General features: G+C 47.7%; 11 protein-coding genes across 28 annotated transcripts; 5 read left to right on the top strand and 6 right to left on the bottom strand.

The window, feature by feature from the left end:
- Positions 1-8680: 8680 nt before the first annotated feature.
- Positions 8681-22665, bottom strand: BRAP (BRCA1 associated protein). 2 transcript variants are annotated; one of them, XM_021544652.3, is made up of 12 exons: positions 22509-22665; positions 22223-22381; positions 21423-21624; positions 20459-20648; positions 18961-19074; positions 18397-18545; positions 16541-16616; positions 15885-16023; positions 15421-15530; positions 13790-13879; positions 11898-12001; positions 8681-10893 (listed from the first exon to the last, which is right to left on the bottom strand). In XM_021544652.3, exons 1-12 carry the CDS (start codon positions 22588-22590, stop codon positions 10533-10535), a joined length of 1776 nt encoding a protein of 591 aa, XP_021400327.2. In that variant the 5' UTR covers positions 22591-22665; the 3' UTR covers positions 8681-10532. The 2 variants fall into 2 exon arrangements, with proteins under 2 accessions (XP_021400327.2, XP_085449381.1); XM_085593255.1 differs by lacking the exon at positions 11898-12001.
- On the top strand, positions 22246-34031 carry ACAD10 (acyl-CoA dehydrogenase family member 10). Its single transcript, XM_085593425.1, is given in 18 exon segments — positions 22246-22767; positions 23325-23423; positions 23537-23753; positions 24447-24595; positions 25133-25327; positions 26463-26621; positions 27365-27524; positions 27835-27976; positions 28233-28301; positions 29005-29186; positions 29711-29861; positions 30345-30490; positions 30998-31171; positions 31620-31842; positions 31844-31893; positions 31896-31963; positions 33340-33405; positions 33629-34031. Coding segments are annotated over 18 exon segments (2850 nt in total). The 3' UTR covers positions 33707-34031.
- A 2282-nt stretch (positions 34032-36313) lies between these two features.
- On the top strand, positions 36314-46244 carry ALDH2 (aldehyde dehydrogenase 2 family member). The gene is made up of 13 exons (XM_021544653.4): positions 36314-36468; positions 37497-37601; positions 38602-38742; positions 38972-39051; positions 39419-39530; positions 39951-40079; positions 40534-40647; positions 40960-41062; positions 41714-41898; positions 42180-42344; positions 44075-44232; positions 45206-45320; positions 45633-46244. The coding sequence occupies exons 1-13, from the start codon at positions 36346-36348 to the stop codon at positions 45663-45665; spliced, it is 1563 nt and encodes a 520-aa protein (XP_021400328.1). The 5' UTR covers positions 36314-36345; the 3' UTR covers positions 45666-46244.
- Positions 46245-47014: 770 nt separating this feature from the next.
- MAPKAPK5 (MAPK activated protein kinase 5) lies at positions 47015-66062 on the top strand. Of its 6 annotated transcripts, none has more exons than XM_021544656.3 (14): positions 47015-47218; positions 49961-50034; positions 50944-51019; positions 51833-51930; positions 52914-53022; positions 54837-54926; positions 55492-55587; positions 56612-56692; positions 58171-58358; positions 60232-60352; positions 60918-61048; positions 61630-61745; positions 62032-62136; positions 63087-66062. In XM_021544656.3, the coding sequence occupies exons 1-14, from the start codon at positions 47183-47185 to the stop codon at positions 63179-63181; spliced, it is 1416 nt and encodes a 471-aa protein (XP_021400331.1). In that variant the 5' UTR covers positions 47015-47182; the 3' UTR covers positions 63182-66062. The 6 variants fall into 6 exon arrangements, with proteins under 6 accessions (XP_021400331.1, XP_021400329.1, XP_085449382.1 ...); XM_021544654.3 differs by having other exon boundaries at positions 47027-47218; positions 61630-61751; XM_085593256.1 differs by having other exon boundaries at positions 47033-47218; positions 50890-51019; positions 61630-61751.
- On the bottom strand, positions 50535-79693 carry TMEM116 (transmembrane protein 116). Of its 3 annotated transcripts, none has more exons than XR_014958678.1 (12): positions 79544-79693; positions 78921-78967; positions 78730-78793; positions 74990-75121; positions 71381-71485; positions 70903-70952; positions 70373-70456; positions 70154-70292; positions 69294-69438; positions 69131-69204; positions 67783-68517; positions 50535-53668 (listed from the first exon to the last, which is right to left on the bottom strand). XR_014958678.1 is itself a non-coding variant. In XM_021544550.3 (11 exons), exons 1-11 carry the CDS (start codon positions 79589-79591, stop codon positions 68317-68319), a joined length of 1089 nt encoding a protein of 362 aa, XP_021400225.1. In that variant the 5' UTR covers positions 79592-79693; the 3' UTR covers positions 67670-68316. The 3 variants fall into 3 exon arrangements, 1 of the variants encoding a protein (XP_021400225.1); XR_014958677.1 differs by lacking the exon at positions 50535-53668 and adding an exon at positions 65699-67474; XM_021544550.3 differs by lacking the exon at positions 50535-53668 and having other exon boundaries at positions 67670-68517.
- Positions 79694-81193: 1500 nt separating this feature from the next.
- ERP29 (endoplasmic reticulum protein 29) lies at positions 81194-85738 on the bottom strand. The gene is made up of 3 exons (XM_021544659.3): positions 85605-85738; positions 84206-84344; positions 81194-82962 (listed from the first exon to the last, which is right to left on the bottom strand). Exons 1-3 carry the CDS (start codon positions 85722-85724, stop codon positions 82460-82462), a joined length of 762 nt encoding a protein of 253 aa, XP_021400334.1. The 5' UTR covers positions 85725-85738; the 3' UTR covers positions 81194-82459.
- A 702-nt stretch (positions 85739-86440) lies between these two features.
- On the bottom strand, positions 86441-112535 carry NAA25 (N-alpha-acetyltransferase 25, NatB auxiliary subunit). The gene is made up of 24 exons (XM_021544660.4): positions 112457-112535; positions 109748-109833; positions 108639-108777; positions 106885-107003; positions 105273-105347; positions 104326-104433; positions 103852-103930; positions 103293-103404; positions 102395-102484; positions 101925-102094; positions 101060-101172; positions 98771-98978; positions 98207-98293; positions 97158-97338; positions 96531-96630; positions 92913-93064; positions 92286-92411; positions 91808-92051; positions 91506-91629; positions 91079-91144; positions 90556-90653; positions 90226-90336; positions 89678-89824; positions 86441-89545 (listed from the first exon to the last, which is right to left on the bottom strand). Exons 1-24 carry the CDS (start codon positions 112512-112514, stop codon positions 89423-89425), a joined length of 2916 nt encoding a protein of 971 aa, XP_021400335.2. The 5' UTR covers positions 112515-112535; the 3' UTR covers positions 86441-89422.
- A 44-nt stretch (positions 112536-112579) lies between these two features.
- Positions 112580-121028, top strand: TRAFD1 (TRAF-type zinc finger domain containing 1). 3 transcript variants are annotated; one of them, XM_021544662.4, is made up of 11 exons: positions 112580-113032; positions 114743-114878; positions 114949-115002; positions 115998-116226; positions 117520-117783; positions 117995-118068; positions 118225-118440; positions 119296-119410; positions 119622-119919; positions 120326-120398; positions 120513-121028. In XM_021544662.4, exons 1-11 carry the CDS (start codon positions 112983-112985, stop codon positions 120552-120554), a joined length of 1551 nt encoding a protein of 516 aa, XP_021400337.3. In that variant the 5' UTR covers positions 112580-112982; the 3' UTR covers positions 120555-121028. The 3 variants fall into 3 exon arrangements, with proteins under 3 accessions (XP_021400337.3, XP_085449379.1, XP_085449380.1); XM_085593253.1 differs by lacking the exon at positions 120326-120398 and having other exon boundaries at positions 112851-113032; XM_085593254.1 differs by lacking the exons at positions 112580-113032; positions 120326-120398 and adding an exon at positions 113436-113780.
- A 734-nt stretch (positions 121029-121762) lies between these two features.
- HECTD4 (HECT domain E3 ubiquitin protein ligase 4) lies at positions 121763-187289 on the bottom strand. 6 transcript variants are annotated; one of them, XM_077787224.2, is made up of 76 exons: positions 186962-187289; positions 177313-177830; positions 174475-174564; positions 174004-174134; positions 172782-172890; positions 171992-172130; positions 170634-170804; positions 169649-169841; positions 168150-168311; positions 167941-168054; positions 167597-167737; positions 167031-167263; positions 166598-166743; positions 164774-164844; positions 164162-164267; positions 163451-163571; positions 162487-162615; positions 161193-161317; positions 160001-160154; positions 159614-159714; positions 158642-158840; positions 157627-157773; positions 156410-156514; positions 155579-155742; positions 155017-155250; positions 154691-154883; positions 154433-154537; positions 154261-154349; positions 153775-153950; positions 153341-153476; positions 153057-153198; positions 152798-152964; positions 152127-152273; positions 151672-151856; positions 151108-151261; positions 150593-150873; positions 149965-150154; positions 149074-149155; positions 148319-148521; positions 148001-148136; positions 147215-147397; positions 146815-146985; positions 146227-146396; positions 145801-145916; positions 144867-144970; positions 144482-144643; positions 144198-144346; positions 143891-143970; positions 143610-143773; positions 142945-143182; positions 142383-142519; positions 142086-142212; positions 141371-141508; positions 141126-141262; positions 140811-140971; positions 140448-140629; positions 139853-140058; positions 139400-139530; positions 139030-139235; positions 138036-138215; positions 136452-137758; positions 134773-134980; positions 133922-134145; positions 133689-133840; positions 133174-133280; positions 132333-132456; positions 131437-131627; positions 130795-130941; positions 129759-129878; positions 129491-129646; positions 127502-127605; positions 126447-126668; positions 125961-126127; positions 125351-125546; positions 124839-125061; positions 121763-124348 (listed from the first exon to the last, which is right to left on the bottom strand). In XM_077787224.2, the coding sequence occupies exons 1-76, from the start codon at positions 187130-187132 to the stop codon at positions 124212-124214; spliced, it is 13287 nt and encodes a 4428-aa protein (XP_077643350.1). In that variant the 5' UTR covers positions 187133-187289; the 3' UTR covers positions 121763-124211. The 6 variants fall into 6 exon arrangements, with proteins under 6 accessions (XP_077643350.1, XP_077643353.1, XP_077643354.1 ...); XM_077787227.2 differs by having other exon boundaries at positions 157627-157746; positions 186962-187288; XM_077787228.2 differs by having other exon boundaries at positions 157627-157746; positions 162493-162615; positions 186962-187288.
- A 13247-nt stretch (positions 187290-200536) lies between these two features.
- On the bottom strand, positions 200537-204278 carry RPL6 (ribosomal protein L6). The gene is made up of 7 exons (XM_021544665.4): positions 204241-204278; positions 203445-203693; positions 203256-203354; positions 202757-202900; positions 201817-201865; positions 201125-201309; positions 200537-200733 (listed from the first exon to the last, which is right to left on the bottom strand). Exons 2-7 carry the CDS (start codon positions 203691-203693, stop codon positions 200581-200583), a joined length of 879 nt encoding a protein of 292 aa, XP_021400340.1. The 5' UTR covers positions 204241-204278; the 3' UTR covers positions 200537-200580.
- A 349-nt stretch (positions 204279-204627) lies between these two features.
- On the top strand, positions 204628-229341 carry PTPN11 (protein tyrosine phosphatase non-receptor type 11). Of its 3 annotated transcripts, none has more exons than XM_021544666.4 (16): positions 204628-204799; positions 209558-209680; positions 210722-210916; positions 211959-212151; positions 213218-213334; positions 213822-213935; positions 216533-216629; positions 217143-217222; positions 217329-217487; positions 220381-220512; positions 221624-221778; positions 222976-223043; positions 223175-223326; positions 225379-225491; positions 225718-225819; positions 226136-229341. In XM_021544666.4, the coding sequence occupies exons 1-15, from the start codon at positions 204786-204788 to the stop codon at positions 225785-225787; spliced, it is 1782 nt and encodes a 593-aa protein (XP_021400341.1). In that variant the 5' UTR covers positions 204628-204785; the 3' UTR covers positions 225788-225819; positions 226136-229341. The 3 variants fall into 3 exon arrangements, with proteins under 3 accessions (XP_021400341.1, XP_085449374.1, XP_085449375.1); XM_085593248.1 differs by lacking the exon at positions 204628-204799 and adding an exon at positions 209135-209154; XM_085593249.1 differs by lacking the exons at positions 204628-204799; positions 209558-209680 and adding an exon at positions 210476-210608.
- The last annotated feature ends 9188 nt before the right edge of the window (positions 229342-238529 follow it).

Here is a 238529-nt window from a genome sequence, read left to right as displayed (position 1 = left end):
CCCTGATCCGCAGAGAGCTGCCAAACACATCCCTGCTCCTGGGGGAAAGCAAGATGGGGCCGGAGGATGGCTGCTTTCCCTGCAGTGCCCCTCCATCTTACACATTTCGGAGCAGTCACGGCTTCCCCTCCTAGTAATGAAATTTAAATTTGCATTGCGCCGATGGGTGAAATCTTTACGCTCAAGATGCCAGTTCTCCCCTCACTCCGTGTTACCTGCCCACCATCGGCAGGCTCCCTGCAGAAATCCAGGGTGCTGTGGTTGTGAACCTGCTTGGTGCAGAGTGGGAATTTCACCAAAACCAAAACCCATACACAAAAATAAAGCCTGGTCTGGCCTATTAAAAAAATAAATAAATAAAATAAATGCACATACAGGATTAGTAAGAGCAGATGCAACTTGAAAACCAAGAGCTAAATTGATTTATAGCCATGGTTACTCGAAATGCTCAGAGTTTAATCTATTCATAGAAATGCTCTAGAAATCCCACAGGATTCCAAAGGAATAAAAAGGAGCAGTGCTCTTAGGCAGGCATTATTTATACACCTTGCTCCTAAAGCAACAGCTTTCCCATGCGCTTGGAAGAGTTGTGGGTGGCAGCACACAATGGTAAAAAGATAAAATATTGAACAGCTTTCTTAAATTAGCATTTTCCTTACATTTTACCTTTTAAACTGATTGCTTTGTTTTACCTCACAGGCTCAACTAACCTTGTGGTTAGCACTTTCTAGGCTAGATGACAGATCCTACACCGATGGGCTCAGCATTGAGTTTTCCCATAGAAAATACTCTTAACAGAGATGGTGATTTAAAGAAATTTCATTTTTTAATCCTTTTAGTGAACTCACAAGATGCTTCACTATTTCACAGCCACAGAACTGAGTGAGAAGGACACTGAGGGTTTCTGGAGCCAAAGAGTTTCTGTGGAAGATGTCAGCACCTGCACAGCCAAAGGTTACCACTGGCACCAATTTTGGGAGCATTCACTGTAAGAGCAGGAATCTGGTTCACTGTATGTGATAGGATAAATAAATTCCTAAAGCTGCTAAGAAAAATCCTTTATATATATTTGTGTAAAACACACTAGCATGAAAAAGCAATATAAGACAATATATAACAATATAGTAGTAGTAATAATAACAACGCTAATGATAATAATAATAGTTGTAGTAGTATATAGATGTATATAAAAATCTAAGAAATATATAGGGCCCAAAAGAGGCTATGAAGATGTTGAGGGGTCTGTGCAGGGCCAGGATTGGACTGGATGATCCTTATGGGTCCCTTCCAACTCAGGATATTCCACAAATCTGTGAACCAATCTCTTTAGGCTGCTCTTTTTAAGTTCTACAGCTTTGGATTAGTCATGAACCTTGAGCAACTTTGAAAAGGAAGTTGTTAATAAAAAGCACAAGGAAGTCTGATAAGAGAGTGAGTAGAACTCATCCAGGTCACTCAACGTGGGGTTTTTAGAAGATATCACTTCAATACTTCTCCAGCCTGGAATGTTCACAGCTCACAGCACTTAGTGACTATTTCTGTGGCTGAAGATTAAGGACCACAAAAGCACCTGCAGCAGTTTGAAGGGGCTGTGGGGCAAAGATGGAGCCCTTGATAGCCAGAAATGTCAAAAAATACCTGAACCAAGTTCCACAGGCAGAGACAGTTTCTAAGACATTACATGAGCACACCAAAGTACATTTTAGGGTGACATTACGTGCTCAGAAAGCAGGGTATGAATGGGCTGGCATTCACATCCTCAGTAATGACTCAAGAGCAGTTGCAGTTTGACTTGTTTTCCCCTTCAATGTATTCTTTGTTTTCTTAAGCTCCGTTTGGCTTTCGTTGTGCCCTCCCTTTTTTCTTTGTTGAGCATCTTTATAAAAAAGCAGGTTAAAAGTAAATATAGAAGTGATCATTTAATATAGCTCAGCAATTACCACCAGAGAAGCTACAGGGTGGTTTCCAGTGGCAGCCACCTTCTCCAGGGACACCTCCTCCTCCCCAAATTCCCAGTATAATGGGATTCTACTGTTGTTAGGGCACATCATTGCCTTTACCTCTTCCTGAATATGCTTTTCTTGATAGCCCACCATTCCCAAGTTATTATTTTATGGCTTGGTTTTATCAATTTCTCACCCTTTTTTTTTTTTTTTTTTTTGCTCTTCCCCACCATTTATAGCTGACATTTTGGATGTCATTGATGTGACAAAAAGCAGTGAACAGTGGATGTGGTGGTTTAGCTGGAGAAAAATTCAGGATTCAATCAAGAAAGCAAGGAAACAATTCCTAGTGGAGAATCATGCTCCCTTTTGCCTCTCCTGTCCACGATCCAGGTCAGAGCTGCTCCTTTCCAGGACTGCTATTTCCCTCCAGATGTGTGACGACGTGTGCAGGCTGTATTTGCATGTGGAGATGAATGAGGCTGATAATAGCAGCACTTAGCAGGAAGTGCCGTGTGATGTAACATTTCCTTGATCTAACCTGCTGTTCGTCTTGTGCTCCCTTCCCTGAGCTACCCAGGGTGATCCTCAACAGCATCCAGCAAGACAAAACACGCCTGGGTACACGGGGACAGCAGCACAGGCACAGGGGTTTGCTTTAAGCAAAATCAGCTGCTGGAGAAGCTCAGAGAGCTGAGCTTTGTCACACACGTGTTTTCCCTGAAGATTTCAGTTCTTCGGTGCCATTATCCCCACCCCTCCTCTCGGAGGGTAAAGCTTTGTGGACAGTGCTGTGAGCACAGGGATCTCCAAACACTTGGAAGGATATTAAGAGAACAAATCAGGTGCTGACACACGGCAGAGCTTCCCAGAGAGATACGATGTAGCCCGTCACCAAAGCTGCCCTCAGTTCTGACTGAGGACACACCCCTGGCCAGACCAGGATTGGTACCACAGCAAAACCAAACCCCAAATTCCAAACCAGCCACGTGGAGCAGCTGCTGCCACCTCTGCCTTCCCCCCTTACCCTGATCTTCCCATTGCTTCCAGCTCCCAAATTCCCAGCTCAGCTCTGAGCGGAGACCAGCTCCCATCAGATTCAGTTTTTGATCTGCACTTGCAGTTTTGTTGCCATTTCTTCCCAATCCTCAGCCGTGCAGCCAGGGCATGGCTGATGGATGTCCCTGCTGGGCCATGCATCCAGCTGCTTCTCCTGCAACCAGCAGGAGATGAAGGGAAATGCTGATGTCCACGGAGCTCTGGAGGGAGGCACAGAAGTGTCAGAGCTTGTGCACCCATTATCAACCCTTGAATGACCCTTGTTCTCAATTTCCACAGCCCTTGGACACAACAAGGGCATTTCTTTCCTCAGCCAGCAAAGCTCCAGGATCCATCTGATGATGCCGTGGCTCTGCAGCGATTCTTGGGACAGAGCTGCAAACTGGGAGACAGCAACCCTGCCCAGCAAAGCACCAGGAAATCACCAGCCAGGTGCTTTTTTGCCTTTAGATTTCACATTTTTAGAAAGAGGAGGGGGGAACCCAGCCTGGCTCCTGCTAAGCAGCAGCAGCAGCAGCAGCACACAAAGCAATCGTTATGCCAAGATTTAGCTGTTAAATCCCTCAAGATCTGGTGCTCACAGAGCATAAACAACCTTTGCCTCCCAGCCTGGCCGAGCTGTACCTCCAGGTTTCCCAGCACAGCCACACAGACCCTCCCATACCCATCCTCTCCCCAGCCCTTCGCTGAGGCTGCCGTGCCAACAAGAAAGGCAGTTGCCATGGCATTTTTTCCCCCTACAGACAGATGTCCATTAAAAACCAAGTCAGCCTCAGGTTTGCTTCGCAGAGCAGCTTTCAGTTGTTATTACCAGCCTGCAAGGAATTTCCACAGTAGCCCTTCACCTCAGATGTTTCAATGTGCTTCAGGATTAATCCCTGAGGATTAGAAGGAAACTACTACAGAGCAGGCACAGGTATGTTCAAAGGACAAATTTAGGATTATGATTGTGGTTTATGTTTTTGGCAGATGACAACCACATGACTGTGTTTGGAAAGGGTTGAATTTGTTACCTCTGGTGCTCTTTCCCCTGTTCACTGTGCTAAAATCATCAGGCAAATTGGAAGTGGGATGTGAAACTTTCCCCTCCTTTGGGATGTCTCACGTGGGGCTCAGATCTGGGATTTTGGCTTTAGGTGGAACCCGCCAGTCCTGGACATGGGCATCAAGTGAGGCTCCATCCATGGAGATGGGAAAGCCCAGGCAGTTTCTGTGAGCAGGGCCAAGCACTTCCAGCAACCACATGGCTCAGGGAGCAATGTCTTCTTCCTTGGCCACATTTTTTATTGAAGAATGGAAAAAGGGTTGAATGGATCCCATACTCACCCTCAGCCCATCCTGGGGGCCAAGGGCCTTTTGGAAGTGTCCCTTGTGAAAACCAGAGGAGCTTTCTACTGCAGTGCTGGCAGCACATCCCCAGCATCTCTGCAGGGAAGGGTTTGAAGGGAACAGTCAGGTATTTTTATTTGGACTCCAACAGTGCTGAATGTGTGAGAATAGACACTGAAATTTAACTGTACAGTGGAATTAACTGCAGTACTTAGCACTGCAGTGCTAGAAATCCTTGGTGATGTCCAGGGTGGGATCTCCTCTCTCACATCTGGCTCTGAACTTGGCAGGGCTTCCACAGCACTCCTTGTTTAAGTTGTGGCACATGGAAAACCTCAGCCTTCAGAGATTTTGGAGCCACCATTGCAGCTCAGAGTCCTGCATCCAGGCTGGCTCGCAGGGAGGTTTCCACTGGAACCTGGATCTTTGAGGGAGCCAAGTGCCACAATTCCAGCTGCAGGAACGACAGCTCCTCGTGGCTCTGGAAGCAGCAGGGTCTGAGCACACCCCGGCTGCAAAGGCAGCACTCCCTTCCAGGCTCTCAGTCACTTCCCAAGGTGACACACTTGGATTTCTCCTCTCACTTACAGCAAGAACAGCTGCAAATATGATCAAAAATATCTAATCCTCTTAAACTGCTTCTGCAGTTTGACTCGATCACTGCAGAGGAAAATGCTGTGATTGCAGAGTGCTGCCTGCATTCCCACATAAGCCTCGGCTTTTACACCATTGATCATTCCTCCACATTGATTTTTTTGGAAGGAGGAGAAGGTGTTTAGTATCTTGTGATGAAACTGAGGGGGTTTTTCAGGAAGGGTTGGAGGCCAGAAGCTCCCAGATCCCAGGGCAGCACTTGGCTCTTGGTCCTCCTCCACTGAACAAGCAGAATCCAGCTGGGATTTCTTCTTCACCAGAAAACCAGAGCATGTTTGAAAGCTGCCAAGGAGAATTGCTTGGGAAAAGTTCTCTTTGCTCCTTGTGCAAGCCCTGCACTTGCAGAAGGAAACTCTTGGCACAGCTGTGCTTGGACAAGACCATCCAGCTCCTCCTCCAGCTGCAGCAGCATCCCTGTGTCCTGTGGATAACTGTGGATAACTCCAGCTCATCCATCTCGCTTGGCCACATCTCCCACTCAGCTCTTCCAGCCCTCACAGGTTTTCCAACTGTGACTCCACACAGACCATGGATTCCAGCCAACAGCACCAGGAGTTTCTCCAGCCCAAGTTAATTCTGTTGGGCTAAGATTCCCAGTAGTGCAGAGGAGTTGTTCTGGGAGATCTAGTCCTGGTGTGGACGCTAAAATGATTTATTGTGGGTTTGGTTTAGTTTTACAGAACTCTGACACACAGATCATGAAGCTGCTTCGGAACCTCATTCACACCTGTAAGTGGGGGTGTCCCAGCACCCCAAAGAGGGGCCTTTCCCAAGAGGAAACCCTGAGGGTTTCCTTCACCTGCTTAAACCCCTCTGCTGTACATGGCAAGAGGCTCTTCTTCCCCAAAGAATGTCCCACATCAGTGGAGACTGATAAATATCACAAATAACATAAAATGAGGGAAGAGGAGACTGGGAGGCAGAAGCCTGTAAATTATTGTCAAAGGCATCATCTTTGCATCCCACACTGACATTGTCCTCCAAGGCCATTGCCACCACATAAGGACACAGAAAACAGGCAAAAAAACCAGCTCATTGCAGTCTGTTTCCAGGAAAAAATCAGCACAACCAGGATCTCAGGCTGGGAATAAAGCATGTGCATAACACAGCTCGTCCTCACCCACTGCCCTCGGGCCCACAAACCCAGAGAACCTCTCTAACCACCAAATCAGCACATTTCTGAACCTGCAAAGACCAAAATCTCCGTTTCCTGGTGAGCTCAGCTCCCAGCAGCAGCAGCAAAGCTTTCCACAGCTTCCCAGCCTCAGCACAGCTCAGGAAACCCTCCCCAGAGAGCCCCCACCTACCCCAGCTCCAGCTCTGCAGCAACCCCCCAGGTGCAGCAGCTTTGGAGGAGCTGTTGGCCCTGAAGAAGCTTCAACAGGGCCCAATTTCCTGGTGGGGAAGTAAACATTGTTCTCCCGGAGGTGTTTGATGTTTTTAACCAGCTTGGGATGGAAGGAGTTTGACTCTCCAGCTCCCTGGGAGAAGGTGGAAGGAAACCACGCGAGTGTGTTGAGGTTTGTTGTCTAACTCAATTAACCAATTACTTCCAGGTCAAGAAGGGGCAAAGCTATAACTGCTCTTGCTGCTATAAATAATGTTTGCTCAGGGGTGGTGCAGGGGCAGGAAGCTGTAGGTGTGGGGCTTTTGCTTGGAATGAAAGCAAATATCTCTGATTGCTTCCTGCTCCCAGCAAACCTGTCCCTGTTTTACTCCTTGGATTCTGAGGTGAACCCAAGCACAATTCTTGCCTTGGGAAACGTGTGCAGAAATTCAGGCTTGGGGAGGAATACACAAGTATCCCTCCTGTGCTGCAAAACACATCCCAGACGCTGCTGGCTGTCCTGGTGTGGATCTCCTTTGGAGCAGCTGGGTGAGTTTACCTTTAAAACACAGTTATTAGACCAAAATGCCCATTTATGTTTAAAAAAAAAAAAGTGGGGAAGGAGGTTTTGGGAAAATGGATGTGAATTTCTCAGCACTCAAAGGAAAACAGACAAGTCAGTGCAGATCAAGGCAGGAATTTTCCAGTGGGCCTTAGGGAATTGGGCTTCAGGGGAAAGGTAGAGGGTGTGGGACAGCAGAGCAGCCCCTTGGAGGGCATGGCCATGGGGGGCTCCAGCTCAGATGGTTTTCCTTGATTTTTCTTGGGCACAAGCAATGATGTCACCTCACCCAGGACTTTGGCTCCTGTACAGAATAGTGACATGGAGGGGATGAATTGGTATTAAGAGACAAAAAAATGAATGAGACCCTGGAACCAGAAACAGCAACGTCAGGTGTGTCACCCCAAACTGCCAACCCAGCTTTGCCATGGCTCAGGTGGAACATTCCTGTCATGGTGCAGTGACAGTCCAGCCCTGGGCCCCAGCTCACCCCCAGCTGCCCAAAACTTCCCTCCCAAGCAGGGGAGCAGAACCCTCAGTCCCTGCCTCCCCCCTGAGCCCGTGGAGCTGCCTCTCCCTGCGCTCACTGGGGAGCAGCTGCTGGAGTGAATCATCGCAGCATCCTCCAGACTCTGCCAAGCCCCGTGCGGCTGCTGGCTGGGACCCTGCTCCAGCTGGGCTTCTCCCTGGCCCCTGCAACCCCACAGCCCCTGCTGCAGCCCCTGCTGCAGCCCCTGCAACCCCACAGCCCCTGCTGCAGCCCCTGCTGCAGCCCCTGCAACCCCACAGCCCCTGCTGCAGCCCCTGCCCACCTCCTCTCCTGGCAGCTGGGTGCTGTCCCCATGGTGGTGACCTGGTCACCATCCTGCCCCTGCTCACAGAATCACTTCGGTGTCCTGCTCCCTCCCTGCCACGAGGTGAAGCAGGGACGTTTTCCAGAGGGAACAGCAAGATCCAGTGAAGTTCCAGCATGTGCTGGCCACCAGCAGTGCTTTGAGGAGAGCAGGTCCCTCATTTCTTGCTCCTGCAGGAACATCTCTCTGTTATTCCACGGAGCCCATGTGGCTGGGTCCTCCAGCTCCCTGGGAGACCACCCGGCACAGCCAGCAAACCCCTGTGCTGGTAAGCTGGGGAAAGGTGTGTTCCTTCCAGGATTTCCAAATAAAAAAGGCTATTTCAAGGGTTGTAACCACAGCAGGAGCTCGGCCAATCTCAGCTGTCCAGTGCTGGCGAATTTCACGCTGCTGCAGCCTCCTGCTGTGGGGACAGTGAGTCACAGCCAGCGCTGACCTGCTGCTCCACTTGCTGATGTCACAATTTGACCACAGGCTGAGGTGTCAGTGCCAAAGCTTTTTCCAGGCACTTGTGGGTCCAGATGAGGAATAAGGAAAAGTCACAGACCAGCCCGAGCTGGGACCTTTCCCTTTACCACAAGCCCCATTTCCTTGTGGGAAGTGTCCCAAGGGAAGCAGGAGTGTCCCAATGATCTAGAGCAGTGAATTAAACACCCAGACACACTGCAGGCTCTCTGCTCACCTGGGATGGTTTAAGGAGAAGCTGGAGAGGACTCAAGGACTGAGAGTTATTTGGTTTAACACAAAGCCTTCTCTAATTCTTGCTTTTTCTGCACAAGCTGCCCAGAGATAACTGCCCAGCCTTATCTACTCCTATCAGCTCAGCTGGGCCCAACTTTCCAAGCCCAAAGAAGCCAAGAGCTCATTTGGACAGCTTTCTCTTTGAGTTAAAAACTATCAGACTTCCAAAATAACCTCCTCCCTCCCCTCCAGTGGAACACACACACAGAAAGAACTGCACGCTGGTTTAATTTTCCATCACATTTTTTGAAAATGAATTCCAAGATATAGTACAGCATCTTTAGTGTTCTGCACAAAGCAAGCCTTCAGCAAAAGGTCAGAGGATCTTAATGGTGTAAAAATATATCTTAAATAAAATAGTTTCTCTAGGAGAGCAAGCTGTGCTGTACATCTCGAGGTCCTTAGAGTCATTTACAGAAGGCAGAGGCCTGGTAGTACAATCCACACACTGGAAAAGTGAGTGTACATTCCTGCTACAAAGTCAGAAAAAGGTCCAAGTTCCAGGTGGTGGGGGCAGATCTCCAAACCCAAGCAGGGGATGCCCAGAGTGCACTAACAGCCCTGTAATTCCAGTGAGGAAGTTCAACTCTCTCTGTCCATGCAGCCAGGAAACGGATGAGAACCACCCGCCTTCCCAGGGTCATTCCAGGGACTGGGACTTGTCCCTTTCAATGGGCCAAAAAAAGAACAACTTCTAGCAATAAAGGACTGGCTGTTTCATGCCTGTGTTCCAGGCTGGACCTGCTCAGCCAGAGCTGTTTCAGTGCTCCAAACTAAGGTCATGATTGTTCCAACAAGGATCAGGATCATCCTGTGGCCTGGGAAGACAACTGGGGACTCCCCTGCCATTTTTAACAAAAGATCAGCCTTTAAATGCTCTGATTCTGAGCACAACAGCAACCAGGACAGTCACTTCTCCGGGGGAAAACTTCCCACCCCAGAGCATCGAGTCTTAGATTCTAAGTGAAAGCCAACAAAAAACCCAAACCAAAGTAGATTTGTGCACAAAATTCCCTTCCAGGTCCTGTGTCCCTTTGGGGCAAGTCACACAGAAGTTTTGCCAGCTGAGGCTGTGGATAGTGCCACGTTTTGGTGAGCACAGGAACTGGAACCAAGAGCTGCAGCTCCTGCTGAGGATCCAGTGGGGGGACAGCAGCTCCGGGAATGTGGGAAGAGTCTGGAAAAGGCTGTGCTTGTCCCTCTCCTCACCTGGCTCTGAGGAGAACAGCTCTGCAGCTTCCACCAGCACTGCCAGTGCAGCTCAGGCAGGGGACACACATGCAGCCCACTCCAGGACGCTGGGAATGTGTTCCCCAACTCGCAGATGACTCTACTTAATTTATAGAAATACCTCTAAAATAACCACATTAAACAGCATCCAGAACACAAAACTTCCACCCTTTCTGCCCCACAGGCAGCACAGCAAGCACTGGCCTCTCAAAGGCCACCTTTAAAATTAAGAGAAATTTCCAGACCATTGGCCTTTAGGACTTGCCTGGTTTCTTACACCACTAAGATGGTTTATTTTCCACACCTCACTCCTTTTTCTTTCCACACTACAGCTCTACTCCTGCACAGGCAGTTCTGCAGTGTCAGGACTGCACATACAAAAAGGAGATGTATATAACCTAATTTACACTGTTTATTAAATTACTTCTTGAGAATGCTTTTAATCCAGGAGAACTGGAGAAGCCTTACACACCGGGCTGAGCCTGCTCTACAGCACCCCTGCAGGGAATGGGATGTTGGACATGGACACACCCCACACCCCCCCACCCCAAAACACTCTCCAAGGAAGTCAAATGCATGACAGGAGGGGCTCTGAAAAGGAGGGAAGGCAAAATGGTCACCAAGATCTGCCTAAAAACAGCTAAATAGTGCAGTGAAATGCTTTTAAATACCACAGACACCTCCACCGACTGGCAGCCAGTTTTATGAGCAGCTCTGGAGACAATTTCTAGCTGAGCTTTACTGAGCTGGTTGTCCCCAGCCCGAGTCCCGAGGTGAGCCTGGCCTGCTGCTGGCACAGGCAGTTCCAGGGTGGGAGCAGAGAATTCCTGGTCTCATTTCCCTCTCTTGCCACGGCCTCTCCTGGAGGAAGGTTTGCCCGTGCCAGCCGTGGAGGAGCTGGCAGAAGATGCCACTGCAATGTTGATCTGTCCTTCCTGAATCTCCTGGCGGGTCTCAGCTGGGAGGTGGTTGATTTTCTGCTGTGTCTCCAGGTAGAACATGACATCCCTCAGCTGCTCCTGGATCTCGGAGATCTGCAGGTCCTTCTGCTCACAGGTTTCCTTCAACACCCTCTCCTCCTCCTTCAGTTTGTTCTGCAGCAAGGCCTGGTTTGCTCGCAAGCACTTGTTCAGTTCCTGCTCCTCCTTCAGCTCGTTGGAGAGTTTTACCACTTTGTTGTTCAGCTGGGAACACCTTGCAGGGAGAAGCAGGAGTCAGGAGAGCAGCACTGCCCACCCAGACCAAACACCACCTCAGCCTTTTCACTGGATAACTGACCTCCAGCCCACCAACACCACCTGGAATTTGGTTTTCCAGAACAGATGGGCAAGGGGAGGCAATACAAGAAGACTCTGAAATCCTCCCCAGGCCAAACAATTCCATCTCATGCCAAATGCCAACAGCACAGTTCCATCCTGGGAGATGGAACTGACCTTGGACGCACATCTGCAGCTTTTGAAATGGGTGCCAGAAAGGGCACAGGATTACAAGGCACCCTGAGAGAGCTGAGGGCAGTCAGGGGCACTAAGACCCTCAAAATCCCACTTCACTGGGAAGGAAGATGCTCCCATAAAGGTATCAGCCTTGTGATTCACAGACAGGGCTTCCTGCTCCCAACAACTCTGCTTTTGTCCTGGCAGTTTGCTGGCACCCTCCTCTGCCCGTTTCCCACTCAGGAAGGTGAGCTGCAGGAGCTTGGTGCCTGTGCTCCCTGCTCCAGCCAGGACTGCTGGACAGGCCCTGGGCTGGGAGGAACAGGAACACAGTCCCACCCAAGGATCGCATGGATCCACAATTCCCAGGCTTGACATCTTTCCTCCAAGGTCTTCCCAAGATCTGTGTTTTCCTCAGTGCTGGGTGATGCCCCTGCTGAGCTGCCTTTCATCCCTTTGGATGCACCCACCAAGGGCAGAACAGGCTGGCAACTCCCTCGGAGCAGGGAGAGGAAGGATCCCTGAATGCCAAACATGCAGAGCGTGGAAAGGGAGCTCATGGCCCCAAAGCTGGGCTCACTCAGACACTTCCCATTTGTGAACACCTACAGAAATCTGAGCTTTTTTTAAAGCAAGCCATGTTCTCAGTATTGCAGCTTAAACAGCTCAAAACCCAGGAATAGCAGGGTTTTTTTTTTTCTTTTTGGATGTCAGTGCACGGTGTTTTAATGGCTGCATGGAACTAAACCTGGCAGTGGTACCCACTTCCTCTCCACTGACTGCTTTTCTTTGAGCAAGTCATTGAGCCGCTGTTCCAGACTGTCACACTTCTCAATGGTCTCTTTAAATTTGGTCTTCATGTTGTTAATCTGTAAAAACAAACACAGGGGCATTTCCTAAAGCTCAAAGTCCGCTGCCCTTTCGTCAGGACACTTATTTTCCAGAGCTGTTTCCAGACTTTGACCGATTCCTCTCCCCAGGTAAGGAAAGCTTGGAGCCAAGGCTTTGTTCTGGTGAGGACCCCCCGTGTTACCCTGGGATCCCAGCCTCCCAAGGAGCCACGTTGCCGTGGAAGCTGCTCCCACAGAACAGCAACTCCGGCTGCAGAGCCGTGCCAGGCACTGCCAAAAGCTGCAGCAGCTCCTTAACTTCTTCCTGCCTGCATCCAGCATTCCTTTGGCCACTCTGTCGTGGTTCTGGATCCATCAGCAAACTCAGATTTCCACCTCAAGGTATTACAAGGCTGGGTTTTTGCTCATTTTAAGCTAAACCTCAGAGAATGAGTGTGAAGATGAGCAGGGGCTGACTCAGCAGTGCTGTCATAAGGCACTGACCCACTGACACCAATATTTCCCTCCCACAAACACAAACATCCCCTGGCCATGGCCTTCCTCTTCCCTCTGCTGCCCCATTCCAGCTGCTGCTCCTGGAGAAAGCCAAGCTCTCCTTCTCCAGGTGTCAAACCTCCAGCGTGAGATTTAAAGGAAATTCAGAGTCAGGAATTCTTGTTTCGCTTCTGTTGGTGCCTCCAGCATGCTCACAGGCAGTGGGGCAGGAATTTAATGGAAAATGCTTTCCATTAAAGGAGCAGTCTGGACTAATGTCAGTGTCAGCATACAAGGATGCAGAGCAGGTTTGGAGCCTTCCAGTCCTCATCAGGGAATGCTGGTGCTGCTGATGGTTAATTTGGGGAAGCAGCCTGAGCACTGATAATGGAATACACTGCATGGTGGCACTAATCCAGACATGACTTACATGGAGCAAGTGCCATGGATAAAATTATTGGGATCTTTAAATGTGAAACCATGTTTGGAGCAGGGATCAGAGTAGTTTTATTCTGAAGCTGCTTTGAGGATTGTGTCTCCTGGCCACCTGCAAGATTATTTTTGATATATATTTTTCTTTTATAAGGCCCTCCATAGGATTCCTGGGACTGTTCTTTAGGACAAGGTCAATGACTACCATTTCAACAGTCACAATTTCTATTTTTACTTAATTGCAGACACTTCAATGGTTAATTAGAAGTCCTGAAGAAAGTTTAGGACTTAATTCTAAATCCTGACTCACTTTAAACCTGGTTGAAAGGATCTATGTCGAGTAAAAAAGCAGTAGAATATCCTCCCTGGATTTTTCGTGGTGACATTTTGAAGCAGCCCTGCCTGCAGGATGCTTTATAGGAGGAGACTCTGAACTTTTCCCAAAGGGTGATGAGGAGAGAAAAGGGATCAAAAAGAAAGGGCAAATCAATATGCATTTGGAGCAGAGAGACAGTTCCACCTTCTGCAGCCAAGCAAATTAAAGTCATATTGTCTCTGCTCCACCAACATTCCCTGGAGATCCGTGTCGGAGAGACGGATGGCTCCGGGATCCTGCAGCACCACGCGCTGCCTTCCACCACTGCTGCATTTCCCCAGCAGCACATTTAAATCAAGCTGCAATCTCTGTGGCAATCTACCTGCTTCTGCACCACTGAGCAGCAAATTGCTCCCTGGGAGCAGCCAGACAAGGGACAGATCCATCTTGGAGCCAATTTTCCCAGCTGGGAGCGGAGCAGGCTGCGGCAGGCGGCGCCCAGGCTCAGCCAGGGATGCAGCAGCTCCTTCTCCTCCCATTGAGCAGGGCCAGGACCCTTCCCAGAGGCCCAGGGCAGAGCTCACCTCTTCAGCCGTGTCCTTCTCGATCCGGACAATCTTGTTTTCCCAATAGATCCTCTGGGATTCCAGCTGGCTCGTCAGCAAATAGGAATACTGCAAACACAGAGACACAGCAGTCAGGGTGGCCCTGCTGGTTAAGGAGCCCTAAGAGTTCCAATCCACAAGTCAATTGAACCAGATGAAATCAGGAGGTTCTGGACACACAGCCCTGCTGCAGATCCAGCTGATGGCTTTCACCAGTTTGATTTCCCAATCAAGTATATTTTTTTTTAATTTTTTTTTTTTAATTAAGGAAAACCTTTAGAGCACAACAAGGATCAAGTGAAAGTATCAAACCAAGACTTGTTTAAGGAGACAGATTTTTCATGGGAATAGCAATAAATGTCCACAGGAAAATAAAGCACCACCCATCCCTGTCCTGAGAGTCTGAGATCCCAAAGGGTGAGGGGAAGACTTCCCATCCACACCCCAAACTCCAGTGCAGTAGGATCAATGCACATATCCAGTTTTCCTGTAAGGAGATTTCTGGGAGAGCACCCTCAGCTCTCTGTAACCATTCCCAATTACTCTTCTCCGACATGTATGGCCCATTCCAATGTCATTTTGGTATCTGAACAAGGATCTGTGCCCTACATCCCATCTTTTCCCTTTTGCTTCTGCAAATGAGTCATGAGAAGGTTGAAAAAGGTGATTACTCCTTTTCATCAGGCTAATAAGCATCAAATTAGGCATTCACTAGAGAATTAAACATGCACAGAGCCTTGATCACTCTCAGTAATTTCCGAGTGCCAAAACACTGCCAAATTAATTCTCTCTTGAAATATTTCAATCTCATTAGACAGAGATCTTACATGCTTCGAGCAACCACCTCACAGAAAAAAAAAGGGTTAAAATTAGCTGTTTTGACATCCAAGTGTTAATCAGAAAATTCACTGAAAAGCAACCAAATATTTATGTGAGCAACGAGCTCCTCCAGTCTGGTCTCTGTGGGCTGTTCCTCCTCACAAACCCTCGTGTCTAATGCGGCTGAAATCGTGCTGCAGTGGCTGCTCAGTGAAGCAGGCATTTCAAGCTCCTCTCCTTTAGTTAGGAGAAGCTGGGCAACAGGTACAAAAAATAAATAAATCATTATCTGTTCAAGGGAAGGGAACAGAACAGGGCTGGCATCAGACTGTCAGCACTCTGCGCTCGCCAAGGTGAGCACACAGCTGTGGATTCCTGCATCCTCGTTCAGTTTGGGAGCTAAACCACCCAAAATGACAGTTCCACACGGGTCATGGCTCTGAACCCAAGCCACAGATCCACTAGGAAAGGTCTGGGGAGTGACTCAGCCCCTCTCCTCCCTCCAGTGCCCCCTGTTTGCAGCAGCACAAGCAGCTCTGCTTCAATCACCAGTGACCACAGGACGACACTGCAGCCAGCTCACACTGCGCTGCATCGGCTCTGCAGAGCCAGGGAGAGGCTTAAAAAAAATGATTAAAAAAAAAAAAAGCTGTAAACCCATCCTGCTCCTGCCTGAAGACAATTCCAGGCTGAAAGCAGATCTGCTGCCTCAGCTGATGGGATTGAACCGTGGTTGCGGTGGGGTTGGAAACATTTCCACAACGCAGTGTCCAACGAGTGAAAATATTTACCTCTAATTGTAAGGCATCAATTTTCTCCTCCTGGCACATATCCCCCTCACACTCGTACTGAACTAGCTTGCCATCAGTTTTGCTTGCCACCAGCCGATGGACATAATTGTCTGGGGAGAAAAAATCATGGGCACTGAGATCTGAGGAACCCCAGTCATGGAGCACAATTAAACCACCCAGACCCTGCCCCTCAGCGAGGCACAAAGCCAACACCACATGCACTTTCTCTTCAGCAGGTTCTTCCCAGCTACCTTATGGAGTATTTGGAAAAAATACCTTATGGGATATGATGGAAAAGGAATAACAAACATTCCAGGGACCGCCTCAGTTTGTGACAGAATCACTTTCCCCTTCCTCCAGCCCCAAGAAGCTGCTGCTAGAGCAGAGATGGCTGCTCCCCACAGTCAGGGGTTAGCCCAGCAGCCCGTGGCTCGCGGAGCCCCGTGCCCAGGGCTCAGGCTCACCCCCGGCGTAGTCCCAGACGCGGTGGTTGGTGAGCTGCATGGCGTACGTGTGCTGCGTCTCCTCAAAGTGCTTGTAGGCGTGGCGGCTCACGTAGCGCCCGCAGCCGATGTGCCCGCAGATCAGACAGATCCACAGGTTCTGCAACACAAAGGGCAGCTCTGGGGAGGCAGCTCTGGGGGCAGCAGCACCCCGACCCACCCCCCACTCCGGTCTCAGCCTCAGGAGTGAGCACTGTTTGCTTTCCCACTCCCCCCCTCAGCTGGAAGGCCAAGGAGAAGGGGGCTCTGCCCATCAAAGGCAGTTACACCCCTGCAGGGGATGGATAAATCCCACCCAGATGGGAGAGTGGCCTTGGCTAAGGAATGAGGGATCTCAGCAAGCTCTGCAGGGCACAGACTGGAAGGGCCACCACCATCAGGCTGGTTTTGCTCCCTGCTGTCGCACTGATCTTTCAAATAAACCACAGAGATTCATCAGAACAGGAAACCTGTGAGGTGACATCCCTTCCCAGCACTGATGCAGTTCAAAAGGAAAGCTGATACCCCACTGGCTGGTAAAACCAGCCCAAAATCAGCCCAAGAATAAGCCCCAAAGCAACCCAAGCAGCTGTGCAGTCACATCTAGGCCAGATCTCACCTTCCACCCACCTACTTACTTCTTGAACTCCACACTCAAAACACTTGTTCTCTTCCACGGGCTCTGGAGTCTGGCAGTACCTGCACACAGGACACCTGGAGGGCAACAAGAATGTCATGAGACACAGGGAGCAACATCTTCACATTCCAGTCATTGAAAAGAGCCAGAGAGCTCCAGGGAAATGCCTTGTGCAGCAGGATGCTCCCTGTATCAACCATGAGCTCACATTTACCCCACCTGAACGCATTCTACACAAAGTTACTGATTTAAGCTGGTGACAGAACAAAGAACAGTTCTCCCAAAGCCACTTCACCTGGATTTTGGTTTTGGTGCAGTCCAAGGGGTTTACACAGAAGCTACACACTGAGGCATTGGAACTACACACTGCTGGGGACAGCCAAGTGACATTCTGCAAACACTCCTCAGTCCTTAAAACAACCCTGAGGAGATGCTTCAATCCCACCCCAACCTGAACAATTCAATCTCAGCTCTCCCAGGAAGAACATCCCATAACTGTACCCCAAAAGAATCAGCAGCAGGAAGATCCAGACCTTTCATCTCTTTTGCAACTCCCTCAGTGCTGCCACAAAGACAGAACACCCCAGACCAGGAGGAAGTTGTGTCCAGCCCTGGAGCAGCAGCAGCTCAGCTCAGGAATGGGATGACTGAGGCTGCATGTTGCTGCCAGGTCTGTTTATGTATTTTTCATTAGCTGCTGGGTAAGCCCCAGAAATCTCCCAGGGAAGAGACAACTGGGCTGCAGTCAGTTCCTATTCAAATTCAGGCACCTGCAGCCTCCGTGGTGCCTGAGCAAGGAGAACAGAGGTTTCCTTTGTCATTTCTTTAGACTGGGAGCATAGGTTCTGCTTAAATTGTATATTCCATATTTAATGGCTATTTGGGATCTTGCTCCTGCGCTGGCTATGCTCCACTGCCCCAAATTTTCACTGGCTTGGATTTATGGAGCAAAGCAACCCTTCAGCCTGCACAGCTCCAAATCTGATTAATCTCACTGAGTTCTGTTACTCTTCCTTGGGAGTGATAGATCACAGAGAGCTACATTCTTCCTCACATTCCATCAGAGGATCCAGGAATTGGGATAGCAGGGAGGATCTGCAGCCTCCTGCTGCAGTGTCTGTGCCTGCCTGAGGTGCAGCAAACCAGCAAAGTGTCCAGCAAACACACGCAGCTGACAGCAGCACTTGGGGGCTCCAGGTGCACCAAAATCCCTCTCCACAGGGATTTGGGAAGCTGGGAGCACCAAGAGGAAAGGATCAGTGGCAGCAAGGACTGCTTTAAGGACAGACACAGGTCCAGCCCCCAGCCTGCCCAGTGCCATGGAGGGTCTCCCTGTGCCAGGAACACGACTTCCCATTGCTCACCTGAACAACAGGAGCCTCCCCTGCCTGATCTGCTGAGCCATCTTGTCATCATCCTTTCTTCTTCCCAGTGTGCCCCTGCACACCTCCTCTTCCTCCCCTCCCAGCATGCAGGTAGGAGAGGAGGCTGCAGGGCTCCAGGCAGGAGCAGATCCATCTGCAATGCCAAGGGCCTGGCCCAGCTGCCAAGGCTGAGTGAAGCAGGGCTGTGTGTGCAGCCAGGCCTGTTTAGCCCAGCACTTTTCTCCTGGAGTATTTTGAAATCATCAGCATTCCTCTACAACTCCCTCCCTGCCTCAGCAGCGAGGCCCCTGGGAATCATTGTTCAATTACTTTTGGCGGGGAGATTTTTCTCTGGGAGCCCCTTAATGGGAAAAACTGAGCATTAGGACTTGCAGTAATTCCTGCCTCCACAGTGATGAGCAGAGCTTTGTCAGCATAACCCCCAGCACTGCAAGCAGGGCCTCAGAGGTGGAAATAAAGCCCAGGCTCTCACGTGGTGTCCTCCCAGCGCTGCAGGCACTGGCTGTGGAAGCTGTGGTTGCACAGCGTGGTGAGGATCCCGTTCACAGACTCGTCCATCCTCTCCAGGCACACGGTGCACTTGGGCAGCTCTGTCAGGTCCATCACGGGCAGGCTGGCCCCCTGCAAGCACCAAGCACAGAGAAACTGCTCAGCACTTTCCCAGCACCAGCAATTAACTCCAACTTCCCACTACTGCTGGCACCAGGGTTCAAAACCATGACACAGGAATGCTGTGAGGCCACAAGGTAGTTGGGAATTTACTGCATAAGTAAGTGATCCTAAACATTCAACAGGCCACAGCCAGGGCAACCAGCCCCACTGTGCTCTGTGGATTCCCTAAATTATAACCCAGGGCAAGTTTAGGTCACAGCTGAGGCACAAAGTCCATGGAGTCACCACACAAACTCTTCCAAGGACCACCGGAATGGGAAATGGAGGTGGGGGATGATGTATTAAGGCATTTTTGCTGTTTATTCTTTAAAAATCCTGTTAAAACCTTCTGAAGTGCAGGGCTAAAAAACCAAACCAAACTTACATCTTCTGACTTGAAGACTTCAGCCCTTTCCACATAGACGAGCTGGCAAACGTCCTCCTCGATGGAGTTGAACTGACGGCCATTGCAGGCCATGTAGAAACTGTCTGCATCAGCCTGGGCACAGAGCAGGGGAAACTGGTTACAAAGAGAAAAATCCCAGCTCACCCACCCAAGGGAGAGGAGGAGAAACCTCCCATATCCTCCCTTTTTCCCTGGAACACCAGAGCGGGGTTCAGCCAGCTCCAGGCACGGCATTTTGGTACTGGGTTTGGCATCACCTCTGGAAGACACAAGTGAAGTTCAGGGCAGTGAGACTGACATTGGAGCACTCAGCAGGCATTGGGGATTCCCCTTCAGCACCTGTTTTACCCTTTTTTGGCAATTTCAGGGCATTTGCAAAGCAAATTCGGTCTCTGCAAAAATGTAAGGGGGCCACGTTGCAGGTTGGTGTCAGTTTAACTGTGGGGCAGAATCCATTCCCCACTCACAGTCCAGGCACTTTCCAGGGCAAAAGAGGCAGAACCGACCCAAACCCTGCCAAATCCATCATCTCCTCTCCCTCAGGAGCTCCCCAAACCCTTTCTCCACAACCAACAATCAGCTGAATGCCACATTCTCACTCTCCTGGTGATTCCAGGCAGGATCATAAAGAACCTGGAGATTTGTTTTGCTACCTGCAGGCACAGCTATTAGGGGTCAACAGAGCTTCAGGGAATTACCTGAGAAACAGGAATTTCAGGGTAAACTGAGCAAAAGTTTAGGGATTTGCTGCAAGGCTGGTTAGCACTAAATATTTCTGAGTAATTTAATGGAACAAGAGATGTAAAACCATCTTTGTAACTACTGCAATTAGCACAAAACTCACACAAATCCTCCATCTGTACAAAGAGCTTGGGGAAATCTCTCAGGCAGAATTCACAGCTGGGGGAAACCTCCCCCTGAACCCCAAAATAAATCATGTGCAGCTGGGAGAAGAGAATGTCCAAGTGAAAGGACAGGAACCTGAGGGGGAATTTAAAGTCCAGTCAAGGGGCTGAAGAGCAAACTCTGTTATCTGGGTACCAATTCACCCCCAGGCTCTCAGATTGGGGGGGTTCTGTTCTTTCCACACTGGTAGTGGCTGTGAGACCATCCAGCTCCTCAGAAAAGCAGGAAAAGCCTTTCTTAAAGCAAAGGGAGCTCCCCTGGCTGTGCGTTTTCTGTTCAGCACAGCACAAGACTCTGAACAAGCTGATAGATAGCAGAGAACTGTGGAAGTGGACTGATTTTTAATAAATATCCTGCCAAAAGAACAGGACAGCCAGAACAGGGCATCCACTGCTTCCAGGTGTGGGACTATCTCAGCAGTCCCAGGAACTCTCTGGGAAGGAGGACAGGGCTGTTTCTCCATGGGTGAGTGCAAGCCTGGCTCAGGGCTGCCCAGTGAAGCCACCCAAGCCTCCAGATCAGTGACTTGGTGTGACGTTCCTGCAGCCAAGCAATGCTGGAAGCACCTTACCTGGGAGCTGAACTTGATGAGCACCATGTACTGGTTTGGGGTGGAGTCTCTGATGATCTTCATGTGCTCAATCACTTCGTAGAAGGAGGCCACAAACTTCATGAGGTCGTGGCTGGTCATGGTGGCGGGGACAGTGAGGATGCAGAGCATGGCACTGCGCCGCACGTCCTCCTTCAGGGACGTCATCTTGCTGGGGACACAGCAGGGACACAGCTGTGCCTCACCTCCTGGGGCAGGGCACAGCTGGACACACAGCTGGGTGCACAGCTGGGCACACAGTCACAGCAACTCTGCTGTCAAACTTCAACCCTCTTTTGTCATCGGTGAGGAGGAGGAAGGGGATGTAGTGAGTGACCACAAACAGACATCCTTTAGCCAAGGATGAGCCTGGGCAGCTCCAAGAACAGTGGGATTTGCCAGGAATAGTTTGACACCTGTTTTTTACAAAAACAGCTGAAGTTGGCAAGCCCCAGATGCTCAGCACTATTCCTAGAACAACTGAGCAATGTTTGTTACTATTGCCAATGTCCATTTGGTGGCTTCTGGTCTCCTTTCTTTCAGGAAGACCTGAAATGGGAGATCTCACACAATTATAGGGGAGAGGTGTGGAATTGGAATCCCTGGAATACAGCATGAGACCTTCTGCCTCACACAGCTCCCAGACTAAGGCCCCAGAGATCACTATGTAGCTGTGGGATCCCTTGGAAAGCTGCTTTCAAATGTCTTTTTTTTTTTTTTTTATCTGTGTTTGTCTTACACTCTCACCTTCAACACCCCCAGTGTCACCCACAGCTGTCACGGGTGTCACCCACAGCCCCAAGCCCCACCATTAACACCAGCCACTCTCTGCATTCCCAGGAAGGAGTCACCCTTCCTGTTTGTCCAAACTCAGGAGCCACAGCCCCAGGGTGGCCAACTCACCCTCCCATTCCCACCTGAGCTGGCATGAATCAGGAATTCTTACTTTGTTTTGTACAGGTGCATAATTCCATGAACGATTTCGACCGAGGGGTTCCCGCTGAAGAAGGAAATCTGGTCTGGGAGCTGCTTGGAAGGCGAGTCTGGAGCAGCCTCACACTCCTTGCTTTGATCCTCCTGTTTAGTTTTGTCCTCAGCTGATGCAGCCTCCGAGGATTTTCTTCCCTCCATGGCAGCTTGTGCTTCATCTTCCACAAGGGCAAAATTTCCCTTTTAGTGAGGGGAAGGGAGCACTGGGATCACCCAGTGCAGCCCCTGGCCCTGCACAGACACCCCAACAATCCCAGCCTGGAGCTTTGGCCGAACTCTCCCAGAGCTCTGGCAGCCTCAGGGCCGTGCCCAATTCCCTGGGCAGTGCCCAAAACCTTTCCCTGATCTCCAACCTCAAACCCCTGACACATCCCCAGCCGTTCCCTGGGTCCTGTCCCAGAGCTCGGGGCTGCCCCTCGGGAGGAGCTGCGGATCGGGATGAGCTCAGCGGGCAGTGCCGGCGGGAATGCCCGGGCTGTGCCCACGGGAATGCCCGGGCTGTGCCCACGGGAGTACCCGGGCTGTGCCCACGGGAGTACCCGGGCAGTGCCCACGGGAATGCCCGGGCTGTGCCCCCCGCACATCCCTGAACTTCCCAGCTTGTTTCCCAAACTGCGGGGCCCGCTCCGGCCCCGCAAACCCCACATCACCCGCGCTCCCCGCCCTGCCTGCCCGGTGACAGCACCGGGACACTCTCCTCCACCACGGGGCCGCCACCGGCGAGCCCGAACCGCGCCCGGTGCCCGCGGCCGGTACCTGCCCGCGGCTGGATGGTCTCGATGATCACGTCGGTCATCTCCCTGCGGCCCAGGTGCTGGTGCAGGATGGCCGCCCGCTCCCCGGGGCCCTTCCCCTGCAGGCAGGCGGGCACGGCGGCGGGGGCCGCGCCGCTGCTCTCCGCTGCCATGTCCGGAGCTGCGGGGACAAAGCAGGCGTTGGGACGGGGCGCGGAGCCGCGGCCCCGCCGGCAGCTGCGCGGTGCGGGGCGGGCCCGGCCGCGCTGCCCCGCGCCCCGCCCGTGGCCCCGGCGGGGGGAACCCACCGGCCGCGCTGTAGGCGAAGCCCGCGGGCAGCGGGGAGGTCCCGGCCAGCTCCAGCCGGATCACGACCAGGGACACGCTCATGGGCTCCGCGGGGCCACCGGGACGGGACCGGGACCGGGAGCGGCGCCGCTTCCGCCTCCCGCACCTTTCCCCTCTGACCCCGTGACGTCACCGCTCCGTGACGTGACAGGCGGCGGCCGCGGCGGCAGCGCGCGGGGGGCTGCGAGGGGCGGCCACTGCTTCTCGCGAGAGTTCGAGGTACGTTCTCGCGAGAGCGGGAGCCTGATGGGGCAGACCCCGGGATCGTCGGTCCTGAGGGGACAGACCCCGGGATTAGCGGTCCTGAGGGGAGAAACCCCCGGGGATCATCGGTCCTGACGGGACAGACCCCAGGATCGTCGGTCCTGAGGGGAGAGACCCCGGGATCATCGTCCTGAGGGGAGAGACCCCCCCCTGGATCCCTGAGGGGAGAAACCCCCGGGATCATCGGTCCTGAGGGAAGGGACCCCCGGGATGATGGAGTCCAGCCCCTGACCCGTCCCCACCTTGTCACCAACACAGAGCACCCGGTGCCATGCTCAGGCCTTCCTTGGACACCTCCAGGGATGGGGATGCCAAACCTCCCTGGGCAGTTCCAATCCCTGACCACCCTTTCCAGGAAGGAATTCCTCCTGATGTCCAACCTGAACCTCCCCTGGCACGCCTCAAGGCCCTGTCACCTGGTTGTGTCCCTTGTTCCCTGGGAGCAGAGCTGCCACCACTGATTATGATCAGTAATTAGTGTGTGTTAGTGATGAGCAATCCCACTGTCCCAGCACTTGAAGGGGTGCATGTATAGAACCCCATCTGGAACACTGGAGTGGCTGCCCAGGGTGGAGCCACCACCCCTGGAAGTGTTCAGAGCTACAGCAGAGGTGGCTCTGAGCCCAAGGGTTTGGTGGACATGGGGAGGCTGGATTTGATGGAGTTTTCTCCAACACTAACAATTATATTATTCTGTGTGCATAAATAACCGTTTCTCCTGTAGTTCTGCTGTTGTGCTCCAGCCTCTCCCCGGCTGAGGTGTGAGTTTCCCTGGCCCTGCCTGGCTCCCAGCATGTACCTGAGGAGCGCTGCCCATGCCCAGAACCTTCTGTGTGCCGGGATGCGGCGGCTCCCACAGCAGTGCAGAGGGTTCTCTTACAAAGCTGTGGTCTTTGAGGAGAGCGGGGTGCTGCTCCCAGCCCCTCACAGGACAGCCACAGGTGTGTATTCCCACTCCTGATCCCACACAATCTCTGAGCTGGGAGGGACCCACAAGGATCATCATCCATTCCTGGCCCTGCAATCCTTACCCTGTCCCTGAGAGCAGTGTCCAAATTCACCCAGAGCTCTAGCAGCCTTGGGGCCGTCTCATTCCCTGGGGATCCTGGGCAGTGCCAGCACCCTGTGGGGGAAGAACCTTTCCCTGATATTTCAGCCTAACTGAGCCCTGGCACAGCTCCAGCCCTTCTCCTGATCTGGTCCCTGGTCACCAGAGCTCCTCTTGTTCCTGTGCATGGAGGGAAGGTAAATTTCAGGTGCCTCTTTCAGCTGGCTCTGGTGAGACACCCAAGAACTTGTGGTGGTGGGACATGTTGTGCCATCTAAAGTCACAGAGGTAACAGTGACCACCCTGAAACCCCTGGTAACAAAATTGTCCTGTAGTGCCACCACCTGATACCACCCAAGGCTGGTGCAGTTCTCCAGCAACATTAGGAATTCTCCACACTGAAAACAGGGATGAGGTGCTGCAGTTCCCGGAATGCCCAAACTCTTCCCTCTGTGCTGTGTCAATCACCCAGTGCAGCACAGCATTCTCACAGTGCTGGGCCCTGTATCAGCCTCGGAGGGACTCAGCTGATCCCAGTCTGATTTCTCAGTCTGCTGATGCTCTTTCCTGGCTGTTCTCCATGCAGACTGGGAAGCCCGGAGCTGCATTCCAGCCGGCACCATCCAGCAAGCTGCACTGTCTGGAGGGGAGAGCAGCCTCTCTCTCCAGTATTCCAGGGGAGAGCTGACAGCTGTGGACTTCCTGCAGGAGCTGGGACAGCAGTGCTTTGAGATTGTAAGCCAACTCCCCCCTGCTCTCCTTGTGCTTCCTGACTGCATGGAAACAGGTCCAGTGAGGAAAGAGGAGGTTTAAAAAGAAATTCTGTGGTTGAAGGGTCTGGATTGTCCATCTAGGAAGCACAGCTGTTGGAGCAGGGCAGATTTTCACCATTATCCTGGTGCCTGGGCAGGGCAGGCAGATTAATTTGCCTTAATTTCCTACCGGAATAAAGTCTTTTTTAAACATCTCAGTCTAAAATGCAGATTCCTTTCCCACCTGCTGAGCTGTCAGCTGCCTTGATCGCATGGCAGGCAGTCCCAGCGATTTCTCTTTCCCAAAATCAGCCCTTTATCTCTGCTGCAGAATTAGGAATGTGAGAACATTTGTTTATTTGGGCAAAGCAGTTTAGCTGAGAGATTCCCTGCCTGCCTTCTGCTGCCAGAGGAAGCAGGACAGCAAGATAAGATGATCAGGCAACCTACCTACCCAACCACGCATATTTTCACCCCATTTCTGGCCCATTATCACTCTTGGGGTTCCTCTGTTTCTCAGGCAAATGTCCGTGTTCCAGTGCACTCCTTTCTCTGGGATTTAATCCGAAAGGAGATGATAAAACAGCTCCCCATAATGGCAGAAGCAGCTCAGTGTATCCGGGCTGAAGGGCTTAAGACAGCTCTGCTGAGCCACAGCTTGTGCCTGGGGGATGGAGAGGGGCTCCTGCCCCTGGACCAGCAGCACTTCAATGTGGTAAGTCTGGATGGATCCCAAATGGGATCCTCCATCTGTGAAAGCAGCAACTGAAATTCTTTAGGTGCAGGTAGCAGATGAGCAGCAGCAAGCTTTGGTTGACATCAGCCTGGGAAAACATTTCCTGACACAATTCCTTGTAGGCACTTGGAGTGACATTTGCAAATCCACTGCAAAGTGCCCACACAACCACGAGTCTCTGTGTAACTGGCACAGGCAGCAATGGAGACAGAGGACTTGGAAGCTGGAACACCAGGCTAGAAATAAATGTTATTATTCAGTGTCCTGCCTGCTTTAAAACAAACAGACAAAAATAAGCTTTAAAAGAGTAAGCTGACCTTACATGCTGACCTGTGTGAGATGAGGAGCAGATGCTCCTCTCCCAGCAGAGTCTCCTTTCCCAGCAGACTTCACCTTTGCAGAGATGACACAGATTAGCAGATTAGATGACACATGAACCTCAAGGCTCCAGTAGCCACAGCCTCTCCAGTGTGTGCTGCTCCTGGAGCAGGAGCAGCAGCCCTGCACAGCAATTAGTGGGGGAAAAATAATTGAATGTGGGTTTCCATTAGTGTTGGCTTTATATCCATCCTATGGATTCATTGCTGTTCCTGGAGTGTTACCAGAGCAGGGGAAAGGCTGCTTGGATTGTTCATGGTTGTGAGGGCAGTGGGAGTGTTCAGACACTGAGTCAATGCTTTTTTGATCCAGATTTTAGGGGGATGGTTATGGTCAACACAGCTGCTGTGGAGGTGGCTTTGGGGTGGCTGGTGGGTGCAGTGGTCAGGATGCTGCTTTTCCAGAGCCTTTGGAAGGTGCTGCCATCCAAGGCTTCCTTGGACAGCACTTAACAACTGGTCTGGGACCAGTTTGGTCTCCCACATTGGGACATCTCATTGGATATCTTCCATCCAAGGACTGGCTCATCCTGTTTGGCTGATTTGAGCTGAGGAGCCATGGCCAGAGCATTTGGCACCCACACAGTCCTGGAACCACAGTATACCCAGCTCCACATCCTGTATTTCTCATGTTAATTAGGCAGTCTCTTTCCCACCCACCCATCTCCATTTCCAGCACTGCCCAGATGTTTGTGGTCACAGCAGACTCATGCATATTCCATCTGTTGTTGCTGTAGATGGTTGAATCACATCAGGAAGGGATGCCCAGGCCAAATCCTGGGATCTACAAGCTGTGCTTGGAGCGCCTGGGTGTCCAGCCCCAGGAATCCATCCTGCTGGACAGCAGCAGCCAGAACCTGAAGGCAGCAGCCCAGCTTGGCATGAAAACAGTGAAGGTACAAAGTGACACAGCCAGGGTGGGATCTGGGGATGGATTTTGGGTCCAGAAGCTGTTTGGTTTGAGCAGCTCAGGATTTCCAAGTGGCTGTGGCCGACTCTTGCCAAGTCTTTTGTTCCAGCCGGTGCTTGTCCCTGCAGGATGTGGTGGGGTTAAAGCAGGGATCACTGGCAAAATCTGCTCTGGGCTGTTTCATTCATGGCTCCAAACCCTGTGTAAACTCAAGGAAGTCTCTCCTCATTCCTGTTCCTCTGTTCCCTATTGGAGAAACAGCCCCATCCATATAGTTGAGACAAGCACAGCAGAAAATGAGCCCCAGTTAATGAATTCCCAGAAACTCTGAGGTCTCATGGATGAGTCAGCTGGGGACTGACAGGTTACCTCCAGGCTTTGGGGTCAGTGAGCACAGGGGTTTTACTTTGGGGACCATTGGGAAAAGGGCAAGAGTGGGACTGGTGGCAAGAGTGACCTCCACTCCCCTGGACTGCACGCAGGGAATTCCAGCTCTTATCCCAGCCCACGCTCACAGTGCCTGTGCCACCATCACAGGTCTCTCCAGGGCAGAGTAAAGGTGGGAAGCTCTGTGTTGGCAGGGAATGACCCACGAATTCCTGTGTGTCAGTGGATCAGTGCTGATGGACTCACAGATAAATGCATTCCAACCATGCAGGGCTCTCTCTTTCCCAGGAAATTTTGTCTTCTGTCTGTCACCTAGTGCTACGTTCTCCCTCCTGGTTTCAGGTTGATGATCCAGAAACAGCACTCAAAGAGCTGGAAACCCATCTGGGATTTCCTTTGAAAGGGTTTGTTCCCTATACTCGTTCAGTGAGACCAGGCATGGAAATCCCAAAGGATCGTCTGCAAAAGTACCTTGGAGATGTTCTTGGTGCCCACCCATCAGGTATTGCAGTGGGTTTGGCTCTTCCATCAGAAAACCTGGATATTCTGGAGCTATTGGCTTTTTCCTATGACATCGGGACTGAAAAATAATATTAAGGAAAGGCTCATAATTTCCAAGCAAACAGCACAGCCATTCCAGTTTGAGCACAAGTGACCAAAGAGATGCCAGGAATATTCCTGTCCTGTGAGGCATCTGTGAGCTACTGCCATGTTCCCCAGGGGTTTGGGACACAGAGTGAGATCTCAACCCCAGGTGCAGAAAGGGGATGGAAAACCTGGAGAAGTGCTGACCCTCTGCTCCCAACTCCCAGCCCCACTGGAGTTACGGCAGTTTGACCACGGAGAGTCCACCCGGAGCTATTTGGTGAAGTTTGGAGGTCGTTTGCTGGTGCTGAAGAAGGAGGAGGAGCCTCCCTCAGGCCCCTCAGGCCCTTCTGTCCCAAGGGAATACAGGTGAGGGGGGTCCTGCTGCAGTTTGCTGTGCCAGAGGAGCAGGACACATGGGGAGGATCCTTTGTGACCTCCTCTTGTTTTCCAGAGTGTGGGATAGGTCTGGGGGCTCTGGGCCATGGGAAGATGTGGGTGTGCTCCTTTCACCTCCCCCCAGGCACATTATCTTAGTGTATTTAAAGCTGAGCACAGTGATACGGTGCCTCCAACACAGCAATTCCAGGACTGATTCCCTTGCATCTCTCTCCTTCCCTGGCAGGGTCCTGAAGGCTCTGGCTGAGGCTGGTGTTCCTGTGCCCCCTGTGCTTGCTCTCTGTGAGGACAGAAGGTAATCCTGTACCTCAGCTTTCACTCTGTGCTTGAAACTGCACAGAGATTCCACAGAGATGAAGGAACCAGAGCTCACAAAGTGCTCTGATCTAATGAACATTTGTGCAGTGTGGGGCTGGAGGAGCCTCTAGAAGTTCAAAGAACAGAATCACTTTTATTTGGTTTGGTTTAGGTATGTCCCATTTTAGCAATTAATCCAAAAACTCTCTTTGAAAAGCACTTATAAAGCAATATTGTAGGGCTTCCTGCTGACTCAGAGTGCTCAGGTTTGCAATAAAGAAAGGATTTTTCCAGCTGCCAGACCTCAGTGACAGCAGCAAACCTGTGAGAGGACAGCCCTCAGGCCTGCAGCCTGCTCAGGTCTCAGGACTCAGTGTGTGCACTGCAGCTCGATGTGTGCCCGCTGCTCCTGGTGTTTGTGAGCAGCCCGACAGCCCAGCTCACACCCACTGCAGGGAGCAGCTGCTGCTGGAGCTGGCTCCAAGCTCAGCTGCAGGGTCTGGAGGGGCCAGGGCTGAGCACGCCACAGCCATGGCCACAGGCAGCCTGAGCTGGGCTGCAGTGAGCGCCCAAGTGCTGCCGGGGCTGCTCGTCACCTGCCCACAGGTGAGGCCTGGGGGGTGCGTTCAAGGTGCAGGTGAGATTTGGGGTGTTGTAGCAGGATTGACTTCAGCCCCACACATCCCAGTTTGCTTCCCCAGCATCCTTGGCACTCCTTTCTACCTGCTGGAGCACTGTGCTGGCCACATCCACCGCGCCGCGTCCCTGCCCGCGGTGCCGCCGCGCCGGCGCGGGGCCTGGTACGGGGCCATGGCACGTGTCCTGGCCAGGATCCACAGCCTGGACCTCGGAGCAGCCAAGCTGCAGGAGCTCGGGGAGCACGGTGAGAGGAGCCTCTGCATGCTTCCTTCTCCTGGGTGTCAGCATTTCAAGGGATGGACCAAACTGGGGGCAGGGGGGAAAGTGAAGATGAGAAGTGAAGACCAGAGTCTGAATCCCCAGGTGTGGTGGGAGGGTGTGAAGAGCTCTTTCAATCCAGGTTTCCCACGAGTTCCCAAAGTTGTGCTACCTCCCAGAGCTTCCTGCCATGTTCGGTGCCATCTCTGCCCACTCTTTGCTGCCGTCTCTGACCAAACCTCCCCAGCATCCCCTCCAGTCCCTCTGCAGAGATAGCTCAGTTTCCTGGAGCTGGTGGAGAAATTTTTGTCCAGGATTGGATTTTTTCCACCTGACTATTAAATCCAGTGCCCAGTTAAGAATATATGAGACCCCTGAAAAATGCAGTTAAATTCTTGGAGCTTAAATCAGGGTTCTGTACTGGGATCTGCTTGGCTGTTTGACTTTTTCTGTGTCCCTTTTGAAGTCTCTTTGTGCCTTTCCCTGGGAGCCTGTGTTCCTCTGTTCCAGGAAATTACATCCAGCAGCAGGTTGAGACCTGGACAAAGCAGTATCGAGCTGTGGAAACTCACGTGATCCCAGCAATGGAGAGGCTCATCCAGTGGCTGCCTCTGCATTTTCCTGAATCCCAGAAGACAACATTGGTGCACGGTGATTTCAGGTACTGCCCTGGAGCACATCCCAGGCAGGAAACAAGGATTGAGTGTAAAATGACCCCCAAACTCCAAAAGGTGCTGATTGGGCTGGGGCAGCAGCTTCAGAGCAGCCTGAAAGCTGGGTTTTGGGTCAGGGTCAGCATCCTCAGGGAATGAGACTGAGTTTCTTCATCCAGCAGCTGCAAATGCTGATCTAACACTGGAGGATCATCAGCTCTTCCTGCAATACTCAGCCCTAACCTGAGGCTCTGACTAACTTGGTTTCATTCTCCAAAGCACAGTTTAGTGCATTATTAACCAGAGAGTTCAATATCGAGTAACCTCCATCCTCTGCTTGCAGAAATTAATGTTTCACTTTGTGCTGCCTTCTAAAGGACTCAGCAATTTTTGAAGAGAGTGAAGAGCACTGAAAGCACCTACTGCTGCTGAGCACTGGGATTTTTCCCTCTTCTGGAGACTTTTCTGATCTCTTTTTCCCTCTGATACAGGATGGACCACCTGGTCTTTCATCCAGACAGGCCAGAAGTCCTTGCTGTGCTGGGCTGGAAGTTTGCCACTCTAGGAGATCCCATGTGTGATTTGGCGAATAACTGTATGAGCTTCTTCCTGCCAGCCCACTTTGGTGCTCGCAGAGGTACAGAGGGGACACAGTCACCTTTGGCACACACAGAGGAACCAGAGTTCAGAACAGATCAGCTCCTGCCCAAGCAGCTCAGCTGGCAGTGGGGCTCAGTGCCGCTGGAAAGGGCTCTGGGTTTGCACTGTTTTCCCTCTTACTCCAGCTGGGAAGCTGGGCAACTCTTTTGGGTGGGAAAGTTTGTGAAGCAGATCAGGTCTGGTATGTGCACTGAGTTATACACTTGTTAAAAATAAAAATACAGGGTTAAACAGAGAGGTCCCATCATTTAGGAGGGATCTCTGTCAGTCACAGTTTCCCCCTAACCAGGAGAACTGCCCCATGTGCATTTTGGGGCACAAACCCCAGAGTTCCATACGGAGCCAGCACTGCAGCCCTGCAGGTCCTGGAGGGTGCAGGCGTCTCCATGGAAGGGCCTGGCTGTGCCACAAGGCTCTCACTGTTCCATGGGAGCTCTGAGCTGCTCTGGCAGCTGACTCCCTGGTACCTCTTCCCATCTTCCAGGCTTGAGGAAGTGTGACTTGGGGCACCTGGGGATTCCCACGGCAGAGGAGTATTCCCAGATGTACTGTGGCCACATGGGAGTGGAGCGCCCGGAGAACTGGAATTTCTACCTGGCCTTTGCCTTTTTCCGCCTGGCTGTGATGCTGCAGGGACGTCACCGTGGCTCCCTGGCAGGTGAGGAGCCCAACCAGGCCAGCTGTGTCCTGACCAGGGCACACCCAGGGGCACAGAGCTGCCTCCCTGCTCAGCACAGGCCTTTCCTGCCTGCTGCTTGTGCTCTGGGATCTTTCCTTTCCTGGGAGAACTGAGCAGAGGCCAAAGTTGGGAGCCCAGAGCTGTGTCCTACAGATGGAGCTCTCAGACCTTCCAGCTCAGCACCAGCCTTTGCCAAGGAACTCACAGGGAGGTGGTGAGAGCTCTCAGTGCTCTGCACACAGCAGGTGTGGCCTTGGAGCCTTTATCAGAATTAAATCTGATGTTATTTTCACATCCCTTAGAGAGGAATTTCCCCAAGTCCTGCTGGGCTGGCCCAGAGGAGGGCAGGTGATGCTGTGATGCTGTTGGGGATGTGACTACGTAACACAGACTTTTCCAAACAAGTGTCCCGTTCTCTTGTCCCCAGGGAGGCCAGCTCCAGGTGACAGCAGCCCCAAGGACACAGAGTTTGTGGCTGATCTGGCTTGGGATTTTGCCATTAAAGAAGGATTCCGTGTGTTTGAGAACCTCCCCCCAACAAAGCTGCTGGTGCAACATTCCAGCACCTGGGCCGGGCAAGGGCCGCTCCTGGGCAGGAGTTACAGCACCTGGGCACGGCCTGGGGCAGCCCCTGTGCCCACAGCCCCCTGGTCACTCCCCCAGCAGCCTGGTGGGGATGGCCCAGGGGCTTTGCTGCAAGATACGGGCATCCAGTGGGGCTTTCTGAGTCCCCATTCCAGAGGGACTCCACGTCCTCTGCCAGAGCTGCAGGTGAGACATCTGTGCTGAAGCTGCTTTGCTGCACCTGCCCCAGGGTGGGGATTGTGGCCTCCAAGTGTCCTGGCTCTCCTGATCATGTCAGACATTTGGCATTCCCAGAGCCCAGTGGCCTGGAGGAAAAGAGCTGGGTTCATATGGCTGTAACAGAGTTCATATCCTGGGAAACAGTGATTTTGGAAGCTGGCACTCCCTTCCAAGAGGAGCAGATTAACACCAGCCCAGCTGTGTTTGCTTGTCCAAGGTCCTGCTGTCTGGGCTTGGGCTTTTCAACACTTGCCAGTCAAGGAAGAAATAGTTGTTCCTTACCTTTCCCTGTCCAGAGGAGCCTCCCTCCTGTCTCCCTCTGGGAAAGGCTGAGTTAATTCCCTTCACTGGGTCCCTCTGGTGCTCCCTTGGGAGTTCCCTCGGGTGGAGCAGGGAGCTTCTTGCACCTCCCCAGCTTCCATTCACAGTGTGAATGGAAGCAAACAGCCCCACCCTTGGGCTGCTATCGAGGAGATTATATTCTTAATTATTCTAGTGACATTATCAAATTCTAGTGGGTTACTTAACCTCCTTTTAGCTGCCAAAAAAATATCCAGGTGCCCTTCCAAAGTGTTTCATTGTGCTCTGGCAAAAACCAGCAAACCCCAGCATGTCAGGGCACTTGGCAGCTGATCCGCTGAGAAGGTGGAAAGGGCAGGGAAGCAGCAGCTGTGGGGAATTTGGAAGTGCTGAGATGAGCAGATCTCCTTGCCCTTCCTCGAAACACTCATCTTTGCCAAGTCTCCAAACATCAGGATTGCCACATTCTCTCTACTCCATGCCTTGGGCCTGTGAAGATGCTGCTCCTGGTGTGTGGCACCACGGAGCCCCCTCATCCCTGTCACCTCCACATCCATGCCACTGCTCTTTCCCTTGGCATCATCCCTGCACTGTCAGCCTTTGCTGTGGAAGTGTGTTGTGAAAGCCAGGGGAGGAGTTTTGCTGCCTGCAACAGCAGGATAATGCAGAGGACTGTTACACAGCCAAATATTCCCAGCCTGGAAGTGCCACAGTGCTCCAGAGCTGGGCAAGGGCAAGGCTGCCCCGTGCCAGCTGGCACTGCCAGGGGAGGCTGATCCCTGGGAGCCTGGCAGCCAGGTGCCCTTGGCCGAGGCATTCCTGGCTGAGCAGGGCAGGATCTCAGCTGACCCTGCCTCATCCCGCACCAGGAGCCAGCAGACTCCACACACTGATCCCACGGCTTGCCTGTCCCCACAGCTCTCGGGGAGATCCTCTCCAGAGGAGCAGAGGGAAGCTCAGTTTCTCCTCCAGAGCCATGGCTGGCTGTCAGAGGGGCAGCACCAGGGGCACCAGACCTCTCATGGGTCTCATCCTCTTCACAGGCACAGAGGGCCAGGACCAAGGCAGCGGCACTGATGGCTGCACAGGCCGTGGATCAGGGCACCAAGGTGAGCAGATTCCTAAAAAGAGCAACACTGGGATCCCCACTGCAGTCTGGGGCCTGTGAGCATGAGGGGTGATTTGTCCTGTCTGCTGTGGATCCCCGTGAGGGTGATTCCCCAGCACTGGGTCCCCAGGGCACTTGGAAGGCTCTGGGACATTGCTGCCATCCTGTCCCGGTCCTGCAGCCCTGTGTGTGCCCACGTGGGCTCTGCTCTCACTCTCCCACAGGGCCCCGGAGCAAAACATCTCCACAACACAGATCCCAGCCCAGCACTTCCCTTGGACCTGAGCTCCATGTCTGGCTGAGGGTCCCCAGGGCTTCACAGGACAAGACTCTCCAAACCAGAGCTCAGCCAGGAGCTGCAGCACTGGGAAGCCTCAGATGGGGACCCAAAGCAGCCACTCTGGCACAGGAGAGGCCGTGCTAAGGGCAGCCTGTGAGCTTCTCAATTCCACTGGTGCTTGGTGTTGTCTGTGCTCAGTGCTTTTATTGCCCGGCTCAATACAGGGCCAAGTCCATCCTTGGATCATGAGGCTGCAGAAGTCAGAACTGCAGCAGGGAGAGCTGGATGGGAGTGACCTGGCTGGGGGAGCATGGCTTGGTTTTGGGAATAAAGAGAATGGACCAGCATGACTCTTGTCCTTCAGCAGAACCTCCAGCAACTTGCAGATGCTGGAAGAATCCTCGGTGGTGGCAGGAACTGAATCCAGTCCTCGAGGTCTCTGGATCTAAGAGCTGAGGCAGCGCCTGCCCTGTGGAGCTGGGCGAAACTGGGAGCACTCCATGGTCCCATGAGTGTGGTGGGGTCTCTTTGGGGACCATGGAGGATGTAGACTGGATCAATGGGAGCTTTCAGTGCCTTACAGAGCCAGGGGAGAACTGTGGGAACAACCATGGTAACTTTATGAGCATGAGCAATTCATATGTTGTATTAATTATTAAAATAATGGGTATGGTTCTTTGGATTCTCCTGTTCCTCCAGCATGGGTGCAGCCTCGCAGCCCATCTGCCCAGGGTGGCCGCCCCTGCCAGCCCTCAGGGGCACAAGGGTGCTGCAAAGAGCCCTGGGGGGCCGTGCTGGCTCTCAGCACAAGGACCATGAGGCTGTAGGGAAGCCGGTAACCTGAGCCTTGGATTCTCCCAAGCTCCAGGGTGAAATTCCACCTCAGCCTCGGGCATTTGGCTCTGCTGTGGAAGGGGGAGGGAGCTGAGCCCGTGTCTGCCCAGCCCAGATATTTGGGATGGTTTCCCAGCAGGCGCCTGAGTCCTGCACCTCCCACCTCCTTCGGGCAGGCTCAGGGGGCCAGAGCGGGTCTGCCCCGGGGGGTTTTAGTGCTGCTGGATCTGCCTCCAAGCCCCAGGGAGGGAAGGGGCTGCTCGAGAGAACCAAAGGCTTTATCTGACACGCACGGTGCTCGGTGTCCATGCCGGGACCGGGCACAGACAGGACACTCATGAGGGCTTAGCCCCGAGCTGGAGCTCAGCTCTGTGACGTGCTCTGGGGACACCTTGAGCCGCTCGCTCCCTCTGGGAGACACGGGCACATCTCTGCGGGGAGAACAGGTCTGGCATCTCCCACGGGCACGCAGGGCTGAAACAGGAGGGAGAACACATCAGAACAAGAGGTCCTTGTTAATGCCACTTTCTAAAGGGCTGCCCGGGAGCCTCTGCCCGGGAATCCATCACCCTTCGAGGGATATGGGCGGACAAGGATGAGGGAGGCTGAGATCCAGCACAAGAGGATTTCTTTTCAGCTGATCCGGGAAACACACGGCCTAATCCGTGTCCTGCTGGATAACCTGGGGCAGGAGTTTTGCCTTCTCTGGGCTATGCTGTTCCTCCCTGCACAACGGGGCTGATGCTCCCCTTTGCTGAGAGAAATGCTGGAAAGTGCAAATGCTGGAACCTCCAGCAAGACTTTCAGTGACCTAGGTCATCCAGGACAGCGGGTGAAACTATTCCTGAACTCACATATTCTACAATTTTTCTGTCCCCTTTAATAAACCAGAGCCATCCCTGTCACCCTTCACAGACTCCTCACTGAGTCTCTTACACAGGGTAACACCACAGGTCTTTTTTCCCAGAGGTTAAAAACCTCTTTTGGTTTTCTTTTGGTATTTTTTTTGGTCTGTGGCTTCCTTAGTGATGGTGATGATAACCCGAGCACACCTCTGCTCCCTGCACTGAATTTGCACTTGGATCTGCTGAAGTCGCACAAGGCATCTAAAACAAACCAGAAAAAAAGGCCTTTAGCCATTGTTGGGAGCGATTTCAGAAGGCCTCTCATTTACATTCACCGAGAAACTCCCTGTTGTGAGAGCACTTCCCTGGCTTTGTTCCACTACCCCTACACATGGGAGAGATTTTTTGGGTGCCTGGGTGGACGGTAATGGTGGCACATCTGTAGAACTGGGAATCCAGGTCCCCAAATTCTCCCACATCACCTTCCCGTAAAAGTAACCAGCTCAGGGGAGATGTTTCTGGGGTTTTTTCCCTTCTTTTTTTTTTCTTGGTTATTGCCTGCAGTTAGGCACGAAGTTCCCTGGGCATGGACCGAGACGCGGCAGAGACAGGACAGGGACAGGGACAGTGCTGGACACGATGAAGCCCCCCCGGGGCTCCAAACCAAGCCTGATTTGAACCGAACGGAGCTGAGCTGTGCCGAGCCCAGCCGAGCCCCGCCAAGCTGATTCGAACAGGACCGTGCTGAGCCCAGCTGCGCTGAGCCAAACTGGGCTGCTCGAACCGAGCTGGATCGAGCCTATTCCATACAAACCAAGGACGCCAAGCTGGCTCTGCTCGGGCCGCGCTGCTCAGAGCCCAGGCGCGCTTGATCCGAGCCCGAGCCGAGGTGGGCGGTGCCGAGGCGGGGCAGGCGGAGCGGGGCAGGCGGAGCGGGGCTGTCCCGGGTTGCGGAGCCCGGGCTGGCCCAGCTGAGCTCAGCATGCTGCGGGCGGTGGTGCGCGGCTCCCGGCTCTGCCCGGCCCTGCTCCGGGCTCCCTTCTCGGCCGCCGCCGCCTCCCCCATCCCGGCGCCCAACCCGCGCCCCGACATCGCCTATAACAAGGTAGGGCCGCGCAGGGAGCCCGGGGCAGCCGGGCTGGGCTGGGCTGGGCTGGGGGGTTCGGGGCTTCCGCCGATCGAGCCCGGGGCGGGCTGGGCCAGCCCGGGGTCACGCTGAGCCCGGAGCAGCCGCAGGTTTGGGCCCAAAGAGCAGCCCTGGGTGCAGCCGCAGGAGCGGGGCACAGGGCGTGTGCCACTTCGCCACCGGGCTCTGTCCCCTTCCCCTCGGTGGGTTCAGCAATCCCGCATCGGTGCGAACACATAAGGAAAAAAACTCGGGGGAAGGACACGGGGGGGAGGGGAAGGTGCTTGGCTGGTTATCTGCAGAGACCGGACCCTTATTCCAAGAAAATCCCGTGGGATAACCTGTCCGAGGTGCTGCTGGAAGGCAGCGTTCCAAGGCACCCTGCCACTCCCTCCCCGCTGGCCGTGCCCAGGCTCTTGGTGGCTGTACGGGCGTTCTGCAAGTTCTCGGCGTGCACCACGATCTTTGCACTCCCATTCTCTTGCCACAGATCTGAAAAAAAAAAAAATACCCTTAAAAAGAAAGAGTTGGTAAATAGCTGCTGTTAGCACCTGGTTCTAGTGCCTGGGGAGCCTAAAATCGGTTAATGTGGGAATTAACAGAATCATTTAGATTGGAAAAGGCCCTTAAGACTCATAAGAAAGGTGTACAAGTTCTGGCAACTCATTGTAGTGTCCATGCCTAAAGCATTTTCCCACTCTTCAGTCTCCTGAGCTTCCAAGTCCAGCCAGGCTTCCAGCTTTTGCAAGGACCTACCAAGGTGGGAACCTCTTCCAGCTCACATGCTGTTTGCTAAGCTGTGAATTCTTTTATTCACTTGAGGCTGTGTTGTGTGCTTTTAGGCTAAAGTATCTCCTTCATATTGCTGCAGGTTTGGAGCCCACACAAGTCAAGTTAAGCCCTTTTAATTAACCAGGATCCTCAGATGCCATCAAAGAAGCAAAACTCCCTCTGATTTTCCTGGGATCTGGCTCAAAGGCTCACCCTGCTTGGCTTTTTCCTTGCAGATTTTCATAAACAATGAATGGCACGATGCAGTCAGCAAGAAAACCTTCCCCTCCATCAACCCAGCCACAGGAGAAGTCATCTGCCAGGTGGCTGAGGGCGATAAGGTAAATGTTGGGATGAGATGGGTTTGTTCTCCATGGGAGCAGGTCCACAGGGGTTGCAGAGGAAGGCACCACCCCATGTCCCACCTGGGCAGCTCCGTGTTTGCAGCAGTTCTGATCTCTGCAAATCCCCTGTCAAGTGCTGCTTGTGTCCTTCCTTGACTATTGCTTTAAAAAAAAAAAAAAAAAAGAAATGGTGGGGAATAAAGTCATATAATCATCACCTGCCTTATGCAAGGCCCTCCTGGGAGTCTGTGGCAGAGCTGAGGTGGTGTTTCCCAGCAATTTGGGGTTTTTCCTACAGTCTAGAAACTTGTGTGTGTTCCCCAAGGGAGGAGTAAGTGAGGGAAACCCTTTGTTGTTTGCTTCTCTGTGGAAGCCTGGCTTGTCCTGGCGAGACCATTGCAGCAAGCCAGGACAGAGAACCAAGTAGGAACCAGCAAATGCCCTGACAGGACAAAATCATGGAGCAGAAACAAGTGATCAAGGAAAAAACTCCTTTAGCCTGGATTCTCAAAAAGTGCCAAAAGTAGACTTCTAGAGCTTTTTCCATGCCTCGTCATAGGATGCAAATATTAACCCAGCAGGTGACATTGCAGAAATAACCTGATGATATTTGCACTCTGTGTAGCTGAAATAACAGAGGGTGAGCACAGGCAGAGGTTGTGGCTGCACAGCTGTTGCACCCATCTGCTCCTTTGCCATTGCTGCTGCTTCCTCCACACGGATGCAGCCAGGTGGGAAAGCAGAGTCCTTGCAGTGTTTGTGCTGAGGGGAAGGTGGCCCAGGGCTGCACCCGTGCCCTGGGACTGAGGAGTGCCTTGCAGCGGGGCAGCTGCCAGGGCTGCAGGTTCTTCCCCCGGGAGCTGGCAGGAGCAGCTTCTCGAGCTGCCTGGCTGCAGGGCTCTTTGCTCCCGCAGAGCAGGGAGAGCTTTTGTTGTTTGCAGCGAGGGAGGGGGAGCTGGTTACTCCCTCCTCACCCTTTGCCTGGGCTCCCCCGCAGGCAGATGTGGACAAGGCAGTGAAGGCAGCCCAGGCAGCGTTCCAGCTGGGCTCTCCCTGGAGGAGGATGGATGCGTCTCACCGCGGGAAGCTGCTGAACCGTCTGGCTGACCTGATCGAGAGGGACCGCGCCTACCTGGCCGTGAGTGCGGGGACTGGGAACCACGGGGGCTGTGCCCGCTGCCTGGGCTGGGGCTCCACCCCCAGCCCACACTTGGGACAGACTCACAGAGGGAGGGTGGGGAGGCACTTTTGAGAAGCTGAGAGCAAAAGGCCAACGTGCAGGACAGATCCAGGCTGCAAACTGAGAACTCAGGGCTGTACACGTGAGTTCCCCCCTGGCTCTTCAGGAAACCTCGCTGTCTTTGCAGGCCCTGGAAACTCTGGATAATGGCAAACCCTACGCCATCTCCTACCTGGTGGATTTGGACATGGTGGTCAAATGTCTCAGGTGGGTTTGGAGGCCACAGCCAAAGCTGGCCCATAGTACTGAGTCTCTGCAGGCTCAGCTACCTCCAAATTCAGGTGCTGTGGAATCTGAATCTGGGTCTGGCTGATGGTTTCATATCAGACACTTTGGGTTTAGTTTTTGCTCTGACTTGCCCAAGTCACACAAGTGGTGGTGATCCGTTAGCACAGAAATTGCAATGGGAGACACAAATATTTCTATTTACTGTCCATTTTTAAAATCATGTGTTTGGGAAATAGCTGCACTGAGTTGTGTCCAAAGTGACTGAAAAAGAGGAAGCCCCTTTTATTTTCTGTTGGCAGCAGATTTGTTATTTTAATTCCAGTGACCAAATTGTTGTTGTTTCCAGATACTTTGCAGGCTGGTCAGATAAATTCCATGGCAAAACCATCCCGTTAGATGGAGACTTCTTCTGCTACACAAGACATGAGCCTGTGGGAGTCTGTGGGCAAATTATCCCGGTGAGTAAAGTGTAACAGCAGTTCCTGCAGGGCTGCAAGAATTCAGTGTTACACTGTAAGTTCCCCTCTGTTGCCAATTGCTGCTTCCTCCCAGGGGTAAACAAAGCTGGGCTTGCACCAGCTGAGAGGGCTCTTAGTGCAGAACTGCCTGTTGATTTCAGGGACTCTGAGTGAGGTTTACTTTGTATCTCTTGATTAAAAAAATAATAAAGGGTTTCAAACCCATTAATAGGAATTACCTGAGTAAGAACCACAATTAAGTTTAAACTGCTGCCTAGAATTAACCCCAAAATTTTGCATGATGAGAAAAAAAATCCAAGACTGTTTCCCAAGTGCTGATTTGAGTGGAGTTCAGTGGTTCATTACTGACTAATCAGAAACTTGCAAGTTCACACCAGCAAATCTCTCCTTGTTTTTCAGTGGAACTTCCCACTGTTGATGCAAGCATGGAAACTGGGGCCTGCCCTGGCCACTGGGAATGTGGTTGTGATGAAAGTGGCAGAGCAAACCCCCCTGAGTGCTCTCTATGTGGCCAGTCTGATCAAAGAGGTGAGGACAAAGCCAGGATTCCATCACTGCTGGAGACAGGAGCAGGGAAGGGCTGTCTGCAGAAAGGCTTGGTTATCCTGGGTGTCTCAGTAGCTGATTTATCAAAAAAAAACTCCCTTGTTTATATAAATGTGTGTGCAGATGATGTAAGTCTTGATTAGGGAAGGACTCTTTGAGGTTTGATTAGATAATGAACTTCAGGGTGATCAGAAAGTGAACATATTTCTATGTGTATGCACACCTTCAAATTGTGCTTGGGATGTGGGGTGGGAAGAGGAATTGTCCTGGTTATTGCAAACAGCATTAAAATAAAGCCCTGGGAAATCAAAGGTGAAATCAAAGGAGTGGTGGTGCTGGTGGTGGAGATCTCCTGAGTGTCACAAACAGAGGAGGGGGGTGAAACCCCTGGTTTGTTAAAGAAATAATGTTGCTGTGTCCTGCTGGGCATTGCCAGGCTGGATTCCCCCCGGGCGTGGTGAACATCATCCCTGGCTTCGGGCCCACGGCAGGAGCTGCCATCTCCTCCCACATGGACATTGACAAAGTGGCCTTCACCGGCTCCACGGAGGTAAGGGAGCCCCGGGACCACGGAATGTCTCATAGCTGGGTAAAACACTGGAGGTGCTCTGCCTTCTCCACCTCATTTAAAGCTGATTCCAGGGTGTGAGATGTATATTTGCATCACTTTTGTTCTGATTTGATTCTTTAAGATTTTCTCTGTTGTTTCCCTTGAGCTGTTCCTTATTAGAGGTGAAACTCTGGGCAGACTTAAAGCCCTGACAGTGAGGGGATTAACATTAAATGCTGACTGAGATGTAAACCCAGAGTCCTCTTGCTGATGTGAGAGTTAATTCCAACACCTGCTCTGCTCTCCCTGCAGGTTGGACACCTGATCCAAAAGGCTGCAGCAGAGAGTAACCTCAAGAGGGTGACCCTGGAGCTTGGAGGGAAGAGCCCAAATATCATCATGTCTGATGCAGACAGTGAGTAGCTGCTGGGCAATGTTTGATCTGTGCCTTTTACCTTGGCTTCTTCCAAGCAGAGCTGGAGGGGAAAGCAAAAGGAAGCAAAGCTCTCCTGTGTGAGGCTCTAGCAATGACACCACCACTCTGCTGTGCCTCCTGCTGCAGCTGCTGCATTTGTGTATCAGCACTCCTCCACTCCCACTTCTTTTCCCAGTTCTGGGTAGTTCAGCTATCAACAACTACAAAAAAATTGTTTCAGTGTCTTCCTCCAGTCCTTGCTCCAGTTTTGTTTTCATTTCTCTTGGAGCACACCACTCTTTTCTTCTGCTGTGAAGTCCTGCTTCCCTCATCCCTTGCATATAAACTCATTTTTGGCCTCAATGAGCCAACACATGCTTTTATATGCCAGTTAAGTTAGGAAGAAAATTTGTCCTTAATACCTGATAATTTCCAATGAGAACTGTAACCTGCCTCAGTTTAGATGTTTTTCTCTAGTCTGGGGTTCTTTAATAAAGAATGAAGTCTGTAACTCCTGCCCTACAAACCCATGGCAAATGCTGTCAACTGAAAGGACTTTGTATCCCCATCAGTCTCTGTGATAATTGTGCTAAAAAAGTCACAGGTCTGGTTGGGTTTGTTTGCTTATTTGTTTTCTCTCCCTCTTCCTAGTGGACTGGGCTGTGGATCAAGCCCACTTTGCCCTGTTCTTCAACCAAGGGCAGTGCTGCTGTGCAGGGTCCAGGACCTACGTTCAGGAGGACATTTACAACGAGTTTGTGGAGAGGAGCGTGGAGAAGGCCAAGGCCAGGGTGGTTGGAAACCCCTTTGACTTCAAAACAGAGCAGGGGCCTCAGGTGGGAGCAGGAAATGCCCTGAGCTGTTATCTCATGGAATTGTCCTAATCTTGAGTCGTGTAGATTAGAGTGGGAGTATCCTTGGCCCTATTGATTAACCTCATTGGAACTGAGCCCATTATCACTGGTGCAGGAGGGAGGAGTTAATTAACCACCGGGACAATTCCAAAACTTAAAAATGACCATTTCCCTCTGGAGATTGCTCCTTGCAATAAGGGATTGCTGGCGGGCAGCAGGTGGGAGCGGAATCTGTTCCCAGTGTGTCTCCTCCTGGCTCTTAGGTGGATGAGGAGCAGTTCAAGAAGATCCTGGGCTACATCAGCACCGGGCAGCGGGAGGGAGCCAAGCTGCTGTGTGGTGGCAGCCCCGCTGCGGACAGGGGCTACTTCATCCAGCCCACGGTCTTTGGGGACGTGCAGGACAGCATGACCATCGCCAGGGAGGAGGTGAGTGCTGCGGCGCCTTGGGGCTGCTGCAGGCAGCACTGCGAGATGTGAGTGAAAGGATGGGTTCTGTATTAGCTGTTAAAACTAGGTGGAGCAGTGGTTTTTAATTTTTTAATAACTTATTTCTTTTAGGGGGATATCTTTTGTTAATGAGCTGTTTGGTTTTATTGTATGATTGATAAAATTACATCATTTTAATTGTGAGATGCTTTACTTTGGGGAGGAGCTAAGCATTCTTACTTAGATAATTTTTACTTACTATATTTTGAGAACTAAAATGCTCTAAGCAGCTTTTTTAAAATTAGATTTCTAGAGGAAGACCAAATTGATCTATATTACTACAAAACTTTTAGAAGAAAACAACATCTTTTTGTAAGATTAGTACTTTAACAGAACTACATCTGTCACTTCAGGAGGACTGCAATTACCATTTAATTACTCTGACTGGCAGAGTGTCAGGTTCTATTCTGACTGTCAGTGGTTTTGTACTACTGCATTTTATTTTAATTTTCCTATTAAGTTATAGGGGGTTTTTATTATTATTTTTATTATTATTATTATTTATTTTAACTTTCTTATTAAGTTATAGGGGATTTTTCCCTATTAGTTATTTTAATTTTCCTATTAAGTTATAACTTAATAGGAAAATAGGGGGGTTTTATTATTATTTATTTTCCTATTAAGTTATAGGGGTTTTTTATTATTATTAATTTTAGTTTTCCTATTAAGTTATAGGGGGGTTTTATTATTATTTATTTTAACTTTCTTATTAAGTTATAGGGGGTTTTTATTATTATTTATTTTAATTTTCCTATTAAGTTATAGGGGGGCTTTATTATTATTTATTTTAACTTTCTTATTAAGTTATAGGTTTTTTTATTATTATTAATTTTAGTTTTCCTATTAAGTTATAGATTTTAAAAAATATTATTTATTTACATTTTCTTATTAAGTTATAGGCATTTTTCATTATTAGTTATTTTAATTTTCCTATTAAGGTATAGGGTTTTTTATTATTAATTATACATACTAGTAAAAACCAATTATTCCTATCCTCATATCTTTGTCTTAATTTCAAAATTACAATAATTGAGGAAAAAAAAGTTTACATTTTCCATTCCAAAAAGAAGCTCCTGCCTTCCTCAGTAAACACTTGTGTTTCAAACCAAGCCAGTGGCATTTTGCCCCCTCTTGGTGCAAAGCCCTCAGGTTTCCAAGCTGATGTGAGAAAACTCAAGATTTGCGAAACCCTTGGCTGTGAAACTTGAGGTTTCTCAGTGTGACATTATCTCCCCTCCTGGTGACACCTTTGCAATAGAGGAAGTGACAGTGAATTTCACATCCTGTGGGTCTCTGAGCACACAAAATGAGTGCACAGAAGCTTGGTGAGTTCAGAAGAGAAAAAGAGCCAATTTTATTTCTGACCTCGCAATATATAGAATTCCAAAAGTGACAGTGGATTGGAGGGTGAAATTGCCACCTCTCCAACCAGTTAAACCAACAGTCCATCAATTCTCTCCTCCCACAAAGAAGAATGCAAAACAATCATTAAGTAGAAATTTGTAAACATTATCAGAAGGCTAAAGAAGCTTTATGAGAACTTTAAAACTTTCAAAAGCACTATAAAAGAAAACTTCACACTTTTAAAAATCAGGACAACACAGCCTCACCTCAGACCCCTGTGATCCGTTCCTGCAGATTTTCCCCACGCTCTGCTTGGGTTTTTGCAGATCTTTGGGCCGGTGATGCAGATCCTGAAATTCAGAACCATCGAGGAGGTGATTCAGAGAGCCAACGACTCCAAGTACGGCCTGGCAGCCGCCGTGTTCACCAGGGACCTGGACAAAGCCAACTTTGTGTCGCAGAGCCTGAGGGCTGGCACAGTCTGGTGAGGCTGGCAGTGCACGGGGACCTTTAGGTGTGGTTTTTATAGATATTTATTTGTACAGGTATTTAATAGATTTTTTTTTTTGTAGATTTTTTTGTAGATTTTTATTTTTAAATATTTTAGATTTTTTTCATAGATCTTTAATAATTTTTATTTTTAATAGATTTTTATTTCTAAATATATTAGATTTTTAGTAGATTTTTAGTATATTTTTACATTTTTAGTAGATTTTAAAAATAAAATTTTTAGTATATTTTAAAAATAGATTTTAAAAATAACATTTTTAATAGATTTTTAAAAACAGATTTTAAAAATAAAAATTTTTAATAGACTTTTAAAAACAGATTTTAAAAAAATTAATAGATTTTAAAAACAGATTTTTAAATATATATATTTTTAATAGATCTTTTAAAATAAATTTTAATATGTTTAATATATTTTTAATTGAGTTAATTGACATTTTTATAATAGATGATTTTTATAATAGATATTTATTTATTTAGGCTGTAACATCTCTCCAGTGAGAGTGGTTATCTGGGGATGTTCACCTGGAGAAGGCACCAAGGAGACCTTAAAACCCCTTCCAGTGCCTAAAGGAGCTCCAGGAGAGCTGGAGAGGGACTGGGGACAAGGGATGGAGGGACAGGACCCAGGGAATGGCTCCCACTGCCAGAGGGCAGGGCTGGATGGGATTTTGGGATTTTGGGAAGGAATTCCTACCTGGGAGGGTGGGAAGCCTTGGCACAGGGCTGGGAATCACAGCTGAGGGTGCAAACTGGACACGTGGCCCTGGCTAGTGAGAGAGGGGGGTGGATTCCATGGTGCTCTGTGTCCTCCCTGCCTGATCAATGCCAGTGCTGATCCATCCTGCTGGCTGAGGGAATGGGCAAACCCAGAAACTGCAGCCAGAGGAGTTTATCTGTTCTCACTCCTCGCTGAGCTCCAGGTGTCTCACCCTCACCTTCCCTTCCAGGATAAACTGCTACGACGTGTTTGGTGCCCAAGCTCCCTTTGGAGGCTACAAAGCCTCTGGGAATGGGAGGGAGCTGGGGGAGTACGGCCTGGAAGCTTATGTGGAGGTGAAAAATGTGAGTATTTCCTGCAGCCAAAGCCTTCCCAAGCCTCTGCTGCAGCTCCAAAAATGTCTTTTTTTGACATTTGTGTGTCTTTGTGTCACTGGGGTGGGCTGGGCTGAGAGCTGAGACCCATCTGGGGCAAAACTGGAACTTAAACCTTGACCTTCCCCCCTCTCCTCAAGATTTCCCAGTCTCCAAACCTGTCCCTGGCTGGGATGCACTGGATTTTCTCCTGCCTCTCACCCTTCCAGTGAATGTCCCTGAAAAGAAAAACAAAAACCTTGTAACTTTCCTTTTTTTTTTTTTTTTTTTTTTAATCCCTAGGTGACAATCAAAATTCCACAGAAAAACTCCTAAGGCACAGCAGCCTTCTCCACGGATTTGAAAATAATTATGCAGCTTCATGGCACGCAGAGGAAAGCTCAACACAGAAAATTTAGTATGCAAAAATATGTAACTCTGCTTTAAGAGGTGTTTTTTAGGTGTTTAACAGAGCTTTTGTTAAAAAAAAGAAACAAACCTACTTGGCTTTATCTTTTTAAAATACCAAATATATTTGGCTGAGCACTAACTAGGTGGGTGGTTACTCTGGGTACATTTTGGGAATGTGTTATGTGGGTGCAATCACCCATAGGAGAGGGGTGTGATTTTTACATCTCTATCTGATAAATAAGCTTCTTTTCCCCAAGAAACCCTTGTGATGCTTGTTTAGTCTAGGAGGATTTATAGGCTAGAAAATAACAATTATGTGCTAGCTCAGAATTAGGTCTGTAACCCTTGTCCTGTGAACTGTTTCTCTTCTGTGAGCAAAGCAAACTGAGTTCGATGTGTACCTGGGCCGGGGAGCAGCGTGAAATCTGAGGAAAAGTGTTTTTTTGTTCCGTCCTGCTGGTTGTAGCCACTCCAAATAAACATTTGTTGTCTCGGTGCAGTCAACCCTACTTTTGTTGGGAGGTTTGCGCCAGTGAGCCAAAGGATCTGTTCTGCTGTGCTTGTGTTGATGTCACAGCCAAACTCCAGGTGCCGGCCCCAGCGCGGCTGGAGGAGTGAGGAGGATGAGAACCTGAGTGAGGGCGGTGGGGCTGCCCTGGGGGCACGGCCATGGTGGGGATTCTGGGGAGGACGCTGCGTGGCCGGTCGGAGGGCACCGAGCGCCTTCTGCGGCTCCTTCTCTGGTTCTTTCCGTGGTTCCTTCCCGCCGCTTTCCCCTCACGGCCCCAAGAGCGCCCGTCGCCCCTCAGGGGGGCGCGCGCGCCCCAGATATCGCGAGACTTCGAACAACCCTGCCTCTCACCAAGCAGGAGCGCCGAGTTCTCGCGAGATCTCGGGATGCGAAGGGCGGCAATCAAACCCCTAATCCCTCGTTCGGTCTCGCCCGCGGAGATCTCGCGATACTTCGATTTGTGTGTCTCTCTGCCCCCCCGCTCCCCTAGGGGCGGGCCAGAGTCCGCTCGGTGACTGCAACGTCATCACCGGGCGCCGCCCCTCCCGAAAGCCCGGCGGGGGCTTTTCCGCCGCTGTCGCGGTTTTAGAGCTGCCGCCCGCCGCCTGCGAACCGCTCCAGCGCCGTGGCGGCGCCTCCCAAAACGCCGCGGCGGGCGCGGGGCGGGCGCGGCGGTCCCGCTCCATCCTCCCGTGCGGCCCGCGGCGGCGGCAGCGCGGCGGCGGCGGCCCGCGGCGGCCGGCGGGGCTGCCCGCGATGTCCGGGTCCCGGGCGGCTCCTCCCGGTTGAGCGGCGGCTCCGCGCGGGCCCCGCGGGCTCCGGTACCCGCGGCCCGCCCGGCCGGGCATGAGGCGGAGCGGGAGCGGCGGCACAAAGGAGCCTGCGGGGCTGCGCCTCGCCTGACGCGGCCCCCGCCGCGCCCCGCGGGACGATGTCGCAGGATCGCGACATGGACAAGACGATCAAGGTTGGCGGGGGACGCCGGGCTGGGGTCGCCGCTGGTGTGGCGGATTTTGGGGTTTTTTGCCTCAGCAGAGGCCGCTGAGGGAGGCTCGGGGGGTTCGCTGGGGATCCCACAGACCGAGCGCCGCAAGGATGCGAAGTTTCTGCTCCGGCCAACAGAGGAATCGGTGCTCGTCGGCTACGGGTGGTGTAGTTCTCTTGTTAATTAGTGCGCTGGTGGTTAATGAGTCTCTCATTAGCCGTGTTATTAGTCTCTCCTGCTCCTCCTCTGGGGCTCTGGCTGGTCCGGATCTGTCCCTGCTGGAATTCCCTTTTACTGATTTCAACTCAGACACGGAGCATTTTTGGGTTTTTCGGTTTCTTCTCTTGGGGGTTCTCCCCAGTATCCTCGTGGCCCTTAAGTCTCCCATTCCTTTTGTCCAAATCCTTCTTCCCAAGCATTGTTCCCCTTTCCGAGCTCTATTGTCACTAAATCACAGAATTATCTGAGTTGAGTTCATCAGAAGTTTCTCTGAGCTCCTCCTGAAAACCACAAATTCCTGGGACCCACTGAGATTTCTGCTCCTCCTGAAAACCACAAATTCCTGGGACCCACTGAGATTTCTGCTACTCCTGAAAACCACAAATTCCTGGGACCTACTGAGATTTCTGCTCCTCCTGAAAACCACAAATTCCTGGGACCCACTGAGATTTCTGCCCCTTCCTTCTAAACCCTTTAGAAACCCTCAGGGCTGGCCTCTCCCTGAATTTCCAGGGTATTTGGGAATTTTTTTTCCTTAATCAAGGCAATTCCACCACCAAGCAAATTGATTTTTCCAGCACCTGGGCACCACTCAAAGCTTGCTGGCTGCTCTGTCCCACGGATTAAATATTCTTATTTATCAGGTTTGACAGCTACAAAATCAAACAGCAAAGAACAGCCTTCCTTAAAGAGAATTCCCCCACATTTCCCAGCAGCCAGAACCCTGTTTCTGACCCTGTTCCCTATTCCTGATTTTTGGGATGTCAGGCAGTTTTCCCGGAGTTCCTGCCACGAAAAAACCCCTCTGGATTTTGGGATTTGGCTGAGTTTTGTGTGTCTGGAGCTGAGCACGTGCAGGGTTCCTCTGTGCCCTACTGGGGGGGAGCTGGGGGATTCCTTTGGGATAAAGGGATGGGAATCAATGTGATTTTGATAAATAATAATTTATTGCATGTCAATCAATGTAATTTGGGATATAGGGATGGAAATAAATGTAATTTGGGATAAAGGGATAGGAATCAATGTGATTTTGATAAAGGGATATCAATCAGTGTAATTTGGGATAAAGGGATGGAAATCAATGTAGTTTTGATAAATAATAATTTATTACGTGTCACTGTAATTTGGGATAAAGGGATGTAAATCAGTGTAATGTTGATACAGGGATGGGAATCAATGTGATTTTGATAAATAATAATTTGTTGCATGTCAATCAATGTAATTTGGGATAAAGGGATGTCAATCAGTGTAATTTGGGATAAAAGGATGGAAATCAGTGTAATTTTGATAAAGGGATGTCAATCACTAATTTTGATAAAGGGATGGGAATCAATGTGATTTTGATAGAGGGATATCAGTCAATATAATTTGAGATAAAGGGATGGAAATCAATGTAGTTTTGGTAAATAATAATTCATTACATGTCACTGTAATTTGGAATAAAGGGATGTTGATCAGTGTAATTTGGGATAAAGGGATAGGAATCAATGTGATTTTGATAAAGAAATATCAATAAATGTAATTAGGGATAAAGGGATGGGAGTCAGTGTAGTTTCGAGAAATCATAATTTATTGCATGTCAATCAATGTAATTTGGGATAAAGGGATGGGAATCAGTGTAATTTGGAAATCAATGTAATTTTGATAAAGGGATGGGAATCAATGTAATTTTGATAAAGGGTTATCAATCAATGTAATTTGGGATAAAGGGATGGGAATCAGTACAATTTTGATAAAGGGATATCAATCAATATATTTTGGAATAAAGGAATGTCAATCCATGTAATTTGGGATGAAGGGATGGGAATCAATGTATTTGGGAATTCTTTTTCCTTGTGTTGCTGTTGCAGCAGCTCCTTTGGCTGTGATTTATCCTGAGCTGAGGCAGGAATTTAATAAAGGAACAAAGGCCCAGCTCAGGGCATCAATCAAAGCTCTGAGCTGGATTTAAAGCCTGCCTTGGGATGTGGTTAAGCCTGAGAGCACCCAAGCTGTGGCCTAACAAAACCCAGCCCTATTTGGGTGGATTTGGACAAAAGGAGCCTGGTTCATGATCAGAAAAATCTGAAATTAAGCAAGCAGGGTTTAATTTACAGTGTGATGGTCCCAATGGTTTGAAACCTGTAATTTTAAGTTTTCTGTGACCAAAAAATGCATTTTATAGGTAGGAAGCTGGAATTGAGCCAGGGAGAGATGCCCTTGGTACACTTTGGGTATTAAAAGCACAAAATCACATTTACTGCTCTCAATAACCCTGTTTGGAAATTCCAGCTGCACAGAAACAATTTCAATCAGGTAAATCATAACATGAGCATTGCTATTTATTTAGATTTATGTTTAATTTTCCTCAGGAAAGCAAGCTCCTCAGCAGGTACTTTTGCACTCAGATCTGCTGAGCTGGTTTTTTTTGTTTTGTTTTGTTTTGTTTTTTTTTTAAAGCTGTATTAATTTTATTTATTCTGTATTTATTGACTGTTTTCCCTCCTGCTGCTCCTTCCTGAACAGGAAACCTCAATTTTAGAGGAATACAACATTAACTGGACTCAGAAGCTGGGAGCTGGGATCAGTGGGCCTGTTAGGTAAGGGAATACCCCAGCATTGTCCCTGCCCTGTGGAGGATTCAGTGAATATTTCACTAAATGTGATGATGGGATACATAAAAAATTAAAACCAGCAAATAACTCTGCCCCACATGGGTCATGCAGGAGGGGTTTTGTCTTTTTTGGGGGGAATTTGGGAAGGAAAACTTCTCTTCCCTTCCCTGTCCTGGTGTGTTCCCACAGCCAGGCAGGAGCAGGAGTTGGTTGTGGAATAATGACACCAGAAATTCCTCCTGAGCCCCCCTGCACTGCCCCTTCCCTGCTTTCCCAGTTGTTTTTCCAGCTTTTCCACTGGCCTTTCATCCCAGCCCTGCTCCTCATGGATTTCTAACCCCTGGATGCTTTCTGGGAAGCAAAACACTTCTCCAGCAAAGCTTCTCCCTTCAGAAAATGGGAATTTGTGCTGGAAAACCCCTGTGCTGCTGTTCCTGGGTGCTCCCTTTGTCCTTTTTTCCCATCTTTTTTCTTCCTGTCTGGGATCTCCTCATCCTTTTTGTGTTGTTTCATTCAAACACCCATTTTGTGCTTTGTTCTTTTGGATGCCCGTTCCAACATGGGCCCTTTCCTCAATTGTTAAATGGAGGGGGGAGTGGGGGGAAGAGAAAAAATTCAGCCAAAATGAGGATTTCCTTCCCAAACCACTTTATCTATTCTAAACACTTCATTTATTCCAACAGCACTGGGGGTGTTCAGGTGTGCTTTGGGTTATTTCCATCCAAAATCTCTCTTGAGGCTGAATTTAGGGTGAGAGCTGGGATGTGTCCCAGACTGGGGGGCATTCCTGGGAATTCCCACGTGGAGAGCAAACTCAGAGCTACAGATCAATTGTTTCAGGTGTCTTTTTTTAACCTCCTTGCTGACTGAATGATTTTGTTGCTGTAATACCAGAGTCTGCATGAAAAAATCCTCCCAAGAACGCTTTGCACTGAAAATCCTTCTCGATCGTCCAAAAGCTCGAAATGAGGTACAGTTCCTGCTTTTCTCTCCAGAAAACCTTCAATTATTGGAATTTTTTAAACATAAAAACCCCACCACCAAACCCCCATTTGCTGGCTGTGCTTCCAGAGATTTATTTCTAATTAATTGAGCTGTGTTTTAAAGCTGTTCTTCTCCCTGTAATGGAACAGAACCAGTTTGAGAGGGAATTTTGTTGCCATACGTCTCACTCTTGGATATCACTGCCCCAAGAATGCTTCAAGTTGTTTTGGAAATGGATTTTTCCATGTGCCAGGACCTAAAGCAGCTCCTGACACAGGTTGGGAATTCCTGAGGTGCCAGACTGTCAGCCTGTGGAATGATAGGCACTCCTCCAAGCTGTGGGGAATTTAAAGAAGGATCAATTGTCCTCGAGGTTTAGGCAACTTCCATTTCTTCTTACTGAGCAAATTCTCCTTTAAAATTCCCATAAAAATACCAAGAATTGGCTTGATTGAACAGCCCAGGGAGCTTTAAAGTGGGGGAAATCCCTGAATGTTGGGACAGGAGGTGATGTTCCAGCTGTTGTGAATGCTTAGCCATGAGAGAAGCCAGAAGATGGAATTGTAGGGTTCATTCATTCATTGTCACTTCCACTGAAGTGCTACGTTGCTACTTTAAAGCTGGTTCTGTCTTTAAATTCCTGTAAAGATCTCAAAGATTGAGCTTTTCCCAGAGCTCTGTGTGTGAATCCATAATCTGTCAGAGATTTGGGGGCCAGGCTGGGGTGTTTTTATCCCGAGCTCAGCAGGGCTCTGTGCCTGTCCCTGTGTGCAGTAACAGCTCTTCCCTTCTCTTCAAGGTACGTCTGCACATGATGTGTGCAACACATCCCAATATTGTTCAAATAATTGAAGTTTATGCTAACAGTGTGCAGTTCCCACATGAATCCAGCCCCAGGTAAGATTACATAGGGTGATTCATTCCCACCGCTTGTTTTCCATGTTTAGCCCAAGGTATAGTGGAGTTTGCTTTGTTTTGGTTTGGTTTTAATCACAAAATTATTATTTCAAGGGGGTCCCAGGTGTAATAATTATCCTGCAGACCAAGCAGCTCTTGTTTTTGTTTTTTTTTTTCTGACTTTTGTGTATTTAAATTATTTTGCCTCCTTTACTCCCTGTTTTGAATGCATCTCCATTTTTTTAGGTTTTCCATTGATTCAGTCTGCATTGTGTGAAAGAGTTGTTTCTAAAAATATGAAATTCAGCCTTGAAAACTCTCAGTGCATTGTCCTGCTTAAAATGAACACAGGAAAACATGGAGCAGAGTGATTTTTTTTTTTTTTTTGGTGCATTATAACATTTGGATAAAAATATTGTCTTCTGATAGGATCTTAGTGGAGAAAATCATCAGAGCTGGGAGAATGAAAGAGCTGAGACCTGTCTTAGGCTCTGGTGTAGCTGATTTTGCTGTGTGGTGGGAACTGGGAGTTAATTCCTTGAGGATCTGGCAGCCCTGATCTCCACCTTCCTTTTTTTTATCCTTCATACTTATGGCAGTAAAGCTGTAAATTAAAATAATGGGGGATCCAGACTCAAAAGCATCCATGTACTGTGTACTCCTTGAGGGCAGAGTTATCCCTTGGAGTGTCCACATGGCTTCCAGCTCCATCCAGGGTGGAGCTGGATGTATCCGTGTCCAGTTTGTTCCAGCTGGATGTGGGAGCCCATCAGGAGGAGCAAACTGGAAATTCCTGGCTGCCAGTTACTGGGAGCCAGAAAATCCTGAGGATTTTAGACTCAAAGGCAAAACAACAGCACCAAAATGGCCCCGAAAACAGCACAGAGAAAGCAGTGTTTGTGTGAAATATGCATTCTTAGCTTAGCAATTCTGTTCTTTTGGATGATTTTTTTAATGTAACAACATGAAATGCTTTTGAACAGGGCTCGGCTCCTAATTGTAATGGAGATGATGGAAGGGGGAGAGCTCTTCCACAGAATCAGCCAGCACCGGCACTTTACTGAGAAGCAAGCGAGCCAAGTAACAAAGCAGGCAAGTCACCCCCTGTCCCAGCAAATCCATCATGCTCTGGCTAAAGTAGGGACAATTCCTGGGGCTGGAAGGGTGGGGAAAAAGGATTGAATTAAAAGATTCCTCAGTTCTGATCCGATGATCATTGCCTGCTTTGTTATAAGTGACAATGCCAAAGCTTTACTAGGAATAAAGGATTGAAGGTGTGGGCTTGTTCTCTGGGGCTGCTGTGCTTAACATTGCTTTTCCACACCTGGTCTAGAGAAGACTTCAAGAGAATTTTGTCATTCTTCTTGTCCTAAAAGTGTTGCCTCCAGCAGGACTCCTGAGCTCTGGAACCTCCGTGACCCCCTTGGTATTTCTCTCCTCTGGGCCAGGGGTTTTCAGGCTGGGCTCTGGGCTTGGGCTGTGGAATTCCTGGAAGATACCAAGGAATGTGTCTGTTTGTTCTGATTTTGTGTCTGTTTGTTCCAATGTTGTTTTTCCTTTACCCTTTCTCTCCCAGCTCACTCCTGAGTGCTGTATTTTATAATCTCCATGGTGGTTTCTGCAGGGGGTTTTGGTGTTCATCAGGTTTTTTGTTGCTGGTGGGACTCTCAGAAGAATCTCTGTGGAATTCAGTGCTGGGATCCCCAGTTCCCCTCAGCTGGAGAGAAAATGTTTGAACCTGGGGCAAAAAATCTGTGTTACTTTTGTGCTTTGACTTGATTCTAATGAAATGCTAATTGTGCTTGCAATTTTTGGTCTCATCCAACAAAGAAATGAGGTGGAAGTATAGAATTATTCTTGACAGTTTGTTTGACGTCCTTTGGGCTGTTTGATTCTGACATGGTGGGGAAAACTTTCAAACTTGACCAGAAGTCAAGACTTTGGTCTGAATTCTTTGTGTACACTTGGGTTATTCATGTCTCAAGTAACTCTTCAATTTAATGTTCATAGAAATGAAGTTTGAAATGTGAAAATCTCTCTAAAAGTCTTTTCTCTGGTGGTTCTTCATCCTTGTCTTATACCCAGGAATGGTTAAAGCTTTTCAGAGCACTGCCTCATTTTCTCTGGGAATGCGTTTGTATTTATTGCTGAGCTAAATGAGCAGTGAGGTTCTCTTATGACAGTAATTTGGAGGGTTTTAAGGACTCTAAACTTGGGCAGGATCCTACAGAATCCAGCAGGGATACTTCCAAATAAGGGTTGTGAGGCTGTGCCTCACTTCTGTCTCAGGAATGCTGTTTAAATATTTATACTTGGCTTTTCTTTAAATGAATTGCACTTGGAAATGTGCAGTCCCTGGAGCTTTTCCTGCCTGGATTGCAGGTTCCTAAAGCATCCTTGAAACAATCCAGGAATGCATTTCTTTGGGATATCCACAGAATGATTAAAGTGCAGGCAGTACCATCCAAAATTAAATAAAACTGCCTCCAGGCAGGAACAAATGCAGTGAATGATTCCCTGGAATCCTGAAGCAAGAACTCACTGCTGGGAGTGTCCAGCAGGGTGGAACTGCTGGGCAGGGGCAGCACCCTGGAGCCCTGGCACAGCAGGAAAGGGGCACTGGCACCACCTGCTTCACTTTGGGGAGGCTCTCAATGCCTTGAGTTCCCAAACTGAGGAGGTTGGGAAGCCCAAGCCAGCCTGGCTTTTGCTTTCTGTGGAATTCATGTCCCAGCTGTCACTTCACTGCATCACTGCAGCAGGATCAGTCTTGTCCTAAAGGAGAACTCTACCCAAGTGGAGTGAAAATGTTTGGGTTTGGAAATGTCCTTTGTAAAGCTGAAATAAATGTCCAGGCTGCAGGAGGAGGTCGGTGATTGTAGCTGATTTATTGTGCCCTTTTCCAGATAGCTTTGGCTTTGCAGCATTGCCACTCACTAAACATTGCACACAGAGACCTCAAGCCTGAGAATCTCCTCTTCAAGGATAACTCTCTGGTAAGATGAACATTTGAAATTCTTTTGCTGCTGAATTCTTTGAAGTGGCTCATGGGTGACTTTCAGAGTAGTGATAAAAGGACATGAATGTTTGGTGACAAAATTGAATCACGTGCATGGACTTGGTGCTTTTCCATCCCCTGATCTCCTTGCAGGGCAGGGAGTCCCTGCTGCTCCTGTTAAACAGGAGTCAGGTTCTCCACCTGAACACAGGACCCAGCTCTGCCCCCTCATCAGGATGTTCTGATCCTCTGCCTAGAGGTGCTTTGATAGATCCAAACAATTCTTTGTCTCTCCTGCTCACAACCAGCCTGGATATGCAGATATGCCCCTACAAGGGGCTCAGAGCTTTCCCAATCCCTGAGGGGGCTGTTCCTGGCCCAGAGCACCAGAAAATCAAAACCTCTGTTTGGAAAGGTCACTTTGTGACCTGGTGGAGTGTGAGGGTATAAATACAATGAGGAGAACGTTTGGAAAAGGTGAGATGAGGGCAGGGGGAAAATTATGTGTTAAAAAAGCTGATTTAATGAGATTTGTCTAATAAAGCCTCTTCTCCTTATTTTAGGATGCACCTGTTAAATTGTGTGACTTTGGGTTTGCCAAAGTAGACCAAGGTGACTTGATGACACCCCAGTTCACTCCCTATTATGTAGCACCTCAGGTATGAACCAGTTCCTGCTCTGGGCTGAAGTGGGATCATTTATTGCCTCAGCCTCCATACCCACATCATTTGAACCCCCTTTGCTGCCCTGGGAAGGGCTCTGAGTGCAGGAATCTTGCAGGAATCCCTCCACTCTGGAGCTGGAGTGCCACAGGGATCTGTTGATAAGGCAGATTTCCCACTCTGCTCAGCCCTGATGATGGCAGTTGGCCTTTAGCTGTATTAAAGCAGCTGCTTTGGAGAAATCCCTGCTTTGCCACCCTTCCTCCAGCTCAAGCTCATTCAGGATTTCATTAAAAAGGACTTGGCTGGAACAAAAAGCTTCTGAAAAGGTGGTTGCTCACAAAGGGCAGTGGCAGAGGGTTGGTACCTGGGCACCTTGGCCTGGCCCCTCTGTCATTAAAGACAATCTATAATTACACACAGGCTGCTCTTTGTAGTGCTGCTTTCCCCCACCTCTCCTGTCCTTTGTGTTGGAGTCCTGGAGAAAATGAAAAGCAGCTGCAGATGGAGATTTAATTGCAGTGCTGGGCTGCCTTTAATCACTGGGAAGGGCAGTTCAGACAACGAACATGCCCTGAAAATTCATAAAATTCCTCAGCTGGAGCCTGCTGGGGCTCCCTGGAACCCAAACCCACAGACTGGATCAGGAAAGGACACATTTGATAGGATTTGTTCTGGGAGGGCAAAAAGGGACAGCTCTGGAGCTTGGGTTACCCTTCAAAAACTCTTTAGGTTCTGGTTCCAAGCATGGAGGGGTTGGAGGTTCTGAGCAACTGCTTTAATTCAGGCAGAACTGGAGATTTTGTGCTCTGAAATATTGTATATTTTAGTATTTTCCCATGGTGAAAGCTCCAGTCTTTCTTAGGGAGAAAAACTGGAGTTTGGTAGTCTTCAGTAGCTGGAATAAGTTTCCTGAATGGAAAGTCATCAGAAATCTTTGGCATAGGCTTTGCTGGTTGTGTTGCCTGTTCATTAGATGGATCTTTCTTTGTTTGTCTGTTTTTATTTCCCTTCCCACCAGGTATTGGAGGCACAAAGAAGACATCAGAAAGAAAAATCTGGTATTATCCCCACCTCTCCAACCCCTTACACTTACAACAAGGTGAGCTGGAAAACCTCTTTAAAAGTCTTCCCCACCCCACTGGTGCTTCTGATAGAGATAATAAAATGCACATTTAGTGCAAACCTAATTAATGATCCTCTAATAAAGGGGGGGATAAATATGCAAAAGCTTTTAAGGAGCACTAAATATGAACAATATTTTGGAGAGTAGAATGACTCTGCTGGAGTGAAGCCATGAGGGAATCTCTTTCCTGCTGCCAGAGTTTCTGGATGTGCAGAGCATTCCTTGCTCAGGCAGCTGTGCCAGAAACTGCTCTCTGCCTGGATCTTCTAGAAAACAACCAAGAATTTATTGTGTAGCTGCTGGAATCTTGGCAAAATCGTTTCAGGAAATGTCCTGAAAGGTCATAATCTTTTTTGGGCATTCCAAAACGTTTTCCTCCTCATCACTGTCTCCTGCTGGCTGAGCAGTGCTTGAACCACTGAGTGTTCAGGGTGTGTCAATTTTAATTCAAGTTATCTGCTTTGTGATCCTAATGTAAGGATGTGCCCTGATTGCAGCTCTAGGGATGGTTGTTTATTTCACTGCATGCCTGAGCAGGTATTTGATGTGCAGTGTTAGCATTTTGTAGCCTCACAGAGAGTGTTAAAGAAAATGTTAATTAGTCTGCATCACAAATCTGCCTTCCTCAGGGCTCTGACTGCCTCTCCATCCTGGAGAGCCAGGTTGGTGATTGAGGCAGACAATTCTGCTTCTGAACTCCTTAGAATGTGCCAATGGTGTTTCCACATGGAGTTTCTTCTTCCCTCTCTTGTCCCTTAATTTGGGATTCTGCTTCTGAACTCCTTAGAATGTACCAATGGTGTTTCCACCTGGAGTTGTTTCTTCTCTCTCTTGTCCCTTGATTTGGGATTTCCAAGGTGGAAGTGATTTTCTTTCCGTTTCATGTGAAGAATTGCTGTGTGCAGCCCCGGTGGCACTGGGTGAAAAGGCTGCAGAGGGAAGGGCCTTGTCCCCAGGTGTGATTCTGCAAAAGCAGCACCTGGCGCTCACCTGGCTGCCCAGAATGGACACTGAGAGCTTCCAGGTGCTCTGTCCTTCCATGGCAGTCCTGCTCCTGGCTCCTTCCTGTCCCTGGCTGCCACCTAGACAGTTCTGATTTCACATCCCTGCTGGTGCCCTTGTTGGATGGTTGTTCTGTTTTCAGTCTCCCATTGTAAACAACTGGATTCCTTCATGGGATTAGGGGTAGGATTGAGGTATCCTGAGAGATGCAATAAACCTCTCACACCTCTGCAGCCCTGGCTGTTCCCAGACAATTCCCAACCACCTGGAAGTTGTTCAGCTTGGAGCAGGGAACTGCCTTGTCACAGCAGCCAGATTTATCCACGAAGGTGGATCTGGAAGAGGAGCTGAGCTGGTTCTGTTCCCCCAGGGAATCGCACAGAACTTTTATCAGAACTCCCCCACTATTTGCTGCAAACTTCTCCCCAAAGTGACCCTTTTCTTGCTTGCAGAGCTGTGACCTGTGGTCCTTGGGGGTCATTATCTACGTGATGCTGTGTGGGTACCCCCCTTTTTACTCCAAGCACCACAGCCGGACGATTCCCAAGGACATGAGGAAAAAGATCATGACAGGAAGCTTCGAGTTCCCAGAGGAAGAGTGGAGCCAGATCTCAGAAATGGCAAAAGACATTGTCAGAAAGTGAGTCCCTGCAGGAAACTCTGGTGTTGCTCTGTGCTTGTGTTGAGGAATTTGAATGTTTCCATGTTAAGGAAGTGGAAAAACACCTGGAAATGCCTTATCCCAGCAGTGAGGATTGTCTGCAGCTCATCCAGCTGACAAATTCTCTGTTACATTCAGCATAAACCAAGTCTGCAAAATGTTTTTCTTTCCCTGTCCAAGTGTTTAATGTTGATGTCTCTTTTGTTGGGGTGAATTGTGTATTGAGTCTTTAAGGGGAGTGGGAACACTGAAGGGTTTCAGATAACACAAACTGGCATGGATTTCCTGGGATAACATTTGAATTCCTGTGAAAATCAAGTGCCTTTAATGGGATGTGGTAAATCTGTCCCCTAAATCCCTGTGCACATCATACACAGCCTAAAAAGAATCAGGCAGGAGGATGGAAAGGGAGATCAAGATCTGTCATGAGATGCCAGACTCAGATAAGGTTTTGCATGGATGTTTTATTCCAAATGCTAATGGAGTCTGTTTTCCATGCAGGGCACATCCCTCAGCAGGGAGTGTTTCAAAGACTTGGTCTGTTTGGGAGCAAGAGCGTGGCACTGATTAGGGCTTGACCTCACTTATTTTTGAAAAAGTGACAGGGACTTACTGCCTTTGCATGACCACAGGAACTGAGAGAATAAAAGCAATATAAATAGGGGGAAAAAAATCACTTGGGGAAGTAATTTAAAAGTGTCATTGGCTCCTGAGATGTACTGTAAATTCTCCAAGGATTCACATTGTTTGGAGAGGATGCTGGGACCTTTTTAGAGCTGTGCAGGAGAACCCCCAACCTTTCACCAAATTAACTTTCCTTTAAACCAAGGTCAGCTCTTTATTCTCACACAGAAACTCCACAGGCAAAAGGTTTCATTGTCTTTTAGAATTCCCATGAAACTCAGCTCTCAGGATGTTGTCACATGGATCCAGGCTGATTTCTGACCTCAAGCTTGATGAGGGTTTGATAATGGGTTAGGATTTGGAAAATGCATGGAAAAGGAATGCACGTGTCTGGTATCAAAAGTGAGCTTAACCCGGTTGGCAACAAGTGGGATTTGTGCTCTCCCCCGTGGTGCTGCTGACATTTTGTACAAGTTATTTCCACTTTCTTGGTACATTAAACACTTGTGCTCTGCAGCCAAGAAGCTGATCTGGAGTTCTCTAAGGAAGTGTGACAACCTCATGGAGTCATTCCCATTTTCATTCAGACTTTGGGGTAACTTGTCAGCACTCGTTGGGAAATCTTGCTTTGTTATTTAGTTGTGCTCATCATGAGAACACAAATTTATCTGCAAATCCTCTTTCCAGGGTTTCATGCTAGGAAAAAAAAATTGATTTCATGGAGTTTTCAGCAATCTTGGAATAAAGTTGGAGGAGCTGGAACCAAAGTGTTCATTACTTGAGGACTATTCAGGGGGGAGAAAAGCTGAGGAGTAATATGGTGGGAGCAGTGAATCCCACAAAGTTTCCATGCCCAGAGTCCTTGGAATGAGTGTGACCTGTTCTGGGGATGAGCTGTGGGAGTGCATTTCCAGAGAGTGCCAGCCTGGATAATTTCCAGTTCCTCTGGAAGGTGATTTCCCATCTGGGAGCAGCAGCTGTGGAATTCAGCAGCACAGGAGTATCCCAGGAATGCCTTTAGCACCTTCCTTTGCCCTGAGTGCTGGATTGCCCTGGATGAGCTGTGACAGCATTAAACCACAGAGAGGTCAGGGAGCTAGGACAGATTTTGGGCTCATTTTGGGGCAGTTTGGAGCTCTTGGAAAAGCTGCTTTTTTGGCCTTTAACATACTTAAAAGCTCTGTAAATCAACAAACCCCTTCTTAGGGATTTATTCTTTCCTCCCCAGGCTGCTGAAGGTCAAACCTGAGGAACGTCTGACCATTGAGGGGGTGTTGGACCATCCCTGGCTCAACTCCACAGAAGCCCTGGACAACATCTTGCCCTCTGCCCAGCTGATGATGGACAAGGTCTGAGCAGCAGTTATTTGGTCAGGAATGTTGCACAGGAGCAGGAGAGCTCTGGGATGGGTGAAAGGCATTTTTGACGTGGGGTTATGCAGATAAGGAGCTTCTCTTCTGCTTTAGGAGAGCCTGAGATTGTAGGGAGAAAATGGAAACAGAAATGGAAATGGGAATAAGATGTGAAATTTGGGCTTGAAGGAGATGCTCCCAGATTGGTGTAATGAGCAGCCACCTGCTGATGGTAGAAAGCAGAGCCTGAGGGATCTTCCATAGGTCTTTCCTCTTTTTGCCATGTTTTATCCCCACTACAGCAATGACCTCACTAATAATTTCTGCTCAAAGAGGATTTCAGTCAATCTTGTGAACATGAGAAGGAGATGATCCTTTATCCTGTTTCCCCCAGGGATATTTTGTGACTGATTTTAGTTCTTACCATACCTTGCTTCACGCAAACCTGATTTTTCTTGCACATCTCCAAAATAAATTGGATTTTGGTTCCTTTTTTTTTTTCTTGCCCATGGCAAACACTGTCCATGTGTTGTTGCACCAAGTGCCCCTTTTGTCTTTCCAGGCCATGGTGGCAGGGATCCAACAGGCTCATGCAGAACAACTTGCAAACATGAGAATCCAAGACCTCAAAGTGAGCCTGAAACCCCTTCACTCCGTGAACAACCCGATCCTGCGCAAGCGGAAACTCCTGGGGTAACTCCAAAGCTGGGGTTGGAAGGACAACGTGGAGCCAGCTGGGATGGCTGGGAAATGGCCTTGGGAATGGCACAGGCCCAGCTGTGATGGTTTAACACACTTCTGGTGTTGCTCAGACAAGTAATAGTGGCACAGTGTGGTTTTTCTGCCAAGATGTGCCAGTGAGGGCAGGAAGGAGGCTGGACACTGTTCCTGCATTGAACAGATTCCTTATGGGATGATGGGTCACATGTAAGATAAGGCAGGCAGAGAAAGAATTATAAGATATTTTTTCTCATCCTGACATTTAGTTACTGAAGCAGTCAGGTAACCTCTCTCTGTCTTTGTTTCAATTAATCTGAAAAATAGACTCATACATTGCAGGATTACCCTTATTTGAAGTAATTTAAAGGAATATTCCTTTTTCTCCATACTTAAAATTATCTCATAATATAGGACAAGAATTATAATTAATGCTGAACCCATCTCCCAATTTCCCAGAGAGGGAAGGAGCTGTGTTAGACTGGAGCAGTTACACAACAAGTAATGAGCTTGTGCCGCACCCAAATTCTAATTATTTCCCTCTTTTTCTTGTGCAGCACCAAGCCAAAGGATGGTGTTTACATCCATGACCCTGAGAATGGAAGCAATGATTCCAACGTGGCTCTGGAGAAGCTGAGAGATGTGATTGCTCAGTGCATTCTACCACAGGCTGGTAAAGGTTGCTGCTTTTAAGAACCTTTTATTCCTAAACATGCAAGACCCTGACTGTGGGTCTGTCTGTGCCAGTGGTGAGGACAGAAGAAAACTGGGCAGCCTCTGAGCTGGGATTTGGATTTATGTGGAATTTTAGTGACATGCAGAACTGTTAAAACAGGAATATATGGTTTAAAAGCCATTTCCTGGTTTGTGTGTGGTCAGCAGGAATAACTGCCCAGTTTGCTGAGCCCCGAGTGAGGCATGAGTCCAAACCTCCTGTGTCTCTCTGTTGTCCCAAACAGGAGAGAATGAAGATGAGAAGCTGAATGAAGTGATGCAGGAGGCCTGGAAATACAACAGGGAGTGCAAATTGCTGCGAGACACCCTGCAGAGCTTCAGCTGGAATGGTGAGAATTCCTGCTCTCCCACAGGGAATGTGAAAAAGTGGGAAGAACAGACCTCTTGCTATGGAAATAACCCCAAATTGATTTGATTTGGGCTGATTTATGTTTTGCCACTGTTCTATCGTTTCTGCCAGAACTGGTGCTCCCAAAATGGGGGTGAAAATGTTACTTTGAAATTTCTATTTGAGGGTCAGGGTTGAGTTTTCAGAGGCACCAGGAATGTAACAGCACAAATGGATGATGGTAGAAAAGGGGGATTTTAAACTGCCAGAGGGCAGGAATAGATGGGATATATGCAAAAAACCCTTCCCTGTGAGGCTGGGGAGACCCTGGACAGGTTGCCCAGAGAAGCTGTGGCTGCCCCTGGATCCCTGGAAGTGTCCAAGGAGAGGTTGGACAGGGCTTGGAACAACCTGGGATAGTGGAAGGTGTCCCTGCCCAGATGACCTTTAAGGTCCTTTCCAACCATGCCAGGATTCTCCGATCCTTTTAGGAACCTCTTCAGCTGTGTTGAGCTGCTTTCCATCCAGCTGTTTATTCCCTCTTTCTGCTGGAGGCTGCTCCCCCCTTTCAGCACAGCAGCTCTGCAGCTCAGCTTGGGGGGAAGCAGAATGAAAGCAGGACAGACACCTTGGCAATGCTCAGGTGGCTCCTGGACAGAAGAAGCTGCAGAGATGTCAGCCCCCAGGAGCAGGTGCTGATGGATGAAAGGGACCAGGAGCATCAGTCAGCTTCACAAGGGCTTGATCCTGCTTCCTCCTCTGTTCTATGTGCTTGGCTTTCATTGAGATCTTTAATTGCTCCATTTTCCCAACAGAACTATGGTCTGTAAGTTCTTTTGGATCCTGTGCTGCTGTTGTCCTAAGTCTGTGTGAAGCATTGTTTAATTCCAGCTGGGATTGCTTTCCTCCTTGTGCCCAGCTCCAGCTGATTCCGTGTTTTTTCCCTTCCAGGTAGAGGATTCACAGACAAAGTGGATCGACTAAAACTGGCAGAAATTGTCAAACAAGTGATTGAAGAGCAAACAAACTCCCATGACTCTCAATAGCTGGAGCTTCTTAATCTTATTTTTTTTACCATTTAAGATTTATTCTTTAACTGTAAAAAGTATTTTTATGTAAATTAATAAATCATAATTATTTCATGAAATTTCCATACTGCTTGAAAATGCTGTATAGTTGTAGATACAAAAAAAAAATCATTGGTACTGTAATATTTTTTTAAAACTCAGTTCCTCGAGGTATATATGATCACTTATGTACTGTTAATCATGAGCCCCAAAAATGGGGTGGATTTTATTGTTAAAAACCATTCTTTTTCTTAATAACCAGTTGCAGAAGCTGCCTTTCACCTGCCACATCCAGCCCCTGCAGTGACTGTATGCGAAGGAGAGCCACAGTTTCTCAAGCCCCTGCTCAGTGAGTACTTGAAGCAAGTGCTGTGAAATGCAAATTCACAGCTCCTTTTGGCACCTAAATTCCAGATCTTTAGGTAGAGAAAAATCAATTAAATACCTTTCTGTTTGGCTTGGTGCCTGGCCCAGGCACCTGAGGCCATGTGCTTGCTGAAATTTTCAGTTCTGAGCAGTGACTTTTTTTTGTCATCTTCCCCATCTCCCTCAGGAGAAGCCCTCTTTAAGGCTTAACCTCTTCTCTTTCTTTCTCCTCATCTTCCTCAGAGCTTTTTTCAGGCTGAATCAGCCATTCAGCACAAAACTCTTCTTTTTCTCACCTTGTCCAACAGCAGAACAGAAGAATGTTCAAGTCCTTATGCACAAGTTCTTTTAATTTCCATGGTGGGATCTTCTATGGACTGAGACCAGCCTGGACTTTGTTTGTTTGGGATCCACCCCCATATTCCCATTGTTTCCTTCCTAGAAGATCCAAGGCTTGGGTTCTGACTTGTCCTCTTGTTTGGCAGGCTCCCAGTGCTCTGGGGAACCCCTGGGATTTGTCTCTGGAGCCCAAATTCCCATCTCTGATGCCTTCGAGCTCCTTCTTGGGGGAGCCACAACTGCAGGGCTGTTCCCTGCTCCCCAGGGCAGGTTCTTACTCTAGTCTGGAACATTGGCTCCAAAAGCTGCTTTTTTAAATCCTGATAAAGCAAACCAATGGCAAGAATCTGTACATAGTTCTAGTTTTCTACCTTTTCTGCTTCTCTTTCTTTCGAGATCGGGCGGAGGCTTTTTATAGAGCTATTTTGGTACCAAATCCGTGCAGACATCGGGTGAGTTTGGTCTGCAGACTGAAGTGCCAACCCAGGGCCATCAGTGACCACTCCTTGAACGTTGTTGTCTTTCACAGCTCATCTGTTTTTGGGTTTACATTGACAAACCTGAGCCATGAATCTCCCAATTCTCTCCTACAAAAGTCCAGCCTTGTTCTTTTTTTGTCTCTTTTCTATACCAAAATTTCCTTGCAGCTTTAGCTGGATGGCAAAGCAGTGTCTGATTCTTTCTATACAATTTTCTAAACAGTGGCTTGTTTTTTCTACATGAAGGAGATGCTTTGTTTTCTGTTCTGTCAGCTTTCCTTAATCCTGTGGACAGTTTTCCAATGCCTAATTTGTTGTAGGGTAAGAACAGTCCCTGTTTATCCCTCTGATGGTAGCAGGGAGTGTTTGTGTGAGCTGGAATTGTACCTCTGACACTACCTGGAATATTTGTGCACTGTCCTGTTGATGAAAACTGAAGAGAATTAGCAAAAATTGAGAGTTTTTTGTCATTTTTTTGGCTGTACCACCAAGCCCTGTTACGTGCATTTCTGTCCTTCCTCTAATTCTAGGTCATGTCTTGAAAGGGTTTCATTTTGAAGTTGAAATCCATGTCTTTCTGGGGAATTGAAACTTTCAAATGTGGCAGATAGAGATGGAAACAAGGAAATTACCTTTCTTTGAACGGCAGAGCAAAAAATCCCCTCCAAAAGCTCTTTGTGACTCTGCCCTCCCAGGAGGGAAATCCTCAGGCAGATTTTTGGGAGCCAGAATTTGTTGGAAGTGCAGTAAGGGGGGAAGGGTGAGATCTGATGTGTGCTAGAGGATTCCTCCTTTTCTTCATCCAAGAGCTGCTGATCCTGAGATGGGAACATTCGTACAAATTTCCAAGGGCTTTTGCTACAAGGAACTGCTTTTGATGGATTTAATCTACATTTTCTTCTCTGTGATAAATGAGATCTGAAGCAGAGGGAGGAGGGACAGATTAAGAAAACACAATTTGAAGACTCAAGGTCAAATGGTTTTGTTTCTATGGGAAAGGTGATTTTTTTACTCTTGGAAAAGTTCTGTTTTACGTTTCAAAGTTCAATAACTTTAATGGGTTAATTTACAAGTTTGAAAGTAACATTTGACTTTCTCCTTCCTGTGTTTAGTTCATTTTTCAGTTGAAGCAAATGCAAGACACCTTGTCTTGATTCTCTGAGGCTTGACTTGGTAATAAATCTACTGATCCTTTATAGCAGACTGTGAATATTGTAAATATCTTGAGCTGGAAGTGTGGGATCAAAGAAAAATTTCTTTGTAAAAACACTAAAAATATGTGGGAAAGCTCTGGAGGTTGTTGGGTTTGGGGTTTTTTTTTTTTTAGAATTTTATTTAAGTGAAGAAAAATCTCTGAAATCATTTGACCTTTTCAAAATTTTCTGTATAACTGGCTTCTCCTGTGACTTGATTATTTGAAGATTTTCTATATATATTAAAATTAGGAGAACCTGATTAGTGAAAGAGATTTTGATTGGAAATAGCAACATGTCAAAGTTTTGCTGTCATTACTTCTGGATTTTCTTTTGGAAATCTGTCTGACCCCATGTTTAACTCCTGTGTGTTAAAATGTTCTCATTTTTCTTTCTCAGTGTTCCACGTTAGTTCCTTTTGGATCAGTATTACATTGTAAATATTACCCATCATGTATATAAATGATTTTACTAAACCCAAAAGTTCCTGGCTGCTTTTGTTTGGTCCCCAAATCCCTGTAGGAGAGAAGGAAGGAGCAGGAGGGAACAGCAGCAGGCTTCTCTTGCCACCCTGCATTTCCCTGGAAGTGTCCAGAAGGTGTGGATGCAGCACTTGGGGGTGTGGTTAGTGGTGAGAACAGCGGTGCTGGGTTCATTTCTGGATTTGATGGTCTTAGAGGGCTTTTCCAGCCTTAGAGATTCCATTATTCTGCCACCCCCATCCCACCTCCCTTATCCATGGGAATAAGCACTTGAAGGAGGATTTGAACTGACAGGAGAGGCCGGATAAATCCCTAGGAAATCCTGGGCTCTGCTTGGCAACATAACCCAAAATTGCCTTTTTTAAGCCCAGTTTTCCATCAGATGGCAGCAACACCTGCCCAGCGCTCCCAGTTAACCCCCGAGGGCTGTGGGGTTGGACTGGGCAGTCAGGGAAGGGAGGGATGAGTCCTTCTGCCTTCAGGGACTCTGCAAATAGGACCCAGTTCCTCTGAGCTGATGATCCCTGCAGCTGGTTGAGGTGGGAGCCCGGCTGGGGGACACTGGGTGGTGAGAAGTGGATCTGCCTTTGTTGCTGATGGCCCTGTGCTTTTGCAGGCAGCAAGGAGTGATTTCCCTCACCCCTCTGGACACACAGCCTCAGGGTGGCACTTGGACCCTTCCTGCCTCTGGAAATGGTTTTGTTGTCCTCCAGCAGGGCTTGACTTGGTGACAGGAACCAGACACACCCTTGGCCCGGGAGCATTTCAGGACACAAGATGGGGCAGTTGTGACAGCTCAGGCTCCTTCCTTGTAAGAGAATTTCCCTCTACTTGGTGCCTTAGGGGAGTTCAGAGTGGGTTGGGTGGTGAGTGACCCTCAGAGCATCCAGACTTGAAAAGGGACTGAGGGAATAATTTCCTGGGAGTACTTAGAGCAGCCAACCCAGATGGAGTGCCCATGGAATGGCTCTTTCCAGCAAGAAAATTCCCCCTCAAACAAACACTGAGGGACTGCTGAGCTGTCTGAGGAGCCCTGGGAACGTGTCAGCACCCACTGCCAGCTCTGATGCTCCATTAGCAATCCAATCATTGTTTCCTGGGTAATCTTCCATCACTTAGAAAGCCTTAATCCCCTTTTAAACAAATTGCACTGGCTCCACAAACGGGGTCAGTCCCAGGAGTGTGCAGGAGGCTCTCAGGGATGAGATTGGGTGTGTTTCATGCCCTGCCAGTGCCAGGGCTCAAATCCCATCCTCCCCATGGAATATTTGCCTTTGAAGTGGGGCTGGAGAAACACTGAGTCGTCTATGTCCAAACTTTGGGACTAGAGGAAGATTTGAAGGACCAGGTGGAAGAAGATGGCTGAAAACTTTGTTTTTATCCTGTAGAACAGCAAAATGGAATTGTTTCACTCTGTAAGAGAAAATAAGTCATTGACCAAACCTCCAGGGCCCTTGTGTGACTTACCCAGAGTTTACACAGTTATGTTGTGTAAGTTAAATACACAAAGCTGGAGTATTTCCTCTTCTTGTCTAACCTGCTATGAGAAAAATTTGGGTTGGACCCAAAAAGTGAAGCTGTTGGAAAATAAAGTGTAAAGGTAAAGAGTTATTTTCAACACAGCTTAAGACCTGTTTTATTTCCTGTAGAATGGTGGGACCTCAGTAAATAATTCATGTGAACTTCTGGAAATGCAAAGAGAGATTCAAAGTCCTGCTCACCTGGTTCATGAGAGATGCTCCACAGGGTCGAAGCAGCTGATTTTTGGGAGTATTGTGGCTGAGCAGGAGTTGGCAGGAAGAAGGGAAGGGAAATGTGCAGAAATTCCAGGCAGGTTTTGTTCTGCTTTGCAATTCTTCATTTCTTGCAATTGGTTCTTAGGGTGGTGAAATTCTCATGGTTAGAGTGAATTTAAAGGCAGAGATTGAAAAATACTCATTTTGCTTTTTTGTTAATTTGTAAAGGCAATAACTTGGAGAAATAAAACAAAGTAAAACATCCTCTGCTCAACCTCCATGGAGCTGGACCAGGTCTCTGAGGCTTTACCTGGGGTTTGCTGCATTTCTAGGGATATTTCCAGGAGAAGAAAGTCTGGACTAAAGATTTACCACGCTGAAATGATCCATCAAATAAATAACTATGTCCACTGAGCGCCTGGCTCTGCCAGCCCCGAGGGGCAGTTCCATCCCGGTTCTGGAGAACGAGGAGATGGAAGGACTCTGCCTCTCTCCTCTCTCCTTCCGGGCAGGGCTGCATCAGAGCAGGGTGGAGGAGGAGCCCTCGGTGTCGGGCGGGCCGGCGGGGCCCGTGCTGGAGTAGAATTTCTTCTGGGAGCGCAGGAGCGGCGTCTGGGTGTCCACATCCCGGCGGGAGTCGCGCTTCAGGGACAGGAACACGTGCTGGGTCCAGCCGTACACCAGGCAGTTCAGGAGCCCCTGGGAAGCTGCGGTGAGAGCCTGGGAGAGAGCACAGGGGAATCAGGGATCCCTGGAAAACTTCCCCCGCCCAGCAGGATTTTATCTTCCGTGTGATAGAGAAATTGTGTTGTTATTTTAATAAATGTTTAAGGAATGTCTAATTAAATATAAATGCTGTACAAATACTGAATATATATTATGTATGTTTATATATTAAATTAATAGAATAACTATATAATTTAATAAAATGTCTAACTTATGCCACAGGCACAGGAAGAAGTTGGACAAGTGTTATTAAGGAATCATATATGGAGACGTGGTGACATACGAAAAACAAAACAGATTTTTGGTGATCCTTTCTAGTCCTATTTACTACAATTTCCATGTCCACAGAATCACTGAGGTTGGAAAAGACCTTTGAGGTCACCAAGTCCAAACATCCACCCAGCACCCTGTTCACCACTGAACTGTTGTGGTGCTGGGAATTTGGGTACTGAGACCTTTTCATGCCTGTGGAAAACATCAACCACCAAACCAAAAGCTCTGCCAAACAAAAGCACAAATCAGACTTTGGCTCACACACACACAGCAGAGATCCTTGCCCAGCTGCATCCAGGTGAGAAGGCAGGAGGCTGCAGGGGCAGACATTTACCTGCAGGATCAGCAGAGCCATGTAGATTTTGCTGGTTGTTGAAGCAGTCAATTTCAGCATTCCAAGGAGGACAGCTGTGGAAAGGGATGGATGAGAGGGTGAAGTTAACCCCACCTCTCTGGGCTTCCACAGGGGGATGCTGTGGGGGGAACTCTCTGCTCACCTGGGGCCCAGCAGCAGAAGAAGGCAACAGGGTAAAAAACCACCCGTTGTTCCACCATCTTAATCATGGCCCACTGCTGATCCCCCAGGAATCCTGTGGAGTTCACAAACCTCTTGTACAGCCCTCGGGCCTGACTCAGGATAACCTGGAAAAGAACAGGCAAATGTTATTGTACAGGCTGTGATCTGCTGGGTTCATCCAGGGTGGATCCCTGTGTACCCAAACTTTTCACACAGCACTGAAATCCTGTGGGAGGTGTTGCTTTGCAAGTGGCCTTTTCTAAACTGAAGACTCTGAATTGACTTTAGAATCATATTGTTTAGGCTGGAAAAGATCTCTAAGATCATGGAGTCCAACCATTAATCACCTCTTGCTGACCCATGCAGGAGGTGATCTCTGTCAAGCTCCAAGCTTGACAATATTTGGAAATCCTGCTAAATATTTCTGGGCTGGGTTGAAAGTACACAGGACTCCAGATGGATTTATCTGGTGGCACGGTGATATTTTCCTTCCCCTACCACCCTTTCCAAAAGGGAGGCAGCACCACACAGTTATTGCCCTGCCCTATTTGCCAAGAGCATGGAGTGAGCAGACAGGGGGGAATAGATTGAAAACTGAAAGCAGGTTTAGATGGGATACTGGGAGGAAATCCTTCCCACAGAAGCTGTGGCTGCCCCATCCCTGGAAGTGTCCAAGGCCAGGTTGGACAGGGCTTGGAGCAACCTGGGACAGTGGAACGTGTCCCTGCAGAGAGTGGCACTGGATGAGCTTAAAGATGCCTTCCCACCCAAACCATTCTGTGATTCCATGAGTGCCCAGCCTCTGGAGCCATCCAAGGGCCCCACAAGGACCAGCCTTACCAGGATGGCCACGAAGCTGATGAGGAAGGAGACGAGGAAGACGCCGATGCTGTAGAAATGCATTGCACGGCAAACAGAGCCGCTCGGGCTCTGGGGCTGGCTGGGGGGCTCGGCCATCTCCGCGTGCATCAGGAGACACCTGTGGGACACAGGAGAGCCTGAGCTCCTGCCCACCCCCAGCAGCCCTGGGGCTGTGCCAGAGGAAGGGAGGAAGCTCACCCGTGCTTCTGGCTGAAGTTCTGGTAGCAATTACTGCTGTTGCCCAGGCAAAACACAGGCACCATGAGGAGGAAAGGGATCAGGCTGAGAGGAGAAGGACAGCAGAGTCATGGGTTATTGCACGGCTCCACTTGGGCACTGCTTGGTTTTTCTCCCATCACTACACTGCTCTGGAAAAGTATTTTATCAGCTTTACCAGCATCGGGGCTTTCATTTGTGAGGGCTAATTATTGGTAAAGGGAAACCTTCTGGAAAACCACATCCAGTTAATAAAGTTATCATTAACCTGGTTGAAAAAACCCTCTTACTCTGCATTCATGAGGTCACTCTGCTGTTAATGATGAGCTTTACAGCTTTTTTAGTAAAGCTTGCTTTAAAACAAGTAGGAAACAGGGATCAACACACTGCAGTTTGCCAAATCCACAATCTCCCACTAGGGAGAATTAATTCTTACCAAATCCACACCCTCTGCCAGGGAAAATTAACTCTTACCAAATCCACACCCTCTACCAGGCAGAATGAAATCTTACCTTGACAAGATCGTTGCTATTCGGCCAACACAACTTGCATAATCTACAACCTGCAAAATCCAAAAATCTTAATTATTTCTGTACAGCCCCTGGTTCACAGGAAGGAGCTGAGCATTTCAGCAGCTGAGGGGGATCTGCCCATCCTGCTGCTCCTGAACTACCAGATGGATTATCTGAGATACAAAGTTTGCTGTGCACAGCAAATGTCTGGGGAAGCTGTGTAGGGCAGTGGGGCTGATGGGTTTGTTGGGAAGAGCAAGGAATGTGCCATCTTGCAGGAATACCTGGGGTATCCCCCAGCCTGGTCATGGCAGTGGTGGTGCCTCCCTGTTTGGGTGTGAGGGAGGCATTAACAGCAAGGAGAGATTTTGGTCACGGGGTGTGTGAAGTATTTGCTCAGCCTGCAATGCAGGGAGGTTTTTCCTGAGTGTTGTGTCCTTGTCCCTGGGTTCCCAGCCTTTACACCAGTCCCACTCACCTGGGGGGGCACCCTGAAGAGGTTCTGGTTGTATTTCACCTTGAGGTCCATGTACAGGTGCCAAGTGTAGTTTACAGTGTAGAGAAAAGAGGCCACATAGAATACCTGAGAAATAAAACCAGCATTTCAGTCCTGAAATAATAATTCCTAGAGCATGTTTAGTTCCTCCCGAATCCCATGGAAGAGAGGCAGGAGGATGAACACCTGCCAAAGGTGAGGGTCTGAGCAGAGGGGCTGTGCTCACATGCAGCTGGGAAGAGTCAGGTTGGAGATTCCCACCTTAGATCACACAGCTTCACTTTGGCCTCAGGCAGGACAACTAATGACAACAAGATTGTCTTGGAAATAAAAATCTTTGTGATCTGGCTAATTTTTTTGGCTCAGGGCCTGGCAATGAGGGTTTCAGAGGCACTTGGACCTTCTCAATGCTATGTCCATTAGGAAAACAAGCACAGATGTGACATTTAGATTTGCTTCTTGCATAATGAGCTGACTATGCAGAGAATTCACGGAAACAGAAAACAATTGAACATTTCAAGAGGAATGTTAGGGCAGCTATTCTCTGCCCTCAGCCCAAGTTAACATCCCAAAAACCCTTTTCTTCCTTTGTGGGAAAAAGGAGAAAACATAGAGCACTGAGAGTTTCATAGCCTTTGATTCCAGCTTCAGATTAGTCTAATTATCTAAAACTTCCTATAAACCCCCCCCCAAATCTTGATCAAATTTTTTTCCAAATTCATGCTTACTCCAGGTTGCCTAATCAGATCACGTACATGCATGTGCTGTGTTGTGACAGGAAACACAAACTTCAGTGGCAAAGAGGAAGGGCTGGACAAGCAAATGTTTTTTTTCTTTCTGTGGCTTTGCTATCCTTTGCCAAAAAGATAAGGAGCACAGGTTTGCCACCCTGGTATCATCCACAGCTGGGAAAGTGGTCACTAAACAAACTTGGCCTCTTTCACTGAGGTTGTGAATGCTCTTGGCTGGCTCAAGAGGCTGAGTCCAAGGGCTGCCACAGGAACATTGCAGTGACTTTCCAGTTCATTAAATGAGTTTTAATGAGGGGCTGTTGCCCTTTTCCAACTACTTCCAGAGAAGGCCAAAATAGTCCACAAGGATCGTTCTCTTGCACTTCAGAATTCCCGGGAGAGGCTCATGAAATGTCAGTGCTGCCTTCTAGAACAGAGACCCAAATGCCACTTGTGAAGGTGCCAGCAGGAAGGGAAGGGAATTCTGCTCTCCTGAGCCCCAGCTCTGGGGCTGGGGACAGTCCTGCAGCACTGCCCATGAGGAAATAAAGCAGAGACACAAGAATCCCTCATTATCCCATCTGTGGCTCCCATTGTGCTGCCCAGCATGAGCAGAGCCTGCCAGGACATTATTAGGCCACTGGAACTGAACTGGAAGAACATGGGGAGTTGTGCAATTATAACCACAATATCTATTCTGGACTTTATCATTGCAATGTAGGAGGAGGAGAGAATGAGGGACAGCAAAGGGAGCAGTATTTATATTCATCTCAATCAAAGCTCTGGAGCTGAAAGAGCGAAAATCCAAGAAACAAAGCAATCTCCTTCTTTATTGACACAGTTTGGACACTGGGCAGCTCCATCCACTGCAACATCAGCCTGTGATGACAAATAATGGCAAACGGCCTGAATAAAGCAAAATATTGCCCTGCTCTTAAGGCAGTGCCTTGAGACATCACAATGACTCCAGTGTGAGCTTCTCCAAGGGCTGCAAACTCCACTGCTGGGCTGTCCCTTCCCATCCTCACCTCAGCTCATCCGACACCTTCTGGGTGTTGGTGTGCAGAGAGGCCCCAGGTGTGAGACACCCAGAAGCACAGTGAGACGTTTATTTACTCATTCCATCAGCCTCCAGATCCCTCCTGCTCTGCAGAATCTGCTGGTTCAACCTGTTGTTACTGGCTCCTTCTTACGCACAAGGTGTTCCCACCTCTCAAGGGCACTGCAGGGTGTTGGGTGAGGAGGTCCTGCACTGTCACATGCCCTGAGGGAAAGGTTTCCATGGCAAGGTTTGTTTTAATTTCTCCCAGAGCAAACAGCAGCCACGGCTCTTGCCAGGCACAATCTGGCTCTGCCACCCAGGCAGTCCCTGTGCTGTGGGGACTGGTGGTGGCACGCAGGAGAGGAGCCAGGCTGAGGTCAGGGTGTGACTCTGCACACCCCACCACAAGCCCTGGCCCAAGGCCAGCTCTGCCCACCCACCATGAACACAGAGCTCCCACCTTGTCCCATCCTGTGCTGGTGTCCCTGCAAAGCACAGCCACAGGCTGGAAAAGTGAGGGCAGAGAAGAGCCAGAAGTGCAAGAGAGCTGAGAAATTATGGGCATATTTTCCATAGCTAACTTATTTCTCCTCTAGCAGTGCAAACTGCCTTCTCCAGGCTATAAAAACATCACACCAGCTGAAAGAACTGTCCCCCAGGCAAGGGAAACAGCTCAGGAACAGCCTCAGTCCTGCTTTCTCCTTCCACCTTCTAGCTTTGAAAGCCTCTCCCAAGCTCTCCTCATTTTCCCATTTACCATCACCTTGAAAACACCTTTGATGTTGTTCTGCATCATTCCCAAGTGGCCATGTTACCCAAACCTCACTGTTTCTCTCAACATGAACATACTGTGGAGCCAGTAGAGCTGGAGAAACCAGAAATGAGCCTGGAGTGGAACAGCTGCTCTCACCACCCTCAGCAACACATCTGTACCCCCAAAACAGCTGCTGAAACAATCCTGGGCTGCAGGAGCCCATCCCCAGACACACAACAGCAGGAACAATTCCATCCTGTAGCTGCAGCTACTTCCCTGCCCTCTCTGAGGCACATGGAGATCCTTTCCAGCTTTGGATGCTGCTTTTCCACAAGGACATTCAGTTCCCTGTTGTGGTACCACCACACTCTCAGGGAGTTACCCAAGCCCACACATCAAGGCTTCCCTTGCACTTCCCAGTCTTTTAAAAGGAAAAAAAAATTAATTCCAGAGATCATAATTTATGAATCCCCATGCTCAGCTGGACTCTGCAGAGATTTTTGAGAGCTGAGATTTCCAAAGCCTGGTGTTGAAAAGGGAACTGAGGCAACAGCAAACTGTCAGGAAAACAGTGCTCACCCACCCTACTCCACTGGCCCTCAGCACAGGGAAGCAGCTGAGTCAATGGGACACAGGCTGAGCTTGTGCTGATGGAGGATCCTTGGAAAGAGCAAGAACTGGGATGTTCACGTGAGTAATTTAAGCCTGAGCTCGAGCAAGTCACAGAATGTCTGTTCCTGCCCAGGCTGGAGGAAGCACAATGAGAAACAGAAAAGCAGCCATGTGAGAGCACAGAGATCCACGGGCATGGATCCAACAGGAGAAAGATCAAGTCCCATCTGCTCATTTCACACAAGCAACTACAAAATCCCACCTTATCTTTTCCTCTGACACACCAGAGGACCCTAAACCCCAGTGTCATTTTCTCCCTTTTCCACAGAAAGCCAAGATACCTGCTAAAGCCTGTCTAGAAACAGCCCCCATGGCCACGCTCTGATCACCAACAAGGTTAATGATGACAAATTACAAGGTTAATTCTAGAACGTGGTGCCAAGGCCACTCACCTGTCCCGTGGCCTGCAGGTTGTAGCAGATGAGATCTTGCTGGGAGGTGGGTGAGCTGTAGAGCAGGGCCCCAGCCAGCCAGCACATGCCCAGGAACAGATCTGAGAGGCTCAGGTAGAAAAGGGGACGCACCTGGAAAAGGGAAAAGGCTCAGCAAGTGTGAGTGGAGTCACAGCCCTCCCATCCCCCAGCTGCATCTTTACCCCCTTATCAGACATAAAGATATTTTAATACAGCCTTTCAAAGGTTTTCTGCAGGTGAGGAAAGTTTTTCAATAGAAAAACCCCACTGCAAAGTTATTTTGAAAGCCTTAATTGAAGGGAAGTAGGGCATAAGTGGCACTTTGTGGAGGGATGATTTTACCCTCAGGAAAGCACTGTGACAACATTTCTGAGACCACTCAATTAATCTGCAGCAAACCCTGAGAGCTCCAATAAAAAAAGTCTTCTACTTTCACAACCAAGCAAGTTCAAAGACAAGTTACCAGATGAAAACTTTTCAGCCTTTAGTCCTGAATATCAACCTTGTTTCCAGTCCTTTAAAATTCCTACACTAATTACAGCAGAAAGATTAATTGTGCTCAGACACCAATACCAGGTTATCTGGTGTTATCTGAACACTGTCACCCCTCAGCTCTTCTGGTGAGACAACTCTCCTTGCAGGGAAATTCCACATGGATTTATTCTCTCAGGAGCTGCTCCAATGCACTCCAACCATCACTTCTGCCATAGGAGCCAAGAGCAGCATCAAAACTTACAGAAAATATCCCAAATATCCATCATGTTACAATTTTGAAGAACAGGACATGTTGGCAGGGAGAAGAGACATCATATTTTAAATAAACTCACATAGAAATCAAACTTCCAGGAAACACAAACCCTTCCTCAGGTCTGGAATGACTTGAAACAAACATTTTTCTAAGTGTTCTATGTCATTTCAGCTGATGACTAAGGTTGGGTTTATTTTACAAGCCAGATTAATTTCCACTGAGAGCCATTATTGCTGCATCTTTCTGTAAAGGAGTCGTGTCCCCTTTAACAACAGTTTCCAGCCCATTTCCAGTTTGCATACACTGGCCAGGACTGTAAACACTGCAGGAAAACATTTGTGCAAAATATCTGGCCAACATTTTCTTTGTTAGTGGGAGAGCAGAGACTTTGGAAAAGCAGCCTAATTACCTACATTCTTAATTAAAGCCTTTGGTATCTCATTTTCAGCATCCAGGAGAGAAAATTGTGGTGTTTTTCTTTCCCTATGGAAAATTATAATGTTAAACACAGCATGGAAATGCTTCAGCAGGCTTTGATTTTGTATTTCTTTTCATGGAGCTGAGTTTTTTGTGAGATTTGCCTCAGTATTGTCCTGGAAGTAAGTGGATGCAACCCATCACGTTGTATAATACTTGTTCCCATGTGCAGTGAGAGGGAGTTTAGGAAGAGTGATAAGAGTTAAGGTAGATCTGATTGAACCAGATTTGTCCTTAGGGCATGAAGGAGCACAAGGCACAAAGGTCTGGAGTTAATTTTAATTTGATTTCATCTCTAAATGCCTTTTTTAAACCAGGCTTTTCCTCGCTGGTGCAGAAATTAAGCCCTGGCACGATAGGCTTGGGGCACTGTCCAGTTTGTGATTGAGGCAGGTTAAACCAAACAGATCTAAAATAAGCAAAAAAGCCACTTTTGCAATCAAACAGGTGACCTCTTTCTCCAGCACAAGTGCCCTTGGAGCAAGGCACTGCTGGTGTGTCCAGGAGTTGTTTTGGCAGAGACCTGACTAAAGAAGTAGGTGACACAGGGGCATGTGTGGCTCTGGCTTGAAAAAGGGGAAAGAAAATAACCACTGGTATTTATAAAATAGAGGAAGGGACTGCAAAGATGTAATGATTTACATCCTGGCAGCTCCAGCTGCAGCGCACACGGGGATTTGGCTCTGTGGCCATGGCCCAGGCACATGCTGAGCTGAAGGTTCTTCCTCAAACCTTCTGAGCTGAGATTTCTTCCTCAAACCTGTTGAGCTGAGGGTTCTTCCTTGCTTGCCATCACCTCTCCTGAATGATTTACCTGAGGCTGAAGGGTTTTATTGACCCCGTAGAGACAGAAAGCAAGCTTCAAGAGTGCAGTATTTGATTTCTGAGGTTGGGGACAGGAAGGAAAGCGTTTCTAAGATCCTTCTACCAGCCTCCAGAGCTGTTTATTTTTAAATGCTTTGCTGTGGGTCCTCATGACTCAGGGAATATGCTGTTTGTGGCAAGTTTTGATATGGATCTCTTCCAGCCCCTTTGTTTACAAACTTCCACTTCAGACCCAAGACATGAGGACAAGAAGATGGGGAAGTTAATGGAGATTTTGTCACTTTTGAAACCCAGCACCAGATCTCCCCTGGCAGCAGAAGAGCCTGGAAGGCTGATGCAAACCAGTCCCTCCAGCTGGCATCCAGCCCTCCTATCCGGATTTGCAGAAATAACCTGAGCAGAAACATCTGGACCTTCTGGAGCGTTGTTGACCTGGAGCCATGTGTGGATCATGAACAGCTCCCAAGCCACAGCCCCATCACATGATTGAGAGCAGAAGGGCTCCTGAGCAGCCAGGCCATGGGAGCCAACAGGATGAGGCTGCTGAGTCACACCAGGACACTGCCAACCCCTGCTCCACACCATTCCAGAGGGAGGACCCTGGGAAGGAATCACATCTGGAGCTTTCCACGTGCAGATGTGGTTGAAGGAGGTTTTGATGTACACCTTGAGCAGCACAAGCTCAAGCAGGTTTTCCATCCCAGCTTTAAGGAGAAGTCCCAGCCTTTGTTTTTCCCTAGGAATGCATGGAGATCTCCACAGTTTATTCTGGATGTGCTGGGCAGAGCGTTTCCAGGAGGTTGGCTGGGAGCAAGGTCCTCTCCTGCTGTAAGTAGGACAGATTTGCCCTGCAAACATGGACTTATGTTCTCCTTCCCACAGTGCCATCCAACAATGTGTCAGTTGCCTGCATTTCTTGCTTCTCAAGGGATAGCTCCATGAATTCCCTGAAAGTCCCATTCTCTGGGCTTGCAGGTCGAATCCATGATGTACTAAGAACAGGAAGATGAAGGAAGGAGAGATACAGCTGCTGCCAGCTCCACCGACTTTCTGCATAGTCCACAGGCCAGGCTGAGCCTGAAAACCCTGGACAGCAAATCCCAGCTTCACAGGGATCATTTTGGCTCACTGCCCCCAGGAAGTCCTGGACACACAGAGGGACTGTGTGTGGACACCCAAGCCTGGCAGGATGGGATGGAGGATGTGGGGTCAGTTTTAGTAGCACACCTGCCGAGAGAAACTCCTCAGAGACGGCCAAAAACCAACACCTGTAAAAGCATTTCCACAGGGGCAGCTCCAATTTGCACTTCAGCAGCTTTGTGCACACCTCCTCAGCCCCGCGGGAGTTTGGCCTCACTGAAGAGGGCACGCTAGGAAATCTGCGCTCCCAGGAACGACTGGAGGACTTTCCAGGAGCAGCAGAAAGCACAGGACTAACGAACCTGCTTCTCCCTGCAGAAGCACAGGTTCAAGGTCAGTCCTTTCACCTCCTACCAAGACAAAGAATCCAATTCTTAGCAAGCCCTTTTCCTCCCAGCTATTAAGCAAGATTTAATCACATAACCCTGAGACCTGCAGCTGCTCTTAGGAGAGGGTCTGTGCTACAGGTGAACCACCTGCAGGGACTGATACCGCGGCTTAAGGAGGGAAAAGGAAGCTCAGACCTTACCTCGGGGGACCGCACTGCGTTTTGGAAGACGGCGTAGGCAATAATTGAGCTGGAACCTACAACGCTGAGAAAACAAAGCACAGGTTGGAACAGGAGCGCGTCTGCCTCGCTGGGAGACGCGAGTTCTCTTTTTTTGCTTTTCTGGGTAAAATCATCTTGGCGACAGTAACTCCATGGGCAGCGCGTCGTACCTGAGCATGGCCATGGTGAACTGGATCCACTGGAGCGCAGAGTAGACCTGGGGAGAAGGTCGGGAGGGAGCTCAGGTGACACAGCCCCAGGCGCGGCAGGAGCGCCCGGGGAGTGCGGGGTCCCGGGAGGAGCGGGCAGCACGGACCGGGAGCTCAGGGAGGAACAACAAGGACCGGGGACCGGGATAGGAGCGGGCAGCACGGACCGGGAGCTCAGTGAGGAACAACAAGGACCGGGGACCGGGATAGGAGCGGGCAGCGCGGACCGGGAGCTCAGTGAGGAACGACAAGGACCGGGGACCGGGATAGGAGCGGGCAGCGCGGACCGGGAGCTCAGTGAGGAACAACAAGGACCGGGGACCGGGATAGGAGCGGGCAGGTGGACTGGCGGATCCCGGAGAAGAGCGGGCAGCACCGGCCGGGGATTAGGGACAGCGGGGTGCCGAAGAGGAATAGGCAGCACCGACCGGGGACAGGCACCGGGGGAGGATCGTGCAACGCTGCCGGTGCCTCCGGGCACGGAGCGGGGGCGCAGGGCTGGGGAAGGACCGTGAGGGGATGGACGAGAAGAAAGGCGCACAGCGAGGTCCCGGGGTTCTCGGTGTCGGCGGGGGCTCGCTCACCTCCTGCCAGCCCCCATCCAGCCGGTCTGCCTCCGCCGGCAGGGCCATGGGTACCGCCGCCGCCGCCGCACCGCTCCGGGGCTGCGGGCGCCGCCCGCGCTCCGCCCCGGGGCCGCACCGCGCCCGGCCCCCGCCGGCGGGGCCGGCTGCGGGGAGCGCCCGGTGGCAGAGAGGGGCTGAGGGGACAGGAGCCCTGGGCAAACAGCGGGATTGGCGTCCCGGGGACCGGCGTCCCGCGCATCCCTCCAGGGGCAGAACCGGGCGAGCCCCGGTGGGCGGGCTCGCCGCGGTCCCCCCGCCCCGGGCTCCCCTCACGGAGCCGCTCTGAGGCGACCCCGCGGAGCCCCGGCCCCGCCCCTCCGTGACGTCACCAGCACCCGTGGCGGGAAGGCGCTTCGAGGAGCGTGCGGGGCTGCTCCCCTCAGAGAGCCCGGGCATGGTTCCCTCAGTCCCGCGGCTGCTCCCCTCAGAGAGCCCGGCATGGTTCCCTCAGTCCCGCGGCTGCTCCCCTCAGAGAGCCCGGCATGGTTCCCTCAGTCCCGCGGGCTGCTCCCCTCAGAGAGCCCGGGCATGGTTCCCTCAGTCCCGCGGCTGCTCCCCTCAGAGAGCCCGGCATGGTTCTCACAGTCCCGCGGCTGCTCCCCTCAGAGAGCCCGGGCATGGTTCCCTCACAGTCCCGCGGCTGCTCCCCTCAGAGAGCCCGGGCATGGTTCCCTCAGTCCCCCGGGCTGCTCCCCTCAGAGAGCCCGGGCATGGTTCTCACAGTCCCGCGGGCTGTTCCCCTCAGAGAGCCCGGGCATGGTTCCCTCAGTCCCGCGGCTGCTCCCCTCAGAGAGCCCGGCATGGTTCCCTCACAGTCCCGCGGCTGCTCCCCTCAGAGAGCCCGGCATGGTTCCCTCAGTCCCGCGGGCTGCTCCCCTCAGAGAGCCCGGGCATGGTTCTCACAGTCCCGCGGGCTGCTCCCCTCAGAGAGCCCGGGCATGGTTCCCTCACAGTCCAGCGGCTGCTCCCCTCAGAGAGCCCGGGCATGGTTCTTACAGTCCCGCGGCTGCTCCCCTCAGAGAGCCCGGGCATGGTTCTTACAGTCCCGCGGCTGCTCCCCTCAGAGAGCCCGGGCATGGTTCTTACAGTCCCGCGGCTGCTCCCCTCAGAGAGCCCGGGCATGGTTCCCTCACAGTCCCGCGGCTGTTCCCCTCAGAGAGCCCGGGCATGGTTCTCACAGTCCCGCGGCTGCTCCCCTCAGAGAGCCCGGGCATGGTTCCCTCAGTCCCGCGGCTGCTCCCCTCAGAGAGCCCGGGCACTGCTCCCTTCACAGATCCAGGGCATGGTCCCCTCAAGTTCTGATCCTATCGGGGGCTGCCCCCTTCAGAGTCCCGGGGAATTGTTCCCTCAGAGCTTCGAGAACAGCTCCCCTCAGCACCTCGGGAGACGATTCCCTCAGGGTCTCCGGGGCCGAGCCAGGAGGGACGTATCTCCACAAAGCCCTCCCAAAAACTGCCCACCTTGCCGGGGTTCTTCCTCTGCCGCTCCTGAGGGAGAGCGCTGGGTCGAGGGACACCCTTGGTTCTCCTCACCTCGCTTCAGCAGTCACAGCTTCCCCTCTGATTACGGAATTGGCCGTAGTTTCTCTATAGTGGTTTAAGAAGCAGCTTTGAAGTGGATTTTTTTTTTTTTATTATAGCATTATTAATACATTTTATCTCACAGCAACATCTGCTCCTTGTACCCACACCAAGATTCAAAAGGCAGCAAAGCTCCCACAGGAATCAGTTTTGTTTAAAGCATACTTTTAAGGTAAAACTCACAGGTGTTTCCCTTTTCAATTCTGTCACCCTGACCAGGGCTTCAGCATCTTCCAGAGGCATCTGAATTCCACAGAGTGTGAACTGCACAGTTCTGAGGACTGACCTGATCCTTGGGCCAAGCATCTCCTTTTAAATAACACAGACGAGGCTTCTAAAGACACAAATACTTCTGCTTCCTCTTACAGGACCTCATTTTCAAATATTTAGAACTACCAAACACTGATGAGGCTCTAGTTTGACAGTGTCAATTGCTTCTGGAGGCTAGAAAAACATTTTGCTCATGAAGCTTGGACAGGTAGAACACCTCTTCAGCTGTAAGAAAACACATCCAAATTTACATCTGAAAAACCAATTTTTTGCACAAACTGGTGAGACTGAGTGTAATAGCACCTCAAGGAGACTCTGCCCTTGCTCAGAACTCACTTCACTCACTGTGTCAAGGTATTATGAATGATTTTGGGAGAATGTTTGATGAAACGGCTGCTCTGGACAGAAAATGAGGGGCAAGCTGTGAACTGTCTTCACTGCCAGCATTTGGCTGACACCCAAAGCAAACAGGGACAGAAGCCATGGAAGGAGAAGCCAGAAAAAGGAAGCTCTGAGTTTCTTAGTCAACAACAGGTAAGAACAAGACTTAGAGCCCAAGTAGGACAACACATGGGGGGTGAGGGGTAGATTAACAAGCATAAAACCCAAGGATATTACGGACAGGGAAAGGTGGGCGTGTAGAGGGTACCCAATCTGTACCTTTTCCAGCATGTAAGATGGAATGAGAGACTGAATTTTGTTATTTGTTAGTCAGGGAACAGCTGTAAAAACCACCAGGAAGGAGCTTCTGGCCAATCTAGAGTTTGTTTTTTTTTGTTGTCTGCTTTAACACTGTTATTGGATAGTATTACACAATACTTGCTGTGCCTTGCTCTTAGGTGATTTTTCCAACATTTAGAATACTGTGTTTTTAAAGAATGTCTTCCTCTTGACCTTCTAAACTGAGAATCCCAGAAGGAGATCTGCTGCCCTTTTGAAGTCAGCGGGAAGTTTGCTTGCATTAAGGAGAACTGGTTAGGAATCTTGACAATGTTTCACAGCTTGTAGAGAGTTCTCCAACACGTTAGAGCTCATCTTTTTCACTACTCTTCTTCCGGAAAGAAGCGAGGATGTTGAGGCTTTTCTGGAGCTCCTCCTTCTTTCCATCACTCATCTTGTTCTTCTCGATCAGCTTTGTGATTCGGTTGACTTCGTTAGCAGCAAACTCCTCTCCCTGCTCCAGGATCTTGCTCATAATTTTCAAATATTGCTCTGCTGACTTCTTCTCGGTTTCTTTTGCTTTTCCTAAATTCTCCTGCCCCTTTTTCAGGAGGGCCTGGCGATCAGATTTCTCTGTGGTGCTCATAAATTTGCTGGCCAGCACATCATACTCCTTCAGGCAGCCTGGCATCCCCAGGTAGATGCCATTACTCTTCAGCCAGCGCTGAATAGCCCCAGCCTTGATTTCACCATCATAAAGTAAAGGATTGTTAAAGTCACCATCCCGGAACAAGTGAAAAACAGGGAACTTTTCCTTGTCAAGCTTGTACTTCTCTCCCAGCTCAGTGTTCAGTTTATCACCGTAATCTATCAAGGGACAATGAAACACAGAAAAGCACAGTTAATAAAAAAAAAAAAAATTAAGATTCCCTCCCACTCAAATATTTGTAGGCAGAGCTTCAACATGTCCTAATAACCTGTTTGCCAGGAAATCACAGAGCCATGGAAATATCCTGAGCTGGAAGGGACCCACAAGGATCACTGAGTCCAGCTTCCAGCCCTGCTCATGGCACCCCAAAATCACAGCCTGTGCCTGGGAGCATTGCCCAAATACTCCCTGAGCTCTGGCAGCCTTGGGGCTGTGACCATTCTCTGGGGAGCCTCTTCCAAGGAAATGCCACACACTGAAATAAAAACACCTCATAAAATAATTTCTGCAAGGCAAACATTCAGTGGGTTTGTCAAAGAAAAAGACTGTAATGGTGTTTTGCTGTGACTGTGAGAGTGTAAGACATTAGCAGGACCTTTTGTATAAACCCTGTCCTCCTCATGGAAAATCAATACCCTTTTTCCTCTTATTTTTCTCTATCCATTGATTTTAACTGATTTTACAGTTAAACAAGAGCTTTTCCTGTCTATGTGCAGAGAATGATTTGGTTCTGACAGCATGCCAAGCTACAAGACGTTTACTCATCTTACAGAAATTATATTTATTCTTGAGGACAGAAAACAAAGCCATTGCAAATATGCTACTTAGAGCATTCCACATATGTTTAGAAATATCAGAATGGGTAAAACTTCACAGTTTGATAATTAAGCCTACATTTTTAATTCAACCTACAAAGTCAGAGCATGTCAGGTGACAGTGATCTATTCTTCACCCTTTTTCTCTTAATCCAGTCACAGTCACATCGAGTTAGAGCAGCCACAGTGCAACAACCCCTTGCTGTGCTGCCCCAGGGTTTGCTGCATGGAACTAATCACACTAAATATTCTTTGTCTGAGCAGGACTGTGGCTAAAGCATGATTCTTGTGAGGTCTGTTACCTGCATGTGGGTCAAAAAGGTTTCTCTCAGCAAAGAAGGGGGGAAAAAGGCAAGAATTGCTGAGGATGAGGAGGTGGCAGCAGTTCAGCAGCGTGGGCTGACTCCTCATTACCCAGCCAGATGGATAAGCAGCTCTCCCACGCACAACCAGGCTCAGCCAGGGCAGGAGCTCCACTCTCACATCCATCCCTCCCCCAGAATTGCCTCAGAAGCTGCAGAAATCACACTGAAATGTATCCCCTCCTCACAGCCCACACTGTTTGCATGTACTCAGAGTTCCTCACCTGATATTCCCACTTCAGCCACCAGCAGATCCTCACTGGAGCCTGAGCTCTCTGCCAGCTTTTTAAACTCATCTTGTTTCTCACCATAGGGATATTGTGTGTCAAACTTCACAAGGACAAACTTATGCTTTGGAATAACCTAAAACAAGAAGAAAAAGGGGGAAAGACAAGACAAAACTTGATCATTTCAGGTCTGAGCAATGTCCAAGTCACCAAAGTTGGTTTTGCTTTTTCCTGTGCAATGGGGAAATGCAGAGGAGAATGGAAATTTTATATAATTATGGCCTCTCAGAAATGACTCACTGTCGTGTGAAGGAAAGACTGAGCTTTAGGTGTCTGTATTCCTGCACCAGATGATAAAGATAGTATGTGGTAGGTTTGGGGGATCTGATAATGCCTTTAATTCTAAGATTTGCTTATTGTAAGCAATCTGACTGGCATCTTGGAAGAAGATCAGCTGAAACATTTTCCAGTGGGACATGAAGAGGAGAGAGGCCATAGGTACTGGCATTCTGAAGTGTCCCAGCATCAGAGCTGCAGTGGAGATGCTGTAGATGTTGTACTGGTACATGAAATGGAGAAATCACTTTTAATTGATTTCTCTTCACTCCAGCCTTGCTCTGCTCAGACGATGCCTTTTCCAATTAGTTTGGCAATGGACTCTGTCACCCCTTGAGGGATTTTCCACGCCCTGCAGTAGAAGACCTTGCAAAATCTTCCTGTTCTAGCGAACAGGTTGGGGTTGCACCACAGCTTTCCACCTACACAGCGCTCTGCCAGCCCTGCCCAGGCCCTGCACATCTGTACGCACAGGTGGCTGCAGGCTCCGTCCTGGGCCTGCCGCGCGCTCAGTGGCCCGGTGGGAAGAGTCCTTCCTTACAAAGTGATTTAGTGAAGGGAAAAAACCAAAAGGTTAAAAAAGAAAAAAAAAAGAAAAAAAAAAAGCCTGTTGCTGTTTGATGAACAAGTGAAACCACCCAAGCAGCGCGCGCTCACGGCCCCGACTCACAGACAGCACAGCCCCGGCAGAGGAGCCGCGGCTGCGGCCGCACCTCCCCGCGCCCGCACCGCCGGTACCGCCGGGCCGGAGCGAGCCGGGCCGGACCCCGCGGCTCGGCTCCACTTGGACCGCGCCGATTGGCTGCCGGCCGCGGCCGCCGCGCCCCCATTGGCTGACTGCCGCAGCCGCCGCGCTCCCATTGGCTGCGGCGCGGCCGCTCCGCCAGCACCGAGCGCTCCCCGCGCCGGTGGCGGCGGCAGCGGCCCCGTGCCCGCGGCCCCGCCGCGCCCCCCGAGTTCCTCCCGCGCCCCGGGGCTGCCGCCGGCCGCGGGGCACACGGCCCGGTGCCGCCCCACGCCCGCCCCCCGAGCGCTTCCAGCAGGCCCGCCAGCGCCGTACCTTGTAGAAGGTGATGGTGTCGAGCGGCACGGAGCCCTTGGTGTGCAGCGTGCTGCCGCCGGGCAGCACCAGGCCGAGCAGGCAGAGCAGCAGCGAGCCGGCGGCAGCCGCCGCAGCCATGGCGGAGCGCGGAGGGAGCGGAGCTGCGGAGCCACGTGACGGCGCGACGGCCGCCGCCGGGGGCTCGGCTCGCCCCGCCCCGCCGCCCGGGGCCACCGCGGGAGCGGCGGCGCTCGGGGCCGGGCGGGGGCTCCTACGCCGTGCGGGGAGCGGGCAGCGCGCACAGGAGCTCCGCGCCCCCGGGACAGCACCGCTGCCGGTGCCAGTGAAATAGCAAGAGAGCGGCTGCCAGCAGCAATTCCAGAGCAGCGGAAGGGCGGGAGGCAGGATCGGGCCGGGCGGGGCAGCAGCGAGAGAAGCCGTGGGGTGCACGTTTGGATCTAGGTGGGCACTGGCACAGCCCTCTCAAGAAGAGGGTTTTGCGCTGCCAAGGGAGATTTCATGCACTGCCAGCCCGCACTTGTACACAACGTGTCCTTGTCATGGAAAGAGTGGATGAAAAGCAAGCAAGCACTGCAGAGAGACAGACTGTCAGCTCATCAAGTAAAAGCACTGAGCCATCCACACTCCCTCCCCCAACAGACATCATTCTGTACCTAATCCCCAGCTGGAAAACAATGAGCATTTTCTCTCCTTTTTCCATCCTTCCTCTTTGCAGGGTCTGCTTGTCCCGCACCAGCATAATCTGGCTTCACCATGGAGTTTACAAAGACAGTGCAGACGAGCATCTGATCACATCCAGACCATCCAGGCAGAAAAATGAGGCACCAATACTGATTTGTAACGAAACTGACTTTTATATAAATTATAAACCCATCCAGTTTAAAGCAGTTCAGTTGCAGCTGTGTCACTTAAGTCCGTAGAAGGCTGAGGCATACGTATCTCCTACAGTCATAAATTAACAATAATCAAGGAAGAGAAAGTTCAGATAAGGCTGCAAATACAACAAAAAAAAAAAAAAATCCCTAAGTTTACTAGCCGTTAAAATAAAGTAATGATTATCAAGGATTGCAAAATATAAATGCAATTTTTGAACAGTTAAAAAGTACAAAAATGATGGACAACACAAACAAGCATTGTACAGTTTGTCCTGTGTGTAGACAAAGCAGGGTAGGAGACTTCCAACCTTTATCTACATCAGACACTGATTTTAAGCCAAGAGGAGTTGAGGAAATCTGTAAAAGGATCGTGGCTCATGATCCCAGTAGTATAAAAGCAGTAATTTTTCAGTCTGTAAACAGTAGTCTTGGTAGCTTCTTCTAGGTATGTTTTTCGTCACCCAAAGAAAATCCGAAACAAACAAAAACAAATCCTAAGGGTGGAAAAAAGGGGAACAGCAGCAATGGGTTGTAGCTTGAATTTCTTACCAAGTCCGTGTGGGACATATTCTGGAGGGGAAATGCTCTTTTGTAAGAAATATATAATATATTTAACTGTACACAATTTATAGGGGGAGAGAAATTCTCCCTCAACCAAGCCCCCAGTCAGTCAGTACGGAGTCATTTTTGTACACTGTTTCCTCCTAGAGAAACTACAGCTTGGGAAGAGACGGCCTCTGCTCTTAGAAACCACCGAGTAACCCAGGAGTTCTGTGTTTGACAAGGTTGTAATTCCCAGTGGCTGGAAGTGGTGAGAGAACAGCAGCTGGCACTGAGAACAGTCAGAATTCCCCTGTGCTGGACGTGAGCGAGCCATGGTTCCATCCTGTCCCAGCCCCTGCCTCAGATGACATCAGTTCCCCCCACAGTTTCAGTTCTGCTTTCAAGGAATGCAGGAAACCTTTTTTTTTTTAACCCAGCTTCTGCTTTCAGGCACACAGGAGGATTTTAAATGCTTGGTTCTCTTAATCTTAAACCTCACTTACATTGTCACCATTACTTATTGATACGACCGAGTTCAACCTGGTGTAGCAGCAGTGGAAGGAAACTCCAGCATGGCTCAGCCCTGGGACTGTCCCCTGTGTCACCTTTGCTGTGTTTGTGCAAAGCCCTCTGGAATTAGAGGGAGAGGACAAGGACAGCAGCAGTGCCACTGTGCCCCCTGACTGAGAAGGGCAGTGCCTGTTTCTGGCTCAGGGCTGTTCTGAACTGCCCCACCCCAGCACAGGGGTGGTTTTCACTCACCCAACATACCTGACAGCATCACCTTCAGTCACCAGCCTTGCTTTAAGGAGCACACCCTCCTTTCAAAAATGATATTTCTATACAACATGACAGTTCTGTTTGGTTTCTTTTTCTTTCTTTTTTTTTTTTTTTTTTTTTTTTCAGTAAAAGTGTTACTATAAAACAGACTTAACATATTTAGGTACTCCTCCAGCCCAGAGCACTTACCAGACATTGTGATTCAACCATCAGGACATCCTTTACAATTTGACAACCTGCAGACATTCTTTTCTTTCCCTTTCAGGATGGGGCAAAGCCAAACTAAATCCAGCAAGAGCAGCTATAGGACTTTTTTTTTTTTTTTAATACAGGGGATTTATTAAAAAAATACTCTCATCAACACTCTAGCATTACTAACAAAACAGAAGAGATGACAAAGGCAGTCAAGCTCTCTTCAAACTTTAAATCTAGACTCGGATACCTGTGGCTCTAAACCAGGAGATGAGGAATCTGTTGGGTCTGACCTGTCTCTTGTATTGCAGGTACATGAACTTTTTTTTTTTTGCCTATCAATTTCAGGCTGCATTGCTCTTTTGAACATGAAAAAACCCAACAGAAGTGCAGATTCTGTGGGAGCAGATGATATGGTCACACTTTCTAACAGAAAGCTTCATGAACCAGTGCTTGGATAATCAAAGTTCAACTGCAAAAAGCAAGCAGACAGGTACAAAAAGGATCTCAGCCTCAGACCACAGCGGAAGCAAAAGTTACCTCTGCCAACTTAAAACCAAAGCCAATAGGATTCAATTTCTATTAAAATATTGAAGTCTTAAAGTTTCAGTAATCTAAATACACTTTTTAAAAGTCATGACATTGCTGTTTGACATTGAACTGACATGATACCAGCGCAGTGTCACACTCCACTGCAGCCATTATTTACAAGGTCTCTCGTTTTGTCTTTTTTTTTTGCTGAAACACCCATTCCCATCTCCCTCTCTCTCTGAAGTTTGCTCCTCATCACATTTGCAGTTTTCCTGAGTTGTGCACAGACACCTCCTCCCTCCCGCTCTCTCCTGGAGGATCCTGCCCCAACTCTGGATGATTCCCAGCCCACCACGGAGGCCTCACCTCTCCCTGATGGACCAACACATGGAATTCTGTCAGCAGGACCAGGTGGTTTGCAGACAAAACAGGCAGCTCCAAGCCAGGCTCAGTTCATCAGAGGTGGCTGAACGTGGACATCTACAATTCCTGCATTTCTAAGGCAAGGACCATACAAAAATTATGAATACTGTATGGTGATGAAAATATCCTTGGAGATAGATGCTTTACACTGGATTGCTATTGCTGCTTCTAAATACCATCTCCAGTTGGTTCTAGAGATCAGAAGGGAAGAAAGTGACTTTTCTCCTGTTGCAATATGCTTATGAACATGTATAAAAAGTGGTCAAACCCCAGGAAGGGTCCCTGCTTCTTTTATGTACAATAATTTAAATCAGCTCAATACATCTGTAATACCTAAAAAAATTGTTTCATGATTTTAAGTCCTTCATGCATTATGAGGAAGTTCTGGATTTAAGTGATGGTAGAGTGGATGTTGCTTCTGTCTGGGACTCTGGTGTCACTCCCCTGTGGAGTCTGTCAGGGATGCATTGCTCAAATCTTTAGTTTTTTAATGGTATCAAGTCTCTTTTTCAGCAGCTCTCCAATTTCCTGAACTGAGTGATGGTAACTGCTCTGGACCTTCCCTTGCACAGTCTTTGTAAACTTTTTTTCTTCCTGCAAAGTGCAAAAGAGAAATCACTAACTCCACAGCAACTGTTTAAATCCCCCTTTTAAACGTTCTCCAACACCTCAAACACCAAAAGGAAATTCCTGAGGATCACAGTCTTTGCACAGGGAATCTCTTACCTGTAAAAGCAGAGTGTCCTTGAGTGACAACTCTTCAAGTTTTAGTGCAGTCAGAATGATTTCAAGCCCTTTGATATGATCTATTACATTGGAAGTTAATGTCTGGAGTTCAGTTACATAATCCAGGAAATGGGTAAATACAGGTGGCTACAAAAACAAACACAGGTCTTGAATTTATAACCACATACTAATGTCCATTTTATATAACTCACTTTGTAATATATAACTCTCTTCTTCCCACCAGTGCTAAGCTGTAATTTAGCTACCCAAATAAACACTCCCAGCTAACAAGTTTACTGGGGTACATTCCAGGCAGGAAGGTCAATGACACTCTAAACAGTATTTCTCATTAAAAAACTGTCACATGATGTCACAGATATGACATGTCACTGATTTTAAACAGTAAAAATTAGCCCCAAGTAACCATTACCCAATTGAGCTCCACCAGTTTATGAAAACCAGTTCATGTTATCTATCCTGATTTTTCTTTCAGAATAAATAAGCTTTGATTAGGGGTGGGGGAAGAGAGAAAGAAACATTTTTTGTACCATTGCTACACTGCTTTCTTTTTTTTTCTTTTTCTTTTTTTGCAGGTTGGATTTAAAAGGTCGGAGGACACTGTCACAGTAACTTGATACCCACAGGGCAATGGAGATCGTCTGGAAGAAAGGTAAAAATATGTTCTAAATTGCATTTACAGGAGGCTTCTCAATTCATTTAAGTGCTCCAGGTAAAACTCAGCATTGCTGATTAAAATATGCAGCAAAATTCCTCACAAGTTCTCTTGCCTGAGATCAAACTTCCACTGTGTTTTAGTCCCAACATTTTTACCCCGCAGCACTCCCAAATTTCTAGTTTCCAAAGGAAAAAAAAAATACCTCAACAAAGAAGACTAAGTTTTCTAAAAGGTTTGGATGAGTTTTCAAGGTGCCATCTCTGACTTCAATCAAATCACCTTTACATTTATTGAACAAGTCTGAAAAGAAAAAAGAAAAGCCTGATTTGAGGATGAAGGAGATTATTACAAATGTGCATTTTCTGCACACCAGGTATCTGAGTGTAGTGTGCAGAACTGTCATGGCACTGACCACTGAGATAATGAGTCCTTTCCATCTCCACTGAGTTCTGGCTCATTACAAACATTTCCACACCCTTGATGAGCCCCCCTGACCCAAGCACCAGGAGGAGAAGCTGCCCAGGCTGGGAGATAAATGCACTGAAGGGCACAGCACGTTCTCAGCATGCAGCAGCTTCAGCACACAAGCCAAGGGCAATCCCAGCCTTGTTCTCAAGCTTTCACAGGGTCTGCATCACCACAGCCCATCCCTGCAGACACTCCACAGCCATCCTCAGACAGCCAGGAAGCTCTGCCTCAGTGTCTGTTCTCAAGTTACCATTTACCTGTCAGTCGTTCTACTAAAGACTTGAAACTATTCCCTATTCTTTCCTGGATTTCTGCTGAATCTTCTGAAAAAAAAAAAAAAAAAGAAATAAAAACATAAGCTACAGAGTTCTGTTATTTTCTGCTTCCAGAAACTCAAGAGGCATTTAAATGCTATTTAGTGTCAGTTCTCAAAAGTAACTGCTTTCAAAGAGGAGCCAGTATTACAGCACCATATACTGCAGAAAAATGAAGTCTTGCATAAAACACTAAATGAAGGCACTGGCTCTCAGATAATTTAGTTTCATAAAGAAAATTAACACACAAGTAACAGTTTTGAGTCCACATCCTCCAACGCCCAGCAGTTTTCAGACTAAACAGAGACATGTGGCTCCCTCCCACCACACACCGTGGCAATGTGGTCAAACCCCTGCCCCAAACACTTACCTAAGCCATTGGTATCTAGTTCATAAATATCACTAACAAGATAAAACAAGCTAGTCTGGCACTGACAGCTGCCATTGCTGAAGAAGCCAGCCATTCGGGTAGGAGGAGGGCCAAGGACAGGATACTAGGCAAGAAGCAAAGAAAAAGATAAAGGTGTTGCAGCTTTTCCTCATCCCACCCAGTGCCTGGCACATCTCCCAGTCAGTCACACACCACAAACCCAGGGGCAGTTAAATGCACTCCGCAGCCTGCACGATGCATTCACAGTCAACATTTGGGGAGAGCTTTTGCCTTATTGGTACCTGGATTTTTTGTTCTAGAAACTTCTTCCCTGAATCCACTGCTGCTTCCAGCTGCTGCAGCAGGGCTCGGATGGTGTCAATCTTGGATGAGACACCGTTCTCTGCAGTCTTTTCAGAGTTCTTTGGTTGGATGGTGTGACCAAGAGTTGGGAGTCCGCTCACCAGCCTCAACGTTAAAGACCGGATTCGCAACCACAGCGTTTCCTCCTCCAGGGACAGCTTCCGATGTTCCTCAGAAATGTCCCTGCAGAAAGGCAGCAAAGCTCTTCAGGCAAATGCTTCAGGCACAAAAGCCTACCCAAAGCTCCCCAGTTCTGTATGATGAGGAGGGAGTGGTCAGAAATTCTGAAAAATCAGTATCTAAAACGGCAGCATGGCCAGATGTGGTGGATAGTGCTTAAATCAGCCAGCCCAAGGAACACTGAAAAATGGGAAGGAATTTCTTTGCTATGTGTGAGTTCAGAGTATTTCTACTCACCTGTCTTTTGGATCCCAGCTAAACAAGACTGTCAGGTCTCTGTTGTCACGCAGATCTTTCCATGGAATGTCATCCTCCTCTGGGCTCAGACTCATGGACTTTACACTTTCTTCTAAACTGGTTGATCTGTAGGTAAGAACAAGCAGCACTAAATCAAACATCTGATCACTGCAAAGGGAAAGCAGCTCACTAACAGACCACGTTCTGTGCACGGCTCAGTTTTCCCTCTGTCAGGAATGTGACACACGGCACTGACAAGGATGTGAAGGGACAGCGAATCAGGATCAGAATCCTCAAAGTAGGAAAAGTCCTTCAAGATCACAAAGTCCAACCACCAATGCAGTACTAACACCATGATCACCACTAAATCATGGCCCCAGCGTCCTCCCACGTTTTCTCAACACTTCCAGGCATGGAAGACTCCACTGCTTCCCTTGGCAGCCCATTCCAACACTTGACAACCCTTTCCACAAAGGAGTTTTTTTAAACCTCCTCGGTACAACCTGAGACCATTAAAAGCAGAAACTTTAGGAGCAGAGCTGCAGCTCTGAGGTTTCTGCAGGTGCAATTCCCCAAAGGCCCCTCTTGGCCCACTCCCAGTTTTCCCATGCCAGGAGCTGTACTCACATATTTGCTTCAAGTAAGAGGTCCAACAACATCCGCTCGGTGCGAACCTGTGCGAAGTGAAGGGAAGAGTTCAGCCTGTTCCTGAACGCAATGAACTCCGGGATCTTCTCAAACGCCCCGTACTTGTAGGCCTGGATGATGTATTCTGAGGTCTGCAACACAACACACACCAGCTCCCCTTAGTGACTTCCCAAATTAGGAACAGCCAACAAGGTCACTGCCAAGGGACTGCGTTTCTGTGGTTTTTATCAGCCCATTGAGCTTCTGCTTCTCCAAGTCACCCAAACAGTTTTGCTGCTTTAAATTGGGAATGCCCAGATGCTCCATGGCCAGTGAGGTTTAACAACCAAACCAACACTAAACATCACGTTGTTGTCACCACAAACAAAAATACTTCACAGGGAAGAGATGCTTCTGGAAGGCTTTTTTCCTTCCTTCCTTTTCCTTTTAGATGCGTGATTCAAATCATTCAATCACAATTTCATTGTGAGAAATAATTCCAGGCAAAAGAAATATAGCCAGATTTTCTGGAACTAACTTGGATGTGCATCACATATCACCACAACACAGATTTAAAAAAAAAACAAAAATTACTCACACGTTTTTTGTTTCTCTTTTTTATTAGAGTTTTAAATATAGTATCACACAGTGGGTACAACAAAAACACCAAAGGAAACTCTCAGGGTCCATGGGATATTTTGCTTTCTCTCTGATGAAATGCAGCAATACAAGGCAGGCAGCCAGTATTTCACTTCAGTCCAAGCAATCTCCAAAAAAAGAGATTTTTAAGATGAAGGAACCCGAGACAAGCAGTGTTTTCATGAAAATGTTTAACTGTAGATACACAGTGAACTATTTCTACTCCCAGAATTACTCCACAATTGAGAAATTCTGGCAAATCAACTACTTTCTTCTGAACAAGCTTATGAACTTCACTAAAGATGAAAGGCACAAAAAAAGGCTTCTGCTTAACTGAATTCTATATGGTCTTAACAGGCTCAACCAGTCTGGAAGTCTCTGAGATACCAGAAGGCAACACTCAGAGATCCAAAACTCCTTTTTTTAGCCCCTCCAAACCAAGAAATATCCTCTAGGGAGCTGTCTTTATTTTTTCCCCCCTAAGTAATTTGGTTATTTGCACTGAATGAAAAAGTATGCCAGATATTCAACAACATACCCTCTGATCAACAGCCTTGCAGAGGTGACTGTCAGGGACTGGGCTATGGGCTCTAATTCAACTGCATCCACGTGGTTTTTAAATCCCCCCAGGACATGTTGGAGTGGTTTGCCTGCAGTATCTGGAGAGATTAAAGATGGATGGACACAAGAAAATTAGAGAGATTACTGGTGATTCTGCATAGCTGAAGGAGGACCATCTCAAGGAGGATAAAGTTGCCTTTTTAGTTTTGGCCAAATATAGCAATGCTGCCTTCTCTCTTCTCCCTGTCCTTGGCATCCTCTCCCAGAGCAGGAATAGTGGCAGGATTGCACAGCATCCTACATGGCTGTTACTCATGGAATCACTCTGACACAGGATTCACGTCAGGCTGGGAAGTTCAGCAAGTCAGGAGAACGGATTTATCCATAGCAAGAAGTCTGATTCAGGAGCTCTATTTTTATGCCAGACTTCATTTACATCCCACACTTCCTGCTCCAGGCAGAGTCCCACACACAGCTCTGTGCTGTGACATTCCAGCTATCTCAGCATCAACCTAGGGAAGAGCAGGCAGCACCAGAAATCTGTAAAAATGGAACTTTTAAAGGACAGACCCCTTTTAACACTGCAGATGTGCTTGCAAGGCTTGAGTGGGAGCTGCTCCAAGCACCCTGAGCATAAAGGGGCAGCCCCAGCAGAACCAGAGCAGCCCAGAAACTGGGAGCAGATCCTGACCTTGTGACGTTTTATGGCAAGGAATCCTTCTTCATTCCCACTCTTATCACACCACCATCCTCAGGGAACAGCAGCCTGAACTGAGCCTCCACCTCCTGCAATTCCTGGTTGCAAGAACAGCTTCTGAGGCATTTCCCATCAAAAGGATCTTAAGGAGGCAACCACTGGAAGTATCCCGAGCAGGAGAGATTTGGAGACCTGAGAGCAACATCAGCTCGTGGTCCTTTGGCTGCAACACCATCTCCAAGGTATGATGTGAATGTTCCAGTCCCCATCCTTATCTTGTCACATGAGAAATTCTGTCCTCCTGCTGCACCAGTGCTGGCTTCTTGAAATCCCAACATTTGAAGGTGTAGCAGCAAGGCAACACCTTTTTGGAATTTCTGGAACACGAGTTGTGTTTTCCTGCCAACAGCACCTGGAATGCAGCCATCACCATCCATGTACAGACAATGAGCCACTGGAGACATCCAACTCTCCTCTGCCACAAGCACCTCCATCATTCATGCCACAGAGGAAAACCTGCTCCCAAGGGAACCACACCCCAATTACTTCAGATTGTTTTCCACAGAAAGATGATTTCTTGATGCTTTACAACACAGTGCTCCCAAGCAGATGACTCATATCCAGTCGTGGGTTTCATTCAGACAGTTTGGTCCAGGTATGTTTTTCATTAACATCCACCAAATGACTTTTTAAAAAGACTGAAAAGTTACACCTCAGTTAAAAAAAAAAAAAAAAAAGGCACCTGGATCTAGGGCTTCACTCCCAGGAATCTAAAGCTTCTTATCAAGTAGGAAAAAAAAGAGCAACTGAAGGATGTAGAGCAGAGCGAGCTTCCATCCCACTGAACAATCCATGTGCATCCCTCAGGAAAACAACTGTGTCAGACACAGCTCACAGGAACTGGGCACCAGCACCCCGGGCACAGGGAAATGGCAATGGGAATCCTGTACACAGGAATCACCTGGGCTGCTGCTTCTGAGTGATTTCTGTGTGAGACTCTTTACTGCTCAGTACAGACAATTCCTGTGTTTTTATCTATTGCTGGCATAGTGGGAAAGCCAAGCATGTGACCCCAGAGCCTCTGGAGCCAACTCAGGCAGTGGCTGACTGGCAGATTTAAAACTGGATCGCACCTTTGTTTCTCAGGAAGTAAAAATAACCTTCACCTACCTCTCAACAGTGCCCAGGGTGTAAAATACAAATACACAGGATATATTCCCACTCCTCAGAATGGGATGGTCCCATTAAACAGAAGTGCACCCCTCACCGTCCACTGAAAACACACAGCTCCAGTGATTGTAACATAAAGGATTCATCATGTGCCATCCTCATCCTGACCCATCATCACTGGCTGCTGTGTAACTTTCCAAAATGCCAAATTTATGACACCAGCACTTACTTCCACATCACATTCCACTTCAATTATTGCGTAAAATCACAAACCTTAATTTAAAAGCAATCGTACCTGTTTTATGAGGAGCATTAAAACTGGCTTTAACAGAAAGGAAGCTGAAGCAAAATCTAATGTAACAGGAACTCACAAATCCTTGTAGTAGGAAATGCAAGTTGTGACAACCTTTACTACACAGCTGCATCTACTACTACTCGTTGTTATGTTTTAAATGCTACATTTGAACAAGCCTTGCACGGGGCTTCTCTAAAGCTTCTCAAAGACACTTTGCTGTATTACAACGTCACGGAGGGGGTTTCTTTCAACTTACATCTTTCTGGTTGGAGTGGAAAAACCTGAGTGCAAAGTTGCAGGATTGGGAAGCAGCAGCGTAGTGGCCCAGGGAGCCGGCGTAGCGTGTCAGGAGATAACTGCAACAAACAGCACAAGGCAAACGTCAGCCACTGCCCTGGCAAGCAGCTGCACAGGAGACATCTGGACATTTAACAGCATTACCAGCATTCATGAGCAAGTTCATGCTTTTAGTGGAATGAATTGTCAATTTTTTAAAAGCAGCATGTGAGGGCTTGGAGTTCTTTCTTTGTCTTAAGGGAATAAGAGCTGCTCAGTGAGAGACCCCTGATCACACCAGGGTGTGTTGGCTTTCACTGGTGCTCCCAAGCTGGAACACCAAGCTCTGACTGGCAGCCAGCCAGCCATTTCACCAATTTCTTTCAGATTGATTAATACTCTAAAAAATCCAACACAGCTCAAAATCACACAGGAAGGATACCCTACAGAAAAGGGGGAACATGCAGTGGACATGCCTCCCAAAAACCCCAGAACACTTTTGCACACGTGAAAATGTGACAACGTGCTGAACTCTGGGTGGCAGAGGATGCTGCAGCTGTCAGGATGGGGCCAGCAGGAGTGATTATTCTCAGTATGTACCACCCACCCGATGGTGTCGTGCTGGATGTGCTTGGCGTCCAGGCTGGAGTAGAGCTCCGAGACGGGCTCGAAGGCGCCGAGCCTGCAGTAGATCCGGATGAGCAGCAGCTTAAACTGAGCATTGGAGGGACTGTGAGACAGCCCCTCCTCCAAGAGAGTCAGGCACTGCCACACAGCTGCCTCTTCACCTGGTGACAGACACAGCACAGGCAGGTGTGAGCAGGGACAGGCGCTGGCACGATTCCCTCTGCCCGTGTTACACAAGGCTCAGAGCGCTGCCAGGGATTTAATTGTGCCCAAATAACACTGCTCCAGCACTGCAGCTGCTCCCTGAGGGAATGCTGGGGGAATAATCCCTCCCAGGGAATATCTAGCTCACATCTGCACAGAGCACACTGCTGGGAAAGCGACCCTCTCTGATGTATCCTGTTTAGGAATTCCAGCTTGCACACTGCAAAAGAGTCAGGAATTCAAGAGCCGACATCCACCTTTCTGCCAGAAACCTGACCATGGATTTAGTCAGGTTAAAGACTAAATCTTCCTTGGGAAAGACAAGGATGTAACAGATAACTACATGGAAGGGCAGGATTATATACATGGACACCCAGCACTGGACACTGTGGGATTAAGAGACTAACAAGGAGCAGGGGTGGAGTACAGGCAAATTTTATTCAGAGAACAGGCCCCAGCAAGTCTAGAAACAAGGGATCCAAAAGCCAAAGTATGTCAGGAAGAGAAAGAAATGCTCTCAAAACATTTCTGGTACCAGAAAGGAGTTGTCAGTAGAACTCAGGCAAAGGGAGAGAAAAAAGGAATTAATCAGAAAAATTAAATCTATTGTTTATAGAGGCCATTGAGATTCAGGGCAAACACCAGCTGATCAGAGACTCCTGAAATACCTAATATTGCAAAAAAAAAAAAAAACAACCAAAAAAACCCCAGAAAGCTCCAGGCCTAACAAGCCATGCCAGGCACCCACTGGCCACAGGGACAGGAGTCTCCCTTTCCCAGCCTCCCACAGAGATATTAGAGCAAGGCACAATTTTGGGAACATACCTTCCAGCCACAGATCAAGCAGTAGGTGAACTGCAAGCAGGCAGTAATAATCTGAAAACTGCAATTCAGTTTTCAAACAAGATTTCCCTAAAAAGAGACAAAAACCAGTTGGAACCCTTTAATTACTAACAGTGCTGTCAGCTGATCTCACTGTCAAGTCAGGGTTATTGAGTGGCACCACAATCAGAGAGAACACCACATTTTAATGTTTAGAATCAGAATTGTCTTAAAATCCAAACAACTTCACACATTACTGAGTGGCCTTTGGGGCACTTCAAACATTGACATCTGCTGGAAGAAGAACTGACTCCCACAGCTGCAAGATTTACAAATTAATAGCTCCCGACCACAAATGTGTCCTATGCACTCCAGTGAGAAAACCTGGCTTTGCTTAAAAGCACATGCAATCCTGCAAAGCACAAACAGACCATCTGAACTACCCCGTAAAATCTTATTCATCTTTAAATACGTGGCTGAAAAGAAAAAAAAAAAAAGGAAAAATTCAGGGAAGGTGAAGAGTAGAATCACAAAGGAGAAAGCCAAGTTTTATCAGATTTTCCTCACCAAACTCCAACCCGTGGCGGTATCTCAGCATCAGCTCCCGCACCACTGCCAGCTTCTGCTTCTTCTCCATGGCGTGGTAGATCCCCAGCAGCCTGGAGAGCTGCACCACACACAGGTGCTGCTGCAGGGCCTTGATGTCACCTGGCAGAGCCACCTCGTTCTCGGCCGCCGCCGCCAGCGGGATCACGTCCAGCAGCTGCCGGATGAACTGCAAGAGAAACCCCGGTGGCAAAGGCTGCAGGCTGCACCAAAAGGTGAGGAAGCAGCATTTCCTCCCTCCAATCAAACCAAAAAAAGGCAAGGTGGTAACATCCATGTTGATGTCTGTGGTTCAAGAGCAGCCTTTGAGTTTTTTTTTTTTGAGTTGTTCAATATCTTTTTTGCGTTGCTTGAGGTTTTATTAAGTTTTGTGAAACAGATAGAGGGAAGAAAAATCAGAGGTAGGTTTCCAATTCATTGATACACCAGGGAGTTCAAGCACCTGTTAACACTTGTGGTAATAGAAGATGCAATTAAAATAATTAGTTACTGACAGGCTTCTCAGCACACTTCCAGGCAATCATGGTTTTTCATTGTTACATTTTCCCTCAGCTCTGAAGTAATGTGCAGTAGTCAGTGAGGTCATCAACTCTGACTAATGACTTCTTTTTGGAATTAAGCTGTAAGAAATGCAGCTTCTCATTGTTTAGTTTTAATGGGAGACAAAAGACTCCTCACAACACGCAGGGCTGGGCAGCAGCTTCTTGCTCTAAAATACAACATTGTCTGCAAACGGAAACCTGAGTTAAAGCCAATTGAATTTGGTTTTACTACATTTGGTATTGACACAGAAGAACTGCATCAAATGCAAGCCTGAGGCAAAAAGCTCAGGAGCAGCACCAAGTACAACACACACCAATTCCAGTTTTCCCAAAGAATTTGATGAATGCTATGTTGACAGATTTTTTCTGTTTGAAACTGTGCCATGCTGAGCAAGGTCAAGCACATCATTGACTCTACTGTCCAATTTACACCTCTAGGAAGTCAAGGTTGCTGTTGTGACCATTTTTTCTGGACTATCTCGCGTGTCAGTGGCTCAGCAAGATCACAACCTCAGCTACTGAGGTGGAACTCTCACGTCAAACTCATCAGCACCTCAGCACCACAAAACCTCCTCAGTTCCTTGTGTCCTTGACCAAGCTAAACTGCTGTAGATGCTGCCTCAGGGACAACCAGAAAACCACCTAATACATCAGTTTGACACAATATATATTCCAGAATATAGTCAGTAAGTCAGCAGCAGTTTTAAAGCCAGACAGAGAATTTTAAAGTCAGAGTCATGGTTTCACAAGCACTGTAACAGAACTGAAGTCTGAACTATTATTAAATATAATTCTTCCACTCTTGGTTTTGAATCTGTTCCCTGGAAAGTTAGGATGAAACCTGTTCAATACTTCAGGGTTCCCTTACAATGGAATCACCATTTCCAGGACTAGGAGTTCAATATCCTGCTGGCCACAGTGGGCTAAAAACACACCTTTAAACATAAAACATCAGCAACAGCCATCCCTGCCAGAGCCACCACTCCCATCAGCAGTGGGGCTGTGGGAACAGTTTGCATTAGGAGCCAAAAATACTTTAATAAAGAGAACCTTGCTACCTACCCTTTGTTTACCAGCATTTTATCCCCAGGCTCTGGCTGATCCCGGATTCTCTGCCCTCCCCAGCACTGATCCCTGGACACAATGGCTCAGACAAACATTGGGGTGAGTGACAGAATTCCCAGCTGCTGAAGTCACTCCTGGCTGCTCATGACTCTGCACAAATGGGCTTTTCAGAGAAACTCTTCCAGAGAGTTGTTCCAGAAAGAGATTCTGGAAAAAACTGCCATGGGCGCCTCCGTGACCCCTGGATTGGGGTAAATGTGCCCCTTCTTTGGCCCTGCCAGAGCCAAGAAAAACATCTGTGACATCCCTGCACGGGATGAGGGGGCTTCTTCCAATTAAACAGAAACTTTGAGCTCAAAGCACCCTGACACCTGGAATAAAAATGCCAAAGGAATACCAGAGCTGAGACCCTGCAGGATCAAACTTAGCTTTAAACCTCCAGTAAAAATCCTCAGAATGAAACTTCTCAAGTGTTCAGATGTTCATGATATCTTCTACAGCACAAAGAGCTCTCTGAATTTCAAGCAGAAAGTAAAAATTTGATGTTTCCAGTCTTTGAATATAATCCATGGGTATTTTAAGATAAAGGGACCAGAGTGCAAACAGCCACTGCAGTTCCTGCCACGACTTGATATTTCCTTACCTTTGTGTACTGGCTGGGTGGAAGGAGATCCACAAACACTTTGAGATCAGTAAAACAGCAGGGTTTGTCCCCAAATTTTTTGAAGTACTGGAACATTAGTTCTTCTGGATCACCTAGGAAAAAGGCCAGGTCATCTTTTTAACATCCTCCAGTAGAAGTGAAATCTGTAAAATCACTATGAGAAATCTTTGTTCATTCTTTGTTTTTTTCATCCCTTCAAGATTACAGAGCAATTTAGAAAGCAGAGAGATGCACTACTGCAGATTTTAACAGAGCTTCAAAGTCTCTGGTAACCAAGGACACATTTAAAAAAGCCCAAAAGCTTCATTCAAGCTCCTTTAGCAGATAATAGCTCAGCAACCCAGGGAAGCACAGGCAGCCTCCACTTATCTCACTATGGCTTCTTTTGGGATGGAAAAAAAAACCAGAATTAGGAAATAGCACAGATGTTGCTCTCATCACATTCCCTTTCATTGATTCCCTAAATGCCATTTTGTGATGCAGGTTTTTAAAAAGCAAAATCTGGCATTGTTGCCATAAAAACTTAAATCAAAACCCACACAAAGATTCCAGCACTAACAGGAAGACTTTCCATTAGGAATACAGTGTCAGTGACTGGATGCTCCTAAATCCCTGAGGTCCTTTTGCAAACCTCCCTGCTGGCTTTTCCAAGCCCTGGAGTAGTCTGGAAATACCTGCCTTTCTTCAAAAGTTCACCTTCCAATGCTTTTAAAATTCTTTACATACAGAACAACAGGTTACATCTTCCTAATGAAAACTGTATTTAACAGAGTGATTTAGCAGAATGTTTGTGCTCTGTCTCCCTCTGTCCAGAGATGAATTCCTCCCCAGGAGGAGCTCTTACCCAGTTTGTACTCATCATTGCAGCCCCTGTGCCGCAGGCGCCGGATCAGCTCCAGTTTGGCCAAGTAGGGTCCCCGGAGCGGCCGGGGGCTCTTGGACTCCTCTGCTATCCTCTCCTCGATGAAACTCACAGCCTGCTCAATGGAGCAGTGCACCTCCCCCTCCAGAGAGCTGCAACCACACAGACAAAAGGTTCTTGGAGAGGTCCCACTGATAACCCACGCTCAGCACACTCCCAGACAGGGAAATGATGGATTCTGCAACTCAGTCACCACAGAAAACATGAGCTGGAAGAGTACTATAATATACAAACTACTTCCATTAACTATTGCCAGCCTCCAGATAAAAGAAGGGAAAACACACCATTTGGGCTCTGACATCAAGAACTCACTCTAATATTGAATATATGAACCCAAACAATTTGCTAAAGCACCAAGGGAAAACAAATCCACAGCAAAATTCTCTACTTACTGCTCTTCCTCTGCTGGAGGTGTCCAGGATTCATCAATGAGTTGAAACACTGAATCAAAGTAAGTTATATAAAACTGCCAATCATCTGAGCTGAAACAAAAATCAGGTACAGAACAAAATTTAGGGAATTGCCAAAACAATTAACAGCTAAATCTACGTTTCTTGCTAAAGCTGAATTAAGGAATAACACATAATCATATTACAGAAAAAACCCAATTGTAATCATAAAATTGTTTCCTCTTGAAAAGGTCTCAAATCTTAGGAACACCAAAATACTGAATTTCTGGCAACATATTAAGCAAAAACATTTCAATTCAAAATTGAGGCAAGCTATGAACTCTCCTCCTATGAGTCAGAGCTCAGCAATAACCCCACAAAACACGAAGGTAGCAGTTTCTCTTCTGCATTTAACTTAGATACGAGAGCACAGCTAAATTCAAAAGCACACACCACATCTCTCCTGACAGTTCTGAGACAGATTTGATCACACTGAAATGTTCTGTCTCCTGATGCATCTGCTCCAAGCACTACATGCATTTCCCACGATGAAGTCTGGCCAAATGGGAGAAATTTAGATGTAGAAAATTTAATGTAAATCATGGACAGGATGAGAAATGCAAAGTCAGAGCCAGTCAATCAGCACAGAACTTAGAAATAAGGAGGTAAACAACCTTTTATTGCATTAATGTGTTGCCAAATTCTGCCTGAAGAAAGCAGCAACTCCAGTCCCGACCCTGACTCCCCCCATCACCTTCACCTGGCTTCGGAGTGCAGTATTTGGAAAAGCTTCCCAATATTCTGCTATTTTAACCACAAAAGCCACCAAACAAGGCCATTCCTAAACAAGCAGGGGTTTTTGTTGCATCTTTTTTGCAGGACTGCAGGAATCCTCTCTCACTTTTTGAGCAGCAGCCTCCTGGCCAGCGCGTTGCACTCGGGCCACCTGTGCAGCTTCTTGTACATGGCCATGCACTTGTTCTCCCGGCTCTGCAGCTCACTCGTCAGCTTCTCTGCAGCAAAAAAAAACATGGAAAGCTCAGCTCATCCCTGCTTAAACCTTCTTGCTCCAGCCCAGCACCAAACCACCAGGTCTAACACAGCAGCAGCTCTCAGAAAGATTTCCCATGGAAACCTCCACATCCCAATTCCAAGTGCATTTTAATCCTCAGTTAAACTCCACTAAAATGCAGATATTGAAAACACTTCAGGTTTGAAGATGGCAGCTACAATAAAGAACATGATCCCAATTTACCACTGCAAAGCTCAGCCCTGAGTAGTGTTCAAATACCATAAACAAAGCAGGTAAAAAACCAGGTTGCCCAAATACCTCCACAGTTTACACTGAGGTTAAAACTGGTGCTAAGTCAGGCTTCCTAAATTTTTTTTTTTGGAAGCAGTGGACAAGTCTGAAGTGCTGTATTCTCCACACAACTCTGATTTATTAAAGAATAAATTACCTCCAAGTTTTCCCCTCACGACATCTAAGGCTTCCTTGTACTTCTCCAAACGTTCCAGGATCATGTAGTACAGTTCCACCTTAAAGGAAAAATTAAATTGCAATGAAATTTGCTAGGAAGATCATACCCAGGTGTGCCAACAGAGAAAATAGGGGATACCAGGCCTGCAAAGCTATCTTTAGTATCCCAAAGGGTGCAATACTCAAATTTAGATTATTTTTCCATTCTTAGTCCTCAGATTTTTCTTGGGGCCTCCCAGAGAGCAAAGCACTTCATCAGTCAAACCAAACACCAAAAATTGCCTCAGCTATAGGACTCTGAGGCCCTCCTAACCCCCTGCTTTTGGTTTTCCTTCTGTCCCCTACAATTCACATTTAATTCCAAAACATTTTTGATTATTTGAAGTTTTCCAAGGTAATCAAGTTCTCTTAACAGTGCATTCCTTGTCTCAACAAAGCTCAAACCAAGCCTTACTTCAGCCTCAGCTTCAATCTTGTCCTCTTTCACCATTTTTTCCACCATTCTTTCAGCAAGTGGCAAAAACATCGTTTTGGAGAGGTTTTCATCCTGTGCTGAGATAGACTGAGGAAGAGAATGATTATTGTAACAGCTCAGCAACTTTCTGTGATGTCCCTCCCACTGCTCTTTTCACTTTAAAGGAGGGAAAAAAACCAACCCAGGTGTTCCAATCCCCCCCAGCCACCTGTTTGGAGCTGCCATCTGTGACCTGAGAGTGCAACTGCTCTGGGAAATGGCAGCAATAAAATTGCTGCTGCACAGAAAAAGCTCATTTTTGATCAGATCAACCAGAGCCCTGCATCTCTGAGCACACAAACCTGCTGGTAAAAACATGGAGCCAGAACATTTTTGCATTTTACACGGCACAGGATTTTAGAGGATGTGATCAAAACCCTCCAAGCTTATTTTTGTTTGATTTTATGTCTGATTTTTAGTGCCCAAATGTGCTGCCTCAACCAGCAGCAGCACAGCTGATCTGTGTCTATTCCTGCAGACTTGCTGCTAATTCCAGAGCTCTCATTTATTCCCTCCAAGAGCTTTTATAACCTCATTAGAGAGGAACAATTCTGACTGAGAAACTGCAGTTAGCTGAGGATTTATTTTATTCATTATCTCTGCCAAAAGGACAGGTGGGTATCACTGCAGATGAGAGAATAATTCAAGTTGTATAAAGGTGGTAAGGCAACAGTTAAATTGGATTATAAAAACACCTCAGCGTTTTTGGACAACAACAATAATGCTGTTAAGGAGGGCTCAGTCTTTCTCCCAGCATCACACAGAAACAGCTCAAACACACATTTTAGCCAAAATCATAATGTTTTCCCTCAGAACATTTCTGCACCAGCACTGCAGTAAAAAAAAAAAAAAATAAAACAACCAGTCAAACCCAACATTGCACACACCTGCATAATCAGGCTCATCACGGACCAAAAATAATATGGATTTTTGGGAACAATCTTATAAAGTGCCATTCCAGCCTGAAAAACAGAAGACACAAGTTTTATCATTCCTGAAATAGATTTATTTCTCAGATCTCGTGATGGGCAGCAATGATGGGAGGGAATTTGAACATGGGAGGATTTTCCCCACTCGTGAGCTCTTCCCTGAGGAAAACAGAGGGTGGAAATGTTTCTAAGGACTTTGTGTAGGTCTGACAAGAACGAGGGGATATCTCCAGTGCTGAAGGACACAGCAAACCCACGCCTGCCTCCAGGAACCCAGTGCTCTTCAACACTCACTTCACATCTACTGACACCCCCAAATTTGGGGTCACCTCCACGTGCAAAGCAGGGGGAGCAAAGGTTGAGCAGGGAATTTGGTTGAATCAAAGCAAAGCCAAAGAATTCACCATTTTCCCTAACACATTAACAGCTATTCCCACATTTCCCTCACGGTGCCTGTATCTAACAAAGGACAAGACTTCTACTCCTAAAAAAATCTGTAATTAATTTCATAATAGTCTACCTCCACAACTGGACTTTTGTCCCAATTCCCTGACTGCAGTTGGCATTTTCCAGGATTTTCAGCTGGAATATCCCAGAGCACAGGACACTGGGGTTTATTTTCATTCCCTAATCAATTATCCATCCACACACTCTTCACATCCCTAAATCCAAAACCACAGGCCAACATCCCACTCTGACAATACGATATTGATAATGATGATTTGATCCAAATGATATTGAAAATGATAATTTAATGAGATCCACATTTTTATGTCATGTCAGACATAAAAAAGGTCACATAAATGTTAATTATTGTTATCTGTGGCATTTTCTCCACTCATGATTGTGATCTATCACATCTAAAGTTTGGGTTGTATTGTGAGGTTTCTCATTTCAGGTACACCATAACTCCTTTTTTGCTATTTAAGCTAAACCTGTGAAAAAATTCAAGTCACAGCAGAAACAAGAGGGAGTTCAGCACTTATTTCTTGTCTCTCTGTGTTTTTTTTACACAGAAGAGTGAACATGCAGGCCTTGAAAATAATTTTTCATTTACAGGCATTCTCCAGGCACCTCATTTGGAAGGGATGAAAACAAAATCAACCAGTGTGACACTGTGCTGCCAAGTGAGAGGGGATATTTCAAGTGCTTTTTAGTTTTTCTTCACTGAATGACATCAATACAGGTTGTATTTCAGATGCTCAGAAAGAGCACGGGGAGGATTTTCTTCCTAAAGTTAACAGAGAACTGAGGCCAGAATCAAAAGTGAAAACATGGATCAGAAGCTCTTCTTAGATGTGCCTATTCCAGAATTCCTTTATTTTGTACTCTAACTACAAAACCACAGATCAGTAAAAGATACAGCCTTAAGTTAACAAAACTTCTGTCTTCACACAACTCACCTTCCAAAACTGAGGTTCAAACCTCTCTGTAAAAACCAACCAAGAGTTTAACTTCTGCATTAACCCAGCTCAGCGTTTTTGGAAAATTACTCATAACACATAAATGAGACTAAAAGACAGAGAAAAATACACTTTAAACCAGCCAGAACACAAATTGTTGGTCATACCTGTTGCATTTTCTTGTATTCTCCAACCCTGGCATAGGCCATGAAGAGGTGGGAGTGATACTCTTCACTGTTGGGGACCTTCTTCACAGCTGCCTCATAAAGTTTAGTCACCAGCTCAGCTAAACCAAAAGCAGATGCTAGAGTTAACACCAACTTGGGAATATTTTAAAGCACAGCTCCCTAAAGAGCACCAGGGATGCTCTGAACAGCAACTAATTGCACTCATCACTCCCAAAAATACTGCTCTGCCCGCCAGGCACTGCAAACATCAGGCAAAGGAGGAAAGTGCTTAAAAAAACTCTAAACAAACCTCAAAATAAACTTAAATCAAAATAGAGTTCAACAGCAGCAAATGAACTGCTCAGAGAGAATTTTAGGTCTACTTTTAAAGTAGGTTTTTCTCTATTTTTGAGCATTAAACTGAATGAAGGTTTCTCCTGCTGGCAGAATGACTGCTCCATGTGAATCATGTATCAAAACAAACACTTTCAGAGCCTAATAGCAAATTAATTATTCTTATCACAGGTTTACTCATATTAATCATATCCTGCTATCTCCCAACTGCCTATATCAGAACTCTAAACAATTATTTCATACTATACTTTTTAATAGCAGGTCTATCATGACAAAATACTTCTGATAGTATAACCTGCGAAACTTTCTTACATTTTCATCCTTCCATATTTTTTTCTTACACAAACAATTGTAGCTCAGAATAGAAGCAGAAAAGCAAACGTAATTTGCCTTTCACACAGTTTATACATCCCTGACACAGATGTAGAAAACAACTAATTACATTAATTTTCTTGCAAGACCAAAAGTGGAAGTGCCTCACACCCACCAGTTCCTGAGTTACAGACCTAAAAGTTACAAAGCTCAGCTTAATGGAAATTGTTAACAATCACAGAGAGGCTCTTGTCATTCACAGGGGTTTATGCTGAAGTCAAAAATACAGAAAAATATTGGTATTACTCAACAAATGATACTTTATCTACAAACATACATACACAAAGAAATCAACTGGGAGAACATAATTGCTCTTTTGCAGACTGATGCAAACTCCCTTTTCTGAAGCTGTTTCACCGCTTGATCGTTTCTCCAGCAGTTCACCAATAAATTTTGGTGCTATCACCCACCAAACTCCACAATAAACATTGGTACCACCACACCACACTCCCCAAGAAGCTGCCAGAAACAACAACTGTTCAAGCTGCAGAAAAGCAGGACAGGAGGTCTGGCATCTTTCAGAAAAGCACAGGAAACTTTCCTCCATCACTCCAACGCTGATGATTCAGTATTTTGAAAACACAAATCACTCCGAGGAACCTGACAAAGCTGATGTGGCCAAACTGGGAGGTGCGGATTCCCCTCCTGGTTTTCACCACTTTCCTGAGGCCTGAACCCCTCAACTACATCACACCTTGTGGGATTTGTCATCTCTGTCACTCTACTGGCAACAAATTCCAGTAGTTTCATCAATAAATGTGAACTCCCAGGTGTGGATCATTATCAACACGCTTCACTTAGGAGCTGCTACACAACTGAGTTCAGAACAAGCCTGAATGAGGATTCTTTTGCTTTATGAAAATCACTCCAGCCTTACAGGCATTACAACAGGATCACTTCAATTCTGAGTCTCTTAACAGTCTCTCACATACACAAATCCTGGATTTTACACGTTTCCCACCAAACTGTGGGGCACAAACCTTCCGGAAGAACACAACTAGAGATTTCTGGGAGAGGAACAAACTCACGTCTGTGCATTTCCCGGTAGAGAATGGTCAGTGCTTGCAAGGAATTATCATCTGTGGGTTCAAGTGCTGCTACTTCTTGTGCCAGGGCATAGGCTTCATCCTGCTTGCCAGTCCTCTGCAAGCCAATGGCCTTCAGCACCTGTGGACACAACACAGGCAGCTCTCAGAGACACAGTCTGCATTTGGAAACCCTCTCGCTCCTGCTGGGAACAGCCCAAGCACCTCATTCCCTCTGCACAACTCCAGGATTTATTAATCTTTTAATCCATATGGCTGGACAGGAAAACTCCCAAATGCAACAGCATCAAAGAGGGGATCTGACTTCTTAATAAATGCTGAGGTTGCCCCGAGGTATCATCACATAATTTCTCTACCTGGAAGCTGTAAACTGACCTGTCCTGGCAATTTTCCTTAGTTTTCTTTCACTAACTGGCCAGAGAGAAGTGACATAAACGAGAATCAGGTCAATGACACTCTCTGCAGCTTGGGAAGCTTTCAAAATGTAGAAGTGGAGTGAACTGCAGCAGGAAACCCCCAGGGAAATGAGAAAAGCAGAAAGAGTCACACGTTCAGAAAAGGGAGGAACAGAATCCCTTTCCCTCAACAGGGTCACAGCGAGGAAGGTGGACAAGGAAAACAGCAAATGCCTCCAAAATCATGGAATCCTGGAGTGCTCTGGGTTGGAAGGGACCTTAAAATCATCCAGCTCCATTTTTCATGGACCAAGTCTCCCCAAATTGGCCTTGAACAATTCCAGGGATGGGGCATCCACAGCTTCTCTGGGACACCTGTAATGTCTTCCTCAGACATTTCCTCCCAAGGAGATGTTTTGATCCAAACTCCTGCAGATGGCTATCCCAACCCCAGAACTCCAAGAAGCATTTTTAAATCCCAGCCCATGTGCCAAGGTCACCTGGAGTGGTGCTGACAATCAGCCCAGGTGGAACCAACACTCCAGTCCCTATCAGGTCATTTCCAGGCAAACAAGATGAGCTGGAACAGAGACATTCCAGAGGGCTCAGAAATCACTGTGGAAGTTCCCGGAGAAAGGGACAGTGGAACAGCCCGAGACTCAGGCAGAACGAGCTGTGTCCCCCAGTCCCACTCACCTTGGCACAGTGAAGGTCCTTGTGCTTTTTGAGCAGTTTATCTGCTTGCTGGATTGCCATTTTATTATTGCCATTATCGAGATAATCTGCAGAGGAAGAGCACACACAAAATCACACCAGAACACCAAGGCCATTCTGGAAAGCCACCTCCAATTTTACCATGGAGCATCAGCTGTCACACCAGCAGCAAAAACCATATTTTCCCTGTGCAGCTTCTCCTAAGCCAAACATTCAGGAAACTGTCATTTCAGGGATGAAGGATTCATCTCATTGTACTGGTTTTAGTCATTCAAACAAACAAGCTTTTGTAATTACTCCACACAGATCATTACAGCAACAAAAGAGACCCATAATAGAGAGGATTCTGCAGCAACAGCTCTTTGCTGGCAGTGCAGCTCCAGTGCTTTAGCAGGAAAAGTAGAAATTAATTTGGTGTGTCTTTGGGAGACTTTCAGTGACTTTTAACAGGCAGGAAGTTAGAAACCAAACACATACACACCAGCAAAGTGGGAAACACTTGTCTACAGCATCCATACCTCACAGGCAGAGCAAACCTGTCCCCCTGGAGTACCACTACCCTTCCACCAGGCTGGTTTTGAAGGCACAATTGTGAAGCATTAGTATTTCTTAGGGAGACATCCCACTATCTCCAGACCATTTTCTCCTCTTTTAGCTCAGAATCACAACTTTCAGATTGATCTTCACGTTATTACACAATTACAAACAAGCAGTTTTAGACCAGGACACAACCCCTATATGCTCCCCTTCCCTCAAAAATCTCTCTTTCCTCAGCTAACCCAACTTTGCTGCCCCTCATGTGCCAAGGGAAGGAAGGGGCTGCTCACACTGCTCTGAGCTCTCTCCTGCCAGTTACCTGAAATTACATCACACATCTTTACCTCGCCAAACCTGTCATTCCCATTAGGAGCCAGAACTCTTTTACTGAGGGCAATCCTCAGCACGAATTGTGCATCTATTCTGATTCACAGATTTCTGTTAAACAGCTCCCACATTTGCTCCTGTGGCCAGGTGGATGTTGCATATTTAAAGCAGAGTTAATTGGGCTCTGGAGCCCATCCACAGCAAAACTCTCACTAGTCAGCCTTTCCACACTCACCAAAATAAACACTGTGGCATGAAATCCAGTTTGAAGCCACAAATTTCAACTTAGGAAACCTCTGTGGAACCTCTAACATTAAAACTTTGGGGATTTCTCAGTGAAGAGGTTTCAAAGGTGTGGAACAGCACATCAGAGGCTTCTTGCTTTAAGGCTCTGTCACCCAGCTTAGTGACACACAAATTATCCCTCATGCTGAGCTGCCTGACTGGGATTAACAGCTGTGCCAAGAACATCTCAGCTTTGGGTGTTCCAAAGTAAATCAAATAACCCTCAAACCTCCCAAAAACACAGCAGAATGAAGAGACTGTATTTTCCTAACGAGTCAGGTTTCTAGAAGTCAAAGCAGCTTCCAAAGGAAATGAAGCTAAATGAAAATAAATTTCAGCCAGCGCTAGTTCATAGGTGGGGATGTTCAAAGGCTGGAAATGCAGCACCTGAACCTTCAGGTGAAGGGAGAAATGTCAAGATCAAAGAGAACCAGAGCTGTCGAGGAATCCCGGGGAACCACTGCACAAACCCAGGCACACCTTGAAATCCAGAGGCAGACCTTGGGCCTCACAGTGCACCTCCCCAGCTGCTGAGGAGGGGAAGTTGTGTGCGTTTATCACACGCTTTATTTTGGTTTCTGCAGCACCACAGCCTGAGAGCAAATCTTGCACTGCAGAGAATCCTTCCCAGAACGAGCAGAAAGGAATTCTAAAGCTCTCTCCAAAATGAACGCAGCGAGATGCTCAACATCACCTGCTTTGGTATCAGCTGAATTTACTCAGCTTTTTATATTAGAACCATTTCTTACACAGGTTACGACAAGAACAACTGTACGTCAATGAAACTGCCAATCACAACACGGATGGAAAACTAAGGGGGAAAAAACCTTAAAATCGTTACATAAAGACAAACGAACTTGAACACCTCTAATCGAACAAACCCATCTTGCTCCCTTCCCCTGGAACCCACCACGGACTCAGCCTGTACTGCACCATCCCTCTGCCCCAGCAAAGGACATCCCAAAGCACGTCCAGCCCCAAACCAGGGCAGCTCTCCACGGTTTCCATCCCTGCTGAAAAAGTTAAGAACGCTTTCCTCAATCTCTATCAAATCTTCAGTTCTAGGGACGAAACGATACCGTAGCCCGGGGAAGCGTTTTCCTTTTATTTCTCCATATTTGCATAGAGCCAAGCTTTGCCTACAACCTCCGAAGCAACCCCAACAGCGCAGAACACCCTCGGAAACATTCGGGGGGACACAACAACGCCGGACAACTCCCAACGACACCGTCCCCTTCTACTTCTCCCCCGCCTCCCAATTAACTCCCCCAACAGCGTCACCGCTCCGTGCCACAACATCCAACCAACACAACTCCGGGGCACCCGCGGCTGCTCCCCCGGGGGTTCACCCATCCCGGCTCCCCCGCGGCAGCGCACACAGCTCCGGCCGGGGTCACCTGGGCTGCGCTGCCCCCAGGCCGAGGGGCACCCCGGGGCGCCGCGGGACCCCGGCCCGGCCGGGCGGGCGCAGCCCCGCGGGGCCGGAGCGCGGCAGGGCGGCAGGGGGGCTCGGGGGGCGGCGGCGGGGCGCGGGGTCCGTACCGTAGATGGGCCGCAGCCGGCGGTCGTTGGGGTCCTGCACATGGCCCCGCGCCGCCATGATGAGAGCGCAGAACGCAGCGCGCAGCCGCGGCCGGGGGCGGGCAACGGCGGGCGGGGCGGGGCGGGCACCGGCACCGGCACCGGCACCGGCACCGGCACCGGCACCGACACCGACACCGACACCGACACCGACACCGACACCGACACCGGCACCGGCACCGGCACCGGCACCGGCTCCGACACCGGCACCGGCAACGGCGCCGACGCCGGCACCGACGCCGACACCGGCACCGGCACCGACACCGGCACCGACACCGGCACCGGCACCGACCTGATCTCACCCGGCCCGACCGACTCGGAGATCGCCACCCGCTCCCTCAGCAGGCCGGCACACCCGCGCCTGGCGCCCCCCGAGCGGTCCCCGCAGGGCCGCGCTGTCGCTCTCGCCGGTGCCGCCCCCGGTCGGAGGCGGAGGCGGCCGCCCCGGTGCCCGGGGCTGTGAGGGGAGCGGGCACCGCACGGAGCCATGGCCATCGCGGCCGTGCCCGCCGCCGAGTCCCGCCTCTGCGGCAACTGGTGAGCGCGGGGTCGGTGAGGGGCAGCCCGGGGTCGGTGAGGGACAGCCCGGGGTCGGTGAGGGACAGCCCGGGGTCGGTGAGGGCCGGGCCGGGGTCGGTGAGGGCCGGGCCGGGGTCGGTGAGGGACAGCCCGGGGTCGGTGAGGGACAGCCCGGGGTCGGTGAGGGACAGCCCGGGGTCGGTGAGGGACAGCCCGGGGTCGGTGAGGGACAGCTCGGGGTCGGTGAGGGCCGGGCCGGGGTCGGTGAGGGACAGCCCGGGGTCGGTGAGGGACAGCCCGGGGTCGGTGAGGGCCGGGCCGGGGTCGGTGAGGGACGGGCCGGGGTCGGTGAGGGACAGCCCGGGGTCGGTGAGGGACAGCCCGGGGTCGGTGAGGGCCGGGCCGGGGTCGGTGAGGGTCGCACTCGCTGAGGGCCGGGCCGACCCCGCCGGCACATCGGGGTGCAGCTCCTTGGAAGGCGGAGAAACACCGGAGACGACCGTAGGGCCTTTCCCGTAAGCGCCAGGGCGTCGCATTTCCCTTCTGATTTAGTAGGAAACTGAAATAGAAACCGAAACATTCGGATGGAAATCCAGGCTCGCTTTTCAGTGGGGCCCGCGCAAAATACACGATTCCAAGTTTTTTTCTTCAGCGGTTCCGCGGCTCAGGAGGAGAAACGCGAAAATAGGATCAGTAGGCAGTGTTGTCAGTGTTGTTGTGGAAGTTTTTTTCTTTGATTACTCCTTTCTGCAGAGCCCAGTGGCTGGTAAGGAGTCACTTCACAAGTTGTGTGTTGAATTCAAGCAGATAAAGAAATAAACTTTTTTTGTAGTTGTTTCTCCCCAAGAGACATGAGAATCCAGACAGTTTCTTGCAACATAAGCCTGGTTTGTTTGGTCAGTCGCTGCTGTTGGACTTCGTTGCTTTGCCAGGCTTTTGGCTGCCTGGCATCTGGCAGGGGACAGAAAAGCTGTGGTTTTAGCAAACAAAAGGTTATAAAATTAATTTAGGTGTTTTCAAGGTGGATTTCTTGGAAAGGGCATGATCCGTGTAGAAATTATGCTGTGTGTTTGAGGCGGGAGTAAGGACTGAGCTCCAGGTGCCTCAGTTCCTTTTGGTCTTTTTGTGTTTGGGTTCAAGACAGAAAACGAGCATATTAAAAATGTGGCGAATTGGGGAATTTTGGAGTAAAATGAGGCGAGTTGGGGATTTTTGGGGTGCAGAGGAGTGTTGTTACTGCTGGGGCTCTGAGCAGTCTGGTCTGTGGAGGTGTCCCTGTGAGCTTTAAGGTCCCTTCCCACCCAAACCATTCCATGGTTCCGTTATCTTGGAACAGGATCTGTCAGGCATAAAAAAGGCACTGTTTGCTTTCCAAAGCACTGTTTGACCTCTCAGAGCCAAGTTACTTTCAGGAAGAAACTTTTATCTTCTCAGACTAATTTATTAACTTGATCCCTGGTGATTACTTGTTTGTGCTGCAATATTTCCCTTTCACATAAGGAAATAAATCCACCTGGATTTTATCTGAATGCAATGTGACTTTTGCATGTTAAATACATTAATAGCCACCTGTGCTGGAAACCTGAGGCCTGGCTGGGCCTTTTTCTAATCACTTTTAGCCGTGAATTCATTGAAATCTTTCTTAGCATTATCTTTTTGTTGTGAACAACTTTTTGTATTTGTTGTCAGCTTGTTTCTGCTCAGTAACCTCTAGCAATTTTCTCACAGCAAAAAGGATATTCCTGCAGTCAATTTCATCATCCATGAAATCCACTGTAGAAGAAATATTGAAATATGCCCCTACTGCAGCGACTCCATCCCAAAGTCTGAGATGAAGAACCACATTGATTCTGAACATGTGCAGGTGAGAGACATCTCTGCTCTGAAGCTGCCATTTCTGTGGAAATTCCCCTAATGAGGTCTCTTTGCTGTAGGTCACCTGCAAATGTAGGATGAAGATGGAAAGCAGCCTCCTAAAGGACCACGAGGTTGGTGGATTTTATATTCTTGAACCCTTGGGGGATGCTCTGGTGTTTCACTGATTCCAGAGCCTTTGGATGCCAGCATCCAGGTTTGTACATCCTTTTGTTGAGTGATGCTTCCTGAACTCACACCCTCTGGGAGAAGGGATTGGAAACTGCCCTAAAGTCCTGGAGCCTCTCAGGGCTTCATATCAGAGGGGTATCTGTGGTAATTGGTGAGTTTTTTGTCCTTGTCAGTTGAAAAATAGCTATTTAAAGTATGATTGACTTGACTTTTTTTCATTCCTTTACTGTTTCATGTTTCTCCTGAAGCCATTATGTGACTTCTAATAACTCAATCTGTCCAAACAGGCTTTAAAAATAGCCCGTAAAATAAACTAAAATAGGCCAGAGTGGGATTTTCTGAGTTCTGAATCCAGTTGGCTGCTGTCACAGACAATCTTGTTATAAATGTTATCCCTTCCTGTGGGCTCCTTTAGAGACAACTCTGGAGCTGCCACCTCAGCCTGCTGATTGCTGAGGAAAAAAGGATTTTCTGTGGAAATCTGTCCAGTTCTAAACCCTGGGAGTAGCTAATCCTGCATGTGGTTCTTCTGGATTATAAAGCAAATGATGATGTTTTATTAGTGCAGGTTGGTCATTAGTGCAGCATCTGCAAATATAATGTATTTAATTTAGTTTTAACCCCTTTTGAAGGGGGTTCAGTGTGGGGTGAAAAACATGTCCAAGCAGTTCTTGCTGAGCAGCAAATGAGGTGTGAGTTGGTTCCCTAAAAACGAGTGTGGATTTTAGCTGTGCTCATGGAATGCAACTGGATCTTGGGTCGTATCTAAAACCCAAGTCCAGAAATCACATCCTGAGTGTCTGAAGAGCTTCAGCTGCCCAGTTTATGCCTCCAACACATCACTGTTGCATTCCCACATCATAGCTTGCTCCAGGTTCCTCCTTTGGAAGTGGCTGAGGAAATTCCCTGGGAAGAGTAACCCCGTGTGTTTTCCCAGGCGTCCTCGTGCCCCCTGCGCCCCGTGCTGTGCCAGTTCTGTGACATCCAGCTGGCCTTCAAGAAGCTGCAGGAGCACGAGCTGTACTGCGGGGCCCGGACCGAGCCCTGCGGGCGCTGCGGCCGCAACGTCCTGCGCCGGGAGCTGCCGGAGCACCCGCGGCTCTGCGGCGGCACCGCGCCGGCCCCCGCCGGGGAGCGCGGAGCCGGGAGCGGCCGGCACGGAGCAGGTACAGCAGGGGCTTGGGAAGAGCCAGAGCGGGAAAAGGAGATTTAGAGCGGCTGTGGGACACAGCTCCAGGGACAGAACCCCTAAGGACAGAATGTTAAGGGACCAGAACCACTAAAGAGAGAATGTTAAGGGACAGAACCACTAAGGACAGAATCTTAAAGGATAGAATCCCTAAAGACAGAACCTTAAGGGACAGAACCCCTAAAGGGACACAATTCCAGGGACACAACTCCTAAAAACAGAATATTAAGGGACAGAACCACTAAGGACAGAATTAAGGAACCAGAACCCTTAAAAACAGAATTTTAAGTGACCAGAACCCTTAAGGACAGACAGAATCTTAAGGGACAGAACCACTAAAGACAGAATCTTAACCAGAACCCTTAAACACAGATTCTTAAGGGACCAGAACCCTTAAGGACAGACAGAATCTTAAGGGACAGAACCACTAAAGACAGAATCTTAAGGGACAGAACCCTGTAAGGGACACAACTGCAGGGGCACAACTCCTAAAGACAGAACCTTAAGAGACAGAAGCCTTAAGAACAGACAGAATCTTAAAGGACAGAACCACTAAGGACAGAATCTTAACCAGAACCCTTAAACACAGATTCTTAAGGGACCAGAACCCTTAAGGACAGACAGAATCTTAAGGGACAGAACCACTAAAGACAGAATCTTAAGGGACAGAACCCTGTAAGGGACACAACTGCAGGGACACAACTCCTAAAGACAGAACCTTAAGAGACAGAAGCCTTAAGAACAGACAGAATCTTAAAGAACCAGAAGCCTTAAGAACAGACAGAATCTTAAGGGACAGAACCACTAAGGACAGAATCTTAACCAGAACCCTTAAAAACAGACTCTTAAGGGACCAGAACCCTTAAGTGGACAAAGGAAGGAAGAACTGGCTGCTTTTTGTAGCTGGTCTATGTGTGAGGTTTTGTGGTTCCTTTCTGTGAAAATACAGGATAGTGAATGCTCCAGAGGCTCCAGGTGGAAATGTTTACCCATGGAATGAGGTGCCTGGGATAAAAGCCCAGTTGCTTCTTTTTTTTTTTTTTTTTTTTGTCTCAAAGTACCTGGCTTAAAAATGAAACTGGAGTTGTTTGCTCCCTGTAATTTGGGCTAAAATTTGGGTTTTTCTCCATCCTCCTGGATTTGTTGGAGGTGCCCTTGGCTTTGAGATGCTGAACTCCAGGGAAGCTCTGGGGCTGAGTCTGATGTCCAGGGGGAGCTGTTGGTGGCTGGTTTGATGTTCTCCCGAATTTACAGTATTTGTATTTCGTAGGAGATGAACAAGAGAGACCTGAAATCCTTAATTCCCAACTTCCTGAAGACTGGAATGCTGACCTGGACTATGTCTTGGCTCTCAGCCTGGAAAGTGAGAATAATCCTCACCATGATACTGCAGCTGACATTCCCAGGGATTTCTGGGAATACGACTACACCAAAGAGCCTGGACAATCTGCCCATCTTGATGGAACAGACCTGTCCAACATCTTGTCCTGTGACTCTCCAGGGTCCTTTAGCACATCAAACCACAGCAAAATAGGTATAAACACGATTGTGGTGGGGTTTATCCTTAAATCTGAGGGGCAGGGAACAAGGTTTTTGTGGAAGTAAGAATGGTGGGAAGGAGGATCTGGGGGGAATCCTGGAGTGCAGCTTGTTGTGAGAGGAGAAATGGCACCACAGGGTTCAATGATGCAGCAGGAGGTTTTTACCAGAGCCCACAGAGGACAGGACCCTTCCTTCTCTTGCAGACAAGGAGATGATCATGTTGCCCTGCGAGTTCTGTGAGGAACTGTGTCCTGCTGAAGATCTGATCCTTCACCAGGTTTGAGACTTCCTCGTGTCTTGGGGTTTGCAGTGAAGGCTTTTCTGTGGCTGTCACTGAGACGTCTGGCATTTGGGTCTTTGCTAAGGAAAGTGGTTTTCAGTGCCCACCTGGCTCATCAGGAAAGGTGATTTTTCTGTGTTGTTTGTGTAACAGACAGGGTGTAACCCAGCAAGTGCCTTTGCCTCGTTCAGTAAGAGAAGTTCTTCTCCAAATCCATGGGAATGCAGTGGTCTGCGAGCTGGGGGGTCCAACAGCCACAGGACTGCCCCTTCATCCCAGCCCCAAGCTGTCCAGGCAGAAGGAGACATCATGATTCCATGTGAATTCTGTGGCATCCAGCTGGAAGAGGAGATCCTCTTTCATCACCAGGTACTGAACAGGACTGGTTCTGTTGGTCACAACCCATTGTTCAAGGATGGGCCCAGTCCCAGGGGCTCTTGTGGCACATTCCAGGAGTTCAGGGAGTTGCCCCTGGCCCAGATCTTCCCACACAAAGCTCTGGGATCTGTGTGAAGGGTTGTGCTACACTGAGGCTCCTGTTGAAAAGTATTGGATTAATTTGAAAGCTCCTGTAATGAAACTGAACAAAAGGGCCTGGAGTTGCACAATCAGAATGTTTGAATCACACAGAAAGTGAAGTGAGCCCTGGATGAGTCAGCAGAAGGGAGAGAGGAGCACAAGGATAAAACTGGGTGGGAGGGGAAGTACAGAACAGACTGCAGCCCTGGGAGTGGCGTGCCCAGGGAAGAGTCCTCTGGAATCTGCTGCCGCTCCAGACACGATGGGAGAATGCTGAGCTCACCCATCCTCCATGTCATGGTGCATTCACATTCCTAGTCCCTGCTGAAGCTGGGGTTGGGTTGGTTGTTCTGGGTCTCTCCCTCCTGTGGGACAGCAAAATCTGTTCTGGAAATGAGATCTGATAAAACTTCAGAGCTCATCACAGAACCCCAGAGTGGTTTGAGTTGGAAGGGATGTTGAAGCCCATCCCATTCCACCCCCTGCCATGGGCAGGGACACCTTCCAGTAAACCAGGGTTCTCCAAGCCCAGTCCAGCCTGACAGGGGGATGGAACTGGATGAACTTTAAGATCTCTAAACCATTTTGGGATTCCACAATTCCCTACTCACCTTAACGTCTCCAAGAGCTGCTGCTCCGCAGTGTTTTCCCAGGAATTTTCACTGACTGAGCTTCACTTGACCAGCACTGTGTGTTCTGCTGCAGCACCACTGTGACCTGCGCCCTGCCAGCCCCACAGGTGAGGTTCCAGCTCGGGAGCTGCCGGCTCAGCCCCGCGGGGAATCGCCAGAGCCGGCTCGGCGACGGATCCGGCACCAAGGTGAGGGCAGGGCTCAGCCTGAGCTCCCCGGTGCTTGCACTGAGGAGATGCTGCTTGCCTGTTCCCTCTCAAAAATCTTCATCCCGGGCTCTTGGTCTGGGTTCAGGGAGGGAGGATGAAATCGCTGGGGCTGTGTCCTTGGGGTGAGCACTGGGTTGTTCCTGATGTTGAAGTTACTGTTCCTGTTCAGCTCCACGTCCTGTCCCTGCAGGAGATGTTTCTCCCTGGCACGCAGAAGGCTTTGGGAAGCTGGGGCTGTGCCCTGCTGCAGGGACCAGGCTGAGGACGGAGGTGGCCAAGGCTGGGAACGCGGCGTTGTCCCCTCCAGGGAGAGCCGGTGACGCTCCGGCCACGCGGGGCAAGCCCGGGAAGGGGAGTGGCAGCGAGGGGACGTGGAAGGACAGAGGTGACACTGCAGCTGGGACAGCACCCCGGGCAAAGCTTGCTCAGCACTTCCAGGCAGAAACCTTCACTTCCAGCTCCTCCAGAGCTTCTGCAGCCCAGTCAAGGTAATGCCTTTGCCATTCTCCTTCTTATGGTGCAAATCTGGATCCTCCTGACTTTGCCTGTGCCTGAAGGGGTTTTCAAAGGCTTTCAGATTCACTCAGTTGAATTTGGCTGGTGCTTATCTGAGTTTCAAACAACAAATTTAGGTTTTTGCCTCAAAATAGAACAGACCCACTGGTCACTGGGATAAAATGTAGGCTAAGGCCTCATTACCTGTCCATGGGAGTGCTCTGCTCTCACCTGGGCTCTGAACAGGAGCTGGTTCAGCTGCTGAAACATTTGGGCCAAAGTCAGAGGAGACTCAAGGGCCTCTCCCTGGCCCTCCCCTGTGCGTGCTGGGCTGTCCTGTGTTTGTGCAGCACGGGTGGCTTTGCCTCCTCTGAAGGTGTCCCTGTCCCTGTCCCGCAGCTCCAGCGCCGCGGCAGGAAGGAGCCTGGGGCTGTTGGACGGGCGCGGCGGCCTCCGGCGCCGGAGCTCCAAGGTGAGGCTGCAGGGCAGCTCCTGATGGTTTGCCAGGACAAGGAGCTGCTTTTTACAGCCCTCCCTTATTAAGTCATATTTGAAAACAACATTTTTCTTTTCCCCCTCCCATAAGGCAAAAGACCAGGACCCAGCAGCCGGACACCCGGAGGAGTGAGCCAGTGCCTGTGGAAAACATGGAGCACCCAGCCCTGCCCCCAGGCTCTGCCGGACTCGTTGGTCCAAGTGCAAGTAAATTCTGACACTGAGCTTCAATTTTTAGGCAGTGATGATTTTCTAAATCTCTATTTTTAATCTGTGAGAGCAAACTTCAGGTTTTTATGTCTCTGACCGCCTCAAGCACCACCCCCAAGGCATCGAGTCTCACCTTGGGCCCCACCTGAGTTGTGTGTCCATGTGGGCTCCTTGTGTCACCCTGGGATGGGATTTGTGCCACCCCGAGCTCTGGGTGTGTCCTGCCCTGGGATGCTCAGGGACAGCTGGTGACACCAACAGGGAGCAGTCAGTGCTCGTGACCTGTCCCATGCAGAGCAGGGTTCAGGGTTGGGGCTCCAAGGCTTCTCAGTGCTGCATTTTCAAATTAAAGCTTTTTAAGTTCCTTGGAATAAAATTTCTCTGATGCTGTCCCAAACCGTTGTGCAGTGCCATCTGTCCCCTGGGGTGACACGGGACCATAGGCCCTGGCTGAGGATCCATTCCTGCTGTTATTCCCTGTTGGAATCCCTGGGACTTTGGGAAGTGGAGCAGATTCTGGATAATTCCAAGAGCATCAGCCTAATTAAGGAGGTGCAGCAGATGGCACTGGCAGGGCTAATTAGCCACCCCTGGGGCAAGGTTGTTACCAGGACCTTGTCTCAGGTGCCAACTCCAGCCCACTGGAACAGCCAGGCTGGAGGGAACTTCCTCCTAAAATAAAGACATTTTACAGATGCTCCCACCAAATGTGTTTATTTAGACAAGAATAAAAGTATTTAAAAATGGGGGGACACCAAACCTCTGTTCTTCCCATTCCTGGGGAGAAGGGCTGTGGGAAGATCAGGGAATGGGAGCTGGTCCCTGAGGTTTGGGATGGATAACAGGGGCCTGGGGGTCAGGAATCAGTAAGTATGACAAATAATTAACAACTGAAGTGGCAGAGCCTGTGCTGTGCCTCAGGCACAAGGAATATCCCAGAGGGACAACCTCAGCTGCCCTTTGGTACAAAATCCTGAGGTTGTGTTCCCAGGAACACAAAACCCAGAGAAGTGGGATTCCAACAGAGAAGCTGCAGCTCCCTTTCTCTCCCTTTCTCCCCTGCCTCGGGCAGCTCCAGCAGCAAATCCCATTATTCCCTGCAGCCCCAAAGAAGGACACGAACACCTCCAGGGATGTTAAGAATCTCCTTTATGCAGGTGTACACTCGATGGCCAAGAGCACTTACAGGTTAATGCCGTGTATGGAACCGAGATGGACACACACCAAGCTAGAACTAATACCCAGCTCCAGAGTTTTTCCATTGTTTAGTATAATTTTACATTCTGAATGAATATATATTAAAAAAAATAATAATAATCATCACAAACCAATCTTTGCTTCGACAAACAAGCCTAGTACAGACAATGTCAAGTTCATTTAAAGCACGAGGAATTAAGGATGATTAGAAAAGCTTTAATCAAAAGGCCATTTGAGCCACAGCTGAGGTGCTGCAGCACTTCCTTCCCAGGAGCATGGAATTAAAAAAAAAAAACCAAACCAAATATCTCCCACAATTTCTCTTGTGGGGCTCATCCTGTTCTCCAGAACAAACGGAAGTCGATGGAAGTTGGTTATTGGTGCGACATTTGTCCTGTAGAAGAAGCTTCATTTACACCCCCAGGTGCAAATGGCAGCGACGAGAAGTTCGTTATTTGTAATCATAAATAATTAACTGTAATAAATACGGATCAAGTAACGTTCCAGCACACGCCCGGGGCAGGGTGCAGGTGTGCTCCACTCGGATGTGCTTCCCGAAGGAGCACACACACAGCAGCAGCAGTTTCTTACTCACAGCTGGAACTGGAGCCTTGGGAACCGCTGGCACACGGAGCCCTCCGGGATGGCCCCTCGGCATTCCGGGATGGAAGCCCAGAGAGCCCAGCCCGGGGCCACGGCTCTGCCCCGGCATCCAGCCGGCGCTCCCCGCCTCTCCTGCCTGGGAGCAAACCGGCTCCAAGCCGCCCCTTCGGCTTTGTTTTCCCTTGGTCTTTGTAAACTCCAGGCGTTCCCGCTTGCTCCGAGTGGTTTCTGAGCTACATAAACGCTTCTACCAGGAAATGGATGAGATTCAAGAGTAAATATTCTTCCTACATGGATCTGTTCCCTGGACAGGGCAATATGCATTGGGAGGGTAACAGCTTCCTAACCACGGGGTTGGGAGACTCCGGATGCCGACGACTACCTACGACTGCTGCACACACATTCCCATTCCCACTCGCTCAAGGAAGAACAAGGACACCCATCCCCAACTCGCACCGCCTCTCCCACGCACTCAGCGTTCCCACTATTCACAATAATGTACAATAAATACATTTGGGATCCCCAGAGCTGTTCCAGACCCACGGACACTGAGCTGAAGGTTCGGTCACCTCAGCCGGGCGGCTCCGTGCCGGCACTCGGCTCACGGACAGCACCAACAGATTCCGGGATGGTCTCTTCCTCAGAACTCAGGATCCGAGGGATCAGCAGAGCTGCAGTGTCCCAAAAATCCTGGTGAGGGATGAGACGCCTGTGGAGGAGCTGCTCTGAACCATCCGGAACATTCCACAGAACACCAGTGAAACGTGGAGCTGTTCCTGCTCCGCAGCTGCCTCCCAGCTTTCCACACAGAACAGGAGCTTTATCTTCCAACGGGTGACTTCGTCCTCCTGCCAGGTGTCAGAGGTTTTTAGGATAATTTGCTCTTGGATCAAAGATTTTTGAGTACAAAAACAAGTTCCAGGTGTTTGAGCACCCTCTGGTTGTTCTGAGAGCTCGCTGGGAGATGGGATAAAGTCCCAGATTTCTGGGATGGACTGTGGTATTTTACACCCTTTGGAGAGAAGCTGTTTTGTTCTGCTCATATTTTAATTACAATAAATTATTTTGTAGCTAAGCAAAGCAGACATTCAAGAACATCTAGGGCGGGAACCCAATGGAATCACGACCCTTTCACTGTTCTATTGGAAATTTTCCCAAAAGTGTTGAGCTGAACACCCCAGTTCCCTGTGGCAGCCCCTGTGTGCTTGGTCAGAGTTTAGAAAAATTTCAAGGAAAGTGGTGGAAAGGTGGAAAAGCAGTTTGGCAGCAAAGTTCCTGCTTCAAACCTCAAGCAAGTGTCACAAATCCTGCCTGTGCTCTGCTCCTGCCCATGCAGTGATTCCCTCCCCACACCCAAACTTGGCATTTTTGTACTCAAAAACCTCTCGGGGGAGAGTGATCCATGAGCCTTCCCCTCCGAAGGCTCCCGGCCTTGGAATGCCCTCCCTGCCATGGTGTTTGCACAGGGCAGACCACTGTGGATTACAAAATTAGAAATGTACAGGTGGAAAGGTTTTTTCCCCAAATTAAATTATACACAAACCGGTCTTTATACTAAACTATCCTACAAATATTCCACAAACAAGGCAGCAAAAGAACCAGTCCACCACAAAGTCTACAAATACAAAATGGAAGTCTTCTGGGAATTACTGTAATGGGGAACGAAGGTTCAGGAAATAAATTAACCCCCAGCTCATCCCACGGGAGGTGCTGGATGGGAACTGAAGGGGTTCCACTGGGCAGAGTCACGGAGTCACCTCCAGGCGTTCCCTGCTCCTGCTCAGCCGCTGAGCGGATCCTCCCGGTAGTGGATGGCGTAACGGAGCTTTTCCAGCATGATGTCCAGCGAGGAATACTGCGGCAGCTTGATCATGAACATGCACGTCTCCACTCGGATGTACCGGGAATCCGGGGAACCTGCGCGAGAGCCACCGGCAGGGGTTAAACCCAACCCAACCCTGCCCTTCCTCAGGGCGTCCAAAATCCTATCCCTGCCTGTTCTGGGTCTTCTGGATCCTAAATGTTTCTGTGCTCCTCCCATCAGGTCTCGTGTCAGTATTTTTCCAATAGTTTAGTGATTTTAAAAGCTTTTCAGACAGATAGCAAAGTCTCTGTGCATGCCTACAGAGCAGAGTTTTAACTGTGGAATCCCAGAACAGTTTGGCTTGGAAGGGATCTTAAAGCTCATCCAGTTCCACTCTCCCACCGTGGGCAGGGAACCTTCCACTGGATGCAGTTCAAGTTTTATGTGAAATTCTAGCTTTACATCATTTAAACCCCAATTCTCTCCTGATATACCCTCGTAACCACCTGTCCCTCTTTGTCACTGTTCAGACACGAGTGAAAGGGGGGCTGAAGGCTGGGAGCAGCAGCAGCTCCTGTCCCTTGGGAAGCGGCCGTTCCGTACCTGCGGCGCCGTCGGGGGGGGCGATTTTCATGGGGTAGGGGGGGACGTGGGCGGTGTCGGGGCCGCCGTCCTTGCAGGGGCAGGTGAAGGGGATCCTCTCCTGGTTACAGGCAAACTTGATGAACTTGCAGAGCTCCTCCTGCGTGAACATCTCCAGGGCGCTCCAGAAGAACTCGATGTGCTGGTCGGTCTCCATCAGCCCCACCTGGTACATGGTGTGTGCCTGAGGGGACAGGGACATGTCCACTGCTGCTCACCCCTCTCCCTTCAGGAATCTTCCCCACTACACTTTTGAATAAAGGAAGTTCAAACTCTTACTCCTTTCTGCACAAGCCCCACCCTATTATTTCCTGAATCCAGTGAAATCTTAATAAACTTCCCTGGGGGCAAAGGGGTGTCCAAGCAGTTCCCCAAGGATGTCCTGGCTGCACCAGAAGCTGAAGTTTCTCCCCTCCCACCTTCCCATGGGAGGATCCCCCACTCTGTGTCCCACGGGAGCGTAGCCAAAGCACCTTGAGGAATTCCAGGTTGATGTAGGGAAGGCCACAGGTCCTCAGCTCCATCTCCAGGGGGGTGAGTGTGGTCAGGAGCTGCAGGGGGATGATGGAGCCCAGCCCTGCCCTCACTGCTGTCATGCACTCCGGGGTCTGCAGCTCCCGCATCCGCAGGCTCCGGATGGCGGCCGCGTACACGTCCTTGTTCTCCCACCTGCCGAGGCAGAGACCTGGGTGAGGGAGGAACACCTGGGAGAGCCCTTGAGCCCCACTCCGTGTTACACATGGAAGGGTTTTATGGAGAGATCCTGATCTGGAATAATCCAGTTGGCAATACACACTTTGCATTCCGATGCTTCCCAGTTAATTCCGCTGTCCTCCGCTTTATCCTCTCCTCCCACCTGCCCTTCCCTCACAACTGGGAGCCCCCAGAGCTGGGACCAGCCCTGCTCCTCTGTCTCTTAGAGCCAAACAGCACCACTGATCCCAAGTTCTGCCGACTTCTCACAAAGCAAAGCTTTCCCAGATCATTCCAACTCGTTACAAAAGCACCTCTGGAGAGGCTGTGCTTGGAGAACAATTCCAGGGACATTCTGTGCCACATCCTGCCTGGAAGGCGGCTCCTTACCCCACAGGGATGTGCCTGCCCCTGGGACACAGCTCCACCTCCTCCCCAGTGAGGCTCAGGTAGGTGAATTTGCAGCAGGGTTTGTTGGGGCAGTCGGGGCTCTCCATGGCCAGGTGCTGGGAGGCGATTTCGGCACACAGAGCTTCCAGCTCCGTCTCGTCACTGATCTATCACAGAACAAGGACAAGGACCTGGTCACCTGCAGGGCAGTGCCTCGTCACAGGTGTCCAACAGCAAAATCCTGCTTTGGGGGTTCTGGTCTGCCTTAGCAATTCCAGAAGCCAGAATTCCACTGTGCCCGGCAGCAAGGGAGCATGAGAAACTTCTCCAAGGCAATAGGATGTAAAATCCTGCATCCAAGAGGAATCAACCCATCTCCCAACCCTGCTTCCACAAAAACCACCTGACAGCCACCAATGAGAGCAGGTGTGTTTGTGCCATGAGGGAATCCTGAGGAAAAGGATGGAAGAGGAAAACGGGACCTACATTTTCAAATTTTTTGACATAGTTGTAGGTGAGGATGTCAGCTTCCTGCAGATCCACGTCGGGATCCAGGGGCTCTCCCACCAGGGTCTTCCAGAAGGAGGGCAGGAGGTCCAGGGGCAGAGGAACATCGGCTCGGATGGCGATGCCCAGGAGCTGCCCGAAGAAATGGAACAGCTGCTCCTCGGCGTAGGTGATGGGGCTGGGGGTCAGGATGTACTTCCCCTGTGGAGAAAGCAGGGCACACAGGGCAGCACTGACCAGCTGCCCACAGCCTGAGGGCTGGGTGTTAGCAGGCCTGTTCCACTCAGGAAGTGTTCAGCTGGATACCAAAGGATCTGCTCCAGCACAGCAGAGTCCCTGTATTTTACTCACTGGTATCACCTTATCACTTCCTGATCCAATCAACCCCGTTTTGGTTGTTTCCCATTTTGCCAAGCTGTTGATCAACACTCAGGATTTTCTGCACTTGTTACATCAGTTTGATATCCAAGCCTTTCAGATGTGGGATGTTTCTAAGCCTGGATTTGCAGAGCCAGGTTTGCTACACAGTTGGTCTTAAGCTGAAGGAGCTGAGCTGTTTCCTACCCTAAGAATATTCCCAAGAAAGAATTACTGAGAATTCTTTGGACCATCAGCTTTATCTTGTTTCTAGAGACCACCTACTGCACCAATGAAGACACTAAATATCATGGATGGAGCATCTTATTCTCCTGGCAACGTGACAGACCTTTCTGGTGACATTCCTGGAGTAAGGCCACAGAATAAAAATTCATGGAAGTTCACCAGTTTGGGACAGACAACTGAACCTCACTCACTCTGAATGCTGCTCAGGAGTTTTAACTCTGCTCCATTTTGCTGCCTTGGCTCCTTCTCCAAGTACCTGCTGCACACAAGAGGTGCAACATGGGATTCACCAACTCCCAGCTGTCCCCTGCTTGGTTTTGTGCATCTGAGGCTTCTCTCCTCACCTCTGACCAAACGTGTCCCACCACTGTTCTAACCCAGCATTCAAAAAGAGAAAAAAATCCCTCATTTTTGGCACTGTGATCTCACACCTTGTTCTTATTGACAGCAGAGCTGGGGCACAGCAGGAGCAGGGAGAGGGAGGAGCTTTGGAGCTCTTTACACACTTGCCAAAGGAAGTGACGGAAAGATCCACCTGGAAAAGAGACAGAGAAAGCAATGAAAATATTCCTTTGTTCCTGCTGAATTCCTAAATGCTGCTTTGCTTTCCAGCACTCCAAGAACAGCAGGAATATTTGTTCTACCAGCTGGTCTGCAAATGGGATTTGGTGCTGGATTAGGAGATGGATGGGGCTGTCCTACAACAGTGGAGGTGATGCTCCAGGTTTCAGCACAGCTGCCACGGCCACAGCATTTATCTCCTCATAAACACTGTCAGTACCACTACAGCCCTTCAGGAGACAATCATTCCCCTTGGGAGAAGGTCCCATGGAGCCCTGGCTCAGCTGATGGCTGTACACTCACTTCCTCTACCCCTCAGACAGCTGACAGGAGCTGGTGATGTCAGAAGTGTGTCCTGGGCTCTCTGGCTCCATATCCCCCATGGATCCCCACCGAGGACCAGCACAGCCCGTGTGGATTTGGAGAGCAGGGATCCCTTTGCTCTTTGGGATCTGCCTCAATTCCCCATGGAACAGCTCTGCAAAGCTGAACCCCCTCATCCCATGGTTAAACCCAATCTCCTCCTGGTGCAAACACTGAGGAACCACCACCCCAAAGAGAGCCAACAGCCAGGGGGATCCCATTCTTTGCCACCCACAAGGGAATGCTGCTCCTTAAAGTCTACATGAGCCAGGTTGTGATGAAGAGCTGGGCTGTCCCTGGGGGATGCCACTCAGGCTGTAGCTGTCCACACTCTCTGGTGCCATGGAGCCCCTGTTCCCACTTCTTGGTGCCATGGAGCCCCCGTTTCCATTTCCTGCTACCCTGTCCCCACCCCCTGGTGCCATGGAGCCCTCTCCCCACCCCCTGGTGCCATGAAGCCCTCTCTGCTCTCCCCGGTGCCCCCCTTGCTGTCCCCTGTCCCTTCTCCCTGGTGCCATGGAGCCCTGTCCTCTCTCCTTGGTACCCCCTGTCTCCTCTCCTTGGTGCCCCCCCCCTCAGTGTCCCCTGTCCCCACTCCCTGGTGCCATGGAGCTCCTGTCCCCACTCCGTGTCCCTGTCTCCACTCCCTGGTGCCATGGAGCTCCTGTCCCCACTCCCTGGTGCCATGGAGCTCCTGTCCCCACTCCCTGCCCCTGTCCCCACTCCCTGGTGCCATGGAGCTCCTGTCCCCACTCCCTGTCCCTGTCCCCACTCCCTGGTGCCATGGAGCTCCTGTCCCCACTCCCTGTCCCTGTCCCCACTCCCTGGTGCCATGGAGCTCCTGTCCCCACTCCCTGTTCCCCTGTCCCCACTCCCTGGTGCCATGGAGCTCCTGTCCCCACTCCGTGTCCCTGTCCCCACTCCCTGGTGCCATGGAGCTCCTGTCCCCACTCCGTGTCCCTGTCCCCACTCCCTGGTGCCATGGAGCTCCTGTCCCCACTCCGTGTCCCTGTCCCCACTCCCTGTTCCCCTGTCTCCACTCCCTGGTGCCATGGAGCTCCTGTCCCCACTCCCTGCCCCTGTCCCCACTCCCTGGTGCCATGGAGCTCCTGTCCCCACTCCCTGTTCCCCTGTCTCCACTCCCTGGTGCCATGGAGCTCCTGTCCCCACTCCCTGTTCCCCTGTCCCCACTCCCTGGTGCCATGGAGCTCCTGTCCCCACTCCCTGTCCCTATCCCCACTCCCTGGTGCCATGGAGCTCCTGTCCCCACTCCCTGGTGCCATGGAGCTCCTGTCCCCACTCCCTGCCCCTGTCTCCACTCCCTGGTGCCATGGAGCTCCTGTCCCCACTCCCTGCCCCTGTCCCCACTCCCTGGTGCCGTGGAGCTCCTGTCCCCACTCCCTGTTCCCCTGTCCCCACTCCCTGGTGCCATGGAGCTCCTGTCCCCACTCCCTGGTGCCATGGAGCTCCTGTCCCCACTCCCTGTCCCCACTCACTGGTGCCGTGCACCTCCTCCCCGGTGAAGCGGATGTTGAAGGCGTAGGTGGGGTCCCCGCCGCTGGCCAGTTTGACGCAGAGCTGGGACGAGGGGACGCAGCCCAGCTGCCGCGCGGCCTGGCAGAAGTAGGAGTTCTCAGAGGAACGGATCTCCCCTGCCCGACACAAAGGGGAGAATGAACCTCCAGCCTCACAAACAGGCAGTGAGCTGGGGAAAAGCTCTGGCTTGTTGCAATTGGGGTTGGAAAGGATCAGTGCTTGCTGTACCTCCGACGATTTCCAGGGGATCCAGGGTGATTTCCGGGGCTGCGTGGTCAGCAGTTCTTTGGACAGTGGCATTGAGCACTCTGTTCATGACTGTGACTTTTGTGTCATAAAAGATTAAACCTGAAGAAACAAACATCTTTCAGCAGAGGTAATCTACCCCCATAATTCTCCAGTGGACAATGATAGAATAAACATTTCACCTTCAAAACCATAGGTAAGACATGGCTGATCTAAATTTTTTTTTAAAAGTATTTCACAGGATCATGGAATGGTTTACATGATTCCACTCATCCAGTTCCACCAGGGACACCTTTCATAGTCCAGGTTTCTCCAAGTCCCATCTATTTGTTCCTCATGGTTTTTGGAATAAGTGCACTGGGATGAAACACTGATGAACACAGTTCCAATGTTCTAAAAATAGATCCCAGCAACTCCACCACAATCTCTGTAAATAGGAACACTGTGCCAAATAGTTTTCAGCAATCTGAGATGTTTTGACAGTAAAGCTACAGGCAAGAAATGATGATAAAAAATAGGGCTGTGACACTGCCCCAAAAATATATTTAATACCTCATATCTCTGTGAAGAGAAATCTCTGAACATTCCTCACTCCCCCACACTGGTTCAGGAGTGGTTTTTCCAGCTGGGCCAATACAAAAACCTTTCACACACTGACAGCCCTGGTAAATTCTCTATCTTCTTCAGAAAACAAATCTGGGCAATGTAATGCCCCAAATCTTGGGGTTTTTTTGGTGTCTAATGAAGGCTGTAAAAATACTCTGATGCACTTTGAGTATTTTCTTGATCTTGCTAATGCTACAACAGCAAAGTCCCGGGACTTTCACCTGACCTGCTTGTTAACCAACGAAGAGCTTTAATTTCTGGATACTCCCAAGAGGATAAAGACCCACAGACAGAGAAGATGGAACAACTCCCTCTGTGGTCGTGGTGTCACGAGGATAATGCCCCTCTCCTTTAAAAGCAAACCAAGGCAGAGGTGTCCTGCAGCCGTGCCCCAGGGCCAGAGCCCAGCTACCTTTGGCCTCCTGCAGCAGGGCAGCGATGCTGTTCCCGTACATGTCGGTCTGGCGCAGCTCCACCAGCGGCAGGAAGAAGGTCTCCAGGGTGGTGTTGAGGGACTGCAGCAGGGCGAAGCGCAGCCGCAGGCTCTCCACGGGGACGTCTGCAGGGGGAAACTCCCAGTCAGAGTCAGGAACAGGCTCCTGTTCCACCTCCTGCAAAGCCCAGGTTTGGTCCCGGAGCCGCACAAAGCAGCCCCTCTGAGCCCCGTGCTGAGGATGCAGGAACAGCATCCCTGATGTTCCTTCCTGGATCTCCAGTCTCTGGGTGTGAGCACAGAATCTCCCATTATCACTGAATTTCCCCCTTGAAGGGCTTAGAACAGGATTTAGGTGTCTAAAATCTGTGGAAATTAAGCCTTCCTTCCCCTGCAAGCTGAACCCACCAGGTATTTCCTGCTCCAGCCTGAGCTGGAAACTCAGCTTGGAGAGCGGGGAGCAGCTGCAGTGCATCCCTGACTTTACCCAAGCACACCCCCAAGGAGAGAGAAGAGCCAGACTCAGCACTCCCCTCATCCCACTGAGCCTCTAATGGAACACCAGGAGCATTCCCAGCTCTTCCCTTGAAAAAAGCCTTTAGGCCAACCATCCACACGTACTCAGGAGACAGGAAATCCTGGGATCTGCTGCATCAGCTGGGTCCAGGTACACCTCGTGGGGGTGGAGGCGGGCGGGGGTGATGGCCAGGTGGCGGCACAGGCGGTTGATGTACTGCACCAGGGCCACGTCCATCTCCAGGCTCCACTTGCGCGACGCCTTCTGCGCGTGTCTGGCGTCGATGCAGGCGCACCTGGCAGGGACAGGGCAGAGCTGCTCGCTCACAGGGTGCTGGACAACTACACCTGGGGGAGGATTACACATGGTGCCCTGCTCTTCACTCCCCTTTCCTTAAGCAGAGCTGTTCCATGACAAGAATTCCAGTGTGAGGCCGAGAGCTGATTCATCACTTCTCCTCACTGGTATTAAATAATTAGGCACAAAGGCACTCCCTATTAAGCTCTCATAGCGCACTATCTCCTCTGGAGATGATAAGGGGCAATTAGCCTATGGTCTGACACATGCAGATAAGGAAAATTCATTTAAGGGACTTTCTTCCTCTACAATATTAAGAAGAAATTTAACAGTTCTCTCTTCTAAAGCATTTCTGACCCAGTAACAACCCCGCCAGTTAAAGAATGACCCAGTGCACTAGCTGGGGAAGGAAACCAGAGACAGACGTGGAGCTACAGTTCCCTTCAGGTAATTTATTATACAGTTTGGAAGCTCTAAAGGACACTGTGGCATCTGATTTTATCAGCCACGCTGTGCACAAGAAATCAGGACCTGCATTTGGACAGCACGTGACTTTTAAAATGCATTTTGAGAAATAACTGATTTCCCTACAGGCCTTGCAGCCACGGATGGAAGTGTTGAAGCTTCTTGGATTAGGAAGACTTGGGATCAAGTGAGCACAGTGAGTAAGTATCACCTCCTCAGAGAGATCTGCAAGCTGTACCTCTCAAAGTGCAGGTCGTAGCCACAGGACAGGATGGCTCTCCACACGCTCCGGATGTCCTGCTTGGAGCGGTCCACCACGAACCGGTGGAATCCATCCAGGGTCAGGTACTTCTCCTCAGGAACTGCCACCAAACGTGGACCAGCAAGAGTTTGTGACTTGCCATGAAGTTCTCACCCCACACAGGAGCAGGAGGCTGCTGCCAGTTTCCTCCTGCTGTCCCATCCCACCATGAATCCTTTCCCATGGTGTTCCATCTATCACACGTTGGTCAAGTCCACCTCAATGACACCTTCTCACTCCCCTAAAGGGCTCAAATCCCTCACTGCTCCTCTGGAATACCTCCCACTAACCTTACTTGGCTGGATGCTGAAATTCCCCTTCTCTGAGCCAGGAAGAGGGGAATCCAAACTCGTGCCTGTTCAGTCTTCCACCAGACTAAAGTTCTGAGCACAACCTCTGTCCCCCATGGCTGTGCTGACTCCTCCAGAAGTTCTGAGCTACCTCAATCATCTTTTTTATCCAATTTTCCACTTGTAACTGAAGAATTTAAACCCACCTGGTTCAAATCCATAATATCCCAAACCTCCACTGCATCAAAGCCTTGGAACTACCCCTTAGGAAGTTCTCTGTCTGGTTTATTGACATGCCCTACACACTGCTGCAAGAATTGCTGGCTCTCACACTGATGGCCCAAGATTCTCAGAGACACAAATAAAAGCAGCATTTTAAATCACTATTTTAAAAAAGTTAGACTTTTCAGAAATAAAGATAAACCAAACATGTCAATAAAAATAGTTTTCTATGATAAAAACTATAAAAAATTCTCTGCAGCTCCCACCTTCCTGTTTCTTAGTGGGAGACTTCTCAGGGTCCTTCTCCTCAGGTTTGCTCTTCTCAGGAGATTTGGGCTTTACAGTGGGTTTCTTCTCACTTAAGGCTGTCCGGCTGAGGGACAAAGTGGGTGTTAGGATCAAAATTTTTCTTTCATTCTGCTCACAGAACCCCAAAATTGTTTGGAAGGATCCTAAAACCCAAACACTTCCACTCCTGCCATGGATTACTGCAAACCCTGTCCAGCCTGAGCTGTGTTTTGGAATAAGTACACTGGGATAGAACACTGACGAACACAATTCCAATCTTCCATAAATAGATCCCAACAACTCCACCCCAATCGCTGGAAAAAGAAAAGTTTTGCCAAATAATTTCCAGAAATCTGAGATGTTCTGACATTAACACCACGGCCACGTTTCCCTGTTCCAATACACAGAAGCACAGAGGGACGGGGGACAAAAATCTGGATTTCTACACTGAAATCCAATATTCCACAAATGCCACAAGGCTGAGGACACCCACCTGACACTGTTGAGCATGGACTTCTCCTTGGTGGGGGGTTTGGTGACCGGGCGCTTGGTGCTCACCACCTTCACCGGGTGCTGCTCCTTGCCTGCCTTGTTGTACTTGCTCTTGTCAAATTTGGGCTTGGGAACTCCGTATTTCCTTAAAATCTTCCAAGACAAAAAGGGAATCATCACCCAGTGCTTTCAAGTGGCACCACAAGAGGCTGAGAACAGCTGGCAAAGCTCTACCTGGGTCAGCTGGTCCTCCAGCACCTTCTTGGGAGGGCGGACGTTGGTGAAGAAGACGTGGAGGAGGTTCCCAGGGGTTTGGGAATTGATCTGCTCCTTGCTGAGGTAAATGTCAGCCACCTTGATGGGCTTAGCTGGGGTCAGGCTCAGCATTTGCTCTGAATGGACACAGCTTTTAAAGATCTCTGTGAGAACTTCCCGAGCACCCGGGACCAGTTTTTCACCTAATTAAAAGAAAACCAACAATTTGGTACAACACACCATGAGAACTGGTTAGAATTCAAAATATGAAAATAGATTTTGCATTCAGATAAAATATTCTTTCACACAGCACCTGCTTTGAGATGGAAAAATCACTTTTGCGAGGGGGAAAAAAAAATCATTTTTTCAGTGAAAAACCTGCTCCTTCTGTACCCCATTAAATACAGAATTGGCCACATCCTGTAATTATTACTTGAGGGAGTAGTGGGGATGAAAAAAGCAGCTTATTTATCATGCCAGGATAAAAATTATGTTGTACAGGCAGACACCAACACCCATCAACTAACTGAACTAGCAGCCAAAAGTTATTTCAGTGACTATTTTCTCAAAAGAAATCCCTGAAGAATTAAATCAGTAGTTTTTTGTGTTAATGAGGAGTGTTTATTTGTTTATGATTTATTTGATTAGCTGGGTGGACAACTGAGCAATGTTCAGCTTGCAAATAGCCCCTGGAGGGATAAAACTTACTTTGGAATTTTTCCCTGGCTCGTTGTCACCCCTGATTTATACTGAACCAAGGAGAGCCTGAGCCCTGTTCATTCCCCAAAATGCTGAACACAGGAGGGATTTGCCAGTATCAAACCACCTACCTTTTATTGACTTATCATTGAAATAATCTTCTAGTGCTGGGCTCCCCTGGGTGTCAAACAAACTCTGATTTACAGTGGAAACAGTTAAAATCTCTTCAGTTGACATCTCCATGAGCTCATCCTCCCCATCCAGGCTGGACAAGCCAATGAGGTCACTGCTGTTGAAGAGGCTGGCTCGGATTTTCTCTATTTTAGCTCTTGACCTTATCTGTACAAATAATGAAATAAGTTCATAGCAATTCTGAGAAAACAAATTCATTTCCATTCATAGGAATTTGGGGTTTAAACTTTTTTTCCCCCTCCCCATTCTGATAATCATTCTTGCTTCTCTTCTCTGCTGCATCAGTAATTTGATGGCAAAATTCAGGTTCAGCCTAGAAAAGATCCTTTCTGAGAACACTGAGATCCTCATGCTGGGAGTTAACCAGGCACAGCTCTGACCCTATCCTATTTCTCAGGCTGGAGACAGCCCTTGGGAACAGCAGGGAAGGAGCAGAAGGTGGCAGCCAGGTAAGCTGGCATTATTTGTAACTCTGCTGTCCCTGCCTCAATTCCCACTCTGAAAAATCTCAATTAGCACAGGCCTTGAAGCTTCAGCTACACAGATTGGGAAGGGGAACAGCAACTTCCTCTGATTCCCAGAATAACCACTACCAGAGCAGCTCCAGACTTGGAATAGTTTCCATGTGAACACTCTGGCAGCTTTCTCTCCACACTTAATGCTTTATTTCAATGATGCCTTCATGTCAATTAACAGCTCAAGAATAGCAACTTGCACAGTTTTCATCTGAATAAGCTGATTTTCTTCTAAAAAAGGAACTGATACAATCCCAGACTATACAAAAACATCTCTCTCCATCCCCAGGCTCTCAGGAATGACTGTGCTTTTGGAAGCTCCTGATAAATCTGCAGCAGGCAATCTGTGGAAGCAGCAGAGAGGAAGGTTCTTGAACAGAGCTGAACACCTGGAGTGACCCAGCACCGACGGCAACCACCCACAACGCTTTTAAAAATTAATCTGGAACCAGAATCAGAGAGCAACAAAATCTATCATGTCTCCTAAAGTAGCTTCATAGAGAAATCCAAAGGTGGTTCAAAATAGGTGGAAATGTACTGATTAAACATTAAAGAATTGTCTTGTGGGTCAAACAAAAAGGGCCCCAATCTCTAAATTCATCTCAGTGGTGGCCAGAACAAATCTTAGAGAAAGGCACACGAAAGAGGAAATTAATTGATCTTTCCCCTGACATGCTCTCCCAGCCACTGCAAAGCAGTTTAAATATTTCCTCAGTTGGAAGTTGCACTGGCTGCTGTGCTCCACAGCTACCAATCCTCCAGGAATTTAATCCCTTAAGAATTAATTTATAGTCTTGGCTTCAGCAGCACTCTGTGAAAACAAGCTCTACAAGCTGGAACACACAAGAGCTCTTCCCTACTTCCTTCTGTTCTCCACTTATTGCTGGATCACTCCACTACTGCGTCCCTCTGTCCTTTGAGAGACAGGGATTGCTCCTAAGACTATGAAGGTGGACAAGGGAATTCTGTGCCCCTCAGGCATCCTGTCCAAGTTGAGAACTCCCAGTTTCCTATGCTCTTAAACATACCATGGAAAAAGCCAGTTCCTAGAGCGAGATCCCATTCTCCCCAAAACCCTGGCTGCAGAGATCCCTCTCCGTTACCTCCACCACAGCAAAGCCCTTGATGGGCCGTGCCAGCAGCGGCTGATTGTCCAGAGATGTCACCGTGTACATGGAGCCCACGTCCGACACCGACGCCGTCTCCACGTTGTCCAGGGGCTCCCCGAGGCTGCCCAGGCTGCCCAGGCTCCCGGTGCTGCAGTGGGAAAGATCCAAACTCTCCTGGCTGGACACCACGTGCGGCTGCTCCAGCAATCCAGGCGGGATGGGCAGCTCCAGCCCTGCCTGGAACTGGTCCACGGAGATGTCGCTGACGGTGCGGGATATTCCCTGGGAGCTGCAGAGGGAAGCCTGGCTGGTGGATGCCGAGGCACTGACGCTCATGGCCGGGGTGACGCTGCTGGAGCTGCTGATGTCCAAACTGTCGGCGCTGCTAGAAACCGTCGGCTTTTCCAGCTCCGTCCTGCACTCGCCTCCTTCTGCTTTGTCCTTGGTTTTTTTGGGATCCTCTTCCTGCAGAGGGATGTAGATCTCATCCTTGAAGACCCCGCCGTGGGCGTTGCAGGCCTTCCTGATGGCGTTCCTGACGGTGCCCTCCTCCAGGTGCGTGGGGATGCCGGAGATGACGAGCAGGCGGCTGTGGGCCGTGGGTCCCACCAGGGCCTGGCAGGCGTCTGCCACGGCATCGTTGGTCACACCCAGCCCCTGGGGGTCCTTCTTTGTCAGGTGCCTGAGGATTATCAGCAGGGTCAGAGCTCTGTGGAACCACAGCATGTCCTCAGGCTTGCTGCCCCCGATGCTGAGGAGCGCCGCGTCCGTATCAGCTGCCCTGGAGGAAGCCCTTTTCCCCGAAGCTGAGGTTTTTTCCCGCTTCATTTTGACTTTTTTCCTCTTGGACAGCAAGCTGGGGCTCTGTGGTGTCTGCCCTGGGGAAGATGAGGACGAGGAGGAGGAGTCACTAAGATTTGGGGCACTGGTGGATGAGATCACATTGGCTGTCACGCTCATGTTGATAGGCAAGGTGACTTCTGCCACAGCCAGGCACACTTCCATCAGGGCGTGGAAGTACGTGGAGAATCTCCCCTGGTCGGCAACTCCAACCCCAGAGCCACCACAGGCATTCCCAGACACCCAGTTCTGGGTTTCCTCATCGTAGAGCTTGTGCAGCTCTGACTGCAGGGCCATGAGCATGGCCAGGCAGGGGTTGAGCTGCAGGGCGATGGATGAGGACAATCCTGCTGGATTCTTCTTCTGCTCCAGATTGTGGATTTTGCGAAGCAGCTCGGCCAAGAGGTGAAAGATCAATTCCTTCACACACGCTGCCATGTCAGTTGTCCAGAGGAAGTTGCCTGTGTGAGGAATGCAAGGCATGGCAGTTAGCATGCTGTGTTTCACTCTTAGCAGAAAGTAACATTTAAAAAAGCACCAAAAAAACTAATTTCAATGTCATGGCAGCAGTAAGCAAGACAAGGTTATTCCAAGAATTGCAAATCAACAGAAAATTTCTGAAGGTTGAAGAAAATTTCATTATAGTGGAAAAGTTCAGAAAATTTCAACTGTAGTTTTTGTTTCCTAAACTCTCCACCTGAGCCAGCACATTATCAGTGCTCATTACTCCATTCTCACCTAAAAATTCCACTACTTGCAAGAGAACTGAGGCAGGAATTGTATCCAGTTCATCTTCAGATTTTCCATCCCCATCTTCTAATTTCCAGGTTAAGAGCTGTTCTGTGAATGCCATTGCCAGGGGGAATTCCAAGGGGAGGGAATGCAAGACCAGTACAGCTCCAGGAGGAGGAGACACTCCTAAGCAAAAAGGTCCAAGAAAATCCTTATCATGATTCTGAGCATTGATAAAAATAGCAACATTTGGGATTTTTTCAAACTTCTGTTAAGTGAGAGTTTCCTCTGCAGCACTTTGTAATAAACAAATAGGAACATTTCTCTATATTGATAAGTTAATATAATCTATAATTATAAATGAACAGAGAACATTTCATTCACATAAAGAAATAAAATAACCTTAAGCCTGAACATATCTAAATATATAAACAGAACTTCCCCCAAAATAATTTATTTCTGTCTGATGGGTACTGAAAAAAACCACCAGAAGAACTTCAGGATCTCCAAGGGGAATTTTTAAGAACTCACTGCACTCAGTCACCTTCACTGATCTAAATCCCACTGTCCCTCTCTCTGGGCAAGAGTAAGAAGAACATTAATGATTCTTCTTGCTGGAGTGACCTAAGTATTGCTACACTGCATTATTCTGTGGATAAGAGGGTCCTACAAAAACCTAAAAAGGCAATAAAAAATATTCTCCACCTGAAACAGCTCCTCAAACACCAACACTGCAGAAATTAGTATTCTGAATAAAATATTTCAAATACAAACACTGCTGGGTGAACTCCTGGAATATAAAAATCAGAATCAGATGGTTGCCAGTGGCCATAAACCCAGGCTTTTTTGTTTAAGAATGAATTCCTTGTACAAAAATCCTGTCCTATCTGCTGCTAGGACTGGTGACCACACAGGAAGGTGCTGCAGAAGCCAAAATGAAACTGCTCTCAGCCCTGAGAGCACAGTGGAGGCTTCTCCCTCGTGCTGTGGCCGTGCTCACCCAGTTTGATGTGCACTCTGTCCGTGGGGGTGATCACAGCTGGGTACTGGTTGGTGGTGGGTGGTGGTGTGAGCCCGGTGTTGGTGGGGGAGGCGTCGCGGGGGTAGCACACGGCCTCGATCAGGTTCAGCTGCCCGTTCCTCTTCACCTTGTGCCCCAGGCCATAGACCAGCACCCGAGCCCACGGGGCCTTGTACAGGGACGAGCTGGGGAAACAGCAGCACAGCTTGGTTAGCCTCAAACCAGCTGGAAAATATCCCAGCCACCACTCAGAGTAAGTCTCGGAGAAGAGAAAACTGAAAACAAATAAATAACTCCATCCCCAGGGTGGCCAGGCTCAGACCCAGCTTTGCCACTCTCCATGACTCACTCTTTTCGGAACCCAGACTGACTTTCCTTGCAGGACACAATCACAAAGGCAGCCCCAGGAAAATTCACATCCATGTTGACCTTGGATTCAGAAATTGGGAATTCTTCGGCAGGAAATTGTTCTGGTGCTGCCTGCAACAGGACAATTCATCATGAGATCCCAAACAGCAGCAAACCTCCTCCCTCTTCTTTTATTTATAGATTGCTCTATAGCCAATGTATTTAATTAATTGCAAATTACAACACAGTGGGAGGCCACTTAATTTTAATTCAATCCAGAGCATTGCTACTGCTTCTGTTTTCAGCATGCCCACTACAATCAGGGTAACAGAACCCATCCAGAGAAATAATAAACAATTCCCTGTGAGGGACAGCATCATGAAAATTTCAACCACACAGAGAACGAGGGCTCCTGAGAAGGGAACCCAACACTCGTGAAACGTGAGTATTTTACCTGCAGAAAGGAGCAGATCTGTTTGGTGAGGTCCAACAGACTCTCCTCTCCCTGATGCAGTGTCCGAGTGATGGCCACAGTGAGCCACTCCCTGATGGCCTGGGAATTGCCCTGGTAGAAGAGGTCTGTGGCAGCACAGGTCTGGGAATGGATGCAGTGCTGCAGGGACTGGGCCAGGAGAATGGAGCTTGAGCTGATGGTTCCATCTGGAGTAACAAGGGAAGCAGCACAGATTTGGAGATCACTCCAAATGTTTATGTAGCCTGGGAAACAAAAACTGTAAAACACCTGGAAGATTCCCAACCTCTGTGTTCAAGTGGAAAACTCCTTGCCTAAAAGTCAGCAGGATAAAGGACCCACCCAGGCCCAGCCTTGTGGCTGGGATGGCCTCTCCATGCCAGCTGTGCCCCTTACCAGCCTCAGCCCAGCCCCTGGTGAGGGCAAACATGGAGCTGTGGGGTCACCCTGGCTCGTTCTTAAATACCATCATTATTAACCAGCTAATAAAGAAATACCAAACCCATTATTATTTTTTTTTTTTGTCCCCAGAAAAATACTGTACCAAAGAAGAGCTGTGACAAAACCAAGTGTTTACCAGGAAGGGGTGGTGCAAGAAGCTGGTTGGAGAGCAGCTGCAGGTGCTCCAGGGTGATATCCCGGATGGCAGGAATGTGGAACAGCCGAGTGAACATGTGGGGAGATTTGGGAGCAAAAATATTGAGCAGAGCCATGCGACAGTAGAGCTTGGCCAGGGCAGCTTCACTCCTCAACAGCTCCCTAGGGAACACAAACATTAATTCTATTAATTCCTTAATATTAAATCCAACCATGACAGTAAGATTTCAGAAGTTTGTAATGCTTAGAACAAAGCTGTAGCAGGTAACTGTACTATAAGAAATGCTCTTCAGGTAATTCAAATTCAGGTAATAAAGTGCCTTGCAACTACATCTGTTTTCACCTGTGAATTTGGATGTTGGTGTTATCCAGGGTGACCAATCCGTTGGTTGCAGTCCTCCTGTACCCTGCAGGTGGCCTTTCCAACATGTCAATGGGATACCAGTACCTCACCAGTACCCCCTCACTCCGCAGATAGGTCTCCACTTGGACCAGTTCATTCACCTGCAACACCAAACCCGGCAGTGTCAGTAACACAATAATAATTACAACCACGTTTTTCCTTCCAAGAGAGCCCCAGTCCTGCATTATGAGCAGTTTTTGCTCCCAGCTGTGTCATGCTGATCATTAGAAGTCCTCCCAGGGTATCTTTACTCACCGAGTCCACATCCAGGACAACCCCATGAAGACCAAATGTCTTCAGCATGCCCCGAATGGCAAATTTGGGTAGAGCTGTTCCTACAGCACTGCTGGTGACGTTGTTGCTGTCAGGAGAGCGAGTCACCACGGTGAGACCTGGCAGAAAGGGACACCACTTGGAAGGTGTTTTCCTCAGGTGACAATTAGATCCTAAAAACCCCTGAGCTTTTCTTTACCCCTCCGGATCCATTGTGCTGCCCTTACCTTTCCGTACTTTATCAATTGTGAATTTGTTTGCTTCATCTTTGATATCCTCGATGGTGGGAAGGTAGAGATCCCGTGGGATGCCTCCGTTTTCCTCATACAGGAATTCCACAGTTTGCCTTGCTATATCAACCATTCCTGAAAGACAGGAGGGAGTGCAAGTTATTTCCATCAGCCACTTGAAATAAATTCTTATCCTCACTAAGATCCCAAGCAGGTGAGTTTTCCAATTACTTAAATACGTTATCAGTCAAGCTGAAATTTGGAAATTGGGAGTTTTCCTGAGCTTCTCATCAGGGCTCAGATATGACATTCCCATAAACACATTGTCCTACCAGACCTGAATTCCACAAAACTCCCAAATCTCCCCTCGTTATTACTTAAACCCAGAGTTTTGCCTTGATAGTCACAGACAGAAAATGCACAGATACAGTTTCTTCCCACACTATTATTCCAGAATATTTCTGTATCCACATCACAAAGAATTCTGTCACTATTTCTGAAACAATTTTCTCTATTAAATAGTCAAACACAGTAAAAGTGTTGAAGAAAAAGCATGAGCACAAGCCAAATTCTAAGCACTGAAGGGAAAGAGCAAGTAATTTTTTTTTAAGTTTTTCAGCCCTGAATACAGTAAATTATGAAAGAAACACAGGTGTTCTCTCAGACTTCCTGCACATCACAGAAAACAACATGCATGGAAATAAATACATACCTAACTGTAAAGCCCCTTTAATCTGATCCAGCCCAGACTTCCTTTCAGCCTCATTACGGAACCTTCTTCTAATTGTAGGGAAAACTTTGGTTTCCCAGGCTTTGACCAAGAGGGCATAGTGATCCTCCTACAAACACAGAAATGTTTTAGAACACCAAGAAGTGATAAGTTACCAGCAGTTATATTTTTGTTAGGGAAGCAGGAGGAACTCTTGCATGGCTGAATTTCAAAATCTAAATGACAAAATCTGATTTTAGGCTATAAGTTAGAGGAGGCAGAGTTTGGCACGTTCCTCACCCTGGGAATATCATCGTCGTCATCATCATCACTTTCATCATCTGCAATAGGAGGGGGGTGTGGATCAGGGCCTGAGGTGATGAAGTTCTCATAGCTCAGCTCCATTTTATAGTGGCAGGATGTGTCACTGTCATACTCTGCAAGACACAGAAATAATGAGATGATAATGCATGCAAAGACATCCCATGAAATTGGAGATATACAGCATTCCATGCTCTCCAATCAGGGGGTGGGAATGCAATTCCTTTTGACACAGCATAACCAATTGGCTGATCCAATCCACCGTGACATCCTATTGTATCCCAAGCCATAATGAGATAATTTTTCACTGAAAGTGCATTAATTACAAATAATTTGCATATTCACACAGAGGAAGACCAAAGAAGATGGTTTTAATTGCCTTGTCTAAAATCAGATAAACACGGCTTTGACTTGTGGTACTGCCCCACCTAAACAAGCACTACCTAAGGCCTAAGGACTGCAGCTAGGCTGGGCTTAAACGCTATTTCCTTGCTTGGCATTTCTGCCGGGAGGGCTTGGAAAGGAGTGAATGCCACTTTACGTTGCTGAGCCGTGGCGACAGCGGCGATCCTGCAGGGGGGCCCGTGGGTGCCGGGGTCGGAGGCGATGCTGGTGCCAGCGTCATTGTCACTGTCAGAGGCCATGGCAAAGGGCAAGGCCTCGAAGTTGGCGCTGATCTCCTCGGCCAGGTCCAGGCACAGGTCGGCGGCGTTGCGGTGAGCCTGGCCCTCGGCGTAGGCGAACGGCCGCGAGCCGAAGTTCGCCCGCACCTTGGTGTTCTGCAAAAGGATGCAGGGAAGCTCTCAGATCCTGCTCTGAGCCCACACTCTGCCCCAGGCAGGAGCTGATCACACCTCCCTGCCACCAGCATCCCCAGCTGGCACTCTGGGAAAGCTTCAAGCTGCTAAAGGCACTTTGAACTCGCCTGTTTGCCAGCTTCAAGCTGGGTGCTTTGAAGCAAGGAGTGCTAAGAGAGGAGCTCCTGGCATGGCACAAGGCATCCTGCCAGGCCTGTGCTAATGGGCAGGGAAAACCAAAATAATGACACAACCCATGCACCTGGGAGGGCTAATGAATACCTCAACCTACCCAAGAAAAGTAAAAGCTATCAATTTGCTTTTCTACAGAGCAGGTTCAGTATTTTATATTATGTTTTTTAATATTTCTGAAAGTATATTAAGTGACATACTTTTGTTACAAACTTACCTTTTTCTGAATGTGGACAACTGGCCACATTCCGCCAGACACATCCTCTAGGTAGGGCACAAGTCTCTGCCCACAATATGTAAAATAAACTCTGCCCTTTGCTGGCTGGCCTGGTGGAGGGGGAGTTCCTTCTGTTCTTTCCCATCCAATTCCTGCCACATCACCTGGAGAAAAACACAATTATAAAAAGGATTTAATCAGTTTTTTCATCCAACATTTCCCTGACATTAAGAGGATTTTCTGATGGGGCATATAAGGATTTTAGCCATGCTTTCACATACCAGGGGAAAGAGTCACATCCAGTCTGACACTCTTCCACTGCAGCAGGCTGGAGCCGTTGTAATGCACTGCTCGCCCATTGCTGAGGGGCAACAAGGACACAATGAGACAGAGCACTGAGCCAGAGCAGGATCACCACCCACCAAAGCTGTGATACTCAAAAGGCAACTCAACCCGCCAGATTTTGCAAATATTCCAGTCCATCATTTTAGCATTCAATTTAAAAGTATGTACTGCCCACTACAGCCCCCTCCCCAGTCTGCTGACAAATGTACTGAACATGGTTTTTGATGTGCATCTCCAACCTACTTATGAAAGAGGCAGGTGCCCACTGGGTTTGTCCAAGCCCCATCCCGTTTTTCAGCCTCTGTGGCAAATCCAAAGGAAACTATTGGCCCAGTGTCATCATCTGTGTCTCCATAGGAAACCACTTCGATTTCCCAGTAGAATGATGGTGCCTAGAAATAAAAATAATAACACATTTTAAAAAGTTATTTACAAAACAGAGTTTAAAGAAGCAATTTTCTTGCTTTTTCTTTTCATGCCCTGTTGGATATTCAATGACAAAGTGCTGGAAAGCTGTGAGGTCTCACCTGTACTGGCACTGGGGAGGTGGCATAGATAAAGGTGCCCCGAGGAAGGCCCCCACCTGCACTGGGATCAGCCAGGAAGGTCACAGCAGTGAGGTGTGAGGAGAACATGCAGGCTCTCACTGGGGGGAACACCCTGGATGGGCTCCACGTGATTTCTTTGGGCTGCAGACACAACAGAGCAGTTTATTCTACAATCACAATTCAAGTCACCCACTAAAATGCAACCACACAGTTTGTGAGGGGCACATTTAATACAACTCCAACAGATCACATCCCAGTACAGAAATTCGCATTAAATGAGATTTTTCAAGAAGAATGCCCTCAGTTTGGGCAGCAGCAGGGGGTTCTCCCAGGGCAGGGGGCTCAGCACTGTCCCTGTGCTCACCTGTCTCCTGTCTGCTTGCAGGGGAGGAGGAGGGGGCCGAGCACAGTCCCGGTACAACATCCGTAACCTCTCACACTGCATCTCCACAACCACCAGCCTCTCTCCTGCAACAACAACCCACACCAAGCATCAGCCTCCAGCTGCTTCCTCAAGTCCAACAGTGCAATCTTAATACAGAAATTAATATTATATTTCCACTTTGAGGAATTTTGAGAAGTCTTACTCACCTAAACAACGGAATTAAGGGTAAAATGTAATACATGAAAGTATTATCTCATGCTTGATTTACATTTGGTTTGCAAAGACACTGTTATGTTAATTAAAATGTAAAGTTCATTTTTGTGAGCAAGTTTATGGCCCAGCAAATGAAGGAAAAAAAAATGTATGTCTACTGTCACAAAATTCAGTCCTTGCCCTTTGACACCTAAATCCCTGAAGTGAAGGCTCCTACCCTTCACTTCAGGCATTTTTCTCTGGCATGTTCCTAGAAACTTGTCCCTGAACTAAGATTTCTGCTGGGCCCAGTGCCTATCCCCAAAGGAGCACTCAAGGATCAGGAATATAACAAAGCATTGCAAAAACCAGCAAAAAGGTCATCAAAAGAAAACGAATTATAACATCAAGGAATACAAATAGAAGGAATCAAGGAATAAGTTATGCTGGAAGCAAGGGAACTGGAGAGTGCAGAAGAAAACCAGGACTTGCTTCTTTGATATACAGAATAATCCTGTTCTGGCCTAAATTAATGCCTAATGTTTAATGATTTAGGCTGATTATTTGCTGCTCTTCCATCAGCAGCTCTGCAGCTGTGACAAGACACTCTGTCCTGTGCCAGTTCCTAAACTCTGAGTAGCTGGAGGAGAAAACACTGAAATTATTTTAAAAGCTGCTCTGTTTCTGACCTGAATATGCCAAGAAGGTGTTGGCTACATACCAGGGCTGCACTCCTGGGCCACCAAATTCAGAACTTCTACAGCAGCTGGGCACTGTTGAATGAATTCTTCACAGAATGAGCTGTCTTCCAACAGCTGAGCCATCACCAGGCATGCTCTGAACAGAAAAACAATACGTTTACAGTGTTAAAAAGTGTGTGCTGGATTCAAAGCTGGCATTACAGCAGTGAGTTCAAGGGTGGTCTTAGCCCTGGTTTTAGCTGGACCCCCTCCCCCCAAAGGCAGCTTTTCCCTGATTCATAAAAGGATTTATTGAAGCATTTGCTCAATGTGTTGCAGGGGCACTGATGAACAACACCCAGACACTAAAAGGGAGCAAAGAGGAATTTGTGCAGTCCCTTGCTGCACACCCCCCGAGGAAGGGCACAAGGACTCATGGGATGTTTGTGCACAAAGCCAGGACTCACCTGGTTCTTATTTCAGCAAGGAGCCGGACCACTGCCATTACTGGGGTTGAGCCATCTCCTGTTGCAGGAAGTGAGGTGTGAATAGAGAGACTTCCCTCCTGAGGGAGCAACATGGACTGGACTGCCTGTACTACCTTCTCAGTAATGGACAGTTTATGAAGAGGCAATGCCTGATGGTGGGGGGGCACGGTAAAAAGTTAAATTCAAGTAGTTAGTTTCTAAGAAATGAGGGTGTTTTATTACCTGGAGTTAATTCTTATATTTTACTATCACAAAATCAGCACCAAACACCAAAAAAAGAAAAATAAACAAACCCCAAACCAAGCCAGAAATTAAACATAAAAACCTCCCACCCAGTATGCAACAGGATATCTTTAAGCACAAAAGATGAATATTATGTTACTTGAATGAGAACTTAAACATATTGTTAATATATGCTTTAAAAATAAGGCAAACATTACAAATCATTTATAAGCAAAGATGAAACACTTTTTTTTACGTGCTGTAGATTAATAGTCAGTATGCTGTGACAGAAATAAAGCAAGAATCGAGATTATACAGAATATTGGATGTTTAAAACTCCCATACCTCAGATCTTGGAACACAGAGCCTAGATAATGGAATAGTTAAAGTGTCTGATGCCTGGGAGGTCTTTCTAGTGTCTATAGTGGTGGGTGGGAATTTGACCGTGGCTATACCTTCTTGCTCATTAATAGATGCCACAACTCCAATGCTTCCTGCTATTCCTTTGCCTAAAACCTACAACCAAAGAAGAGCTGCATGAGATTGAAGGTGTTACAACCAGGAATCAGTGTCTGACATCACACACCAACTGCACACACAAGCACAGGGGGGTGTTTTAGGAAACAAGCTCCACAAGCTGCTGTTCCACAAGCACATCCTGCTGCCAAGGATCCCAGTGCAGGGAAAACCTCAGGAGAGCAGCAATTCTCATCTGAGATATCAAATATGAACAGTGATGAATTACCTGAACTTCAGAACCTATTTTAATTGTTTCCTTAAAGCCACCCAGAGCACACAGGGCAGCCACTGCCTGGCGAGCAATCCTTTGAAGTTTAGCCAGTTTCCTTCCACTGCTACTCCCATTCTCCAAAATGCTCTCTGCATATTTCCCAAGCTGTGGGATGTACATCAGAGCCCGAGACAGAACCTGAATACAGAAGCAAAAATACCAGGGAACGACTTCAAAGAATAATTCCAACAAAAACCAATGCCCCAGGCTTCCAGCCCACACAGTCTCAGAAGAATAATTTTTGTTCTTGAAGAGAATTATGTAACTCAGAATATTCCAAGTTCTCTGAAGTGTGAGCACCATCAAAGCCATGACCATTCCCTGGTAACTTTTAGGATAAAATACAATCTTGGCAAAAGTTTTTGCTGAGGTTTTCACCTAAGGAATAGATTAGGTGCTGCAGGATTCAGAGGAACATAAAACCAATGTGTTTTGTTCTAGCCAACACTATGTACCCTCAGAAGCCACAGCCAAGGCAGAATAACCTGCCACAGGCAAGGGAACTCCCCAGCAAACAGCATTGTTAATGCCTGAAAAGAATCAGACAAAAAATTATCTAATGATGGGTAAATTTTGAGTATTTGTCCCATCCTGAGACAGCTGAGAAAGGGCTGGGTCTGTCCAGCTCCACACCCTGGTGTGTAAATCAGAAAGGAGCAGCTCAGGCCTCGCTAATCATCAGATTCTCTAACTACTCAACCCCCAGTGAGGAATGTGCCACTCATGGTTGTGTTTGCTCACCTTTTCAGCAGTTGTTGTCCAGATCTGGGCTGCATTGGACTCTGGGGCCATGAGCAGGCTGTGCAGCAGGGCAATCACCTCTGCTGCCATGCTGTTTGCGACGTGCCCGCTGATGAACGGCCTCACCGGATCCGTCCTGGGCGGGAGACAAAGGCAATTTGACCACTCAGTTCAAAACCACAGAATGAAAAGAAGCTTCAGTTGTCAACAAGATATATAGAAAAAAAGAAATAGGAAGTTTATGAACAGCCAGATTATCTTTGAAAGCATTGCAAGTATTGGTAGAGAGAACAGCAGAATGCAGACAAAGGGATTTACCTGGCGAGCTCTGAATTCCTCTCTCTGCAAATAGAAGTTTGTGCAGTCTTCTTTTTGTCCCCAGTGGACAAGCCACTGGTGCTCTCTGGATTGACAGTCTCTATGGGTGGCCCCACACTCACTATCAGCCCAGATTGTGCCCACTTGGTTGCCTTTCTAAGAGCTGCAGCAGCTTCTTCTGTAATGACTTCACAGCAGCCACTCTGCGAAGGAAATTGCCGTGGAAAGCAAATGTCAGATCTGTTTGGTCACTCTGTTCATGTAGAAGTGCTGAGAACACAGCAAAACCCCCTCCTGGGTGTGTGTTAGTCATAGACAAATTTTGCCTCTTGCTTTTTATCATCTTCAGAGAGATCAGGGATAAATTCACTGCCTTTAACATCCCATTCTTAATTTACCACTTCAATTTCTCTGATCAAAAAGCCACCAATGAGTATTTCTGGTGCAAACACTCAAGAACATGTCTGGAAATAGACATTAAATTCTAATTCAAGTGTATGGCATTATCAATGTGCATTTAACACTTGAGGAAAGAATATCAAAGGGGCTTAAACCTGACCTACAATGGCTGCAAGAAGCATCAGCTGAAATTCTTTTTCATCATTTACCCTTGTAGTTGATCTGTATTTACAGAGGTAAATGATGAATAAAACAACATTTAACAAAGGCATCTTAACATCAGTAAAACCCAAGAATTCTGCCTGGCCACCAATTTTTAGGATGTTGAGCAATTCTTTAGTTATTTCTCCTCTTACTTTTGTCATGTCCCGATCCATCTTCACCACCTTCTCCATGTTGGCTCCAGTTCCCAGTCGGAATGGGCGACCTTCTGAGCTACTGTTGGAGCAGAAACAAAACACAGGAGCTTTGTTCTGACTGCTGGAAAACACAGCTGAGCTACACAGGCCAATTCCATACATTATGGCTGGTTTGAAATTATTTGAAGCCACCCTTGCAGCTGAATGCTCAACAGCAAGAGAAATATTAGGCAATTAAGGACATACCCCATTTACAGAGGGAGTTTAATCCTACTGCACACAGTTACTCAAAGCAATTTAACCCTTCCCCCTCAGGAAGAAGCCTCATGAAATGGTTTTTATTGATCACAAATGCCCAGGGCTCCGAGTTCACCTTTCACTTGTACCTTTTAGTGTAATTTTTAGAGTATAGGCTCAAAAATCAACCCACAGAGTGGGGGAAGATGGAACAAATAACACAAAATGCAGGAGGTGACAGCACTGGCATTCAGTGATCCCAGAATTCAGGTGGGTGCTGAGAATACTAAAGAATGTTTAATAGCAAATTACTGTCCAGCTTATGCATTATTAAAGCAGTGCTTTTAAAGCCATTTTGCCTTGACAGTTCTATTTGTTAGTCCTACCCAGCCTGTCGCACCATAAACAAGATAAATGATACTCCATCAGAAACATTGAGTCTAAGTAGCTAATTTTTCATGAGATTGTTTTCAGACAGATGAAGATGTTCCCATGTTCCTCTGCATTATCTTATAGCTTTGCCAGTAAACACAACACATTGGGCAGACATCTTATATCTAGGATGTATTTTTCTGCAGCCACAGCACTGGGAAAAAAGAGAAGATAAAGGGAATTGGCAGAAGTGATTCCAATCCAGCGAGCTGAGATTACCTTAGTAAAGGCTGAAGGACTTCATGGGAGGATTGATCTTCTCTTTTATGGATAAAAATAGAAAGTTTACCATCCACTGCCTCGCTTTCTTCTCCAGGATCTTTATCACCTTTTATGGAATTTTTAGGGCTGGCTTTTGCCAAGGTAGTATCTGGCTCAGAGGCTGTTGGAGAAAGGACTGTCTGGCATCCTTGGAGCAGAAAGGAAAAGGAAAAGAAAGAAACACAACCATGAATTTTCTTACCCTTGGAAGTAATGCTGACACATCTGGGATGTGTCTTAAACATCACTGAGACACCCACTTTGGTCTGAGGCCAGGGAAACTGGGAAATTAGGAGGCAGATGGAAAGTCACAGGAATATCCTGCTCTCGGTGACAAATCAGATACCTCCCAACACTTCAGCTCTCTGTCAATACAGAAGCTTCTGGCACAGAGTGCCCAGAGAAGCTGTGGCTGCCCCTGGATGCCTGGAAGTGCCCAAGGGCCAGGTTGGATGGGGCTTGGAGCAACCTGGACTAGCTGAAGGTGTGAAAAGGGGTGGGACTGGATGGGCTTTAAGGTCCTTTTCATTCCAAGACTCCATGAAACAGGAGTCCCTCGGGCACAACGCCAAACAGCTGCTGGTACCTGGCACGACATAATCTGCCAGCTTTGCCAGCAGCAGGGAGGCAATCTTGGAGGCTGGGTCACTGGGATCATCCTGCTCGCTGTTCAGAGAGGGCACTGAGTAACTCCAGGGAGGCAATTCCACATTTCCACAGTCCTCAACACTCATGAGAGGCAGTGCAGCACGACACAACTGCAGGATTATAAGGACCAGCTTTGGAGAAGGACGCTGATCCAAGAGAAGGGACAGCAGCTTGGACACACAGGCTGGCTGGCTCAGGATGGCTTTACCTATGTGACTCCTGAAAGGGAAAAGAATCTTGAAATTAAAACCAAGTTCATTTATTATTTACAAGATGTATTAAAAGCAATTTCAGTGTCTGACAAAACATCTGTAGCACTTCTTCCATAACCTGACAGCACTGATTAAACACTAAGATTACAGGTCAGTTTTAGAATGGTTTTAAAAAAATCCACAAAAGATCCCACATGGGCTTTGATACACAAGAAAATACTTCAGAGGAAAGGCCTGCTACCTTGAGAGGTCATTCAGAAGGCTGAGGACATCCTGCAGTGCATCATTCCCTGCAGCTTGGTTGCCACAGCACTCAGTGGCTCTGGCCAGGTGGTTGGTGAGGAGACTGGAGACCTGCCTGGCCAGCCCAGAGTGAACGGCATCTGTGGAACCCCCTTTGGAAGAAATGGAAGAATGCACAGCTGTAATCAACAAAAATCAATGTACACACCACAAAAATAACCCCTGACACATCCACCATTAGCCAACAGCCAGATGTCTGTGGGTTTAAGTGTGTTATGGGTGAACTCTACCACAGGAGAAATGCCAAATGATCACTCAGAATCTCCAGATTCTCCCATTATGTTTAGACAGAATCAAATGGCAAAACCTGAAATTATTTCCATGGGGAGGAAAAAAGCCAGAATTTAAAACCAAGAAGAAAATCCACTGAATTTTGTTTTCACTTCTTAAGAGTCCACAGAGTCCCAAGCCATGGTGAATGACTGCCCTATTTGAAATACATGTACACCACTTCTAAGACAGTTCTAACACAGAGAGCAGAAGATATTTCCAGTGCTCCTACCTTCTTCCTTTTCCCACTCCACACAGCGGTTGGCCAGCACCTGGAAGGCAGCCCAAGCCATGGTGGCCACCTTTTGTTTCTTGGTCTGTTTTTCATTTGAGCTGGACTCTGTCTGGCTGCTCAGGCTGCAGAGCCGGTCCATGAGCTGGACCAGGCCACTGCGCACCAGACACTTCTCCTCACTCCTGCAGGAGAAATTCAGAGTGGAATTAACTTCTCCATCACAATGGGAATCCAGAACTTGCTGTTAGCTCAGTAATTAATTAGTTCAATTGGCAAAAAGATGGTTCTGCCTCTCCCTTGTCCTCCCCAGATGGAACTGTGAGAGAATTTAACTGGATGTTCTCAGATGCTCCTCATGATGAGTAAAGGGGATGTATTTAAACTACTTAACACTGCTCCTTAAAGCAGAGCCTACTAAAGCCAGGTGTGGATGCCTCCCTTGCCTTCCTCACCTTGTGTAGGGAATGGTGCACAAGAGGCCAATGCTGTTGGCACAGGCGATGGGGTACCGGGCACACAGGGACACCACCGACGTCATCGTCTCCCCAAAAGCCTCCTGCACCTGCTCCACCATCCCACCACACGTCAGCTCTTCAATCCTGTTGGGGGTTAGAGATTGGAAATGGAAGGCTTCAATCCACAAACTTCCACATGTAGCTTTAAGAAAATAATAATCAGTGCATGTTAAGAATTACTCAAGAGAGACTTGGAAGGAAAACTAAGTTACTCATTTTTTCACATGAAACATGTGAACAACAAAGCGTGGTAGTTATAACGCAGTCATGATTAAATCTCACTACAAACAAAATACAAAACATTAACTACATGTAGATGGCAGCATCAGCTGAATCTACCACTAATACCTAATTAACATAAATTTAGAATTAAATCAAGAGAGAGGGATACCCTCTACACACAACTGGGTACATGTCAGCCCAGTATGAAAGGAAAGATAAATAAAAGTATTTCTTAGAAGTTTCTGCCTTTGCATCCCAGAAGAGTCAAAGTGTTTGTTCCAACCTTAGCCCTGCCAACTTGTGCCCTCACAGCTACTCACTTCTGGCTTTCTGTCGTGCAAAGCAATTTATTCCCAAGCCACTGAATTCTGGAGAAATGCACTTACCTTGGCCCTCCCTGGAGCACCATGGTGACTGGGCCCACCAGGTGGGTCACGCCTCCGACACGCACGGCGGCCGTCAGCAGCTCCCTCATGTGCACCAGGGCCTGTTTCCTGGTGTTGCCACGTCTCCAGCGGGTCTGGGCAGCCAGCAGGAAGCTGCTGCTGGACACCTGCGAGGTTTGGGAGGGGATTTTTGTTAGACACAAACAAGGCAGCTCTTGGTTTTGAGCAAGTTGGAATTTGAAATAAAATAACAACGTACAGCTTGGTCGGGGTTTGTCCCAATGAAGGCAAAGAGCTGTCCCAGCAGGACACTGTAGGTGGGCTTGTCCCTGCTGTCCTCGATGGCCAGGGACTGCAGCAGGGTGAAGGAGCTGCTCCTGTGGCTGGTGACGTGCCGACGCCTGCGAGGGAACCGGAATGTTACAGCTGGCAGCAGGAAGCTGATCCAACCACCACCAATGTTGCTTTGCAGTGATAAATTTGATCAAGATGATCATTGGGACAGCACAGAGGTGTGAAGGGAAGGAATAAACCCTGCTGTACCTCTGGCTGGCCCGGGCAAACTCAATGTCCTCGTTGCCAATCATCTCCAGGTCGGACGGGGCGGACATGCTGCGCAGGAACACGGGCTGGCGCACAGCGTGGGAGATCACCTTGGTCTCAGAGGCTGATTTACAGGCTGAAGTATTATAAAATAGTAATAGAAAAGGTCATTCCTGGTGCAGGAAATTATTTATAAATTGGGTCTAACATCACTGGTGGATATCCCAGTGGAAGCTGAAACACAGGGTGGGGAAAATCCAGTCTAAGCAAGAACGTGCAACTCAGATCTGAGAATTTTCCTGTTTTCAATTGGACTTTATTTATTATAACAGAGTAATTTAGTTTAGGGGGGAAAATAGTTTAATTTAAAGCAAAAGAGGTAAAAATAAGAAATAAAAGGTATCTTTAGAAAATGCTGTTAATGAGAGACATACCTGGAGTCTCTGCAGGGGTCCCAGATATGCTCCTTGTGATCCCAGACTGTGCTGCAATAGTCACATGCAACAACAGCTCTGCTCTGTTCATCAAGCTCTTCACCAAGGCTTTTGTCTTTGCTAAGGGATGAGAGGTCTTCTGGATCAGTGAATTCACCTCCTGGAAAAACTTCTCCCTAGTTATGAAAGGGAAGGAAAAGAAGCCAAGTCAATGTTTGAATGCTTTCAGAAAGGAAGTGTTACTGAGGGAAAAGTCAGCTAAAGAGGACTTATGGCCTCAGTCTGTTCTATGCCAACAAAGGAGAAAGCAGAAAAAATGGGAGAAATAAACAAGTGATTCCTTAGCAAACACAAGGAGCTGTAGGTAGTAACATTAATATATTTAGCACAGAAGTTTCTAATAATTTAATCAGATTCTTTTGGAACTCCATGGAATTCCCCTGATGCTGCCCCTCCTTTGAGGCCTAAAACTTCACTAATACTGACCTTAATGCTAGGACCACATTCTCAAGATCACTCCCATCAAAAGAAACTTCCTTCATTGAACACAGAAGCTCCAGCTCCTTCATCTTGCTCTAAACAAAGGGAAGGAGAAGGATGAGAAGGTTTTGAGGAAGCAGAGTGAGGCACAAGCACCCACAGCAGCTCCAGGGCTCACCTCGTTGAAGTGATAATCATAAAAAAAGGGGACATTGTTCTCCAGCTTCCCATGCATGGCATCATCCACCTCGTTCTGCCACTTCTGCTCCAGCTCAGCCACACTCTAATAAAGAGACAAAAATCACACTTGTTGCACTTAAGATGCAGAAGGGATTTTAGAAGATAAAATCTGAGTACATTTTATATTTCTGTGGTGCTAAAATACATCTTTACTCCTAAAACAACCCTTCTTTGTTTTAAATAATTTTCTTTTTACCTGTAGTTGTCTCTCCATGGCATTCAGCTTCTTAAAGGTCTCTCCCATTATTTTACAAAGTAAATCATATTCCTCAGCATGTTCCTCCTGATACTGGAAATTTATCAGGGACTGGAGAGCATCAACCAAATTGAGATGTTTAATCACACATGAAACCACCATCTCCTCCATGACTTCTGGCTGGATCACTTCCCTAGAGTTCCAGGGAAAGCCAAACTCATTAATCAGGAGTAAGAGACCAACTTGAACAATTCATATTCATAAATCATCAGATGCTGCATTCACAAACAAGGTTAAAAACCCAGAGGGAAACAAGGACTCCTTACTTTATACTGGGTCTAAATTGAGGCCGAGCACGTCCAGAAATTTCCCTGAGCTTGATCATAATTCCTGGGGGCAGCCTAATCCTGGGCAGGTCAAAGTAGTGTCCAACAGGAGGCACAAGCACATCAGAGGGATATGTGAATTCCCTGTCCTCCTCTATGGTGAGAGGCAATGGAGAAGGGCTTGGAGTAAGGGCTGGAGATATGACCCCATTGGCTTCCACCTGCCACTGGCACCTGCAAAAAGGAGTAAAAACCAATTAAAAGGATTTTTTCTCCCTCTCTATTTCACCCCTCATTGAGAAAGACACTTCAGTAAACACATTACAAAGATTAAATGTCAATATTTGAAGTGTGGCTTGTACCAAGCATAACCCAATCCTCCTTTTACTCTAAAAGCCCCTACGTTTTGGAGAATATTCCCTCAGTTTCAGGCAATAAAAACTGCTGAACAAACTACAGGAAAAATGATCCAAACATCACCTTAAAGCACAAGACTTGAACACAAGAAGTCACTTCCCTCAGAAAAAAAACAGATTAAATTTGATTTTTTATTTTTTTTTACCTTTGTAAAAGTTTAGATCTTAAGAGCTCTTGACATGTTTCTTCATCTTTGGTAATTTCTGGCCCATTGTACAAAATCCTCAGCATGGAACAGGCCAGCACAGAGAGGCCCAGGGCCAGGTCAACCAGGAATGGCAAACCTCCTGACACATCCTCTGAGGATTCCTGCAGCAGGAACAGGGAGAAGTTCAAGCAATCCACCAGGAAGTCCTTTCCAATAAATTGGAGATTTCCAAAAGATAGGAGATTTTATATATAATCTTCTAAATGTAAGATATAGCTCAATAGCAGTCTTAACTCTTACACAAAAAATGCTTAACAATTAACAGCAACTTTTAAGAACAACTCAAGACAAGTAGTAAGGGATTTAACCATTATTTTCCTGAACTAAGAAGGAACAGGTGAAGTTATTTTTGGTTCAGTCATCCCAACTTGTAGCGGGATTCAAGATTCCCTGTGTCTGATCCCAGAATCCCTCCCCTCTCTTCATGGGCTGGAATAATTATTTCCTCAGGACTTCTCTGATTTTCAGGTTGCTACAAAGAAATCCTGACCCACAAGCAGCAAGAGATGCTGAAATGGCCTCAGGAGATAGGTAAGACATATTTGATAAAAACTGTCTCCATGAATGCCAGCCCATCCACATGGATCTCTGCATCCCAAACTCAGGTTCCTTTCATTGCCAATTTATCTCACTGCCCAAACCAGTCACTGCTGGTTTCCATCTCAAACTGCCAAGCTGGAAGCACATTTCCATGGGTCTGGAATGTGTTTTGGCAGGCAGGAGGCAGTGGAAGCTGAAGCTCTCCCCGGGATTCTCCCCCTGGAATACCTGGGCTCGGACAGTGCAGGCAAAGCCCCACATGGCTTTGTCAGGAGTGTTGTGCTCACGCCCACTGCGCATCTCAAAGGAGAAGGTGACCGTGTCTCCTTCCACCTTCACACATCCATGGCAGGAAGGGGGGAAAAAGAAAAGAGATTTAATGGTTGAGGCAAACAAACAGGTTTTTCACACAAGTGGTGATAGCTTTTAACGACAGTTATCTGAGGGTTGCTCTTATCTCAAACGAAATATTCTGATTTAATTTTTTTTTTTCATTTTTGTAAAGGTGTCTTTTAGTGGCAAACTTAATTTTGCTGCTGGATGACTACAGTAAAACAAAAACAACCACCATAGCTGTCAAATCAAAAGCAGAAATTATCAGTGTGTTACTTAGCCTTGATTTTCACTGTTTGTCTGCAAGAAACCAGGCAATAATTAACAATTCTTTTCCTGAAGGAAGACAGACAAGCTCTTCAATTAGAAAAATGACAACACATTAATCAAGGAGCTTGCTAAAAGAACAGCATCAAAACCTATGTGTGAAAAATAAACCAAATTCCCTTAATTGTGAACAATGGAGTTCTTGTCTGAAATTGCTTTCCAGATTATTACCTCTTGATTTCTTTTTACAATGTATTTTTGTTATGTAAATAAGCCCAGTTTTAGCGTGGGACAATGTAGCAGCACAAATATATATATTAAACAAAAATAAAATCACACTGCAGAGTGTGAGTGGACACAATACCAAAGCACCAAAATGCTGAGGTTTCAAAAAGTTTGAGAGATTCTTCTCAGCTTTACTGCCAAAAGCAACAATGAAATTTTAAAATCCAACAGAAATGGTTAGATTTTGTTACATTTGCTACTTGATATATTTGGGGAGTTATTTTCCAAAAAAACTGACTTTAGGAGAATCTGCCTAGAACTTCTCCTAGGAGGGTGTACTTAGGAGAAGAGCAGCGCCATTAGAGACTGCAGGACTCAAACATCTCCATCAGGAATTCCAGGAAGACACAAAACAAACTCCAAGGGAAGCATCACACGGAACACAGAGCCGAGTTTAAAGTTCTCCCCCAAGGACACAACAGTTCACTGAGCAGGGATCTCATCATGGATAACTGTACACTTAAAAGCTTGGAATGCATAGCTATGAGGGTAAAATGGGCTGGGCATGGTTTCCAAAGGGAATTTTCTATGGGAAAGAGAGGTGGATGGGAATACTGTACCTTGACTAAGTCCTTGGGCCACCCCGTTCCTAAGACACTACGGCTGCCATATCCCAGTGTATTGCCTCCATACTCAGCAACCTTCCTACTGTTTGTGCTAGGACCAGCATAGATCACCAACTTCAAAACATAAAATACACTGTTAGACTGTAAGAGAAAAACAAGAAAACCTAATAATAATAATAATACTTAGCACTTCCACCGCGCTTTCAACTCTCGAAGCGCTCCATGCACGTGAACCAATCCTCACAGGCTCGGTGAGGGCAGCAGGGTTAAGTATTATTATCCCCATTTTACAGATGGGGAAACTGAGGCACACGGGGACTCAAGGGGCTTGGTCCCTGCCCACACAGCAAGGCTGGGAGCAGAGCAGGAGCAATCCTGACTGCCAGCCCTGAGGCAGAGAACAAACTCCTTCCCTAGCAGTGAGGGGCTGATTCTGCTCCCAGCAAAGCCAAAGTTTTGTCAGTGACTTTGGTGGGATCAGAGTTGTTTGGGGAGTTCAATATTAATGTCACCAATTAAAGATACGCCCATTAGTTATTTATGAGCATCAGGACTTGCTCTATGCCAAAGCATAAACAGCAGCAATCAGCACAAGCAGCTAATACAAAGTGGATAAATGCTATTGGTTGTTTCCTTAAAATTAATATATTTGTTCCTATTAACCCAGATAAACAAGCTCTATCATCAGGGAAAAAGGAACCTCTCCAGCTCTGCCCAGTTTAAACCAACTGTGCTGATCAAAGCAGGCAGCTGGATTAAAATTTGGGAAATAAAGGAAAACTGAACATGAGTAAAAATGAGATAAGTCAATCTTGGACTGGAATTGATCCAGCCTGAAATTACCTTTAACAAAAACAGAACTGATAGAATTTCTCAAGGGAAAACCCAACCCAAACCACCCCTGAACCCCCCAATCCCTGGAGCTTCCCACACTTGTCCCATGGCACAACTCCCACTTTTTTGCAGGGAATTCCCACATTGCAGAGGTGCTAGGCTGGCCCTTGCTTACCTTGTCATAATCGTACTGGGAGGAGCATCTGTTGTCAAATCTAAGATACAAACAGCGGGCTCCTGGAATGTGGACAGTTTCCTTAAATTTATAGTTATCCCTGACAGGATGCACTGTCTCCACAGTCTTCCCAGCAGCCCAGGGAGCAGGGATCTTCAAACCAGTCAGGAATCCTGGCTCTTCCTTCTCTTCCAGCATCCTGAAAATAGAACGAGAAACTGGGCCTAAAGCACAGCACAGAGATTTCTGTCTTTCAATAAATTACTTAAAAATCACCTCAGTATTGACACACAGAAAAAAGGAGCTGACTCTTGGTTTTAGACATGACTGTATTGAGGAAATTCATGTATTACAAATACTATCATCATTATTTGTACATTACATATACTCTTATTCACAAAAAAATCCCATTATCACAAATTCTTTAGTATTTTAAATTCTCCAATGCTGCAAATAAGCATTTTTATTTTATTTTGGCTGTTTGCTTCTGTTCCTAAGCAGGAGCTGGAAAACTTTGAGCTGAGACACAGCATTTAAATGCAGGAGTTAAAAATGTTATTTCTCTGTAAATTAAACCATTTAATAGCTTTGCAATGGTTTTAATTCTGTATCTCATGCTGCCAGAGCAATTTACATTTTCTCTTGATGGTCCTCCTTAGCCTAATTTATTGTGAGAGGAACATTGAGATTTAATTTCTAATGCTTGAGGTGCGGAAAAAAACCAAAACCAAACCATATTCTGTGTAAACAACCTGAAGTTATTAATAGTTTACTTCTGTATACAGAACAAAATTTGGAACTAACTGCCTTTTGCAAAAGCTTATATAAATCTGAGACAGCCTTAGAAATCATTCCAGCACACCTTTAAAAATTAATTCAAATTAAAACTGCTGCTTTATCCCACAGCAATGGTCAAATAGACATTACAGTTCAGTTTATCCCATGAAAAGACCCAAATGTAAAGAAAATCACCTCTCATCAGGTAACTGCTTCCCTTTCTGCTCTGGAGCACAACTGGGGGAACTGTTCAGTTCTGAGAAAACTGGAGACTGGGTTTTAAGCAGCAGTGCAGTCTGTGGCCCAAAATACACAGTGTTAGGGACATGCAAAGTGTAAAGCATTTTAAGAGCTCATTATTGAAATAATTAACAATCCTACTGTTGTTACTGACAGTAAATCATGACTGAGTAGCTCCTGGAGCAGTCAAATTTAACATTCAGCATCAGCAGCTTTGGCAGCTGTTGAGAAGCTCTGAACTCTGGTGTGTGGAAGAGCCTCTGGAGGAAGCTGAACAGCATTTTGGAGGCTGCAGGCCCCAGGTTTGGCCCTGGGCAGCCCAGGGTGGCACAGAGCCCGTACCTGGCTGGTGTAAAGGACCAGCTGCACCAGCTGAGGCATCAGGGCATCAGCCATGGTCAGGGTCTGCAGGTTTGGGTGCATCAGGGATGTCAGCAGCACAGGCAGCAGGTGGCCAAGCATGGTGGCCTTTGTGATCTGCTCCAGGCCTTTTAACCTGGAAGGAGAGCCAAAGTTACAGAGGAACAACTTTTTTCATAGAGCAGCACTTCTGTTTTAGTCACTTCTGTTTCATCTTGTAACAGCAATTCAAAATTCAGCAGAGAATGTTTGTATTATATTAACAAAATCCCCAAAACAATCTTGAAAACACTATAATTTCTCTCCCAAGTGCCAGTGACCTTGAATTGCTGACAATTCTCACTGAACAATCTGAGAGCAGAGACAGTAAATCAACAGTTTAATAATTACTCAGAGAAGGATAAGCTCCCCTGGGCACAGGATGAAAGTCCCCATCAAACACAAATGCACCAGTGTGAGTATCAGCTCCCAGCACATGGAGCTCAAAGGACTTGAAAAGGATCTGCAGCTACAAAAATATATTTGAACACGAACTCGTATGAAAATATCACCCAGGAATTGTGTGTTGTCAATAAACACAAGTAATCTTGCAGACACAAAGAAGCAGAAAGTGAAACCTGGAACACAGCTGGGACAGGGAGCTGTTTGCTTGAGCAAAGAAAAGTTCACAGATTTTGTTTCCACCCCATTCCCAACGTGCATTTATAAGAAAGAGGAGGGGAGACAGGGAAGGGCAGATGATGGAAAATGGGGGATATAAAACAACACCCAGGGACTGTCATGTATAAATATCTAATCCAGCTACTAGGGATGTAATGATCAGGAATTTAAAAATAAACAGATTGTTCTAGCTTACAGGAGTATTCCCAGCTAATTACAGTTAATTTCAAGGTATCCTACTCATAAATACCATTATGACTGAAGTAAAAACTTCTCAATTTGAGGTTCCTACAGAAGTATCAACCTACAGATGATCAGGACTGACATAGAGAGTCATTCTAAATTCTCCACCTGCTGAGCATTAAACAACTGCTACAGGAAGAAACAGCTCCTGTGCATTCAAAGCTCAAATATGAAGTGATAAAGAATAATTAATGCTAACTGTGCTTGAACAATAAGCCACAAGGAGCAGCAGTTCCCTGTTTCCAAATTAGGATCCTCCCACTTATCTTACCTTTGCTCCCTGTCAGAAATGTCACTGTTAATTAGTGCTGTAGTGACTTGTTGCAGCATTTCTAAGACTTCATCACATCCTGTCAGAATTTGTGTGGCAAGAGACAAAATGCTGGTCTTGAGCTCCTAAGTAAAAAAAAAAAAAAAAAGAGTTACAGGATACTTAAATTCTTAGAGAATTCCCCCCAAAAAAGGACAACAGAACAAAAAAGATGGATTTCCAAATGAAAAGAATGATAATGTGACCTGGCAGGCCTGCAGCAGGAGATTCATCCAAGACTTAAATTTGATTAATGTTAAGCCCCAAAGTGCTGGGAGAAACTAGGTGCATGTTTTACAGGATGCACATCCAGTTTCTGGAGGGAAGGAAGCCCCAAGTCCAGCACAGGAGAGAGCTGAGAGCCAGCCAAGGTACAGGACTGGTGACACAATGTCCTAGCAGGGATGAGGAGCACTGCAGAGAGAGAAACTGAACAATGAACACGGCGTGAATAGTGAGACAAGAAAAATACTCCAATATTTAGCATTTACTCAATGAGCCTGAACAAATCACTTCCAACTGCAGCAGCTCACAAACACACACAGCCTCCAAGAGCAGCAGAGAAAATTGGCTTAGCAAAATACCAGAAATTCAGAAATCACTTCCATTAGGGAAGAATTACTACCAAAACTACTCTGAGTAGACAACCTCCAGGGCAAACCTGGGAGTTGGATGAAGCAGTATGAAATACAGCATTTTAATAAAACTTCTACCAAACAAAGCCTGCCCTCAAACCTTGTCCTCTTACAGCTTCCTTGCCACAAACTTTATCCTCTCTATTTCAGACAACTGATGGAGATGGCTCTGCACAAGCTTTGTTTAAACTGCAAAAATGCAATAGCCAGGGGTAAGGCAAATAAGAAACTCCTTTTCTATTTATTTAATAATATTTTTTTCAAGGATCACCTGAGTGATTTGGAGAGGAAAAGGTGTCTGGGGTAATGTGTCCAGGAAAGGAAATTCCCATGCCATGAATTCTACTAGCACATACCAATTAAAATCTATTTAAAATCTCATTATACATATATTTAGGAAGGGAAGTCTCTGCTCTCACTGACAATAGGGAATACAAGCTGGAATCCTGAACATAGAATAGCTGCAGATTTTACTCTGGACTGTTTTTCCCTGTTCCCCAGCTATTTAACTCTATCAAAAGGAAAAGAACCACCAGCAAACAACAAATGCACTGCAGGAACAAGGTGTCACAGGCACACTGACTGGAGAGAGCCATACTAGAATAAAACTTGGTGTTTACCTGTACCTTCAATGTCTCTCCCTGCAAGGAGCTGTCACTGTCATCATTGTCATCAGGTTTAATCAAAATAGTGTTACTGAGGAGGTGGTTCTGCACAGCCATCAGGTACCGCAAGCACGAGGACGCAGCCTTGAACACAAATAAGTAAAACTTTGCATTATCCAAACCCTTCATCAACCCTGAGTCAGGCAAGCCTCAGACTTGGAAGTTGGAGAGAAGAAAAAGGTTGAGAAGAAAACAAAGAACAAAGAAATAATTTTATGTATTTAAGAAAAGAAACCAGTTGCAAAATGCTGAATTTTGTGAAATAGTTCCCAAAACTATAAAGAGGCAGCATAACTTTGTTCAGGTTTGGAACATTATAGCAATATTCAGGAACTCTAAGAATTAATTAATTCTGACAAGATTGTGCCACCAGAGAGATACATGTAATTCACACTCCTGAAGGTGATGGTTCCGTGCCACTCCTCCTTCCCCACAGGCCAGGACATCCTGTCCCCTCCCAGTGTTTTTATGGAAGCTCAACCTGCCTTGCTCAGGGAGCTGATCCTGCTGAAAACACCTGCCCATAGGTTTACCATCAAATGTCATTTAACTCATTCCTGTCTGTCACTGGTAAATCTTTCAGCCTGTATGAACCACAACACACAAATGCATCTTTGATTTTTTTAAGCTGCTTTGAATATTGAGATCCACAAACTTCGCTTAAACTGAACAGCAACCAGAGCAACTGGAAAATAAATCCATGTATAAACCCATTCCAGCATTAGTGAACTATTTCCTTTGCTGTGAAAAATAACTCTTTTCTTCCCTGCACAGCACAAACAAAACACAATTCTTCTCCTGGATTTGTTAAGACACAGCTATAAAAGTTTCACCTCCTTGTACTCAGTGAGGAAGATGGATTCAAGGAGGAATAGAAGCCAAAGGCAGAGACACTTTTCTCAAGACACACTTTACTTACAGGCACAGTTGAAAGAAGCCTTTGAAAGTCATCTTTAGATACAGTTTGGCACTTGGTGATTAAGACACAAGATTCTCGGACAACAATCTTGAGGATGTAGTGCAAGAGCTCATCATTGAGTCTTCAAGAGAGGCAAGAAAGGCAGAAAATGTTAATCATTCATTATTGTGCATTTTGTACAGCTCAGCTCACTCTGCAAGCTGGATCCCAAATCATGGGAAACCTAAACAAGGATCAAACTTTGAATTCAGACACAAAAAAAACATCAAGGCTGAAATGTTTAGCAGCAAGTACAACAGATTTCCAGGGATTTGCTGTACTGTGCTGATGTAAATCCGTGATTTCCTATCGCTCCCATAAAAGACTCCTCCGAACTTGAACAGGTACTTGAGACAGGCAGTTTTACTGCTGGAAAGTCACCTATGATATCCAGAGAAATGCTATAAAATCATATTTATGAAATTATAATTAAAATTTACCCAAGAACATTGCAAAGAACAAGGAATTCCAAACCCAGTCTGGGTACAGAAGCATCCAAAGTTTTCCCTAATACATTAAATTTCTCCCTCACCCTAACAAAACTTTCCCCCACAGACACAAACAACATTCAGGTCACACTGCAGGAACACACCAAGCAATTCTAGCAGAAGTTCCTGCAAGTTCACCTCAAACAAGTAACACAAAAATCCCCTATAAACAGAGGCTTTTTACCTATAATGATCATCATCTTCACTTCCAAATCTATTGTTCTGCAGCTGCTCAGCTAAATTGGTCAGGATAACATCCCGGAGCTGGGAGAGGCCACTGTTCCTCTCTCCTGAAAGGGAAATAAACTTTTGCAAAGCAGCATTTTACAGAACAGATTTTATTTCCCCAATACCTCATTTAACAAAGAATAGAGCTCAGGAATGGCTGCATTCCCAGGGTGACCAGAGCTGCTGTGCCAGACTGGGAGCACTTTCCCTGCCCATGGCACTGTTGGAAATTCCCAACATGCTCCTGTGAAGTAAAAAATTACTGAGTATCAGCTGCTTCCAAAGCCAGATTCCCACTTCCTGGTGAACTCAAGGGCATTATTCCCCCTTCCAGCAGGTCTAACATCACCTCTGATTGCTGGGTACTTGCAAATATTCCTTTCCTCCACCTGACCTACTCCAGACCATGCAGCCTTTTGGAGCATTCCATAATTTCCCAGAAAAGCATGGATTTAAAGCAGAATAGTGCTCCATATCCCACACTGTTCTCCATCCAAGCTTGAGATGTACTTTGATTTTTCTGTTCTCAGAAAAACCCCATTCTCACCTGGCAATAAGACATTCTCACCTTCAGTTAGGACCAATTTCAATAAATTATTGATTTCTGCTTCTCCAGGATACAGGATATTTAAACCAGAGCTAAGAAAAAAATAAAACCATGCATTACTTGATGGATTTAGAAGTGAGCAAAACCATTTCAGTGGACATGTGACAAATGGCACTACACACTCAGCATCTGATGGAACATTTACAAATGTGTGTGTAAAGGCTTAGAAGAGCATTCTCCAGATTTCAACATCAATATTAGGACATAAGCAGCTGTTTTCTCCAGGAATCTCTTGTAATCAATTATATATTATTGTTTAGTTCCTAAAGCTTCTCCAAGAGCTATTTGCTTCTCTCTGGAAAACTCCCCATTCATCATTTGCACACAGGGCAGCACAATCAGTTTGTTAAGAAACAGATGTCAGGAAAAATTATGATGGCTCAGAGAAAACCCCCAAAAACTCTGGTGATGGGGTAAGAGCTGAGGCTTCTCTGTGCTAAGAACAGTGGAAAATACAAGGAAAGGAATAACTACTGCTACAGTTTTGTATTTTTTGGAGACTGGCTCTATAGAAATAGTTTAAGCTACACAGAAGATTCTGGAAGGAACATTTCAGGAACACCTCAGCTTTACAGAAACATTCCAGGTGGAGACTTTTTCCCTCTAACTTGTGATGAACTCTGTCCTTTCTATGTGAATTCCCCCATCGAGATCACAATCACTTCAAAGGAGCACTTCATGCCTGTCTGAAGTGCTGAAATCATTATGCAACTTTGCCATTTCCTTTCCCTTTTCTTTTTCAGTAACAGAAAAGAAAACTGGGATGTTTTTCAGCTTCACACTGTGAGCAGAGATTACTGCAGCTTCCTTCCCTCTGGCTCATGCTGATCCACTCTGATAGAAACCTCAGGAAAAGTTATCACACATTGCCAGCTCCCTTTGAGGGTTCCACTGGCACCAGAATCCCCCAAGGAGGAAACAGGAGGAAGGAAACATCACCCAGTGCCCACCTTGGAGCTGTTTAACAAGGCACTGGAACACACAGGTGTTTACAAGGTATCCATGCAGGTGACAGGAGACACTCCTCCCTGTCACAAAGCACAACCCTGAAAATGCCAGGTAATCCTCCTGAGCCAAACTATTCTTCACTCAGAGTTGCACAGAGCCACAGAGATTTGGAATGTTGTGATTCACACCAAGAAAATGGAGGTTGATCTTCCAAAGATTTTGCTCTCAACCTCTGGCGCACTTCCCACTGGAAAACGCAGGTTCTGTTTGTCCTTGGCACACTGGAGCCAGCATTCCTTGGCCCTGAGGTTTCCATTATCTCCTTTTCAGGAGATACAACCACACTCCTTTTTTCCCCTGGGCCTTCAGTCTCAGAGCATTGCTCAAGTATTATTAACTCCTCCAGTACTATTAACCCTGCTTCTCCTGATGTTCCTTTTGTCCAGAACTCCAGTGTTACCACTGAGATAAGAGCTGCCAACACCAGCTGTGCCTTTCCCTGAACACCACAGCAGCTAAATAAGGAACTCATTCAAGGAAACTTTGCTTGAATTTAGCAACTATTTTATAATAAACATTTAAAAAAATTAAAAGTAAGAAAGTAATTAAAAGTAAGAAATTAATTACTACCTGTTATTTCATTAAGACCAATACTGTATTTCTCTTCTTCCAGAGACACCAACTGTAATTAATTTTATCATGTTCTGTCTTAAAATCCATCACGCTACATTTTCTCATATGAATATAAAATTAAACTATAATGTGAATGTTCATCTCTCACAACATTTCAAAGAAACTAAATTCTAAGTCAAGCTGAACTTGATAAAAGATATTCACCTAATAGCCAGACAAACTTCCTTCTGGATTTCAGAGCAGATCTGATCCCTTGGGGCCATCAGTAACTGCCACAGTAACAGCCCAGACCTTCTGACAATGTCTCTGTTCCTTTCAGTTTGGGGGCTGAAGAAAAATTTAAAAACCACCTAGGAAAAATTAAAAGACAAAAATATTAATATAAACATATAGACATTACTTACATTAACTTGTTTTCTGCAGTCAGTTTCTCAAACTATTTGTGTGGGTCTAGAAACCTGAGAGTCAGAATTTGATTTTGAATCAAAAAATGGAGAAGGTAGAATACAAAGAAAGAAGGATATAACCTCTCTGTGTTTTATTTTAATTGAAAGAGATTTTTCAATTAGGACTCTTAAATTAAACCAAGTTTTTCATTTTTCCATGCGAATTTGGAAGCCCATTTAGGGTTCTGTACCTGGAAGACAACGAGGATGCAGCGGATGATGCAGGTGTCTCCATTGACCATGGCCTTTTCCATAATGTCACAGATGCTGCTCAGGTGATGGGCTTCAATGGGATGCTGCTTGCCCAAAAAATTGCTGATGGGGAGGTTGTTGCTGGCCGCCAGAAGGTTGAGTTGGTGGATGCACATGGCACCAACATGGTGCAGTAACTGGTTAATGACCTCATTTGTGGTTGTTGCATCCCCTGCAAGGAGAAGAGAGTTCAAATGCTGTCTGTAGACACAGACTGGATTATCAGCCTTTGCTTCTAACATGCAATAAATCAACTTCAGGGCATAAAAGGATTACCCAAACCACCTTTTTATTGTGCTGAAGGCAGCAAGAATCTGCAATCTTCCCCATATCTCACTTTGTACTTTTGCCTCTCTTAAATGAAAGCTAAACCATGACCAATATTTACAACTCTTTTCAAGAATTATGTCAGCTTTTAACAGCAAGGCAGTTTCTGTCTGTTCTCTGCCACTCCTCTGTTTCACTCCCCCTTTGTACAAAGTGCTGACTCGTGGGCTCCCCTCACCTTTGGGCTCTGTGATGATGTGACTCACTCCTAGCCTCTGGCACACACAGTGGAATGCCTGGTTCCCAGGATTGCACCACTGATCAATATAATCATTGGAGCACGTCCAGATCATGTTATTCATTGTATCATAACAGGCACCTGAGAGAAGGAAAATATTTCACACATCAATTTAGTAGAAAACCAGACTGAAGCATCTTTATAGGCATCATAAATCCAAACTATTTGCTTTAAAAGTTTATTTAAACCACGGGCATGCAACCCCACCCCACTGCAGAGTTGCTGACTGCAAATTCAAACCCACGTGGATCATTTAGGATGTGAGGGACTGCTATATTCCTTACCAAGCCCTGGCACCAGAGCCCCCCGTCCGAGCGAGCTGCCCGCAGCATCGATGAGATCTGCCCTGCTGGTGAACTGCCCATCCGAGATGTTGAACACCAGGCTGGAGGCAAGAACTACACACAAACACAGCTCCAATCAATTCCTGAGAAGTTTATTGCATTCCAGACAGCCAAGGACTCCCAGTCTGCCACAAACGGCTCTGACTTACTTTTTAAGGAGGACAAAGCGCTGGTGCCCCCGAAGAGTGAGCGCGTGGCCGAGCTGCCCGAGCCCCCCGGGGGTGGCACCAGCATCACCAGGTAGGTCCCACACGTGTAGATTGGGGTCTTCCTCAGCATCTTCAGGGGCAGCCCACAGCTGGTGTTGGCAGCTGCAACGTGCACCAGAGAAAAGTCACAAATTGCTCTTCTGCACAACAAGGCAGAGCTCTGCTCGGGGCTTCGAAGGAATCCGTATTTAGAAGCTTTGTTAAGAAGTTTCTACAGAATTCCAGGATGGTTTGGATCAAGATCATCCCATTCCAACGTCGTGGGCAGGGACACCCCTTCCACCAGACCAGGTTGCTCAGAGCTCCATGAACCTGGCCTTGAGCATTTCCAGGGATGGGGCATCCATCACTTCTCTGTGGCCTCCCAACCTCACACATTCAGCATCAATCCCCACAAGGCTACAAAGAGTTATTAAACTAAAGAAAACAACTTCAAAATAAAATTAATAAAAAAATTAGGTATAACCAAAACTATTAAGAACTGTGTGGTGATAATTACATTGAAAGCACTTGGAGCCAAATTATCTCCTCACAGAGATCACTTGAGATTCACTATGCATTTACTATTTTAAGTTCTCTTGCTTCTCATGAAATGTGGACAATCCCAAATGATCTCCTTGCTGCAACAGCTGATCAACACTTTTTGAGTGCTGACTCAAGAATTAGCCAAGAATAGCCACTTAGTCTCCTTTTTCTGTAGCACTTGAGTTGTTAAATGGCAAAACACAACCTTTAAAATAGCTCTCCAAGCTAACTCCTTGCCAAATTCCCTGGAAGCAGAGCCATTTAATGTATAATTTATTTTTATGGAAATACTTTCAATTGTCTCAAATTGAAGAAAGAAAACTCATGTACTTGTGAAGGATAAAGAGAAGTAATTCAAGATAAACTGAATAAAATCTTCAGATAAATCTAACAAAGCTCCAGATCATCCTGAAAGCCATCAGTGCAGCTCATTCAAGATTCCCTCATTAACTTGGGTTGTTTCCATAAAAGAATACCCAAACATTGTGCAGATGGGCTCAAAAAAGTGCTAAATCAGCTAAGATTTGTAACATTCCAGTGACTGGTGAAGCAATCATTCAATTTTCTAACCTGCAGGCCATTTTTACACCCATTGGTACACATTTTTACCAATTAGAAGCTCAGTTGAGCTGCAAGCAGAGAAATACAACTACCAAATTCCCCAAACTAATTCAATAACGTAATTGGAAAAGGGTGCTTCCCATTTTTCCATCCCTAAACTTTCCTCGCAATCCTAATTTAGCAAAGGAACTGATAATTCCTTTAAGCAAATACTGTGCTGATCTTCCAACTACATAACTGGGGAAACAAGAAAATCAAACACTTTTTTTTTTTTAAAACCTGTCCTAAGAGGTCAGTAATAAGCAGGATGGATGCTGTGTGTGTTAAGCAATGAAAAGTGAAGTGTTTCTGACCTGCCTGGTCCTCCTTGAGGGTGTTGGAGATGGTGGAGCCTGTGAGAGCAGCGAGGGTGGCCGAGGGGGAGGCGCGGTACCGGGACAGGCGGCTCAGCAGCATCTCATTGATGCTCTTGGCAGATTCCCCCTCTTTCCTCATCAGGATAATTCTTTCCTGCAGAGGATTTGCTATACAAATGCCATTTTCTACCTGGTAAAATGGGGGGAGAAAAAAATACTTTAGATGTTGGAATCCATAGGTGAGAGATCACCCAAATTGTATCAGGTAGGAATATGAAGTGAAACTTTGCTGACAGAAGTTCTTGCAAAAACAAAGTTCTGAAAGCAAGACAGGAGTATTTTTTTTGTTTGTGACTTCATGGTTCAGTAAAATAATTTAACAGAAGATATCTAACATATTTGAGATATTTAATAGGGTATCTTCTATTTATGCTTGTTCTTAAAGACAGAACTGCTTGTTGTAAACTTGAGTTTATTTAGGAAACTCTGCTTAAAAATATATAATTATCTTGTATTTTCTTAGTGGTGTTTCACTTGCAAATCATTTGGCTCAATCATTTTTCCAGGCAAAAAGTGTGAGCAATGATTTCTTCAGACCATGATGTTCAGGGGAAGTTTTACTGCAGAATGCATCTCTTAATGAAGATGTGATTTAGAGCGTTAGGGATTTTCCATGAGTTGTACTACTACAGCCTCCCAATTCCAGCTCCACCATCCCACTCCATCCTCCTCTGCTGAGCAGAAATACAGACATAAAAAACACATTTTATGCTACAAGAGAATTCATATTGCTAAATATAATAATCCTCTGGAGATGGAATTGGACAGTCCACCTTCTGTTCTGTTCAGTTATTTCACATAAACCCATTCAGATCACGCCCATAAATATCCAAACCTAATGTGTCAATTTAAAAATGCTGATATTTAATTAAACTGGGTTATGCTACCAACATCAGGCATAGGAAACACACTATTTGCTTACTATAATTTCAAAAATATCCATAAAGACAGAGTGGCCTTTGGGGGTTTTTTCGTTGAGGCTTGCAGGAGACCAAATCCAGTAGAAAAAGGTGCCATCTGAAGAAAGATGTACGGTGGTCATAGTGCTGCCAACTGGGAAGTGATTTACTGGCATTGGGATTATCTGACATACCTATGAGACAGAAAGCATCTTAACAGGTCTGATTTTGCAGTTTGGCCTTACAAGTATGAACAGCATGAAAAAAATATAGAGATCAAATGCAGTTAGTGCAGAAGAGGCTTAATATTGGACTTAATAGTAGCATTACATTGATTTATTACCAACAGCTATTCTGTGATATTTGCCAAATATCCAAACCAGCTCATAGATCTCCAATTTAACCTATCTAAAAATAAAAGGATCATCTCCTCTCTAATGATGGAGAACAAACCCACAGTACCACAAGGAAAATACACATCCTATTGAGTCACCTACTTTCTGCAACTTCTCTCAAACATTGCTTGAAACTTGAGAAGAAAAGGGGACTCTAAACATTCTCAGTGTCAGGAAACACACTGGACATAAATGTGTATATCCATCCTTAAAACCACAGAAGGAAAAACCCCAAAATAAACAAACTACCCCAGTTTTACAAAGGACAACAGTTGTTTATCCACAAATCACAACCAGATCTGAAACAACACCGGAATTTTGGGACAGGGGAAGACAAAGAGGTGCTCAGGAAGAACACATTCTTTATTTAAACCAAAGTCCATTTTGCTGTTGTTTGATTGCTTTAATGGAATATCTTGAGTGGGAAGGGTCCCACAGGGATCATTATCAAACTCTGGCCCTGCACAGACACGCCAACAATCCCACCCTGTGCATCCCTGGGAGCAGTGTCCAAATGCTCCTGGAGCTCTGGCAGCCTTGACCATTCCCTGGGGAGCCCAGGCAGTGTCCCAGTACCTTGTGGAGGAAGAACCTTCCCCTGATACCCAACCTAACCCTGTTCTGACACAGCTCCAGCTGTTCCCCGAGTCCTGTCCCTGCACACAGAGAGCAGAGATCAGAGCTGCCCCTCCTGAGGAAGCTGTGGATTGGGCTGAGGTCTCCCCTCAGTCTCCTCCAGGCTGAACAAACACTACCAGTACCCCATAACATAGAACAGTGTAATTATAGATAAATACATATACTTATATATAAGACACACTGAAACAGTAACATCTCTACCATAACTTACACATTCACCACACAGTCACTTCAAGGTGGGGTTAGAAAAACACGGTTTCACAAAACAAGAAACTTCAAAGATGAAACCAATTAAAGCTAAAATGTGTGTGATTGATTCAGCCTGCTTTTGCTCCTGTCCCCTTTACCTGCAGGGTATGTTGATCCACGAGCTGGAACAGGTAGTGGGGTTTGCTATCAAAGGACACGGGCCGATGCAGGAGTTTGCCGTTGCCAAAAGCCACCCAGCCCGTCTCCAGCTCCTCGTTCCGACAGTACACAAACCCCCTGGAAAAAAAACCCACCAGGATGTTCAGACTCCTTCAACCCCGCCCTGCTTCTTTGGGTTTTATTTCAAATAACAACCACAATGCAACCACAGTGTTGAACTTTGACTGAACTTATATTCAAGTCAGCAATTTTTGTTGTGAAAGGCTTTAAGCTGTAAAAAGCCTCATGGTTTTCAAGCAATGAAGAAGCAAGGAGGTACAGTGAGTCACAGCTGCACTAATTACTTAATGAATGACATAATTAGCAAACAAACACTCACAAACTCAGCTATAAATAAGAAGTCACAGAACTGGTCTGTAGTATATCCCTCTCAGCAGAGAATCAACCAACTTACTAGATATTAAAAAATAAAATTGAATCTAAAATTCTGCTGCTGTGGAGGTTGAACTAATGGCCTCCACAGGTCCCTTCCAACATCAACTTATTCTTTAATTTTAGACAAAACACACTCAAGAATTTCAGATGAGAAACCACATCAAAACAGCATTTAATGAAAATTTACATTACAATCTGGAATCACAGACTGGTTTGGGCTGGGAGGGACCTTAGAGATCCCCTCCTTCCAAGCTCCTGGAAGAAGTGTCCCAAAACAGGACCTTTTGGGTTCCAGCAGCTGTGCACAACAGCCAAGACTGAAGTGTCCCTTACCTGAGGGTTCCGTGCAGGCCTGACCCCAGTTTGCTGATTCCCCTGCCCACGGAATTGGTGGTGTACAGGTAGAGCCCATCGGCTGCAAGGCACCGGCCCAGGTCTGCATCTGCAGCAGGAGCAAGGACAGCAGAGAGCACCTCTGTAATAAACATTCCAGCTGGGAATTCTCCCTGGGGGTTACACTCCATGGAAACCACCAGGTGCTCACAGCAGGTCACTACCAACCCTTTTTTTAATAATGAATTTTTTTATTTGGTGCTCTAAGACCTGCTGTAACACAGGCACAGCTCAGCAAAACCAGTGGTTTCTTCCCATCTCCTTCAAGCCTCAGAGGTGCCCAGGTCTCACACAGTGTAAGAGAAAGAAGAATTTAATATTGAGCCTTGATCTCGTTTCTGCCAAACTCTGTGATTCTCCTAAAGCTACTCAGATCCTTCCACCTCTGAACACTTCAATTAAGACAAAATGTATTTGAATCACAGACCAGTAATTACTAATAATCAAGACAGGACACAAGTCTAGCCAATCTATTGAAGTTCACAGGATCTAGCCACTCAGCTTGGGAAGGAAAGGTCCGCTCATTCTGTTGCCTAAACACCTAAAAAGAGATGTCTCCAATAAATCTGCAGGTAGCCTAAAATAACAACTCAGATTTTTAAATTCCTATGGATTGCATTAAATGTCACCAAAGCTTGAACTAATATTGCTAAAACCATGTGAACTCTTATTTATTACAAAAACAGTAAGCAAACAAAACAGTAGAAACTGAGAAGTAATTCAGGAAAAGAAATACAAAAGAAAGCATTAAAAAAAGAACTTCAAACTCAACTGGGTAGAAACAAAAGCAAAGTAGGGAAGAGGGGAAAAAACCCAATGAACTTGTGCTTCTAAAAATAAACTTGCTGTGCCACTGATAGCTGGCTACTGAACACAGCGATACTACACAGGGCAGTGATTATTCTCTAATGAGGGGATAATATCCAAACTCTGTCTGACCCCTCTGAAAAATTCCCACTGGAGTCAGGAAGGGTCACTGGATCAACTGTTTTGGACTGTTTCCCACAACCTGACAGTTTAGATCAGCAGCTGCTCTTCAGCAACGAAAAAGCAACATTTTTTGGGCCCCAACTCTGAAGTTTTACACTCATCTTTAAACAATTCTCAGCCTTAAAGCATCCTGTCCTCCTCTGCTGATAGTGACAAGGATGAAATAATTCACCTTTATTCTCACTGCTGGCACCAGTGTTGGCATCAGGGGCAGGTAACATGTCCTCAAAGCCCCAGGACACGATGTGCTTCCCTCCAAGCAGGCAGGAGGGGGATCCAGGGCCTCCCTCCAAAAGTAACAACCTTTTAAGCAGAAAATAAAATAAAATTTCATAAAGAATAGCGGTAGGAAAAAACAGCTAAATTAAAAGTTAAGACGATGTATTTAAAGTAATTATTCTGTCAGAGTTCATAAGCCATTTAAAAGAATCATCAATATTTAATGAAAAAACAAAACACCCAAAACCCAATCAATGCTTTTAGATTTGATTTTCTAAAGTTCTCTGCACATGACTAAATCTTCCCTAAAGCTTTCAATAACTCTAAAGCCTTTTAGTCACTTTTAAAGACATTCCTCCCTACACACACTTAATATATTTTCAGAGCTGCTGGAGAAGTTTATAAGGAGAAAATTTCTACAAACCTGTAGAGAACATCAGCCACAGGCAGGGACCCCAGCTCAGTCTGTTTCTGTAATAGATGCACTGTATGAACAAAGGTTTTCAGCGACCCTCTAAAAGGACAAGAAAAACATGAATTAAAGATGTCTATTGAAGCCAGACTGAACACACACAACAGCAGCCATGGAGAACACCCAGAACCACAGCCATGATATGGCACCAGCTTCTTTTCTAACTGGCATTTTTTTCCTGAAGGATGCTCATTCTTTGGGGAGGAAGGGTAAGGAGAAAGAGGGGGGCAGGCAGATTGCTGGGGAACCTCTGGCCTAAATTCCACCACCTTTTTTTGGAAGAGGCTAAAGCCCTAGTTGGGAGGCAAAGCAGCAGCCACAAGCTGGGTCATCAACAACAGGTTCATAAAGGCAACCCAGGCACCTCATAGGACACCTCAACCTTGCTCCTGAGGCAGCTCTTCCAAGACTTCTTGTAGCTGATTAATCACATTCAGATCTCCAGTGCAACCCATGGATCTTCCTGGCTGAGCCCAAGTGTGAGCAAGGGCTGCTGCACTCCCACCTGGAGATGCCTTTCCTAACTCAAATAGGAAAGACCAGACTCATCCATTTCTCATCAAGATTCTGACTTCTTTTCATAGAATCATGGAATATCCCGAGTTGGAAAGGACCACAAGGATCATCATCCAGCTCCTGGCCCTGCACAGACACCCCAACAATCCCAGGCTGTCCCTGAGAGCTTTGTCCAAACGCTCCTGGAGCTCTGGCAGCCTCGGGGCCGTGCCCATTCCCTGGGGAGCCTGGGCAGTGCCCAGAACCTTCCCTGATCTCCAGCCTAAACCCCCCTTGCACAGCTCCAGCCGTTCCCTGGGTCCTGTCCCAGAGATCAGTGCTGCCCATGACTGCCCTTCCTGATAAAGTTGTTCCTGAGAAAGCATTGGGATGAGGTCTTCCCTCACAACCCCAAATTTGGAAGATCCAGAAGTCTTTAAAAATCTGTATTTTAGAATTTCTGTTTTAAAGGTCAGGGCCATTTTCTGGAAGATGTGATAGCTTTATTTCCAGGCATTGAAGCCCACCTAAGTAGGAGAACTTGGCTGTGTCTTAGGTCAGTTATGAGCTGCTTTCTCCACAAACAGGAGTGATCAGCTACAGAGGTCCTTGCCCTGCACTTTGCTGAATCCAACCTTTTGGTGTCACATGGTCAGTCAGCTCCCAAACTTCCCTCCTCCACACCCCAATCCCTGTTTTTCCCAGTGACATCTTCAGCTCTTTGCTTTCACTGCTAAACCTCAGCCTGGCGAAAATTGATGCCAAACACATTAAAGCACCTCAATTAATTATTTAAAGCAATATTTACCCTGTTGTTTTATTTTTAGCAGTAAGAAGCACCCAAGATTGCAACTAGGAATGTCAATAATAGTCTCATTTTCAAGGTTTTTTCTTCAATACATGATTTAGATGTTTAAAGGAAAAGTGTGAGGTTTTCAGAGGTGAACAAAGCACAATGGAATATTTCAACTCTCTAAGCAATGCAAGGCAGACTTGCAAAGAAAATAAAAGATCAACCTGAAGTTCAAAAGCTCTACTTGAAATTTAGCTCATCTGCAACAGAACATCCCATATTTCCTGAAAATTGACATCTGGGAAAAAAAAAAGAAATAAGACTGTGTTTATCAAATCCAATTTCTCTGAGGTATGTTCAAGTACATTGCCTTTCAGATAAGGCAGTTGTCAGAACAGAATAATTTGCCACATACCATAAATTTCTCACTGACTTCATTAAAACAAGTGCACTAGAAATTAAGTAGGTTTTATTTGAATAAACCTTTTCCTAAAGCAAATCATGCCACATCCTGGGAACTCCAACGTCTTAAATGAGAGTTAAACTTCACAGACAAGGCTGTGACCTGGAGAAACATTTAAACCAACGTTTCCAAAAGGCTCCTTGTGACTTTAAAGCCATATCCATGGGGCTTTGCAGACATTTTGTATTTCCTCCCCCTCCCTAAGCCCCATCCTCTCAAAATAGTAGGTTTTGATTACAATCAAATACGTCCAATTTGTCTTCAATCACTTGATGCCAAACCCATGCAGGGCAAGGGGTACTTTAACCTACAATGGTTGAACTCCTCACTGGCAACAAAATTAAAAAATACCTCCAGACATTTGAGAGACAACACTGAAATAAAATCTGAAAGGAATTGCCCTGAAAACTGGCAGTTCCACCTTCTCCAGCCAAAGAAAGGTGCAGGACAAAGGGAAAAGGAGACAACTTTTCTATTAGATAAACACATTTGGAACCAGTCCTAGAGCAGCTCACTGCAGTAGAAGCAGCAATGTGCACATGAGACATTGCTAACCCAGATCCTTCTGCTTTTGCATATGCTAAACACATGCAAAAAAGAAATGCTTAGCACTTTCACCCTTTCCAACCCAATATTTAAATATCAGAAAGAGAAAGGCTGGTGCAAACTAAAAATAACTATCACCAGTGCAGTCATATCATTTTTGATTTGTTTCAATGGAAAGAGAAAATGACCACCAACCACAGCATTGCCCAGGGGTGCTGGAGTCACCATCCTGGAAGGGTTCAAAAACCAAGGATGTGGAATTCGGGGATATGGGTAATGGTGAATCATGGCTGGACTTTGGCAAAGTTCCTTAATTCTCTCTATTTTGCCAGTAAACTTTTGTGTGCTCGTGACCGCTTAGAGAACATCTGGTTGGGATTTCACTTTACGCCAAACCTCAAGAACCTCAGCGTAACCCTTGAATTTAAGAATTTCAGGGCGCTACATCCAATCTTAACAATCCCACGATTCTCTGTTATTTCAGTTCCCTTACCTTGCACAAGCCAAGGCAACCAGGGCAGCAGCAGCATTTTCCTTCTGCTTGTAGGGGATGTGCTGGCCGGAGGGCGCCGTGTCCTCGAGCCAGGAGCAGAGCAGGGACTCGATCCCGTTGAGGCAGTCGGCCGGTTCCTTGGTCAGGCTCAGGGGCTGGCAGTCCCGAAGGCAATTGAGCAGCACCTCAGCAGTGATGTTACACAGGGAAGGGTCCGTCCTGCTCTGCGACTGGATCAGCGGGAACACCAGCAGCAGCCCCATGCGGGAGGTGAAGGGAGCCTGCTCCGGCTGCTGTAACAAGCCCTGGCGCTTGAGGAGGGTCAGGGCCTCCTCGTCCCCGGAGCTCTCGCGGTCGTGCTGCTCCTCCAGGGCCAGCTGGCGCTGGGCGTTCCAGAGCCCGCGCAGGGCGTTCAGCCGGTACTCCAGGAGCCGCGCGTACGCGTTGCTCTGGTTGCCGCACACCGAGCGCAAGCGCTCCGCCAGCTCCGTCGGGTTCTTGGTCTCGAAAGTCAGGATCTGGAAAGGGGAAAGTGGGGTGTTTATAGAGGGTTTTAAAGGGGAAAAAAAAAAATAAATCTCATATGGTTGTGGTGTGGTTTTTAGATCAGCTGTTCTCTGCAGTAGATGGAGGGATGTTATTTTTAATTTTTGGGGCCAAAGAACAGGCGAGTGGTGTTGTGTCCATCTCGGGATGAGGAGTGATGGCCATAAACTAAACCACATGGAATCCCATGAACCTCTATCCGTGGAGGATGGCAAAGAACTGGGACAGCTGCCCAGGCAGGGTGTGGAGTCTCTCTCAGGACATGTCACCTGCTCCAGGTGACCCTGCCTTGGCAGGGGTTTGGGCTGGGGGATCTCCAGCAATCCCTTCCCACCCCACTGCCGTGGGACTCTGTGAGCCTGTTATTCCCGAGTCAGCATCCTCACCAAACCCAGGTTTGGGGATTGCTGACGGGGATTTTTAAGCTTTCAATAAACAACAACACAGATTGTAAAGAAAAATACACACATGAAAGAGTAGCTTGGAAAACAAATGCTCCCCTCCTCTGGAGGTTTTTTCTGTAATTGAGGCAATTTTGCTAAAAACTCCAAAAGAACTGCGAGGTTGGAGGGTCCCAGGAGTTTAGAGCCCTTCCATGAAAACGAATAGGTCACTAATATTGTGTAACAAGAACATGCTAGTTCTAGTTTTGGAGCTCTTCAAATAAACAAACCAACCAACCAAACAGTTTATTCCAAATTACCAAGAGTTCTGTTACACTCTCTCCCTCCCCTGTTTTTTTCTGTCTTACATTTTATCATCTTGCACTTAGCTACACTTTTCTCAAAATACTTCAGGTTGCTGCCGTAGTTAAAAACCCTAAAAGTCTCCTCCTCATCATTTCAGACAGAAGAAAGAGGCTTTTTTGGCACTTCTAAATAAAACTGGAAACCAAGCTGGAACAACAGAAAACAAGTAAAGCATGACACACAAATGTATTTATGGTTTAGTACCCAGTCTGGGACTGGAAAACTCAGAGTTTTAAGTAATCTACAGACCACTTTTCTCCTTCCAGCAAACAAGAGTTGAGATCAGCAAAGTCACTGAAGCTGTGGCAAGCTCAAGGAAAGCCATGAGCCAAGCATTTTCTGATACTCTGGATCCAGTGTCCAAAGGGATTTGGTGTCCAAAGGGCTTCTGGCCACACTCCAGAGTGCCTCATCTCATCCACCCTCAAACACAATTTTTGGCCCATCTTTATGCTGTAAAACTGTCCTTCTCTCATTTAATAAAGAAATATAAATGTGGGAAGGGGAACGTGAGAGACAAAGCTGCCATGGGGAATGGCATCCAGGGCTGTTTGTTTTGTGGGGTTTTTTAATTGCAGGCAGCAGTCATAGAGATCATGAAATAAATGTTTCTGGCTAATTGCAGACTCCTGAACAGCTTGTTAAAATGCTGCAGGACAAATCACATCTGCCAGTGCTACACAGCCCTGACTAAAGGCACAGAAACAGCTTTGCAGTAGGACTTTGACCATTAGAGCCAGGAAAAGTTCACTTGAAAGGAATTCACATCATAATTACACTTGAATGTATGCTGTATTGAGCTCCTTATACCTAATAAACCTCCTTTAATTAAGTTCTCCAAGAGATTATGAATATTAATTCCTAAACCACATATTACACATTTAAAATAACCACCTCCTGTTGTGTGTTCTGCTGTCTCAAAAATAAGTTTGTTTCCCATTCTAGATGGAATCACTTTCTACAACAGTTGGCTTTTTATTTTCTTGAACTAAACTCATGGATTCTCCACTAAGTGACAACAAGCTGAAGAAATGGAGGAAAAAGAGAATTAATATTTGCATTTTCAGAGTTAAATGCTAAAAGAAAACAGGTCTGTGGTCTTTGCTAATAACAAAGATACCACCACAAACGACAAGCTGTGATGTACTTGGTGTTGCATGTCTTGCTCCTCAAATCCCACAGATTAACAGAAAAATGAAATATTTGTTGCCTTTGATATGGCTCTACAGCTCTTAGTCTGTCCTGTAGCAATCAGGACGAGTCCGTGTCATCAGTTTTGCTGATGAAAAGCCTTTTCTTGCTGAAGTTTTAGTTTCTCCCTGATTCCACAGTTCCCAATTTGCTTTAAAAGCATGCCTGGTCTGTCTGGGATTGGTAAGAGCATTTTGCCTCAGTCTTTCACAAGGGAAATGAGCACTAATTTGGGTAAATGATACAGGAAATACATCAGCTTCAACAGATTTACAAGATCCTTCCAAAATGGGACTTTGAGACTTTTGATAATGCATCATCTGATTTTCATACACGGCTTATGGAACCAGTGGAAAAAAAATCTTAATTATTCAACACCATCTGAGGGTCTAAGCAGGCATTTGCACTTCCATGAAACGAAAGGGTATTAGAAGAAAGGTGTGAGGTCATCTGCTGTATGGGACACTTCAACAAATTAAATTAAAGGCTGTTTTCCTCAAAAGCCTTTTTAGCAGAGGTCAGTATTCAGAGCTACCTCCAGAAAAGAGCCTGAAGAGCAAATGTTCCAGTGAGGCTGGGACAAACACCCTGGAGCTTCCAGGGTTCAGACTCATCCCAGGGAACAGCTCTGGCTCTCCCTGGGAGCCAAATCCAGTCCTTCCCACCCCAACAGTGCCAGATTCACTTGGCCCCTGCCAGATCCATCAGTGCTTCCCTCTGGATACATTAAAGACTCCACACAGGAATTCCAGCCCTTGCCAGGATATCTCCAGGCAAAGCTTGTCATCTTCCAACTATCTGGAGTCAACACAAGTTAAAATAAAATGCAAGAAAACCCCCATCACGTTATTTCACAAATTCTGATACAAACAACAAAACTAGCAGTGTTTATAAAAGGTAAAATTCCCTTTCCTGCTGCCTCTGGGCAGCCTCAGGATTTACCTGAGCTGCAGCTCTGATTTGGGGCTGATTTCCAGCACCCTTCTGGGGTGCCTCGATATTTCCCTGTGCAACCCCTGGGGAGGTGTCAGGGGCAGAAACCAAACCCAGCCCCACACAAACCTCACTGAACCAGTCCCTGATCCATCACTTCCCAACTCCAAACATTCCTGACTAACAAGGCTTGGACAGAATCAAAGAGGATGAAGAGGATGTAACAAACATCACTTTGCCATAGAACAGGTTGTCCAAGTAGCTACTACTTACACAACACTAAAACCTGTTATTAAATAGTTAAATTGTCACTGTTTTAATTTTACAGTACCTTATCCTTACACATTATTTCCTTGTTTGATCTTTTAAATCAATTTTAGTCAATATTTTAATTAGAAAATGGTAGAGCCAAAGTTCAATCACTCTAATTGGTCCTTGACATCTTCTTCAACATCAAGAAGCACAAAAGGTATCTGATTTTAGATGAACTATGGGGAGGTGTCATCTTTCCCACTGTATCCAATATTTGTCCTTTTGCATCCCACTACATGACCTCACCCAGGTAATTCTTCCCATTAAAGAGGATTTTTGCCAAATCTGCTCCAGAAAGGAGTGGCTGACATTCCCTGTTTTCAGGGCAAAATGTTTCTCTGCTGATAGTAAATACCAGACCAAGTACAATTAACACATACTAATATACATGAAGAGTTTTAGCCTGAGGTTTTATGACCCTATTAAGTAAATTTAAATGTGAGCTGCCACTAAAAGGCAGCTTTCTCCTCTGGCTACAATTCCTGCCCCTTGTCCTCTCACTGGTGCCTGTAGGGGGTGAGTATTTTAATTCTGCTACACAGGGAACTGAGGGGCAATGAAGCTGTGCACAAAGAGGGGTTTTTATCCTGAACTTGCATATTGAAAAGGGAAGCCTCTAAATCTCCCCAACAACATTTAATTCTTTCTCTCCAGAGTTCAACTGGCTGAAGTTCACATCTGAAGATGAAGATGGTGGAACATTTATCAGGATCAATTACATCCCTATACCCCCTTGAGTATTAAACATGGATTATTTCCATATGACAGGAGGTACAAACCAGACAGAAAAACAGAAACAACCTCAAAATTGTAAAATATCTTTAAAAGCAGCATGACAAAATTAAATTTTATTACTCTGACCACCCCATTTCAGGTATAAAGTCATGCCTCTTGTACAGAATTAACAGAGAGGCAGCACCACTTGTTTACTTGGCTCTTTTGTCTCTAGAAACACCAATAAAACAATGTAAAAAGACTAAATTACAAAAAGTATGGATTATTCTGTAAGAGAAAGAGCACAAGTGACAGTTTTAAAGGTACCCTGAAGATTGAAATACACATCCCAACTGAACCTGCTCCATAAACAACCCGGTGTCCTTGTCTCCCACTGTGCTGGGGAACAGCCTTCCTGCTCTTGGCATTTTCTGGGACATCCAGCACGAAGCTGCCTTGGTGCAAAACCCACCTGAATTTCTTCTAAAACATTTCCTAGCCCCTCTCTAAGGCTTTTTCCTTGGTACACCACGTGCCAAATGTATAAATATGTGTGAGCATTTTCTCCCTGATGTTTTAGCAGCTGCTGCCCCTCACACCATGCTTTAGTGTTGCAGTTAAAAACTACAAGTTTTTAACTGGTTGTTCCAATTTTTTCTGCTCCAAGAAATTTTAACCTTATCCTCTTGTTCAAAGCCTCTGCTGAGTCCTGTGTGGAGCAGTGCAGGTTTTTAACTACTCAGCTAAAAGCATAATCTATTTTCTTCTGTGAAAGCACTGGAAATCTCATTGCTCACAAATAAGCACTAAGACACCGCTATCTTTTACAATTTCATCCCAAATAAGTTTTGTAACCATAAAAATTTATGAAATAACCTTTCTATATGAGATGAATTACAGAGAACAAGCAAGCTGTAAATAAATAAAATGCTATAAAGTGTTGTTTCTTTGCTCATTAAAATATTTCTTTGGCTCTTACTCAAGTAGTAGGTGAAAACAGCTGCAAAAGGTAAAGAAAAATCTTTGTAATTTAAGCATCTGAGAGTGCAGATCACTGAATTAATAGGCTGCAATTGGTAACAAGATCTATATTTGGGAAACAGATTTGCAAAATCATCCTTGATAAGTTTCCTAATGTTTCTCTACAAGGTTACCTAAAATACAATTTCAGACTCAAAAGTCAGAGGCACAGTGGTCCATATTAGAGAAGTTTAATAAATTCCAAGTCCTGGCAGAGGAGCCCTGGGGCACTGGAAGGGGATGCACGGGCAGGATGAGGGTGCTCCAAGCCTGCCACACGCCTGGATCAGCAGTTTTCAAGTCAGAGGTCACAAACCCAGGAAGGGTCACCCACTTAGGAAGGAGTCAATTGTTGATCGTGGCATTAGGGACCTTCAGCATGACAGAGGTGACGCTTGTAGATGGCAGAAAGGTCACAAGCAGAAAGGTTTGGGAAGCACTGACCCAGATAATTGCAGGGAACTGCTCTCTCCTTCAGCAATCAGGGAAAAGTGACAAAATGTTTTCTCTGGGCCGGGAGGAAAATGGGTGAAAACTTCCAAGTTTAGCAGAAACCTTCCAGTCTAGATCATTTTATGGCAAACACAAGTCAGTCACAGGACTGGCACATGCTGAGAAAAAAGAACTGGACTTCAGTTCTTCAACCTCTCTGGAGACAGCCAGCCCAGGCCACGCTGGGGGGAAAGAGGAAAGGCCACCACTTTTTCCTTATTTGTTTCATTTTGAATTTTTTTTTTACCTTCCACTCGAATAAAGGTAACTATTTTCAGTGCAGAGCCACACCTGCCCAGTGGCACCTCAGTCCCACAGAACAGACCTCAACAAGAGTCCAAACACCAGATGAGGACAGACATGATCCCAACATCTACTGAAGGAGGAGCTGCACTCCCAGCTCCATGGGAAAACCAGAGGAAGGCTCCCTGCCCATGGCAGGAGGGGATACTGGATCATCTTTAAGGTTCCTTCACCCCAAACCACTCTGGGATTCTGTGGTGACTCTGCAGAGCTGGCAGATCTATCCTCCCTGGGCTGAGGGAGCTCCCCTCCTGCAGACCAGCCCTGACCACGCTCCAGCCTCATTCCAGGGAAGATTCTGTAAGTGCTGCAGTTCCCTTTGGGCCACATTAAGGAGCAGCTCTTCCTCCACTCCATGTCCCTCCTGGGTGGGCACTGACCAGCCAAAATGTCATGGTAACACCTCCAGCTCTGTCACTGAGGGTTGTCTCCAAGAAGCAGAAGACTTTGCTCTTCCAAAGATTTCTCTGTGTGAAAGGTTTTAAAATAAAGGTCCAAAGGCTTCTGTAATCACTGACTAATCCAGGTCTTCCCTGACTAGAGGATTTTAGTAGGAAACCAAGTGCACCAGGAACAGCTGGTTCATGCATATTGTTACAAAATTCTATCAATTTTTTTTAAAAAAGCCCTAATTTTCTGTAAATATGCTGAAACAATCTAAGAAGTTGGTACACATCATCACAGAAAAAATAAAACCAGAGCAAAAACCTCCACACCCTTTAGAACTCAACATACTCCTAGAACAAACTGAAAGATAAGATTAAGGCTCTTGTAACATACCACTAAAGTATATATGTATAAATACAAATGTATACAAATACACAAAAATATAAAATCAAAGCCGCATGGGAGTCAAAGTAACAAAAGAATAAGTTTTCATAAGCCTTTCTTGGCATAACACCAGCGCTGTAACCTTTTTTCCTCTGCTTTTCTTTTTATAAATAGACAGAACCTTTGAGCAGAAGGACAAAGGAAACACATCCAAACACACTGACATTAGTCACCAATATGCTCTTTAAATGGATATTTAGGCAAAACAGATCAGAATGATACTTTCCCACCCAAAAAAATATCCATTAGAGTATTAAACATTATACATTTTTAATTAAGCACTTCAGCTCCAAAATTCAGCCAGGCTTCTGACCACCACTGATGAAGCACAAGAAGTGAATTAAAGAAGTTTCCTAATCAAAAGCAGCAGCTGCAGCATCTCCTACCCTTGGCCAATAGCACATCCCAAGAGATTTCTGTTTGGACCATTTTCAAAGATATTTATTACACTGCAAGTAGGAGTAGAAAGAGTGTAAATGAGCTCTTGTGTAGCAGTCGATTGCATGGCCACACGTCAATCAGATGTGTGCACCTATTTCCACAAAATGGCTCCTCAAAGCCATTCCACATCACCAAAGTACCCCTCATTTAAATGAAAACAGCATTAAAAAAAGGCACAGAAAAGTTATGAGCTAAATATTTTACATTTGCATCGTGTGAATTTTCATTTCTTAAAACCTTTCCCCCTCAATACCAAACTCTAAATCAATTTGCAGATATCTGGAAATGAAATTGATCACATGTAATCATCAATTCTATCAGTGGACAGAAATAAAAGGCTTTCATAAGCTGTGACTTAACAATAAAGATGAAAATGAATCAAAATGAGTACTTATCAAAAAAAGCACAACAGCAAAAAGTCATATTTAATTATTTATTTAAAAGTTTTGCACTGCAAACATGAACAGGAAAAAAATCTCTGGAGCAGAAAAAAATGAGGCGAATCAGTGGCACTGAATTGCTGCAACTTGTTACAATAAATGTCATAAAACACAGGATACAGTAGCACCAATTCCATTCCTGTCTCTCCCAAACAACTGGAGTTTTAGTACATTCTTAACACTAACAAAAAAATTCTCCAGAGCTGAAGTGCTTGTCAAGTGAAGCTGTGTGTCGAGTTTCAGGCTGGAACACTCTTCTGGCCTGGCTGGCAAGATCTTAAAATAAGCTCTTGTTTGTTTTTTAAAGGATATCCTCCTTCCTTATGATATAACATGAAAAATGCTGCTAGAGCACATTATTTTTCTAGCACAATTTTTAAACTCAATGCTGCTTCTAGAACTATGCCATGGAATCAAAATATTTTCTTGCATCCAAGCTGCACTGAATGCCAGAGCAACTCTGATCACAAAGAAGAATCATTCCATGTTTATACACACAGAGATAAGTCAGCCACCTTAAAAATATCCCTTTTCCTTTTTATGTGATATTTGCCAACATCCATTTCACGGGAGCAGCTGATTTCTCCACACCATTCCCCAGTGTCCCAACACACAGGACGGAAAACGCACGTTCTGCAGAAAATATCTTTCCTTAGATAAGGCTGGGGGAAGTTTCCCCAAAGCCCGTAAAGATTCCACATCACCCAATGAACAAAAATGTTGTCAGGACTGCTCGTGGGGTCCTCTCAGCAACAGCCCAGACAGCAGCTAAAGGCTCACTAAAAGGGGTTTTTCGGCCTAAAATGCCTCGGATCAAACAGAGCCCGGAGGAAAAGCTCCGGTTGGAGCGTCCCCTGTCCGCTCCCAGCGCTCGGCTCCGGTGACAAAGCCCCTGTGTCATTGCGAGCCACATTGCCGGGGAGGAGGGTGGGGTGAAAGAGGAGAAGGGAGGCACACAGGGGGAAAAAAAAAAAAAAATGCAGTCTACCAAATAGATGCAACCTATAATCCGTGACATTCAGTCCTTCAGCGGCTCCTCCTAAGATAAAACAGCTGCACCGCCTGCCTGCAGCCAACACCAGGGGCAGTTCTGGGAAGGTAAAAAGATGGGATGAAAATCTGGGCTGCCCTCCTGGCTCCTTAATCACGATCACTGTCAACAGCTGAATAAAACACCTGAACATGTCGTTGTAAGGCTGATAATTACAAACCGTCTAAAAGTAACAGCAAGAAAACAAAAAACCTTCAATAAAAACAAACGGGCCAAAGGCCACGCTGAAATCCGTGAGTGCGGCTCTGATTTCCAAACCTTACGGATTCAAAAGAAGGAGGACGCACCAATACTTCACCCCCTCCATTTACATCAGCACCTCACCATCCTCCTGCCGAGCTCCACTTTCATTATTATCCGAAATAAATTAAATTGACTCAAGAACGCAGAACGCCTCGACACCGGCTGGCTCCGGACCCCAGGTCCCTCACCCGGCATCCGCACGCAGCATCCTCCATCCCGGCCCCCCATCCTCCCCGAGTCATCCTCCCTGCACCCCCATCTCCCATCCCCCGTCCTCCTCGCCTCAGGCCTCCGCTGCCACCGTGCCCCTCTCCCGAGGGCATCCTCCCCCTCAGCCCCCGGCCCTGCCCCGTCCCCCCCCTCAGCTCCCGCGGCCGCCTCACCTCCAGCTCGGTGTCGCCGGGCTCGGCCACCCCAATGATCTCGCTGGGCAGCTCGGCCAGGTCGGTGACCCGGATCAGCCCGTCGTGCAGGAAGATGGTCTCCTCCTTCACCGACAGCCACTGCGCCGAGTCGGTGGCCGCGGCCGCCGAGGCGGCAGCCGGGGACCCCATGGCGCGGAGAGCGGGGGGGCTCCGCAGGGCTGAGGCGAGGCGGGTCCCGCTACCCGCCCATGGCGGGGGCAGGGCGGGGGCAGGCGCGTCCCCAGCGGCCTGGACGCCGGACAGCCGGGGCGCGGCGGGCAGCAGCGAGGAGCGGCGCGTTGCCACCGCGGCGGCGGCGCTCCGGGGAGCTCCGGGAGCCGCCGTGCCCCCGCCCGCAGCGCCGCGTCCCGCGCCCGCCTCACACACACCGCTGACAGCGCGACGCCATGTTGGGGGCTGAGGCGCGCCCGGCGTGCACCGCGCGGGGAACAATACACCCGGCCCCCTCCCAGCCCGCGGGGCCCCGCCCCGAGCGCCGGGGCCGCCCCCGGCGCCGGAGCTCCGCCCCCGCCGCCCGCCCCGCGTGTGCTCCGCTCGCTGCTTCACCCGCCGCTCGCTGCTTCACCCGCACCGGGCACGGCGGGGAGGGTAGCAACCGCACCGGGAAGAGCGGGTCACCTGCACCGGGCGCAGCGCCGCACCCGCACGCTTCTCTGAGGGGAGCGCTCCCCTCAGAGCTTCACCCCGCTCATATCGCACCTCACCCGCGCCAGGGAGAGCGGGTCGCCCGCACAGCGAGGAGCGCATAAACCGCGCCGGGTGCGCTCCCCTCAGCGCCTCACCCGGGGAGCGGCGCACCCGCCCGGGTGTTCTCCCCTCAGAGCCTTTTCCTAACCCGGGGAGCGGATAAACCGCCCGGGTGTTCTCCCCTCAGAGCCTTTTCCTCACCCGGGAAGCGGCATAAACCACCCGGGTGTTCTCCCCTCAGAGCCTTTTCCTGACCCGGGGAGCGGCATAAACCGCCCGGGTGTTCTCCCCTCAGAGCCTTTTCCTGACCCGGGGAGCGGCATAAACCGCCCGGGTGTTCTCCCCTCAGAGCCTTTTCCTCACCCGGGGAGCGGCATAAACCGCCCGGGTGTTCTCCCCTCAGCCTTTTCCTCACCCGGGAAGCGGCATAAACCGCCCGGGTGTTCTCCCCTCAGCCTTTTCCTCACCCGGGGAGCGGCATAAACTGCCCGGGTGTTCTCCCCTCAGAGCCTTTTCCTAACCCGCCCGGGTGTTCTCCCCTCAGAGCCTTTTCCTCACCCGGGGAGCGGCGCACCCGCCCGGGTGTTCTCCCCTCAGAGCCTTTTCCTAACCCGGGGAGCGGCGTAAACCGCCCGGGTGTTCTCCCCTCAGAGCCTTTTCCTCACCCGCCCGGGTGTTCTCCCCTCAGAGCCTCACCCGCACCGCGGGGCGCTCCCCTCAGGGGTTGCTCCCCTCAGCCCCTAGGGACGGTCCCCTCAGGGCTTCACCTCACTCCCCTGGCACTGCCCCGCCGTCTCACCCTCACGCAATGGCCGCTCCCTCAGCCCTTCACCTCCCTCCAGCCTTTGCCCAAACCGAGAGCTGCTCCCTCAGCGCTGTTCTCCTCAGTTTCCCTGTCAACCCTCTTGGCTTGCTTACTGGGCCGCTCTGAAGCTCCCCATTTCCCTGCAGGGCTGGTTCCTCACGTTCTCTCTTATGGTTGTTTCTGCTCATCCCTATTTCGTCTGTCCCCTCACAGAATGATTTCCTTTTCTCTCTTCCCCTTGCCCCGCTCTGTCGCCACCTCACAGGATTCCTGTCACCTCTCAAGGAGCTTTTCCCAAAGAACTCATAAGCAAGCAGGTATGTCCCTTCAAATCTGGATTTATGGATTTCAAAGGCTGTAAAGCAAAAGGGTTGCGACACCTCAGTATTTGTGGAAAAACGGAGATCCAGAGGAAAACTGATCCTTCTTTCTCAGCCTAATTTCACCCTCAGTCCCCTCAGACCTCGCCCTGAGCCCGTTCAGAGGCACAAAGTGTCACAGGCAGCTGTACCTGGATGTTCAGCAAAGGATGTGCTGCTGAGACAAATCATGTTAATGAGAAAGACGCGGTGATAAATGTTAAATAGTTTTAGTGGATAATTGCTGTGGGGATTCCCATTGCAGTGTCTGCTTTTCATGGAACAGTGACTGTGCACAACTGAGCAGAGATGGAGCTCTATGCATTTATTTACCTGTTTGATCAGATTAAATTATTTAACATATTAGTGCATTATAACAAACGTGCAGTGCTATTATTGCAGGAGCAGCTTATTCAGAGCTGGAGTAAAACGAGATCTACCACCAGTGCTTTATATCCTATTAAATCTGGTTGGGAAGAAGCATATTTTTCCATGTAATGGATGACCACTCAACATAGGACCCACACAAAGCCCTTTTGTAGTCCTGATTCAGCAGTCTGAGCACTCACATCATTGTGTAGCTTGTTTTTGAGGCCAGTTCAGTTGACACAGGGTTCAGGTAAGTTCAAACAAGCAGTAATTTAGAGATCTGTGGGATAGCTCTGTGCACTGTTTGGTAGGACATCCCTGCTATTCATGTGCTGGAGAGTTAGAAGAGTTTCCAGGCTTGGTTTATTCTAGAAATAGATATTATTTGCCTCTGTGCAGCAGTAATTTTTGGACAGGGAGAGTGTGCAGAGCTGCCATCAATAGTTTTTATGAGTGAGAAGCTTCATGGGCATCTGTTATTTTTGGTCAAGATGTGACAGAGAGAACAACGGCTGCAGACTGACCCTGATCCTCCCGTGGGAGCCCTGGGAGGAGTCAGAAGAGAGGGAATGCTGAGATTGGGAGATTTTATGGCAGGTGGGATGTGGCAGCTGAGTTCTGGCAAGGGAGATAAGCCAGGCTCCTGAAGGCTCCTTGAGCAAGGGGAAAACTCCTGGGGTTGGATTAGTCACAGCATTTCATGGGGAGACAGCCACGGGTGTTATTGTTGTGTTCCCAGAGTGGGAGTTTGACATTTTTTTTCATTCATCCACACGTGAGAGGAATAGAGGGAGAGAAACACAAAGTGTTGTGTGTGCATTTCAGTGGGAGTAACACTCCACCAAAAAAACATTCCATCTTTAGATCTTGTGGTACTATCATGGTGCTAGTTGAGTATCTTCCACAAAATCAACACAAACAGCACAGCTGGGAGTCAAATGGGATGTTCCCTTCACAAGCAGGGTGAAGGGGATCAGCAGAAGGGGTTTGCAGTGTTTTCCAGAGGTTTGGATGTACCTGTTCTCCAAAGGCACACAGGCTGGGTAACCCCAGGCTGAAAATGCTTTGTCTGCAGCTCTTTCCAAGGCCTCCTGGGCCGCTTTATCCCACAGGAATGTAGCTGCCACAGCAGCATCCAGATGGAGAATCCATGTTTGATATGGCTGTGGATTCAATCCTCTGCCTTGGGATGCAAGCCAAGGCCTTTTACAGGAGTGAGGAGCTGACTCAGAGCCAGGAGAGGCTCTGGAAGCTTCCACAGCAGGTGAGGCACTGAACGAGGTGTGTGGCCACGTTATTCCCTGGCAGGGGCTGTGCTCTGTCCTTTGTCTGGGGGCTGGTGACAGTTTCTCCCAGGAAGGATCCTGATCCATGTGGGTTTCTCTGGGAAGTCACCTGAGCTGCCTCCACTGAAAACAGCCCCCTTGGCTCTGACCTGCACACTGTGCAGATGTTTTGGAAGTCTTCCTTTTAGCCAAATCTGTGTGAAGTCTTCCCAAGCTGAACAGAAGGGATATTCACCATTTTATAACTATTGGTTTACTTATTTGGAGTTCTTCTAAATTCTATTGACTTGACAATTCAATGTTAAAAAGCAGTTATGGAATGAAAGCAATGGAATAAAACTGAGAAATGTACCCTGTCCTGCCTCAATGCAGGTAAATAAAATAATGACTGCTAAATGTAATTTCCTAAATTATTTGAAGTGCCTGCCATTCAGGAATTAAGAGTGTGTTGTACAATCTATAAACTTACATGGAATGCTGATGTAGCTTCCTACATGGAATTTTCAGCACTAGGGCTGTACTGGATGCAGCAAACTCCATGCCTGGCATCTGCTGCAGAAGATGTTGTGTAATGGAATAAAAAAATATAATATTTGTGTTCTGCCTGTCACCAGCAAATGTCAGCCACTGCAGCTTCAATGTGCAGTCAGAGGGGTACAGAAGCAACTACAAAGAAATCTTGGACTACTTTATGGGAAGACTTGAAAAATAGACCAGAATAACTTAGTGACATAGATCATCAAGCTGAAGGAATAAAACCCTCAACTTGTAAATAGGCTCCTACAGAAAACCACTCTTTTGCTTCCATTATTTTGCATTTTTTTCCATTGTTTTGGAGCAGATGTTGAGTGTTGTTTGAGCTGCTGTGGTTGCCTGTGCCTCTGGTGGCAGGATTTTGGGATCAGCTCCTTCCTGTGCAGGTCTCCTGTGTCCTTGTGCTTCTCTGGACATCACAGACGCTGAGATTTAGCAGAAGATGCTCATGGGCTGTGGGCAAAAATTCACTCCTGCAAGCTGCGAGTGGAAATTCCCTATTCCTGCTTGGAATTTGCCCATTATGTAATGGGATTTAAAGCAGCATTGTCTCACCCTTCAGTTTAATTTTACATTAACAGCTATTATGTGTGGGGAGAACTCTTTTCATCCCAAGGCTTTGCTGTGTATCTTTCTGTTCATTTAGAAGTGACACTTTCAGTTACAATGACCATTGTGACACTAAGAAATGTGTGAAAAAGAAAAAGAAGTTGCTATTTTTATGTGGTCTGCACTAACCAGATTTGCAGACCCTGAATCCTGGCTCCTCTGCCTGGTACTTGTTATTTAAAGAGCCCAAATGCCATCATTAATAAGGCCACTACCCAAGGAATACTGGCATTTCTTAGCACATTATCTGGGATTAAAAAATAAAGTTTCTCCAAGTAAAACTCAGAAAGGAGTGAAGTGGAAAAAAAAAAAAATCAATGATTGAAAGAGGAGAAGGAAGAAACTAGACAGTGAAATAAAATAATTCCAAACCTCAGAAATGTATTTTAATTCCAAATGGAAATATTCACATTTTTCTCACTTAGAAGAGCAATAATTGCTGAAGATTGCAAGGTGGGTTTGAGGGAGGAAGAACAAATAGATATTTTTGTTAAAATTAATAAGGGTTATAGGAAAGAAGAGTATGAATCACTACCTTGCAAAATTGGACAGGAAACAAATGTAAATTGTGGAATCACAGAATCTGGGAATCCTGGAATGGTTTGGGTTAGAAGGGAGCTCAAAGCCCATCCCATTCCAGCCCCTGCCATGGGCAAGGACAGCTTCCACCATCCCAGGTGGCTCCAAGCCCCATCCAACCTGGCCCTGGACACTTCCAGGGATGGGGCAGCCACAGCTGCTCTGTTCAGTCTCTTCCACTGTTGAATTGTCTTTACCTTTAAGGAGTTTCCTAAACCATTACTATTGCAATTTAACCCTTTCCATTTTCTTTTCCAGCTGTGGCAGACACAGAGAACAGTTTATTTCCTCCCTCTCCTGCTGTCTTCACCCATGAGGGCTGTGACCAGAGTTCCTCCCCACCATCCCTGCACTAAATAATCCCTGTCCTTTCAAACTTGTGAAGTTGGAAGCCTGATCTTTTCTTTGGGATTTCCTGCTCCCTTGGGGTGCTGGCATTTAACAGTGCTCTCCCAAATTTCAAGTCTCATTTTCTTACTCAATTAGCCTTTTTTGGAAGTAACTAAGTGCTGGCCTTCAGTGAGAAAGAGTGGCTGGGAGCTGAGCAGATCCCTGAGTGGTTGTCCTGAATTTTTGAATCTCGAATGTCTCAGAAGACTCATTATTACTATCCCAAAATAGGTAAGTTTAAATACAGCTATTCTGTGCTGGTTTAAAATTCAACCTTCCTGAAAACTGGTGCAGTAACATGAAGGATAAATAAATGGAAAAATAATCTGGTACAATATTCTGTTCAATATTATAAACATATAAACATGACAAGGTGGCATCTCTGGCTTCATATTTACCCCATATTTTACTTAAGGTTTTATTTAAAAGCCTTGGAAGAGAAAGTGTCATAAGCTGTTTTCTCTTAGCCTATCCAGAAATATTTTGAGTGTCTACATTTGTATTTCAAGATTTTTCTCTGATTTCCCAAGTGATTTGTTGAAATACAAATCCTGCAATTCCTGTGTTTGAGGGATTCCCTCAAACAGGGATTGGTTCAAACACAGGGGAAATTCCTGTTACTTCACCCTGAACAAGAGCCTGTAATGGCCAAATTCCAGAACTGATATCCCTGGAAAAGTTCTCTCTCCCCATCTGGTCACATGCACACATTGGTCAAAGCTGAGATCTGGGCAGAGCTTCACAGATTATTTATCAAAAATGTTCAATCCTAATCAGAATAAAAAGATGAAATGCTGACATTTGCAATGCAACATTCCAGGGGGAAAAGTACATTTTGGGACAATTTCCCTGTCCAGGGCCAGGTTGGAGAGGGCTTGGAGCAACCTGGGGTAGTTAAAGATGTCCCTGGAGAGTCTGAACCAACAGGACACCAAAGCAAAGAGGGAAAACAGGATTTTAAATGAAGATTTTAAAAGAGCTGGTGCTTGAACTTAATTAGCAGGTTTGCACCAGCATTGCAGCACTACCAACCCTTTTCCTGGTAAAGGAAAGCGGGGCAGTGAATCCCTGGCCTGAACAAATGTTAGTCTGTGCTGATTTTCTCTTCCGTGGTGACAGGCATTCAAAACAAAGCTAAAACTGAAAGCCACTAATTGAGAGCTGAAGCCAAGCTGTGCAAAGTGGAATAAGTGGAATGGTTTTCCTCTGGGAAGAACAATTTTGCTCTCAGTGTGGTTCTGTCTTGCAGCTCTAAGTGCCCCCATCTCCAAAGGTGCTCTTCCCATGGAGCCTTCCTCCCTTTCCTTTCTTTCTTGCAGTATTTCTCTTGTTCTTTCCAGTGTCTCTATCCTCTATTTCCAGCCAAGAATCTGCTTTTAAAAGAAGAGTAATAACTATTATACAATAAAATTCCAGCGAGTGAACACGGTGACAGGACATAAATATGAGGAAAGCAAACAGAAGAGGCTGGAGATGTGCGCTGTGGTTTGGGGTGCTGCTGATTTATGTCAGTGGTGCAATCCTCTTATGCTGTCTATCACTCATCTATTTTTCCCCATTTTCCTTCCAGCCAGATGGCACAAACCAGCAAAGGCCAAATAATTCATCATCCCACATTTAGGCTGGACTGGCCCCTGGGTGAAGCCAGGGTGGTTGAAAATCTTTTCATGCTGCTACAGGCAGGAGGGTTTCTTCCTTTGTGATGTAGAGGTGAGTTTATGGTGCTGCAGTGGAATGTCCTGTGCTTATAAAATCCTGGTCCTGATGGGAAATAGGAATTGTTTTATAAACCTTCACTTTATGCTTAACAACAGCACAGTGCTTCTTTAAAAAGAACACCAGAAGGAGCCTACAGAGCACCAGGAAGAGCTAATCTTCAACTAAAACAACCCCACAAACAATCAATTAATCAACAGGAGCACCAGAGCAGTGCTGTCAGTCACCCAAGGCTACCAGCATCAACCCCTTCATGAGATTATAATTTCCCAGACAGGTGACATTAGCCCAGCCCTCCTCCTGCAGCACAGGAATCACATTTTGGGTACTGGGCTCCATTCTGTTATCATGTGGCTCTTGATTGGGCCTGACAAACACATCAAAAAGTCATTTCTCAGGCTTGATTACCAGTCTGCCCAGGCTTGGGGTGGTGGCAATTGAATGACATGAAAAGTTGAAGCTCAGGGTGACAGGATGGGAAGAGTGATAGAAATTCTAATGAGAATTATAAATCCCCGTAGCAGCTGCACTGCCTGGCTCACACTGGGACACCCTTCTTAGGCACTTGTGAAATCAGCAGTTATTTCAAGGGAGCCCAAACCACACAATTTGTGCTGTTATTTGGATTATTTTAATTCTATTTTTTATTCAAGCTGTCAGGCAGTTTGGGGATTAATAGGTTGTCTGTGTTAGAAGGCAGTTACAGAATGATGTGAGACATTGCCTTGATGAAGTTCTGTTTAATTACAAAGCAGGCATGTCTTTCCTGGAGTGCTGGATTAAATAAACCTCACATTTTCATACTCAGTGCTTTGACCAAAGCCAGGATTTGAACAAAAAAAAAAAAAAAACCCAACCCTCTCGAAGTTTCTCTTGCATCAGCAGCCTCAAAAGGCTGTTTTCCTTTTTCTCCCTCTGTGCTCTTGCTCTGGGCATGTGTTTGTCTTTTTTCTCTCCCACAAACACAAAGCTCCAGGTTTCCAGTGTCCTTTTTGCACTTTGTCAGGCCCCAGAGAAGCCATGTGGACGATGTGCAGTGCACAGGAGTTCTGCCATGTGCCTCTCCTTTGAGGAGTTGCTGTGCTTTCAGTGCCCTGATTCCACGGGGACATTTGTTCAGGATTTTTTGTGTTTTCATGAAGGAAGAATTCTGGTTTCCCACCAATATTTATGAAATTCCAAGAAAGAGATTCTCCCTTTCATCTCAGCAGGACATTCTCACCAGAAATTTGAATGGTGCCATCATTTTGAGGGTGCATCACTCTTTTTAGGGCCTTATTCTGAAAAATGCACTTCTTCCCTTGTGAACCAAGGGCTGCTTCTGTACATTTTATCTTGGGTGTTATTTCCTCTTGTCAAAATGGCCATTTTGAACAATAGGATCCCATGTACAGCACATGGTGATACTTGAAAGCCTTAATTTTAAAACAAATTACATCCTCAGGCATCTGTCAGGCCAGTGGAAAACCTCTACATCCACTAGGACTGACAAAATGCATGAAGATGAAATTGCTTCTGATTTAAACTTTATTTTCTCCATGAGATTTAGAGCCTTTCCTTGTGCTCCTTGGGGTGACTCTCTGCATCCCACAGACTTGTTCCAATGGATTGGAGAAATCATTTTACCTTTGTGTGGTTTCCTGGTGTTCTCATGGCAGTTTTTGACCTGTGCTGGGTGTCACAAGGCCAAAGTGCTCAGCAGATGTAAAATATGTGAAGCTGGTTATGATCATCATTAAAACAAATCAGCAGGTAAAGCACCAGGACCTGCTAATTGGGCAACTGAAGAAACACCCAATGGCTCCGGAGTTTCTAAATCTTTGAGCTCTGCTGCCCTGTACAAATCAAACAGCCTAAATTCTGCAAAAAATGACATCAAAACTGATAAATAGGACTATGAGAACATTTATTCTTTGTGCCACCTGTGCCAGTCTTCAACACAGCACAACTTTTGTACTTTTTAGTCTGAAATGTTGATATGATCTCACAGAACAAGATCAGATTAATGGATCAGGTCCCATCTCAGTGTCAGCCAAGCAGAGACTGCTTATTCTTTTATGTACTTCAGAAAAGGGACATAAATTTTCCATTTTCTGAAGTTGAAAACACTTCTTGAGACCAGACATGAGAAAGTATTTCTGCTTTCTGCAGTATGTGAGCACAGACCTCTCTGAAAATAAGTGGCTTGCTCAGAATCACACAGAAAATCAATATTGCTGAGGAAAAAACATTGAATTTCTTTCATCTCAAGTCCTATTTTGACTACTGTGCTTCCTCTCTCCTCATCACTATTACAACTAATAAGTGTTTATGTCTGATGGAGTGTGAACCATGCTTAGGTCAGAGAAGCTGCTGGCTCTCTGTGCAATCCATCATGCAAAGTCACTTCCCCTGAGATAAACACTGAAATAATGGGAAAAAAATAGATAAAGTGGCCAAAAAAAGCCAGCCAGCTGACAAAAATGGGGTTTTTGAGATATCTGGGAGAGCGTTAAGACTGCTCTGATCTAAATATCCCAAACAAATAATTAAAAAGTAACTAAACGAAGATAAATGTCCTGGTTGCTGCATGGCACCCATGTCAAATTCCACATGCAACCATCCCAGACCCACCCTCTGCAGTCACCCAGGCACAGCCTGGCTTTGCTCAACCAGTGGCTTCCAGAACAAAACGTAACAAGGACTATTATGAATAACATCCTTATAAAAAGAAGGATTTAATTGCTCTAATTGCTTAAGCAATGAGTTGTCAAGTGCTCAGTGCAGACTGCAATGCAGAACTGGAGAAATCCAATTAAGAGGTGAATAGTGGCTGGGAACCTCAATTCCTCTTCCCAAAGAGGACTGGAGGAGGATCTCTTTATGGTGTATCCATAGGATTGGCATTTATTTGATTATTTATTGAGCTTTTGGGGACAGTCACAGTGAATTTCTTTGCAACAGTTCTGAACTCTGAGGAGAGGCAGGGCAGGGATCAGGTAGAAATAGGCTGAGAGAAAAAGGTTCAGCCTCTCCTTCATGACAAGGCACATACTAGAGCACAGATTAATTGAGCAGCCAGTCCTTGGACATGTGGGAATTTGGCAAATTTTCCTCACCACTTGGCCCAAAAGGTGTGGGAGTCCCATAAAAGCACCTTCACACTCCAGCCAGAGCATCCTCTCTTAATTAAGATTAAACCCAAGAGCGTAACAGCTGAAATGCCACAGGTAACTGTTCTCTACGAACTTGGCACTGCAAAGGACTTTGTCTTGTACATCAGCCTCCGTTTCTCCTGAGGATCTTGGGCCCAGAAGGATTCCCATTCCAGAGGCAAAGGCAGAGGCTGCACCCTGAGCCCACTGCCTGCTGTGGCAGCTGGACAGAGCCTCACTGGGCTGGAACTGCAGCCACCAGGTCACTGCACAGCTGACAGGTAAAAATAGGTGCCTGGAGATAACAAGGCATCACATCTTATTATCAATTCCCTGGGAAAGCCAACATCCCTCTCTTTCCTCTCCAAAGGATGCTTTATTATAATTACATATCACTTTATTAGGCAGCTGAAGCAAAGAGCACATTTGATGCTAATGAAGTGCTGCTGTGGTTGAGGCTGTCACTATTTTTGGAGCTGCACATCTCCAGCACTTTTCATTGGGTGATGGAGGCTTTGGATGTCTCTGGCTTCTTCTGTGGGGGCTGCCCAGGAAAAAGCAGTGACTCAGCAAGCCCAGCTGCAGAACTGTTCACATGGAATGGGAAATGCTGGGGACAGCCAGAACACACACAAAGGCTCTTTATGTGCATCAAGTTGTGCTCAGGTAGGGGCCAGCATTATCTGGATTAAAAAACCCTCTGTGCTGGTCACCTGCACAGGCCTCGTTTTTCCTGTTTTCCATCCCTCACCCTGCAGCTTTTCAAAGAAGGCAGATTTCACAGAACTCAGGGAAAATATTTGGGAGGTTGGAGACAGGCATCACAGCTGATCACTGCCTCTCATTATGGAATACAAGGCGTTTGCCACCTCCATTTCCTGCAGCAAAGCCTGAGGAGCTGCTTGGTCTCAGGAAGGCAGGATTTGGTGTTCCAATTTCTCCTGCTCCCACATCCCTTGGTGTGACACTGGCATCCAGCTGGGCCAGTGACTCAGCTCAGCCACTGACAGGAGCAGAGATTCCTCCCTCCCTCCTTGCCTTGTAGGGTGTGTGACTGTCACCACCTCATCACACAGGTGACAGGAACAGGGCAATGGCAGCACTGCTCCAGACCAGCATCTGTTGATAACCAACTCCCATTTGCAAATCACTTCCTGACAGCACACTGGCAGACAAAGCCTCCCCTCCCAGCTAACAAGGTTAATGGCTCCAGGGGTCTCGTGATCCACAAAGCAGGAATGTGTCAGAGCAACCAGGAATTCCTGAGAGCACCACATGATCTCCACACCCGACTGGTTTTGGGGCTATTTTGTTACTGCAACTTCCCCACTCCCAGAGGGAAGGGAATGACTGGAGCATTAGTATGTCCTGCAGTTTCTCCTCAAGAGCACAAGTGTGGCACTGAATTTGGGGTTGCAGACTACAATACCATGTGCTCATACAAATTCTTCTTATTCTCCTTGCTGGATGAGGCTTTCCCCATTTTGTTGTTCCCATGCACAATTTTTAATTTAAATGAACTTTCTAAGCATATTTGGTTAAGGTTTTTCTTAGACCTAGATTAGGAGTAACAGGGAGATGCGTACAACCCCTCTGAGCTGATTTGTATCAACTGGCCATTCCCAGAATTGCAGGAAAAACTCCTTTTAACTTAAAAACCTGTGACTAATCCCATTATCCAGCAAAGCATATACAAAAGAAGATGTAACCAATAACAGACAAAATTCCAATGTCAGGGAAAATAAAGAACACAGGGCAGAACACAGCACAGAGCAAGAGACTCCTCTCAGCCAGGCCAGGAATTCTGCACAGGACACTGCCTCCCTCTGCTGAGCCTCACGGATACTTCAGAGAATTCCAGGCTGCTTCGGCTTGGAAGCTCATCCTGTTCCAACCCCTGCCCCTTCCACCATGCCGGGGTGCTCCAAGTGCTGTCCAGCCTGGCCTTGGACACTTCCAGGGATCCAGGGGCAGCCACAGGGATCCTCTGGGCACCCTGTGCCAGGGCCTCAGCACTCTCACAGGCAACAATTCCTTCCCAAGGAGGAAGGGAAGACATTCCCTCTGTCCTGTCACTCCAGGTCTTGTCCCAAGTGCCTTTCCAGCTCTCCTGGAACCTCCTTGGTCACTACAAAGGGCTTTAAGGTCTCCCTGGAGCCTTCCCTTCTGCAGGCTGACACCCCTCAGCTCTCCCAGCCTGGCAATTACCAACAGGAAGATGAAGGGAATGCCCCATGCTGCCACTTCAGACACTTTAACACCCACCAGCACCAGACTGCAGCCCCTTGCTGCAAACCAGAGGTGTCCAAGTTCTTTCACTGCCTCTGGAGCACTCCAAGCCAAATTCCTCTTTCCCACTGAGCATGGCTTCCACCTCAGGGTGGGCTGTATTGCTCTCTTCTCTATCCTGTTTTCATGGAGCCTGGGTGAATTTGTTGAAATCTCTATTTCTCATCAAGCCTAACCCTGTTGGCTAGCTCAGCTCAGAATTACTGGGCAGACAGATGGTGCAGTTACATAAACCTGGATTCCTGCAGAAGTCTGGCTAAGGAAGAGCTCCAGAGTGCCAGACTTGGTGAACTGTACATCCCTGGTTTGTGTAAGAACATTGATTTCTGCTGAGTTCAACACAGCACTAACCTTCTCCACTCACTTTCAGAGACACACTTGTCCTGCAAAACTGTGGAGTATTCCCAGCATTTCCATTCAAAATCAAAGCATAGCTCCTGAAATACCTCATAGTTATTTATTAGCTGAAGTTCAGCACAGACATATTTTGTCTTGATTTTATCCTGCACTGTGTCAAGCATTAGCTGCTATTCGCAAAGCAAAATATGTTCAGGATCCCTTCCCAGCTCATTCAGAGTTAAGAAAGCTGAATTCCTACTTATGTTAAATAAAATAAGTTAAGGAAATCCAACAACCACCACAGCCAAAACTCCTACACCCCAAACTTCTCCAAATCCTGGCCAGTACCTACAGCCCCTCAGAGTTTCACCCCACAGCAACAAGCAGAGTCATGCACCACCTGCTGTTACAGACTGCAATGAATACACTACAAATCCTTGCTTTTTTTCCCTTGGAGTTTAATGTGGTGCTTCCAGAAGGCTCAGAACACCAATTTGTGAGGATAAACTCCATTTGAGAGAGAGAATGTGGAGCGCAGGTACCCCCGGAGCTGAGGCACCTTCTTGATCCGTGCCAGGATCTGGGAATCCACGGCCTTCTGGTCTGTCTTGCGCTGCTCCGTCAGCTCATATTTCTGCAAAGCACAGAGAACAAGATGAAAATCCTGGGAGCAACTGCAGGATCCTTTAGAGAGAGGAGGAAATTCAGTGTAAAGCCTGAGTTTTAGGATTTTAAAGAAATCTTTCCCCCATTTGTTTTTGATAATGGGAAGGTGGCGCAGCACTGAAGCATTCCTTGGAGCCAACACTGACAGCATTTCTTGGTCAAAAAAAGACATTTAACTGGAATAGTAACTCCTCTTCAGAGAAAAATCCCTGCATTCAGAAGGGGGAGTACCTCCTTTTAATGGCATTACCTCACTTTATTAATGACCACTTAAAATCAACCCGGCTTTTTTCGTACTAATTTCCTCTTTCCAGTCTAGCCTGGAGCATTGAGAAAGAAGGAACCACCCTGTCCCTTACTTCTTTCTCAGTGTCAAAGATCTCTCCTTCCTGGTGCTTTGGCTTCCTCAGCCGCTTCTTCTTGAAGTAGGAATCCGTGAGATGCTTGGGAATTTTCACCCCAGTGAGATCCACCTTTGTGGATGTGGCAATAACAAATTTCTGGTGGGCCCTGCGCAGTGGGACACGGTTGACAGCCAGGGGGCCTGAAGGTGGAGAAGACAAGAGAGAACAAGGTCAGCTTCTCTGGTGAAAACCACTTCCTTAAAGCTGAATTTTTGTAGTCTATGTGAGGACCAGTTCCTTCAGAGCTGCCTACAGATAAAATCTCAACAGTCAAACCCCTCTAGAAATATAAAAATCCTTTCTGAGCTCTTTCAGTTAGTCAGATCCTGAAACTTAAATCATCTCTCCTCCACCTCCCTGCAAAGTCACAAATGGCAGAATCATTCAAGTTGGAAAAGATCCCCAAGATCATCAAGTCCAACTTCTGACAGATCACCACCTTGTCAAATAGAGCAGAGCACCAAATGCCACATTCAGTTGTTCCTTGAACACCTACAGGGGTGCTGACTCCACAAATATGATTCCCCACTGATGTGCCAAACCAAACATGTGCAGATGTGCTACTGACTCGACACAAACTAGAACTCAAAAAACCCAAAGAAGCCCCCAGAACAAAAGTACCATGTTTAAATATATTTTTTTTTTACCTGTAACAAGCAGAAGGCCAGTATCAAGCTGCTTCAGGAACACAACACGCTGCAAAGAAATGAGATGGGACATCAATCCTCAGGTCCCAGTGCTCCCATACCACAGTCAAACTGGGATTGTGCCTCTGTTCCTGGTACAAGTACTGACAGTGCTCCAGGCATGGGTCAGCTGTGCCACCTGAGGAGCTGCCAAATTGTGATCCAAGCTCCAGCACCTCCAGGTGCCTCCTCTCCAATAGTGTGACTCTCCATGAGCTTTCTCTTTCAAGGCTAAGCAAAGCCAATTACTTGTTTTTGCTTTTCTCCCATCCTACAGGATGGTAACAGCTATCCCAACACTGAAATCCTTTGAGTTACAGGCAAGAATTGGATGAACACCACAAGGACTCTATAAATTCACACAGTCAGAGCCATTCCCCCATTGTGTTTTGCTCCTTCTGGTCAAGGCTTCCTTCTCTGGCAGCATTCTTTATGGAATCGTGAATGTCAAAGAGAGAGAATTCAAGAAAATAAAGGATACCACTTGTGTTGGTGATCATCCTGAGGATGGGGAGCCCAATATAACGATTCAGTGCTACCCTATAATTAGATTAAGAATGAAACTTAAATTTTTCCTCTAATTTTTCCTTTGCAGTAACTGCTGCAGGACAAAGTTTTGTTTTTGTAGGAGCAGCAACAGAAACAGGCACTGGCTTTGCTCTGCAGCAAAACTCTCTGCATTGTGTCCAAGCAACTAGCTGAGCCTGTTTTACTTCCAGCTCTGCTCAGAACAACCTTAATTCAACAAACATTTCACCCCTGCCACCACTAAAGTCCGGACGAGGAAACCACCCCGACAGAAGTCGCAGATTTACACCCAGCAGGGTCAGACAAAATCAGCTGGGAGATTCAGGGGTGTCTGAAACGCTGCCAACGCCCTGGCAGCAGGAGCTGTGCCCACCTTGCCGCGGTGCCGGCCGGTGAGCAGGATGAGCACCGTGCCGGGGGTGATGGACGCCCGCAGGCGCCGCTTGTGCTCGCAGAACGGCTTCTTGCCATGGCTCAGCAGCTTCCGGGGAACGTCCTCCGTGGGGTAGTACCTGGGCTGGAACAGAGGACAACCACCTTGTACCACCCGCGTCTCACAGCACGGCAGCTCCTCAGGAAAGCTCTCCCTGTTGCCCTGAGGTTCAGCTTTCTGAAGGATTTCTGCTTCAGATGAGCTTGGGAACACAGTGAATGTTTTGGAATAGTGTCCAGCTCTGTATTTGTGCGTGCTTCCACCTCAGCACAGCAACATGCTGGGCAGAGAATTCCCACCTGAATTCCCACCACCTCCCACAGAAACTCCCAGAAAGCACAACACAGGCTGAGGGCCCTACATCATCCCAGCATGAGGCTCATCACCCAGCCTAAAGCCCCCTGCACCAAACCACGAGCATCCCGGTGCTCTTCCATACCATCTTCCGGATTTTAACCACCCGGCTGCCTCCATTCTTGTCTCCACCCACTGGCTTGGTGATGGTGGCACGGGGCATTTCCTTCTTCTTCTTCTCTATCTGTGTGCAAAGAACAAGGAAAACTCAGCACATTTCACACTAAAGGCAGCACGATAAACCCGATTACTGCCCCAGTGCTCCCCACCCTACCTTTGTCTCTGGGGCCGTGTACTTGCGCTTGTACAGGGCTTTCCTGGCGTACATGGCTGAGCGGGAATACCTCCCGATGCCCCGGGCCAGGACAGGGTTTCGGCTGGCATGGTACTTCTTCACCCTCTTCTTCTTGTCCCCCGCTGCTTTCTGGCTTGGCTTCTGCTCCGCCAGTTTCTTCTGTCCTGCCTTCTTCTTGGCCGACTTCTTCTCACCCGGTTTCTTCTCCGGCGCCTTCTCACCCGCCATCTGCGATCACAGTCGGCAGGGTTTAGAGCTCGTTACAAAGCACAGGAAATAAAAATAAAATAATCCAAACCATCCTTCACACCTTTCCAGTAGCTGTCAGCCACCTCCTCCAGCCATAGCTGACCAAGTCCTGCTCCCTGTGCGCCCCTACATGACTTGAAATGCTCCTGCACGCTGCTCTCAACAGCTCCAGCGCCCATTCGGTGGAAACGCACACACACCCCGAGCCTGCAGCCGCCGCTGTCCCGGTTTGGGACTGCCCCGGCCCCGGGGAGCTGCCGGGCCGTGCCCCAGCGGCAGCCCCCGTCCAGCCCCAACCCAGCTCCCGGGAGGCTCCGCCGCGGCCTCCGCATCCCGCCGCGGCCTAGCCCACTTGGACCGGCGACACTCCCACTCCTCCCCGCCCCCGCGCCCATCCGCGCCCCTCCGCCGCTCCCCGAGGCTGCCGGGCCGCGCCTGTGACCGCGGCGGGGCCGCCGGCGGGCGGATGGCGGCGGATGGAGCGCGGCGGGCCCGGCTCCGCTGGCGGCAGCTCCGCCATCCTCACCTTCCGGGGGAGCAAAAGGAACTCACATCCGGGTGCGCGGGCTAAGGACAGCGCGGCGTCTGACGTCAGCGCGCCGCGCGGGGGAGCACGGGACTCGTAGTCCGGGAGCGCCCGCGCTGCCCGGGGCAGCCCCGGGTCAGCGGCGGGGGGACACCAGACCCCGCGCCCGCTCCGGGGGCTGCGGGAGCCCCGGCCCGGGCAGCGGCCCCACCGCGCCGCCGCCGCTTAACCCGCGTCCGCTCGGGGCTCGGCCGGCTCCGCGCCCCGCCCCGCGCGCGAGCGGGGCTGCGGTGTCCCCGCGCTCCCGCGCCGGGGGTCCCGCAGCCCCCGGGGCGGAGCGGCGGCGCGGGGCGGGGCGCGGCGCGGGGCGATGACGGCGCGGGCGGTGACGCGGGGCGGGCCGCGCCGCGCTCGCGGGCCCGAGGCCGCCGTTGTTCGCGCTCCCCGCAGCGCCCGAAGGCCGCGGCCCCGCCGGGACCCCCATGTGAGCGGCGGGCGGCGCGGGGGGGCCGGCGCACCGCGACCCGCCGGGGCCACGGGGGAAGATGACATCGCGGAGGTGAGGCGGGAGCGGCGGCCGCGCCGGCGGGGAGGGCGGCGGGCAGGGGCCGCGGCTCCGGGGGCGCCTCCGCGCCCGCTCCGGGGGTGCGGGGACGCGGCCGCTCCCTGCGGGCGGGCGGCACCCCCGGGAGCCGCCCCGGCAGCGCCCCGTTCCCGGAGGATGTCCCGGTGCCCGCTCCCGGGGGGATGTCCCGGTGCCCGTTCCCGGGGGATGTCCCGGTGCCCGTTCCCGGGGGATATCCCGGTGCCTGTTCCCGGGGGGATGTCCCGGTGCCCGTTCCCGGGGGATGTCCCGGTGCCCGTTCCCGGGGGATGTCCCGGTGCCCGCTCCCGGGGGGATGTCCCGGTGCCCGCTCCCGGGGGATGTCCCGGTGCCCGCTCCCGCCCGTTCCCGGGGGGATGTCCCGGAGCCCGCTCCCGGGGGATGTCCCGGTGCCCGCTCCCGGGGGGATGTCCCGGTGCCCGCTCCCGGGGGGATGTCCCGGTGCCCGCTCCCGGGGGGATGTCCCGGTGCCCGTTCCCGGGGGATATCCCGGTGCCCGCTCCCGGGGGATGTCCCGGTGCCCGTTCCCGGGGGATGTCCCGGTGCCCGCTCCCGGGGGGATGTCCCGGTGCCCGCTCCCGGGGGGATGTCCCGGTGCCCGCTCCCGGGGGGATGTCCCGGTGCCCGTTCCCGGGGGATATCCCGGTGCCCGCTCCCGCCCGCTCCCGGGGGATATCCCGGTGCCCGCTCCCGGGGGGATGTCCCGGTGCCCGTTCCCGGGGGATGTCCCGGAGCCCGTTCCCGGGGGATATCCCCGCTCGGTCCCAGCGGAACCTCCCGGGGATGAAGGGGTCGGGTGGCTTCGAGTGTCTCGTCGCCGGTGCTCCCGGTTTTTGGGGGGGTTCAAGTGAGTGTCCCCGCGGAGCGCTGGAGCCGAGGGGTGAATGGTTCGTATGCGGGATGTGCTCGGTACCGAGGCACAGGGGTCGTGCTGCTCCGTCGGGAGGCAGCACCGCTGATTGACCCACCCTAAAACACGGCCCAGCTACAGAGCGAGTGTCCCTGAGCTGCCCACAGCTGCCTTCTTAACCAGTTATCACCATTCGTTCTAATTTCAAACCCTTGTGGCGCCGTTAAAGCACTGGTGAACAGCCAAACCCATTTCTTTGTTGTAGCTTCTCACTGTCCTTAAGGAATTTTGACGTTTGTCTGGTACCCAGTGTCCTTTTGGGCTCAGAGATTTGGGTAAATGTTGGGTTTTAGTGGAATTATTGTCAGAAAAGGGTATAGGTGTATTTACCCTTTTTAACAGATCTGTTCTAAGATTCTCAGACTGGTTTGGGTTGGAAGGGACCATAAAGCTCATCCCATTCCATCCCCTGCCATGGGCAGGGACACCTTCCACTATCTCAGGTTGCTCCAAGCTCCCACCTGACCTTGGACACTTCCAGGGATGGGGCAGCCACAATTTCAATTCATTCACCTCTCTAACTAATACCTATTAAATTATAATTTCTTCAAGGGTAAGTTGTCCTCTCTCTTCTTCTGCTCAAGATGGTGAATCTGGATGAGTTGGTTTCAATCTCATGGCCATTTATAGTAGTTGGGTTTTTTTTAACTATATGGAGGCTTTTTAATCTGTGTTGTGTTTTCTGGATATGCCTGCTCACACTGGGAACAAGTTACCTTTTGGCAGCACTGTGAATTTCCTTCTTGCCAGAAAAATGCTGTTATTCCGCTTAGAGCCCTAAATTGTAACTTGTGAGGGAGACTGAAAAAAGCTGGGAAATATCAACTGATGAGCCTATAAATAGGAGTAATTAAAGTACCCGTCAGCACATCCCCAGTGCTGTGGCTGTGACAGCTGAGACAGAACTGATTCCATCTCTCCTTTGCTCTTGCAAAGGTGATTAAAAAAACCAATCACTGCATGGAAAATTGTATTGATTTAATTCTTTTGGTTTGGTAAGAGAGAAATGTGCTGGCAGTGTGTGACTTAGGGAGCACAGATCCTGCTGGTCTTTGCTGGACCGTGATAACAAAAAAGGGATCATTGTGGGAAGGGTGGATTTTCCACTGGGGTTTTTTTGTTTTTTCATTAGAAGGTTCCTTGCTTTGCTGATACCCTCTTGGTTTTGAGCCCCTGCTGTTTCACTGGTTCCTCTCACCAACATTCCCACCTTGCTGTGAGCTAATTATGGGCTGGCAACGGTGTATTCCAAGCCCCCGAGTGGGAATTGCTGCGGGAGGGATGGTGAGGAGCCAGTCTGACCAGGGCGTGGGTTTGGGTGACTTCTGCGATTGCATTTACTGCCCTTGGCCGGGGCAGCTCTGCACCTGCTGCCACGGGACATGGGCAGGGAAAACAGGATAAAAAGCCCCAAATGCATTCCATCCCTATAAAAGGAAGTGTGAGAGCAGGTCCTGGCTCAGGGGGGGTGTCACTGCGGAGCGCTGGCCCTCGGCTGTCCCCTCCCAGCTTGGAAGGGCTGCAGCCCCAAGGTTGGGAGCACAAGGGATGGCAGCACTTCAAGGAGGATCCTCCTGGCCGCCGGAACCGCTGGCAGGGATCACTGACACCCCCATTCTGCTATTTGGGGTGGCTGACAAATGCAGCTTCCTACTCAAAGCCAAAAATACAGAGCTGAGGGAGCAGGAGGACGAGGCGCCAGCAGAGCCAGAGTTACATAAAGTGCAAGAAACCAAGAAACCCTCCCAGGTGTAGCTTGGCTTCGCTGCACTTGGCTTTTGGCATCTTGGTGTGGGTGTGGGAGAGAGATTTTGGGGTTTGAACCATCTATGGTGTGTTTAGCCTCTCCTTTAAATGCTGGTTACATAGCAGGTTATTTGTGTTCACCTCTGTACATAAATTATTAATTTTCCTTTGCTGTAACCACTCAAGTACAGCTCCTTCCTTGAGGTTCAGGGTGGGATGCAGAAGATATTCCATTGGATGAAGTTTATGGAATGTCATCATAAGTCTGGAGAAGCAATCCCAATAATTTCTCCTCTGCCTCTTTAGACATTTTTTGCTATAAACTCCAAAATTTACCAAGGTTTCTCTTGAATCCTGTGCATATTTAAAAAGTTTGCAAACTGCACATTTTTTGCTGGTTTTTTTTTTTTTCTCCTAATGGAAGTAAAATTTTGAGATTGGAAATATGGTAAATATATGATCACCTTCTCCAGACAACCTTTTGTGGGCTGAAATGTGTTAATTAATGTTCAGTTCATGCCAGGTACTGATGCTCATGCAGTTTCTTTTGTGAGAACTTTGCTTCATCTTTGAATAATTGTTAGATAGATGTAACATTATTCATTAGTTCATTCCCATTTGCTGTGATAATTTGGAAGTATTTTTGGATGGTTTTTTCCATGTCCTGTGCATAAATATGGCATTTTCTTTGTTGTTCTTCAGTGAAAGATGGGGGCTATTCACTAGATTTTCATGGTGCAAGTAGAATATTATTAACAAGGGAGGAAAAAGATTCACAAGAAGATTCACACAATTTACTTCTGAAAAGGATCCTAATTCCCATTTGAATTACTTGCTGGAGATTTGGATTTTCTAGAATCCTAAAACTCCAGAACATTTCTGAAGAGAATGCTCTAGAGAAGGCTTTGGTGAGAATATTGGCAATTTTTCAGTAGAGAAGAAATTGCAACAATTGAAATAATAACCCTAAATTTAGACCTGTGCTCTTATATATTGCTGACTTAGCAATTTAGCCTGAAATGCTGACTGGATCAGGAATGCTGTTCAGTTTTTCTGGATATAACCCTTCTCTCCCTGTGATGAGCCTGACTGTGGAGTGTTTTGGATATATTTTGTTGTACTTTGGAAAATCCTAGAGATGAACAAAAGAGGAGCAGGCTGGGTTCTTTCAGCGCACAAGAATGAAGATTTAACTCGAAAAATTAAAGGTGCTTTTTAATTGCCAAGTGCAAAAGATAACTGAGCTGAGGTTGGGGTGCTTATACCCCAATGGTTTCTTTTTAGAATTTGCCTTCTAAAATCCTCACCAAACCCTTCCATGCAGAACTCCTTCAGGGCTCCAACAAAAATGGGTAAATTCCAGATAAGAGCAGAGGCAGTGGTGACACGGAGCGGCTGCAAATAAGTCTCCAAAGTCAATGTCAGAGGTGGGGACCCGGAGCTGTTGGCCACAGCCCAGCCCCAGCTCTGCCTGGCTCTGGGATAGTCATTGAGGGCACTTTGTGGGTGGTGAGGATCAATAGGAGATTCCTCTGTGGTTGTATTTAAACGGGACAGATCCGACCCCGGCTCCACATTCCTGGGAGGAAGAGCAGTGGGGTGTCCACGCGGGGAGTTCCTTCCTGACCCCCTCAGCTGTGCCCCAAACCATGAGGTTTTGTTCAGTTTTTAACCTTCAAAATGTTGTCAAGTGTCACTTGGGATGTTTTGTTTTATTTTTAGGTATTTTTCCTGTTTGTCTTTCAGTTTCTTTGTGTGCTGTGTTTTGCTGGAGTAAGGAAATACCACTTCTGGTCTGTGTTTATTTTGTGTACCTTTGATATCATTTTAATCCAGGCAGTCAGAATAGGGATGAATGTAATTCATTTTGTAAGCCAATTCTTAGGCTTACAAAAAGTTGCAATATATAAAGTTGCAAAGTGAAACTAATAACGAACAGAAATTTTCTTTATTTAGGTGCAAAACTTAGTTTGGAAGCTGTCAGATTGCTCTGTGTGAGTTAACTCTGAAAGCCTGCTGTTTGTTTATTAACATTCTTTCTTTTCAACCTCTTGTAGATGGTTTCATCCAAATATCACTGGGGTGGAGGCAGAAAACCTGCTGTTAACAAGAGGAGTCGATGGCAGCTTCTTGGCACGGCCCAGCAAAAGTAACCCAGGAGACTTCACACTCTCTGTTAGGTGAGTTTGGCTCTTCCCAGTCTTGCCCCAGGTTGGAAATGATCTTAATTTGCTGCTGTCCTGTGGGGAAAGAGCTGTGGATGAGCTCCTTGAAAGAGGTGAAAGAATGCTCTGGTCACCTTTTAGTGTTCACTTTTCCCTCTTCTTTTTCTCCCATTTGCCCTGAAAAGCTCCTCAAATGCTTTTACCCAGCTCTAGATTGGAGGGGAGTGAATTCTGATTTTACAGCAGGACAAAATTGCTCAGGGAAAGCAGAAATAGGTTGATTGTAACATTGCTTTTAGCCCTTTACAAATCCATTTGATAACCAACTGGAAGGAGCAGAGGTGTTGGGAATTAGTGATCCAGCAGGAAATCCAGACCCTCCTTGCACAGGAAAAGTCAGCAAGTTTTTAAGGGCAACTGTGGCTTTTTCAGCTTCCAAAATAGGCTTTCTGTGACAGTTGTCCCCTGACACTGCGTGGTAGGGATGGGGAAAAGACAGCAAGAGGAAGTAGATAAAGGAAAAGGGAAAAGTGGGATTGGTGATAAGAGTTGTGCTGCTTGGACACTTGTGAGATAACAGGCTTGTGGCACAGGAGGGGATTGCTGCTGGGAGCTGCTCTTCCTTAATATTAGAGACTGGCAGCAGGCAGAGGCAAATGTTTCCTGAGGGAGACACCTTGGGAGCTGCTGGGGATTCTGGAGAAAGGAGCAAACCATCTCTGCTGAGTCTCTCCAGAATATTCAGCTCCTCTCATCCTCCACCCTTGTGCCTGTGTGTGGAATTGTGTGTGGCTCTGAGGTGTTTCTGGTGGGGCTCCAGCACAGAATTGCAGGGTTTGTGCTGCCTCCAGCACAGAATCGTTCTCCTGTTCTCCCTGGCTGGTGTGCAGAGAGGCTGAAGCAGAGGAGCTCAGCTCTTCTGCAGTAGCTCCATGCTGGAATTGTGAGTATGGATTTCTCCACCATCACCAAATGTAAAAGTGATTGATTGATTGATTGATTGATTGATCAGCTGACTTGGGGAGGGTTTTTTTTGTCCTCTCTTTCAAATCTTAGACGAACTGGAGCTGTCACCCACATCAAGATCCAGAACACAGGTGACTACTATGACCTCTACGGGGGAGAGAAGTTTGCCACGCTGGCTGAGCTGGTCCAGTACTACATGGAACACCATGGGCAGCTCAAGGAAAAGAATGGAGATGTCATAGAGCTGAAATATCCCCTCAACTGTGCTGATCCCACCTCAGAAAGGTCAGGGAAGTGGTGGAACCTCAATGTCCTTGTGCTTCTTAATAAATGCTGTGTTTATCCCTCTTCACGCTCAGCCTCCATCTGGGAAAAGGGTGGCCACAACCTTGGGTTTGTTTCAGGGAGGTTCCTTCCAAAATAGGTGAATAAATGTGGTTAAAGGTGAAGCAATCCAAGCCTCAGTACCTGTTCCCTTCAGCATTCTTGAGTGGAACAGGACTGAAAAAGAGGGCATAATTCCCTTTATTTTTACTGGAAGAACATTTAATTGGAGAAGTTCTGATGCTGTTGCTACTGCAAGGAATTCCCAGGGATATTTCTGGGCATAACTTCTTGTGCTTTTCTTAGCAGTGGGTAGAAAGTGAAGGCCATACAAATCCTCAGATTCCTCAAACTCCTGTTTTGAGGAGCGTGGTTAATAAAGAGAATTTGAGACTCTGGATTTGAGGAAATGTCAAGGGTCAGAACTAAACCAGCAGATACCTGTTTATTCCTAGAAGTGAAAAAATGAGGAAAAATACTCAAACAAGTTTTCTCGCTCCTCAGAATACCTTAACAGAGGTGGGGAGGATTGATACTTTTTTGGCCCTATTTCCTGAAGAATTGAGATTTGCTGGGATTATTCTCTCCAGTTCCTAATGGGATGGAAGGGTGAGGTCTCAAAAGTATGAAGTTTCCACAAGTTTATCATTTTAGAATGTTTCATGAAGGAAATAAAAGAAGAATGAATGCTTTGACTGAGGGGAAGGTTGGAGTGTAAGTGGTGTTTATTGGGATTTTTGTGAAGGATCCAAATCAAAGCTTCACTGGAAGCTTGTAGGAAACTCCATGGAAGTGCTTTGAAGTGTTTCTATCCTCACTGGTGTGCACCTGGACACTTCCAAAGCTTATTTTATTTATTATTTTTACCAGCTGAGAAGTTTTCTCTAGACCTGGCTGTTGCTGAGTGAACAGAAGGATTCAATTTCATAATAAACACCCGGAGCCAGTGGGTTCAGCTGGGATGCTAAGCAGGGTGTCTCCCTCTGTGTCACTTCACTTCCAGGTGGTTTCACGGGCATCTCTCTGGGAGAGAAGCTGAGAAACTCTTGACAGAGAAAGGAAAACATGGGAGTTTCCTGGTGAGGGAGAGCCAGAGCCACCCTGGGGACTTTGTCCTTTCCGTGAGGACGGGGGATGACAAAGGAGAGAGCAACGACGGCAAATCCAAAGTGACACACGTCATGATCCACTGCCAGGTAGGAAAAGCAGGGAATCCATGGGCCAGCAGCTCTGGATACAATCCCCTTTTCCCTGGGCTTGCTGCAGATCATCCCTTTGATCAAAATGACTCCTTTGATGGCATCAAAATTCCAGTATTTTTTGGGGACTGCTTGGCTGACTGGCTCCTGTCAGGGCCTTCTGGCTCAAATCAGACTTTGCTGTGCTCAGGGAGCCTTTGCAGTCTCCTGGGTGGATTCTATCACAAGAGGAGTGATGGGATAAATGAAGATCTATCCACAGATGTCTCTCTCCTGTCAGTTCAGGTAGTTACACCTGATAGATGATCAACAGTCTGTGAAAACGACTGTTCACTCCAAGGAATGCCCTGAAATCTAAATCTTCTATTTAGTATAAGGTAGTTCTTCACCGGAATATTACTAAGTTACAGTTTTAATATTTAATCTATCTCAATGGCCTGCTATTTAAATAATAATCATAGATTTTTTGTAATGGATTTTTCTTATTCTTTTACTTCTGTTGTGCCCAAAGACAGTGCAATAACTAAATTGTATAAAAACACCTAAAATGCACTAACAGAAGTAGTTTGGAGGTAGAAATGACCTACCAGGACTATAAATGTTGAATTATCAGAATATGTTTATTTTTTCAAGAAAACCTCTCTGATGTGCAATTAGCATCTATGTCTTTGAGGAAAATAATTTGGCATTTGCTTCCTTAAAAGTGGGATGCTGCCAGGCAGTACCAGCCTTTCAGGACCCAATCATACATTTAGTTTTGGAAATCAATTCAAATCCCTAATTCCTGCATTCTCATCCTGTAGCTCCAGAGCTGCCTGAACCCTGGTTCAGAGGAAATCAGCCCTCTAAAAAAGCAGATAAATCGATTTTCAAGGGGATGTCCTGCATGTTTGGGGATGTCTGTGTTTCCATTTGTTAAACTTCTATCCTTTAGCAGAAGGATTTCAGTAGAGTCTTCTGCACATGATTCTGGAGGTTATTTCTGAAACAAGGCACAGCCTAGAGGTGCTGTGGCTGTGGTGGTGGGAAGTGCATTTATTTTGAGGAGCATTTGTCTTTTCAGGATCTCAAATACGACGTTGGTGGAGGGGAGAAGTTTGACTCTCTGACGGATCTGGTGGAGCATTACAAGAAGAACCCCATGGTGGAGACTTTGGGCACCGTGCTGCAACTCAAACAGGTGAGAAGGACAGGCCACCCCTGAGCTTTGCCACCTCCAGGATATGTTGTTGAAATGCAGCTTTTCCATACGTTCTGCAAGACTTTTTTGTTTTCTGAAGCAAAAAAAAAGAAAAAAAAAAAGAGGAGTAAAACTTCATTAAATGAATGAAAAATTTCAACGGAAGCAATTTTTGTTAGGCTTGTGAAGGGATAGAGTGTTGTCTCTGATGTGCAGAATTTCCTGCTGTTATCCTGCACTGTAGGAGTTGCAGGGCATGTGCAGAAATGAGACAATTTAATACATTAAGTAAAAACAGTGAGGCTTTAAAAACAACTTTTCACCGTCCCCTTCCTCACTGCCCTTTGCTTGAATTCCAAAACTCTTACACCCAAAAAGAGGCCTGGATCCCAAAATCCCCATTAAAATAGCCTCACCTTAGGGGATTTGTGTTTGAGTTGTCTTTCCGTGTTGTTCTTTGCTCACCCTGGGCTGTTGTGTCCCCCAGCCCCTGAACACCACCCGGATTAACGCTGCCGAGATCGAGAGCCGAGTCAGGGAGCTCAGCAAACTGGCAGAGACCACGGATAAAGTCAAGCAGGGCTTCTGGGAAGAGTTTGAGGTAATTCCTTAACATTCCAAGGAATGTTTCCTCCAGTGTTTCCTCCAGTGTTCACTCTCACCCTGCTAAAGTCACGTTGGGTTCTGCCTTCCTGCTGTTTCTTCCTCTCCGTCACTTCAGATCCCTGGTTTTGCTCCCATCTCCAGGGCTTTGCCAGCTCCATTCTTGTGGCTTGAAATATTTGCCTTTTTTTCCCTGATTCTCAGAGTGCTTTTTATCCAGAATATCCTCCTGGATATCTTTCCCACCTTGAGGGAACCTCCTGTGTTTGTCCCACCAGGACAATCCTTCCAGTTCCTTCTGCTGTTTAGGAAGTTGGGAACCATTTCTTTAGGGTAACTTCCATTTCTCAGCCCATCCATTGAACTTGTCCTTGTGGCTTTTTGATGGTCGTTTTTTGGGGATCTTAAAGCCATTGGGAAGAGGTAGAAAGCTCTGGGATGAAACAACATGGATTATATTATTATTATATTCCTTGGACTTCTGGAGGTTTATTTTTGGTTTGTTTGGGTGTTTCATTTCTCTCTGCAGGCAAAATTCCAAATTTCTTCCAAAATGTGTAGGGACAGGATAGGGAGAATAGCTTCAAACTAGAAGAGGTTTAGATGGGATATTGTGAAGAAATCCTTCCAGAATTTGGAAGAAACTCTTCCCAGAGAAGCTCTGGGTGCCCCATCCCTGGAAGTGTCCAAGGCCAGATTGGCTGGGGCTTGGAGCAACCTGGGATAGTGGAATGATTTGGGTTGTGAGGGACCTTAAACCCCATCCTCCCCACCCCTGCCGTGGGCAGGAACATCTTCCCCTATCCCAGGTTGCTCCAAGCCCCATCCAGCCTGGTCTGGAACACTCCAGGCTGGCTATAATGGGTTGGTTTATATCTCACACACACAAAACCACCTGTGGAGTCTGGAATTCCACCAGCAGATGGCAACAGGAAACTGGGAAGTGCTCAGGGAGCTCCAGAGAGGTTGGTTTGAGAAACTTCCTGAACAGTGATGGATTTGAAAAGTGACTATCCTTGAAAAAACCCTCTATGATCAGAAATATCCATTAACTAAATGTACTTTTCAGTCTACTCTGATTATTGCCAGGAGAAGGAAAGTTAATCCATGAAAAGTGAAGGAATTGGCACAGAGGTGTGTGAGGGGAATATCAGATGGTGAGGTGATGGCATTGGGAAATGATAAAATGAGATTAAGTCTTCCCCTTTCTCTTTCCAGAGAGAGGGGACAGTCCTTGATCCAGGGCTGCTGAATGGTCAGAGTGACCAGAATTCCATCTGGAGAGGGATGGAAGTCAGCAGAGGTCATGTGTGTGGGAAGGGATCGTTGGTTTGGCAAAACACAACTGAGCTATTAATTCACAGTTCTTTCCTGACCTCTGCTACACGTTGAAGAAATCTTTCTTGGAGTGGATTTCTCAGTGTTTTCCTTACAGAAGGAAAAATCTAGCAGGAAAAGCCAATAAATAAAATATTTTACCTGTGGGACATGGCACTTCTTTTTTCCCTTTGCTGCTGTCAGTGAGGTCAGCACTAACCCTTATTTTTTTGGGAATGAAACCCTCTCGTAGCAGTTTTAGTGCCCTGCTTTTCCATTCCCCTCAGGGAAGCTCCAGCTGTCCCCCATGGTGGCAGGAGGGGGGAACAGCTCCAGGTTGTCCATGGATCCCTGTCTGTGCTGTTCAGGAGCTGCCAGCCCAGATGGTGAATTTAAATTACTTGTCTCCAGGCAGGAATCCTCTTGTCCCAGGAACCACCGGGCAGGAATGTTGACAGCCCTTGTAATGTTTTTTCCTTCTGAAAAATGGTTATTTCTGAGCTTAGTGCTGGGATGTTGTAGGGAAGTGGAGGAGGATATTCAGATTTATGGTTGTGTTGTTCCAGTTCTGAATGGGCTTGTTGGGAGTCGCTGCTGCTCGTGGATCTCTCCTCAGGGATGCTCCAAGCAATGATAATTAACTCCAGGAAGGAAGATGTGGTTTCCACGCACATTTAATTGCTCCAATTCTTTAACTTGCTGTGAAAGTTTAGCTCTCAGTCCTTTTGCCTGGGATTCCATAGGCAATTCTCTGGGGGCTGTTTTCTGTCCTTTGTCACAAGCTTGAAACTTTGCATCTCTTCTTTTGCTTTCCCTGGCTTTAGGATCAGCCTCATTATCCAAGGTCATTAGATGAGGGAGTATCAGACAGACAGGAATGAACAAATGTGCCAATTAAATAACAGCAAGAGTCTGGAGGGTGGGAATGGTGAGGGGAGCAGCTTCCAAAACCTGGGTGTTCCTTTTAGTGGAGCCAGAACTGCTTTGGGGATAAAAACTTGGAGCAAAGCGTTGGGATCCTGGTGCCTCCAGCTCCAGGGAGCTTTGGGAATGGGGAGATTTGCCATAAACAGCCTGGCTGTGCAAGTTTTGAACTGCTGCTGTCCCTGGAGCATTGTGTTCCAGAAATCCCCACTCCAGGTTGTTCCTTCACTGGGATAATTGATGGAGAACCCATTTGTAGTCACCTGATGCCCCTCTCCTCCCTTTTTTTTGCTGTGAGCATGGGCCAGTCCATCCTGCTTTTTTTGAGCCCCCCTGTGTGTGCTTTCCCCTCAGACCTTGCAGCAGCAGGAATGCAAACTCCTCTACAGCCGTAAGGAAGGGCAGCGCCAGGAAAACAAGAACAAAAATAGATACAAAAACATTTTACCCTGTAAGTATCGACCCCTCATTGCCATTTAATGTTACTCTGGTTTATTTTCCTCATTAATACAGGGTTAATTAAGTACCACTGGCCTTTGGCTTTGCTTTAATGATAATTTCCTCTCTTATGAGGATTATCCCGTTTCCAATTTGGGCTCACACATTTGCACTTTGTAGGTATTTGTAATACTTGTTTTTATCTTCAGCTTTCATTTAAAAGCCTCATATCCCTCAACTCAACAGGCTGGAATACTTACATTTAAGAGGATTAATTTGGGGGACAGAACTGCAACATGCAAGTCCCAAGCTTTTGCCTTGACTTAGTGTTTGAGTGTCCCTGTGCTCCTGAATTCCCAGGTCATGTTTTGGTCCAGCTGGTCACAGCCACTTGTTTAAAGGAAGCAAAAGGGGCAATTTGGAATAATCTGATCACTTATTTACAAAGATTGATAATTAATTGATAGCTGCTATGTGGTCACAACTGTACAATGCAAGTGCTTGACATCCCTGTGTATTTTTGCAGTTGATCACACCAGAGTTGTTCTCCACGATGGTGATCCCAATGAACCTGTGTCAGACTATATCAATGCTAATATTATTATGGTGAGTGTATTCCCACCTCCCCTTCCCTAAATCCAAGGGAATCTGATCACACACAGTTTGTTGAATTGCTGTTTGTTTTTTGGTTTTATGTTTTTTTTTCCTCTAGCCTGAGTTTGAAACCAAGTGCAACAACTCAAAGCCAAAAAAAAGTTACATTGCTACCCAAGGCTGCCTACAGAACACGGTGAATGATTTCTGGAGGATGGTGTTCCAGGAGAATTCCCGAGTTATTGTCATGACCACAAAAGAAGTGGAAAGAGGAAAGGTAAAACCAGACTCCAGCTGGCTTTGGGAAAGGTCCTGACATTTGAGTACAAGTAGGAGCTGAGCTGACTGGGATAAATTGATTTATGGCTGGAATTTGGTGTGGTGCAGGATTCCTTGGAGCTCTGGAAGGTGCCTGTGAGAATTTGGGATGAGAATTTGTATTGGTGCCTGTGAGAATTTGGGATAGATTCCTGTCACATCAAGCCTCTCTTTATTAAGGTTTGCCTGCTGAAATTTTAGCTGCTCAATGTGAATCTCTGTATTTCCAATTCAGGGAGGGAGGCACTGGGATGGGAGATGTGGCCAAGCAGGAATTTTGGGTGCTTGAAGGGAAAAATTCCCTGGTCCTGCAGCAAAAGTCTTGGCATTTATTTTAGCTCATCCAGCCTGTAGGAACCTCCCTAAAAAAGCAGGAATATGGGATTTTATTATTACAAGACTGAACACAGAGATATTGCTTCATAGCTGGGAGCTGCCCTGGCAGGATTTTATGCTCTCAAAGAGGAATTTTCTCTTCAATGGTATATCCCAAAAATCTGGTCTTGCTCCCTGGCCTCTGGCAAACCTGGGGATATTTTAATTTGTTTCTGGTTTCTAATGACACAAGGCAGGAAAGAATAGGAATAGTTGAACATTGATATCCTGGCAACAGCCACACACAGTTTCCTGGGGATTGTAAGGATTTATCTTTGGAATTTGTTGCTTCTGATCTTTTTTCTGTTTGATAAATACTGTCTGTTCTCTCTACTGTTCTTTTTAAGTTTCTCTGCTTCTTCCACACACTATTGTCCACGTTTTTGCCTCCTTCCATATTCTCATCATCTGTTTCTGAGTACAAAGGTGTTGCCTTTTTAGGGGAGCATCACTTGTGGAAAAAAAAAATCAAGCTAAAAGGTGAAGTTTTTGTGTGAGTGACTGATGATTGCAGGGGTTCCTCACCCCCAGGGACTTTGTGTGGGTGGACTGAAGACAAACAACACAACATTTTACAGGATTTTCTCCCTAATTGAGGTGTCAAAGCTGCCACTGCTGCTGTTCGTTGGAGCCATTGGACTTTATCCTGTGTATTTTTGTTTTTAGTCTTTGACTTTGTCTTGTGGATCTTTTTTTAGTCTTTATAAAGTTCTGTCACTTCATCACCCTGATACAGGGACAGGATTTGTGTTTCCTTCCTGAGATTTCACTGACAGGGGGAGAAGCTCCCCCTTCCCAGTGATAATCTTTGTTTTGGAAGAGGAGAAATAAATGATGGAGTTGATTTGAATACACCTTTCTTCCTTCAAGTTATTTATTATTTCCTTTAGAACCTCCTGAACGGCCTCTGCTCCTCTGCAGTTTCTCCATTATTCTTCCCAAAGTTTGCTCAGCCCTTTTGCTGGAGAAAACACTTTAATTCATCAGTGCTGCATTGCTTATTCTTTGTGTACCCTTGATTGTTTTGTGATGCCTATTTCACTTCTTAAAGAGCTGCAAATACCAGTCCTGATGTCAAATCAAAGATTTTTTATCTCAGGCCAAGCTGTTTGCAGGAAGGAGAGAGCCCTTTGCAGCAGAGCTGCCTCCAAGAGCTCATAGCCTGAGGAAGGGAGGAGCTGTGGAACATCCCAGCCCTGCATCGAGTCCTGGATGTGCTTTAAAGTGCAGAACCAGCAAATCCTTAGAAATTAAAGGAGTTTTGGGCTTTTGGAGGCAGTTCAGCAACCCTTCCAGCAGAGTAAAGCTTATTTTAACATCACGTTGCTGTTCAAACTTGCTCTACCAACTGCTCAGAGCTCTGCATTGAAAGCTGCAAGTTATTTCTGCTGGCACCCCCCAAAATCAGTGTATTTGCTTCAGTTTCAGAGTATTTGCTTCAGCTTCTCCCCTTGTGACAGGGAAAGAAGGGCAAAAATAGCAGAAAAGCATCTTGTTGCCTGTGTGGGCATGTTCAGCCATCTTCCTCTGCCTTGGGCTGGCAGGAGCAGCTTCCCTGGGCCATGTTTTGTCCTGAATATTTAGAATAACTGCAAATAGACCCTGTTGCTCTGTAGGGCTTGGTGTTTGGTCTGTGTTTGCTCTTGCTAGGAGCTGCTCCTACAATAATTCCTGCTTTGGTGCTGCATTCCCAGGAGCTGCTCGTTCCTGGCCTGTCACAGGAGCCAAACCCAGGTGCTGATAGGTGAATCTATTCCTCAATGGATGGAATTTTATCCATGGGCAAAGATAATCTTGATGGAGGAGCAGCACACCAAAAACTCTGCATTTTAGGACCTGCAGACCCATGAACTGCTCCCTTTGCAGGAGCCTGGACCCACTTTGATGAATGAACCAGGGCTGTGTCAGCCCCTTCTGCTGCAAGCCATGGAAAATCAAATATCCAAGTTCTATTTCCACTGGAAATTATTTATACCTTTGACCTTTCTTCTTTTGCAGCCTGTAGGGTTTGGGCTGTGGGGCTGGATTCTGGTGGAATTCTGTATTTTGAGACCTGTGACTTGGGGTACAAAAAGCAGGATTTTAATCTCCAGCTTTTGGAAATATCCAGGCACAAAATATCCCAAGAGGTGCTAAGAGGAGAGATGGGCCTGTACCTGTCTGAAATTATCCAGTGGTTGTTACAGAGAGGAGAAACTTCCCATTAAAATAATCTTTACCTCATCAGCTGATTGTCCTCTGTGAAGTCTGAAATAAAAGCTTCAGGGTTGAGTTTGCAATGCAGCCTTTTTTTTTTTTCCTGCCTGATCATTCCTTTTCTTTTAATTTGGTTTTGGTTTTTGGGTTGTTTTTTTTGTTTGTTTGGGGTTTTTGGGGTTTTTTGTTTGTTTGTTTGTTTTTTTTTTGGTGGGTTTTTTTTGTGTTTTGTTTTTTTTTAATTTTTTTTTTTTTTTTTAATATATTTTGAAATCTTGCAGAGTAAGTGTGTCAAGTACTGGCCAGATGAATATTCCCTGAAGGAGTACGGAGTGATGCGTGTCCGGAATGTGAAGGAGAGTGCAGCACACGATTACACCCTGAGAGAGCTGAAACTTTCCAAAGTTGGCCAGGTGAGTACGAGAGGAACTCTGTCCTTTGAGCTCAGCTTGTGGATCACCCAAGGAAAAAAATGGCAGGATTGGCCCATTTCTCTGGAATCAATAAAAGCACTCAGAGATGAAGAAATGGAGCCCTGCCTTCCTTTGAAGCTCCACGTTTAGTTCCATCCATCTTTCTCTTTGCCCTTGGGATAATTGAAGATTTTCCTGCCTAAGCAGCTTTTGGCAGGAGAGGAACTGCTGCAGAGCTTGCAGGGAATCTGGGAGGAGGGATAATGCTTTTAGCTGAGGACACTTCCATCCAGCCAAGCACTTGCTCCCTTATGGAAATGGTTGTATTGAAAGGAAAAGTTGTATGTGGGTCTAGGGTGTGGAAAATTCACTTAAGGGAAGGGGTGAAAAGGTGAGAAAACAATGTGGAAATGGCACTTCCTGTTAAGGAGCAGTTTGGATCAGGGAGGAGAAGCAAACCAGGGGAATTGGGGACAGGTTCCTGTCACGTCAAGCCTCCCTTTGTTAAATTTTACCTGCTGAAATTTTAGCTGCTCAATGTGAATCTCTGTATTTCCAACTTAGGGAGGGAGGCACTGGGATGGAAGATGTGGCCAAGCAGGAATTCTGGGTGCTTGATGGGAAAAATTCTGGGTGCTTGATGGGAAAAATTCTGGATGCTTGATGGGAAAAATTCCCTGCTCCTGCAGCAAAAGTCTTGGCATTTATTTTAGCTCATCCAGCCTGTAGGAACCTCCCTAAAAAAGCAGGAATATGGGATTTTATTATTACAAGACTGAACATAGAGATGTTGCTTCATAGCTGGGAGCTGCCCTGGCAGGATTTTATGGAATTTTCTTTGCCATGGTGTATCCCAAAAATCTCCACTTACCTTTGGAGTACAGGAATCTTGTCTTGCTCCCTGACCTCTGGCAAACCTGGCGATATTTTAATTTGGGGGATTTAGTAACTTGATGTGCCAAGCCAGGAAGTGCTGCCCTGGCTTGTTCCCTCCTTTGGGAATTGTGGAGCTCGGGTTGGATTTGGGCCATTCCCCTTCCCCATCTGACCCAGCTGTGGCCCGTGAGGAGCTGGGTTTGGGGCAGCAGGGTTTGTGTCCCTGTTCCTGCAGGGGAACACGGAGAGGACGGTGTGGCAGTACCACTTCAGGACCTGGCCCGACCACGGCGTCCCCAGCGATCCCGGCGGTGTCCTGGATTTCCTGGAGGAGGTGCACCACAAGCAGGAGAGCATCCCTGATGCAGGGCCTGTCGTGGTCCACTGCAGGTGAGGCTCCTGCTACTCCTCCTTTTTGTTTGGACTCAAAATGCCCCTCAGACATTTTTGGAGGTTCCAAGCCCTGGCAAGAAGCATTTGAGACCCTGGCAGGCAGCTGGAAACAGCTGTGATTTTGGGTTTGAACCATGGAGTGATTTACCAACTTTGAGTTTAGATATTATAGTAGAAGTAGTTACAAAGTAGAGGGAAGATTGTTTTAGTATTGTACAAGGGGGTTTTAACACCTGTATAGGGGGGTTTGTACATGGGGGTCAGAAGTTTTAAGATGGAGGAATGTAGGCCGTTCCTGTTCCTCCTCTTTCTTCTTCCTTGCTTCCATGTTCTTGGTGATATTGGCACTCACAGATTGGTTTAGAATAGAAGAGCACCATTTAATATAGGTAATAGGCATTGGGGAAAACTGTAAACATTTGTCACATATCATATAACAGACAGCAGCAGCCCTGGGTGGGAAGAGAAGAAGCAGTCGGGGTCAGAGAGGATGTCAGGGTGTGTGTGTGCCTCTGCCTGAGCTGTGAGCAAACCACAGCAGCCCCAGAAGAAAATCTTTTAGATAACTTGCAATAAACTGCCTTGAGACAGAACAACAGAGACTGCTGAGTTTTCTTTGGAAGCACAGCTTGGAGGAGAGACTTTTCCACCACACGGAACCCCTGAACCAGGCCGGGGCTCCCACACTTCTGGCCCAGGGAGCTGAGACCTTCAAAAAGGAAAACCTTCCCTGGGAGTTGCTCAGCATTCCCTGTTTTCTGTCTGTACAATGTCACATTCTGGGTGCTCCCCTTGGGAAGGGATTTCAGAGTGTGAACCTTTGTGTAAATGAAAATTTCTGCTGTTGGATGAGAAGATGGGACCAGTCCTGGCTGGAGCATTGGGAATTCTGGCATCTCTTCCCACCTCTGTGAGGGCTCTGTCCTTTTTGGGTGCTCTCAGCTTGTAAGTGAGATGCTTTTTAGGCAAGGAAATGTTAGATCTGACCTTACAGGGGTTTTTTTTATTCAGGGGTGTTTATAAACACTGAGGGACAGAAGTGCTGATTTCTGTTCCTTCCCTGAGGTCTCTGATTTGACTCTGGCTGTAATTTGGAAGCCCTTGGCTACAATTTGGAATTCCTTTGGTTGGGGTTTTGGTGTGCATTCAGAAAGAGCAAAACAATGAAAATTCCCTTTTTTCCCATTCTTCCAGTGCTGGGATTGGGCGAACAGGAACTTTCATTGTCATTGACATCCTCATTGACATCATCCGAGAGAAAGGTACCTTTAACCCTTTGATTTCCCTGCCCGTGCATGGATCCACCCCCGGAGTGCTGATGGAGAATTCAGGTGAGCTCCACCCTCACCGTGGTTCTCTTCCTGCTCTTCCCCAATGCCGTGGATGTCCCCAGGGGTGGACTGTGACATCGATGTCCCCAAGACCATCCAGATGGTGAGGTCCCAGCGCTCAGGGATGGTGCAGACAGAGGCCCAGTACAGGTTCATTTACATGGCAGTGCAGCACTACATCGAGACCCTCCAGCGCAGGATCGAGGAGGAGCAGGTGGGTCCATCCCAAATATCCAGCAGGAACGTGCCAGGATCCCAGCAGGGAGCTGGGCATTTGTAGGGGATTGTGCTGTGGGGAGGCTGGGTCTGAAGGTGTGATCTGTCTCCTGTGTTTCACTTCATTGTGCTTAAGAATTAATTAAATTGTTAGGTGGAATCCTCTCCTTAAAACACCAGGTGGAATCCTCTCCTTACATTATTAGGTGGAATTCCCTCCTTAAATTATTAGGTGAAATCATCTTAAAATATTATGTGGAATCCTCTCCCTAAATTGTCAAGTGGAATCCTCTCCTTAAATGAAGTGGAATCCTCTCCTTAAATGAAGTGGAATCTTCTCCATAATTATCAGGTAGAATCCTCTCCTTACATTATTGAGTGCAATCCCACCCTTAAATAACTAATTGGAATTTTCCCTTTAAAATATTAGGTGGAATTCCCTCCTTAATTTAAGTGAAATTCTCTCCTGCCCTCCCTGTCCCCAGCCCTGCCCCCAAAGTTCCTTCCTGTTATCAAATTTCCTCTGGAGGAAGAATAAAAGATAAGGGTCTGTTAATCAAAGCAGAACCTTGTGCTCTTTGTGTTTCAAGGAGATTTCAAAGCTTATTCCCTCCATTCCTCAAAGAGGAAAATCAAATGCTGAACACTCCAATTCCAATTTTGGGAGTTTATTGGTAGGAAATTAGTTTATTGGAATGGAAAATGAAAGGGCGAGTGTGGTGATCCAAAAAAAACACTGCCAGGAGTGTGGTGGGATCAGAAATGTTTGGGAATAAGTGGTGACAACCACAAAGACCTTCCCCTGCCCCTTCCTGTTCAGGGAATTCCTTGCACTCCACTTCTGGGGGGTTTTACAGCAGTTTCCTGGTTTTGTGATAAAGAACTGATGTTTTCTGCCTGTCCCTGCTGCTCCCTGCCCTGACCTCATGGCAGTTGGGATTTGTACCTTTTGCTTTCTAAGCTAATTAGATTTTTACTCTTTTTAGTATCTTTTTCCCTGCTGGGGACTTTCCAACACTTACTGAGTTAGTTCCTTTTTATCAGCTGGTTCTTACAAAATGTCCTGGTGGTCCATCCCACAAATTCTGCATTCCATGGATCCACCAATCCACCTTTGTCTCCCAGCCTTTGTTCAATGAAGCAAATCCAGGTTTGCTCAACAAAACCTTCCCCAAGCTGTGTTCCCACAAACTGCTCGGGACAGCTTTGTCATAAATGCTGGCTAAGAGTGATTTAAGAAACAGCAGAATGAGCTGAGGGACTTTCAGGAGACCATCCTGGAAGAGCTTCAATCCCAGGAAAGTTCTTAATGGGAATTCAGGAGCCAGAACTCCCTGGAGGCTCCATCAGCCTCTGCTGTGAGATTGGGTCAGCCCTCAGGACTTGTTGCAGCATTAAAAAAAACCCAAATAAACCCACGCCCCCCTCCCCAAACCCCAATTCTCTGCAAAACTTCCATGTCTACATTGTTGGTTTCAGTGTTTCCAGGCATTATGAATGCCTGGAAAAAGGAAAAAATCCATCTCCTGTTTCTTTCCCGGCGTAGTTCCCTGGCAGGATCTGGAGCTGGGTGCCAGCACAATTGGCTGCAGCCTGGAGCATATGTGCAGAATCCAAATAACAGCTTGGCTGCTTTTTATATCAAACCTAATGGGCTCAGATATTATTTTATTAGAGCTCCTGCAAACAACGGTGTCGCTCCGTTGGCCCCAGCTCCGAGCTGGAAATAAGGTCAGTGGGAAGCCCACTGGCTGCTCAAGAATGAAATGGGGAGTTCTCTGCCAAGGAGATGAGGATTGAGTACATTCAGAGGGTTGGTGAGTTCTGCTGGAGATGGTGGGATGGGGGAAAATGGGGATTTGCAGGTTTGGTCTCACCAACAGCTGGAGCCAGGCTTAGGTGTGCTCAGTGTTCACTGCAGGACTGAGCTCTCCTCACAAACCTAATAACACCCATGGGTGTCTCCTCTTGGAACTGCTGCACTGTCTCACTGATTGGTTGCTGGGATTAACCCCAAACCTGGCTTTTTGTTGTGTGTTTTGCTTCACAGAAGAGCAAGAGGAAAGGTCACGAGTACACAAACATTAAATATTCGTTATCGGACCAGACGAGCGGGGATCAGAGCCCTCTCCCCCCCTGCACCCCAACCCCAACGTGTCCAGAGTAAGTCCAGTCCTGCCCTCAGTTTTGAGCTGCTCTGTCTCATCTTCAGAGACCTCAAACGAGGCTGAGTTACCCCAGAGCCTGCCCTGTTATCCTGGGCTTTCCTCTGAAAATAAATCAAGTAAAATAAACTGTCCCTGAATTACGTGGTGTGTATAATAGGATTTTTTTTTTTTAATTTGGTCTCAAATGAGATTGGTGAGACTAAATCCTGATTTCATTTCAGAATGAGAGAAGATAGTGCTAGAGTATATGAAAATGTGGGGCTGATGCAGCAGCAGAAGAGTTTCAGATGAGAAGATGTTCAGAGCCTTCCAGGCCAAGGCAGGTGTGTATGGCCAGAGGAGGGGCTGTGTCCAGCCTGGCTTGAGAGAAAACCCAGGGAATGCCCAAAATGCTTGGAATTGATCCCATTAGGGTGCCTGAGTTCCAAAAGCTAATTTCAATTTAATTTTAATGACCTTTATACACAATCTCACCTTTTTTTGCCTAAGCACCCACACAGTTTCTAAGCCAGGGTTGAGCCTTTGGGTTGAGTTTAAGCTTTTTTGAGTCACAGCCGTGCACTTCTCTGTACAATGCCTGAATAAGAAATAACTTCTGGGTTTTTTCCTCAATAATTCTTCATTTTTTTCCTTTCCCAGACATGAAAATGGTTTTTAAAAGGCCAAGAAAGAGATGGAAGAAGCTTCACGTGAGCAGTGAACTCCGAGGGCTTGGTACCTTTTTATTTACGGTTTTAATCCTTCAGTAGGCAAAACTTCAGAGCATCTAAAGATTGTTTTTATCTCTTCTCTCCAATTTCCAATTGCTCATTTTCCAAATAAAAGGAAATCCTTTCTACAAGGTAGACAATTACTTTGTAGAGTCAGTTTTGAATCCTGCAAACTGTTGGACTGTCACCCATTTGTTTTTTTAAATAGTATTTTGGTTTCACAGTATGGCTGTTAGTGGGGTTTTTTTTTTTTCCTTATTTGAGCAGTTGTGGGGTTTTTGGGAGGCACTGGGTGGGGGTGGGTGGTGGGAGAGCAATGCCATGGATAAATCCGTGACATGAAATGTAAAATACTGATGGGAACAATGTGGATTGTTGGAAAACAGTGGATCACCAGCGTGAATAGAACCAAGTGCATGATCAAATTAGTCCTGATACATTTCAAACTCAGACTGAGCTTCCTAGGGTGAGCAGTTCTTGAGATGAAGGTGCTTTTTTTTTGTGGTAATTGGTGGCTTTGATTCCAATTTTGCTGTGTGGCTAGATGGGCTATTTTGGAGGAATTTATGCAAAGTTGCTTTTACATCAAACAAAGTTTCTTTTCTGTGATCTGTGCCCAGAATAGGAATTCCCTGTGTCCTTCAGGAGACTCGGTGACCTGGGGGTGGTTTGTGAGGACACTCTGTGGTGACTTTGTGCTCAATTAAATGAGACTGAACTGGTAGAATTCAGGTGTTCATTAAGAAGCTGCAGGATGTTTAAACCCAGTGAAACCAGTAACCCACTGCTGGTACCAGGGAGCCCTCCTGCCTTTGTGCTGGGGACGTGGAAGCTGTGGAGGAGCCTCCTGGATTTTTAGGGAAGGAGGGATCCCAGGATTCCTGGTGGGACAGGAGCAGCGAGGCCACACCAGGGGCACTGTCCCACCCCAAGTGCCTTTGGGAGCTGCCTGGACCTTCCTGTCCCAGTGCATGGAAAACCACCTGGAACCACTTGGGGAGACAAAGCCTCTTCCAGAGACTCCCCAAGGAAGATTTGGGGAGCTTCCATGTGATTCCTTCCCCTGGCTCTGCCCTGGACCAGCAGCTCCCCTTGGAGCTGTGGATGGCAGGACCAGGCTGAAGGAGTGGGGCTTGTTATCTCCCCAGCACCTTGTCCCTGGTTTTGGGGACGTTTTGGGACTTGAGTGGTGTTGAGGAGTGATTCCCATCCCCACACAGGATGCCTGACCCTTCCTGTGTGGTTGGAATGGGGTTATTTGCCTTCCTGGTGGAATTCTGCTGGAGCCTGGAATGTAACTTAATGCAGCTTTGTCAGAGGTGGAGATGCCATCAGCTGGTCCTCAGAGTGCTTTGCAAATTCCAATATTTGAGCAGCTTGTTTGCACTGAATGAAGGTGCTTCATTAATGTTAAGCAGAATTTTGTTCTTGGCCTCTTGTCCTTTTTGTCTTTCGGGGCTTTGGGACTTGATTTTTTGGAACTCCTGTCACCAGCACACCATAAATGTGCTTGACTGTCACAGCCTTATGCTCCAGCCCTGAATTCTTGTGCCCTTCCTAGATTGGAATAGATGAGGAGACAGAAATGTGGTGATTTGGAAGTGAGATTCCTGTTCTCCATCCCTGCCAGCCTGTCCCTGTTCCCAGCTCCTTCCTGCTGAACAGGGATCACTTGAAGTGTTGACATTTGCATGGAGTAATTAAATATTTGCCTCAAACTCTGTGCAGAGTCAAATTCTGCTCTTCAGAGGTTGGAGCAAGGTGGGGACACACCCAAGGTGGGGTTTGGAGCTGCTCTGCTCCAAACTGGGAAGCCAGAGGGGAAAAGTCAGGAGAAAAGAGGGAAGGATCTGAGGGAATCTCAACTCTGCACTCAGCTCATGTGAAGTGTCTTAAAGGCTGGACCTGTGCAAGCAGCAATCAGCACAGCGTGGCCTCCTGACCTCGTTCAGAGCCTGCCTCTGGAGGATTTTATTTGGAATTGTTCTCCGTGGCAGCAGGGAGTTCCTGCTGCAGAATGTGTGGGAATCCCGGGGAGCACACGGTGGGGGAATGTCACTGAGGGGGGAGCAGGATCTGCAAGGTTGTGACTGAAGGAATAAATTCTCCTTTCTGAACCTGTTCTGAACCTGGTGGGCACCAAAGGGGAGCCCCTGCACCCTAAAATCTGTCACCAGAGACAGGGAGGGTTCTTAAAGCATTTCCTGCATTAATTCCAGCAAATAAATTCGGGGTTGTGGCAGATGAAGCAGCCAAGAGAAACATCCTTTGGTTCAGGGGAGATGAGTGAGTGTGGTTCAGGGATTCCCAGGTTTAGGGAATTCACTTGGAAGCAGTGCTGGCTGTTGTTCTGGAGCAGGGATGGGAAAGGGATCCCTGGGTTCTCTTGGAGAAGCCTTTGTCCCACAGGGGCAATTTACCCCAAGGCACAACGATTGATGCCAGTGTGGATTTGCTGCAGACTTCATTTACTGAATGTGTTAGAGAAATACACTTTAATTTCAGCTAACTCTTGTTAGGCCTGATTGGTTCTATTAATCCTGACCAAACTTTCCTTTTTTCCTCCTAAAAGACGTGTTTGAGACATGATTAACCAGAACACAGCTAACAAAGGTATCCAACCTGTTCCCTTTTTTTTTGTTGTAGGGCTGAGGAATTTCGCAGCTGGGACTAAGATGTGTTGTCAGGGTTAGATTTTCTACCCATAACTCCATTATTTCAAATTAATTGTTCATTTCTCCCTTTTCAATAGTGAAAGGTAATGAATAATTTCAAGCCTGTTTATTTATGACATTACTGTGATTTTTTTTTTATTGCAGTACTAAAGACTAATGAAAAAGGATCTTATTAGGTGGAATAGGCCTTGCATTTATTTTTTTTTTTCCTGCAATGTATGAAGTATTGTACCAGAGTATTAAATGAAATGTAATATTTTATTGCAAAATTTCTATCCTTTAGAAGGAATACATTTAGGATGTCATCAATTTGATGTGAATCATGTAAATGTTGAGAAATGAGCTGTTTATTCTACATCTGGTGTTTCAAAAAGATTTCACCTCTTGCCTTTTGCCCACAGTCTGTAGCCCATTTACAGTTGTCAAAATGTGACATTAAATAATAGTTCCTGTATAGAAATAGTGGTGGTTGTCCATTGTTTTCTGGGCTGGTATTTATGGGGTTTAATTCAGTTGCAGTGGGTTTGATTTAGTTGTTTTTTTTTTTATTGCTGCCAAGCTGTGTTATCAGGAATAAACCATATCTGTGAACAGCAGAAATTCCATTTCAAAAAAGGGAAAAAAAAGTAATTCAAAATAGAAAAAAAAAAAAATTAAATAAAAAGCATTTTCTTACCATGATTTGTCAGTCCCTGTGTTCTCCAGCTTAGGCACCAAGGATGGGATATTGGGAAGAAATTCTTCCCTGGGAGGGTGGGGTTAGAATTCCCAGAGAAGCTGTGGCTGCCCCATGCCTGGAAGAATCCAAGGCCAGATTGGGCAGGGAGCAGCAGCCTGGGCTGCTGGCAGGGGATGGAGCTGGATGATGCTGAACTCCCAGCCCAGCCCATTCCAGGATTCTGGAATTCCGTGCTCAAAGCTGGCTGGGGCTTGGCCTCTCCTCTTGCTCCTGGTGTACGATCAGTTTGATTTGGGAAGGAGGGAAGGACAGTCCTGTCCTTTTCTCTCCACATCCCACTCAGCCACAGCCAGCTCTCCTGGGATGAGGGAGGAGCTGTTGCTCCCACTCCTGCTGCTCCTTCCTTCCACCTTCCACCTCTTCCTCCGTGTGTTTTTGGGGCTCTGCTGTCTTTTCATGCCAGCCCCGTGCAGGGACTCCAAGGAGGGGTCGGTGCTTGCAGCAGGAGCTGGATTCTGTGCCAGCCTCCACTTCCAAAGCTCTCAGCATTCCTGATTCCCTTGTGCTCGGAGCCACACACTTCCCAAAATGTCATTGTCCCAGGGCTGGAGCAGAGGAGTGAATGCCAGCCCTGAGGTTTTCCATTTCTTAGCTCCATCAATACTGATTTTTATGATTTTTACTTTTCCAATCCATTGGGAATGCTCCCACTGGGGATGTCCTTGGCGTTGTTGATCCCAGAAATCAGCCTGCACGAAGGGGTTTGAATCCTGGGGAGATCCCACCCGGTGTTGCCTCTCCCTCGATCCCCCTTTCAGGGCCGAGCATTAAAAATGGACCTGAAAGAAACTTCCCAGGGACTAAATCAGCTCAGCCCGAGCAGGGCTGGTTGAACAGCAGCAGAATCTGGAATAAAACAAGCTTTAATCTCATGGCAGGGGCACATGCTGGGAATAATCCAGTGAAATGGCAGGAAGGAGGCAGAGCCCCGGGATCTGGAGCAGCAGCTTGGCTCTGAGGCGATTATCCCAGAGGGGAAGATGGATTGGTCTGCTTTTATGAGCACATCCAACAGTTTGCATCCATCTCTGGCAGCTTTTATAATCCTTTCCAGGGCTGGGGAGGGAGGGGAAAAGGGAAGGAGAGGAGGGAGGGACTGTTCCAATCTGAGAACTTTGACGAAGATTGAAAGTGATGGTGCTGGGGTGACACTTGGTGTCTCCTGGCTTTGAGTCCTGCTTTGTGGGGACATTTCCAGCCCTTCCTGCTTTGTGGGGACATTTCCAGCCCCTCCTGCTTTGTGGGGACACTTCCAGCCCTTCCTGCTTTGTGGGGACATTTCCAGCCCTTCCTGTTTTGTGGGGACATTTCCAGCCCCTCCTGCTGCTCCCACGTAGGTGAGTATAAATCCATTTATTCTCCCGGCGTTCTCGGTGTTTGTACAAACTGAGGTGATCAGATACTGCTCAAGGACGAGTTTCTTATCTCCCTAAACCCTTGAAACTTTGGCTGACTTTTCTCCAGGATGAATTCCTGCTCACTTTGGGTTGGGGGAATTCTGAGTCATGAGGCTGCTCTCCCATCGGGGCAGGAAAAGGGAAGGTGTCCTTCAATCCACATCTTTGCTGTGACCTAAGGAATTGTTTTTGCAGCCCAACCCTCTTGGCAGAGCTGGTGCAAATCAGGTTCTGTTTGCAGGGTGGCAATTCCTGTCCCATGTCCCTGGTGGTGCCTTTGGAGCCTTCCCATGCTCACTTTTTCTTGGGATCATCCTGGAGCTCAGCACGTGGCTCTTGTGCCTCAACTCCTGGAAATCTGCCTTGAACAGGGGCCTGAGGCTCCACTGGCTCTCTGTTTCTTCTCTTTGGTAAATCTTGGGAAGAATACCTTCAAAGGATCCTTAACGTGCTGCTCTCTTCCCATTTTCCCCACGGAGCCAGGCAGGCAGGAGAACAATTCCAAGATCAAAACGTTTGATGTGAAAAATCCCATCCCAGCTCTCCCAAGGAATGCCTCAAGTGTTGGGAGGGCTGCGACATTTTCAGCACATCTCATCTTGCCAACTCCCCTCTTTTCCTGGCTCTGTGCAGGTTTGCTCCTGATGGAGGAACAATCTTTGGATTTTTGGCGCTTTTCTCAGTCTCCTTATCTGTGTCATTGTGCTGGAAATCAGGCTGGGAAGTGCTGTGATTCCTTCTGCTCTTTTTATTTAACAGTGTTATGTCTGAGCTGGAGTTTAGGATTGTTTTCCTGGCTGGAATTTTTAATTTGATGGCAATCCCATGGATATTTCCTGCTGTGGGTGACAAAGTGCTGCCTAAAAGCCAGGAGAGAGAAACACGGATGACTGGTGCCTTTTCCAAACTCCTTGGTCCCACTGATCTTTGTGCATTTGACGTTTTGTATTTGTGGAGTGGCTGCTGGGGTGGGTGTGGGATGTGCTCCCGTCCTTCCAGCTCCTGCCCATCACAAATTTGGGACGTGGCACCTTGATTCCCATCCCTGAAGGTCGCTGGGCTGAGGGAAGGCAGCACTCGGAGCATCCCTGCTGGATCTCTGCCATTCCCAGAGCCCTGGCCTCGCCTCAGCCTCCCCAGCTCTGCGCTCTGCTGCTGCCCCTGGGAAAGAGATTGGACTAAACACTGCCTGGAATCCATCCCTAAGGATTCTCCCACGAGGATCTGCTGGAAGTTAACCTCCTTGATCCACAGCAGCTCATAACCCTCCAAATCAGCAGTGGCTGCAGGAATTCCTCTTCTCTCTGCTCCACTTCCCAGGCTGAGATTCACCCGGGAATGTCAGTCTGGGAAGCTGCTCCTGGAATTCAGCTGAGTCGATCCAAGGGCCTTCAGTGGTGATTTCCATGGCAGGGATGGTACTTCAGAGAGAATTCCAGGCTGCTTTGGCTTGGAAGGGACCTTACAGCTCATCCTGTTCCAACCCCTGCCACTTCCACCATCCCAGGCTGCTCCAAGCCCCGTCCAACCCGGCCTTGGACACTCCCAGGGATCCAGGGGCAGCCACAGCTTCTCTGAGCCCAAGGGTTCCTCACCATCCTCACGGGGTGGGACATTCCCAATATCCCATCGAAACCCTCCCTCTTTACCCCAGTGGACACCATAAGAACCTGAGTGAGACATCCAGGTGCTGGACTGACAAATCCACCCTCGTGGAAGTTCCAACTTTGCAACAAAGGAGATTATTTTGAGCTCTGGTGTTACCAACCCCAAGCAGCACCCACAGACTCCAGGAGAGCTCCCGGCAGCATTTCCCAAACCATCCCAAAGCCAAGATCCCATTCCTTTGCAACCCAGCCTCGGTGTTAATTAATTCTGCTTTAAATATGCAAAAATTGCCGTGAGTTCGTGTTCTCCATCTCCGTGTGCCCCTGCCCCCCTTCCCCGTGGCTGGAGGTTGAGTTCTCCTGGTTTTTTCCTGGGATTTAGCTCTTCAGGCCGGAGCTGATCCGTGCTGGAGCTGGTTTCTCTCTATTAATAGTGATTTCCTCACGGAGGATTTTTCTGCTTCCGTGCACTTCGGGAAGGTTGCTCTCAGATTCCCTCCCTCTCACTACCGATAAATGGAGTGCCAGCTCCAGGAAAAACAGGCAGGGTGGGGGAAGGCATTGCCATGGCAACGCAGAGATGTCGGTGACTGGTCTCCATGGCGATCGTTGCTAAATTCTGAGAGGTTTTAAAAATGCTTTTTTTTGATTTTTGGGGGGTTTTTTTGGGTTTTTTTGGGGTTTGGTGGTTTTTTTGTATTTGTTTTTGGGGTTTTTTGGGGTTTTTGTTTGGGGTTTTTCTGTTGGTTTTTTTTTTTTTCTTTCTTTTTTTGTGTTTTTTTTGTTTGTTTGTTTGTTTTGTATTTTTTGGTTTTGTTTTTTTGCTGTTTGCCGGGAGCACACGCCGGGCTGTGGCCGCACACGTGCCGGCGCCTGCATCCCGCAGGGAATTTCGGCAGGGTGGGCAGGGAGGGGCAGTTTATTTTAAGGCCCTTTGGATGCTGTGTCAAGTGGCATCGCCAGCCCTGCACAGGAGATCCTTCCCCACTGAGCATCCTTCCCCTCGGAAGGGCCGGGAGAGCGTTTGGGGTGCTGGAAGGGACACCCAGGGGATAAATCCCATGGATTCCATTGTCTCCATGGTGGAAAAAACCCCTTTTTTATTCACACAACTCCTTTTTATACAGCTCTACAGACCTCGTGTGGCACTCCAACTGGGCAGGAGCTTCCTTGTCAATTAATTTATGGGTTAATAACAAGTTGTTACCCTGTATTGATTGGTCACTCAGACTCTCGGTGTGTACGTGCAGGAAAAGTTGTTGGTGATAGTTCTCATTTTTCTATCTAAGAGTACAAAAGCAGTTTATACAGGTGTTTATAAGTTGTTTTTTCACCCAGGAATAGATTGTTATGTTAACAAACTGCTCACACTGGGATTGCTTTCACATGGGGACTTGCAAAGCGCCAGCCTGACAAGGCCAGAGACTGATTTTAGGAGAGCAGCTTTGATTTGATGAAGCCTTTCTTCATGTTTTTTCTACCTTACTGCAGCAGTTGTGGTGATGGGAGCTCCTCTGGGTGGCCAAAATCTGGGGAATGGTGCTAAAAGCTGCCGTGGGATGCCTGGTGTGGGATGGGGCTCTCCCAGCTCAGCATTTATCCCTGTGCTCTCAGAGCTTTGGGAATTTGAGCTTTTTCCTCAAGGAATGGCCCTGCTGGAAGCTGCCCTGTGAGGCAGGAGGATGCTCCTGGCCCTGTGGGATGGAGCAGGGCTGGGAATTGCAGCCTGATCCTCCACGGGCTCGGATTGGCACAGGGAACAAATGGGAAAAATTCCCTTTTCCTCTGTGGGAGCCGGGTGGGTGTCGGAGGAGCTGGAGCTGCTCCTGGCGCTCCCCTGCCTTGGGAAGGCTGAGCCAGAGCAGAGGCTGGACAGAGCTACAGAATAAAGCAGGGATTTGTTAAAAGGATCTCCTCCATGGATCCACCTTGGGCAGGGCTGCACCCAAATGAACCAAAACGGTCCCAAAATGAACCGAAATGGTCCCAAAATGCACGAGCGCTCCCGGGGTCTCACTGTGATCAGTTCTGCTCCATTGGCACAGTGCAGTGAATTGTCCAGTTACAGCTTTAGCTTACGAAGTCCCATCCTGCTTGTTTTTCTCTCTCCAGCCCACGCTGTTTGTGCTCCTGGCCTGAGATTTGGATCATTTGAGTGCCCAGCTGGAGCAGGAATTGTTTTGTCTCCCTGCTCTGTGCAGAGAGCTCAGCATCCCCTCGTGTGAAGCCCAGACCCGCACACTGAAGCAGCAGAGGATGTGAAAAACATCAAAACCAGACCTGGGGCATGCCTGGAAGCAGAGCAGGAGCAGCTGCTGCTCCCCTGGCTGGGCATCCCATCCCTGCAGCAAGTGCCAATGAAACACCTCTCCCAAATTCTCCCACCCAGCCAGGAGCTGGGTTTCATGAGCAGGGATGGGCAGAGTCTGACACTGGTGCTGCCTTCGTTTCCCTTCTGGTTCTCCAGGATGCAGATATTTACCTGGCTTGTTGGAAAAGCTCCGTGTGCCAGGAGCAAGGGCCAGGGGAGGGAAGGTCCCCCTGGCTCCATCTGCCAGCCCAGATTCCCGGGAACAGCCCCAAACCTCCCTGTCCCAGCCCAGAGCAGCGTCCCGAGCACACCTTGGGAACAAAACCACCTTATTTTGGCAAGAGTGTCCAAGTCCCAGGGATGAGTTTGGTTTAATAAGTGGGAGAATCTTTAATCTCATCCCATTCCAACCCCTGCAGGGACACCTTCCACTATCCCAGGGTGCTCCAAGTTCTCTCCAGCCTGGCCTTGGACTCAGGGGCAGCCACAACTTCTCTGGGCACCCTGGCCAGGGCCTTGCCACCCTCCCAGGGAAGAATTCCTTCCCAATATCCCATCTAAATCCCCTCTCTTTTGGTTTGAAGCCATTCCAGTTCCTGATGGAATTCCCTCTCCAGCTCTCTTGTACCCCCTTCAGATACCAGGAGCTGCTGTGAGGTCTCCACAACCTTCCCTTCTCCAGAAGCTTTTTACCTCTGGAGGATTTCCTTTGCTTTTCAGCGTGGTTGTGCCAGGGATGGAAAATCCTGCTGATGCTTGGGTTGGGGTTTGATGCCCTGACTCCCTCCCTCCTCCTTTGCTGCGTTTTCCACCCCAAATCTCTGTCTGGGGGTATTTTGAGGGTGCCCTGTGCTGACCCTGGAGAAAAGGAGACTCAGGGGTGACTTTATCACTCTCTGCAGCTCCCTGAAATGTGGTTTTGGTGAGGTGGGGTTGGGCTCTTTCTCCAGGAACTGACAGAAGCAGAGGACACAGTCTCAAGCTGTATCAAAGGAAATATAGGTTGGATATTAGAAAGAAGTTTTTTACAGAGAGATATAAAGTTCTGGAATGGCTGCCCGGGGAGATGGTGGAGTCCCCATCCCTGGGTGTGTTTAACAAAGCCTGGATGTGGCACTGGGTGCCAGGGTTGAGTTGAGGTGTTGGGGCTGGGTTGGACTCGATGATCTTTAAGGTCTCTTCCAACCTGGGGATTCTGTGATTCCGTGAATTCTGTGACCCCACCCTGGAGGCTGATGAGACACCAGGGATGAATTCATGCTGTGCCTGAACAAAACCCGTTAGTGCTGCCTCGGTGACCCCGCTGTGTCACTCCGGGGGCAGCTGTCACCCGGGGCCGTGTCCCCACCTATGGGGACATCGAGTCCCTTTGTGCTCCTGGTGGGATCACATGGAATCCCTCTGTTCCTGATGGAATCCATTTGTGTTCCTGATGAAATCCTTTCCTGTTCCTGATGGAATCCCTTCCTATTCCTGATGGAATCCCTCTGTGTTCCTGGTGGAATCCCTTCCTGTTCCTGATGGAATCCCTTCCTGTTCCTGATGGAATCCCTTTGTGTTCCTGGTGGAATCTCTCTGTGTTCCTGATGGAATCCCTCTGTGTTCCTGGTGGAATCCGTCTGTGTTCCTGATGGAATCCCTTCCTATTCCTGATGGAATTCCTCTGTATTCCTGATGGAATCCCTTTGTGCTCCTGGTGGAATCCCTCTGTATTCCTGATGGAATCCGTCTGTGTTCCTGGTGGAATCCCTCTGTGTTCCTGATAGAATCCCTTTATGTTCCTGATGGAATCCCTTCCTGTTCCTGATGGAATCCCTTCCTATTCCTGATGGAATTCCTCTGTATTCCTGATGGAATCCCTGTGTTCCTGGTGGAATCCTGACCTTGGCTCCCCTCTGCTGCCCAAAGCACCTCAGCTGTGACAGGATGCAGGATGGCCGAGCCCGGTGGCAGAACCCAGACATCTCCAGCCTTTCCCTGGCAGAGCTGCTTTTCCTTGGGAATCCTTCAGCTCTGGCACGCTGGGGGATGTCTCTGGGGGCTGCCCAGCTCGGTGTGTGCCGCTGATCCTGGCAGTGGGCTTGGGAAAGGAGCTCTGCATGAGCACAATTCCCTCTCCCAGCTGCTGGCTGGGCTGTCACAGGGATCATTGCTTGGTGATATGAATCAGGAAAGTGCCTTCCCCCCTGGAATTTCCTCCTGACACCGGATTTAATTCCTCCTGACATCCCTGCGCAGCCCTGCGTGCTGGGAGTAGGGACCACGAGGTTACTCGAGGAGTAAAGTGGCTGTCAGCAGTGGCCTTTGCCCTCTGCAAAGGGAAAAATCCCTCTTGGAGGAGCTAAAATTTGAGAGGAAGCAGCTCAAACCTGTTGGCGCGAGGGGAGGTGGCTCTGGCATGGGGGTGGCACGCGAAGGAGAAGGCGTGGGGTGGTTTTCTTGGGCTGTGCTTGGTGTCCTTGGGCTTTCACATTCCCAAAACAAGGCCTGGAGCGGGCACGGTGCTCTCTGCATTCCCTGGGATCCTCCTGGCACCCTTGGGATGGTCCTGGGGGGATGTGCAGCCCCTGAGGCAGGGAGGGTGAGGATGGGGATGGGATCAGCTCCTCGCCTGGATGAAATCCTGGGTGACAGCAGGGCCATGGACCAGCACATCCGAGGGCTGGGAAAGTGCCAGTGCTTCCAGGAGAGAGATGGGATTCCTGGAGTTTTAAGGAGCTTTGTGGGAGGCCCTGAACACACTGGGGGCTCTGGAGGCAGGAGAACCCCCCAGTCACTCCTGATGCTTCTGTTTTGGCACGTTGGGATTTCCAGTAATATTCCCAGCTGGTGCTGCTGCTCCAGCGGGTCCCAGGCTCCCTCCTCCCCTCCCACAGATGGGTAATCAGTGCCAGTGTGGGATCCTATTAATTGCAGCCATTCCCCTGTTTGGATTTATGGGATAATTGCTGATATCTGGACAGTTCTGAGCACAGGATTTAACTCCTCCGAGGGGATCAGAGCTCATCCCTGCATTCTCCAGGAGAGATCCTGCTGGGAGCCCTCTCCGTGGGTGCTGCTGGGTGGGAATTCCCTGCAGTGTGTCCCCTCCACACATTTATCCAGCACAGCCTCGGGAAGCTCAGGAAAGTTCAGGCTCTGCTGCTTTGCCTTGGGAGCAGCAAAGGCGCTGCCAGTGATCCGTGGTTTTGGGAAGAGCTCGGATCCACGGGTCGCTGCAGCTGGATGTGCATCCTTGGGTGTCCTCCCGAGGGCTGAGTCACCTCGGGAGGCTTCACCCAACCTTGTCACACCCTGGCACCGTGTCCCTGAGCACCAGACCTGCTGTGATCCATCTTTCCTGCTCCTCTCTCCTGCTTCCTCCTGGAGGAGGGGCAGCGGCACAGGGCACGGGTGGCCACAGCCTGGGGATGAGCCAGGAGATCCTGTCTGAGTGTAGAACCTCCAGAGAGGTGTGGTGGGAGCGGCTGGGCTCTGCCAGAGCCTGCCTGTGCTTTGGGAACGTGCTGGGAAGGAGATGTGGCCCTGAGGCAGCGGGAGATGCCGGCACTGAGGTGCTGGAATCCACCCATTCCATCCACGTCCCACTGGTGG

Source organism: Lonchura striata, chromosome 15, assembly GCF_050655825.1.
Source record: "Lonchura striata isolate lonStrDom1 chromosome 15, ASM5065582v1, whole genome shotgun sequence".
NCBI lineage: Eukaryota > Metazoa > Chordata > Aves > Passeriformes > Estrildidae > Lonchura > Lonchura striata.
This window is presented reverse-complemented; position numbering and strand designations above follow the sequence as displayed.

Bases quoted from the DNA above. Each gene is read 5' to 3' on its own strand.
- BRAP (XM_021544652.3), bottom strand. From the start codon at position 22,590: ATGAGCGTGTCCCTGGTCGTGATCCGGCTGGAGCTGGCCGGGACCTCC. The intron at 19,075-20,458 runs GTAAGGTGCTTC...CTCTGTGCCCAG, and splicing joins TCATCAAGTTCAGCTCCCAG to GCTGATGCAGACAGTTTCTA. The intron at 15,531-15,884 runs GTGAGCCTGAGC...TTTTCTCCCCAG, and splicing joins CGTCTGGGACTACGCCGGGG to ACAATTATGTCCATCGGCTG.
- ALDH2 (XM_021544653.4), top strand. From the start codon at position 36,346: ATGCTGCGGGCGGTGGTGCGCGGCTCCCGGCTCTGCCCGGCCCTGCTC. The intron at 40,648-40,959 runs GTAAGGGAGCCC...CTCTCCCTGCAG, and splicing joins CCTTCACCGGCTCCACGGAG to GTTGGACACCTGATCCAAAA. The intron at 41,899-42,179 runs GTGGGAGCAGGA...CCTGGCTCTTAG, and splicing joins AAACAGAGCAGGGGCCTCAG to GTGGATGAGGAGCAGTTCAA.
- MAPKAPK5 (XM_021544654.3), top strand. From the start codon at position 47,183: ATGTCGCAGGATCGCGACATGGACAAGACGATCAAG. The intron at 55,588-56,611 runs GTATGAACCAGT...CCTTCCCACCAG, and splicing joins CCTATTATGTAGCACCTCAG to GTATTGGAGGCACAAAGAAG. The intron at 61,049-61,629 runs GTAACTCCAAAG...TTTCTTGTGCAG, and splicing joins CGCAAGCGGAAACTCCTGGG to CACCAAGCCAAAGGATGGTG.
- TMEM116 (XM_021544550.3), bottom strand. From the start codon at position 79,591: ATGGCCCTGCCGGCGGAGGCAGACCGGCTGGATGGGGGCTGGCAGGAG. The intron at 78,968-79,543 runs GTGAGCGAGCCC...CCTTCTCCCCAG, and splicing joins TGGATGGGGGCTGGCAGGAG to GTCTACTCTGCGCTCCAGTG. The intron at 70,457-70,902 runs GTAAGATTTCAT...TTCTCCTCTCAG, and splicing joins ATAGCAACGATCTTGTCAAG to CCTGATCCCTTTCCTCCTCA.
- ERP29 (XM_021544659.3), bottom strand. From the start codon at position 85,724: ATGGCTGCGGCGGCTGCCGCCGGCTCGCTGCTGCTCTGCCTGCTCGGC. The intron at 84,345-85,604 runs GTACGGCGCTGG...TTCTTGTTTTAG, and splicing joins ACACCATCACCTTCTACAAG to GTTATTCCAAAGCATAAGTT. The intron at 82,963-84,205 runs GTGAGGAACTCT...GTCCCTTGATAG, and splicing joins GGCTGAAGTGGGAATATCAG to ATTACGGTGATAAACTGAAC.
- NAA25 (XM_021544660.4), bottom strand. From the start codon at position 112,514: ATGGCGGCGCGGGGCCATGTGCAGGACCCCAACGACCGCCGGCTGCGG. The intron at 109,834-112,456 runs GTACGGACCCCG...CTTCCTCTGCAG, and splicing joins CCGGCTGCGGCCCATCTACG to ATTATCTCGATAATGGCAAT. The intron at 98,979-101,059 runs GTAAGGAAATAT...TTTCTCTTGCAG, and splicing joins CACCCAGCCAGTACACAAAG to TTCATCCGGCAGCTGCTGGA.
- TRAFD1 (XM_085593253.1), top strand. From the start codon at position 112,983: ATGGCCATCGCGGCCGTGCCCGCCGCCGAGTCCCGCCTCTGCGGCAAC. The intron at 116,227-117,519 runs GTACAGCAGGGG...TGTATTTCGTAG, and splicing joins GAGCGGCCGGCACGGAGCAG to GAGATGAACAAGAGAGACCT. The intron at 118,069-118,224 runs GTTTGAGACTTC...TTTGTGTAACAG, and splicing joins AAGATCTGATCCTTCACCAG to ACAGGGTGTAACCCAGCAAG.
- HECTD4 (XM_085593250.1), bottom strand. From the start codon at position 178,037: ATGTGGTTTAGTTTATGGCCATCACTCCTCATCCCGAGATGGACACAA. The intron at 174,565-177,312 runs GTAAGGGAACTG...TTGTCCTTTTAG, and splicing joins GTTGCCTTGGCTTGTGCAAG to AGGGTCGCTGAAAACCTTTG. The intron at 169,842-170,633 runs GTAAGCAAATAG...CCATTTTACCAG, and splicing joins TGGATATTTTTGAAATTATA to GTAGAAAATGGCATTTGTAT.
- RPL6 (XM_021544665.4), bottom strand. From the start codon at position 203,693: ATGGCGGGTGAGAAGGCGCCGGAGAAGAAACCGGGTGAGAAGAAGTCG. The intron at 201,866-202,756 runs GTGGGCACAGCT...ATTTCTTTGCAG, and splicing joins CCGGCCGGCACCGCGGCAAG to CGTGTTGTGTTCCTGAAGCA. The intron at 200,734-201,124 runs GTAAGGGACAGG...TGTGCTTTGCAG, and splicing joins TCTTTGACACTGAGAAAGAA to AAATATGAGCTGACGGAGCA.
- PTPN11 (XM_021544666.4), top strand. The intron at 217,223-217,328 runs GTGAGTGTATTC...TTTTTCCTCTAG, and splicing joins TCAATGCTAATATTATTATG to CCTGAGTTTGAAACCAAGTG. The intron at 221,779-222,975 runs GTGAGGCTCCTG...CCATTCTTCCAG, and splicing joins CCTGTCGTGGTCCACTGCAG to TGCTGGGATTGGGCGAACAG.